General features: G+C 36.4%; 1 protein-coding gene across 1 annotated transcript; it reads right to left on the reverse strand.

The window, feature by feature from the left end:
* Nucleotides 1–948: 948 nt before the first annotated feature.
* Nucleotides 949–218,597, reverse strand: DIAPH3 (diaphanous related formin 3). The gene is made up of 27 exons (XM_065744007.1): nucleotides 218,554–218,597; nucleotides 198,139–198,312; nucleotides 193,651–193,755; nucleotides 186,668–186,798; nucleotides 183,029–183,103; nucleotides 182,873–182,942; nucleotides 182,354–182,490; nucleotides 181,782–181,887; nucleotides 173,732–173,842; nucleotides 173,195–173,313; nucleotides 172,934–173,050; nucleotides 171,894–172,012; nucleotides 171,698–171,762; nucleotides 170,881–170,985; nucleotides 168,449–168,784; nucleotides 167,640–167,754; nucleotides 131,287–131,382; nucleotides 130,283–130,377; nucleotides 125,899–126,000; nucleotides 108,735–108,974; nucleotides 106,182–106,311; nucleotides 92,611–92,736; nucleotides 84,648–84,811; nucleotides 80,011–80,146; nucleotides 65,257–65,352; nucleotides 64,772–64,831; nucleotides 949–2,733 (listed from the first exon to the last, which is right to left on the reverse strand). The coding sequence occupies exons 2-27, from the start codon at nucleotides 198,247–198,249 to the stop codon at nucleotides 2,477–2,479; spliced, it is 3,324 nt and encodes a 1,107-aa protein (XP_065600079.1). The 5' UTR covers nucleotides 198,250–198,312; nucleotides 218,554–218,597; the 3' UTR covers nucleotides 949–2,476.
* Nucleotides 218,598–288,358: the final 69,761 nt, after the last annotated feature.

Raw genomic sequence — 288,358 nt, forward strand, 5'->3', positions numbered from 1 at the left:
CCTATACAATTTAGAAGCCGACTTTTACACTTTAATAAAAGCATAAATGCATAATAATGGAGTACAGACATAATATTCTCAGTGTTACTGTTACTTGAACCCATTAAGCCATGTATGTATTTTTCCTATTCAAAATATCCTAATTGTTTATTTATAAAGAAGGATGAAGTATAGAGAGAAAACTTACTCTGTACTTCACCTGGACTATGTGCTTCAACTCTGAATACATCAAATTATGATGGTCAATATAAATGCAAAGGGGAAAAATTACACATTGTATTTACTTGGGTTGTGAAAAGTTATAAAGCCTTTTTTATTCTCCAAGTTGTATGAAAGAAAATGTGAATTCAGAACACAATGTCTATCAAGGACCAAAAGCCCCGGAACACTTTTCTAACAGCTTCTTGGCCTGTACAAAAAGATGGCTTAAGATCTATAATTTTAAATGTAAATATTTATTTTTAAATCAGGAGATGCTAAGCTGCTAGGAGCTCTTTCTTTATGGAAAACTGTAGTAGGTAGCTTCATAAATTTGATTTTATTGATACATGACACACTGGTGTCCTCAACTGTCAGTTTTCTGGTATGGACTGTTACCCACTAATTCAAGTGAACAAACGTAATGAAACAGTTCATGAAAATGTGTTTATTCTTCCACCTTCACCCATCATGTTCATATTTCAGAGGTAGTTCTCTACTCCCAGCCCTTTTATTTCAGCATGTTCTCAGCAACTGTTTTTTCTTTCTTTAATATATTTTATTTAGTTAAGCACACTGTCCTTTGAATGGTACCTTGTGAGCGGGTGTAATAAGCCTTATCAGTTGATAAGGTGCAGAAGATCTTAGTGGTGCTTTAGCGATAGTTGCATGACGCACAGTTATGGTACATCACGTACAGCATTACTGTAGTGACTGCAGAGGACGTTGTTAACTACAGTGTGACCCAGACTTTAATTTTTATGAGATTAGCAGTTGCTGTTCACTCACTAAAAGGAAGCAAAGGCAGCCTTGTGTGACACCTCTGCTCATTGTTTTGCAAGCAGCACTGAACAAATGGTGGTCTCACAGAATTTCCCTGCATCCTTCCCTGACTTCTCTTCATATTTTTTATTTTTCAAAAGCTAATGCAGGAAATGTAATTAGAGTGTATAATGATGGTTACAACAGCCCCAGAAACACGAGATTGATTCCTATGATGGCTGAAAAACACTCCATGCAGTATGTATAAACAGGCCCCGTTTCAGAGTTCTAATTAACTTTATTAATGTTTAGTGCAGAAAGTAAGAAGGCAACTTAAACAAGGATATAAAAAGCACTGAAGCACTGAAACACTGGTTTCATAACTGACTCTTACTGAAAGACATGTTTTTCAGTGTTTTGTAAAGAAAAATAGAGTAATTTAGAAGAAAGATACTAGATACCTAGTACACTCTAATAATAAGGAAGTTTTAAATAATGGAGCTAAGATACTAATAGTAGCTTCCTACTTGGTAACACAGGTAGCAATTCTTTATGATGTGCAATTAATAAATATGATAGCCAACACGTAACAATGTACAATGACAGTGCGATAAAAGGGATGCAATTACGTGCAAGTTTCTTATTGTGCCAGCAAATAAGACTTTATGGGCTGCTGGAAAATGAGTTTGTGAAAAAACCAATTGTAAAAACCTTTTCCATTATATGTTCCTTTTGTAGAAACATATTAACTCACATGTGAAAAGATAAAAAAAATTACATTGGTAAATAACTGTGAAGAAAGACTTTTTGCCCACTACGGATACAATCGCAAAATATTGCATTCATAGAAATTATATACATATTATCTTGATATAATTGACATAACTAAGATTAAGATGAGCAATATATTATTCACACATAAAGTATATTATCTGCATAGATTTTTCTGTTTACTGTCCATAGATTTCCATTTTGTAAAAGCATATACATAGTTAAGCGAACTTTGGTGCTCTTCAATGAACTCAAACTGCAACGCATCTGAAAAATATATGTGATACACATTTCCCATTACTATAATTGCAAATGCAGCTGTAATAACACCTTTTAGGTACTGATATCACCTCGGAATAGAAATTGTAGTGGAAAACATAAGTCTGCTTTTCTTGCATTCCCTTATTCCCAGGCATGGTGATCTAACAATATTGGAGAGACACACCTATTTTGAGAAGCTCTCAAAACGTATGGTCAGCAGTTTCTCAAATAAAAGGATTGTGTCTTGGAATAAGTTATTATTTGTTTCTGCAGCTATATTTTGTAGTCTCAATAGATAAAGTCATAACAAAAATCTTTTTAATGTGAAGAAAAACTACAGTCTCATTCTGTGGAGTTTAGGAGTATTAATACGTAGAGAAGTTTGGGACTCAAACGTACGTAACGTCAATAATGGTAAATTAGTGTATTTTTTCAAGCTATCTATTATAGTTTGTTTTAAAGCTTTGATTTAATCCTTTACGTTCTATAGTGCTCGTAGTCTTGCCAGGAGAGCTTCTACTTCTGGAATGGTTTCTCCCTTAGAAGGAGACCCATTACGCTCTGTTTTCCTTTCTTTGTTGCCTTCTCCATTACAGGCTTCCTTTCTCCCAGCAGCCTTGCTCCATGCCACAGGACTCCTTTCCACATCATGAGTAACCTCTTTGGTGACTGGGCTTCTTGCCGAGTTTGAGCTGATATTGTGGCGTGAACATGACTTCTCTAGCAGTGCTTTCTGGTTCTCTGTGAAAGATAAAAACAAATACACTTCATTTCAATATTAAAACACTCGTAACAACTCTTTTTTAGGTGGCTAACTCGTTTTAAGAATTTGCTACTTTCTGCTAAATGTTACTGGTATTGTCAGAGGAAGACGTGCTCAAGTACTCAGGAGCTTTGCTGGGCTGATTTGTATTAAGAGATAGATTTCCTCCCCGCACGCAACCCCAATATTCATGTAACAGCACCTGAAGAGTCCCTCATAGATCTCAAACTTTTTAAAAACAGGCATACTCAATATTCATGTAACCTTGAAAAAGGCTTGAAAACGGCTTCAGCAAACTTGACATGACATTTAAAGTTTTTTTGGTTATTCTCTGAAAGATGTTCCATCATCCCAATAGTAATGACTTTGGAGCACAGGCAGTCACTCATGACAGTGTGTTTTATGTGAGAGCTGAAAATTCCCACCAAAAACAGCTTGTACATTAAAAGGCAGCTGCTGAAGATATTTACTGCACTGTCATTCCCTGACCAGAGGCTCCCAATGATGGATGAGGATTTTACACACTTTCTTGGACAATCTCAGCAAATTTTACAAGTGCAATCACCTTTTGGGAAGTGGAGGAAAATAAATGCCTTTCTACCATCTTCTAAAGCAGATGAATAATTCTTAATTAAATTTTGATAATAGCCTATTTTTTCGCTTAGCTGAAAAATCTAATTTCTGTTTTAAACTATGAAAAATAATTTGCCCCTGAAGATGCAGCAACATATATTTCAGATTTCCTGAATCACTGAGGGCCAAAGATTGGAGAGGAACACATCTTCATAATTACACATAATAAACCCATTACATAAATTAAAATATCCCATTCTGTTTAAATGTTTACATTTATTGATTCTGAACACATTTTTGCAGGCTGAGAAAAGCACACTATCTGTGTCAGTACACAAAATTTAAGTTGCATTGTAGCTGTTTTTGCTTAGGCTGTGTTAAAGGCAACCTAGGAGTACTGGGAAAAACACTTCAGTGCTTTGAAAATCATTATATTTTAAAGTAAAAGATAAAAAGCCAGAATTGAAGATTAGGTGTAGCTGTGTACTAACACTCAAATTCCAGCTAATTCACAGTTCACTGGAATTCTTACCCCAAAATAGGTCAAGTATAAGGATCAATTAAGTATTAAGAACTATACTCAATAAAAGATGTAGTGAACACTTATGCACTGAGGCTTCAACATTTTCTCCATTTTCTCATACTATAAATTAAGTAACTTAGAAAAGCAAAAAATCTAAGCAAGGAACCGCTTCAAGTTAACTTATAAGACATAGTAGATGTTGGGATCTATCTACAGTGTTATCCCACTTTGAAATTCTGATTTAGCTTGCAGAAAGATGTCTCTCATAACTTGCATCTTACAATCTGGAATTCTTATGTAAGTGACTGAGTAAAGCTGAGTGTAATCTGTTTTTTTTTGTTTGTTTGTTTTGTTTTTCTCTCAAAACAGCAGCAATGGCATTGATAATCATGAATTTCTTGGCATATACTAGTGAACAGAGGGCTGGAGCACCTCCCCTATAAAGACAGGCTGAGGAAGCTAGGCATATTCAACCTGGAGAAGAGAAGGCTGCAGAGACCTCATTGCAGCCTTCCAGTATTTAAAAGGGGATTATGGAGGGGAATCAACTTTTTACAAGGGTGTATAGTTATAAGACGAGGAGGAATGGCTGTAAGCTCAAGGAGGGAAGGTTTAGATTGGATGTCAGGGGAAGTTCTTCACAGAGTGAGTGGTGAGGTACTGGAACAGGCTGCCCAGAGAGGCTGTGGATGCTCTGTCCCTGGAGGAATTCAAGACCAGGTTGGACAGGGCTCTGGGCAACATGGTCTATTATCAGATCTGGAGGTTTGCGACCCTGCCTGTAGCAGGGGAGTTGAAACTTGATGATCCTTGGAGTCCCTTCCAACCCAAGCCATTCTGTTATTCTACGAACAGAGTCAACTTGAAAGACTAGAGTCCTTCACTTCCTGCAAAAACAGGAAATAGCATTAGGATGTGCCTTAACCAGCCAATTTATGTGAGTAATCCTCAGTTTGCTTGTTGTTACTCCTGTGCAGGGAAGAAGCCACAATTCATTGAAACAATCACACTGTCGTGTCCTTAATACATAGTGCTTTACTCTAGTGATTAACACACTTCCTAAGAAATGAGAACATTTTTGCTTCAGACATTTACATACATTATCTAAATACATACATTATCTAAATCCAGTTCTATCAGATGTTTCCTAAATCAGGTGGCACCTTGAATGTTCTTTCAATTAAGGAAGGTTTTCTAAATGCCTAGGTGCATGCTCAGTATTAGCCGAGATGGCTGCAGGCAATTCCCAGCATTCCTAACTGGCTGTTAGGAATCCTATCCAGAAACAATGGACTTTGGACCTGCTTCAGAAAGCACACACACTTACTGGTAGTCCTAGATTTCACTTTGGTAAATATGTATCCAAAGACTTTTTATCAGAGTGAAGGATCACTGCTGTTTAAGTAAAACTAGTTAGACCTGGTCTAGGGAGCCTGCTTTGGCAGGGGAGGGTTGAACTCGATGATCTCTAGAGGTCCATTCCAACCCCTACAATTCTGTGATTCTGTGAAACTCACACAAATTCCTTAGAAATATTAATTTCTACTTTGCTGGTGTTTTAGTTTAATAAAGCAGAAATTAATGTATGTCAACCCCAAACTCTGAAACAATTTGTACTGCTTCACACATTCATTCAAAGCTTTCATGCTTTGGTGATTCTATATCCCACCCACTCCACAGTCCATTTATTTTCAGGAAAAGCCCCATGTCAAAATCAGCTGATAAAGTAAGGCAAGAATAAACAATCATTGTTATATTTCTATTACATACTGGAATGTTTTGAACCATCAGAGTAAGGAAGTTCTGGAATGCACATATAATGAAGCCAGAGAAAAAAAACATGATCAGTTATGAGGAGCAATTTAATCTCTTCCTGAAAAGATATTTCATATGGTTGTCTGCAGTAGCAAGGAACTGGATATGGAAGATTGGACCACACTTTTTAATTCTTTCATTTCTATGACAACAGTATCTACAGGAGATCCATAAACTGGACAGAATTAACAGACTTTTTCTAAACAACTTTGAACCATTACACCATAGTCATTTATTAATTTAGTTTCTGCTTTTATCTGAAACCAAAACTACATGTGAAACAATATTTGAAAACTCTGTTTACAGAGACAATGTACAGAATGAAATAAATGCATTTACACACTAAACATCTTGTTTCAAATATAATGCAAACTGAAAAGAATCATGTTAAAGGCAGTTAAAAGTCAACTACTCATGGAGAAGCACATCTATCTACATGAAGTCTTGTGAGTAAAAAAGCTTACATTGATGAAGATGCACTACTTGTCCACCTACTGTAGCAAGCTCTACCTTCATGCAGCAGCAAGGCAAAAAAGAAATTAGACATTAAAAAACACTGATTAAAGACAGAATTTATTAATTAGCTGTATACATTGGAAATAGTTATGGTCCATAAGATTGATGTTTCTAATGTCTGGCCACTCTGAGAAATCAATAACCATCACTCACCTGTGTCAGTAATCACTATGCAGATGAAAATTAAAAAAATAAAATAAAATAAAAGAAACAAAATCTTTGACTTTACAATTAAGGTTTCTAAAGGCTAGAGTGAAAAAAAATTACCCCTAATAATTTTGACTTTACCACTACTGAATGCTTTGAGGCTTAGGTTAGATTAGAGATCACACTATACACTACTGAAGTCTCTGAGTGTTCAGATCTTATCTTATTGTAGATACTTGACACCTTCAGACCTATTAAAATTCAGTTTTTCCAGATATGAATTTCTTGAACATTGCTGTTAATCAAAAACATTTCAAAATTGTATTCACATAACCTGGGGCCAAATAGCTAGTGTCCTCTAAACATAAGTTTTTAAAAATTACTTTGATTAACAGCAGTGTTCAGGAAAAAAAGTTGACAGAAAGTTGTGCTTAATAGCTTTCCTTAGTTTATATGGTGTCCTAGCATAGAGTAATTTATAATCTCTTAAAGGCTACATACTTTATATTCTGAAAAAAAAAATAGAAACTGTGCAATAGTATGTGAACAAAAAAATCAGTAATATGAGACCTGCCTGCTGTGAACCTGGGGAAACAAAATATGATCAGTTGGAGATTTTTAAATCCTGCCTAATGCTGTTATATATTACCTTTAATGGTGAACAAAAATGATTTCAGGAGACTTACTGAAGTTGAGACACAGGTTTTTCTAAAGCTGATAATAAATATTTTAAATAAAAAAGTACTTTGAAAAGCTTTATTTCATTGCATAGTCTTTCAATAAAAGTCTTGGTACTAAGGACATATTTAGTTTTTATGTAAATAACTTGTACACTGATTGGAAAATAAAGCTGTAAATACAATAAAGAGAACGACATTACATGGCATTATAAGCTCGTATTACAGTCATACATCTCAATGTGGGGCATGATAAAATTGTAATATAGGCAAGAACGATTGCAGTTACAGTCTCATTACATCTTTTACTGAGTTAACAAGGAAAATTGCTCAAAGACTCAGTACAGTATTTCTGATCCTTTTGGCTTGTGCTCCACGTGCTATACTTATTCCTGAAGCGATGCCTATGCTGTTAGATTTTCTTCAGACCACACTTATGCATCACACTTATCACCAATGCAAATTATTTTTACATTATGAATCATGACTTTTCTTTGCTAGAAAATATTCTAAGGGCACATCCCCATGTCAAATAGTTTTGGCTTGGTAAAAGTAACAGCCCTTGTCACTGGCTCCTCAGCATGGTGTCATACTTTGACCTTGGTTCCCTGTCCCTGATGAGTGGAAGTCAGGGAAAAGGTACAGAATCGTGTTCATGTTGTACCTGTGTGGATTCCCAACACAACAGCAGAAAAAAAACTCCAATATTCAAAATTGTGATTTTCAACTTCCACGTGCCAGGCTCTTGGCTTTTGTACTATTAGAAAGGACAAAAAGAAAATTGTTAATTCCTGTTCTCTTCTCAAGTAGGTGTCAGTTTCTGCTGGGATGGATTTTTATTCATTGTCTTGTATGATGCTACATTTTGATCTAGGAGAAAAACAACATTGATAACGCACTGATGTTTATAGTTGATCCTAAGCAGTATTGCACAGAACCAAGGCCATTCTCAGTGAAGGGCCCAAGCAGCCGGGAGGGAATAGAATTAGGACAGCTGACTTAAACTGGACATACGGACATTCCACATCATTTGGCCAAAAGGATATTCCACAGTATCATGTGGAAGGAGTTTTGAAGGTGGTAGGAGTTCATTTAGCCCTCTTCTGCTGCTCGGGGGGCTAGCTGGGTGCTGGTTGGGTGGTGGTGAGCAATTGCTTGTGCATCACTTGTCATATATATTTATACAGACTTCACTATTATACTTTTCCTTTTTTTTTCTATCTTAGTAAATAGTTTATCTCAACCCATTAGTTCTGTTTTGTTTTGTTTTTTTTTCTGATTCTCTCCCTGATTCCACTAGGAAGGTGGAGGGGGTGAGCAAATGACTGCCTGATGCTCAGCCACCTGCTGGGTTAAGCCACAACAGAAGGAAATGGAGGTCTTATTTCCTGCACTGGCCCTCCATCCCTATTACAGCTTAAGGTACTGGACATTTATGAGCCTTGATTTTTGTCAGGCACCCATATTTCCTTAATATCATTTATACAGCCCAAAGTTAGAGCTCTGAAATCCATTCCTCAGCACTGGTGTTAGAATGCCAGAACACCTAATTCTCTTCCTTAAGAGCCTGCCTTACCTCCCAGAAGCAAAATTTAGATGTAATAGGAAGGACTCCAATAGCTAGAAGGTACATACCTATTACACAACATGACTCATAAAAATGTTCTATCTCCTTGCCCGATAGTGTAATGAAAAATACTCAAAATACATTTTAATGCCATTTTTTATTAGTTTCCTATTTTTTCAACAATTTCTGTGACTGGCAAGGGTAGGATGGGAGAATGTCCACAAAATGTTCAAGGACTGCTATGTGTTGCTATGACTTATTTCATTCATACCCTGCAGCACTAATCCTAGCTCCTAAAGAAGAGTAAGCTGTACTTAAATGATCTTTGATAGGAAATTTCCTACACCTTAATATTTCATGCTAAATGCTCACAACTTGACTTAATCAAAAGCAGAAAAGAATTGATAAGGTACAGAGAAGTGTTACTGAGCTTTCAAAGTTTAAATAAAAATAAAAATGTACATTTAATTGATGTGACTGTTCTAGTTTTATTAAAAAGTGTGAAGTGCAAGGAATAGAAACTAACCAATATTTCAGTTTAGTTGAGATTCACTAAGTTTTCAGAAACACTGAATAAAGTTTTTGTGTTCATTTCAGAGGCAAGAAGAGAATATGTCAGAACTAAGTGAGACTAAATAGAGGATTTATAGAAATTAAATTTCAATGCAAATCAATTATAAATACTGAGCAATAACAATTTGGGAAGAAACAGACTGTGCTGAACCAGCTCCTTTTACCTGTTCCTAAAGCAAAGCCTTTCAGAATTGTTTTAATTTCCTGCTTTCCTACACCTTCCCAAAGACTAGCTTGTGATGAGCAATCCATTCAGTCTTTTTCCTACTTCTTCCAAATGCACCTTGCATTTGCACTGAGATGTGTGCGACCAATTTCTGTTTTTAATTTTATATAATACGGCAGTGACTTTCATGACAAGAAATGCAAATTTAAGTTACTATGATTTAAATGAAAGTCTTGGGTGTCTGTCAAGAGAAAACAAGAACAATTATTATCAAACTACTGACAAAATTCACCAAAGCATTTTTCTGGTAGTTTTTCTAGGACACTGCAAAATGGAGACTTCCAAACTGGAAACCTACTTGATGGTAACTACCGATTTTTAGAGCCCATGGTTTGGGTCATTCTTGAAAAATAAACATTAAAGAACGAGATAAATAATAAGTAATAATAATAGTAGTAATAGTAATAATAGTAATAAATAATAAAAAATAAGATAAATAATTTTGTGTAACTCTAGTGTTAATAAGTAATAAATTAATCTTATTTACGTTGGGATGAGTGAGGGTGAAAAGATCAATCTTGATCCTATCTTACTTTCATAGATGAGACCTAGTGGCAGTGGGCTTTCAGGCGATTGCTGGACATCCTATGCAAGTGAGGGGTTTGTGGGATTTCTTTCAAGGTACAAATAGGTACGAACATTTCTCATCCTCAGAAAATGAAACAATCAGGAAATTATAATGATCTGTGATAAAACTGGCATTTAACATATCTGGGTTATTTTGCATTTCTGAAATGTGTTTCATTACTAGGCTTTCTACTCTGTACACAAGCATATTGTAGTTTGCCATTTCAAGATGGTGTTGGTGAACTGTGACAAAATACATAGAGGTCCACAGTTTAAAGTTATACTCTGATAATACTCTCATAATTTATGTACATCACATACTAAACGGATGGCTTTGAACAGGAGATCCATTTAATTTCCAAAGTCTTCTTTATGGCATCTATCTATCTAGGTGAATACAAGGTACAGTTTGAAAAAGAATTTAAGGACTATGCATAAACATGCTGGCATCAAAGGAAAGCATCTGGCAGCTGCAGTGTGTAATGATAAGTCATGTGTTGAGGAAAATAACCAAAAATGGAAACGAAACAGAAAAATAGAGGCTGTCTTTTAACAACTGTCACGGACCAAGACTCTCTCTTCTCCTCATCCTCCCCCCAACAAAAAAAAAGAACAATGGGAACCCTCAGATCCCTGAAAAATAAAATCTCACTAAATAGTATTGTTGCTTCTTAAGTATTTATTAGTTTAGCATACATATTTTACAAAAATCAACTATATCTAGTAATTGCCTTTAGAATTTAATACCAAACTCTCGAGTTTATCCTCTTATCCACTATTCCTGCTCTGAAAGCTTAACAAAGATCCCAAATATTCTAATAACTGCTACAAAAGCATACTATTTGTATATCCTTGTTTTAGCTCAGGTTTCCATTTCTATGTCTGTATCAGCAGAGTACTGTTAGACTGAAATATTGAATGTGGAGCACAAGTATTTTGTAATGTCAAATTGAACTAATGGGAAAAATTCTTCTATTATCCATTGCACTTTTCTCCTATGGAGTTAGCCTGCTTCTAAAGTAGAAGGAGTCCTGCAAATGTTTTTGGGAGTAACATAAAGTTAAGAGGCGAAGACTGAAAGTAAAGTAGGCGAGTGTTAGTCTTAACAGTCAAGTAGAAATGCAATTTTCTCACATTCCTGTAACTCATACTGGAACAATGTTCTAGGGCAGTTAGCGCCCACACAGGTCGCAGTCACAGTGTGCCGTCATTCACTATTATCCAAAAGATTGCAGGAATAGCTCACAGGCTCCCATGCTCCTCTCTTTCCAGCACAGAAGCAAAGAGGTGATTGTGAAGTGTAACCCGCGTACGCTAACATTTCAAGAGTGCCTTCATGAATGCACTGGAGATAGGCTGAAGCTGAGTCATCTTACTTCATGTGACTTTCATCATTCAAGATTTATTATTATTATGGTTCTTTCTTTTCTCTGCTGCAGAAGATTTAATGGTCAGAAGCATGCTAGAAAGGAGACTGAAATGGTGCAGCTGGAAATATTACATTTTTAAGAGTCTCGCTAAAAACCAAATATTAGGAAATAAATGCAAAGTAAAAAGTGATTCATATTCTGCCTGTTTCTCAGGATTGTGTACAAAATACTTGGGCAGTTCTCTTTCAGTGTATCAAGCTAATTACTTTTACATGTTTTCACTTAATCATTTCCTCTCTTTGGGATGGACTGTGTTTGGGCCTTGTTCATGTGTGAAGGAAGATGAGATTTAAAAATAATCCTGCTCTGGACATGATCCAGTGATAGATGTGTTTGACTTTACATTGCAAGTGTCACAAATCAATCTGCAAAGGGACTAGGATTTCAACAGAATCTAAGTAAGGAAATTTTCTTTAAAGATGGCTTTTATTCACTAGTCCCATTGTCGCTGATTATTATCTGAAAGAATTCTGAACACACTGTCATAGGTAATTAATCCAATCTATGCACATTCAAAATGTTGTGCTTAACATCATTAATTTTTCACTTTATGAACATACTTGTGTCCTATATTTTAATAGTAAACACTTTGCAGCCACTTTGGTGTGTAAAAATTTAGTTGAATCATCAAAAGCCAACTATGAGATTTCCAGATTCCTCTTTTTTGTAATCAATTGCACACAATTACTGAGTAGCAATGATCAAGTATCAGAAGAGATCAGTTAATCTTGCTATGTAAGGGATGATTTTTTTTTTTAATTTAAGACAATGCATCTTTGGTCTAAAAGAAAAAGCTTTTCTCTCACTGAGAGGAAAAACTTAATGTAGACACAGAGTCAATAAAAAATAAAAGAGACTGAAAAAACGATCCCTTTACATTCACTGAAAAATCAAGGCCGAAGGCAGTAAAACCTCCTAAACCACTGAAAAAAAAAAAGAATTTTACACAAAGACTTGGTATTCCTTTGTCTATTTTGACTTATAAAGCAGCTTTGCAAATGTGCTTACCTCAAAAGGTGAAACTAAAAGCAAAAGGTTAGAGATCATCATGGTATATCAATTATGCAAAAGAAGCCAAACCAAATTTAATCAGAAACAGCAGACTCCAAACAGGAAAAATCTCTTTTTTGTCAGAGAAAACATTTATGGTAATGCCAGAGCATCTGCTGATTACAGTCAGAGCTGCAGGATGCCAACATTAAATCACTGAACCATCTTGACAGCTTCTCGATACACAAGTCACATTCTAATAATAATTTGCTGTGAAATTTACCCAAACCTGAAAATTAGCCAGAAAATATTTACAAAGAATATAGGTAACAGTCAATAATGCAGATACAAAATTGATTTGCATCCAAAAAAAACGTAACTAGAATAGACGCTCAGTCCTTAGACATTTCAGAGCTGCTTTTATATTGGCAAGTCTCTATAAAGGACTGAACATTCCAAGAAGAAAATATGATTTTTTCTTCAATTTCCTGTTGATTATGACCTATCACTTTTTTTGTTTAGAGTGTTAGCATGCGTGTTTGTTTAATAGAAACTCAGATTAGCCATTTGAAGAAGGCCTGCACCTTTTAAAATCAATTTTTAATTCCTGACACCTGAGGATTCTACACAGAACAATGTACTTCATTGTAAAGCTTTAATTGATGCATCTATGTACTGTGGAGGGTGATTACTTGAATAATAAGTATCAGAGATGTGTGATCTGGTTGCTAAGCAAATGTGAGTAAGAGTACAAGTCTGAGAAACTACGTAACAATGAATCAAGGTGTGATGACAGGATAATTATTCCATGAATTGTCATGTTGAAGGACTCCCAGAACACTGACCTGTACGGGATCACACATCAGAAAATTTGCTTGAGGGGTAATTAAAATAATGAAAGAAAAGTCCTGTCAGTCACAAACAGAAAAATACACGCTTAACTTATTTCTCTGTAGCGTGCACAGTCAAATGAATTCTCATGTGATAGCAAATGCTTCAACAGTGAAAGAATTCAGAGGACAACAGATTACAGCAAAGACCACGGAAATGTATCTGAATTGCATTAATGGTTTTCTTTCTCAGTAAGAGGAAGACAAATACCATAGCTAGGAATGTTTCCTTCTTCCTTCTTCTTTCCCTGGAGTTTTTATTGCTGTTCATGATGTGATATGTACAGAATAGCCCTTCCTAGCTTGGGTCACATCTTTCCCAACCTCTTGCCAAGATGCTGTATGTGTTTTGGGGGTGAGGGAGAGGAAGTCTTAGCACTCTTCAGCAACAGACAAAACATTGGTGTGTCATCCGCAGGGCTCTGTTGGGAACACAAAGCACAGCACCATATGGGCTGCCAGGAAGAAAGTTAACTGCCACCCAGGCAGACCCGGTACAACTGCTGATATTTCAACAGATCTATACTTAATTAGTTGCCACTGTATATCTACATTTGATGAAAGCTATTCACGTGCCAGTTTTAAGACTTTTAAGACTTTGAAGATAGATTTTCGCAGTTTTGATATTTGCCTAACACATTTCCATTCCTCTCCCTCTCAGCTTTTGTTCAGTTTACTGTATCAGTTTATACTGGAATAAACCTCCCTCTATAAGCCTGCATTTCAGCTCTGAGTATATAGCTTGGGATTCATTAACAACATATTCTGCATACCCTTCTACCATTAAATTAGCTGTTGGTAGCCTTATCAAACAGCAAAAAACAATCTTAATCTTCGCACTGTCTGTGCTCTTCATTCTGCTCTTTGGGTGTGCTTTGTCAAATGTGTGGAACCACTGATGGCTCCTACTTTTCAGCTACAGTGATAATAATTCTCTACTTAGAGTAAACAAAATCCACAAAACAATCTCGATCTAGAAGTAAACCCGTCTGTGATAGAAACCATCTGATTGCTCAGCAGTATCTATTCAGAAATCTCCTCACTTCCCCAAGTGCCATTATTAGTTCATTTCCCCTTACATTTTCATGAAGATCAGGATACCCATATGTAACTGTCACATACAGGTCATATATAATCATGATGACTGCATTTCTGAAAAAGAAAACTCTTCTTCTGCCATTCTAAAGAGAAGCTAAAAATGGCTCTTAGGAAACACACTGCATATAATAATTGAAATTGTCTTAATGACATTTCTTTCTAGAATGAATATGTTCTGTAAACACATTGCCAGCTCATCAGTTAGCTTACTCAGTCATGGTAAATATGCTAAAGTTATATTTCCAAATCTTTCTTAGCATCCTCATTAGAACTCATTTCAAAAGAGTAATGTTATACCTAAATAGCTTGAAATGCTATGAAGAAAAACAAATTCTACTGATAAATAACTCACTGTTCAGCAGCTAAATGCAGTCTAGGTGAAATCTATTAAAATGCAAATCTCAAGCACAGACTTGATCATTTCAATGTAACATCTCATAGAAGAAATATAATTTTTAGATTTGTGTAATAATGCCATGAACAAATCAGGATTCTCAACATCATGCAGCATCAACGAAGAATAAAAGTTCAGCAGATTCTGAAGACATTTCTGAAAATTATGGCCAGATATTCATGCATCCTAACTCAGGAAGGCTATGGGGTGAGAGAGAATATCCTCTAAGAAGTCAGCTAGTGCAAACTACTTGTTGTCTGCTCTTTCAATCTGTATCATAGGAGGCTGTAACTAGGAAATTACAAAATACTAAAACAAGACTTAACGTCTCTTGAGAAGATGTTGTAGGGATTAGGAGCACAGGTAGTGTTCTCCTAGATTCTCCTGGTTGAAGACTGAAACCCGAGCAGAAATAGGATAACAGACCAACTGAATTAATGTCTGTGTGGATCGTGTCAAGCTCAGGATTTCTAGCACTGTGATCTTGGATTCACCATTTAGACTAGGCATGTTGACACTGAATGGGATGTAACTGACCAGTAGGAACAAGAATATACTGGGCAGCAATATGGCTGGGCTTATCACCAAAGCTTCAAACTATATTTGATGGGGGAAGGGGATGTACTGCTCCGTGACAGTAAAGAGCCACAGAACTCTGTCACTTCAGAAAGCAGAAGTGGAAAACCTCACATTTGTCCAAAGGAATTTGGGAGGTCTCTTCAAAAAAGGTATTGTGGCCAATAGCCCAGCCGAAGTGCCTCTGCACCAATGCATGCAGCATGGCAAATAACCAGGAGGAGATGGAAACTATGGTGAAATTAGAAAGTTATGCCTTAATTGCTGTCACAGAAACATGGCGGGGAAAATTGCAAAAGTGGAATACTATGAGCACTACTAGCTTTTTAGAAGGGATAGGCAAGGCAAAGGAGTTGCTCTCTATACTAAGATGTAGACAGACTGTGAAGATCTGCCTCTAAAATATAGCCATGATCAGGTGGAGGGCTTCTGTGTGGAAATTAAGGACCGAACCAACAAAATACTTCTGTTGGTCAGAAACTAATGCAGGCCGCCTGATCAAGAGAAGTATGTCTATGAGTTCTTCGTGCTTTAGATACAAGAAATGTTGTACTCCCAGGCTCTCATCCTGAGGGGAAGGGATGTCTGGTACAAGAGCAATATGGTAGGCTACAGATGATCCAGGAGATTCCTGGAGTCCACTGTGGATAAATTTCTGGTCCAGGTATTGAAGAGACCAACCAGAGGTGAAGCATTACTGGACTCATTCACCAGTGTGGAGAAGATGACTAAACAGGCAATTTGGACTAAAGGGACCATGCCTTGGTGGAGTTCATGACCTTAAGAAATATGGCAAACAGCAGTCAGAATCCTGAACTTCAAGAGAACAAACTTCCAGAAGTATAAGGAATTATTGGATGAGATCTACTGGGAAACTGTCCTTATGGACATAGGAATGGAGCTGGCAGTTATTCAAGGACATATTTCTGAGGGCACAAGAGCTCTCCAATCTCAGCATAAGAAATGAAGCAAGGAAGCAGGAAACTGGCACGGTTAAGAAGAGTTCTGTTGGTTGAACTGAGGGAAAAGAAGGAAAAATACAGGCAGTGGAAGCAGGGATGTATGGCCTGGGTGGGATATAGGGATGCCATCCAGATGTGCAGAGGTAGGACCAGGAAAGCTAAGGCGCAGATGGAAGCAATCTTGGCAAGATATATTATAAGAAGGGGTTCTATGGTTCTATAGATACATAGGTCAGAAGAGACAGGCTGTGAAAGACAGAAACTGTTTTCCTTTCTTTTGTCTCAAAGCTCGCTTCATAAGGCCTATTCTGGTGTCAAGACTCTGACTGATAACTGCTGATTATCCAGATGGGTGTCATTGTGCCTCAGTGTCTCTGCTTATGGTTGTAAAGATAAGCAGAAATAGGGGCAAATAGTCTTTTCCGTTGGGGTTTGGCTTGGAGAAGCTGACCACCACAAAAAGACAACAATGTTCCTGCATGGCAATGAAGGCGACATCTGCTGCTGGCTTATCTGTTGGGCCGGACATGTCACACAAACAAAGAGAAAAGGAAAAAAACCTGAGAAATGGAGGATAAAAGGCCTTCACTGAACCAAGGATTTTGGAGAAGAACTCCCAATGAAAAAATCTTTGACAGAGAACTCCCGAAGAGCAAACGGAGAATTCCCTGAGGGGACAAACTCTTTGGACGAACCCCTTGGCCTGCCTGCTGTGAAGCTTCCCAGCTTTCTCCCATCCCCTGTGGTGACCAGACAAGTTCATGAGATCAACAGACTACAGACCTCGCTGGATCCACAGTGGTGATTATATCTCTCTTGTTTTCTGTCAAGACTCCTTGCTTTTTATCTCTTTTCTATTGCCCACCTTCCCTTCCCCATATCCCTGAGCAACTAGCATTTGTAATGAACTGGTTGGGCTAACATTTGACCCGTTGTGTCTTAATCTCACCATCAGGTATACACATAATCAAAGAACCTCATCTCCCTCCTTTATATTGGAGCATGACACAGGCAAAGTGCAGTAAACCCTCTCAGATAAATAAGAAGGAAGGCTTTGTGAAGATCTCATTGTGGCCTTCCAGTACATGAGGGAAGCTTATAAACAGGAGGGGGACTGACGTTTTTACACTGTCAAATACTGATGGGGCAAGGGGGAATGGCTTTAAACTAAAAGAGGGGAGATACAGGTTAGATGTTAGGTAGAAATCTTTTACTCAGAAGGTGGTGAGGCACAGAAACAGGTTGCCCATGGAAGCTGTGGATGCTCCCATCCCTGGAGGTGTTCAAGGCCAGGTTGGATGGGATCCTAGGCAGCCTGAGCTGGTGAGTGGCAGCCCTGCCCATGGCAAGGCAGTTGGAACTGGATGATCTTTAAGGTCCCTTCTAATCCAAGCCATTCTATGATTCTACGATATGATTCTACATTTGCTGCTTCCGAGATCACTAAAGACAAAGAGTTTTTTCACAATTTAATATTTAAATGAGGACAGTTTGAATAAGCTGAGATGTAGGTCTATATTTTAATCTTCTACTATGTAAAAGTATAACTTGAAACAAAGTTCAACTGCATTTATGTAGGTGCGCTGCATCTACAGAAACGAAATCATCTGTTTTTGCCAGTGCTGTATAAAATTATTTGTAACAATGGAACATGCTTAGTTCTGCGTGTCCTTGTGCCTGGCCAAAGGCCAGTTATCCCCATGTGAGATTCACTGGAGTAAATGACTTTCTGCTTGTTGCCTCAGGCTCCCTTCACAGTCAATGAGGAGAAACAAGCACTTCTAAAGCGTGCTTCATTTCACCCTGATGTAGATATATGAAACAGGTAGAGACAGTTTACAGTAAGTAACTCAAATGTGAATGCCTGCAGTCTATGCATCTAAAAGTAAGTCACCAGATACTATTTCTAAAGGTTACAACCTCTGTACTTGAAAAGTTCAAACTTTTGACTACATAAAATCTGCATAAAGAGAGTGGACTCTCTAGTCAGTACAGTGACAGCAGATTTTAAGAACCTATGCTATACTCTCAGTGATTTCAGAGATAGATAGCACATTATGGGCACCAATAGAATTTCAAAAAGTTCATTCTTGGTGAAATAAATCATATTGTTTGCTAAAGCAAATAGTTTAGATATGAACAGAGGAAAACTGTTTAGTATACAATATACAGTCAAGAACTGTAGATGTGAAAATAGTCATTATTAAGTATGACACTCAGCTGTTAGTTATCACAAATGTTTGCTTCTTAAAAATCCTTTTTATTCACTGTCTTTACTCTAAATAGGCATATATATTACATTTATTAAATTTCCTGTCTCTTTCAGATTTGTGATACTTTTGTGTAGCTTCACAAGTTTGTAACAAGCTGGAAACATATTCAGAACTTACAATCAGCCTATAAAATAAATTACTTCTACTTCTGTACTGACATATGGAATCCTACCCCTCACATGAAAATGATCACTGCTTTAAACTTGTGATGGGTTAGATTTAGTCCCAGCCATGCAAAATTTATACATTCTAATAGTGCACATTGAAACTTAGGATCTCATATGCTGTGTTTACTTCTATTTTTAAGGGATTAAGATATAAATATGGTGCTTTGCTTTGTATAGCAAAGCAACTGTATTTTAGATATTCCTCTGTCTTATGCGTTTGAATTTGTGTTACCTAAGACTGCTAGCTTAGCAGGTGAAAGGATTAAGGGAAAAGTGATTTAAGTCTCATGAAAATTTATACAAATTCTCTCTCAAAGAAAAACAAACCCTAACAACCTCTAACAGTGCTTACAAGAATATGTAGCAAAAAAAAAATAGTAAAATAATATTATACTAAAAAAATAGTATACAGTGATAAAAACTATAGCAACATCTGTTATTCAACACTACTTTAACTCATATAGTCTCACTGCTATTCAAAATATACAGTAAACAAAATACTTTCACTGGATCGTATCACCATATTTTATGCATATATTAAATATTTTTCGCTTCTTGTAAAGATACTAAATATTACATTAAATTTGAATTATTCCATAAAACATAAAGCTAAAGAATTAGTAAAGGAAGGCATTCAAGTTCTAACATTTTAACAGCTACAACAATGATAATAACAATAATAATAAATGTTTTTGGTACGAAACAAATACATGCAGTTAAATTACTTTCCTTTTCTTCTCTGGACATATACCTTGTTCACTTTCGCTGTATAATAGACTTCTATACTACATTCCATCATCCAGTCAGAAATAATCTGAGTGACCTATGCCTATCAGAATTAAAACAGAAAGTAATTTCTCTTATCATACTATATACATTTCCATATTCTTCCGAGCAGGAATGACTGTGCTACACAAAAGAGATCCTACTGAAATAGAGCTCAAATTTTTGCAACACAAGTATGGGATGTTGTCTACAGATCTATGCATCCGCATTTGCTGTACTCCACTACAATAAAATCCTTGTAGGATATTGTAGTCTCTTCACAGAATCATTATGCCTGACTCTACAGGACAAAAACAGAAAAGAGATTGCACTGTCAAGGGACTAGTCAAGGGAAAAAGGCAATCTTCAGAGTACAATTAAAAGCACATACTTTAGATATCTATTGCCTTTTTTTTTTTTTTAAATTCAAGTCCAGTTTAGATTAGTTTTAAATAGATAGTTACAACAGGTTCCATGAAATTAAATGGAATATACCTACATCAGACCATTAACTTTCTTTACTTTCTTTATAGGTATTGAAACCCACCTGAGAACCGTAAGCTCTGAATGGCAATTTCTAACTCCCATTCTTAAGAAAATATTTTTTTCAGTGCTGTAAGTCAGACAGAAAAGTGGGCTGAAGAAGTCAAACAGATATGTGGTAAACAGAAAACACTAAGCCTAGTGCTGTGTGTAACTGGCTGGCTTTTAAGACTTCTTTTCTTTTTTAAACTCAAATCAGTAAGATATAATTTACATAGTGTATTGACTATATATGAGTTGGCATTAGATGGTATCACATTTTGTAAAGAATTAACATGAATGCTTATGCTGGATAAAAGGATTGTGGAAGATACTTCAGCTCCATCAGATTACCTATTGTGAAAAGAAGGATAGGGAAATGTAAGATCTCCAAATTTATGATTGTATAAATTCAGAGATCAGAAATGCATCTAAATTTTGTTCAGACTTATTTGACTGAGGGACATGAGACCCACTTAAACTATGAATTTACAATACATTAATATTCTGGATCCAACTTAAGAAAGCAGTCCATCACCTATATTTCCTGGGTTAGAAAAATAATTGTAGAAAACATAGGAATTAAGAAATCAGATGATTATGAAAAAATCTGATGATGTTGTATATTTAATAAACAGATGCTTCATATTGTTTCTCTTTATTATTATCAATTTTTAATGTGGTTTAAACAATATAAGTCTAGATATGGTAACAGTTTTTTAATTTCTTAAAATATACAAATTACAGCTTCCTGCTATATTTATCAAAATACAAATAAAGTGATAAAACATGCTATTAAAGGGTGAAAATGAATGTTCACCAATGTACAATCATTCTAAATGTGATTACATTGAAATATAAATACTATTAAGGTTAGAAACTGTATATCTTTTCGTTATCAAAGATAATATAATCACTATGTGGAAGAAAAACATCATCACTGTCTGGCACAATTAGAAGTCTTTTTTTTTAAGTTGTTCAAATACTTACATAAAATGTTTATCATTAAATAATGATGGAATGTAACAGCTGATTGAATCTAAAAATTCTCATATCCTCACTATTTGAAGGAAATCATATATTTATCTTTGTAGCTATGTAGGTCACTCTGAAAATAATGCCTCCTATTTATTTCCATGAAAACTACAACAGATACAAAGAGCACAATATTTGATAGAACAAATTCTCAGCTCCAACATACTAATTTTCAACAAATTAATCACCATTAACTATACATCTTTGCCAGTGATTTACAAGAGCCTGCATGCCATGCTCATAAATATCTGCACAAGTGAAGGGGAACCACTGTTTCACAACTGCTATGATGGCATTCTTTCTAGGAAAATGTTGCCCACAAATAACATCATCCGCTGTTCTGAACAGATGGAATTCAGAGATTCCAAATTCAGACTATGTAGTGGGTGTGTTAGGACAGTCCAGACAGGATTGGCAATGTGCTTCAGTCTTCCAACTGGTATGGGCTTAGTCAGTGTCAAGATATAGCAGTCAGACTTGATGCTTTGTCTGGGTTCCAGATAATCACAGAATCACAGAATTGTAGGGGTTGGAAGGGTCCTCTAGAGACATCGAGTCCAACCCCCCTGCCAAAGCAGCTCCCTAGCCCAGGTTGCACAGATAGGCGTCCAGGCAGGTCTTGAACATCACCAGAAAAGGAGACTCCACCACATCTCTGTGCAGCTGTGCCAGTGCTACATCACCTACACTGTGAAGAAATTCCCATGCACACTTGTGCAGAACTTCCTATGCTTCAGTTTATGGCCATTTCCCCTTGAGTTATAAATCCAGAAGGATCACTATTTTCCTATCCCAAAAGACAATGCACATCACTTTGCCTGTGGAGGCGCTGCATATTGAACTTTTTCCTGGATGGGAAATTCATGTTTTGCCACTCCATGGACTGAAATTTTGATTTTGGCTTGTAGTGGTGATACTACTTGCCACCGGTAATGATGGTGACTGTCACCTTCACCCTTTTCTCTTCAGTAGGTCCCGACAATCTTGCATATGTTGCTCTATCTGTTCCTCTATGAATGCTCATGGGAACTTAATGCAAACTTAGTTATATGCCAATGCTGCCAACATTATTTCCAACACATTGAAGCCAAAATTCAGCTCCTTGCACAGCTCTCTGGTAGTAATCTGCCAATTCTCGTCGATGAGCTAGCTGACCAAGATGCTCTTCATTTCATGGTGTGACACCTGAACATGGTTTGTCTTTCACATCACTCTTGCCACTGTTGAAAAGCACCACCTACCACCTCACTGTGCTCACATCCACTGTCTGGTCTCCATAAACATTCAGCAAGCATTGATTAATGTCAATGGGTGCCACTTTTTCCGCATGGAGGAATTCACTGACACACCTTTGCTTCACACGCAGTTCCATGTCAGATGCCTTTCAGTCAGACTGCCCCTCTGCTGCCATCTGTCACATAGCAACAAAATATAATGGAATCTTGGCAGGAAGATTCATTCTCTACTGCCATGCCACCAACATCTGCCTCTGATGTCATGTGCCAACATAACAGAATAGGAGGCGTTACTTTGGAGCAGCCCGCATTTATTCCACAAACAGGTTTTACTCTCACAAATAGAAAATGTTGCAAGTAGGATTGTGGTAGCTGTATCAAAATTCATCAACAGCCATAGATTTCTAACATGAGAAATTGAGTTGTAGGAAAGAAAACATCCTCATCTAAGACTATTAATAAAACATGTGCACTGGTATACCTTGTTGAAACAAGCCTTTAAAAATGTCTAGTGTCCAGTGTTATAGCATAGTTACTGACATCAGGTACCACCTCCTTATGGAAAATAACTCTCCAGAGGAATGAAGAAAATGTAAAATACACTTCATTGTGTGCAATACTGTATATGAAGGACCTTCAGTTCCTCAATGATCAACCTTCACCATGTGCAGTAAATCAGTTTATTCCAATTATCACTAACTGATGAGTTCCTATTTGAAAAAAAAAACCATATACTTACTATTCTCATTGTATTTATTGCTTTTAAGCAGTGGTATGAAAAAAAAATCACAAAATAATCTAACCATTCATAACTGCTCAATTTAACGTAAATAAAAGAAATATATACATACATATGTATGCATATGTGTATATGATTTCATTTAAAAGAAATACCAGTTATTAAAAGTACGTTACTATAAAATAAAATTTGGGATTGTTTGAAAACCTGTCAGTTGGTGCAATTACTGTTTCATAACAGGAGGAATAATTTCTTGTAGAGTGACATGTTCCCTTATGTCACAGCTATTCTTCCTTTACAAAAGCTGTTACTTTGATGGGAAGGACAAATGTCTGCCATATATTACTATGCAGTCCATTACAATGGGTTCATTCATATTTATAATACAATCTGTGATGTTGATGCAATCACTTTAGACTTCACTGTTATTTCAAACAAATCCATAACTGAGAAAAAGGCAGGCTGTTGACAGGAGTTAATGTGGGTTTTACTCTGTTTACAATTGCTTTCTAATCTACTAAATGGCTGTGAAAATTGATGCACTGTTAGAAGTGCTTTTGTACACTACTACAGATAAAGGGTTGTTATACAGCAGTGATCTCTGTAATGCTAAATTGAATTTTTGACAGAAGTTTTTTGTTTTTCCAATTTGAATGTGACAAGGTAGGCTATGCAATTTCTGATAAGTTTAATTCCACCAATTCCAAAAATTTTTCCACCTTTATTAATTGAGGTAGCTATTACTGCTAGAAGAAAAAAGTTTGAAATAAAACATACAATATCCAATTATATACTGTAGAGAAAATCTGTTAGTGGACAAGCTAAGGACCAGAGTTAGTGATTTTTGCAATCAAATTTCTTGAAGCTAGGTAAGTGAATCCTCAGACAGGTAGTACAGCTTGTCATGAAGACAAACAGATTCTGCTTAGCCATCACAAAACAGTATCTGCAGTTATGAGCTGACTTGCCAATGAACAGATTTCCAGTGGGATTTTAGGAAGATGTATAAGGGTAGGGTAGTTATTTTTTTTAATTGAAAAGTAAAGGAAAAAGGAAAGAGGGAAAAGGTAAAAAAGATCTTTTACAGCTTTAGATTTCCCTGATAAGAAAGTGCAAAGAAATACCAAGGCTGTTACTTGATATGAAACCACATAGGACTTTGGTACTATCTGTGTACAACAGCTACCCTAAAAAAATTCCTAATGTACTTCTCTGAATATATGGTGTCCCATTAAAATCTTAACCTAAACAGTGCATGACAAAACATCTTTTTGTTTTAATCAAGAAGTTGTTGATATCCAATAGAATATGAAAATATTACTAAAAAGTTAATGAACAGTTTTCTCTTTTTATGGCTTCTGCTGGAAGCTATAAAAAAAAAGTCATCACTAAGACATTTGCCTGTCTAGTAACTTTCAAATTTGCTTATGTGTTTCAATTCTACCAGATTTAATAACGAGGCATATATCTCTCAGACAGTAGAACAATTTCAGCTAGAGAAGATCTCTCCAGTCATCTGGTTCAAACCCAACTTCGAAGTGAGACACAGCTGTTAAGGTAGATCCTTATAAAAGATAAAAGGATTCAAACTTCATTATTCAAGCTTGGTGACATTTATTTACCTCAGCTAAATTTGGGAGTCTAAGATACCACAAAAACTGCCCATGAAATTCACACAGGACAGTATTATCATACTATGCATAGAAGTAAGTAAAATACACTTACACAGGCTATCAGCTAAGAAATACAAATGTGTAGTAACCAGGATTTGTGATCAATAAAGCTCACAAAGCATTTTATTTCTCATGGTTTTTTTTCTTCCTTCATGACATCAGACTTCTTTCCTGAATACTCACTTTTTTCTCTTCTGTTTTCAAAAGAAAGTAGCATTAACAGTTAAATGCTGTATCTCTTACTAACTCAAATGAAGATGAATTATTAGAGGTAAGTACTGCTGCATAAGACTTATGGATACTGCAAAGTAGAGAATAAATTCAAATTCGGTATGTAGAGATGGAATGGTTTTAGAGAATGATAGCATTGTAAGAAGGCTCTTCTGGAGTTGCTCCAATATATACTGGTAATAGTCATTACTTACAAGCTATTGCTGATTGTTTAAAACTACAGAATTGATTGTAGTTACAGATGAAAGTTATTTCCCTATCAAGAAAGTAAAATACTACACAAAGGGGATATATAAAAAAGTGATTACTTTGCTGAAGAATGGTTAAAAATACTAGAAATTCTGCTACGCATCTGTTACCCTTCAATATTTCTTACATTAGATCAGCAAACACAACATAATACAACAAAAATGTTTATCCCTGATAATCAGTAGGAATCTCCCAAACACTCTTAAGTAACCTTTTGTGCCAACTTGCAGCCACTTGTTAAATCCAAAGAAGCTATGTAGTTTAGCAACCTGTACTTCAAATGCCATTGTTCTTCACAAGCAATACCATATAATTTTGTTCAAATTTAGCATTTCAGAGCTTCTGCATCATACGTTTTCAAACATCTAGAACATTTCTCTAAAAACTACTGGAACCAAAAATAACTTCTTTTAATAGTTAGTTTTAAAATCTGTGGAAAATACAGAAAATCCAGTAACCATATTATTTGAGGCACTAAATCAGATGAAATTTAAACTTCATTAGCCAAGAGAATACCTTTGTGAAGTCACAAAGCTGAGAAAGTTGGTATAAAAAGAAATCCATTTGCGTATTATTTACCACACAGCACACATACCACCAGTATTGGCTAAATGAGCTAGAAATATGCCTGAAAGGCCAGATTAGGAAAAGATGAATCTGTGATATACTACTGAAGAAATAATATTAAAACAATTAGGTAACTGTATATTCCATTTTGTTAAGAAGATTTTAATGCACAACAAACACCAAATCTAAATGAAAAAAACTAAAAAAAAAAAATAATTATATTTACAATGTTACAATGCTTCATAATACCATGTATTTGATTTTTAAGCAAGTAAAAATAGGAAAATGTATAAGATTTCTGTTCACTAAAAATGCTGCAAGAATCATAGTGAATAGACTATAGAAAAAGTTAATATTTTGCAGTAAGTGTGACATAGGCACTAAATATATTAAATTATTGGTCTGATGAGTGACTTTAAATATTTAATGATCAAATAAGGTGTATTAGCATTGTTTTCTAATGAAGGTAAGAAACGAACCTATTAAATAATCATAGAATCATAGGGGTTGGAAAGGACCTCAGACCATCGAGTCCAACCCTCTTCTCTGTTCAAGAAGCGTTTAGATGAGGTGCTAAAGGACTTAATTTAGTAGTTGGGTAGAGATAGTGATAGGAGGATGGTTGGACTAGATGATCTTATAGGTCCTTTCCAACCTTATGAACTTATGAACTTATGAACTCTTGCCAAAGCAGCTCCCAAGCCCAGGTTGCACAGGTAGGCACCAGGCAGGTCTTGAACATCACCAGAGAAGGAGACTCCACCACCTCTCTGTACAGCTGTGCCAGTGCTCCATCACCCTTAATGTAAGAAGCTCCCATTCACATTCGTGCAGAACTTCCTATGTATCAGTTTGCTGCCATTTCCCCTTGTCCTATTGCTACACACTGCTGAGAAGAGTCCAGCCTTGTCCCTTTGCCTCCTGCTCCTTAGATATTTATAGACATATTTATAGATGTGCATAAGATCCCCTCTGAGTCTTCTCAAAGTTGAAGAGCCCCAGGTCCCTCAGCCTTTCCTCATAAGAGAGGTGTTCCACGTCCTTTATCATCTTTGTAGCCTTCTGCTGGACTCTTTCCAGGAGATCCCTGTCTTTTTTGTACTGGGGAGCCCAGGACTGGGCACAGTACTCCAGGTGAAGCCTCACCAGGGCAGAGTAGAGGTAGAGGATCATCTCCTTCGACAAGCTGAACAAGTTTTTTTTAATGCATTCCAGGACCCCATTGGCCTTCTTGGCCACCAGGGCACACTGCTGGCTCACGGCCAGCCTGTCATCCACCAGGACACCCAGGTCCCTCTCCTCAGAGCTCCTCTCCAGGAGGTCATCCCCCAGTCTGTACCAGTGCATGTGGTTATTCCTCCCTTGGTGCAAGACTTTACACTTGCTCTTGTTAAACCTCATCTGATTCCTCTCTGCCCAACTCTCCAGCCTGTCCAGGTCTCGCTGAATGGCAGCACAGCCTTCCGATGTGTCAGCCATTCCTCCCAGCTCTGTATCATCAGCAAACTTGCTGAGGGTGTACTCTATCCCCTCATCAAGGTCACTGATGAAGATTTTGAACAGGACCAGACCCAGCACCGACCCCTGAGGAACACTGCTAAGTACAGGCCTATTCCTTCTCTGGACAATACATTTGTTAACTACTTACATAAATTTTCTTACTGTTTACACCTGAATTCCTACTATGAGGAATCATAGAATCATCTAGGTTGAAAATGACCAACCTTTGGGATCATCAGGCCCAATCATCAATCTGACATACCAACATCACTAAACTACATCCTGTAGTGCTAGGACCACAGGGCTCTTAAATACCTCCAGTGGCAGGGATTCCACCATTACCTTGGCAGCCCATACTAGTACTTGATCACCCTTTTCATGAAGAAATTATTCTCACTATCGAATGTAAACTTCCCCTGGCAAAACTTCCAATGTGGTGGGAGCAGAGGATAACAGGAATACCCAGAGGGGTGGGGGATCACCAACCTCAGGTAGAAGTCCCTAGAAAATTTTATCTATAACAAGATTACCAAAGGCATAAGCAATTGAAAACTACAGTGAAAAAAAAACACGAACACCTTATAATTTAATAATTGGCACAAAGCAGCTTGTGTATTTTTTCAGTCTACAATGAAAGGAATTCAAAGATGGTAAATATATAAATTAAGATGACAGTGCAGAGTCTGCAGTCCTGAAAGGGTATAGAAACATAGAAAAAGCTGTTGTAATTGTTCAGTTCAACTCCATCTTTTGCCAGATTAAAGACAGACAAAAACTTGTGAAGGAAACAAGATTTCACTGATTTTCTGCTCATATATGATTAGGAACTGTAGCATGATGAACACAGAAGTTTTTCTCCCATATGGTAGGGCTGGTTGGAAAACAGCAGTTTCAAAGTGTAATCTCCAGACTGTTGACAGGGATGTTCATATGAGACAGCCAAGTCAAAGCACAAATATTAAGTTTTCTTAATTATGCTTAATTTCAGTGAAGTGTCCTTTGTATGCTACCATATTTCTAAGAGCTTCTATTACACCGAATGGAATTTTCTAGACAACATTTTCATCAAAAGCATGGTCATTCCTAACACATAATATATTCATTTCTGTGTGCTGCATAGCTCTCATTTTTACTGTCATGTAACTCTAGTAAAATTTCCTCACTGAAAACTGAACAAGCTATATCATCTTAACACTACCTATAAGCTTGAAAATTCGCACTCATATGCATCATTTACACTTGCAGACTTACACATGGAAGACTGAACTTAAAGGGCTGGAGAGAAGAAGAATTTGTAATAATACATCCTAGACAGTACTTCACATATCTGCACTGGTGTGAAAAGCTACTTTATAAACTTTTCAACACAGATTCTATCATCTCAAAGTCCTTACAAGCATTTTATAATTTACTGTACTGACCATAACAAACAATACATACTCACCTTATATAAAACAAACAAATATTTATGTAACTAGAGGCAGTAATAGATAAGCAGATATCAGTATCTCGACAATGCATTTGTATGATTACAAATTTGATGTCTAAGTAAAAGAATGAAAAAAGAAGAAATATTAAGGAGTTATTTTTCAGAAATGTACTACATTAGAGGAGTGTTGGAGTACCAATTGCTTCCATAAAGTACGACTCAGTCCAAGCTAATGTGTTTGAACATCCTTCAGATAGATCAAGAACGATGTGCTTTTCCCTCTACAATTAAATTTGAAATTAAAAATCTAAATGGATCCCGAAGCATCCAAAAGAAGCATTCTCAATAGAGCTTTAAAATTCCTTAATGTTGTACACATTTTAAATTAACTATCCCAGTCATTCTTTATCACTTGTAACCCCTACTTAGTAAGCATCTGTAACATATCAAAGGGTCAGTTAAGATTTAAGATTCATTTCTGTGAAAGCAAATCCGCATATTTATTGCCTGTTACAGAATACTTTGAAAAGTTATTTGTGATGGGTAATTACAGCAAAAGATATGCAACTACCTTAATGCTATTTGGAGGACAAACTCGCCTCTTAACTCTGATATTTTCGTATGAGTGCCTAAAGAGAAATCTCATTAATATTTCAGTTTGATTTCGCTATGGATAGACAGCAAAACTGTAGCTTGCTTCAATGGGAGAAAGAATAAAAGAAGGATCAAATGGCCTAACTGTCCTATTTCCAGCTCTTCTCCTAAAGAAAGCGAGGTCTTACAGTTACGTGAAACTGCTGTTCAAGGAAAGGTCATTTTCTTGTGGAGATTTAAACTGAAAATTCAAAAAAACTATTGGCAACTACAGTTTATTTATGATGCTCTATTTCTGTGGTATATATGTAAGGGCATTTATTAAATACTTTGTCAAACTTTGCTCTAATTGTATGTCGCTTATACAAGGAAGTCCTTTGTGTTATATATAAATTATTCAAAGTACTTTTAAATTCACAGTAGTTTTAATTTCCAAAAATTACAGACAGGTTTAGTACAGATTAAGACTATCACATGGTAAAGCAGAACTTCTGTAAGTTAGTTCTGTAGAGCTAGGTACAGTTCTGTTGCATGTTCATCAACCTACTGGAGTGGAAATGCTTAGAGTTTTGCAGGTGTCTTATTTTTCTATTAGGCCTTTCTGACTTTTGAAATTAATTAAGCAATTGTGTCTTTTAGAATCATGCTTCAAGTTGTGATGCATTAAACGATCAGCTAATCTTAACTTCCCATATTGCTTTCCAGGTTTATGATATCTCGTCTTTAGTTGTTACCAATTTTACTATGCCTTCTATTCAAAATGTTTGCCATCTTTAAAGGCTTATAGTTGTTGACTCGCCATCAACTCTTTTGCATTAAGTCGTTCAGGATGTTATCATTATTACTTAATGTCTACTTTTCTATCATATGTCTTCATAAATGTTAGCATATGTTGCAACTGAGGCTTGCTTGCCCAATGCTTATTGTAAAATTGTGACCTACTGGATTAGAATTTACTAAGTCAGTAATAGTATATGTTAAGTATTTTCAAGTTGTGCTTGTAAGCAGAACAGTTCAAAGTTAGAAATCTAATTTCAACTTTAATTGTAGAGGGAAAAACACATCCTTTAACTATCTGAAAGATATTCAAGCATATTAGCTCGGGCTGAGTTCCACATTCTGGAAGCAGTTGATACTCCAACACTAACATAATACATTTCTGAATAATAATTCTGGGACCCAGAAGCTGGAGAATGCACCTGCTGATGGCACCAAGTCTGCTTCATGCCAATAAGCAGAGGACCCACATTCCCATTTCCTTATAGGAAACACCATGTAACAGACGAGAAAGCTCAGTAAAGAATTCACAAAGCTTCTAAGATTTTCTAACATCGATTTTGATTTCTCTATACAAAGAGTATTACAATATATGTGGGACTTTTTCTTTTTTCTTTTTTAACTTAATCAGATTATAGAGAATGACAAAACACTTACATAATGACACACCAACTTTGATGCTATGCCTTTGCTCTGCTGCATGAATAACTGCTGATAGAAGCTACAGCCATTACACAAAATTCTGCCATCTACCTCTACCTTACTTAGACCCTGTAATTCACTACAGGTGTTCAATTCTTTCTTTCAGAATACTGTTTTTACTCTGCTGCATATTCCTTGTATTTTTATTGTAATATAAAACATTACAAAAAACAGTTCTAGCATACTGATTATCTCTTGTAATCAGACCAGAATCTAATCTCAGCCTTGCCGCAGTGTAAATATCCTGAAGTACTACCTGGTTTTTATACAACTTAAGTTGCCCTTTGTGTGTCTTGTAACCAACTACTTACATCTTTCCGTGAAAACCAGACTAGTGAAACTGAGCTTTGATAGTTCAGCTTTGACAATTAAATCCACCTCACCTTTTAAATTTTCTGAAAACGTAAAGGAAATTATGACGCATGTAATTAAGATCACAGTAGGATCTCAGTATGTGATACATCAAATGTTTAAAATTAATTATGTTTACAGTTCAGTCACTAAGGTTGGATAAAAATACTCTGCACAAAAATACTGTTTCTAATAGAAATGCAATACGGTATTGTTGAATTGATGTAAGAACTTGTATCTCTCTGAATTCCTCCATTAGTATCTGGGATCCTCAAGACATTATTTTACACCAGTCAACTCAGTTTTTTAAAGTACTACTCTTTACTTTTGTTTTCCTTTTTCCAAAAGGAATTATCAGATGAAGCCTATCTTCAAAAGTATAAAACGGATCATTTCCGTGACATTTTTTTCCTATATATCTTGCTTGTACAAAAAAGAAAAAGGAATTTTAAATACAGCTTTTATAATTACTATTTCTTGTAATTGTGACTTAAACATCTGAAAATGGAAAGAAAATCAATTGCAAATGTAAGCAATGCTTTATTTTTTTTAAGATATATATTCATACTATTACAGAAGTTGTAGTTTAGAAGCATATAAATTAAGTCCAGATTGCCTGATTTACATTACTGATTCCCTCATCTAGCTTAGTTGAACACTGAATTTAAATAGAGGTGCTTGAAGTCAGGAGGGATTTATGTATGTGCTTATATGGTATACTGAATCAACACCTTACTGTAGCAAATTACAAGTACAGTGTGTTAAAGGGGTTTACCGTGGCAAAAGTGTATTTATCTATAACAAAGCCAGAAATGATACATCTCCTCTAAGCACTTCTGTGAGTTACTAGAAACCAGCAGGCAACAATAGAGTTAGTTACTTACCACCTACTTTTCCTTAGAAAGAATTATCTAGCATAATAAATCAAAAGAAGAATATATGTTTTCAATTTCAAAGGAAAAGGTCCAAACTGGCATGCTTTAGCTGTTTGTTAACTGTGTTTCTCCTAATGAATTGCTCTGTTGCTCTGTATCCCTCTGACTGCAGTATAACAGCTTTCATTAGTCATTGTAAATAAGGCTTTGTGCCACCTTATTTACATTCTTATTGCAAATAGCTAGGAACTCACATTATAATTCAGACACTTCTGCACTTGCTGGGAAATCATTTGATGATGCCTAATGTATGATTTTACCTTAAAGAACATTAAAACCAAGTCTTTAAAGTTTGGGGATGTTTTATTTTTCATCTGACTTTGTCACTGGCAATAAGCTCACTGTGGACAGAATTTTGTCAAAGACAGCCCTATGAGATTCAGAATTTTACTGCAATTAGACATTGCAAATTGTGCTTCTCCTGTGGTAGAACTGTCACAAAGGGAAACTGATATTAAGTTTAAAATATGATTGCTATTTGAAAATGAACTACAGTTGTAAATACACAATAGAAACGCACTTTGAAAAAAATCTTAATCAGAAATATAAATAATGATAGATTTCATAATATAAAATTAATTTATTTTCCAGATATTTTCATTATGAATTTTTATTTTCATTCTAACACATTAGCATGTTGAGAACTGTAAGACAACGAATGTTATCTGAACTATCTGAACAGAAGTGATTCATCATGAAATTATTATTTTTTTAATAAATTAAATAAGTTATCTTATGTAGGTCAATCTGAAGTCATTGAATTTCAGACAGAATTGACATGCTTGTCAGTGAGTGATTGAGGTACAAAAGTCAGAGGATTTATTATCCAAAAGTGAAACAAATCACAAAAAATATAATTTATGTTTTCCTAAAGTGGAAAAACTAAAAAAGAAAATTACATTTGTATAATAACTTCTATAAAAAACACATTTGTCACTAGTAGCATTCTTTGCACCTATGACTTTGTTCACTACAGAAAAAAAGAACAGTTTGATACTTGAATGGATATACATGTACATATGTACAAAATACCTCAATTATATATACATATTTTATACACAGAGATACTGTGCATGCCTATATACTATATTCATCCTTAATTCAAGCTTTAATATAACTACTAATGCCAATACAATTTTTATTAATGTTCTGCTCAAATACTTTGAAACAGTGACTTAGTAAAATCTTAGTAAATCTTAGTAAAATCCCAGTTGGCAATCCAAACTCAGACAAAGGCATTTCATGTTTTAAAAGACTTATTCCACCAAAGGAAGATTTATCAAGTCCATTAAAAGGATTCAAAATATTACTTACATAATACAGTACAGAGAAGTTCAAAGAAATGAAATGTTGCCTATATAAGAGTCTTAGTCAACAGAAAGGGAAAAAAAGCTAATCGGTTCCTTAGAAAGGGGAACAGAGATATTTTCTAAACCCATTTTCAACCTTCCTAAAACAAGGAAATGTTTGAATGTTGAAATATTTTCAGTAATACATGAAGTAAATATCTGGTATTTAGTATATTCCTCTCTGTTCCTCTATGGGATGGAGTACTGGAACAGACTGCCCAGAAAGGCTGCAAAGTCTATTTTTCTGGAGATATTTGAGACCTGCCTGGATGCCTACGTGTACAACCTACTGTAGGCAACCTGCTTTAGCAGGGAGATAAGACTCAATGATGTCTGGAAGTCCCTTCCAACACCTACTACTCTGTGAATTTGTGATTCAGCTCTAATAACCTGAGGCTGTATTCAGTGTCCCCTGAGCTACACTATAGCTGAAGCAAACCTTGTACGGTGGTTTTCAATACAAGCTTTCAGCAGAAAAAAAAGACAAAAAACAAAAAACAGAAAAACAGAAAAATAGACAACAGTTTTCATCTGAGGGGTGTGATTTTAGGTACATCTTGTTTACTTTCTGTCTACTTTTCTTCCCATGTTGTCAGCGTACTTCCCAAGGCTCTTATTTCTCCACATAAAAAATTTGGACCAGACATCACACATGTACCACCTACAACACAATTATACCTATGTAACTTAATTGCCAACATTACTTAATTTAATGGTAGAAATTGTTCTTAGCATTATTTTTATGTTAGACATTTGAAGCACTCATCCAACATTAGGCTTCTAGGATAAAATGTTTAGATAAGTGGAAAAAAACAGCCATTGTTTTCAATTTTCCATTTTTTTCATTTAAAAGTAATATATAGAAGATGTTAAAAATGTCCTTATTTGTCAAAATCAATGAGAAGTTCGTGTCTTTCAGCATGTAGATTGATAATTAACTACCAAGTGGTCTCATACAAGTCAGCTGAAATGTTCCATGTTTGTCAAATATTGCTAAAACACAGCTCTTGCCCACTTTTACAATATAATATCTTTCAAAAATAATAAACAAATATGCTATCCACCTCCAATGCTGGAGGTTGAAAACCAAACAGACCGGTATGAAAAGCTATCTATTTTGACCTGCTAAATCTGGGAGATCAGAAATACTATCAATGAGAAATATTCACATAGTATAGATTTTAAATTAGTCCAGAAATTTAAACTGGTGTCAGACAACCAATATATTCATTTTTCTTAGATATAATTAATGAAATAAAATTGGTCTTCTTCAAGAGTATACTTTTCTCCAACCATTTTCTAAAACAAATAATCTTTTAAGTCACTAGATATAGTACTTGATTGTTAAGAGGGAAATTATTAGTTATTAATAAAAATAGGTTGAAACACCAACATTCAAATTTAGATTAATGCTAGAAATATTTAAAAGTCTCAAAAATGTTTTAGAAAATAAAAAGTTAATACATTTTTTACTAGCTTAAACTCAAACACAGAACATTATTTTTTACACAGAAGTACACATCCCATAGCAAAGAAATACCAAGAAAAAGATGACTTAAAGATACTGTCACATTTATAAGAATGCACCATGAGGTCACAACCCCACACTACTTCAGAAAAAGTGCAGAAAATGTAATAAGAAATCAATCTGATTAATTCACAAGGTCATCTATGACTCAAAATTCAGAAGGGGAAAGCACAAACCTCTCTAACTGGAGAAAATTAGTAAGGATGAATACACAAGAATAATGCAATTGTCTGAGGACAAAGAAGAAACATCAGTGCACAGAATGTGACACAACTAGCAAAAAACCCTACACTGTAAGTACATAATGATACATAATATCAGTGACAGACCACTAAAAATCAGATTGGGACAAAGGAAAAATAGATTAGAATTCTCAAATTAAAATTATACAATATTGTCTTAACTCCACAGAATACCCACAAGGATGACTGGAAATAAGTATTCTCTCTTTCTGGTGGGCTTTTCCTTCGGTTGTCTCCCTAAGTTGGCACAGCACTCTTCAATCAAATTATCAATAAATATCACATGCCTGTGTACTTTCCTGGTAAAGAATTTTTATTTTTACAATCCATAGAGTGCATTCAGACTATTTTCTTGCAATGCATTACTTATAGTAGTCTTATAACAAAATTTGGTATCAAAACAATCTATATTTCTAAAGCTAAATACCTTGACACAGAGATATCACTCTTTAAAGTAATGTTAATGTTTAAAGTACTAAATCAATTTTAATTTCAACTTTAATGTTTAAAGTACTGAATCAAGCAAGAACAGAATCACAGAATTGTAGTGGTTGGAAGGAACCTCTAGAGATGAAGTCCAACCCCCCTGCCAAAGCAGCTCCCAAGCCCAGGTTGCACAGGTAGGTGTCCAGACAGGTCTTGAACATCTCCAGAGAAGGAGACTCCACCACCTCTCTGTACAGCTGTGCCAGTGCTCCGTCACCCTTAATGTAAGAAGCTCCCATTCACATTCATGCAGAACTTCCTATGTTTCAGTTTGTGGCCATTTCCCCTCATCCTATCGCCACACATTGCTGAGAAGAGTCCAGCCTTGTCCCTTTGCCTCCTGCTCCTTAGATATTTATAGACATATTTATAGATGTGCATAAGATCCCCTCTGAGTCTTCTTTTCTCAAGGCTGAAGAGCCCCAGGTCTCTCAGCCTTTCCTCATAAGAGAGGTGTTCCACGCCCTTTATCATCTCTGTAGCCCTCTGCTGGACTCTTTCCAGGAGATCCCTGTCTTTTTTGTACCAGGGAGCCCAGAACTGGACACAGTACTCCAGGTGAGGCCTCACCAGGGCAGAGTAGAGGGAGAGGATCACCTCACTTGACCTGCTGGCCATGCTCTTTTTAATGCATCCCAGGATGCCATTGGCCTTCTTGGACACCAGGGGCACACTGCTGGCTCATGGCCAACCTGTCATCCACCCGGACAGCCAGGTCTGCTGACCTCTCCTCAGATGTCCTCTCCAGCAGCTCATCCCCCAGTCTGTACCAGTGCAAGCGGTTATTTCTCCCTAGGTGCAAGACTTTACACTTGCTCTTGTTAAACCTCATCCAGTTTCTTACTGCCAAACTCTCCAGCCTGTCCAGGTCTTGCTGAATGGCAGGATAGCCTTCTGGCATATCAGCCAGTCCTCCCAGCTCTGTATCATCAGCAAACTTGCTGAGGGTGGACTCATCAAAGTAATTGATGAAGATGTTGAACAGGACTGGACCCAGCACCGACCCCCAAGGAACACAGCTGTTTACAGGCTTAGTTCATACATGATGTATGCATTTGGAGAGATCTCAAAGTACACACAACTTGCCACTGTTAGGACAGATTTCAATACATACATATTTAAGACAATTTAATAAAATTTTTGAAGTGCTACAAATCTTAATATGTTATAGCTATAACAACAGAGGTTAATGACATTCTAGGAACTGTTTATTACCCCTCCTAGTCCTCCTCTTCCCCTCCCCCTCATTAAAAACAATCAAACAAGCCAGAAAACAAACAAAAATTTCATAAGCAAAACAAAACAAAAAAGCAATAAAACAAACATGATGAAAGGAAAAATCAGAAGGGTTTAGGAAGACAAAGAATGATGGAGTTGTTCAGTACCTCTGTAAGATTTAGCTAGGCATCAGTATTTGGCTAAGCGTTTTCAAGTGCTTTAGAAAAAGGCCACAGCCCACTTAAAATTTAGATTTGCCCAACTGCAATTCAAAGAAATAAAATAAAGAAAATAATTTCCCTTCTATAAGGGAACATTTTGCATTATTTACCTTACTTGGCTAACAAATTTCTTTTTTTTGCATTGGTCTATTACAAAGCAATAATGGATATATACTCAGGAAAAATATAATAATAAAACCATGTAAAGTAGAAATGGTGTACATAGATTAGGTATAAATGCATACAATTAAAATTTCCAGCTGAAATATGTTGCCTAAGGACTGCTAACACAAAGTATTAAGCTACAATTGCATAATATATGGTGATAAAGCATGGCTTTCCCTTCAGCAAAAGGAGAAAGGGAAGTAAAATTTAAAAAATATAAAAGAAGCAAAAAAATAAAAGTCATTTATAAGAAAGGAATAATACTTCCACCTCAGCATTCATACAGATTATTACAGAAGAAAACAGTGAAAACTTTATTTTTCATCCCAAGGCATTGGACAACTTTTAAACATCTCCAAGTGATTCACCTTATCTCAACAGCTAGGTAACAGCATGAGATAAAAAAAAAAACTAAAGTTTGTTTGTTTGCAGTTTGTAGGGTTTGTAGCACAGGTTTAGTAATGTTAATTTGGAAAAACAAATGAACAAACAAACACAACCAAACAAAAATCAAATACAAGCCAACAAAGAGAAAGGCTGCCTGCTTACCATCTCTTAACCCTTGCAGAGGTGGTTTGAACCTGGCAGTGGGGCAATCTGCTTCTTGCCTGATGAACTGAGCATGTTCTACTTTAATATAGGATGGAAGGAGATGAAGAGATGCACTTTTTCAGTGCACTGAAAATGTAAATGAGTTCTGAAGTTTTAAATGTAATCCAGCTCATAGGTTCATAGGTTCATAGGTTCATAAGGTTGGAAAGGACCTACAAGATCATCTAGTCCAACCATCCTCCTATCACTATCCCTACCCAACTACTAAATCAAATCCCTTAGCACCTTATCTAAACGCTTCTTGAGCAGCGCTAGGGATGGTGCCTCAACCACCTCCCTAGGCAGGCCATTCCAGTGCCTGACCACTCAGAGAAAAGATGTTTCCTCAGGTCTAATCTAAATCTTCCCCGGCGCAACTTGTGGCCATTCCCTCTCGTCCTGTCGTTATTTATCAGGGAGAAGAGGCCCACCCCCTCCTCACCACAACCTCCCTTCAGGAAGTGGTAGAGCTCACCAGTTTTGATTTTTCACTGCATATTTTTTTCTTTTTAAACTGTTACCAATTCTTATATTACCGAAAAGATAAATAGGAAGCCTTTGTCTTCTGGTGAACTTCTTGAAAGATCAGACTGAATTGCAGTCTTATCTTAACATTCTAATCTAGAAACATGAAAGTTTCTAGGGCTTCTAACACGCTAACTTCTGAGGCAAGAAGCACCCTGGGAAACCTCAGAGGTGATTTAGTTTCAAGATATACCAAGTCAAAGGACAGTCTGATAGGATACCATGTAAATGTTAATGAAATCCTCTCCAAAATGTTAATGGTCTACTGCAGGTGACCAGGAGTATCTGTGAATAAGTACGCGAAGAAAAATTGGAAGCTATGTATTAGCTTCATAAGGAACTGCCAAAGAAGAGAAATTACTTTAATGAAAACAAGCGATTCATTTTATTCGCTTGCAACTAAGCTGAAATGCCACATCTCGTTTAGCTCACAGGATATGTAAATTTATATTTCGCCTTTCAATTGCCTGTACTGTAAGAAAGGATTTGTAAGGGTGAAGAATTTCTAGAATTTGTCCTCTTAAGCCTAATAAAAGGTAAGATCCTAAGTATAAATGTTCCAATGCAGTGAATTCAGTGGCTTCAAAATTCATTAAAGCAGAAATAGGAATCTAAAACACCAAGCAGGAAACAGGAGTTGCGGGTTAAGGGATGAAGAGAAATATCAGTTTAATAACTTAAGTGATTCTTTGGACTCTGTTGTGGGGGAAGGTGTGGTAGGGGCTAGAAACCAACAGCTTAATGAGCATACAGTCAGTACACATCAGCCAGACTTAGCTCTAAGTCTCAGCAACAGTCCTCAGTGCAGTGTCAGCTTCATAATGAGCAAGCTTTCCACTCAACTGAGGAAGTTAGTGTATTAAACAAATCGCAGCATATAAAAATTCATTGCTCGTGGAAACAAGTAGAAAAAGATCAGCATTAATGATGGAAGTGTAACAGATAAAATAAGGAGACAAGGACACAGGAGCATCATTAGTTTAAATAGTTTGAGCAATTTAAAGCTTAGTTTAAGCACAATCACCTTTGACATGAGCTGTTTTGATATTTCAGTACTCCATCTATGCCAAAAGCCATGAATATCAGCACTTAGCAAACAGGGTCTTAAAAGTTGTAGCTAATTAACCCAGGTTGTCTTCTGGTCTGTTCCAGACCTGTTTCATGTGGGAGAGAACTTCCAGGTTTATTTACAGTTTAAATTTACTCCATCTGCGGTGTTATTCTTTAATACAAAAGTGGCATAAAAGACTAAATGCATGGCTTCCTATAAGTGACTCATGTAGAGTTTTCAAATGGTATTTCTGAGTGTAATATAGTCGTTAAGTAGCATGCTACACCAGTGCTCATATGCCTTGCGGTGGTTGCATCTAGGTATGTAAGATGGAGACTGTTAAAATCCAAATAATGTATCTTCTAATTCTTTAAGACATGCTTTCTTTCAAAAAGTAACATTTGGATTTCTGTTCCCAGAGTAACTCAATTAGGACCTGAACAAGTGTTCTCATTAGACGTTTTTCCAGTTACAGAAACACAAGTTCTGCACAATTATATCCATAATATTGCCTTTACCCACTTCTTTAATTCTTGTCGTTCTAATTTTCTCACTCACTCCAGGATCCTTGCAGAGTTCAGTACTCCTTTTGTGTCTTCTTTAAATCTTAGCTTCAAGTGTTTTATCAAAACACCCGTGTAATTGAAGCAGATTTCCACCACTTCTTATCTACCTAACAACCTCTTTAAACTATATTTTATAAAAAACAGTATGAAATACGAACCCTCTTTAGCTCCACAAGCCGCCTTCTCTTTCTCTGACCTATCTGTAATGGAGCTCTGAAATGAACATCCTCTTTGAATCCAGCATAAAACAAACTTTTTTTTTAAGATGGATTCTCTAAAAAGAATCACAGAAAGGTAAAAATAATAATAATAAAAATTAATAAGTAAAGGAAAGAATTTAGGAAAGGTATATATGTTTAAAAGCTGTCTAGCTATAATTGATGTCTGGAGTGTAAAAAACTTTACAAATAACATTTTCTTCTCTTCAAAGCAAACAACACGAACCACCCCTGAAAGAGCATATTATCTAATACAGATGATGAGCACTGTAAGCAGAGATGCACTGACTAGGAAAAATTACAAATAAGTGTCGATAAATCACAGTTAAAAATACAGGCCTATAGTATTCCCTATTATATTTAACCGTAAAGCTAAATACTCTTTGACTTGATGAGTAATAGGTGACATTTGAAAATGTGATTGATCATTTGTCCTAACAGAAAGCTCGTTTTAAAACTTCGTTTACAATTCTTGTACTTGTACTAATGCTGTTAACATTTCCTCTCCCACATTTTTCTCTCAAACATGTACATCACTTATATAGTATATTCTATGTTGTAATTGTATGTAACATATATATGTGTATTTTATACACACACATGCATATACATACATATACACATGCTTTCATAAGACTGACCAGATATTTTTATTTTTGCTTTTAATTTTATAATAACAACTAAGCCCATTACTGAGGATCGAAATGTCATAGCGATACCCTACTCACAGTAGGCATAAGTTAGCCAGATACCTTATCAGGTCAAAAGCTTTGACAAAAGCACAAATTGAATGAAATCATGTCAGCTGCTAGTTCAAGGCAAAGAAACGAGAAAAAACTCTCCTTATCCGTGCAAATCCTTTCAGATCATAAGACAACAATTAAATTAATGCTACAATAACTGACAAACTATTTCCAGGTTGGAATTAGAATCACAGAATCACCAAGGTTGGAAAAGACCTTCACGATCATCTAGTTCAACCTTCCACCTACCAACATAATTTCCCCACTAAACCACATCCCTTAGTAGAACATCTAAGGATTCATGTCACTTCCTTTTCATGTCAATTCTCTTCACTGCTGCATTGCCACAGTGTGCTGTGGCCACTAGAGCTCAAGACAGGCAGAGCTATCAAATCAATTATAACACCCTGCCACTGTCTTACACCAACAACAAATGATTGATAACAAAACCTGCCTACTTTCAGTTCTCATCTGACAGCAACAAAACAGTCCCTGCCTGCTTTTACTAGCATTTGTCATAAATCAATAGCAATTTCATCACTCAGAAAGGTGCTGTCAACTCTATTCAGTCCATCTGGTTTCACTTTACTGTTATAATTCTTAATGCATAAACTATTCAGGAAGGTTAATGTGTACAACTGGCTTCTTTTAGAACTTCCTAGACATTGGCACCCGAGCAATACTTACAAAATATAGTGTGTCAATCATTTTTAAAGATGGGAGGAGGAACCAAGAGGATCATGATCTATAATCTTAACAATATATCTCCACCAATCCTCACTGGGAGTTTTCTCTTTACTAAGTAATACTGTCATCTGATCCAAAACCAAATTACTTTTGCTGACCCATAATTGTGGCCCTAAAATAATTACATGTGTAAGTTAGAACACTGAATCATTTAAATGAAACTCAGACTTTTCAAGCATGTGGTGATAGATAAGCTCTATATTCTTCCTAACATGCTGAGCCTGGATGACAATGCTTAAAAACATCAGAAGTCTATAAACATGAAAATCTAATTAAAATATTGTAAAACACTTTGAATAGTGACAAATATAAATTTTTATTGTGCTTCAGAATGCACTGACCTACCAAGTGGTACAACTAATTGTGTAGTGATAGAGAAGATACATATCTTAACATACGGATCTACTTTATAACCAAGTTTCTATCTAAAAAGAATTGTTTCACTAAATGAATTGGAATTTTCATTTGCTTAAAGCAGTTGGTGAATGTTTTGACATTATTACAGTGAATCTCTGAACCATGGTATTTAACAGGCTATAGCTTATGCTTAGAAACAAATGCTTTTGACACTTAGTTTTCTAGCAAAGAACTTTTCAGATGTTGCTGGGGAGAATATTATTTTATCAACATATCTTGGGACAGATATTTTGGTATTTTGGTACACATGATGTGTTATACTGCCCTTTGGAATAACAATGATACTTCTGTGGTCATATTTTATAGTAACATTACAAATTGGATTAATAATACTTGTATCAAATAAGTTCATATTTAATTCACTTAGAATTTTTTCAAATCCCTAATATTAATACTAGATAGTTAAACCAGCAGAAAATAGCTCAATTAATAACTCACTCCTCTATATGGAAATACTATAATATAGGTTCATAGGTTCATAGGTACATTAGGTTGGAAAGGACCTACAAGATCATCTAGTCCAACCATCCTCCTATCACTATCCCTACCCAACTACTAAATCAAATCCCTCAGCACCTCATCTAAACGCTTCTTGAACAGCGCTAGGGATGGTGCCTCAACCACCTCCCTAGGCAGGCCATTCCAGTGCCTGACCACTCTTTCAGAGAAAAGATGTTTCCTCAAATCTAATCTAAATCTTCCCCGGTGCAAGATGTAATCTTATGGGCAATAATATTGATTGGCCAAGGATAAATAATTCTGTCTTCCCTTCAGTCACAGGCATTCATAGCATTCTCTATGTCAATTTGTAAAGGATTCATCAAAGAACACAGCAAAGTAAGTTTGAGTAGTCAAAACTGGCTACTGTCTATTCTGTGTCATCTAACTGTAGAAATAAGCAAGAAAATAAATAAATTAACAAGTCATGCTTATGGTCTGACTGAAATTGTCTTTCTAACATTCCCAAATGCTGCCACTTTCTACCCGCTACACCAGTTACTATTTTTTGGTGCCTTCCACTTCTATCTATAGCAAGACTAAGAGATTATAACCAGTTTCCAGATGACTTTTTTCCTTCCTTGTGTACCTGGCACAAATGATACTGACTAACAGCCTTCTCAGATATTCTGTTATTTAAAAGGTAGAGTAAGACATCAAAGAACTTGCACACTTTAAAGGAACAAAAAAATTTTGGCATTGAACATCACAGGTCAATTAAGGAGAAATGTCTCCCTCACATTATGGAAAGTTGGGAAACATCATCTGCTATCCCAATGAGCACTTACGTCCAAAGTGTTATCACCACCAATTACTTACACGAATCTGTGTAACCAGAATGTGTAACCAGCCCAAAGCAGGATTTTTTATTTTTATTTTTTCAACTTATATTTTGCTGTGACAAACATACAAAAAATCTAGGAATTTATCTTAAAAAATAACTGAGCTTATGAGGTGATGAAAAACAGGTAGGCTGGGCTGATGGCTGGACTTGATGAATTTGAAGGTCTTTTCCAATATTTATGAGTCTACTACTCTGCAATTCTAAGATGTTAGCATTACAGTCTAAAACCCAAGAAAAAGTGGATTCACTTTTTCACAAAATATACAGGACAGGAAGGATATTTTCCTTCAGGATGAAAGCCTAAGTTAAGCACTATCTTCTATCCTTCTGTTATTGTATGAAACACTGCAGAGCTGTTAGAAACATACACTGTACTCTTCACTGTTTACCTTTACCATTTCTAACAGCTAAAGAGGAAGATAAAGGCAAAAGAAAATAAGACATAAAATAAACTATCCAGGAAGCAACTGGACAATACTTGCACACCAGATCTTAATTCATACTGAGGATTATTCATCAGCCTTAATTCACGTGAAGGCCTTTGACACAGTCCCCTATAACATCTCTCTCTCCAAATTAGAAAGATATGAATTTGATTGGTGGCCTGTTTGATGAATAGGGAACAAGTTGTGAGATCATATCCAGAGAGCAGTGGGTGTGCAGATGGAGATCAGTGACAAAAGGCATCCCTCAGGGGCCTGTACTTGGACCAGTGCTCTTTAATATCTTTATCAGTGACACTGACAGTGAGATCCAGAGCACTCTCACTAAGTTTGTAGATGACATTAAGCAGTGTGGTGGAGTTGACATGCCTGAGGGATGACATGCCAATCAGAGAGACCTAGATAGGCTTGAGCAGTAGGCCCAGGTAAACCTTGTCATGTTCAACAAACCTAAGCATAAGGTCTTGGATCTGGGTCATGGCAACCCCCACCATCAGTACAAGCTAGGAGATAAATGGACAGAGCACAGCCTTGCTGAGATAGGGTACTAGTTGATGGCAAGCTGGACATGCCCCCCTGTGCTGGTGAGACCTTACCTGGAGTATTGCATTCAGATGTGGAGTACTCAGTAAAGAAGAGACATGGATCTGTAGGAGTGTGACCAGAGGGCCATAAAAATGATCCAATAGACTGAATACCTCTCCTATGAGCACAGGCTGAGAGAGCTGTGGCTGTTCAGATTGGAAAAGAGAAGGCACTGGGGAGACCTGATAATGGCTTTTCAGTATCTAAAGGGGGGACCATGAGAAGAAATAGGACAAGGGGAAATGGTTTCAAACTAAAAGAGGAGAGATTTAGGTTAGACATAAATTTTTTACAATAAGGGTGTTGAGATACAGGAACCACGTACCAGATATGTCCAGAAGCCCTGCTCCTGGACACATTCAAGGTCAGACTGTACAGGGCTCTAAGCAACTTATCTTGCTGCAGATGTCCCTGTTCATTGAAGGGAAGTTGGGCTAGGTGACCTTTAAGGGTTCCTTCCAACACAAAAGAATCTATGATTCTATGTTTATTTGAAAGAATACAAGAGACATTTTTCTTAAGCCATATATATATGGCTAATATAATATATATGGCTAATATATGGATAATTTTTCTTGTTTTTGTCTAAATTGATGTATCATCTTTTTAAAACAATTTTCCCATGAAGGACCATTAAAAGGGCAATGGGAGACACGATCTGGAAAAATACGAAGTGAAATTAGAACATTAAATTTTCTCAGAAGTCACTATGCTCATTTGAATATTGTAGCAAAACATGAACATTCAAAAGAAAAGAAAGAAGAAAAGCATAAAGAGATTGCATTGGTCCTATGATCTATAGAACTATGTCAAACAGTATTTTTGATTCCCAAGGAATTCATAGAAGTTGCCTTGGGACTGTTTTTCTTCAAAGACAAATAAAAAAACTCATTTCTTGTGGTATGCTTTCATAAGTTACTAAAAAAAAACCAACAACAACAACAACAACAAAAAACAGGGGAGGAGGGGAGTTGTATGAAAGTTGTAAAAGAAAGGCTGAAGGCTGCAGATGTGTTTTCTTTTGATTTTACCAGCACATCATCTGCAAAGAAGATCCATCACCTCATGAAAGAGGCTCGAAGACCAATCTAAGTCTTATTAAAGGTTATCCCCTGACGCGATAATTATCTAAATTGTAATAACTGAGGCCATAAATCTTACAACTTCACCTAAAAATTTAGCTGAAGATCTAGTGCAGTGGCTGCCATGTCTGGCTTAACTTTATCAAACCTATTTGTCATTCAGACTTAAGTTAGATGCTCAACGTGTCCGGATTGTCCCACTAGTCACAGGTATTCAGAGTACTTAGAGTACTTAATTCAGGTACTGACTGAGAAAGAGTATCTGACTAAGTGGTTGTGACACTTGTTCTATTCCTAGTAAATCCACAAATATTCTCAATGAGAGGAAAGAAACTGATTCTGTGTTTCTCACATGCTTGCTAAATGATGAAGTAACCTGGATGTTGAGCAAAGGCAGTAACATTCATCTCCCTCTTTCTCTATTGCTTTTTTTTTTTTACCTTTCTCTCAGAAAAGCAGATATTTCATGCCAAAAAGAAAGAAATTTCAGTTTTCAATACAATAGGGAAAATCGCACATTTTTGCTCAAATTTATTTCCTCTGTCTTCTTATAAGAATGAAAAAAAGAAAAGTATATATGCACAGCTCTGCTCCAAACATTTCTCTTAGGCAGTAACTTCAAAAACTCAAACTCATCACCAAGTAACCCATTCCATAAGCCCACTCTTCCCTCAAATACATCTATAGTAGTGTACTTCTTCTTGATTGCATGCTGTTGTTCAGCAACATATTTATCTTCAGAAGAGACAAGGTGTGCAGAAACTCTCCTAATACTTTTTGGGTGTTTCATAAAACTTTGCCAAAACCAAAACGAACAAACAAAACAAAACAAAACCAAAACAAAACAAAAAAGAAACAAAAAAAGCCAAAAAAACTCTGAACCCTCACTATACAGACACTTCCTGTCGCTTTCCTGGAGCTGAAGGAAAGGACGGATATGATAAACAGATGTATATGCACAGACGGGACAGAAAAGTAGAAAAACATTGTCTTTTAAGCTGGTTTAGTCCCTTGTAAATAGTCAGTTTTAATATTGAACTGATTTTCAGAAACAAAAAAGTCTTTTATCCTCTTTCGATTAAATTTTTAAGGTTGAATATAATCCGTTATTTGATGGATTCTGTATGGCAATGTAAAGGCAGAATCACACAGAATGGTAAGGTTATGGAAGCCATATGGCTCAAGCAGAGAGGGCCTCAAGCAGGGACACCCAGAACAGGGTGTCCAGGACCATGTCCAGGTGGTTTTTGAAGATCTCCAAGGAGGAGACACCACAACCTCTCTGGGCACTATGCTTGTGCCATCTGAAATTCAGAAATAAACTCATTAAATCCAGTGTGGTGTTAGGAGTCATTCTAGCCACACATACCTAGAACAAAAGACTTTCAGTATACATATACATTACTTGTGTTACATATGCAAAAGGTTCCCTGGAAGTACACACATATTCTATACTTCCCAAACTCATTCACATAGTGTCCCACATCCACGCACGTGCACAGTAATTTTGGGTGGGAGGTCTCAAGACCCTCAGAGATGGAGTAAGCAGTCTTCATCCTCATGATTCCAAGATGCTTCCTCTTGTTTTTTTTTCCCCAAATTGGCAGTTTTAGAGTGATATACAGAAGAGGGTGCCCACACTGCCCTAGATAACAATGACTCCTCCAGTGTGATAAAAATAAGTTCTGTTCTGTACTTCTTAATCAAACCGACTCAAGACAGATGTGTCACTGTTTTTCAGTTTTTTTTTTTTATTTCTGAGAGTTATGTAGTTTGTAGAAGTCTCAAAATAGATATATAAATGTTTTGTCTAAAAACTTTGTGCAAATTGGAGCCACAGCGCTTAGTTCTAACACCTGGACAATGAACAACAGATAGCAGTGACCTTCTAATGGATACCCATGCCTCCTTTACTGGGAACTCAGGTGTGTCCTCACCAATGCTGAGCAGAGGGGAAGGACGACTTCCCCTTAACCAGCTGGCGATGCTTTAATGCTGAAGAACAACACATGTCTTAAGACACTTGTGTGTTACTACTTAACAAAGCTCATTTGCACAAGGGACTATTCCTGGGGACTAGTCTGGGGCCCCCAGCATAAGAAGGACATGGAGCTGTTGGATTAAGTCCAGAGGAGGGCCCAAAGATGATCAGAGGGCTGGAGAACCTTCCTGAGAGAGCTGCGGCTCTTCAGCCTTGAGAAGAGAAGACTCCAGGGGGACCTTATAGCAGCATTCCGGTACCTGAAGGGGCCTACAGGAAAGCTAGGGAGGCACTTTTTATAAGTGCATGTAGTGCAATGGCTTTTAACTGGAAGAGGATAGGTTCAGACCAGATATTAGGAAGAAATTCTATAATGTGAAGATGGTGAGACACTGGAACAGGTTGCCCAACAAGACTGTGGATGTCCCCATCCCTGGAAGCATTCACGGACAGGCAGGACCGGGCTGTGAGCAACCTGGTCAAGAGGGAGGTGTCCCTGCCTATAGCAAGGGGGTTGGAGCTAGATCTTAATGTTCCCTTCCGACCCAAACTGTTCTTTGATTCCACTAGTTCACGGTTTTCACGCCAGGCAATCAGCGCCCTGAGCGGCTCTCTGCATTTCCACGGAAACAAAACCAAGCAACGAAAAAAGTTTTGCTAAGCACACGACAGCACTAAAGCATGCAGACAGCCTCAGCCAGGGCCTCTCCCAGCCCCACCATCAGCATGCACCCCGCAGCTGCAGTTGCCCGCTATCGCCATGGCAACCCGGGTTGCTTGGGGCCGCCCGGCTGCCCGCTCCTCCCAACCCCCTGGGATCAGCCAGCATCCCTCTCATCACTGTTCTTATCACTATTATTTTTCCCCTGCTGGTTCACGAAGGATAATTTCAGTACGCAGAATGAGCTGAAATACCTTTCTCATTCCTTCCTTTACGCAGCCGTACGAAAAAACCCAAACCCGCTTGGTATATGGCCAAACAAGGGAATGCAAGAAGTCTTTCCAGATATGTTAATGGCTTTCATAGGTGGTTTACAACTCCTTTCACAGCGACTGATGGGGAGAAGAAAAGATTTATTTCTAAATAACGGAACTGCTATAGCAGTGGGGTAAAGGCAGCAGCTATATGGGTGGGCAGCAGTCTGCATGGTGAGCCAAGATAAGAGGAGACTGTAATTTAATTATCCCAGAGCACAAAGAGTTGTTAATTTGGGCTGAATTTGAATTAACTGCAAATATGGCAACAGAAACGAAAAGGTGTAAATAATGCGTTCCGGAAGCGGTGAGCTAAACTTTGAAATCAAACAACACAGAGTGCTTCACGCTGCTTTTTCCTGTCGGCCGCGCGTTTAATGCAGGAAGCAGCTGTGAATTTTTAAATCTTTAAAAACATCTTAGGATTAGTGCTTTTCTTTCTTTCTTTTTTTTTTGATAATGCTTCGACTTTACCAATGCAGACTCCACTCTGAATGCTGGCTATGAATGCTTCTTCAGCAGCTGGGCCAATGGAATATACAAGTTAAATACTGCACGCTTGAAGACCACAAGTCAGCTTGGCTAAAATGTCAGCTGCCACCTCCTAGAGGCAGGGAAAGTGTAAAAATGAATAAACTTTACTGAATTCTTTTCTGTAAAATAAGTGCTTTCTTTTCCCTCTCTCAACGTGTGAAAAATGGCTGTTACAAGAGCAGATTAAGAAAACTGAATATTGAAAGATAAATCACAATCCCATTTCCAGCAGCACTGCTTCTGTGAAATAATTTATATCCCTGACTCCATTCACATTCAAAAGTAACAAAGGAATGGACAAAAATAGTCAATTTCTAAAAACAAAGAACTATGAACACTTCTCTTTAAACTAATAGCCCCCCATTCTCACAGTACTAGTTTGAAGACCATAATTTCTGCTCTGTGAGAAAAATTCTTCAGTAAACTGTGATTTTTAAAAAAGAAATATGCAAATTTCTCATCAGAAGCACCAGCGATAGCACTTGGATATTTCATCTTATTGCTGTTTGGAAGATAGGCTTGTGTAACTAGCTTAAACTTTTAGTTTGATAAATAATATTGGTTGGACAATCATATTTCTTGTTTCCTTAAACTGCTAAAAATCTCATTCATCAACAAGAAAGAAATAAGTAATGTTAACTAAAAACATAAGTTAGACGGTATTCTGGAAAAATCACTGCTTCTGTTTGATGCTGCACAGAGTACTGAGGGTCACTCAATTTTTTGTTAATAATTAATGGAATTTTATTTACAAAAATGTGAAATGAAAGTTAATAGAGATGCTTTCCATGAATACAAATTACAACAGAATATCTCCTGAGCATTGATCAGTAATGAGGTATTATGTGCACTCCAACAACAAATCCCAGTGGATAGTTTAAATGATAGACATTCTATTCTGAGGTTGACTGAACGACCCTGAGCTGATGTATTGAGTAAACTCAAACTTATTTCAACTTTTTTTTTTCCATGAATTTATTCACTTCCACACACTACTTCTATACAAGTTTATATTAAAATTGAATTCGCTGCACTATTTGGGTCATATTGTCACAGATAGGAAATCTCACAAAAGCTATGGATGAAATGACTGTTCCTTTAATTACATGTTGAAATCTTTCTTCTTTTTACTGAAAAACATCATAGATTTGAAGTTGAGCTTTAATTTCTTTGATGCTGCAAATAAGGGACTTTTTTTTTTTTATTAAAAGGACTTCAAATACCAATTAATTAAAAATATTTAATGTAAGAACCACCAAACTTTTTGTCCTGTGGAGAAGGAACAGATGTTGACTACAGAGAAGCAACCAAGTTTCAACAGAAGTTGAAACTGGTTCCTATCAGGATTTCATACAAAGGTATATGATTATATTATCTGAAATTTAGGGCAACAAGGCTGCAATCCCTTCTGAATACAAAGCACCTTGAAGTGGACTTCTCCACTGGATTGCTCATCTTTTTCCAAGAAAGCCATCAGATTGTAAAATTTTACTGCACTCCATTCAATTCGATGTAAGAGAAATTCACATTAATAGCAAAAAAAATTAAGGCTGAAATCTGCAACTTACACTGAAAGTATAAGGCAGTGGAGTGTGCCATTTACTAACATAAATACTGTCAGCTTATAAAGAGATTTCCTGTTTCTCATATTTTCATATTGTTCTCTCGAACTTGTTCAGTTTAGCTTCGACAAAACCAGACACTGGAAGATTAATTTTAGTCAAATTTCTTTTCCACATAAAAATGCAGTTAGTATTCTTGTTAAAAAGTGTTCTTGATGAAATAAGTTTTCTTATCACTTGCAGAAATGTATTACTTACTGCAAACATTTAAATAACTATTTCACTATATCAGTGTAGGCTGAGGGAATAAAAATTTGCAAGCTAAAAATAAGAAATAGCTCCTATTATAAAAAAAAGGGCTGAGTTAAAAAGCAGTAAAGTGCTAAGTATAAGAGAAAATATCCTGTAAACACTCAGTGTACTAGCATTGTGCAAGCAGGGATCAAGACAACCCAGTTGGATTACATGCTGCAAGACCAGAGCTAGTATTTGCACATTTTGCAGCAATTTCTGTAAAATCCAGGTCCTGAGTGACATAGAGTTTGGATGGAGATCTGAACATGTTGTGTCTCTAAAATGGATTTGACAGATGGCTCACATGGTGGGTAAGGAATTGGATGGATGGTCATACTCAATGAATTGCAGTCAATGGCTTGATGTCCATGTGGAGACCAGTGATGAGCGGTCTTCCTCAAGGGTCAGTATCGGGACTGTCACTTTGCTGGTGGCACGTACAGTGTGATTGGGTGTACCTTCAGCAAATTTACAGATGACACCAAGCTGGGTGGTACAGTTGGCATGCTGGAGGGACCAGGACAGGCATCAAAGGGGAGCCCATGTGAAAAACGTGTGGTTCAACAAGGCCAAGTGCAAAATCCTGCACCTGGGCTGTGGCACTCCCTAGCACAATTACAGGCTGGGTGAAGTGGGTGGATTGGGAACAGCCCTGCAGAGAATGACATGGGGATATTGGTGGATGAAAAGCTCAACAAGAGTCAGCAGTGTGCACTTTTAGCTAAGAAAGGCAACCATATCCAAGGCTGCATTCAAAACGAAGCATCCAGGAGGTGATTGCACACCTCTGCTCTACTCTTCTGAGATCCCGCCTGCAGTATTGCATTCAGTTCTGCAGCCCTGGCGTAAAGGATACGGACCCCCTGGAATTAAGTGCAGTGCAGGGCCACAAAGATGATCATAGAGCTGGAGCACCTCTCAAGAGAGGCTGAGAGAACTGGGGTTGCTCAGACTGGGGAAGAGAAGGTTCTAGGGAGATATTACTGCAGCCTTCTGAGGGGACTACAAGAAAACTGGAGAGCAACTTTTTGCAACAGCATGCAGTGATAGGACAAGAAGTAATGGTTTGAAAGTAAAAAAGAGTAGATTTATGTTAGACACTGAGAATAAATTCTTCACTGTGGATAGGTGGTGAGGCTCTGGAACTTCCTGAGAGATGTTTCAGATGCTTCATCCCTGTAAATGTTCAAGACCAGTTTAGAGGAAGCTTTGAACACCTGGTCTTGTGGAAGGTGTCCCTGCCCATGGTAGGAGGTTGGAACTAGATGATCTTTAAAGTTCCTTACAATTCTGTAATTCTCAGTATGAACTATGTTCCCCCAGTGCCCAGCGTCCCTCGCTCAACCACAGATCTTTAAAAGGGTCATATACAATATGGTTATTTAAGTTTAGACAGTGTTAGGATTAGGATATTTAAGGTATTCCTGACATGATTCTCACTTAGCTTTCTTTTAAGCAAGCCAAAATACACTTTTCAAATGCATATCTTGGTATTTGTATTTAATAGAAAAATAACATTACAAGGATTACATATTTTGTTTCACCATAGATTTCTCATAAAAAGGTAAGTTGGAGATACTTCTGCAGTCTTTCTGGCTTCTTTCTTTGTTACTTCCACATGAACATTTTCACCAATCCTATATCAATTAATATTCTCATTTAGACCACAGCGTGCTTTACAGTTTATTGTTGCAGGTCAAAAATGACATTTTTATTAGGCTAAGTTTGCAGTTACAGACTGAAGTACGAGAAAAATGTTTTATATACTGTGGTAAATGGTACTGTTGAATGTTCTGATAGATAAGTGAGGAAGATGGGCTGAGAATAAGGAATAGGCAAGATGTGGTAGGAAACAAGAAAAACTATCATTAGGTATCCCTTAAAAGGCTTCAGAAATAACCATCAAAAAAGATGAAAATGACCCATGAAGGGAGATCAGATTCCAAACTAAGAAATTAGGATGCAACTAGTTGTATCCTCAAAGACACAATCATTAGAGTTTATTTTTTAACTTTTACTAATGAAAACAAAGCCTTTTTTTCCCCCAAACTTTTCTTTCTTTTTTTTTTTAATTGTCTTTCATTGGCATCTGGGAAAGGAAAAAATATTCTGCTTCAGCATACTCTGTTTTCAGTTCCATAGGAGGAATCTACTCTAAATAATAAGGCATTCAATCTCAAACTGCAAGTTTCATATATTTTTGACTAAGCTGAAATGAAACTAACATTTTCTAATAGGAGATCTCACTGCATATCAAGTTTTCAGTAAAATGATCTCAGGGCAACTGCTGTTAGGTAGATAAACAGAGGCTGGGTAAGCTCAGTGGAAAGTAATTGGCTGTGTCCTGTTTTCAGTCAGTGACTGGCAAACAGAAAGAACAGACTTAAAGCACTAGGGTAAGCTTGGAGACTGATTAGTCAGGAAGCTATTGCTAAAGGCAGCAAGAGTAGGAGCTATCCCAAGAGCTCTCTTACAGCAGTTTTCCTTGCCCTGTGAGACACAACTGGAAATCCCTTAATGCACTCTGCCCTTCATTTATTTTTGCTACTGGACATTTGAGAGCATTTAAGAACGCTGCTTTTTTGAGTAGTTGCCTGATGATGGATCACATAGAATTAAAATGATTTTATATTTCTTAGGGAAAGGGGAAGACTACCATCTACAGTACAATTATAAAACTAGGGATGATCTGATAGCATACTGCTTTTTATTCTGTGCTGCGTAGCCAGGACTGAGTTTACTAGTCAGGCATCACTCTTTATTATATATATGATTTGCTCTTTAAGCTGAAATTATGAACTTAACACATCCAATTCAGATACTTAGTTGAGTCAGTTTTCTTATCATTCCTATAAGTAATCTTGCCGTTTTTAACTATTTTAATATATTCTGAAGTATGCTATTTTCCATATATTCCATGCAAACATTATATTTTTATACCAGTCAGCAGTGATGAAACATTAACTTCAAATCTTGTTTATCAATAAAAATATATACATGTAACATAATGCTACTGTACTGATTCGTTTAATTTTTATCCAGCTATTCTAATGAAACATTAGCACACTTAAATATTATCACAGTAGCTAGCAGTAAAGCATAAATTACACAAACGCTCTATATTAGAGAAAGAGATGATTATCAAGGTACTAGAATTTGAAAACAAAAGGAGGTTGGTTATCCAAACTCAATGCAAATGTTCATACATAAGCACTGAAATACAATTAACTCGTTTTTAATTAATTCCTTGCTTAGAACAGAATATACTAACTTGAAGAGCAACTATTCAAGCTATTGTTTTATCTTCAGTATCCATAGTGCTGTGTATTAACTTTATTATAGATACAGAACTAAAACATGGAGAAATCTATTCTTTAGATCACTAAAATTAGAGACCTAAACCCACTATTTAACAATTTATAAAAGCTAATTCTTGTCTAAGATGGGTACGTCCCTCTCTGTATCCAATCTAAGAAGCATATGGCCTCTAATTGGGTATCTGTAATAATGAGATATGAAAATTCTTCAGGAAATTAAATACATGTATTAATTTTAGAAGATCAGTTACAAATGGACACCTGATATGCCCAAGCAATTAATTAGCATTAGAAAGCACTTTACATGTTTAGTGCTTTGATCGTACCCTTTTCACTGACAGTTTTGGATGTTTGGTACATCTGCAGAGTAGATCCTGAGGGTCTCAATATTCAAAGAGTGAAAACTGGGGAAAAGGAAAAAAGAAAAGCACAACAGAAAAACAAACCAAACCACCCACAACCACCCAAAAGCACACAGGAACTGCTCTGGTTTGGAAGAAATTTTTAAGCACTGTTTCTTTTGATATAGTTCTTATGTCATTCTTCAAAATTTAACAGTCCTCTCCATGCTCCCCCATCAGCCTAATTTGGCATTGTGTTCATGTGGGTTATCAGCAGGTTTGGAATCACTACAATGACTCACCCAGTTTTTCAGCTAATGATGGTAGAGTGAAAGGAGAGATGTCATGAACTTTACTTTCTCATGGAAAAGATGGAAGAAAAAATACTTATATTTTAGAACTCAGGAAGAAAAAGTGTATTATCTCTCCCTTCTCTGGTAACAAGAGTAATGCATGCTCAAATAAGAATAGGTCCTCAGATACAGTTCCCAAGACAAAGTTCTTATGGTAAGAAAAAGCAATTTTGTCAATTAATTTACATACGGGAGTCGGGGCAAAAATTCATTAATTTTGTAACTAAAAAAATGGGAAAAAACAGTCACCAAATATAATTATGAACACAGTATGAAAAAGTACCCATTTCAAAATGATTATGAAAACCTTTACTCAGCTACATTTAACTACGGTTCATCCAGACTCCATTATTCCCTTAGGGCATGAATTTAAACCGTATTCTCCATATCCCTGGAAAATTCCCTCTGTTCATTAGCTCCTCTGCTTACAGAGTTCTGCTATAAATAACAAACATTACTGAGCCTAGTGATTCAAATATTCATACTGAATGAGGAAAGCCGATTATGATTCCTGCCACAGAAAACATTCAGTCTTTAATCCAGTGACTGAAGTAAAATGCATATGGGGATCTGGAAGCTCCGACCATGAAAATACCAGCCTATTAATTTGTGTCCCACTAGGCAGGCATTTTCCAACAAATAGTTTACCCATGGTTTTATTAAGCTCTTTTATCCAAGATGTTTATACCAAAACAGCTGTGATTTAATTCCATCCATAACACAAATACCTATGACACTAACATAAACTTTACCATTTCCCACTAATATATTTTTGTGAAGTGTAGAAATTAATCTCAAATTTAACTAAAACAGCCACTTCATTAAGGAAAATGTGAGGCATATCCTGTTCTTAGATTTATCTGATATGTTTTTCATCTTTCTGTATATGAAAAGCCATATTAACAAAGTACAATGCTCCTAGCCAGTATCTGTTCTCAAATGACAAAGAAGAACCCGAGTGACAAAGTGATTCTAGATGTGAAAATACATACCCTTTTAAATTATTTAACTCTGTTTTAAGAAATAGAAAAGAAGCCTATGAAAAGATTGTTTGTCATGACAGCACATTCTGCTTTTCTGTGGTTTAATACCTGTCAAAATTCTTGGACATGCCTTGGCATTGTTCGTGTGCACGATGCCTCAGATTTGTTCCTAAAAGCCATCCAGTTTCAAGTTGACACGGTGTCTGTTTAGAGGTAACTCAAATGTCTATACACGCACTGTATTGTACCATACTAGATATACTCATCTCTTTTCAAATACAAAGAAATAGGTGTAAAGACTGAGAAAAAAGATAAAAAGAAAAAACACAGGAAGAATGATTTACCAGTACTGAAAATGTGTGGTGATGTCACTCTATTTAGCTGCTAATGACACTAAATATTCTTGATGTCATCTTTTCACTTTCGTGTTATTTCATTTTCTTATGTCACAAGGAGAAAGTGAATCAAGGGCTGCAAGCTTAAATACAACATAGAATAAACTTAGCTTTCTAAAACTCAGTTTAAAAAACATCAATTTTGAAAAGCTAGGGCAATTATACAATAAATGTTGCAGGGACAGGTAACTGGTTTGATTCTTTTTAAGGAGCTTTTTAAGGAGGCTGGGCAGAGAGTGGAATGGAGAGCTACTCTGCGAAGAAGGATTTAAGGTGTACTGGTGGATGAAAAATTCACTGTGAGATGGCACTGTGAGAAAGCCAATCATATGCTGGGTTGCATCAAAAGGATAGTAAGCAGGTGAAGGGAGGTGATTCTCCCATTCTGCTCTGAGACCCTAATGGCTGTACTGCATTCATCTCTGGGGCCCCAAACATAAGAAGGACATGGACCTGTTGGACTGAGTCCAAAGGAGGGCTGGAGCACCTCTCCTGTGAAGAGAAGTGGAGAGGGTTGTGGTTCTTCAACCTGAGAAGACTCTGAAGAGACTGAAGAGATTTTACAGCAGCCTTCCATTACCTGAGAAGAGCCCATAAGAAAGAAGAGACTTCTTCCAAGGACATGTAGCAATAAGACAAAGGGAAACAGCTCTAAAATTAAAGATTTAGATTAGATACAATGAAGAAATTGTTCATGCTATGAGACACTGGAAAAGGGCTTTGAGTAACTTCATTTAGTGGAAGGTGCCCCTGTCCCTGCAGGGGGGTTGGAACTAGATGGTCTTTAATGGCTCTATGATTCTATGATTGATTCCATGTCAAGAACAAGTCAAACTACAATGTCCAATGAAAGTGAATACATTCTTCGTAAGCCCAATTTTCTTCAAAATCCAAATATTCTTCCCTGAATATGCTTAAATCATATCCTTTCATTTTGGATTTGTAAGTTACGTGAACTTAAGGAAATGCAATGGGTAAGATTTGCAGGCAACGTGTTACTGTAACATAGACTGTACACATGGTGTAAACTGAAAGCAGAAAGTCAGAAGATGTGAAAATATCACATTGCAAGAGTAATGCATTCACAAAAGTGTTGCCCATTGATGAGATGCACAAGTGAATTGTGTAATTTTTTGACAGCTGCCTTATTTAGTACTTTTACTATCTCATAAACAGTTTAAGGTAGACAATGATGAATTGCAATGAAAAATTATGAGTAATTTCCCAAATCATTTTAATAGGATCTAACCAACTAATGATAGACTGTTTTGCACTACTCCAGATCATCCTGGCTATCATCTTTCCTTCTGACATTCACGTGAAAGCTGTTATTTGTGCCCTATGTTTACTGCCTTTGCCACTCATGATCTTTAAATAGGCAGCACCAAGAAAGTCTCTTGAGCCTTCTCAACGTTTTGCTGGGAGGTTGATATGAATTTTGCCTTAGGCGTGTGCGATGGAAATATGCAAGACTTATCTATTTTTGGGATGAAACAAAGACGATACCACATTTATCAAGCAACTTACAGGCACAGCCACCAGTTCTGGTTCATCTTAAATGCAAATTTCCCTTTAGAGTACTCCAAAACTTGAAAGTAAAGCTTCCAAGTGTTCCTACTCCAAAAAATAAAAATTAAAAAAAAAAAAAAAGGAAGAAGGCATAGGATACTAGGATACTCTTGCTTTTCCTGCATCTTTTAATGTCTTTTATTTGTGCTTTTCCTGAATGTTGACTTACAATGACAAACATCAGGAAGAAATACAACTCCAATATTTCTTATACACTGCACATTTTTGCTCTGTAGCAACAACCACTTAGAAAATGAAACTAAATAATCCCAAAGGAGGAAAAAAACACTAAGGGAACACATTCACTTACATGGCAATGAAAGATGAATTAAGTGTGCTTAAAGAATTCGATGTGTAATGTTTTGTGCTTTCTACATCTTTTGAAATACTGAATGAAAGCTGTTGCATTTACTAGACACTGCTTTAGTCACAAAAGACTCAGTTCACGATCGATACACCATATCAATCTAAGATTTTGTCCCTAGTGTATCATTAACTGGACAAAACTCAATTCTAACATCTTGCTATTGAAATCTCACAACCCAACATAGTGAAAGAAAGTAAAGGCAATCCTTTTAAAATGATATATGTAACAATATAATGAGAACTGTGACTGCTGTTCAGACTATACATATATTATTTATTCTATTTGGATCGGTGTCTCTAAAGCATTTGAAGAAAGCTTCAGGAGTTTAGATACCACTTATTCTTAATGTTCAGAAAATAATAAACAGAAGTGAAAAGGCCTGGTAAATTTATACCTAAAGCTTTGTTAAACAAATACGGAAGAGACTTGAAAAGTACTCTGAGAAGTGACAGAACCACTTTACTATATAGATCAGCTCAGTAATCGTCTTCAAATGAAAGTTCTGCATGACTAAACAAAGGAAAGACAAATATGGGGAAATTGTTGGTAATTTACAGCTCCCTTTGCAGATTTAAGATTGTCCACTGATGCATATTCAGAGGACTGCTTTGAATACATAACCTGCCTGTAGTACCTTTTGGAAATCTGGTTACCCAGCCAGATGACTACGAAGCTGACATTTACTATATGTGCAATTATGGGATATAGTGTCAGTGCTTTCAAATGTCACTTCTTTGCTGCAGTTCTTATCTTGCAGAAAACGTCCTTGTGTCTCCTAAAAGGAGCATTCTTATTGCACGAGTACCAGCGAACACTGGCAAGGTATTTATGAAAGCAGTTAGTTGTTATGAGTGTCTAATTTGAACTCTTCAGAAGATCTCGCTTTAGAAATGAACTCATCAAACTTCTGGAGAACAAGTCCCATTATAAGGTCCAAGGTGGCACTTAAGAATTCTTACTCTTAACAAGCTTTTCCTCTCTTCCTTGTCTATACTATGTTCGCTATCTTTATGTTAAGACACAAAGAGGTAAAGATATGCAGGACAGTCTACTTATGGTATTTTTTCTAAGATTACAATTCCTCTTTACATTTTCTAAATATGGGTGTTGCCAAGAGGTTACACTTCGGGTTTGGCTTATATAGACTGCCAATATTCTCACTATACCAAATTTTTTCAGAGTACTAACATGCACTTACTACTTACTTAAAGTACATCTTCCCATTCTTAACAGAACCTGTATCATTTTTTTTCCTAAAGGTTATTTTCTGTTTCTCTTTATGTCAATCTTAAGACAATTAAAAAATGTCGATGTTGCTATTTTTTTTTCTTTTTGGAAAGGCTCTGAAAGAATCAAACTTTCCCATTTTTCATCCAAAACCCTTCTCTTCGCCTTTCATCCCTTCAGACACACTTTCTATACTCCAACATTACACTTCAAGAGAGAGAGATCCTTAGATAAAGACCCTAAAAACTTTGCAAGAAAATTAAACATGCTCTCTATATTTTCAAATGTTAACTCTACAGGGCCATGTCTGTAACAGTCTGCATCTGTATGCAACTATACCAATGCAGAATTAGTTCTAAAGAAAACAGGTAAAAATAAGTAAATTAACTTCCCTCATCTGAGTATTTTTCACACATGCACACTTTACTCCTATGGCCACAATTTCTTTGAACTCCGCTGCTTGAGCCAGAAAAAAAATAAATTATAATAAACATTGTACGTGGTTTCAGGGAAATTATTTCTGTTAGAATAAGTAGAAATTTTACTTGACTTTTGAAGTCAATATTGAAGTGAAGATTTGGTCTTCAGATGGAAGTAATTGAGAACTCCTTTTCTTTTTACAAGAGAAATTCTAGTAAATATTTTTGTTTTATAACAGTGCCTACAGATATTCTGTGGAGGAAAACAAGTCTGCTGAGTGAAACTTCACAAATCCTTACAAAAACGTTATCTTCTTCTTTCCGTACGTGAGTTAAAAACATCTACCTAAATGTTGAGCTCAGAATGAAAACCAGGCTACCATCAATAATTTCTTAAAACACGTGTCTACCATGAGGAACTGATTTTGTTCAAGAATGCATCTTCAGGGCTACATGTTAAGAAATATGTACTGGGAAAAACTTTCAGTCTTCAGTGTTTCTCCAGTGCTAGGTACTTCTTAGTGTTTCCTGCCTGCAATTTTGGAAAACACAGCAACATACACTTTTTTTTTAATGAACAATTAAATTCAAAGCAGTGCTCAAATAGAACAGTGACCTCCAAGTGGTTGCACTATTGATTTTGAGAACTATGATGAATCTTAGCTCATTGCCAGCTAAGAGACACTAGGATGAACCTCAGATGACAGTTCTACTCTGAATAAGAAAAAAAGGGTTTTCTTCTGCTTAGCCAGGATCAGAATAACATTGGTTGGCAAGAATTTCATTTAACATAGGTATTTAAAACAGTTCAGACTAAACATCAAATGAAAATTATTCTATTGTTCACAGGTTTCCTGAACAAAAAGCTGTATCATTACCTTTACAGTTAAGGTTTGACTTCATTCTGGAAAGAAGACCTTCTTGTTATCTTTGAAAGCACAGTCCACAACCCAACTGATTGCAAAAGAAAGAATTCTTTCAACCTTTCAAGTCACAGAAATCAACCTGCATTTTCACTTTCATTTTACTATAGCTCTTCTTTACTGTCAGTTTTGAATCTAGCCTCCTTGTAAAGAAAACCACTTTCCACTGCATTTGAGATATGCATACGTGCAATCAAAGCTGTACGTTGAATTTGTATTCATGCATTTCAGATAACATTACCTTGGCCAATGTTACTGCAAATAAATGTGTAGCCATAGCAGCAGAGAACTTGATACAGGCTGCAAAGCCTGACTGAAAACTTAGTTAATAATGCAGTTTTCTGTGCTGCAGTGGGCACTTTGCTGCCTTAGATGTGCTTGTTTGTGTACGTGAACGTAACTAGCTTGGCATAAATGTGCAAGATGCTAATGTATGTTGACTGTTGTTTTAAATAACTGATAAACTCAGATGAACATTAGGTATTAGCTGCTTGAAAAAGATCTTATAATGTGCAAAATCCTGATCACTGGCAATTAAGTGCTTTATGCTGCTTTCAAAATATAAACCTACATTTGATATCACTGAATCAAAGGTACAAAAACAGTAGAACTCTATACTAAAACTCAACTAGTGATGTACACTACTCTGACTAGCAAATACAGCGAAAGGATATACTGCAATAGTTCTGCAGTTCGTTGTTATTTTCATTTACAGCTAACTGTAACATTATCAGGCAGTTTTGAATATAAACATAATTCAGCTGTTAATAAAATAAATACAAAACAGCACATGGAAATAAAGGAAATAAATATTCTAATCATGCCAACATCAACAAAAATCTATTGAAAAGATCTGTACTAATAAGTTAATTCTGATCACAGAAATAAGAGTAGAATTAAATGACAAAAAACACACAACATGATAGAAAAAAAAAAAGGACAACCTTTTCAAGAAAAGAAGAGTGCAGTAGAACTGAAAATAAAAGAACACACTCAGAAGGCCGCCCTGGGAAGTAGCAAGAGAACTAATAGTCAGAAATACCAAATGAACACTACCAGAGTTTTCAGGGGAGATCAATGGATTACAGCAAAAAAAACAAACAAACCAGACCAACCAATGGCCAGCATTCCACTCACATTACTCCTCCTCCCTCTTGTTTCTATTTTTAGCAATCTATTTAATTTAAGGATATTTCTACTCTCAGTTCTAGAGCTATTTAGCACTGGTTTGCTGTTTTTCAGCAAAAACAGCAGGAGGCTTGTTGCCTCCTGTTTTTCACTATTTTTTTTTTTTAATAAGACTTGGCTTAGCCTCACTGTTAAGAGGTAGTTTGGTATCTTGAGCAGTATTGTACTGAGGATAATGATGGCAATGATGAAATAAATTACCTTCCTGCTGCCACAGCTACAGAGAGAGTGGGTATTCCCTCTGTATTTCTCTCCCTTACCATTCTCTGTGAAATATGAACTCTGCCTTTGTATCTATTGCTGGGGTACAATCTTATTTCCCCTTTTTTAGAGAAAAATCTTTAACCATAAAGTCTGAACAGGTTTTGTTTGGTTTTATTTTGTTTTTAAGCACAAAACATTAGTTAGAACTTGATGGCATCTGCCCAATAGAGATTGCTGCACTCTGAATCATTCAGTAGGCAGATATTTCAACACATGGCTTGTAATTCTATCTGACTGCATTATGAGTAAAAGAAGTACACTCTAGGTATGAATCTGCAATGTGTATTAATAAAGCATATCCACTATAAGTGAATCTGTTAGTCTCATCAGAAGAAGCAAACAAGAAAAGTGCTTTATCGCTTTCCACATATTTTAAGGTAGTAGCTTTTTTGGCACACTGATGCAAAATCTAGAGTTCATTTGAAATTAAAAGTTGGGAAAAACAGCCAATCAATTAAAGGCCAAACCAATCTTTCTGCCTAATGACACATTCCAATTTTTTTCTGAAGTAGGCTGAAATCAGAGACTTTTTTTCTACACAGTATACATACTATGAGCTAGAGAAAATAAATCACTATGTCTAGTATACATAGAAACAATAAGTTACTGCATATTTATCCACATTAGACAAGAAGTGAAAGAAAAAAAAATACAAAGAGGAGCAGACTTAAAAAAAGCAAAACCAACAAACCTGTCATCATAAAATGTTCAACTCTTTGGTAACAGAAAATCAAAAAAGCCTTGTTCTTCTTGATTTGAGTGCCCACACTACTCACTTCAGTGAGGTTACTAAAAACAATCTTTGCTACTCAGAGTCTATCATACATTCTAGTTAATATGCTATCTACACAATTTCCAATTTCCTAATAACAAAATAAATGATCAGACAGAAAATTCACAGATTACCTACATAGGCTTTCAACAGTTGAATTAAAAAAAAATAATAATAATCTACAAGATCAACTCAAAATAATTAATGCCCATATACTTAACCAGAAGTAACATCAAGTTCAGTGCTTTGTTTGGCTCAAGACAAGATGCAACATATAGATACTGTGGCAATTGCCAACAACACAACAACATACTTAATTCTTAATTCCTTAAAAGAAAGATTAGGAATGTATTATCTTGTTCCTGAAAAAAATAAGACAGGCTCAAGAAAAGCTGCATTCATTCTAAAATGTATCAGAATCAGATTGTCTCAAGATGTTCTATTGAAAAAACAGCTAAATTTAAAGCAATCCAAGAGTTTGATTTTACTTTTCTAGAACAAGCATCTGATCTTGAAACGAACCTAAGTACCAGATTATATCCATCAGTTGTACAAATTGGTTCTCACACTTTGCACAATTTGAAGTTCTGGGTTCTTGTTTTTTTTTTTTTAACCTGAAACAAAAAACTTTGTCCTCATGTTTGAAAATGGAAGCTGTACTGCCTGTAGACAGTATAGCAACTGTGAACTTCAACATAACTGTTCCTACAAGTGGTAACTTACAGGGTAAAATTCAGATGTGCTCTGTAGTCATTATTTAAATATCAGCATGTTATGTGCCAGACAAGCACTTGCCAAATATACTTCATTCCTCCTTGGGCCAATTCCTAGAAGTGAATTAAATTATCTTTCACCTGTCTTTCTGGCTCTAGATTATTTGACTTTCAGTTTAATCATGACAAAATCTATATGGTCTTTTTGTCTGCCGTACATATTTAAGAAATAAAAACATAAGAAACATGAGGTATAGCTAATATCCTCAGTGTGACTGCATCTGCCTTTTTAAATTATGCAGTGTATTTAAGTATCAAAAGATAATTCATTCTGCTTACAAAATGAAGACTTTTGCTTTTTCTTTTTAATGTTAATGAAAATTTTTCTTTAATACAATTACTATGTAATTAAACCTTTTCCTGAGACCACTAGGTTAGGAGCCACTGAAAATAGTCAATCTGGATTCCTGAGTCTTGGATAAAAGACAGCTAACATAAAAATGTTCTGCACGTCATCTAGGAAAGCTAAAAAACACACATACCCTCACTATTCCATGAAATAATTAATTTCCTTACTTCACTGATCCAACATCAGTTTTGAAAAATTTCAGTGAATGACAGCTTAAACTATTCCAGCTAAAACACCAAGAAAACCAAGACAAAAGGAATGAATGCAAAAGGTTATCTAACTTGGTATCATAAATATTTAACACTTAAAATGTTCTACAACCTTTGCTTTCTTACATAGTACATAAAATATTGAAAATTCTTGCATTACTGTTCCTAAGGTTTGTAAAATTCCATTGAAAAACATAATCAAGTTTCAAATAAATAAATAAATAAACTTTAAAAAGAAGAGCTTTACAAGACAAGCAACAAGTACTCTTTCATGGTGTAATATTCATGTCAATCTTAACAACAAGGTTCCAATGTTGTTTTAGTATTCCACTAGTATAGAAAACAGAAAATATCACAGCAGTCTTTTGAAAACGCAGATCAACTACATAAGCTAAGTTAAAAAGAGCGTGCAATTCATGAATATGGCTCATTACCATGGTTACAGGCTTTCAGCACAGGCCTCTGTGTAGTTGGACTGAGATTTTGTGGTACGTCTGCAAGAGCAAGAAAACAAAGGAAAATAAACACCCCTCTGAAAGTTACTGGATGGATTAATGTAACAACATGAGCAAGCAGAAATATTTGAAAGTTGGATATTTCTAGGTGAAAAGCTACAGTGGAATAAACCGATGCACCGGCAGGACAAGATGACTTTTACCTCCTGTATACAGTGGTTGTTACTATAAATCCTTAAAATTTAAAGTATACAGGGATATATGGAAGAGCTTTAACCATCAGGCTACACTAATTTCAGTACATTGATCACCAGAGCACTACAGACAGAAGCAAAATGGCCCTGAATGTCCTTGATACATAGATATCACTGCAAGAAGGAATTAAATCCAAAAGCCTTTTGAGCACTGGACCCATAATGATTTTAGCTTTGTCTTGAAAATAAAATGTAAAATAGAATATTCACCTTTAGCCCTGGGTATTCTTTTTCTTCGATCTCGAAAAGCTGCACCTGACTGCAAGGCCTCCAACAGACTATCCATCACTCCAGTCTCCTCACCTTCTGTAAGAGAAAGGAAAGGAATCCCCTGGGTAACCACAGCAAGATCAAAGCATAAATAATATTAACAATAAGAAACAAGAATAATAGAAGACACTTGTAATAGTATTAAAATCAGTTATTTCAAACTTAACCAGAATTTTAATATTCAGAACACTGCTCTCTAACAACAAAACAGAACGGATATGGTCTTCTGTCAATTGCACATTTTATTTCATTCATTTCACATTCCTCTTTCTCAACCGTAGTTTTAAATGAAATGTCATTTCACTCATATTTTCATTTCAGTACCCTTTTGCAACTGCAAATATTCAGTTTCATGTCAGCTTTCAAGAGCTGTCCCTTAAGTGATTTGCTGTATTAGACAAAAGAGATCATTTCAGTTATTGTTATAAAAATTGAAATTGTTTCTCGGCAGGAAGCTGAAGGAAAAATATTGGACTAAGTAGGATATGAAATGGTATCTATAGGTAGCTTTAATCAAAAGCCATTTTCCTTTTATACTTAATGACCTGTGGTCAATACTGCCATAGCCCAGGAAAATTCTTCTCATCAGATTATACATCTGGGTATAATATCCTTCTGAAAGAATTAAGAATGTTATCATGATGTTATAATTAAACACAAGCATTAAAAACATTACTTATATTTCCTCAAATAAGTATATCAGAAAAACTAATTCATCCTTTGTTTCTACATCTCTGAGGACAAAAAAAACCCCACAACCCCATGGATTTCCTGTACAATGAAAAATCTCCACAGAGTAATAAAGAACTAACTACATGACAGAAATCTCATTATGTCTCACTAGGCTAAACTCCCAAGGTCAACATGCAGCTTGGACGCATCACATGATTCTGCAGATATTACTAACAGTGAATACATTTCTACTCAAAATGTGAGCTCTGAAGTTCACCAGAAAAATGTCATTAAATATTAAAAAAAAGGGGTTTTTTTTCCAAAATAATCTACAGAAACACGTATATAAACATATTTATAACTCATTGCAGATGATCTGAATCATTGACTCAAAATTAAATTAGATTTTCATACGCACTTATGTTTTGTTTGTGCTATTACCCCCTCTTTAATTTCTATAATTCTGTATGTACATTTGTGTTCAAGGAATGATTATTATTTCATTTTTGGAATTTATTCATAAGTTCATAAGGTTGGAAAGGACCTATAAGATCATCTAGTCCAACTATCCTCCTATCACTATCTCCACCCAACTACTAAATCAAATCCTTTAGCACCTCATCTAAACGCTTCTTGAACAGCGCTAGGGATGGTGCCTCAACCACCTCCCTAGGCAGGCCATTCCAGTGCCTGACCACTCTATTAAATATATTCCCCCTAAGAAGAACATTCTTCTTTGTGGTATTTCATCTGCTACTACTCCAAGATGCTGGCCCTCAAAATATCAAAACTATAAACTGAGAACATCCTCACTTCTTGTCTTTTTTCTATGGAGTCAACTACTGGACTTAAAGATCTACACACAGGGAGAAATAATGGAAAATTAGCAATATTTTATAATTTTGCATAACACTGATCACCATTTATTTTCTATGCTATACATGGCAGATGAGGAATATAAGTAAAGACTGAAATATAGATTTTCTCTTGCTTTGAATTTAGTATAAATTAAATAATATTAAACAATATAAATTAAATAATGATAAATATTGCCACAATGGAGTTTCCTCCTTCGAGACCAGAGGACCAGTACAGTAACTAGCTTACTTAAAAAATATTACTCAGATTTCATATACATCTTCTTGGTGGCCTTTGTTGTTATTTTAACTTTTTTTTTTCCTATCTGTTTCTTAATATTCACATCTCAAATGAAATCAATCAGTGAATGTTTCAGTTTAAAGTGATGCTTGAGGAACAAGCCATTAAAGTACGTGAATGTTGGAGGAAAGTTATAAGCAGCAGTTCAAAAAATACTCAATAATATTGTTGTCTTCAAAATAATACCATAACTGTTTATGAAAGAAGAGTTCATAAGCTTTGCTTTAGGAAGTAGTAATAACAAGAAAAAAAATTGCTTTCAATTCTATTTCAGCATGTCATCTTTTTTCTTTTTAAGCCTTTATAGGACTATTATGGATTCCATACTTATTTCAAAAACATAACAGTTTGAGTGGGAAAAAAGTACAAATAGTGCATAATCTGTTATAAAAAAAAAAGACAAATTGTATAAAAAAATATTAAATATTTCAAATAATGGAATGGAAATATTGCAAAACCAACATTTTGTCGCATAGCTGAAACATGTTTAAGGGTACTATCTGTTTTTCTTTCTTATCTGAATGACTGCAAATAAAAACATTCATGGTTGCTATTCTGTACCAAAACATCCAGTAGCACTGTTTTTCAAACTTCTACATCTTGAGTTAGGCTCCAAATTCTGGTTTCTGATGCCTAAGTCAGCAGTTGATTACACCACCTTCCATGAGGTCGTATAAATAGCTATTAATACCCATACTGTTAACATCACCCTAGTCTGTTAGTAATAGGCAATAAATTACATTAATCTCCCTATTCTGAGTCTGCTTTGCCTGTGACAGCAATTGGTGCATGATCTCCCTGCCCTTATTGATGACCATTTTCTCATCATCTTTTCTCACACCACTTTTTTTGAGGAGAGGTGAGAGATCAGCATGGTGGAGGCTGCCTGTCATGGCAGTGTAAAACCACATCTTAGTATTTCACAAATGCAACAGAAGGAAAAGAGTGCAAGAACTCAGGGGTTACTCATCAAGTTAACTGAAATAGCAGAGACTTGACATCATCTTTGAAGTAAATTCCAGGTATCATGGAAGCATTCTGGCTTTTATACAATTGAAAAATAAATTCGTGGCACTGAAGCTACTGCGTTTGTTCTTGTCTGAATAATCACGTCCTGGTCTCATAATTTAGGAGTTAGCAAAATAAATGCCTTTTTCTTCTTTTTTTTTTTTTTTTTTTTTTCCCCCACTAAAATATAAACTGTTATGGGTGGTTTTTTTTTTTTGTTTGTGTGTTTTTTTCCTCTTCAGTTCAGGATATAATTCAGTTCAAATAATGCCCAATTTTTGATGAAATGGAATTTAATTCCTTCTAGGTTTATCCACATTAGGTTTTTCATTATAATATAATAAAATTTCTGATGCAAGTTAATACCAATCTTCAGACAAAAGCAGATATATACCAGATTATTCCATGCAACAGAGAAAAAGATACAACTTTTCAGTGTTATCTATTACTCTTAAGTGTTGATTAGGGAGAGATCTAAGAAAAAAAAACATCTGCCAGAAGAAAATATGTATTTTTTCTCTTTCAAGTGCTCTACTGTAGGTTTGCTTGAATAACGATTGACTGTAAGAGTACATCCCACAAAGGAATGCCCAACTGATTAAAGGTCTCAAGTAAAAACTGAAGGACCAAATATCACTGGAGTCAAGTTTTAGCAATGGTATAGTGTTTGGATATTTAATCTCTGGAGAGTAGAACATGGAGAGGGTGGTAACTGAAGCCATCAACGCAGGAGTGAGCTCCATTAAAAAATTCTCAGGTAATAAGATTCTGTGAAATATTCATACTACAGAAACAACTTTCTAGGCCTCTCAGACTTACACATGAACAGGGCAGGAGCCCTTATGAAAGCTCATACTGTCAATGCAACAATACAAGAAACTTCCTTGTCCACAGAAAGAACTGTTTCAAAATGTGCATTATTGTGACCTCCCAAAACTGTAAAATGGAATTTCATACAATCTTACACAGAAATTGTGGGTGGATGTGAAAGTTAACTCTGTCCAAAAAATGGTGGAATTTCAGTAATGCTGCATGTACTAGAGCAATAACTCATAAGTGCTCCTTTGACCCTAATCAGCTCCTGTAAGAATGTTGTTACAATACATGAGGAAAATAAAACTTCTGATGTACAAGTGCAAGGTTGAAATAGCTGACAAGTATGTCTTGGATGGAGTGGCTGAAAGGACAGTTCCCCTTGCCTTTATAATCAAAGTGTTAAACTCAGCTTCTGGCAGGAATGCTGCTATTCAATTGTTTTTCCTCAGAGGCAACTTCAGGAAAAAACCATATACCAACCCTTCCCAAAACAGCAGGTATATACTTCACAGGAGTCACAGTAACAGTCTTTGTATTCCTCACAGGAATACAAAGAGTTCAATTTCTTACTGTTGCCCAACACAAAGCAGTAAGCCTGCGCTAGTACTTTATAGCCCTAGAAATTATACCATTAAAATATGATTTCACCTAATGACTGAGGCACCTAATTCCATAAATCTTCTAGCAGAGGAGAGTTGGTTTCATTCTACCTTGTCTGCTCTTGTTAAAATTGTCCCATCATTTAGTTGTCATACAGTGATTTCATGGGATACATAGTTTGTGGCTCTGAGCACATGAATGAAAGCTGGACATAAGTTCCAACAAATTAAAAAAAAGTGAAATGCAAGCTTCCATCATTCACAAATCCTTAAAGATTGTTTGTTGTAATTAAGGTTGGTAACATTTTAACTTCTTTAATTCATATCAGAGAAAACCAAAAAGTAAAACGTGCTTTTAGAAGCGGTTCTGCATAAGTGATTAAAAAGAAAACTTCGGTGATGTGCGGTACCTATTTCTGCAGCTCAGTTGGATCCCAATTACCCATTTAAATAATCAAACAGAGTGAAATCATCTTATTCCCAAACTTTGTGAAAAAAAAACTATAAAATTATGTTCATTGCAATTCTACAGATTTCATTGTTTTTGTGACAGCAGATGATAGCCACTGTAATACCCTTTCCACTGATGTTATCAGGAATCAATTAAATTGATTCTAGATCCAATAAGAGCTTGCCACAGCAAGCTTTTCTGAGAGAATCACAAAAAGATTTCATGGAGTAAATTGGTCTTCGCAAAGAACAAACTGAATGCCAAGCCTTTGAAGTAGCAAACCCTGGGATTTGATACTGGAGCCAATACTATAACATCTTCCTTGACAATCTGGATGATGACACAGAGAGCACCTTTAGCAAGTTTGCATATAGTAAAAAATTCAGAGGGATGGCTGGTGAACCAGATGGCTGTGTTCCCACTCAGAGGAACCTTGAGAGGTTGGAGATATAGGCAGACAGGAATCTTAACGAAACTCAAAAAAGGAAAGTGAAAAAATAACCATGAGTCAGCAGCGTGCCTTTGGGCCAGAGAAAGCTGAGGAAGAACACTGCCAGCCATTCAGAGCAGATCCACTGCCTCTGCTCAGTGCTGGTGAGACACATCTGGAGGATGAGTGGAATGGACATAACAGCAAATTCAGTCAAGGGGTATGGTGATTATTGGGCTGCAGCATTTCTCCTGTGACGAGAAAGGTGAGACTCTTCAAGTCCAGAGAAGAGAGTGCTCAGTGAGAATTCTGTTAATGTGTTTAAACATCTGATGGGAGGTGTGGGGTGTAAAGAAGGCTGAGCCAGAATCATCAAAGAGGAGCCCAGAGACAAGACAGGAGGGCAATGGGAACAAACTGAAATCCAAGAAATTGCATTTAACTATCTTTTTTTTTTCCCGTTGAGAGAAGTCAAACAATAGAACAAGTTCCCTGTAACTGCAATGGCTACATTAAATAGTAGCTTACCTTTCTACTATATCATCAGAGACTAAAAATAGAAGATCTGAAAATAAAATAGTTTACCTCCATATAATACCTACTCAACACAGGATATCCTACTAAAGTGTTTTATTACATCACCCAATAATATATTCAGAAAGTCAATTTAAGGTCTTAGACTTTTTTGACCCACTTTGTTTATTTGTGATACTCTACCTTATTAGTAGAAAAACAGAACTGCAAAATTAATCAAAATGCTGTTTTAGTTACTTCTATTTAATTACTTATAATTAAACAGACCATGTTTATGCACTGTTTTCTATGATTAAGATCTGGTGAAGATCTGGCTGAACAACTGACAGAGCAAAATCAGCTACATACAAAGAGGTCAGTCAAATTTTTACTGTTAATGCATGACTTCTCTGTTTTCTTTACACATTACAGCTCAAATTGGATGACATTGACAAGATTGCAGTCTCGGACTAGCCAAGAACAAGTACTTCCAGCGCTGTCATTTCAGAGTAAAAAACATAAAAACAAACAAAAAAGATCTATTAGCAGAGACTTGCAAATTACAATTTCATTTAGAAAGTAGTTAGAACCACTCTATTTGCATTCTCATGTGAAATTAGCTTCGCATATTATATTCAGCTACAGATATTCTTCTATATGTGGGGATGCCTATGAACATCTGTTTCTTTGTTACCGTTTGCCTCCAAAGGAGTTCACTGAGTATAGAAAAACACAATACTATTGCCATTCCAACTTATAAATGACTAATACATCAGAAAATATAAACAATGATCACTCACACTGACAGCTATGTTACAGGGATGAGAGACTGAAGAAACTTAACAAGTTCCGGTACAACCTAATTTCTCACTTGTGGAGTGAGAGCATTCTGACTGGTGACACAGTTCAGCTTAGACACAGGAAATCTTCCATGAAGCTTTGGGTAGGCAAGGCCCTTTTGGTTTAGCAGCTGTAAGCGCATAAGAATGCCAGGGAGAATCAGCTCAGAGGTCCACCTAACCCTGCATTTGTCTGTTGGCAGCCAACAGCAAATATCTATAAGGAGGACAAGATAAACACATTTTAATATTGAAGATGAAATATGTCAGGATGCTGTCTTGGTCTCCAGCAGTTTATGATTCAAAGGCTTTGTGTTTACATTTAACGGTTTTCAATAAATAGATGCTGCTAGAGAAATTATGTAATTTTTGTTAGCAAGCTTCAGAATACAAATATTTTGGTATGCAATAACAACATCGTACTTCTGCAAAACCACTGCTGTATTGCCTAGTGAAGATAAGTGTCACAGTGAACAGCATAGAAACAGAAGCAATAACAGACTCAGTGTGAAAGAAGAGTCAGCGACATGACCTTCTCTTCTGCTAGCTTTCCAACAATGACAGAAGAGGTTCTTGGTTTTTTTACAGCCTTAGACTGAAGAAATGAAAGTTATGCTTTAGTAATTATATTGATTCCTTCCCTCTGTTGCCACTGGAAAGAAGAAACTTCTGATGATTCAGGGAAAAAAAACCAACAGGAAGAATAAAAGACGTTTACAAGTAGTTCATGTGAGAGATTAAAGAGGACTTTAATATGTCCCTGCTTATGGAGGAGGCAAGGGATCGTATTTGGAGTAGAAATTATAGAATCAGAGAATCAAGGTTGGAAAAAATCTCAAGGATCATCTAGTCCAACCATACACAAATCACCAACATTTCCCCATCAAACCATGTCCCTCATTATAACATCTAAAGTTTCCTTGAACACCTCCAGGGATGGTGACTCCACCACCTTCCTGAGCAGCCCACTCTAGCACCTGACCATTATTTCAGAGAAGAAATATTTCCTAATATCCAACTTGAACCTCCCCCGGTACAACCTGAAGACATTCCCTCTAGTCCTATAGCTAGTTACACAGGACAAGAGGCTGACCCCCACCTCAACACAGCCTCCTTTCAGGCAGTTGTAGAATGCAATAAGGTCTTCCTTTGAGCTGTCTTTTCTCTAGACTAAATAATCCCAGTTCCCTCAGTTGCTCTTCGTAAGACTTGTGTTCCAGATCCCTCACCAGCTTCATTGCCCTTCTCTGAACATGCTCAAAGCCTCGATGTTTTCTTGTAGTGAAGGGCCCAAAACTGAGCACAGTACTCGAGGGACCATCACCTCCCTACTCCTGCTGGCTACACTATATTTGATACAAGCCAGGATGCCACTGCTCTTCTTCTTGGACACCTTGGCACACTGCTGGCTTCTGTTCAGCCAAACATCAACCAACATCCGCCGGTCCATTTCAGTCATCCAGCAACTCTGTTCCAATCCTGTAGCATTGCCTGGGGTTGTTGTTGCCAAAGTGCAGGACCAGGCACTTGGTCTTCTTGACCTTCATCCCAATGGCCTCAGCCCAGTGGTTTAGCCTGTCCACATCCCTCTGTTGGACCTTCCTACCTCCAGGCAGATAGACACTTCCTGCCAACTTGGTGTCACCTGCAAACCAACTAAAGGTGCATTCAAACCCCTTATCTAGGTCATCAATAAAGATGTTAAATAGGACAGGCATCAGTGTCCTGGAAACATCTGCTCTAACCGAAACCTGCTATCTGCATACCTGCAAAATGTAAGAGCTATGAATTCCAAAGATGGCTTCAGAGATTCCCATTGTTATTAAAGGCGTATCCTTTAAAGTTTGAAGCATTTTAATCACATTTGTTTAAAAATCTTACTGCTACAGCATAAATGAAAAATCTTATGAGCGCAAAGGTCAATAAAGTGAAGTCTGTTGATATTTTTTTAAAAAGTGCTGTTTGCTTTGACTATTTCTTTCACTCTCAATATTATTTTTTTTCCCATGGCTTTGTATTAACATGAATTTCCCACATGCCTTTCTGCTACTAGCTCCATAGGCTTCACTTCAAGTAAAATTTTCAGAAAAAAAAATTGTTTATGCTAAACCTTTTGGTTTCTTTTGGAGCTTTATACAAATACTTCATACAAATGAACAATAACTGCTGCATTCTGAGTGTATGGATTACCAGCAAGCGCATAAACTACTTACTGTATGTTTCAGAATATTTAGCACCTTTGAGATCTTGCTAGAATATGACTTGTGACCACTACTGGTTGGTTTTTAACTAATATACACTCTGATCAGTTCTATTCCTTTTTGTACTACAAGTATCTAATTCCCTGAACATCCTACAGTGTGAGATCCATTGAGGTTTTTGCTGCATCTCAATTTTGATGCAGCCTCTGAAGATGTACTGCACTTTGTTTTTCAGGTTATTTTTAAAAAATGAAATATACCTGCATATTTATCATTCTCTGCATTACTTTCAAGTACAAACATGACAAATATTCTTGAGGGAACATCTGCTTTCAATAATTTATGCTTTTCTGACAAGGCAATACAATTGCAGCTCAACAACAAGCTCTATGCTTAGTGACATATCAGCTCATGTCTTCTAAGTCTCCTTTCCTGTGGATTCATGGTCAGTTTTTGTCACAACTTGTTCACTGTGCACGGGTCATCTTTATTCCTTTCTTTCTTCCTTTCTTTCTTCCTTTCTCCCTTTCTTCCTCTCTCTCTTTCTGTTTCTTTCACCCTTTCTTCCTTTCTTTTTTTTTTTTTATTTTCCTTCTTCCTCTCCTTTCTTTCTTTTCTCTCTTTCAAGTGGTATAAAGCAAAATTAAACTTACAATCCAAGTTTGTCCTGAGTTTACTGTTAACTTCCCACAGAGTATTAATATTAGTAAGCAATTAGACAATGATATACAGTCCCATAAGTCATTCTGCTCATTGTTATTTAATTAAAGAGAAAAAAAGTTGTGCTCCTCAGTTACAGAACAGATTCATTCAGCAGTGATTTCATGATAAAACCAGTCTTTAAGAATAAATCTGTATGACAGAAATGTTGCCTCAGGAATCCCGTTGGTGAAGAGGATCCATGTAAGTATCAGTGGTGCAACTAAAAGTCAGGGTACAATTAGGAAGAGTTATCAACAGTAGGAAAATTCTGAAAGGAAGAACTCTCTAGAGAGACCTTACACAAAATACTTGTCCGATATCAAAATCATACCTTCAGGATTTCTTCATACATAGGATTATTAGAACTTTTCCCGCTTAACAGTACATTTAATCATACAAAACATTTATACCAAAATGCATAAGATCTAACAATAATCCTACAGTTGTCCAGAACTTGAGGTTTTTGAGGAAAATTACCCCAGAGACAACAGATTACTAACATATCTTAGAAATCACTGATGACATTTCAGTTGTTACGGATCAGAAACTGATTTTTACAACATGCAACATTTGCAATCCTTCACTCCCCTCAGAGGGAAGGAACACTATTAAGAACTATTGATTCTCCTTTCCCAGTGAGATGAAATTAATAAAATGGAGGCCTTATGAACTTACGCTAGACAGCGAAAATGGGGTCTTTGAGGGTAACTATTAATATAGGTAGTGCTGCTGCTGTTTCATTTTATCTGATGGAACCAGAATTTTAATTACTTAATTATGTTTACAGTTTTCATTGTTTAAACTGTCAGTGCCAGAATACTTGGTGCCTTTTTTCTTTTCAGAGCACTACTCAATAAATGAAAATATTCATATTTCACAACGTAGCTGACAGTAATAAAGAAGAATCAAAGCATAAAACACTCCTAGCAAATCTGTGAAATGCATGACCCCCCCTTTTCCCTAAACCAGGTAAAAAATACAAAAAGCTGTGCAAAAAGGAATGCTGCAAAACTGACTTCACATTAAGCTATAACTGTCTAAACCAACTGAAACATGGATTTAAACCAATTTCTTGTGATAAAAGTGAGACTGAGAAACAACAATGAAAACAAACCAAACATCAGATTTCTAATCTAGAATGTTAAGAAATCATTAGGATGTCACTTCACTGCTTTAGCATAAGAAAGAGCATCCTTTGTAAATAACCACTGATTAAAGTGTAACTTGTTATTTAAATAGCATTCAAAGAAGGATACAATGAAGACGCCACAATGATGGAGTTCTCAATTATGTTAAAATAAATCTAGCTGGTGTTATCACAGCTATAGGATTCTTTATACTGTGATAAGATCAAAATAATTGATTGATGTGCTTTCTGCTGAGAATCTGAACAGCACAAGAAAGTATGTACCTGAATGTTAATAGTATGAAGACAAGTGATATTTACATAAAGATCCCCTTCTACAAGTTATTTACCTTTGTAACCATAGTATGTGATAGTTTAATGTGATTTGGATGTGGTATTGGATTAAGTTTCAAAACAGACAAAAAAAATACTCGCAAGAGAATAAAACAGGCCTCCATATTAGTAACAAAAATCTTGTTTTATGGTCTTATTAGCAGAAGTTTGAATTTAGATAATCTTTAGAAAGTCTATATTTTTTCAAAATATTCATAAAATCCTAAATATATTTTACATTTTAGGAACTATGAATATATTTATAGTTTAGATATTTTAAAACTCAAAGCAAAAGCTTTATGAAGGTTTATCACGCACTGTGCATATTTACCTAATTTTAGAAAATCACCACATAAAGGCAGTTTGATGCAGAAGTATGGATGACAGCGTGTAAATTATGATCTACATGTCAAGGTTGTCATTCGTACAACTAAGGCAAAACAAAGGCTAAGGAGACTATTAAAAGTTCAGAAGAAGGCTGGTCTATTGTAGGACCACCTCAGTTCTCAAGTTTGAACTGCATCAATTAGTACTGATGAAATGATTGTATCGACCCAGAATTTAAAAATCAGAAGTTATCTTAAATTTGGGATGACTTTCTTTTTGCGTTAATACAATCTATGTAGTGCTAACCTGGTGTGATAAGCTCCTAGTACACTACATGCGTCTGAGCTAGATAAAATTCAAATTTTTCTTTTATAGTTCTTAGCTTTTTCTGAAGGCAAAAAAGTCAGCAATATTACCCAAATAGCTAACTTTTTTTACTTATAGAAGACATGAACTGCCTCATGCAACAGAAGGTGACGCCATAAAAACGGCAACCTTACTCTTCAAATAAATTTTAAAAGCAGGTGAGAGATGAAGCAATCCAAAGAACAGTACTTCAAGAAAGGGAAATCTAGGTTTAAGTGTCTGTGCTGTAAACAAGACCAGTGGTTAACAAAACAAGTTCAAGATGATGACATAAACCCAGCTTAAGCACTAAATAGCAGTTCAAGCCTTGAACTAATGGGCACTCTGAAGACTGGAGCTCCAGAACTGTGAACACACTGTAGTCACTACTGGGCAATTAACAGTCACTGAAAAATCCACAACTTAAACTGTGGGTAGAGACTGTTCTGATATTTGAGGAATGAATTGGCAGCTAAGTAAGAAAAAAAAATCAGCTGAAGGTACTGCAACAGCCTGGGAAAGTACCCTCTGAAGAACTGTACATCATGTAATCTAAGGATAAGAGAACAAGGGTTGGAAACTGTCTAGAAACTCAGTCGCCTTGCTAGAGCATCAGAGGGGAGAGAAAGAGAAGACAGAAGAAAAAAATACTTATTTCTGTCTTCTCTTGCTGAAGGGCTCTCAAATTTGATCATGCCATCTTGACAGCAACCAGTGGTAGCTATCTCTACTAGTATACAAATTAGCTTTGTGCTTTTGGCTTTTTTTTTTTTTTATCAGATTTAGGGTGCAAATATTAAGGACTGACTGCTTGAATATGAACTGATGGTGACTGAAAGTAAAAAATAATTTGTAGTGATAATGAAATATAATATCTATGAAGAAGTGTCAGAATAATAAAGTTCTGTTTGAAAGTATAATGGAAACATTAAGAAAGTCATAAGTGGCACATAGCACAGTGATACGTACGCATCCTTAACCTTCATATCATTTTCAGTCAAAATGCGATACTGAAAATAGAAAGTGGAGATGCAGAGTACATTATGATTTCTTAAGTTAAAAAAGTGCCTTAAAAAATCAGCCAGTATATAAAGATTATTTCAAGTATGTGTCTGTTTGAACGTAAGAAAATATTTTCTGGGATGGTGACATCGAGGAGTTTTGAGTGCCTTCATTCACACATTTGAAATAACATTCCTACAAATCCAATATCTGATCTAGAAACCCTATAAAGAAATGAAATGTAGCAGAAAATCAGTTACACCACATTGTCACCCATAGATAGGAGTGTTTAAATATCTGGACAGAGGGAGGGCCTGATTAAATGTCTGTTATCAGGTTAGATGTAAACATTTAGTGACTGATTCACAGATTCTTAAAGAGCAGACTTAGTCTTTCAATGAACTAGCTGTGGGTAGGAAAATAGGAGGAAAAAAAGTAATTTTTTTTTCTTGAAAGACTTTGCTATTCTTCTTAGCAAATATGGTTGCAATAAAACTGCCAAAGTAAAAAAATAAACAACCTCCCCTTCCCCCAAGGCTCCCACTTTTCATATCATTGTTGCAGTACTTCCTGACAAATAAATCTACTGTAAGTGCTTTCCACCGACAGAATTTGGGTTTTCTAATAGACTTTTAAAATGACAATTCAAAGTGACAAGCACAGGAAACCTTTCAAAGAGCTCTGCAGAACAACAGCAACAAAAAGAAACCAACAGCAGCAATGGCCAATTTAGCAAATATCAGATCCAATACGTTTCTAGTTTCAGGTGACTCCAACATCCTCTTTTCCCATTTGATGAGCGATTTTAAGTAGCTGCTAACAAAGGAAAGAAATCTCTTTCTGTACATTTATGTGATCTATACAAGCAAATAAACAAAAACAATCCACTAACAGACAAAGTAGCTATTTACTCAATGACTTAGATGATTTCTGGATGACAAACGTAGTTCGCAGACACAGCAATTGAAGGAGTGGGTTTAACTACCAGAGGCCTATATACATGTGTGGGCATGTGACTCAGAAGTCTGTAACACTGGAACCTGCTTCACAGAAAGTTTAAACACAAATACAGGAAAAACGAGACTGAGAAGAACTTCAGTTTTCCCAAAAGGACTATTAGTTGTATATCCAAAGCACTATCAGTCATTCTGATGACATGTCTTAGAGAAGAATAACTAACCTTTTTTGAAACACTTCCAACCATGCAAGAACACAGCCACTATTTCTACCCTTTTTCAAGCCTTCTATACTACATACTTTGATCTTTAAAACAGTGTCACATTTACTTCTAAAAAATTTACATTTCCTTGTTTGTCAGAGAGTCAGTCTCTTGGTTTCTACCTTAATAGAAAGCTTCAGTATCACACCTCGAGGCACACATCTACTCTGGATATTAGTGAAACGTGGAAGAGATAATCATTTATTCCAAAGGTGCAAATCAAGGTTTGAGTGGAAAACTGTTAAACAAGATCTGCTCAGAAAAAAATGAAAGCAGCTCATGATAATTTACACTGTAAGTCATGTATCATTCTGAAGGATTCCAGAAGCTCAATCTAAGATAAAATACAGCAGTATAGAGAATCATCAGAGATCCTCTTTACTAACAGAGGACTTACAGTGTCTGTAGTCTCTTGGTAGAAAAGACAACACAGAATAAGTGAATAACTTTAAAAATGCATGGAAGAAGTTACTTTGAAGGTGTTTCAATAGGGACCTGTTGGAATAACAACTGATGTATTCAAAGAAGAATCCACAGTACTTCAGAATGGGCTTCTTCTCTTAAAAGAACAACACGAATATGTAATCTTAGTTAAAAGAAATAAAAATGGCTTCATGACTTGAAGAATATTTATTCTCAGGTACTATAACAGGTTCTCAGCATAACTGAACTTATTTGTGATTCAAGGTATACCAACTTTGCACGAGTTTCAGTGCGCTCAAATGGAAAAATACCAAGCAACATTACAAGTTCTAAACTACCTTGAGGAAATGAGATAAACTAGAGAAGCTTGTTAACAAAATAAAATTTAAGAATCACTTTGATGTAAGTTTTAACTGTTGACAAGCAACCATTTATTGTGCCTTTTCTATATAGCATGTTTGGATTTAAAAAGGGCAGTTTTATTTCCAGTAAAATGCTGGATGAAATGAGTTATTTTCTACATTACTCACCTGTTTTCATTTCTAACAAACGCTTTTTCTTTTGTTGCCTCTCTTGTTTTTCTTTTTCTGCTTTCTCCTTAGCTATTTTAGCACGCCTTTGTTTTTCTTCTGCTTCTCTCCTTCTTAAATTCTCCTTTACTGCTTGCTGTGCAAAAGAAGAGTTCCATTAAAACTGAATTCTTAAAAAAGAAAGCTGAGCTTAAAAACAAAGAAAACTTAAAAATTACTTATTCTAACTAATCTCAATTTATCGAATATTTTACATTCTACATACGGTATCTTTTATTCAGAAGAACAAGAAAAGTCAGAATAAATACATTGAAAGCATACTAAACAGCTCCAAATGGGACAGTAAATTCAGCAAGAATTACTGCTAAAAAGTATATATATTAATGCAGGAAGAAGTCAGAATATCTAAACAACCTGCTTTCAGAAAACTATAAATTTATGTTCCTTTCTTGTAGTTCTAAAGGGATTTCAAGATCTACTCTTTCTCATATTGCTACTAGACCAAAGGAAACAAAATTGTTTTGGTGACTGATAAGTTAATTTTTCTTATGGTTATCTACATAAGCATTAGTTCACCAAGTTTATAAATTCTTGTTCTCTGGTTAACATTCATACTACATAACTTATTTTGAATCATAAATAAGTACTCCAGAGCTTCTAATAAAGCCAAAACAGAACTGAGCATTTCAGAGTTTTAAAATCATTATTTTGCTTATCCAGACTCTAAGAAAAAACATCAAATTCAATAATATTTTTTTAAAGTGCTTTTAAAGTAAAGTTTTCATTGTTTCAGTGTTAGCCGTGTACGCTGGTACATAGCTTTGTGGGTTACATTAAAAGTAAAGTGCATTGCAGCTGGAATACACATACCAATACATATGTTCAAAGTCTTCCTCAATTTTTGTATGTTTTAAAGATGTTTCATATAGGGGGGATTCTTAATATAATTTTAAATAACGTCTTACAAGAAAAACTTACTTAGCATATTATCCCTCATTGCATAAAGCTTCTGCTTTCACAGTGCAGTTACATACAACATTGCATCTTTCACAAAAGAACAAAGTTGTCCCCTCCTGCAAAGTATCTAAAATTTTCTTAGGTTCTTATGTAAAGTTGACATGCTTGCAGTGATAGTTATTGCTGAATGTTTCTTTTTAGCAGAAAAATCTCTAGCCTGTAGTTTGAGAAAAATGTAAAAATGGACTGAACAATACCACTCTTCCATCTTCAGTATAGCAAAAATATGGATTATAGCAATATTTGCCCAGGCACTGCCTGTAACATCACTGCAATAGGAAGTGATGAAAGATAAGGAAAAATTGTACATGGACTTTGTAAAGAAATGCATCTTGAAAACTGATTAAGAATAAGCTTTGAATCATGAAAAATGAAATGATTATGAAATGAAAGGATTTTTTTTTTTAAATACAGCAAAACTTTACTTCCACAGTATCTTCTTCAGGGTCACCCCTGTCAGTTTTCTTGACAGGGGTTGTGGGGAGAAACCTACTACAGAATGCTAACATTCTAGATTGAATTAATTTTAACAAATTATTTGCAATTTTCAGATTGAGCATTCAATAAAATAAACTAGACAGGAAAACTCTACAGGGACTTGAGCACAAGTACAATATTGGCAGGAATTACATAGTTGCCTACTAGAGTAATCAAAGAAAATTCTACTTCACATCTACTTTTTCTTTCCCCCAAAATAATACCAGTCCAACTCAGCCTCAGACTGTAACCATGCAAATTTAGATGTGCATTCTTTTCTAATAATATGGTCAACAAGAGTCAGTTTAGTAGCTCACACCTTCATATCCAGTGCACACTGGTTGCTCACATCCTGCTTTCAGCCACTCCCTCAGCAGGGCAACAGCCTCCCACAAGTCCTATGACATAACTTAAAATTTCAGGCTGATGATGCCTCAGACACCATTTGAGCACTCCAGGATACAGGCACTTCTGTTGATAGATCTTCTTAGGGATAACCAAGAACTTAGGTGACTACATACCAACAGATAAAGCAAGATGAAGGTGCCTACATTTAGAAGTCTCTGTCCTGGAAACAAATCCTACACTGCAAATTCATGCCATTTGCATTTCAAAACCCAAATGTCTCCTTTTTAGATTGCTCAAAAAGCCTAAAACACTACAGAATGACCACATCTACTGTATGTAGATGAACATAGCACACTAAGTTATTGTTCAAAAGAGCTACAGAACTAGATGGTTTTAGCATGCTGTGCCAAGGCTTAGAGTTTCTGGGATCGAGGTATTCTTGGGTTCTCTCTTGTGCTTTCCTGAATCATTTGTGATTTTTAAGTATTTGTACAATACAGAAGATAAATCTTCTAGAATCTAGGAAACAAATGTTAACGTCTTTTTCTGTATCTTTTTACTGAACTGATCTGCACTGATTCCAACTTTTCTTTTGATTCTATCATTTCTGCTACAAAGCAATCAAGTACCAATAGTTACGAGTAGAAACTTGTAGCAACTGTAGTTCTGTGATTAGTATGCCACGTTGGACTTAAGTGTTGCTGATATAAAGAATCTTTTGTTTTCTCCTGCACACACTACTATTGGAAAATTCTAACCATTAGACACACAGAAGAGGGAAAATACTACAATTGCTTCACATTACTTCAGAAAGCTGTTTTTCTCAAGGAAAAGAGCGAGCCTACTAGCAATACATCCAGCTCTATGAAAGCACAGGTGAACAGAGATGTGAAATAAATAAGATGCTGTAATAAGTCTATCAGCACTGAAGGTAAGGTGCTTCACTGATATTTTGGATTCGGTCAACCTAATGTGCACTAGATTTGGTAGCCACAGTGTTAATGTTAGCTGCTACACTGAAGTAGAGAGTGCATTCCAGTGTTTGCTATTAACCTGTAACCTATGGCTCCAGCTTTTAAAATGCTTAGTTTTCATTAACTGAAAAATATAAAAGTATCCTAAGTAAATACAACTGTATGTAAATTATCAACTTTGCTTAGCAACAAAGATGACACAACTCAATCTTCCCACATGTAGCAATGACTAAAGCTGTATTTTTTAGACTATTTAAGAATCCAGTAATGGCTTAGCACTAAGTTTAAACATCTTCTGAGCTAAGTTTTTCAAACACCTTCCATTTCTGTCAGTAATCAAAACCAATCCTAAGCAATTCTGACAAACAAGCCTCAGGTGTCTCACACTAGGTATCTCAAAAATCTTTCCCAAGTAGACTACAACCAGAGCAACTACTCAATATTTTGTTTAGTGTCATTGAATGATAGGTGGATTCATGTCTTATCTACACACCTTCTTCATATAGCCTTCAAATTGTGCTTTGCAAGACAAAAATATTAATTTTCCTCAAGGTTTCTTCTATCATGCTCATCAATAACAACTGCTTCAAAGCATTAATGAAACTATCTTTATAACACAGCTGTGAAGCAGGGGGGGGGTTAGTATCTGTGCTAGTTCTGTGGACAAAGAAAGCAAGTATGGGGAAATTAAGATAAAGGACAACCCCTATTTTGTGTCTCCAATTCAAAAAGAATCCAACTTAGAATTCTTATTCCATAGCATTTAAATAGACAGTGTGGCTTAAAAATTAGAAATTAAATTAATACAATTATTTCATAACATTTAGAATTTTTGAAATCAGCTACCTGGGTTTCAAATTAGGAACTGAACAAGTTTGGAAAATATAACTGGCACCTGTATTTTCTGGTAGAATGAAAAATAATAAAAACACTATGCTGAGATTAAATAATACCTATTATTAATATTTGTAAACATAATGAAAATGTGTTGGGACTAAAAAAAAACTAAAGAAAATTGATTTTTCCAAAAAACTATGTTTTCTAATGAGCTATTATTGCACCATTTGTAAAAGTTTATATATATGTTTGTATAAAATGCTAGCAGGATGATTCCGTGTGATACAAGATTGAACTAACCTCATAATCCATGATTATTTTAGATAAATCGAAAGCAACAATCTACTAACTGAAAGTGAGTTTGAAGTATGCCTTTGATGGTGTTCCGAGCTTCACACCTGAAATGCTATCTAAAAATAACCTGCATCAGTCTAATGGTTGTTTATCAAAAATAATAACATTAAAAACTATAAAATATTTCTTATCTACTTCTCCCCAAAAGATCATTCCTGTAAAAGGTGAAATAAGGAGGATTTTCAAATGCATAAAAAATAAAATATTAGACAATATTACCGTGAGATAAAATACATTTTGGATTTTGTATGGGAAAAGAATACGTAAAATGACAATTATTTTTTATTTTTAAGTAAATAACAAGCATCCTTTCAAAAGAAAAAGCAGTTTTAAGAAAGGTGAAGTTTCATACTTTTCCTATTCAGGTTATAAATAAACATAAGATGTTCAGTTTTAAATTGCATTCATTGTTAAAAAGAATTTCCATTTCTTTCAAAAAGAAATAATCCAAAAATAATAACTCAAAAACTAATTATCATAACTTTGTAGAATTTTAGATGTACAAAGAAAGGTTTCTGTTATGAGCATCAGATGCTGTTGAGGCAGAAGAAAATTATTTCACTTTGTACAAGAATTTAAAGACTACAAAAGTAGATTTTAAGAAATGTTAGGGAACAAATAAGACTGTACCATGAACATCATCCTGAAGTTGTTTAAGTCAGTTAAGAACTCCTCCACAGAAACTTTCTTCAGATCGACTGCATAATATCCCATCACGTTCTGATACAGTTTTTCCATGTTCTCATGCATCCGTGAAAGTTTCTGAAAATCTTCTTTGGCATGAACCAGAAAGCTGTATGCTGCTGTTAAGGCTCAGCAAATCCATCCAAATCCACAGTTTTTAACTTAGCATAGATCTGTATTTCATGAATATTTTTCATTTGCATTAAATGAAGTGTCACGGTAATTCCTCCCATGTCATATACACTTCCAAGTATTTTCTGTGTATATTATCACTCTAGATAAATCAAGATGCTTTCACCAAATTTTTTCAGCCTCTTTTAATTTAAAGATTATTCTATGAAAATGCATTTGTTATGAAATTAGAAGCACAAAACTTAGCAGCTGAGTGCAGTGGTATTTTTTTAATACTTCTTTCTGTTTTTATCACTTCTCATTGAAACTAAAAGTTTAAATATACAGTACATTCATCAAAAATCTCCCAAATAAAACTGCCAAAATAACTGCCAATCAGCCAATAATGCCTTTGATTCAGTCTAATAAAATAGTTTCCAACACTGCTGATGGGACCATTCCCATTCTCTCCCTCTCCAGAAACTAATTTGGATTTTCGTTAAAGAACATATGCACAATTATCTTTAAGATAAAACACATAATTTTAGTTTAAGTAAATTAGAGACTTAGAACATATTTTTAAGTATATTTGTTGAAAAATATATGAGTTATTTCATTAAGAACTAGTAGCTAACTTCACTGAATTACATGCCATTCTGCCACATGCATAAAAGCAAAGTGAAATTTAGGTATCAATTATTAACTGAAATACTTTAACATATCAAGAAATAGTGTAATTACTTCTTCAAATACAGTAAAAATGGAAATGTCAGTAAACAACAGTGTTAATAATTATTAAAAAAAACCCTCATCCTAACAGCTTTCTAAAATGTCAGTGTAGCAACAGTAGAGCTTCCATTTTAATTTCTGGGGGCTACATCAGATATTTATGCTTCCTAAGGCTATTTACAATGCCAACACGTTTTAATTAAATTACAGGTGAAAACAACAGAACTACTTCCACAAGAAATAGACAATTTATAAAAAGCACCAAAACACTGCGTAGCAAATGAAATGAAATAAAAAATAACTATGTTTACTCATGACTTGATTATATAGTTTGTCAAAGTTCAAAGAAGAAGTATCGCATGTAGGTCTGTGGGGCAATTTCATACAGTTTTTACTTAAATGGAAAGGCAACTAAACAAATAGTTACGATCTGTTCTCTTGAAGCTGCAGAAAGTAATGTAAAAGGCAAAAAATGACAACTTTACCTTTCCTCCCATTGCCCACCTCATTACTATAAAAGAGAACTGACTGCATATTTTTTACCACAAATGCGTACACTACTGCCATTTTATTTTTACGAAGAACAGGATTTTTAATTAGGTGAATGAAAATCTAAGAAATAGAATTTTTGTCCACTCTGCTGTTTCAAATAGATAGGAACAACTTACTACTGGGTGATTATTTTTATTCTTCAAATTTTATACCATGTACTATTTTAGCTTTACTCAGAAACTGCATCCCATTTTCACTATAAGATGGTATTAGTTTGTTACAGTTAGTTTTAAATTCCCCAACATGCACAAAACTTATTGGTGGGACAGCAAGGAAAGTGGATGAGAGATCAGAATGCAACAGCTGCTCAAATATTAAGGAAAAAAAAAGAATTATAAAACAAAAAGCATGGCACGAGCACACATTAGAACCTCCTAAAGAAATGTCAGGAATTTAAAAACACTGTAACAGTGGAAAACAAAAATTAAGTAGAAAAATGTTTTTTGCATCTTGATTATTTTTCATACTATGATTTAGGTTACTTATATGTAAAATCAGATCTTCAACAGAACTTAGGTAGAAATAACTATCGCATTTTTGAGCTTGTTTATTTCCGTAGCTTGGAATGCTAAAGCTAATGCTTTTGTTGACAAAAGGTATGAATGCCATATATCAAACATGCCAGTAACTTGCTTCAGTGTTCTAGGAAGGAAAAAATTTTAGGAAAGTTAGAAATAAAAATAAAATGTATATTTAATGTTGTAAATGAATGATATGCCAGTACTAAAAAGTAAACTTGAGAAGAAATATCTGTGATGTTCTACAAGATGTACGTAGAGTTACAACTTTGCTAGTAGTGTCTATATAGTGTGCTTATATTAAACTGTTGGAACTGACTCCCCTAAAATACACTGTGCAAAACTTTAAACCCAAATGCAGTATTCTGGAAAGACGTGCTACTATGCAGTATTTCAACCCCAGACACAGAATTCTGAGATTTTTATTTTCTGTCTGGTGTGCTATGGGATACCCTAAGCTCTTGTCATTCAACTGAGACTGCTTCAATTTAGGCATTTTTAATAAGTCCTCTTCCTTTTTTTTCCTTAAATACAGCTTTTGTTAGCCAGCACTAGCTGAACTGGAGGCAACAGGGAATAGTACTGAGCACGGCAATCCCAACTGTAATTATTATGAACAGGTTGATATATATGCATTATCAGCTACACAATTCATTGGCTTTGGATGAACGAAGACAGAAGTACATCAAAGCTGCAACACAGGTGGGAGGAAAAGAAAATCAAGAAGTTGGTTATCTGTTAACTTTTTTTGAAATGGCTTCACTTCATGGACAGCCTTTCTGTACTCGTGGGACTATAGATCATCATTCTGCTCATTACTGGAACAGAAAAGCAATGCATGGCTGAAATGAGTAATATCTGTGGTGGAATTTCCATGTACTATATATTTGGTCTTGCATATTCATGGCAGCTTTTTTCACAGTGGACTGCCTTCTTAAGACTACTGATTTTAATACATTGTGCTATGTAAAATGCTAACATAGTGGAGTGTATCAAGACATGTAAAATCAGCTGTTACTCTACAGTAGATAACAAATTACTTTAGCATGCCAAACATTTTCTCAGAAGACCCTACATTTATTGCATGTGACTTTAGACAAACTAACCCGTGTATAAACGTAGGCAATCCAAAAAGGAATATGATTCTGCATGAGTACGAAAGATTAATAGGTGAATAGACGCTGAATGTATTTTAGCAGAATCTTTGAATTGGAACTGAGACTGTCACCATATAAGCCAGCAACAGTCTCTGCAAAAACACAGCAAATTTTTCTAAGACTGCTGTAAATAGATTGGGGTCACTTCAAACCAGGATTTCAATGAATAATTTTTTTTTGAAGGCTAAAGCGTGCGAATAGTGCAGGGCTTTAGAGAGAACTTCCCACACGAAGCTCCTGGGGAAATAGCTGCAATTATCTGAAAAATACATGTCACAGACACTTCATTTTATATACATAGCAAGGATCAGTGGTAAAATTCCTTCTCTGAATATAGTAGTTCAAAAAAGATCCACAAATGTTCAGAATTTTATATTAGTATCTCCTGAAGAATATTTGTCTAATAACGCCTTTTCCTTGACTTACTCACTCCATCTTACCTCTATACTAAACATAGTACTAAAAGAAATTGATATGCATTTGTACCATGGTGTGTATATCCCTTATATTTATGAACAAAACCAGTGTTAACAAGTCTGAAGTCCAGACCAGATAGAAAAGATATATATATAAAAAAAACACACTTCAAGTTAAATTGATATCGTTTGCCCAAACCCTACTCATTACATATCCACATAGTCAACATCTCGATCCTTTCTGAAAGAGTGACATGCAGTCCTTTTTCACCTGACCAGCTCTGGTCTTGTAATCTTCCAAATCCCTTAGGATTCTAGGATGTCTTAGAGTTCGGTTTGTTCACATTGCACAGGAGTTTCAAACTATATTGCTTGTTGGCTAACCAACACTTTAGAGGCAGCATGTATTTTCTTCTTTGCAGTAGAACTGGGTTTCTTCTACCTCACTTGAATCAGGCTAAGTGCTATTCTTTCCTTCTCTTAAGAGATTAACTTAAACAACAAGGAAAAAGGAGTAGAGAACTGATGAAAAAAAGGTCTTTATTCCTAGGTGAAAAGTATCAACCAACTTACTATCTCTCAAGTATTAGTTCCATAAACTTTTGTGAAAATAATTAAAAATATATTCAGTGGTTAAACGAGATAAAATTTGTCAAGAGTTTTTCAACTGCTACTTGGAAAATCATTAGATGTGAACTGGACTGACACAGAAGATGTTGACTAAACTACTTAATTAAAATTTCAACATGTAATTTAAATTTTATATTTTCTTCAGAAACCCACTAGATTTTCCTTTTGAACATACAAATATATTCTGTTCACTGTGCTATTTCTTGAACATTACAGAGTGAATTCAATACTATAAATCAATATCAATTCAATATTCTTTGACTGTCCTAATTAAAGCAAATAAATGAACTACAATAATGACTATAATTTTTTTTTCAGCTCGTATACATACAATGACTGACAAACCAGCGAATTTAATATATAAGAGAAATATTCATAATTATCGACTTTGTCAATAAAAGGGTGCACCAACTGTGCATATATCTGACTTCCTGAAGAAACAAGAATGCTAATCAGTTCATTAGAGACCTTTGGGTTGTGATATTTTGTGACAGGATGTAATAGCCTGATGTCCATGAAGCCTAATTGTGCTCAAGATGAAAAATTATTTCCAACAAAGCACTATACTTCCTTTTTCAGATTTCCTACTGGTTTCTCTTTATGAGCTGCATGCCTTTCAAGACTTCAGCATCATTCAGCTTTCCTTGTCATAGGAATAAAAGTTAAGACACGTCCAGGCTTCATCATGCTGTGCAGGATTATCTAACCTTTACATCAAACCTTTTTCGCTTCGTAATTTATTGAAGCTCCTGCTTTTCTAAAAGTGAGCTTCTTTAATTATTGTGTTCATAGAAACTACTAGAAACCAAATAATATTTTACCATTCTGAAATTACTGCCTTTCTACTGGGAGAGATAGTAGGTGAGGGCAAACTATTCTTGTTGATAATATTTTCTGTTCAAAATATTGTTTGAATAGTCTAATATAATGATATATGTAGTATACCTGGTTTTACTGGCACTGATTTACTCTGACTATGATAAAATATTCATCTCACCTGTTTCTGACAGCAATCAATACTCAGCGACTGCAGAAAACAAGAATGAAATAGGATAAGTGTAGCATAAGTCAACTTATGTAATATTTAGCTTCTAACAGTCTGCAGGTTACTGATTTTATGAGCTAAAGCTACCTCTGAACTAATGTGTTTAAACTCCAGACATAGTATCTTTAGTTGACTATCTAAGCCTTAAATGAAATTCAATTATGATGCCAACATCTGCAGCATCTTGAAAGTAAATGACGGAGTTTAATTGTCTGCTGCATTAGTAAACATTTCCTGTGAGTATATTATAATCTGTGAGGTAAGATTTTACTCATAATTATTTACAAGAAGGAATGAATATCTTCCTAACTTTCCTGTTCCATGGCATATAAATTTAGAAGTATTTTTACTGATTCTCATATGATGTACCAGCTTCAGAGTCCTAATCTATTTAAAGATCCTTCATGCTGAAATTACTGTCTACTGTTGATCACTGTTGTCAACAATCTCTACCACAACAGTAGGTGTACAATATACTTTTGGAGATGGGGTGATGGAAGTACTCATGATATAAGAGTGTTGCTGATTTTTACAGTAGCTTATTTATGCTTTACAACTGTTTTTAACTTCAAGAACTTGTAATTTTCTTCTGCTACATGTATTACTTCACAGTCACTGAATGCACTTGCCTTTGTTAGTATCTACTAGTATCTGCTTTTTAGCGTGAGTTTTTCAATGTTAGTTTTTTAACTAGATTTTAATCCAAAATTACTAGTCATTCTACTATTCCCTTGAGAATTCTGTTTCCACAGAGAATTTCATTAACACATCTTGCTGAAAGATACATGGATGTCATTTATATTCCACTGAATGTCTTGCTGTAATCTAAGTTCTCCAAGGAATGGTTTATCCTTAAAAAAAAAAAATCCCACAATGTCCCTCTCACATAATACTGTATCTTGCATATATGCATATATATATGCAATATATATAATATATGCATATATATATATATACACACATATGTATACATATACATATATATATGGGTTCTGTCTATATACATATATGATAGTTGTTTTTATTTAGTCTTAATCAGTTTTCTTTGGTACAGAAACGAGACTTACAGCTACACAGCTCAGTTCCTCCTTGCAGTCCTCTTAATATATTTTTTCAGCTCCAATTTCTCTAGTGTCTAGTGCTACCTTAGTTCACGTAGGAATATGTCATCCAAAGGGTACATACTTGAGTTTATTTTTAAATCTTTTCAAGTCCAGGGATTTATTGTTATTTATTATTTTACTTTAATAAAACTTCTACAGATGTCAGATGAGATCATCCCTTCATACAAAATATTCCACAGTTGGATCAAATTGTAGATCTCTCTGGATATGACCCTTGCGAACAACTGATTTAACTTTTTGGTTATCTTACCTTTCTCACACACTGATAATCTACATCTTCTGCAGTAGTGCTTAAGTACTGCAACTGAGATGCCTGAAAAGGACATTTCTTCACTTCCTAAAATGATCAATATCTTTTCTAAGAGATCAGTAAATTGCTCTAATATTCTTCATATGTGGGGATGGAATTTTATTGTGAGAAAAGTTATATCATTTACTGACAAAGTCCACCCATTTACCTATCTGAATATCATATTTTAACTTCTATCACTATTGCTTTACAACTGTGACCTATTCTGTCTCAAACACAATTTATAACCTTCTATCAAAGTATTCCACTAACTTTATGCCATTAAGATCCAGAAATGCCTAATGTGACAGTAACACAAAAGGAAATTAGGCATCCTACTTAATCATTTTTGGAATTTCAGATGTTTGACATTAGCACAGATTTATTTCCTCAACTCACTGCTCTCTGCTCTCCTTTTTAAGTGAAACATATATCTTCAAGCTATCCTTCACTCAATCCCAAATGATTTTTGTTAACTTTTTTTAGGTCTTTTTTATGGAGGAGATTTAGAGTTTTCCTCTATACTCTCTTGGCTTCTTCAGAGACAAAACATTTCACAGTATAGAGACATTGTGCTAGTGAGATTCAACAAATCTCTCAAAACCACAATGAGCTGGAAAAGAAAGGCACTACCAACAGAAACAACAACAACAATAACAAAGAATAGCTTCACCAACAAAATAAACGACAACTGAAAAAAAGTAGTACTAATACCCAAAGGTTACAGATACTCCAGAGAAAGCCTAAAACCAAGTTATATGGTTTGGCTGCAGCTAGACTTCTGAAGACGGAAGTGTCCCTACTGCAGTAGTGATAAGAGTCGATTGGCAGTAGGGTCTCTTGCTATCCTTTATTTAATAGTATTAGATTAATCAAAAGCAATGAATAACTGCCTTCTGCATCCTCCTGTCTTTACAATAGCAAAGTAGACTTCCAGGTAGGTAATAAACTATGCCTAGTAAAGAAATTTCAACTTTTCTCTCCATGTCTGGTGATATTTCTTCTCCTAGGAATATTTTCCATGCCAAGCATGAAGAACACTAGAGAACAAACACAGGGTGATGCACATCTTCCTCTAATATATTCTTCTGAGTAAAATCACCCAGTAAAACACTTAAACACAGAGTTAAAACTAACAGCATTTTCCCCCAATTCTATTTCCCCATACTACAGATGACTCCATTAATAAGGCTGTTTATTTACTTAGCTTTTAAGATAAAAGATTTTTTTTACCAGAAATAAATGCAACAGACTGAACCTAGATAAAGAAATTTTAAGTTGGAGTTATTGCAGCTAAAATATTTGTGTGTTATTTTCTAAAGAATACTCCAAAGGATATAGACATTTTTGCTACAAACTTGTCGTGCTTATCTTCAGCAACTGGAAAAGTCTGCAAATCCTTCTCAAGCTGTTGGAGTTGCTTTTCCATATGCTTCAGGCTCTTCTCCAGGTTTTCTGCAGAGACTAAAACATAGTACATTAACTCTGTTAACACCTCAAACAAGAAACATCGCAAAATTTGTAAAGTCTTATCCAAAACAGCAACTACATTTACAATTCTGAAATGAAAGCAGTGACCAATTCTGAAATGAAAGCAGTGACCTCCCTCTAGGGAGGTGGTTGAGGCACCATCCCTAGCGCTGTTCAAGAAGCGTTTAGATGAGGTGCTAAAGGACTTAATTTAGTAGTTGGGTAGAGATAGTGATAGGAGGATGGTTGGACTAGATGATCTTATAGGTCCTTTCCAACCTTATGAACTTATGAACTTATGAATTACAATGCAAGTCAAGGAAATTACACTACAATGTTCAGTTCCCCTCACTTACACAGTTGCCTTATTCAGGTTAGAAAACTGTTTGAATGTTGCTTTTTATTTTATTCTTATACCTAAAATATACCACAGTCAGTTTTAAATAACCTGAGATACACATATACCAGCTTCTCTTCTGATTAACATGGCAAATTTGAAGTAATTCCAAGAATCACAGAGCTTTCTTAAACAACACTGTTAAAATAGAAAATACCAACATTCCTATGGTAGATCATGAAGAAAGTAAGACCCTCAAAACAAAGAAAACAGGTTTTTAAACACTTATGCATGGAACCTAAGGCCCAGCTTCCTAGTTGGATAGCACAGTGTCTGTTAAGAACCACAACAGAATTTGTAAGAGTGCTTTACAAGCTGGAGAGAAGTGCAAACACTGAGATGAAATAAAGCAATATAGGGGCTTAAGAAAAAGAAAAAAGCAGACAGGAAACATCAGGTATTTATAATGGGATGAGGAAAATCTACAAAATTTCTTACCAGAAAATAGGAATGCAACTTCCAAACATTTGAAGGAATGCAAGGAACGCTAATGATACAAAATGGAGAGGAGTCGCTGAGGCATCAGAATACTGTGCTGCCTGCCACTCAGTGACACCTGGACAGACTAGAGACATAGGCAGAGAAGAACCTTATGAGATTCAACAAGGACAAGTGTAGAGTTCTACACCTGGAGAGGAATAACCACACTCATCTCAGTATATATAGTTGCAGGGATGATCTACTGTGAAGGAGTTATGCAGAGAAGAACCTGGTGGTCCTGGTGAACAGCAGGTTGACCATGAGCCAGCAGAGTGCCCTGGTGGTCAAGAAGGCCAATGATATCTTGGGGTGCATTAAAAGGAGCCTGGCCAGCAGGTCGAGAGAGGTGATCCTGCCACTCTATTCTGCCCTGGTGAGGCAACATCTGGAATATATGTTCTGGGCTCCCCAGTTCAAGAATGACGGGGAACTACTGAAGAGTCCAGTGGAAGGCCACAGGCAGGACCTGGAGTATCTCTCTTACAAGGAAAAGATGAAAGATCTTTAGCCCATAGAAGAGAAGACTGAGAGGAAATCTTATCAATGGTTATAAATATCTAAGGGCAATGGAAGAAGGAGCAGTGGTCACAAACTGGAACACGAGAAGTTCCATATGAATATGAGACAGAACTTCTTTGCTGTAAGCGTGACATAACATTGGAACACACTGCCCAGAGAGGTTGTGGAGTCTTTGGAGAAATTCAAAACCTATCTGTACACATTCTTGTGTAACATACAATAACAAACATTCTTGAGCAGAGGGGTTGGACTAGGCGTTCTCCAGAGGCCCCTTCCAATTTCTACAGTTCTGTGATTCGGTGACATATGTTTTTTTTTAATTAACTATTCCATTCACAATATACTGTTCTTAGAAAATAACCTTCATCTACAAAAACCATGGAAAAAAGTTTCTGGCCCCATAGTGTCAATAAGATCTGTAATGGATCTATGATTTCCTTCTGCATTGAGATACATGATAGAAAATATGAGAACACATCTTTCTCTCATAAAATTCTGACAAGAATCTGCAAATGACTGGATTAAAACGTTGCATAGCAACTACAATTCCATTCATAACAGAGAGGTTAACAGAAGTATAAAATGATCAATGGTAACCGTGAAAATGTTAATGGAGAGTAAAAAAAAAAAAGTAATTTCTATACAATCACTGTTTCTAAAAGGATAAGGGAATATAAATGAATGTTCATATTATAATTTATAACTCAATTCAGTTTATAACCATAGTTTTTAAAACCCTCTGTTTACTCAAAATCATAGTTTTCCAATTGTATGTCAGGCTTGGCAGATTTTCATTGAGTGATTTGGCAAACTCTACTCAACACCAGATAGGTCATTTAGCTTTAACAGTTAAGAAACTGCATTGTAAGAGAAGTAGAGTTAAAATTAGAAGTTGATAATTCTTACTACAGGTGTGTTTCAAGTCTTCATATGTTTCAGAATCAACACCAATTTTAATATAAAGTCATACTTCTGCTGGCTTAAGAAGCATTTGAGGGTAGGTGCACTTAAATATATATTTAGAAAGCTCCCAGGAAATGCATAATATATACCTTGTGTTTAATATTAATTATTAAGCTCAGTATCACTCTTTACAACATAGTTTGTCTTGTTCTAAATAAAATTAAAATACTTACAAAATGTCTGAATGATCAGAGCAAGAAAGTACACAAGTTTAAAAAACAAAATGTAGGTAGCAGCTGAGAATGAGCTACATACCTTTTGCCAGATAAAAATCAGTGCCTAGAGCTGATTTGCAAACCACATGAAAACTCAGTGACTAAGCACTGAGATGTTCAAATTCTTACTTTCGGCAAAGCCTTTAAAAAAAAAAAAGTTACTTCCTTTTTTTTGTGACCTTGATCAGTCATGTATTTGATCAAGTATCTTTATATGTCTGTCTTGTTCTAAAGTTGGTTGGGATTTTTTCTTCTCTGTAATGGTCTTAGTTCCCGAGTATGAAATTTCAGCCATACACATATACTAGATAAATTTTTCTTTAAGATTGTTTCTGCAGACAGTCTCAAACAGAAACATGATCACAATATATTGGTACTGTTTTGGAGTTACTGTTGTAGCAACTTCCAGTTCAGTGAAAACAGATGAAAAATCAAAACCATGAATCTAAGCTGCTTTTCTAAAGATCACCTGAGATACCTATCAACATTTGCCCAAGCTCCTCTAGAAAATATGGTTTAAGTCTAGAGGGCAACAGAATGACAGAAGAGGAGAAAGAACAACAAACTTTTACACCTAACCCTGAGGAGATTTAGATGTAAATCCAAGTCAAACTGAAGTGAACAGCTCACATGATAATTCTGAATTCAAGTGAAAGAATGCAGTTTTCAATGCTAGTGAGCCCAGAAAACCAAGTTGCCTGTTGAAATACAATGTATACATGCATGAAGACTAGGTAGTTCATACACTCTGTTTCCTTATCCTTGTTTAAAAATGACTCCTTATATCCTTACTGACAGTACTTAACCTTTCTCAATATTCAGGGTTAAAACAACTTTATTGTTCAAGTTTCTTCTGTTAATTCAAGTCTTTTAGTACCGTGGTTATTTCAGAAGCCCCTGCAGATGCATCTGTTTTCAAATCTCCCTACATAGTATTTCAGGTGATGGTTCACCAGTCCTTTTAAAGTTTGCATTAATAGTACTGGAAATACCTTATCTAATTATCTTCAGATAAAGAAAAAAAAGTCTTTCCTGGCTAGAGCTCTTACTGCAGTATCAAGATGCATGATCCTGTACTCCATACTATCGATTTTCATTTCTTTTACTCTACATCCTCAGCACTATTCAGTGATGACAATCTAATCCTGCTCTCCACTGACAATGCTGCCTAAGTTTTTGTCAGATATGTTTGTTGATTCAATAGCACAAATTTATTTTGTTACCATATTCCATTTAGGCAGCATTTTACACTTCCTTTCCTTTTTATTCCAATGTACAATTTCTCATTTTATATTATATCAAATGTCTTCCTACAGTCAACATAGATTTCAAGTGTCAAAAAGAAAAAAAGAGAAATTAATATTCACAGCCTGCAGATTAGTCTCCTACCAGTAAATTCATTTTCATTTTGTGTCATTGTCATTAACCTCTATGTTTGATTATTCCTTCCTTTAAAACTTTCCCATCATTTAGGTCAGATAAAAAGATGTGTAATTGCCCCAAATCAGTCTTTTCTGCACAGTATCCTAAATGTTCTGCAATCACACAGCAATATCGTAGCCACAGAAGAACTTGGTACAAATTATAGTTACTGAACTTTTAGTTCCATATCCTGGTTACGTCAGAATGCAGAAATGGAAAATGGTACTTAGAAGTACAAGGAACTCTGATTTTCTGTGGAGACCCTCTCCTCTCCCTCACTTCCAGATCATTATTCTTGCTTAAATATAAAGCAATATTTCTTCTATGCCTCTTTCATCTCAAATCCTAGAAACAATTCTCAAAAGTAGCACACTACTAGTTGTGTTCTCACCCGTTTATATTGCTGTAAGACTTCAGCTACTTTTTGCAATAGATACATGCTGCCCAACCTCTGACAGTTCTCCTGGATGGCTGCCATCTCTGTACCAAGAGAACCTTCGCCTTGCCTACAGGTATTTAGCTTTCTCTGTGCTATTCTGGCCACTACATTCTGAAGGAGAGCAAGTGACAATGACATTCTGATCTCTAGCCTCATGTAGAAAGCTATACTACTCAAAAAAGCTTCTGAGACTATACTATTGTTTTTTTCCATTTGGTCTTCATGAATACTGGCTAGAGGACAAAGTCTACTGAATGATTCTCTAAAATTGACCGTGTATTATTGATGCAATACTTAAACACACAACATACTTGTTGAATGACAAAATACAGCCTGAAAAAAAAAAAACAAACAGTGAAATCCTTCACTGTCAGATGGTCTAGAGCCTTAACAGAAAAATAGCGTGTAATGCAAAGACAAAGTGCTAGGAGGTTTCTGTAAACACTAGCAAAGGTCTGAGATATCCATTAACAGTAAAATGCAGTTGGATATACTCCGTGTCACAGAAGACTGAAAATACAATATGTATGTCTGATGGTTCCCAAAATGACCTTTTCTCTTGTCTTCTGTAGCCTTTTCCCGGGTTTCTTGCATTTTCTTGTTTTAATAAGGTACTATATGCTACACTTGAATTTTTTTCCCCAAAGCTCTAACAATGCCATTGCCTCTCAAGCCCTAGGACGTTTTCTTCTGTAGACAAAGCAGCCTCCAGCTGCAAATATGAAAGCAAAAGCTCTCTAAGCAGTATTTAATAAATTTTCTCCTATTTTGAATTCACACATAAGCACAGTAATATAGCATTACTATAAACAATGCATGAGAATTTTTGTATCCAGCTTTCCATTAATAATGTTACCACAATCACTACTAATTGAGCTCACACCTTAGAGCCCAATACTAACTCCACAAGAGCCCTGGTCTGTTATTTTTAGAACTCTCTGTGCAAAATGAAGCTTAGCTCCATGTCTCTATTTATAATGTACAGTTCAAGCTCAGAATACGAAAAAATGGCCAGTTGAAAACAGACACCCTCAAATGATGAATAATTGGCCATCAGTGAATTCTTTATCTTTGGATTGGCAAGTGAAAGAAAGAAGCAGTTGCTAACCAAGGAGAAAAAATGACCAAGGAACGTGACACAGCACAAGAAAATAATATCCCCATGTTTCAGAGTACACGTGGTAAAGTAGGAAGGAGAGAAAGAAGACACAGAGAAAGAAGACACCTGCATCAGTTGTGGCTTCCCTGACTGAAGAACTCTTGAGCCTCAACACCTTGCCCCTATGGGACCAAGACTATGAAGTGCTACTGTGCTGACTGCAGGGTATTATATATTCACAACTAATTTAGGATATGATTGTTAATAACTAACTGCTTTGAACATACATTAATACTGACTTATAATGATTAAGAATGAACCATTAGCATGAAAAGTTAATGAATATCAGTCTAGTAAAGTTTTAAAGTTTAAACCAGACCAAATTTATCATTCTAAACCATCACCACAATCTTTGGATAAACAGACAGAGACACACAAACACACACGTATGAATAAACGCCCCTGCAACACTTCCCTACTCATTAAGCTTTCTCATCTTCAAGAGTCTACACATTCATTATTTATTCATCTTTTCTATTCCATTGTCCTTTGTGCCACCTTAACATTCCTCTTGTAAATTATTTCTGCATAGATCATTTGATGTTTTTGTCTTCTGCAGATGCCTTCTTTTTCCCAGTAATATACAGAAATAACATTCTATTTGTCTAAATCTCACTACTGCTTAAATTTTTTTTCACCCTCTTCCTGAAGATCCACCAAAAATAAAATTCAGATAGCAGAATAAATAAATAAATAAATAAAAAGGGCCTCAGGAAGGTAGCAAGTCTTCCACTTAGCACAGTCAACACTCTTGAAAACTATCATTTATGGCAGGAAAACATTCCATACACAACTAAATAATTTGGAAAATAAACCCTTCATTTAAAAAAGGGAATACTCAAAAACAAACAAACAAAAAGATAAGGTGGTTAACATGTTAGCTAAAAACACTGTCATCCAACAAGCAAACACAGCAGTGCTGGCTACCTGAAAAGGCACCCTATGAATGTTCTACTTCAAACAAGACAAAGCAAAAAATCCCAAACAATGCATAACAGAAAGACTATTACTACTAAGAAATTTGCCATGAACTTTTAGAAAATCTGTAACAGAAAAAAAAAAAGTTCTTTTTGACAAAATGAATTGTGGTTAGCATACACACTAATATTGTTTTCTCATGTTGTCAATGTTTTTAGATATTGGATGTGGTGATGTTCTGCTTTTTATGGAATACAGATTAAACTACACTTGGTCTCCTTTTGCCAGAAAAGGTGATCAGGGAAAGAGAAAAAGCAAATGCCAGACAAAAGCAGTGATTCACAGAATGGTTGTGGATGGGGGTCCTTTTGGTCCAGCCTCCAAGGACTCCCGGAGCCACTTCTCCAGGAAGCTTACAAGATCCCACATCTCTGGGCAACCTGTGCCTGTGCTCCATCACCCAGACAATGTAGAGGTGTTTATTGGTGCTCAGAGGGGACCTCCTGTGCTAGTCTTTGCTAGCTGCCTCTTGTCCAGGCACTGGGAACCACTGAAAATAGCCTGTCCCTTTTTTTTTCCAGGTACCTATGGACACTGATGAGACCACACCTAAGCCTCCACTTCTCCAGGCTGCACAGTCCCCAGCACAGGGGTGATCCCCCAGCACAGGGGGAATCCATTCCTCACAGGAGTGGTGTCCCAGGCCCTTCAGCAAATTTATGTCCCACCTCCCACTTGATGCTTTATAGTATGCCTAGGCCTTCCTCTTACTGGGCAGAGGTGAACATGGTACTCCAGATGTGGCCTAACTGAGAATATGAAGCATTACCAATAGCATTGCCATAAGTATCATTTCAGATATGTACTACTTTTTGACTGGAAAATAAAGTTAATTTTTTTTCACAGCAGCTGGTAAGGTTATAGATGTGCTTTGAAAATAGTTTGGTAGCACACTAATACTTTAGTTATTGCTGAGAAGGGCATATAATCAAGCTCCTCTCACTTCTCACACTACACCACCAGTGGGCTAGGAGTGGGCAAGAAGCTGAGAGGGCACAGAGCCACAGCAGCTAATTCAAACTTCAAGACTATCTGGAATTATGTTTAGAAACAAATGCTAGGGTGGAGAAAAGCCCGAGGGGAGATATTCAGAGTTACAGCATTTATCTTCCTAAGTCTTAGGTTTGATGAGCCTGCTTTCCCAGACATAGCTGAACAACTGCCTGTGAATGGAAAGTAGAGAACAAATTCCACGTTTTGCTTTACATCGTAAACTGTGTATCTCAATCCATGAGTTTTCTCACTTTTACTCTCCAGATTCTATTCCCCATCCCCATTTTCACTTATGGTGAGAGAGGGACTAGCTGCATGATTGCTACCAAGCTGCGTAACGGTATATCTTAAAAAACAAGAATTTACAGAAAAAACTCTATTAAAATACACTTCTAATATCAAAAATAACTGTGATTATTTTGATACTTAACATTATCACACAAGTGTATACATTAAGAAATACATTTACACGTAATACATGTATATCTATTAAAAATAGATCAAGCAGTGGATTACAGAATCACAGAATTGTAGGGGTTGGAAGGGACCTCTAGAGACCATTGAGTCCAATTCTCCTGCAAAGCAGGCTCCCTACAGCAGGCTGAACACGTAAGCATCCAGACAGGTCTTGATCATCTCTAGAGAAGGAGAATCCACAACCTCCCTGGGCAGCCCATTCCAGGTACACATCACCCGTACTGTGAAGAAGTTCCTTCACATACTGGGGTGGAACTTCCTATGCTCAAGTTTATGGCTATTTCCACTTGTTCTGTCCCCACAGATTGCTGAAAAGAGCTTGGCCATGTCCCTTTGACTCCCACACTTATGAAATTTATAAGCATTAATAAGATTACCTCTAAGTCTTCTTTTCTCAAGGCTGATCAGGCTCAAGTCACTCAGCCTTTCCCCATAAGAGAAATGCTCCATGCCCTTTATCATCTTTGTAGCCCTCCGCTGAACTCTTTCCAGGAGATCCCTGTCTTTTTTGTACCAGGGAGCCCAGAACTGGACACAATACTCCAGGTGAGGCCTCACCAGGGCAGAGTAGAGGGGGAGAATCACCTCCCTCGACCTGCTGGATAAGTTTTTTTTTAATGCACCTCAGGATGCCATTGTCCTTCTTGGCCACCAGGACACACTGCTGGCTCATGGTAAACCTGTCATCCACCAGGACACCCAGGTCCCTCTCCTCAGAGTTCCTCTCCAGGACACCAACCCCCAACCTGTATGTGGTTAATCCTTCCCACGTGCAAAACTCTACACTTGCTCTTGTTAAACCAGCTCTCCATTCTCACTGAATAGCAGCACAGCCATCTGGTGTGTCAGCCACTCCTCTCAGCTCTGTATTACCAGCATGTTTACTGAGGGTGGACACTATCCCCTCATCAAGGCCATTGATGAAGATTTTGAACAAGACTGAACCCAGCACCAACCTCTGGGGAACACTGCTAGTCACAGGTCTCCAACCAGACTCTGCACCACCAATCACCATGCTCTGAGTTTGGCAAGTCAGTCAGTTCTCAACCCACCTCACTATCCATGTGAACTGTTTTCCTTTTTTTTTTTTTTTTGTCTCAAAGCTCGCTTCTTGAGACCTTTCTGGTGATAAGACTCTAAGTGAGAACTGCAGGTTATCTAGGTGGGTGTCACCATGCCACAGTGCCTCTGCTTATTATTGTAAAGATAAGCAGAAGCAGGGCCAAGCATGTCTTTTTCAGGGTTCAGCTTGGAGAAGCTGATCACTGCAAAAGACGACAATGCTTGTGCATGGCAACAAAGGTACCACTCCCTGCTGGCTTATCTGTTGGGCCAGGTATGTCACACTAACAAAGAGAACAGAAAAAAAAACTGAGAAATGGGGGATAAAAGGCCTTCACTAAACTAACAACTTTGGAGAAGAACTCCCAAAGAAAACATCTTTGACGGAGAATTCCCTGAGGGGAGAAACTCGTTGGACAAACCCCTTGGCCTGCTTGCTGCAAAGCTTCCCGGCTTTCTCCCATCCCCCACAGTGAGCAGACCAGATCCTGAGATCAACAGACCTACTACAAACCTCTCTGGATCCACGGTGGTGATTACATCTCTCGCTTTCTACCAAGACTCCTTGCTTTTTACCCCTTTTCTATCACTCACCTTCCCTTCCCCATATCCAACTAGGATTTGTAATAAACTGGTCGGACCAACATTTGAACCGTTGTTTCTTAGTCTCACACCGGGTATACACAATCTAAGAACCTCGTCTCCCTCCTTTATATTGGCACGTGACATTTTTATTGGCATAGTCAGCAGGATAACCTCCATGACTCGTCTCTCTCCTTTATACTGGAGTGTAACATCATTTTAAGTTTGATTAGAAAAATCCTTCCTCTTCATTCAAATTCAATGCTTACGTGTTAGTGAGCACTTTCTCAAGGTTTTTTGTTTTGTTTTTTGTTTTCCTTCTTCTATGAAGATTTGAATAACATTTCACAAAACACAATTCTTATCTGGCAAGTTAACTAATAGTAGTACTTGCAATTTACAACTATATGACTTTTTTCTTCAAAATATATCAAAATCATTTTTTTTTAAATGATGAATTAATTTAAGTGGGGAAAAAAAGAAATCTGAAAAAAAGGTCTCAAAAATGACAAAACATAAGTTAACTGTAGAGGAAAGAATCTGCAGTTTTATTTTGTTATTATGATGTGAAAAGAATACCCCTATGTAAATTAGAGTCAAGCAAGTAAAACAACAGCCTGGATAAATACAATATACATCTTCAGAATACCATAAAATAAGAAATTAGTAAAGTGCACTAAATTACAAAAATATTTCTTGTCTCAAATACTAATAGAAAAGCAGGAAAGTCATTACAGTTAAAAGAAGAGGCAGCTTTAATTATATGAATCTTCAGAAACTATCATATCAGTAAGCTTATTAGCTACAATGAAAGTTGCTCCTGCTGATCTAAGAGTACTTAAAAAACAGGATTTGTTATACTTCAAAGCAAAAAGGTATCTTTAATTCATGTACTGTAGTAGGGAATTAAGCCTACTTCTCGTATTACAAAAGTAGAAACTAAAACTTTAGTATGTAATGGGGAAAAAAAACAATAAGTTAAATACCCTGAAGTAAATTATAATTGTACAGGTAACCTGTCCTTTGATGCTTGCCTGGGAAAGATATATTTAAAAAAAATTAAAATATATTTTTCTAAAGGAATAATTAATTTACAGAGTTTGAGTATTCATAAAGTACCGTAACCTAGATCTTGTTCATGAACAGAGAATGCCTCGTGGGTGAAATGGCAACTGATGACTGTTGTAGCCACAGAGACCATAAAGTGGTCACATTTAACATCTTTTGTGGCAGAAGGAAAATTGACATCCAAAGCCCAAGCCTGCATATGAGGCCAGATTTCAGACTGCTCAGGGAACTAGTTAATAAGGTCCCCTGGGAAACTTCTTCGGAAAGCATTGTGGTCCATCAGTGCTGGTCATTTTTTAAGTATCACCTCTCAAGAGCACAGGAATGAACAATCCCAAAATGACACAAGTCAAACAGGTAGGGCAGAAGGCCTCTTGTCTGAACAGGGATCTTCTTCTACAGCTTAGGTGGAAAAAAGTATATGACCACTGGAAGCATGGTCAGGCAACATGAAAAGACTACAGTGATACTGTTCACCTTTGATGGGTACTGGCACTGCAGGCGCCCTGAGTTGGAGGACTGTAACTGCAGTAATGATCAATTCCAAGCCAATCCTGACCTTGTGTGAGATTTTCTGCTCCAGCTGGATGCATATAAGTCTGTGGGATCAAAGGGGATTCATCTCAAAGTACTCAAGAGAGTTGGCTGATGTCATTGGAAGACATCCCTCAATTATTTCTCAATGGTCTTGGGAATCTGGAGAGATTCCAATTGACTGGAAGCTGGCAAACATTGTTCTAATTTTCAAGAAGAGCAAGGAAGAAGACCCTAGTAATCACAGGCCTGTCAGTCTCACTTCAGTGCCTGGTAAAATTATGGAGAAAATTATGCTGTGAGTTACTGAAAAACACCTGAAGGACAATGTGGGCATTGGTCACAGCCGACACAGGTTCATGAGGGGAAGGTTCCTGTTAAACTAACTTAATTTCCCTTTATGCAAAGTCATCTCACCTTGAGTAAAAAAGGACATAAAACACTTCCTTAAACATTCACTGTTCAAAAGTTAGTGCACATTAAGCCATTCTTCATTAAAATATACTTCTGCAAGAGTACAAAACTATTTTAAAATACATGAGTTGTGTCTTTGGAATCTGTTGAATTTTCTGAAATTCCAGTGCAGAAGAAATCCTCAAGATAGAGCAGAATTTGTAGATAATGAAACCACTACATATAAACACTGATACACTAATTTGCCAAATGCATCCTAAGCTCTTGTCTTTCTCTTACAGTATAAGCGAAATGCAATATAATTCAGTGAAATAAATTCAGTGTATAAACTTCAAAACATGATCAGTGATTTTCACCCAACAACACACTGAGATCAAAAACTCATCTAATCAATACTGAATATGTAATAAAGAATAGAAAACGGGACCAACTAGTAATTCTACCAACTGCATTTTTAAATGGTCAGTATTTTACTTCTCATAAGCATTACATAGGATAGTCAACAGCTTATATAAGATGACCATCTACACTGAAATATCATGAACACTTCAGTTGTATCATGAATATTTTATTTGCTCTGGCTGATATACTAAATTCAATGACAACAAAGCCAATAGTGTATGATTATTGAAGAATCAGTTCCAGTTAAAGGACAGTTCTGTGAAAATAAGGCATAAAATACTAAATACACTTTAAAAATAAATTAATTCCATTATCAGTACAAAAAGTTAGATGAGCATCTGACAGATATTTAAATGTATCTGAACTTCTAAGTTGTTATAATAGACTAACATAATTGGAAAATAAGAACTGTGATAAGAGAAACCAAACTCAACAATGTGGATGACCACTATCTCAAGATCTCTCTATCAGGAACAGTTTTTGCAAAGCTATCATCTGTTTCTTGGAGACTGAATGAGGCATAAGAGTGATACTGAACAACACAATACAGATAAACAGTGATACTCTCCAAAGTGACATAAACTAGAAAATGATTAACTGAGACAACCCATCCAATCTTCTTGCAAGAGTATGACAGTGCTGAGGTGGCATCAATTTTAAACTCCATGTTTAATCAATTTAAATTACTTAAGCTGTGACTTAATATGCAGAAGAAACTCTTAATTAAGATCTTAAAAGTAAAAAATATGCTGCTGCTGCTTTTATTGACATTTACCACATTCTACATTTCATTATGAAGCAGTAAAAAGAGGAATTTATTTTTCCAGACATTCAAGACTACTGTTGCATGAGGAATATGCATGCAGGGAAGACAAAACTGTTCAAACCCATGTTTAGAAAAAAAAGATGGAATCATGGTATGATAGCCTTTCTGTATTTCTGAACAAGAAGAACAAAAAGACACTCAGTAATCATGGAATCACAGAATGCCTTGGGTTGTAATGGACATTAAAAATCATCTAGTTTCGACACCAAAGCTGCGAGCATGGCTGCCAAGCACAAGATCAGATTGAAAGATGAAAGTGATTTAAGATCTTTTAACAGAAGAGAACTTTTAGAAGAAATCTGTTTAGGAAACTGAATCTAAAGAATGTTTCAGAAGTGTAAAGGGAAAACAAGGACAGAATACTATGTTCAAGAACACTTGCAGGTGCAAAAATTACTGATTAATGATTTAGACTAATAATGTGTATTATAAAAATAATATTGGTATAAAACAATTATTATCTCACGTAAGAAAAATACTGCAATGCATTCAGAATTAGTTATACAAACCTTTACTAGCTCTATCCAAATGCTGAAAATCCTCAACAAAACTCAGGACATCTTGATAGCTTTCTTCACATACTTCTACAAGAAAATGTAGCAGTGTTGTCTTTTGATCTGCTGACTTTGTGTCTTTCAGCTAGGCAGAAAAAAATGTGTTAAAACACTGAGATTGTCTGTGAACATTTTGATAATTAATATACATCACTAATTGTGAGTATGAAAACAGGTAAGAACAAGATGTTAAACAGGAACCTGAAGCAATAAACTCTTATTTCCATCCTTGATAAAAATCCCTTGGAAAAATTATACCAAATATTTTTTTATGAAATACTTGTGTTCATTCCTAAGAAATAGTATAAGTTTCTCTTTTAAAACGTATTTATTTAAGCAATTTATCAATGTTTGTGAAACCATGATCTGATGTAGGATAAAGAAACAATTCAGAGCTAAATCAGCAAAATTTAACAATAAATAATGTACATATTCATTCCATGGGATGATTTCCTTACATGTAATGCTAACTCCAGCCTAACAACATGCAAAGTCCCCACGATTCTCTCTGAAAATGTCAACCTTCAAAACAGCAAGTCATTGACTAATGTTGCATTCCTTCTGGGATATCCAGCAGCACTGTGTCAGTGATAGCCATATACTTTGTTCTGCTTTCCATCAAAAACTGTCAAAGTTGGTCACCACTAAGCCAGCGCATCCATCTTAAACCACCATTACAGGAGCTTATAAGAAAAAGAAGTTTTTAAGCAGAATGTTCTGGCATTTACAGACTATCAGCACGCAGCGATGCCAAATCAAATATGTATGAAAACTTTGCCATTTGAACTTTAGGTTTTATCTGTAGATTTCTTCAGTAAATGAAATATATTGAGTACTATAATATATGCATATGTATAATTAAAAAAGTCCTGAAGGATGCGAAATAGTATCACCATTTCTAATCATATGACATGACAATGTCAAAGCTACCCTGCACTAGGCATAAGGAGAAAATTACCTTTTTTCTATATCTAATTCACTAAAATTCTATTAGCATTGATCAGTATTTTCCTGAGCAGAAGATTAGATGCCTACTGACATCCATTCCAATCTGAATTATTCCACGATTCTATCACATGCAGTTCCTAACCAGCTAACTACAAATGTTGCTCCAAAAATAATGCCTCCTATGTCCATTGAAAATACAACAGATACAAAGAACACAGTAACACTATTTGATAGGGTAAATTTTCAGCTCCAAAACATTATTTGTCAACATAATCACTACCATTTTTGCCTGCGAGGAAGAAGAGCCTGCATGCCATGCTTCTAAAAATCTGCATGGTTGTCTGGAATGTGTGTTTTTTTTTTCATGTCGCTCTTGCCACTGCTGAAACACAGCACAAACTGTCACAGCGCTAACACACACTGTTCAGTCTCCATAACAATATGAAGATAGTTGTGACAAGCATTTTGCAAAGCAGAATAAATATGAAAAGAATGACTTTGGATAAATAATTTAAGATCTAGTAGATGAAGATAGAGTTTGAACTGCTCCACATAGGAAAAACTGACTTTAGGTCCTGGCTTATTCTACAGTGCTCTGGTATTAAATGCATTAGACAAGCAAGTTAGTTAAATTTTCAAGCTTACAGTTTATCTAGCTTTGCAGGAGGCTACACTATTAGGTTGGAGGGGAAAAAGTCCTAAAATACATTGACTATTGAGAACCTAGAGTGTGAGTTCCAACACTTTAGCTTAATTGGGATGCACTAAGTGAAGAGGAATTGTCTTGGTCCGTATATAAAATGATAACGTATAAGGGATGCTCCAAAAGTAATGCCTCCTAAGTTATTATGTTGGCCTACAACATCAGAAACAGACACTGATGGTATGGCAGTAGAGGTCAAACCTTCCCAACAGTTTTCCCTTACATTTTGTTGTCATACAACTAGTGGCTGTAGGATAGTCTGACAAAATGGCATCTGACATAGAAGTGTATATAAAGCAAAGGTGCATCACTGAACTCCATGTGAAAAAAATGGTACATACTAACATTCACTGATGCTTGCTGAATATTTATGGAGATGGAATAGTCTGTGTTAGCACAGTGAAGGGATGGGCAGTATGTTTCAGCAATGGCAACAGTAACATGAAAGACAAGCCATGTTGTGGACAGACATGCACAGCAGTAACAGATGAGGAAAAATGTTATAAAAAAGAGAAAAGATAACTACGTCATAACAAGTTAAAATCCGACAGCTTCAAAAGTGTTCAGACATGTAAATCTACAGTGCTACTAGGATCACACTGATACGATCCTTCCATAGGCTTTGTTAGTTTTGTTTTTTATTATTATTTCCTTAATATGAAAGCTTCTAAAAGTTTAAATGCAAGCCAGTGCACAGATAAGCTCTGTATTGTATCATCTAATGTTAAGAATTATGAAGAAAAAATAAATACAAAGAATTAACTGGAGGGAAAACATCAAAATAAGATATATAGGTAGTGTAAAAAAAGAACAACTAAAGTGAATGCAATACTCAACATGGACATTTCAAAACTCACTTTACAGAGAGAGCTGAGATTGTATCCAAAAGTCTGTGCATTCCGAGAACCTGCATTCATGTAGTTTCCCATTAACAGTACTAGTTCCAGCAGCTTGCTGAAGCTTTTGCTCTTTTTTATCTCTTCACAAGCAGCACTGACAGCCATGATGTCAGGTTTGATGTTGTTCACCTGCTCCTCAAACTGAAGCTTAAAAAGAATAGCACTGAGCCGTGGCCGTAGTCTCTTCACGTTGCTCATCTGATTGAAAAGAAAATAGGAGATTTCCTTTAAAATTCATGCTACACTGTACAAATGCATACAATCTGAAATGATTTATTGGTGTGACAGGCTTGAAGAAGCAATATATCTGCTATAACTGATAGCAAATGAACGAATGAATGAGAGACACTTGGGTAAGCAACTGAAATCCCATCTTGTGGTTAATGTGAACTGCCCCCATCCTTTCCCAATAACTAGTATGTGTAAGCAATAAATGATAAAGTGTCATCATATATCATATCTGTCAACTCATATACCAAATCCTATAAAACTAATCCAAGTTTATGACCCAGTAGTTGCAAAGTAATAAAAGTAGTTCACAAATCCTGTATAACTCAGGATGTACCAAAACAAGGCAAATCACATTTTCTAGTGCAAATATTTAAAAGCTGATTTCAATAAAAGCTTAATCTAAACATGTAGAAAAACAACAGTTCTGAAAAATCCCAGCTATGAAACACTTAATATAGTATGCATTATTATATGCCAGTACTCATACCCCCCTGTAGTCCTAGACCTTATACATTTAAATTAGATAAAGCAGAACGCTCCCAGGAAAACAGTAGCTTCTTTAGATCATATGCAAAATACTTACTTCCTCTACGCTTTACTAGTCAGGGACTTTCAACAGAAGTTTCATTCTTACTATATGACTTAGGTTCCTGAATTCTTACCCTAGAGATACTATAAGCATTTTTTTTTCTGTATCCCAACAAGATTGTGAATCTTATTACTACTTTAAATCAAAGAACATGGAATATATTCAATAAACTAAAACTCCCTAGTTTCCAGTGTACTTCACACACCTTTTATCCCCACCAGGCACTATATATACCTTGATTTTTCCTTCTTTTATGGCAGAAATCATGTTTTGTCTCCCTGCTCTTTGTTTCTGAATGCATCTAAGAAACATTAGTGTCAAGCACTTCCATGAGAGTCTTCCCTTATTTTTTGCTATCCCTGCTTTCCCACCAATTCAACAAATCCTTTCTTTTTTTCCCCTCATAGACATAGTCTCCTTTCTTAAGGCAAAGTTGAAGCCAATAATGCCTTAACAATACCTGCAATCCCAAACTAGTAGATTACGTGCAGGTTTTCTGTTATTGTTGTTGACTGTTATTGAATCTGGACACACAGAGGCTTTTCTGCTTGCTTGTGGGATGGAAAATACAGAGACACAGATTTACTGACAACTTGATCAGAATGGAATGGAGAGACAGCTTTTACTTCTCGGAGTTGAAGTAGGAAAATGGTATTTTCCTACAAAAGGAAGCATTCAAGACCAAGAAGTTCTGAAATTAATTCTATTTTTAGCAGACATAACAGCCATCAGAAAACTATTTTTATTAAAAGGTGCATATGGAGCAGATATCACCAGACTGAAAAGGTTTCCTCATGGGAGTTTAACATAGGAAAGGTCCTCTATAAAACCTCTATTTCAGCCAAAAAAGAAAAAAATTAATAACAGAAGTACAGAAGTAATTGAGTAATTTCAGCTAGAATAATGTAATATCAAATCAAATGGAGAAAAGATTCTAGAAGTCAAAGGGATATACCTCTCTGCAGATGGAAAAAATTGATCAATTAGTCCTAAAAGAAGTACTTCATATTTCCTAATGCTATATGGACAGATGATTTTAACGTAGACGGAAATATCTGAAAATCATGACAGCAGGCGTGGTATTTTCTACAAGGTTGAACCCCCATACTTACTCCAACTTCAAAGTGGAATTTGTAATTATTTAAGCAGTATCCAGTGATAACAGACCCCAACAGCAGATGATTATGATGTCTTTGATGTGACAGGCATGACTTATTTGAGAAAAAAAGCTCAAAACTCTAGCACATTCTTACTTAGTATCATCTTCTCTAGTAATTCAACAAGTCATCCAAGTTAATATCCTAAACAGGAAGATATGTGTCTATAATGGTGACAATAGTGGTAAGGAAAAAGTATTCTGCTGTAGACCTTCTGTAGTGTAGTCAATAGGCAATTAAAATGTGATTTATCTATATGGTTACTTAGTGTATTTGGAAATACAGGTAATCTGTAGAAAAAAAAGAAATCTGGCCTAAAATGTCACATACATGGATGCTGTTGACAGACAGCTTGCACATCTTGGAAAAAGCTCCCCAATTCTACAAAATTGTGACAGAGAAAGCAAGTCCCAAAGGACATGCAGCTCCATTGGGCTCTGAAGTCTGAAGCTGGAATGCATGGAATATCTGCCTACTCAGTTCAAGCTACAGAGATGTAAAATACTGACTAAACCTAAGATTCTTTCAGCACAGTTGCCCTGTTAGCCAGTCATGTGAAAACACTAATCAATGTAAGTGAATACTGCCCAAAAAAACCATGAGGTTGTTCCACATCTGTATGTCAGAAACCGTATTGATCATATCAAAACAAAATACTTTTTAAGATGTTCAACTCACAAAAAGAAAATTAGGTTCACAAATTGTTGACATTTTTTGAGAAGCAGAAGCATAGTGATGTGCACCCAACCCAAACTCAAATTCTCCTACAGCCCAACACACCTCCATTCTTGGAGTTCAGTTCCAAGTTGAGCTGAAAGTGTGTAATCTGTTACTAAAGGCTAAGAGAGTGAAAACAAATTCCTAAAGTACGTCTTTTCCTGTATAATTGCAGTCTTGAAGCAGCATCATTCAAGAAACAACTGTCAAAAGTCTGCTTTGGGAATACCTCTTTTTGATTATCTTTCATGATTATTGATGGCATGGAAATATACAGGGAGTTAAAAAGATGGTAGAATCCACACCAAATTTAGTGCTGCAATGCTCATCTTAAGTATAAAAAATTTTTCTATCACTCTTTCAGGATATACATATATTTTTATTTCAGTTGCAATCTGTATCTCATAGTCAAATCAAAATGTCTAACCTCAGAAATTAATTTTGCAGCAGTAAGAGACTGGATTTTAAACAAACTGTAATGGCTGTGACCAAGCATTAAGTATTAGGAACACCTCTTCAGATACGCTAAGATATTTTCTACACAGCAATGAAAACGTTAATACATTCTGAGTTATCCTCAATGTGAACATACAGGTGAAATCATCAGCTGAACATGGAATTGATCATTTTAAGTGTTTGCTGCATTATTTAAGACAAACTAGCCTTCATCAGGTCTCGCTCTAATCTTCAATTTACTCTAGTGAAATCTTTTTCGGTGTGAAATGATTAAAAACATCTATCAATGAACAAGCTGTGAAGCCACATGAGGATAGCTTGCCAAATTCTATTCAGGTTAGCTATCAGTGTAACTCATAAGGACTAGACTTTAATTATTTCTGAAAGAATACATCAAAATTCACCAATTTTATCTTTCAGTAACTAAAAGTGATCACGTAAAAGACTATTTATTTTTCTCATCCCCACACTATATGTGAAAATACTTTCAATAGTCTCAAGTTCTAAGAACAGAAAAAAAGTAGTAACTATCACACATGCTGCTTGAGACACTATCCTCATACATGTGTGACTGCTAATATAGTTGCCTGCACCCAAGCTCAAATGTCCACTAAAAGCATCCTAACAACTAGTAGCAATTTTTTACATCAAAATTGTTTATAAAGGTTAAAAAAAGGGGAGGTTGAAATAGTTGTATTTATGGATTTAAAATCATATTAATAAATCTAATATGTCCAGGATTAATTTCTGCCACTGAAGATTAGAGGCACTGAAGGGTTCACATCTACTATGCTGCATAACCAGACCAGAACTACTACTTGGAACAGTATCTTGTGCAACTAGTTGTTAACATAAGCTAGCTTCAAGATCTAGCATTATTGCATTGGCAAGAATGTGGGGAAAAGTGGATGAAGAGTTGAGATGGGACAGAACTTCTTCAGCTGGAGCAAAAGGAAAGTTTAGCCTGTCATAAAAACATATAACTTCTTCAGAGATACAATTATGTTCTCTGTATTCTGGTAGTCATTTATATAAATTATGTGCCAAAACAACTTGGTAGGGTGAGAGCAAAGATCTGAAACCAGCTGACATGGCACCAAACACTGCTATACTCCTCTGCAGTTCTAAAAGTGCCCTGAGATGTCAAGCCCAAGCGATGCAGGAATGTCTGCTAGGCACTCAAGTTTTGAATGGCTGGAACCAATGTTCTTGTAAACAACTTCCCTGTTACGTATTGCTCTGTCTTGTCTGTAATGAAAAAAGGAAGTTGTATTTTGTACCCGTAATGACTTGTCTTAATAAGCCAATCTGCTTCTGTCTTATTCTGAATCTTCAGTTATCATACTCTGGTTCATGCTAATTCAAATTGTCCTGGAATTGTAAGGGGATTCTGCACAGTCCAAAAGGATACCTATCTATACCTAGAATTGTTGTTTATTCTAGCAAATTAGCACTACAGACTACTGTTTCAATATATAAAAGCATTCTCTGGTGATGTTTAGTTGGTTAGTGTAGATAAGGATTTAAAGCATGATCTTGTAATTCATTATTCCCACAACTGTTAAAAATAGCAGGATGTAAGCTGGTTCAGAAGGTTGCTTTTCTAATGAGAACTGAACTCGGGTAGTTTTGGTTGCTGTTACTGACTGAAGGATTTCAGCAGAAAAGAAGGAAAGACCACCAAGGACACAAAGGACTTCATATTCAAAACAATGCAGAGATTCAATTAATTAATTTTAATAAAATTTATTTAATGAAAATATGATTAATAGAAATATATTGATTAGTTTTCTCTAAAAAAAAAAGAAAAAAGCAAATTCATCTAACATTTACCTTAACGCAGATGAATTTGGTAAACATTTGTTACCAACTCCTTAGCATTTATCCTCCTAAACAAACAAACCCAACCACCTCACACATTTGTGCTGTTTCAGATGGCTTGCTCAGTAAAAGGAGAGATCAGATAATTGTGCTATTAGCTAGGCTATAACTGAAATTTGTGATATAGAATCATAGTACCACTCAGGTTGGAAGAGACATTAAAGATCATCGAGTCCAACCATAACCCAACCATAGTACCCAAACTCTAACAACCCTCTGCTAAAACATGTCCCTGAGCACCACATCCACCACATTTTAAACACATTCAGGAATGGTGACTCAATCACATCCCTGGGGAGCCTATTCCAGTGCTTAACCCTTTCTGTAAAGAAACGTTTCCTGATATTCAAGCTAATCTTACGCTGGTGCATCTTAGGGCCATATCCCCTTGCCCTGTCACCAGTGAGATCAACCCTGCTCTTGCTGTAAGCACCTTTCAGATACTGGAAGAGAGCAATAAGGTCTCTTCTCAGCCTCCTTTTCCCCAGACTAAACAGCCCCATTTCCCTCAGTTTCTCCTCACAGGGCACATTCTCCAAGCCCTTCACAAGCCTTGTTTCCCTTCTTTGGACCTGCTACAGCACCTCAATGACATTTCTGTACTAAGGTGCCCAAAACTGAACACAGTACTCAAGGTGAGGCCTCACCAGTGCTGAGTAAAGGGCCAGTATTACTTCCCTAGTCCTGCTCTCCACACCATTCTTGATACATGCCAGGATGCCACTGGCCTTCTTGGCCACCTGGACACATTGGCTCATATTCAGCTGATGACTGTCCATCAGTACACCAAAGTCTCTTTCCATCAGGCAGCTGACAGATTCAAGTGTTAATTTTCATTAGAAAGGTGTCCTTAAAAACAAGATGCCACACTAATTGCAATGCTTTAATGCTAGATTCTATCCACAACAATGCTGTGGACATTTTGGTCAATGTACATAAAGAACAAGCAAGAAAACAACCTTCAGAGATCACTCGCAGCATTCTGCTTTCCTATGAGACAACCAGCTTTGCCAGTGAATAGTGAATTAGCCTTGCCTGCTCAAAGAGATGGCTGATTATACAAAGACTCCCTAATCTCCCTAGTCAATTAATTCTATTGTTTTATTATCCCCACTATAAGAAAAATCTTCCCATCATCTAACCTGCATCTCTTTCTGGAAAAACATAAACCTATTATGTACTACTGCAACAACTAACAGTATTCAGGATATATTATTCCCTTTCTTCTTGCAGTTTTCCTACACGTATTTTGAGTTAAGATCCTGCCTTGGTTTTAACAACTTACAAGCAATACTTCTTCATATCCCTTGTTTCTAAACCGTAGTCATTAGCTATCTCTGAAGTCCCTGCTTTTGTCTGCACATCCATAACTAATGTACAAGAAACATCCAAAACAGATGTAATATTCTAGCTGAAGCTTCAGTGGTGGTAATAGAGGGAAGTTCACAATTTTACAGGCCATAATCCTACTTCTGTGTTCCAGTTTCCTGTATGTTTATTGACTGCTATGATGACAGACGCAATTTGCATCTAACTTCTGATCCATCATAATCCATTGTTCTTTAACACAACTGTATCCATAACTGCACTCTGCAATCATTGCCATGTTTATCCTGAGTCACTGATGTTCCTGAAATATCTTTCACTGTCATTAAGCAACCCAAACTTGCAGAAAGCTCATTAGTAAAGTGGAACTCAGCAAAAAAAATTATTCAAGGGTCAGTCACAACAGGGCAACATAAAAGCGGATAGTTATTGTAATTGAGAAAATGAAGCACTGTGCCTGAATATGAAGCTCAAAGTTAGTTTGACCACTGGGAACACAGACTTGCTGCAAAATGAGAATAACAACAGTTAAAAAAAATTAAAATAAGTAATTTGAGTGGCTTCCAACACAAAGAAAGAATACTGCATACACTCTCTCTCCCCAAAAAACTTAATGCTTGAAATGTAAATCATGTCAATGTATTCAAAATGCTTAGCTTTAGATTTAACATTCCATCTTTCTTCCAAAGATGACATTTAGCCCACAATGAAAGATAATAGTCAGTGAATTCGTTCTTTTTGAGTGTACAATCCTTGCTAAGCAGATTTATAGAAGTGACTAAAGAGAGTTCAACAACTTCTTTTTCTCAGTGCCATTTCCAGCTTATGGGATAGACAATTAAAGCTTTGTTTAGTGTAGATATATCATTATATTCATATTCATCTTTCCTATTGTATAGTTTTTCAACAGAAGTAGTAAGTTTGGTACAAACAAAACTGCATGCTTGTAAGCAGAAGACACAGTAGCAGAAAAATCAACTAGACACTATTCCCAGCAGCAGAGGAATTCTTTTTGCTCATGTCAACCAGAGGACCTACACTTCTATATGAGTACAGCACAGATGAGACCTCAGCAGAGGACTAGCAGATGAGACCACATAGAGTAGCATTTAAAGAACAGCCTTTTCTTACTAACACACCAGCAAACTAAGTATTTATTTTAAATATAGTTCCAGACAGGAAAGAACCCAGGAAGCATGTACAACCTGTCCTAACGTTTACAGAAGCTGAAGTAAGGACATTGTGAGATAAAGACAACCTCATGGCAACTGCTGGATCCTCAGCATATAAAAGAGCTGCTCTAATCTAGCTTGTTCTCATCAGTCAACAACAACCCCAGGTGTTGAGGAAGCCCCTGACATTGATGCTGCAGATTAGCAATCCTGGGCAGACTGCTTGGACACATGTGGTAGTACTTAGAAGAACCAAGAAACCAAAGTACAAGCAAATTCAATCTAAGAGACTAAGAAGGTTAAAAAAGTCATTTTATGTCAAGATTCTGTAAATAAGATCACTTCTCAATTAGATCCTGCAATGAGAGGGTTATTTTCATTCTCTTTTTTCAGTGCTTGCCTGAAATTTAAAAGTTTCAATACAATGTAAGCCTTTCATTTGCATTCCTCCTTTAACTTAGGAAAAAATTCAGAAAGTTTACTTCAGACAAGGAAGCAACGAGAAGCTCTTATCAGCTGCTTCATGACCCTTGTAATTTTAATATCTCAAGAAAAAATAAACACCTCAGACTAAGATCTAATTAATACAAATGAACAATAACAGAAGATAATCTTTAGTGCTTGAATACTTTGAATTCAAAAACCATCTAACAACTGCTGACTCACACATACCTATTATAGCTTTATTAAAAACAATTACAATGAACAATGGCTTATTTCTCAACTCTCCAGCAGCCCCTTAAATGAGCAACTATTATTTCCTTTCTAACACCATTTCTTAAAAGGCTTTAACCTTGCTTGCCTGAAATTAATAGTTATTCTATTACACATTCTTAATTATGCTGTATTTGAGTTGTGATCTTCATTACCTTTTTTGTTCTTATTTCCAAGAAGTCCTACACAACTGTTAACAGTGACTTAGAATTGCATTTAACTTGGGCTTCTGTGGGGTAAATAACTCCCAAGGATGGTACTTCATAAATAAATAGTACAGATATTTTGATTAGTATATTATATGCAGATATTTTGATTAGTATATTTTGATTAGTTCTATATAGATAGGATACAAATAATACAAAAGAGAAGATGGCTCACCTTCAGGATGTCAAGGCTCGCAGGGGACTCCACGTGGGAGGGATCTCCAAGAAGAGATCCTCCCTGGTGGTGGCCAGCCTTTAAATGGGGTCTGGGAGAGGTGGAGCCAGGCTCCACCCCTTCCAATCACACAGGTATATCACCTTCACCTGTGCCCCCATGGCTGACTCAGTGCTCACCTCAGGTGAAGCTTCACTTTTCCTGTGAAGTTTAATAGCATCTGCATGGTCCAAATCCTTTCCTGTTCTTTATATGAAAGATTACCCATGGTATTGTTTCTCCTTTCGAATTTCCCTCAAGAGAATATCTGAGTCAAGTATTTTTTCTAAAGTTATTGGCATCTTCAATTGATATCCAAATGGAAGCTTTAGAAGACCTAAATAAGAGATTAGAAAAGTCTCTAGATGAGACAAAAATGGGCTTATGCCAGAACATTGTTACTGTCTGGAGTGCAAGGAAATCTATAGAAACAAAGAATGGCTTAGGTTGGAAGAGACTTTACATATCATTGAGCTCCAACTGCCCTGCCACGTGTAAGGTTGCCAACCACCAGCTCAAGCTGCACCAGGCCTCCTCCATGCTGGCCTTGAACACCTCCCAGGGATGGAGCATTCGCAGCTCCTCCAGGCAACCTGATCCAGTACGTCACCATCCTCCGAGTAAAAAATTTCTGTCAAACATCTACCATGTAAATTCACTCTCTTTAAAGACATTTCTCTTATCTATTTAATATTAGACTTTGGTCACTCCTCTTGCTGCTTATAAAGCTCCCTTCATGTACTGGAAGGGCTCAATAAGGTCTCCCTGGAGCATTCTCCAAGCTAAAAAAGCTGAAAACCATACTCCAAATGAGTGGAACTGAAGCCACATTAGAATAGCCCCTGCTGCTCCTTGTAAGCAACAAAATACTCTGAGACCTATACCAGGAAATACAATTACCCACACAATTACAACAGCTACACATGCTCATTTCTGTTTTACCTGTAATCAAACACATTTTGTGTTCACATGACGTCATGGCATCCAGACAGCACCACTTACATAAAAAGGAAGCTGAAACTCAAGATGACTATAGCATAACTAGGATAGGGGGAAAATATAATTACCTGAAGGTAAATAAAAGAAACTTTTCAGATTCTGGAAGATAACTGTATTTCGTGGAATTATAAGAAACTATTTCATGGAACTATAAGATATAAAAAAGTGGAAGGGAAGATGTCAGAGATTTGGTAAAAAGATGAAACAACAAGACTAATAAGTACATTCAAGGCTAGTAGGCTTTGGACTTTGGAAGAAGTGATGGAAATTTTTGTATACCAACAGGACCAGTTTTTTTGCGCAATGCAGTTTTCAGAGAGCAACCTTTCACACAATTAAGAATTTCACAAAGTTAAAATAAGGAATCTTCACTATCTAATGAGCAAATGTGAGAAGAAAACTACAAACAAAAAAAAAAAAAAGATTTAGAAAAAACAACTGCACAACAGAGAAAGAAGAAATCCAATGATCTCATCACCAACAGTGGAATAGAAAGATTAACCATTAAAGTTGTAATCGAGATGGAAATAAGATAACTAAACTTATATTAGGATGAGTTCATGCATTTATTCATTCATTCTAAATGACAGGTGAGATACATTCTAAAGAAAATGGGACAGGATAAGCTTTGAAGGAAGAAATTCAAAAGGAAAGAAGTTGCTGTAAGCATGAATGGAGAAAACAATACATATGCAATTATTCTTATGTGTCCAGAAACTTAAGGGGACAAAGACAAATAATTAGCAATGGATAGACAAATAAAATTCCAAACTGTTTGCAATAAGAAAAAAAAAAAAGAGAAGATACTTCAAACCTGGCTGATATAAAAATCTAGTATTATCAGAAAAGTAAAGATGATGAGAAGCAGAAGAAAAACAACTCCTATATGAAGTAACATACATGAAGTGTCATGTATTAGGCATTTCAGACAAAAAAAAAAACTGGTGCACAAGGTTAAAGTATGGCATTTTTCCTACAGAAAACTTTCCCTTCTGTGTCACACAAACTTACACTGCTCTAACAGTGCAGGAAAATCTTTAAACACATGCTTCATCCTTCTTTACAGTCCTTTTGAAGAAAAAAGGAAGTTATACAACATGGTTCAGCACAAAAAGCAGTCAAGTAAACAATGTTTTTTTTTTTTAGTTAACTGACAAACAAAAAACATGAGAGCATAAAAAAGGCTTTACTTGTAACAATTTCTAGAATCTAATAATAAAATTCTAATAATAAGATTCATCATAAGCCTCAATTCTTATCTAGTAAGAACTTCTTAAATTGGAATAAAACACCACTTAGTATATATTTTACTTCCTTCTAAAAATTGAAAATTATTGCTTGACAACCATACATCTCTAATTTATCATTTTGGTGATACTTACAAGTATACTGGAAATAGCTGAGTTTAATTATCCTGTTTTCATTATACTCAAAATCTTATTCATGATTTCAGAGTCACTTATTGACTGCAATGACCAAAAAACCCCAAGAACCATGGAGAAATTCAAAAAGGAATGCACCAGTTCTTCAATGTTTTGTCGTCCTGCTTACATGCTGGGAAGATAAATAAGCAGTATGCTTCAATAACTCGGTCTGGTCTTTTTTTTGCCAAATAACTTTTAGCTAAGTAGCTCATTTGTTAGGATCATTACCATCCTTTATGCAAAAGATTAAAACAAACATAGTTTATATGGTAACCTTTGGATAATATAATGAAATCTTCTAGAGAGATATAAAACTACATTAAATTAAAAGCTTCTGAAGAAGGATTTCTGAAGTGCAAAGTATCCCTGTTGATGGCAAACACACTGGATTTTGTTCCAGAAGAAAGCTAAACACACACCTATACTCAGCAGCGAAGCTTGAATGGTGGAATGGCAATAGTCCATTAGACAGATTATCAGTCATGATTAATAAAGTTAACTAGTAACTACTGAATCAATTTAACTGAAAACTCAAGACTGACATAACTGAATTAACACAGTCTAGATGATTATACCCAAATTTAGAACAAAAAAAATCTGTAAACTGCTCAGTAGAAAAGAACTATCTGTAAAACAACTCAATGCTACTGCATGTCTTAAGTCCTGAGGCAATTAAATACTTATTCTGTCATTGGGTACAGCATCAAAAAGGAAAAGAAAAACAGAGAAGAGCCAACCACTTAAGTGACCAAATAGCTGAAATATCATCCTTCTCAGATAGGTTTCATCTTCAGCGTGTACTGTGTGAACACTAATATGACTATTCATTTTCAAACTCAAACCCAGACTTCGCCATTATCGAGTTTTACAGAATAAATTGTCCAGTAATCAGAATTCATGAAATCTTCAATAAAATTCATCACACTGAGCAAACTCAATACAAAACAGGAACTACAGTAAAACTAAATGCATTTAAATATTCAAATTTTGGCAAGCACAATCCTACTTCGTGAAGCACTTCAGAAATGAAATACAGCATTCAAAATCAGCTTAAGATAACACTGTAAAGCAAGCTAAAGCACTTAATAAACAAGCAGATTTAACAGAGTTTTCAAGAAATAGCTCATGAATGTGAGGAAGTAAAAAATAAGAAAATAAAAATTAAAAAAAACCACCTCCAAAAATCTTCACAGTAACATGTGATAATATCTATGTTGTGAAACAGCAGTCTGGAGCATGTGAAAAAAGAACACAGAAAAATAAAGTAGTTTATCTAAAGAAAACCTACAGTCTGGAAGAGAAGATAAGGGTAGCAAAGGATTTATTTTATACTTACTGCTGAATGAACAGAAAACATAAAAGTGCAAAAGAACTTAAAAAGAAGAGGGTAATTGTAGAAATCACAAAAACAACCCATAGAGTCACCACACACACACACAAAAAATAGAAAAATAAAGGAGAACCTGAACTGCTTAGAGTTGTGCCCTCAATGTCTTTAAGCCAACAACAAAAGTTAATTAACTCAAGTTGAAATAAAATCCACAATACTTTAACAATCATAACATGCCAGAATCTTAGTAAGTGTCTAGCTATTTCTTTGAGAGTAAGAAATCTTCACTTTGAATTCAAGGTCAGGAGGATAATTTAGCGTTTGCATTATAAAAATTTTATTATCACACAAGTAATTATCAGTTCATTCACTATTTAGGCTGCTCCTTGAGAAGCACGTGGTTTAGTCTTTCCCTTGAGTAAATTAACATGTCATATCTGAGTTTTCAGAAATATAACTACAGGACTCAGCTCACACAAAAGATAAAATTTGAAGTATTCTATTTCATTTTTAATTCTACTTGTTTGAAAAGAATAACAAGAAATGAAGTGCAACAATTTATCTTTGTGTCAACAGTGGCTCCTAAAGAAATGAATGAGGGTTCTCAGCCCTCTTCCCAGATAAGATAAAAGACAAAGGGAGACTGATGAAGATTATAAAATCTTGATGAAAACCAAATACGTAAGATACCATTCTAAGATGTGAAAAAAGTAACTCATCCAAATGTATTTCTCATAGCTTGACCTCTGAAGTAAGCTTCAGGAGATGTGTAGAAGGTGGCACAGTAGAAAAATTGTGCCTAATGATTTTTTTTGTTTGTTTCTATGCAAAACTAGGGAAAACAAACACTTGCATTCTTCAGTGGGAATCTGGTTGTTTATTCGAAAAAGAAAATCCACAAAGAAATGCAACAGAACTTGACCTATAGTTCTACTGTTCTAGCTCTTCCAATTAGATGGGATTGAGAAACGGTATATCTAAGTAATAACAGTTAAATACGTCTACCCATAATACTGCATTTTGTCCACCACTACAAGTCAATGTCTTACAACAGATCATTTCAAATTTATTCATAATTGAATACAAGCATGTTTAAAAAAGAAAGCAATTGCAAATTGAACTTATATTAATTAGGGCTTTACCCCTTAAATAAAAGAATGAATTAACTTGCAGGAGTGTTCCAAATACGTTCCTATATGCAAAACTCATCAAATAGCTCATGTTGAAAGGGGAGTAGTCAAAGATGTAGTGTTACTGATCTATATAACACAAGAGTATAAGAGTACATTCAACTTTCAGAATGTTTATTATTTACAGCAACACAAATAGAAGACAGTTGGATCTTATTGATGACCTATCTTGATACCAGAAAAGTTCACTGGTAGTTAATCAGACATCTTTTAGCTTGTCAGCTAAAGAGAAAACTGTTCAGGATAGCCAACTACATAGTTGTACAACAATGTGCATACTCTTAGCATTGCAGAGGAAATTAACATGGTATTAAAATAATTTCTCATAAATACTCCAATACAGGAGACCTTCTGAATCAACTAAAACTAGAGATTAGTCTTTCAAATGCAAACTAACACTCATATCATATTGATGACAGCAAAAATTGAAAACTAAACACACTTTTTCCTCCAGTAAGCAATGACCTCTTTTCATACTGACAGGTAACCCTAAGAATTGATGCAGAGCCTCTTGATTACTTGGAAAACACTAACACACTGTAAATTTCAGATTTACTACTGTAGTCAGTATGCCTAACTGTAGTAAATTTGGAATGTTTAAAGAACAAAAGGCAGACAGTAGGCTTAGATTGAAATTTTAAAAAATAATACAAATCCAATCCAACTTTAACCTATGTGGAATTAATTGTCATTTTTTATATAAACAACTATTTATATTTTATATAAACAACTATTTAATTCAAATTAAAATGTATAAACTAGCGTGTCATTGTCCTGTTTCTTCAACAAATCAACTACAAATATATTACTCTTGGAATTATTTGGCATGGTTGAACTGCTGTTTATATCTTAGCCCGCTCCATTTATAGTTGAATTTACTGGTAAAAATCCACCTCTACTAGCATTTTGCCATAATTTTAAAGACTCAAAGCTGCTCAAGTTTTGATGTGTGCTTATCTCTATCTTCCTGGCAGACATGGTTTGAAACAAGGTTATCAGAGCAGAGCATCGTGCTCATTCTATTTTGTTCAGCACAGGACATTTGAATTTCTCTCTGTAAGATTGATATATATATGGACTTCTCTAATACATAATCAGCCTACTTTTTCAATTTTCTTATATCAAATTTAAAGAAAGCCATGAACTTTTAATATTGAGCAAAAGTGCAGCATAGCAAGCTGAATTCCAGAATAGATGCTAGTTCCTTATATATGCACAATGTATCTACATTTACTAAGAAAAAGGAAAGTTTCGTGTTCACACAAAGCTTAAATACAAACAAAAGAAATTTTTACAGAAAGAGGGTCCAATTCTGAACAGCATGGAAAGACTTGACTTCTGTGGCACAAAACCAAAAATACTGAGCTAGAAAATGACTTTCTAACATACCCCATTATTAGCTTCCTTCTCTTCACGTGTGATGTCCATCACATGTTATCCAAATGTTTGTGTGGGCCACATTCATGTTAAAAGACTACAGATGCTTAAAACTGAAAAAGTGTTTTATTTTTTCCCATATCATACGTACTCTTCCTAATAACATTTTGCCCTCCATTTTGTCATTAATCAACTCATCTGCAAATGTTTCAAAATGCAGATAAAATGAGCCAGGGATTTTATAATCAGAATTCATCTAGATACACAAATTTCACTGACTTCAAATATTACTTAAATTTTCAGTTTGAAACTCCAAACTGAACTTGGTATGTCTGGTTTCTAATTACTTTGTTTTTCCTAAAGACATTTAACATGAAGGCTATTATTCCAGGTCAAAGAAGGCGTTTAGGGAATTCACAATCCACCTGTACTCCAGATGTTCCAAAATCTAGGTACAAATAAATGATATTCACACAGATAATTACCAACAGAAAGTATCTATTGTTATGACATGATACTTCTTTTCCTAAAGCCAGAAATACATCTAAAAGAAATACTTCCTCTCATTGAAATCCTCCTGTATGAAGCTGTCAGTGATCACCTTAGCTTGAAACATTAGGAATAGACAAGGAAAATCAAAGACCTATATGGATGTATGCATTCAGGAAAAGAAACAGCCTTGTTCTGTATTTGTTAGGACAAAATCTGTAATATTTATGAATTATGAGCTATATACATGGTATTTCAAAACTCATCAACCACTAACAATGAACTAACAACATTTCCTTTTCTTCTAGCCTACCTCTGTTAATTCAGCTTGGGAGATATTATAAACATCTTTTCACTGTGTATGAAAAAAGTGACTGTAAGAATTCTTGATCACACATACTTTAAAATATAGGAGGAAGGATGCAGAATAGGTCAACATGATGATATTGATGCTTTTTTATTCTCATTTACATGGAAAGAAAAAAACATATATGCGTATCAAGTTTATATGGGAAAGTTTGGGGGCAGGGAGGGAGGGGATACTGCAGAGAGAGACTCATTGAGAGGAGCACAGAAGTTGCCCTATGTCAGATCAGAGCCAACTTCAGAGAGCTCCAAAAGGAATCTGTCACTGGTCAGTGCTGAGCTACTGAGAAAGGAAAACATTTCTGTACAACAGCAGCCCACAGTGCAGCATGTAGATGTGGTCTGAACCACAAGAGTAGGCCCGAGGCCAGAGCTGCAGCCCATGGAAGTAGTCTGACAAAAGTTGCAGTCCCAAGGGGACAGATGATTGAGAAGTCCATTCCTGCTGTACTGCACAACCCCCAAGGTACAGACTCATGTTGCAGCAGTTCTTGAAGAGCTACAGTCTGGGAAGCCTGCATCAATCCAGCTTGGGAAGAACAGCATCTCATGGGAAGAACTCATGTTGGAAAACAGGTAAAGAATGACTATGAAGGAACACTGGAGACAAATCATTTTGGATTGACCACAGCATCCATTTCCCATCATTTCCCATTCCCCTTCAGCACTCAGGGAGAGAAGGTAGAAGAAACTGGATGGGGGGAAGGTGTTTTTAGTTTGCTTTTAGTTCCCACTACTCTAGTGTGTCAGTTGGCAATATCTTACTTTAATCTTTCTACCCTGTTTTGCTCGTGGTGGTAACTGATGAGTGATATCCTTCTCTTTGTCTCAACCTGTAAGCTTTCTTTTCATTGTACTTACTCTCCCTGTTCTTTCAAGGATGAGAAGTGAGAGAGAAGCATGAAGGAGCTTGTCTACTCATCAGATTGAAAAATACAAAACGCAAAAAATTTCACAGATAATGTTATGATTTATCAATGCTAATAAAAGTCAAGTCAAACAATTCTAAGTATGGAAATCCAAAAACAGCTCCTTATCTCCCACTGTCACAGAAAATACAATTTTTTCTGTTTGTTTGGTTTTAACTAAATTACATTCTCAAAAAAAGAGAACATAGCAATCAGACCTTCCACATTCATGGATATGTCCCCTGGAAGTCCAATTAAAAGGCAGCAACTACACTCTGCTCTTAATATGCAACCTCTTAACATTTAGGAAGAAGAAGCTGATATTGCTTCTCTATTAGTGTATTATAGAAATTAAAGAAACAATAGTAGAACTCACCACAACTCCAAACTGCTCTGGCTCAGACAAATTATTGTACTCACTCTTGAACTTAGACAATGCATTCAGCTGTTCTTGCTCTGGAAGATGTTTTATTAAATTCTATCAAGAAAAAGAAAGTAGATTTAGAAATCTTATATTCTCTATTGCTTGTATAATTGCAGGTAAGCAGTATCACTTATGTTTTATTAACATAAACTCCAAAGATAACACTACCATCCCAAAGTTGGTAGAACATAAGCAGGTAACATGCAAATTCATGTAACAAAGTGTAAAAAGCAGGGGATTAAATGTCAACTAGCAACTTCTGCTGTTTCTACACATATATATTTTTGCAATCTTTTTACAAAACTGTATTTTCAAAGAAAAAATATGTTTGGTAGGCACTATGCAAAGACAACTAAAATAAATAGGACAAGGAAGCCAGTAACATAGCTAACTAAAGGATGACAAAAATCATTAGTAGAAATGGAAAATTTATTTCCTAGTACTTAACAAAAAAAACCAAAAAACTGATGCTAAAATAATGACAGGTAATGTTTATATTTACAAACATTAAAACCCATTAGAAACTACTTAGCCCACAAAGTTGAGAGAAGTAGGATTTCAGAGATGAAACTCAGCTTCAGCTGAATTCAAGAGGCTATACAGAGAGCTTAGGCACTTACATAAGTGAATGTCATTTCAACACGGAAGTCTAAACATGTCACCCTACACCTGATCATCTAAGAAGTCTACAGTTTCCCTGGAGCTTCCTGAGCATTTAGGCACCTGTGCTTAAATATGGGCTTCTGCATTCCACTCTAATTAACAGGTAAGTAGTAGGTACAATAAAAATGGCTATTCTGAGCAAGTTCTGGAAGACAGCTTCTCAAACATCCAATTATGCCTAAATTTGACAGTCAGCTCAGTTCTGTACTTTCCCAGGATGACTGCTATAACTGCTAGGAAATATTCAGGATTCCTCTATCCAGTTCTCTTATGTCATGATTCCTGTGTTCCTGGTTACACAGTGGCTAAGCTTCCATCATAGTATGAAAAGAAAAGAAAGATTGTCTTCTTACTTACAGCTACTGGTAACGACAGTATTCTGAACTGAAATAAAGAAACAATCTTTCAACACTGCATCACATCTACCTATAGCCATATTTTCAAGTTAAATAACTAGATAATCCTTTATCACTGTTTTAGTGTAAAAAAAGTCATTATTTTAAGAATTTAACCCCCACTCTGATACTAAGAACTAAAAAAGCGTATGAAAACTGTTGAATCATAGCCTGAACCACTGATTGATCACCTGAAATGAGAACGGAGTCAGCCACAAGGGGCACAGGTGAAGGTGATATACCTGTGTGATTGGAAGGGGTAGAGCCCGGCTCCACCTCTCCCAAACCCCATTAAAGGGCTGACCACCACCAGGGAGGGATCTCTTCTTGGAGATTCCTTCTGTGTGGAGTCCACAGTGAGCCTTTATCATCCTAAAGGTGAGCCACTTTCTTTTTGCTTACTATTTGTGTATCATCTATATAGACCAACAGAAATTTACTATCTTTCATGCTATTTTTGAGTGCTATCCTTGGGGATTATTTACCCTACAACAAGTAACTTGTTTTAAAGCATTGTGTGACATCCAATATGAGGACAATGTTGTTTATTGAGAAAGTAATTTCTGCAAATAAGAAAAGCTAGGCTTTCATTTAAGAACTGAAATAAAACAAAGGAAGAGTAAATGATAGTTAAAGAATGAACAGTTTCAATGCAGTCTGTGATAAGATTTTTGATAGAAAAAAATAGCACTAGTAAAAATGCACAAATTATTAGGCTTTAAATAATAATGTAAAATTAAGTTTTATGGCTCTGGATCTGGACATGTTCAGACTAATTTACAGCATGAGGCATTTATGGCAGTATTATTTATTACAATTGGAAAATATTCTTTGTAAAAACAGACTACCTTTATTAATTATGAATTAAGATGTCCAGAATTAAATCTATAAAACTCAGCAAATGCCAAAAGGGCACAGAGGTTCTGAGTACAAAAAAGCACATTTTATATTACGAGTTCATAATCCACTTATTTCTGTCTTGATATACAACATCCACATAACCAGTTATTACCAACATCTTAAATATGCTACAACTCCTTAATTTTTACAGAGATTAAAAGCTCACTGTCTGCTGATAACATGATTTTCACATGTAGAAAAAACAGATCACAAAGCTTTTGAAAAAGTGAAACAGTCAAGTGTTATATGAATGTTTACAATACTGAGCTCCAGGAAAAAAACCTGAAGTAGTAGTTGGTACCAGAGAAGCTGTATAGCATTCACATACAGACTTTGAACTCAGAGAATAATCAGGAGAAAGAACTGTGACTAATTCATAAGGAACATTCCAATAATTGGCCAATGACTGAATTTTATGTTGTAATCCAAATAGAGTTCTTATGACTTTCAAAACTAGATTTAATTCCTAACAGGAGGAAGGAAGAAATTGGAATGAAGAGACACAGATGACAAATACATCTTAAGAGCTCTATATAACAAAAAGGTAGGATTAAGGACAAATATCCAACTTCAAAAATTGTGACATACTGGACAATGTTTACAGATAGACAATCAGAAATGAATGAAGGTAAGACATTTCTCAAAAGAATAAAAATATTAAATGTTATTTTATAAATAAAAACAGCTGCATGCTTGTAAACATAATTATGCTTTCACTTCTCTAAAAATAATGAAATGCACAGAACTACATTTGCATTGGATGCCCAAAAATCAGATCTATGAAGGTTTTTAAAGGCAGAACAGAGACATACAGATGGGTATTATCATTTACTTAGTTACCTCAGCATATATAAAGATAAATACTAGGAATTTTAAGGTAATGAGGCACATGAGTCAAGCACTTTCAAAGGAAGAGAGCTGCCTAAGTGCTTCTTGAAGTTTAAACTTGCATTATGTTGTTTTCAATTACAGAACTGTTTTATCCAGAAACAAGAAACTTGTATTTAATCATTTTTATCAGAGGCCTTACACAAATTTGCAAAGTAAATTTGGAGCCTAAGCCTTGCTAAAATGAAAAAAAAAAATCCTTTTATCAGCAGAGGGGAAGCCTGACAAAATGGTGGTTGATATGGAAGTGCACAAAAAGCTAAGGTGTATAACTGAAATCCTCCATGTGGAAAAAATGGCACATAGTGACACTCCTCAGTGATTGCTGAACGTTTATGGAGACCAAACAACAGATGTTAGTACAGTGAAAGTTGGATTTCCTATCAAGGATACTATCATAGCAGCTGTGACACAGACCCACCTCAGTGGGTGCATTTTTATAAGCACACATGCAGGCACTTGTTCATTGCTAGTAAAATTGTATAGCTAATAGTGGTGACAACTACCACTGAAAAGTAACATGTTGTAGCTGAGAATTTGCTCTATCCAGTAGTATTGTTTGCATTCTTTCTATTTATTTATCCTTAGATACATACCATCAAAATAGAAATAATACCCCACAGAAGAATCAAAGAAAAGGAAGTAAACAATTCTTAGTTTGTCCTCTATTGTGGTTTTCTTTTTAGCTTGTCACAATTGATGGAATGATTGCCACATGTTCACATTGCAGAATGTCATTAATTAACTTCCCATTAATGAGTTGATCTAATTCCCTAGTAGGAAAAAAACTAGGCCCTAAGCAACCTCCTCTAGTTGACCTGGCTATCAGCAAGGTATTGGAAGAGATGACCAACAGACCTTTCTACCCAATGATTTTTTCCCATGGTTCTAGAATAAAGTGTTTCTATTAAAAATAGTTCTATAGAATTCTTTATCTTAGCATCTTTTAAATGATTCTGTGACTAGAAAAACAAAAAGATTTGTGTGTATCTTTTGTCTCCACACAGAATTACACACTGAATAAAATAATACGGAAAAAGAAAAATCTACCCAAATAAGCTTTAAGGAAGAGAAGTGGTCATTATCCTAAGGCAAGACTGGATTATATATTCTCTGAGAGAATAGAAGAGGAAAGACAAAAGAGAAAATGACATAGATTTCAACCAGAGCAACAGACATATGCACTTGAGCCTGATTATTATTTTTTTAATAATAACTAGGAAACAAATACAGCAACATATCCAGTTTAAATAAAAAATTCTGTTGTTAGGTATGAAGAACATGAACACAGGAAATACAGCATATCAACACAGCTACTTTCCTTAAAAATAGCTTCACAAATATAAAAAGAACTAGAGTTCACAGGAAAAAAAAATATTGCAGTGATTTACTAGCCAAACGTTTTATGTTTCAGAGGTGTTTTGGGTGCAAGTACCTATTTAATGAGAAACTTATCCTGAAATACTGTGATGAAGTATCAGTTTCCTTACCTGAATCATGGACTCTGACAGTTGTGTTTCATCTATTTGCAATATCATCATTTTGATTTCCTCATAAGGCACTCGGAAAGATCCAAGGAAAATCGCTAAAATGAAGATTCAACCAACAGTGAAGAGAACAAGACAACAACAATCTTTTTTCTACCTCAGAAATAGGCTATAGCATCTACAAGTCAACAAACACTACATAAAGAAATATAGAGAAAACTAAAATGTATTTTTATTACTGTAATATCCTATAATTTCAACCTTTTCCATTTGTTTGCTATAAATAAAATTCAGCACCGTGGAAGACCACTAGTGATGAGTCTACTCTCAAGAATAATCACTGCCACTGTAATATTTTGTGCACAGATGACAATTACACGTTTCTTGAATGGTCTTTCTTGTGCTTTCTCAAAAAAGAGCAGCTTAAGAAAATTACCACTAACAAACCATATAAGTAGTTAAAATAATAGAAAGATCTTAAACTGTTTATTTCTACAATGTAATCAAATCATTTCCTGTTTTGTTCCTGCCTGTATCTAGTAACCTATTTGTTATACTGCTCCTCTCTGCCAAAATGTTAGCACCCTTTTTTGGTATATTACTAAGACTTAACTATTGCTTTACTCCTACAAAGCACATAAGAAGTGACTATACGTCTCGTAGACATTACTGTCCTTTCCAACTTCCTGCTTAGGAGGCAGTGATCATTAATGAATACACTGACAATAAAACAGATATACAGCTATACCCCATTGTTTAGGTGTATATACAGAAGAGAGTAATCTCAGTCTTAAATGAGGGATGTTGCTTAACTGTTTTCTGGGTCTTTTTATAACAGCTTATTTTAATTCTTACACATTTGAGCTAAAGACCTATTAGAACAAACATAAGCATATTCTCACACGCTTTAAACAAAAAGTGGTTATGAGGCAGTCACACAAATAAAAAAAAGTATTTTTATGGAACATTTATGACACAACTTTGTCACAAAAACAGAATCTACTTACACAGATTCTGTGCAATCTTTGGGTCCAAAACTTTTAATTCTTTGATTCGTTTCTTAATGGATTTCTTTTCTTCAAAATCTTCCTCCTCTTTTTTTACTACCAAAGTAAAGACAAATACATTTACAGTTAACTTTTTTTTTTAGAAAAAACTCCAAGGAATGCACAGTACACTCTCAAATGTAGTACATTCACAAAGTTAAGAACAAAACATGGAATATCCAGACAAAAAAACAGTAGTTTTCCATGTATTGCTTGTTCAAGTTTTTGTTCTTCAGTCAAATTTGCCAGCGTCTTACCTTTCTAGAATCTGTTTTTTTAAGATATAAATTCAGTGAAGATGATAATATTAATTATTAGAATTATCTGAGGATATAAACCCAATTATTAACATACCATTGCAACATACTTCAGTCAACACCTGAAGTTATGTGGCTTTGAAACCAGTTTTGTCTCAAGACTAATTCAAAGAAATTATTTGGAATATAAGTGTATACATACTTATTTATAAATATCTATTTTCTTTACCTCCTCCAAAAGCTTTCTCTTGTATATATACATTATATATATAATCAGCTTCTAAGTAAATATCATAAAGGTAAAGTGACTGCACAAGCATACACTAACAATTGTTGGAATTTCTATCTTGTTCTTTCTTTCAGACAATGTCATTGAAAGAGGATCTTCTGAATACATTATGCAAACTGAACTTATTTCTTATTTAAACATTGTCATAAAAATTTTACTTAAAATAACAGCAAATGTTTGATAATATCTGGAATGACTCTTATCCTGGTAATATATTATGGAAACAAAAAAAGGACAAAAAGTATAATTACAAAAATCTTTCCTTAAATCCAATCTACGATGTTGTTTGTTGTTGTTTTGTTTATTAAACTCAGCACAAACCTTCACTGTCATATGTTATTCACCCAATGTATTACCTAACTATTCTCTAACTGTTCTTTATCTAATTATCTATAACATTTCCAAACTTGTATAGCGAGATTATCTTCACTCTTCAAATACCTCAGTGGAAAATATATAGATTAAGAGCACATACTACTGATTTCAGAAGACATATTTAAATAAGAAGGCTTGTCAATGCAATTTGTTCTCTTGACAATGGTCACATCATTTATTTGCCTGACTCCTTACAGAATAACTCCAGATTCCACTAGAGCACCTGTATGTCTCCCTGACCTTGATCCTGTGCCATCTTTATGTTGGAATCATATTGAAAACATGTAGGTTGCTCCAAAAGTAATGCCTCCTCTTTATTTCCACAGAAACTACCACAGATATAAATGGCACAATAACAATATTTGATTGATAGATTACATAATTAGCTACAAAACACTCTTTTTCAACATAGTCACCACAGTTAGATACGCATTCTCACCAGGGACAAATAAGAGCCTACATGCCACACTCATAAAAAATCAGTACCAGCTGAGATTAATGTTGATGTCACCACTGCTGAAACTCACTACACACTGCCTCACAGTTCTCACATCCACTGTCTGGCCACCACAAATGTTCAGCGAGTACCAACAAATACCAATGCATACAATTTTTTCCGCAAGGAGAAATTCAGTGCACACTATTGCTTCATATGCACTTCCATGTCAAATGATGTTTTGCCAGAGTGCTACCTTTTGCACAGCAATAAAATTTAATGAAGCACTGGTGAAAATGGTCAGCTTCTACTTCCATACCACAAACATCTGCCTATGATGCCATGGGCTAACATAATAAAATAGGAGGCATTACTTTCAGTGCAGTCTTGGTAATGCGTGTGTAGGCTGGAACATAAAGAATCGCTATTTTAAAGGAAACAAATTAACAGAATGGCTTGGGTTGGAAATGATCCAATTTCAACCCCCCTGCCATGGGCAGGATTGCCACAGATCAGGCTGCCCAGGATCTCATCCAACCTGGCCTTAATTAAATGCTTCCAGAAATGGGCATCCACAACTCCTCCAAGCAACCTGTTCCAGTGCCTCCACACCCTCTTGAATAAAAAATGTCCAATTAATATCTAATTTAAACCTCCCCTCTTTTAGCTCGAAGCCCCTTGTCCTATCACCATCAGACCATGTAAAATGTCAGTCTCCCTCCTTTTATAAGCTCTCCTGAAGTACTGAAAGGCCACAATGAGGTCTCCCTGGAGCCTTCTCTTCTCCAAGCTAAACAAGCCTAGCTATGTCAACCGTTCTTCAAAGCAGAGGTGCTCCAACACTTTGATCATCTTTGTGGCCCTCTTCATGACCCACTCCAAAGAACTTCACATCTTTCTTGCATTGGGAGCCCCAAATCTGGACACAGTACTTTGGGTGGGGACTCACAAGGGAAGAGTGGAGGGGAACAATCACCTCTCTTGCCTTGCTGGCCACCACTCTGTTGATGCAGCCCAGGATACAGTTGGTCTTCCACACTGCAAGAGCTGTCTGACTCATGTCGAGCTTTTTGCTCACCAGGATCCCAGTGCCTTTTCAACACACCTATTCTCAATGAGTTCCTCTTTCAGTCTGTACGCATATCTGGGATTGCCTACTTCTCAAGCATGTCCAGATCCAGGAATGCTATCCAGAATCGCACTCCTTCTTTCTATTGTGCCAAAGGCACCAGCTACTCTCATCAGCAAACTTGCTGAGTGTACAATCAATCCCACTGTCCAGGTTGTTGATAAAGATGCTGAAGAGCAATGGTCCCAAGATTGATCCCTGGGGAACATCACTTGTGACTGGACTCTACCTGGACATAGATCTGTTGACCCAAACTCTCTGGCTGCAGACATCCAAGCAATTCTTAATCCACTGAGTAAGCTACCCTTCAAATCCATATTTCTCACATTTAGAGAAAAGTATGTGGTGTGGAACCATGTCAGAAGCCTTACTGAAATACAGGGATATGACATCAGTGGCTCATTCTTCATCGACCATCATAGAAGGCCACAAGACTTATCAGGCACAGTCTGTCCTTAGTGAAGCTGTGCTGGCTGTCTCATATCACCTCCACATCTCATATGTGCCTTAACATAGCTTCCAGAAAGATCTGCTACATGATCTTCCCAGGAATGTATGTGCGGCTTACCAGCCTATGACTACCCAAGTCTTCCTTTCTCCTTTTCGTAAAAATGAGAATGTTGTTTCTTTTTTTTCCAGTCCCTAGGGGCTTTGCCTAAATTTCCTTAACAGTGTCACTAAAAAAAGTGAAATTACCTGAATTTTCTGAAACTTGACCTGGTAGTCTTGAACTAGATACTAGTAAAAGCTGATATAGAAAAGAATATTTACCTTTTCCAAAAGTAAAAAACAAAATATATGAACTACAAGTCTCAAATCTGAGATAATACACAAATATACAATAATTAAAATAAACCACAACCTCGCAAAAAGCAGCAAACTTCCCAGAAGTTAAATACATTGTTTTAACTCTCAACTTTGATGTCAGAAACAATGCTGCACATGAACTACTTCCCTCTGGAATTTCACCATGAAAGAGGTTATGCACAAAGTTACAGTAATATGTAAAGCATCTCCACCCTAAAGTAAAATATGTAAGTATAGGAATTACTTACTCTAGGAACTCATTTGTATATAGTTATCCAAGTATGCAACAAACTAAATTACTGCAAACTTACATGATATTTCATCAGGAGAATTCAGGTCACATCCTTATGAAGTTGCCAGCAGAAAGAAGCAAAGCATACATATTACTTGTCTTTCCCACAGGAAATTTTGCACTTTCCAGTGAAAACTGATACCTACTATCGCCTCTAGAAATTTTTAGCTAATTTGCTTACTAATTTATAAGAAAGAAGAAAAAAAACAACAAGAGACAAAACTATTACTTATTTTCAACAAGAAAAAGAGGGAATAAGGCTAATGGAAAAAAGAAACCACTTAAAACTGAGTATAAAGATCTGAATATGTGAAGTAAATATCTAGATTAACAGGAAGTCAAAGAAAATAAGTAATTAGGGCACTGGAGCAGGGAGGAAAGTATATATGAGACTGAAAATGAGAAACATCTGATTACACTGGAAATAGAAGTAGGTGATTATCAGAGGAAATAGAGGTAAAACATTCTTATTTTAAAAACACAACAATCAAACCAGGGACTCTCAAAATGTCACGACTTCTGAATATGCACCACAGTATTAAAACATTAACTCTTTTCAAAATCAGATGTCTTATTTCACATATTATGCACCTAGAAGTTAATGTCACATAACAATAACAGCATATTCTTAAATTTTCTTTTTATATGTTATGCTTATAACGTGGACATACACTCAGCTTCAGCAATAGACTTGTATCATTTTTTGTCAGTAGGAACTCATCTGCCATATCAGGATGGGAAACAAAAGTAGAATGAATGTTCATATTTTATCTCACATCCCTCACAGTTCCAGTCACAGTTCCTTATTTCTACATTTTCATGTCCTTATTAACAAAACAACAATTGAAAACTCCTGAATGTGTAAATAAAGAAATAGCTTAAATGAGTTTTCTCTCTTAGACTCTACTAGAAAGGTTGCGTTTATTGTCTTTTTCAAATGTGCATCCATAGAGACATTCAACTGTAGATAACTCCCTGTATATGTGACAATGCTCTATATGAAATCAGCCTGATGGGAGTGGTGAGAGGAACATTTCATAAATGTGATGTTGCAGCTGGAAGCTTACAGCAGTGTTTCATGACTATGCAGACTGAATCCTACAAGAATATGGATAGTTTTACACAAAGCTTTTCTGTGAATCAGCTACTTTTTCATCATTCTAAAGGAAGACATAGAAGGATGCCCACTCTATTAACTTGTATAAATAAACAATCTACGTAAGAAAATGATTGAAAATATAACTACAATTACTTCAACTCTCATGCATATTATGTAAGTGTAATATACTGATACTTTTTCTGATACCTCTGTAAAAGATAAATGCAATTTCAAACACCTTTTGAGATGGTTTCATTACCTAGCCTCTTTCATATTACTTAATCCAACCACCACATAAAATAAAGTGAAGTACCTCAGCTTAAAATCTTAAAGTTGCTAGCGCCAGGACAGGTGCATGCATCCTGTCCACTGAAATACTGTACAATTGTGTCTTGACCAGGTGGATGAACAGTAAAAAAGGTAACAAAGAGGTAATTAAGATGAAATAAAGCCCTTGTTGGCAAGAAAACACAGTAATAACTGGCACAGGATGTCACATATGACAACTAGTACACTGACAAAAGTAATTAATGAAATGGACTTGTGTTTGGGCATTCAAACTTTATCCCCTCTTTTCGACCAATGAACACTGGAGTTTACAGTTAAAAATTAAAAGTACTATTAGGGGGAAATAAGTCAAACAGATAAACTAATTCACTTGGCAAAGTTTTTTAAAGCAGAAGTACAGTCCTCAGTTTATTATTAAATAATAAATGTTATCATAATGACCAAATTGTTTCTAAATACTGTTAATTCAATTAGAAACCAGTGACACTCATGTATTTTTAATGGTATCTAATAAACTTTAAAACTAAAATTCAACTCTAAAATAATATCTCTGAAGAACAACTGCTTAAAAAACTGTGAGAAATATGGTAAAAATAAATTAATCTTTTTTTTGAGCTCCAACTTGAACACCTGCTTGGCATCATAGTAGAACTGACAGTGTTAGCCAAGACAGACTCAACACCTGAAAGGACTTAAAGATTCTGTAGAAGAGGAAAAAGGCAACAGAGATGAGCCTTCTGCTACAATAGGGTGGACTTAAAATGGAAAATTAAAGCATACTGTTCCCACCGGCAAAATTATTTAGAGTTTAGTTCTAGTAGATAGAACTGTCCTGCTGTTTTCAAGACCTTTCTAAGATTCATTCCTACTATCTAGATCCAGCTGACTGGGCTTAGAAGGTCAATGCACTTTTTATGGCAGAAGCCAGGTAAGACAGTTGCATTTGAGGTGAGCACAGACAATCCAAGATGCACAATGTTACCATCTACACTATGAAACAGTATAACAGCCACTAAGCTCATCATTTTTGAGTCCAGTATCTGGCAGTATTGAACCACACAACAGTAGTGGAGAATGAGCCAGCATAGACTACAGTAAGTGCAACAGGGCAAATGAAGTAACAAGATTCAGATACAGAAAACAATTAAAACCATAACTATACTGTTGTCTCTGAAAGACACATCAGAAGATTAACTATGCCTTGTCGGATCCAAAGTCAATCTCTTCCACTGATCAATAAGATATGAAGGAAAAAGTATGAGAACAAATAAAATATGTTCCTTTGGAAGTCTCCATATATTTACGTTTCAGATGTTCCATTCCAAAGCAAAAGCTTTTCCTTTAATAATCCTTGACATGCTGTTCTTCCATGGATCTCTATAATTGCATTTTATATCTATTATATTTAAAATATTTATTAAGTTCTTCAGCAAAGAACTCCTATTGTTAATATACACTACACAAAGAAAGACTTTCTAATTTTTTTTTTGCAGTAATCTTCATCAGTTTTGCTATACCTTGACCACAATTAAGAGGAATCAAAACCGTACAAAAACCAAATACATAGGATGGAGACAAAGCCTGGAGATGCACAGTGACATATTTCTTTTTTAAAGAATCTCAGAATCATTAAGGTTGGAAAAGATTTCTAAGATCATTTAGTACAATCATCATATTTTGTTTTCTACTTGCTTTTTACCCTTATGGAGACAGAAAAGATTTTTTCAGTATATCAATCATTAATTAAATTAATTAATGTGACCCTCATTTATAATTTTCTAGAATGCATCCACCACTGATATCAACTTTGACAATCACAGATCCCCAAACACCTCATAAATCTTTCTAAAAACTGCCACTGCATTTTCTGTCTTGCTTCCTTCTTACAGTGGCATGGGTTCAAACTCTGATTTAGACAGTACAGTTCATAGCTCAGCCTTGGAGCTGTTTCATCCTTCAGTTCTCTTAGAATACTTGGGTAAAGACCAGCTGGTCCTAGCAATCTGTTACTGTCCATTTCTAAAATATCCCTCTACTGTCAGCACAAGTTGGGATACTTCTTAGAATGCAATGTTTGTCTTGACATTCTCTCCCCACAAAAAAACTAGTTTTCAGGCAATTTCATTATTACATGAACTGAAATAATTTTAAGCTTAAGCATTTGGAAGTAGGAAAGAAAGGAGCTATTCAAACTCTCTTTTTTTTTTCCTTTGGACGACAGATAAGAAGCAGTAAATTATACTTTTCTATTGCATTTTCATTAAATCTTTACTCATGCTCAAATTTCTCTAGTATGAAAATTTTAAAACCTTCGCACTAATTCAGTAAAGCAGTAAGAATTGGGAGAGCATTAGGAAACATGCAGAAGTCTCTGGAATTTAAATAACATTGTACTGTTAAATAAATCTGAATGAAAAAGGGAACACTCAAAGACATGCCTTATGCTTCTTAAATGGAGTATATATTAAGCATCATTAATGTGCTGCAATACTTCCCTATTTTGTTGCTACAGCAAATACTTCTTTCCCTAATTTCCCCCAAGGTCAATATCAACTTTTTCAATATGAACATTTAAAAAAATACAAAAACTCAGGCACATGAAGTCTAAAGTTTTCAGCTGTGGACGACAAAAAACAGAATGCAAAGGAAGGCAAAATATAATAATATTAATACATTTGTTCAACACAGACTGCAGTAACTGAAAAGTTAGTGGAATTGTCCTAAATTTCCTGTTTAAAGCTCATTTCCCCTTAAGTATGCAATTCTTAAAAAAAAAAAGAAAAGAAAAAAAGAGAAATTATGCTAGTCTGCAGAATAATAATTGGAAAGTCTTAATTATTCACTAAATTTATTTAATTAGCAAGAAAAGTTGTTATTATTCACACATATACCTTGAAGTAGAAACAGAAACAAGTTAGAATATTTTTCAAAATAATGAAAAGACTGACTTCAGATATAAACAATGGCAGCATTCAGTGGCCAACAATTTCATTCCTAAGACTTAATTCCATTCAGAAGTTTAGAGGTCATCTAGCCTATTTCTGCTACTGGACACATTGCATGCCTACCAGTTAAGATATTAATTTATGTGTACTTTCAGGTCCATATTAATTTCTTTTTTTCTTTGTTCTATGCAGTGCAATTATACAGGACATGAATTAATTTGATTTTTTGTACTACTGCCAGTCTTCAATGTTACATGCAGCTCCGACCTAACAGATGAAAGAAATTTAGAGGATTACATTTCTACAGCAAGTTTCAAAAAGCTACTCAAGAAGTCTGCTATATATCTACAGTAGAAGTACATATTTAAAAAAAAAAAGTATTGTTCTGACAGCAACATAACAGACAAAGCTGAAAGTATCTATTTTGAGATGTCAGTTTGCTCACAAGGGCCATTTTTAAAAAAGAGAAGTGAAGTACTTTTTGCAGTGCACATCAACTACAAGTCCCTTGCTAATATACTCAAACCCAGCTTTCATAATGAAAAAGATGGACAGTTTTCCTATCTAGGCCACCTTAAGCATATCTCATTTGAAATCCACATAATTAGACCACGAGACATCAGGAAAAAATGTGCCATCTCATCCACAAATTTCTTTGCTTTCTTACAGCTTACATACATTTCTCCACTCATCTAGTAAAAATACAAGTTTAAACTAAATGTGTAAATGTCTACATAACAGAGAAAGAATCATTTTGATTCTCCCTCTCACACACAGCTCTTCTCCCAGCTGTATATTCCTGCCACTATGAAAAAGCTCATACAGGAGTCTGGTAGAACACATATGAAACATGAAAGAGACACCAGTCATGCCTCTTCTGGTTAGTAACAACAAAGTGATGTACCCACCCCGCTGCAGAGCGGCATTACACAATTGCAGTTTAGCAGAAGCTGGCATTGTTCTTGAAACAGCCTTTTTGACCCTTTTTTTCCTGACACTGTATATTGACCAGCATGCATTTATCCATAGAGTGAATGCCAGAAGCTGGTTTTCAACTGTAGCAATTCCCTGCCCAAGTTCACTGCATGGTACATAGACACTTTTGTCAAACAGGAAAGACAATGAGACTCCCTCATCAGTGTAAGACTTAAACTAACCAGGACTCTCTACGTCTACAGCTAAGTCAAAGGCACTTCTGACAGAAAAATGATTCAATTAAAACCTCATCTCCTTCCTTTCAACTTTGGTTTTAATTTAACTCCATAATTCACAACGTGTTGTTTAGTCTTGCCAGCACTCAGCTCTCAAAACCATTCAGTGTTTTACACCATACTCTTGAAAACGAATGATACCTGAATATACTCACAAAAAAGACAGCTTAGATTGGTTATTATGTAAAGGTCATTTCATCACAAAACACAAACCATGTTATTTTTTAAGTAGTTTCATTAAATTGATTTTCAAAGTGTACGCCATGTGTTCTGAAGCTATTTTTAATTCTTTTATTAACCTCCAATCTCACCTTAAAACAATTGGAGATCATTTCAACAGGGAAACACTGGATCAGGCTTTTAATTTAATTCATCAAGTGACTGCACACAAAAAAAAAAAACAAAAAAAAAAAAAACATGGGAACAACAGAGATGTGTTAGTGCAAGGGCAGGAATGAATTAATCTGACACATGAGGGGCAAAACTTACTAAGCTAGCACTGTTAGTGCCATATAGCCCAAAAAGGTGAAGACAGGACTAACCTGACAGCAGACTGAATGTTAAGTTGTGAGAAGAGCAAGAAGTATATAGAACAATGAAATAAAAAGGGCTGATGGGAGAGAACAATTGAAACAGGATTAATAAGGAAAAATTAGGGTAATCTGAAAGAAACTGAATGAGGAAGCTACAATGAGCAGGTACACTTCCAAGCTATGCAGACAGCAGGAGGCCAAGGACATCACCGATGACAGTGCTTCCTCCCCAACAGCCCATCACACCTCAAACATCCTAAATTTCTGCTTAAACACAAACACCAGACACCAGCACATAACAAGGCACATCAATATCTCTAGCTCTCAAAGATGAGAGACTGACAACTACTAAGTGGAAGTATGATGTATTCACTTTTTATATCTGTATTAAATTCCAACTTCAAAATACTGATCCTATTTTCTCTTCACACAATAAATGTGACATAACCCTCTGATATAGTTGATTGAAATCGATCTCCAGTTTAAATTTATTCACAACTCTTTTATACCTATTCCTCTTAATTTAAACAATTTTTCCCCCATCCTAATGCTCTTTTAAAAGAATAAAAGAAACATCTTGGCTCTACAACATGATCTTTGCTTTCTCTTAATTAGAGAATTCAAATCCATTTTAATCTCTTCACTTGATGATACCAGCAGCTTCTGTGCATCTGTGATTTAATATGAATTGCGACTGGGACGTAACTGAAAAATCACATTACATGCTGACTTGTGAAGATATTAATGACAGTGTTTCCCTACTGGAAATGAAATCCAGGACCTGTCCTACTCTTTTTCCCTTGGCTTTTTTGTTTTGGTTTTGTTTTTTTTGTTTTTTTTTTAATAAATAACTGATTTATACATAACATAGGGATACACAGATATGTGTACATAAAGACTAAATCAACAGCTCCAGTGTTAACTGTTCACCCAAAGCTTGTGTTCAAATTCAGGCATAAGTACTTCTTAAATTAGGCTCTGACAACAACAAAAAGGAGTAATTAAAAATTAGTTTACTTCTGAGAGCTTCTTTCTCTGATTATTTATTACAAGTTTTCTACTTCTTTGTGGCACACACATGCTTGCACTCTCATTCTCCATTCTCAAACACCACTATTTTTCTTTCCCCTAGTAAGATGTCAGGTAGCTATTTCAGTTCTCCATAACATATTAAAAGATTGGTGCTAGCAAGGCTACATAAAGATAATAAGAAAAATTGTAATGACTTCTGTAAAAAAAGGTCACAACTTGTTAAGCTTACCCTACTGAAGTTACTCTTCCATCCCATTGTCTGCATACTCCTCATCTATTTCCACACTACTTGTTTCAAATACAGATCTTAGGACCAAGTAGGATGACGCTGTCCTGGTTTTGTCAGTATTCTGTATCATAATGTCACGTGGCAGGCTGTTTGGTGCAGAGACACAGTGCACAGTGGAGCTGTAATTCATGGTCCTGTGTTTGCTACCAGTTTCACATGAGTTCCAGCTCTCCAAGAGCTACTATTCCCAAGAGCCTCCTCTGCTCCCTGTGTGATCTCCGACTGCAGGTGATGGGGTGAAGGGCCTGCTGGGTTCAGGCAGCACAGTAAGCAGCACAGTCACAGCCTTCCTCAATCTTTCTTATTGTTATCTTACATTCTTTTACCATTTGTAGTAAACTTCTTATTTTCCCTTATCTTAATTGGGTCATTCCTCTTTTCCTCTCCCAGAAACGGGGAGAAAGGGGCCCCTTTCCCCTGTTGCACTCAAAAGAGTGACAGATGCTGAATACCAGGCAAAGGCAGCAGCATTACTTACTAAAATTATTATGCTATCCACCAAAAATTCTGTTTGGATAGCTACAAGCAAAGTTACAGATTAAGATTTGTATAGAAAAAAAAAATAATATGGTTCTTCCTTTGCTCATCATGTATGGCATATGAATATCCTGAGCTGGTTTGAAATGCATTAACTGGAACAATATATTTCAGAACTGACAGACTTAAAATAGCAAAATTTGACAATCGTACTTAGCTTTGTTACAAATTTGAATTTAATTATGAAACCACTATTCAACCAACTTTTCAACTGTGGTATTCTGATCTCTTTCTATCTGATAATGCCTCTGAAGTCTGCTATCACAAAGTTCATTCCTCTCTACATATGTACATCATTTTGAGACTACGAAATAAACATTCCTCAAACTGATCCCACAGAAACTCTAATATCCTCATAGTCCTATGCATCCTTTTTTAACTTTACACATCTCTTGAACTTAGCTATTTCTACAAATCTTTTACTAATACCACTCTGTATCAGTATTATCACAGAGACAATCCTACTGCAGTTCAGAGATCAAATCCATCAGTGATGCTGCCCTTAAATAAGTTATCATCTTCTCAAAAGAAATCCAATTCTATTAACTGTCTGGTAAAATTTATTATTCCTATACTGACTTTGCTCCCTTTGTTTTTTGTACACTTACCTCTATATTCATAGAATCACAGAACAGCTAGGTCTTGAACAGATCTTAAGAATCATTCAGTTCCAAACCCCATGCTATGGACAGGGACACCTTCCACTAAATCAGGTTGCTCAAAGACCCATCCAACCTGGCTTCAAACGTGGCCAGGAATGGGGCATCCATAGCTTCTCTTGGCAACCTGTTCCAGTGCCTCATCCCTCTCACAGTCAATAATTTCTTCCCAATATTTAACGTAAGCCTACCATCTTTCAGTTTAAAAATATCACTATATGTGCTTGTAAAGAAGTCCCACTTCAGCTTTCTTGCCAACCCACTTTAAGTTCTGGAAGGCCACTGTAAGGTCTCCCTGGAGCTGAAGAAACTCCAATTTTCACATAATGTCTTTATATGACAAGTGCTAAAGCTCACTGATCATACTCATGGCTCTCCTCTGGAACTGCTCCAACAGGTCTATGTCCTTATGCTGGGGAGCCTCCAGAGCTGAATGCAATACTCCAGATGGGGCTTTGCGAGCAGAAAAGAAGGGAGAATCATCTCCCTTGCCTCAAGTGCTTCTTTTGATGCAGGCCAGGATATATCTGGAATATTGTTTAATATAATTTGGAGGAAAATCCTGCTCACTCATTCCGTGCATCACTGATAGTGGTCTAATAGATCTATAACACAAACTTTTCTGTGATTTTTGAAAGTAGTTTATTTAAAAAAATAACACTAAGTTTTTTTCCATCAAAAACATACATTAAAAAATACTTGTATTACTATAAACCACATTGCAATCATGGTTAAAAAAACTATGTACACCAATCCTAATAAACATAATGAAATAGATTTCAGAAAATATATAATTGAATAGAGAAAAGAACAATAATGTTCTAAAGTATAAACTAAATCTAATGTCTTCATGTGCACAAGCAATCTGAATATCAGGCTGGAACAAAATTTGCCTTCAGCCAGCATTTTTCATGGCTAAATTAAGACCTGTCAATCAGCACATCTGTTTGTGTGGTCTCATTACAGAACATTGCCTCAATCTCAACAGTCATAGTAAAGAAAGCGGACAGCATAACTGTATCTACTTAACCTTCATCAACCAGCATTCATGCACCCTCATTAATTTTTTTCATCTCACTTTCAAGCATGACATGGTTCATACCAGAACAATAACTTGCTGATAATTGTTCAAGACAACAGCTGGACAGGAACAGTGCAGAGGTGATCTTTCTTATAGATTATAAGGTGCCTCAGTGAATTACAATTAGTTTAAAAGTCATCTGTCCTGTTCAACAGCTTCGAAAAGAAGACATTTCATTAGCAACTAAAGAAATCCTATCATATTTTAGGCTTTAATGAGCCAATTGCATTGCACTATCTAAGAAAAGATTTTTCTGCAGAACACATGACAATTTTTCACAAGTCACAGCTCACAACTCAGTAAAAGATGTCATACAAAATTACATCACGTGAAATAAACTAAAGCTGCTTAGCTTATCATTCATTATCTTCTAATTCAGGGACTAATAAAATCACAGCAATTATTTATAAATCTTCCAAATTACAAACCTTTACAAAACAGCCTGATGGTAACATTGTACTCTTTTGAAAGAAAATCAGTAACATATTTAAATGGGATATATGAGTATTCAGATAATCGAATACATAATTCTGAATAATTACAAAGGAAAGCAACTAAACATATATTTGTATAACTGTCTGGATAATTCTTAGTTCTCCTAATATTTTCTTTTCACCAATGGCATAAATGAAATATGCATATGTATATATATGTATTATTTACTGATAGTTAAAAACAAGTAAAACTGTTCAAACAGATCTTTAAGATTTAAAACAAACAAACAGAAAAACTTGCAGATGTCTGTGTCTGTCAATGAAGGTTCCTACGCTGATAATATTCCTAGACTCTTTCACAGGAACCACTTCAGTGTTGCCTTGTCTCTTGCTGTTCCCGACCCAAAAGACAACTTCTTAAATGTCAGAAGACAATTTTCTCTCTATTTTTTGAGGAAGTTGCTAAATGCATGGGGCTGCAGCAACAGCTTGAGAAATGCATGCATAAAGAACGTATGATAAAGGTAAGGTAAGGAACTCATTATTAAAAAAAAGAGAAAAAAAGAAAAAAAAGAAAAAAAAGGCTTGAATAAGTACTGCTGAAAACAAAGAAAGAACATAATGCCTAACATTCTGAATCAAACAGTGACCTTCAAGAAACAGAAAAGAGTTCAGGTATGGTTTAAAACAAGTTGTTTATCAGTGAATTGTTTTCTGTAGAATCCATCTCCCAGTGGCAGCATGGAGGAAAAAAAAAAAAAAAGCAGAATACTGTGATGGCAGTATTACTTTGAAAAAGAAAAGGTATTTGTCAGTATCTGAAATTCTTTGAGATCTGTTATCCAGATGGACATGCACAGTTAGAATTTCCAGCATGAGTGCACAAATACACCATAGTATTTTTGCCACTGCCATTTCTCAAGGCACACCATAAGTCATCATGATAAGTCTACACATCTCTCTCCAAACCTGGGCATGCTGCCATATATATATATGGTGTATGATCTTTCTCTTATCCTCACAAATTTTGAAATAGAAAAGATTACACACATGCACACAGATAACATAGCTCAATGAATTCCAGTTACTAACTCTCCCCTTGAATAATTGATTATATTCATACTGTGGGTAATCAGAAGTTCTACTCGTACATTATCATTATTCATCACACTCATACATCACATTTCATTTACCTGGAATAGTGCCCTCGAGTTTAACAGAATAAATACCACTCTTTCAAAAACAGTATGATGCTTAGAGATCAGCAACAGAGTAACTGGTAAAAGCATAAAAATGCTTGCAGCGACCAACAACCATGTTATTATCATGAAGATTTCTCCATATGGCAATCAATGCTTATTCATCCTAAATCCCACTCGTTTTCCTTGTAACACTGCCTGATTAACTAGTAAATTAAGCTCTCAGGGTCCTCTCCAGAACTTGAAACATTCGTTATGGATTGCCCAGTGCAAGGCAAGAATGAAGAGCTACCTAGAATTCTTCATTTTAGTTGGTGGTGTTTTTGTTGTTTGTTTTTTTCATCCATCTACTTTAGAAAGTTTTCACAGCCCTCTTGAGCATTTTTAATCAATAGTTATATTCAAGTTTTACTTTAACCTCACTTATCTGCAACTTCATGGTAAATGAGATGAACAAAGTAAAGTCAAATGCATTCAAATAGTCTTAATTACTGGCTAATGTACAAGTCCTGAGCATGACCTGCAGTGTGCCCAAGGGATGACAGATTATATACTCACAGAAGGTACATAAGGTGCAAGCTGGTATTACAGAAGGGTTACACAAGGAAGAAGTGTCCTTCCATGAACAAGAGCAACTGAGAGAGGACTCTAGCATGCTGCAACATATTGGGAAGCACAGCTGAATACCTCAGCAATCCCAAGGAGGTTCTTATGTTTCCCATACGTATTCTGGCAAATAGGATTGCAATCAGGTCACTGCCAACTGTTTTACAGAAGATGGAAGGTGAATGCAATCACAAGTAACTTTCTCTACCTGTTCTATTTTCTATGTTCAGACTTCATCAGTCTTGAAGTACGACCAGTGATGCGAAGATAAGCACCCACAGCAATTTTACCTTGACAGACTTTGGTGAGGAAATTTCAGAAAGAAACCACACCAGAAAAAAATGTAGTGAAAAAAAAATAAGTTTGTGGGCATTCTTGATGGAAGTACTTTTCTCTATGCATGGAATAAAAACTTCTGTGCATGTAAAAACAAGTGTCAAGGCACAATCCATAGATTAGCAAGGGCTTAATGTTACCCAAAATCACATACCAAACAAATGAGAGAGTAGTATGCACTCATTTAGAGAATTTTCTGTTTTCTACCTTCATATATCAAGACTTTTAATATTACACAACCATAAGTGGAAGTTCTTTATCAGCCTTCTCTCCCTCCTTTCCACTGGAATAGATACAGAAGGCTAAACAACTCCAGGAGAGAAAGTGACCTAAACTCTGCCCACAGCCAAGTACACACCTCAGAGATCCAGACTGGATGGAGATGTTCATAGTTCAGACCTAGAAGCTCTGAAAATAAGTTTCTTTTTCATTTTCTTTTGGATAACAAGCTTCAGAGAATTTCGCTTCTTAATGCTAAACTCAGGCTAAGAACAGATAATGAGACACTGTGTTTGAAGAAAACATTTACTGTCTTATTTTGTAATCGGTATATGGGCTTTAATAGAGCTGCTTTGATTGACGTTCAATCAATTCAGGATGGTAATTCCAAATCACGTAGTGATCTCTTCTACCTAAAGCATTAAGTCTTCATTTCTCAGAAATGAAACAGGAAGTGGTTGCCTTTCCAAACTTATTCAGCAGTTGGATCCAAAACGCATTTTGCCCAGCCAACTTGAACAGGAATGCAGCTGTGCTTACACTGCCATATTACAGGAAGAAGAGAGGCTACACAGCAGTTACCCACTTCAAAGTACAGGCTTCAATTTTTTTATGACTAATATGACAAAGTTCACTCTAACATAGTGGGTGATAGCCAGGACTATGCTGTATCAGACACTGAAGAAATGTAAAACTATACTCCTAAAGCTTTCCAGTCATTTTTAGATGTATTTGTTCCTACAAAGCTTCAAGCATTTGAAGTAGCCATTAAGCACAGCTCAAAAAAAGACTTCTGTTTCAAAAATTATCTCCCCAACTAATGTAGTTTCATTCATGGCAATTTCCAGAATTAACTATATTCAGCACCATTTCAAACTAAACACCAAAAAGAACATTTTTTACACTTGCAAAAATAAGATATTGAGATAGATATCCATGAAAGTATTTGAGCCGTATAAAGTTGTTTTTTGTTATTGCTGCTGTTACAGTTGTTCATTCTCACTAGCAACATCATTCATTCATTACTGAGTGGCTGAGATGTACACCTTACATCTAGAAACTGTCTTCCAATCAATCCACTTTTTCAATTGAAATGAGATCTAGAATATGCTGAGACTTCACATGATAGTTCTACTCACTAAAGTTATTTCAGCATAATAATAATTCACAGAGTTGCCATCTTGCATCTACTTTCTAAATATAGATATAAATATGAAAGCAACAAATAAGAAGCAATAATACTGCTGTTCAGCACTTAAAATACCCCTTTCTTTGGCCAGTAAATTTCAGATCATTACACAGATCTAGACATGGTACTCACAGACATAATACATTAATTTATTAATGGATATTCAAAGTTGCAGCATAACTAAACCGCAAAAATGTATATAAAACAACAGTTATATGATCTGTATTTTATGGGAAGGGTTGTTAGAAAAAATCCACTTTTATGTGATGAATATATCCATAATTTATTACGTCATGTTTTTGTTCTGAGAATTAACGTGACAGAAGCCTTTTCTTGGAACAGATTCTTTGGTTTAGAATAACACTGCTTGCTAGAAAGTATAAAGCTGTTATTTTCATACAATGTGGTTATAAAATATTTTTTTTAATTGTTACTGTTTCAGATACTTATATATCTATATCTAAGCTGTCATAGATATTCAAAACACGTTAAGTATATTTTTAAGCAAACATGAGAGAGACTTGAAATCATACTTCCAAATTGTAATACAGGGGGCATAGGAAGGAATGTCCTTAGGTCTGCATTCTCTAAAACTATAGCATATATATATATTTATATACAAAAAGATAGTTTCCAGTTTTTACAGAGAAGCACGACTTAGTATGTCATTCAATATGATATTAAGCTCTGTTTCTAATAAGACTAAGATATCAATGTTTGGAATAATGTTCTAAATAAAAAAAAGTCAAACTGATATAATAGATAATACACACTGAAAAAAGATCCAAGAATTGAACTAACCTCTGGTTGCTATGGTGAACACAGGAAGAAGCAGAAACTCAAAACAGCATGTATAAATACTTTTCAAAAAGTATTTGAATACAGAACAAAAAGATGTGATTCAAATGTGCAACACAAGACATTAAACTGGTTAAAAAATAATGTATGTGAAATTAAAGAATACCAATACAACGACAGAAGTATATATTGAAAAATTACTGAGTAGTAGAGAGCCATAGATATTTAGCTGACCATGGCTACTTCTATGAGAAAATGACAGTGCCAAACATAATAGCAACCTAATAACCTGACCTCTGTTAGGTTTTGTTCGGTAAGTGATCTTGTTGACTACTTACAGAGTTTAACATTTGAGCTGCTTACATAAAATCTGAAATATATTATACCAATATGACATAATCATTTGTGTTTCATTTACATTGAGCTCCTTACAGCCTAAAGTGATAAAGTGTTTCACTATTTAGGATTTAACTTAAATGATCTAAGTCATTAAATGATTGAGCAGATTTTGAAAAATATTAAATTCAGTAAAATTAACCACATTAGGCTTAAGTAATTGAACTTTCCCATTTACATACTAGTTTTAGATCAAATAGCAACAGTTATTCTAGCCTATCCATTCCTACAAGTATAGGTAATAACTTCAGAGTAAAAGACTGTGATATAAGCTAAAATTTAGAGAACAGATTAACAGTATAAGCTGTATCTAATACTTTAAATTTAGTTATGAGAGTACTTACAAGTACCCTAGAACACAGAATGTGGTTTCATAAAGTATAAACTTAACTTCAGGAAATTGCATTCTTTTCTAGTACATACTCAGCAGTTAGAGAAAAATGTAAACCTAAGTAAAATTTAAAAGTAAAAAAGGACAGTTTTGCCCTAATTTCACAGACAAAGAGGTATCAGTAGATATTTCACTCATCTACTTCCATAAAAGAAAGCTATATTCCATGTTTATTAAATTTCACTACTTTGCACTATGATAGATTCCACACAGACTGGAGAAAGCAGACTGTCTGCAGTGGGAACACACTAAGTGTATAGCTATTGTCTCATAAGCAGCTTATAGACCTAGTCAGGAATGTACAAGAAAGAGAGGAATGTAGTTTCTCCCTGAAACCCAGATTTACATGGAACTATAGTCTTCTAATGAGAATCTCTATGAGGAAATTTGATCTTGTTAATATATAAGCAACAAGTGCACTATAGGTGAGCTCACATCTGCACAAGAGAACATTACACTTCATAAAACGGCCAAAATAGTGATTGAGAAAAAGTTGAGAAAAATAGAATATTTGCTAGTTGAAGGCAGCCTTAATATCACTTTCAAAATGCCAGCAAACAACAAATAACAAATTAATCACTTTTTCAGTGTAATAATCAAATTTTAATGAACTTCAAACTTCTAGAGGACAACACTGGAGTACCTGTAGGATAAACACATTGTACAGCTCAATGACTAAGCCAGTGTCAGTCAAGATCACACAAATCCCAAGCGGATAAAGTTGCCATATTTAATAAATAAGTCCAGGCATATTACCAACAGATTTAACATTGACAGGTGTCTAAAACAACATAGCTCACATTCTGTACATTGTTCTAGATAAGAATAAGGAGCCAATCACCCTCTACAGCTACAGATCATTATTATAACTCCTTAACAAGTAGCTTTGAATGTTTTGCAGTGGGAATTCATTAACCATTGAGTACACAGGGCCTTCACTCACACACTTTCTAACAGCTGCTTGCAGACTTCAGTCTAAACACTAAGTTTCTGAGACATCCCTTAAGCTGACGAAATCAACTCATTCTTTTTTTTTTTAAGTACTTTTTTTATGAAGTATACTTCATAACCAGTTAGTAATTTAAAATTACTTACTAGCTAAAAGTAATAATTATCACTTTAATGTCTATTTAGGGAAAACGCCTGGAAATATTACTTTAATTTTAGTAAAACTGTATTACAGCATTTAACAGAAATGTTAAGATGCACTCCACAGCATAGTGCCCTTCAAAACTGTGAACAAGTCAGTGATCTAAGGTACAGATTGAGTTCCAGATTTGATGTTTTACACCTCAAGCACATGCCACAGCTTCCACGTCTAACATAATCACGACTAATATGCTCTTAACTCATGGTTTTGTGGAATTGCTCAGATTTCAGTCATCTGTTGTGCATAAGCAAAGCAACCTCAAAGACTTGAAGTGTTTTTGCTACCTTGGTAGCAAAAGATGGGAATGTCATTCTGTTACAAAAAACTGATTTCCTATCTTGACCTCCTTACTACTCCTGATGTACTGAAAATTATGGCCAAATACCTTTAAATAACAAATGTTTTTCATGTTACATGCAAGTTTATGCAATTTAATCTGGCTTAAACTTTGAACATCAGAAATGAAAATCAGTTTTTGCTAGAATCCTGCCTAATTTCAACTTATTAGTAAAGTATGTGATTAAACATTGTTGGAAGACTAATAAACAACAGAAAAGAATTATCGTAGAAGGTGAGAGAAAGATAGTTGGTATTTTGTGTGTATTTGGCTTTTTTTTTCTTGGAGGTGGGGAGTGTTAAACATATCAGAAAAGAAGGTATTGATATGAACCTTTCATAGGCCAAGAGATCTGACTGACCTATACTCATACTGAAAACAACTGGATTTACAAACATATTCCAGTTCAGGAAGTTTCTACTTAATGCAGTATAGCTTACATCAAATTCTAAGATCAATCCAGCTACATTTAAAGGTTGCATAGTCCATTATCAGTAGTTGAAATAGGATATTAGGAATACTTAATTAAGTTTTAGAAGTTTCAGTGCACTGTGTGTCAAACAAAAGATTACACTATTATAGGATATACTGCCTAAGCGCATGAGTTATACTTTCAGAATCTGTGTGCTCATCATATTAAACACTCAGTCTCAAGCCACAAGAAGATTGCACGTAAAGGTAAATGGAGCATACCTTCATTTAGATTATATGCCTTAAAACACCCTGTAATAAGCCAATTATTCAAGGCTGCTTAGAAGACTGCTCATTTTAACTATTGATTTTGGAGAGGCCAAATATAGGAAGAAAAAAAACAACACTAATGAAAAGAACTGAGAAAAGCATACAAAATGAGTCATTGACCATTTATTTAATTTCATGAAATAACGGAATGACCATTAAAGTTCTGTTTCTCTTGAAGAAACTCTTGAAAGAGAAGAAAATGAACAAAGCAAAAAAAGGAAGCAAGCGCCATCTAGTAACTGTAGCCACAAATTAAATTCACCTTAAGATCAATAAAATACAAAATGCAACAGGTAAAACTTCTGCATATATTATTTCTTACTATATTCATGAAGGTGTCTACGATATGAAGAAATCTCATCACATGCCTGAAGACACCACGTTATTCAGGCATCAAATTATTTTTCTTGAGGGACACTCATGTAACCAAAGGCGTAACAACGCTCTGTAAATGACAGCTAAAGCTTCTCACTGTTGGAAGATTTAATACATAGTGAAAAAAAAAAAGCATTTTTCAATGGTAATCGCTAAAGGAGATAAGCCATTACAACTCCCCCAACTGATTGATTTCAAAATGTATATCAATATGTATGTATATTTAAACATAACAGTCAGGGAGAAAGAGTATTAGGATGATAAGGTTAACTACAGAAAATGAAAAGGTCTGATTTTGGAATTATTTAAAAGAAAAAAAAAAAGAACAAAAAAGGGGAAAAGTAACATTTAGCATTCTTGGTGCTGCTCCCATCCTGAAACTATGAAACTAGTGCTTTCTTCTCCACTTATATCAGTGTCACAAATTGGTTATATACTAAAAGCAGTGAAAGCTGCTTGATTCCTCTGATATTCTCAAGTACCAGAATGAGATACTGGTAAAAAAAACATGTTTTTCAAAGGACGTTTAGCCTAGGACTGTTGTCATGCATGTACAGATTGATTTTGTGCAGACAGTTCTTGCTTCTTCTGTCTTCTTCTAGAAATCTACGTTGTTATTTTGTAATCTAAATAACTCATGATTTTTCTACCTCTTTTTTCACTTATATCAAGAAATACAAAGCTCTATGGTAAAAAAGCTTCCAAGAAACTTGTTTTCCACAACTGCATTTGCACTGTACTCTAGATTACTTGCTTCGTTTTTTAGAGCATATTTTTCACGATTGCTGATAACACCACAAAAGAAGGAGCCAAGAGCAGGCTTTATGGGAAAGATGAAAGTAAATTAAATAACAAATACTACTAAAATTATCGTTGGTTCAATAAGGAAACACTATCAAACTGCAGCCATTCAAAATAAAAATCAATTTTTTATGCTTATTCAAAACAGTTAAAACACCACAAAATCCACCAAACAAGGGAAATTAATTTTAATCATACTCAGCGTCAAGAAATGTGCACTAAAATGTAATGAGAACAGTAGTTTGAACTCTGAAATACATTCTAAAATCTGAAATAAAATGTGTGTGCATACACACTAAATGTGTGTAAATCAACTTTTCCCTGAGAATTGGAGAGCATATCAGAATCTGCAACACCATTTTTCAAGAAAAGAATGGTAAATCTGATCTTAGAACAGTATTTAACAATTTGGACATTAAAACATATATTTTGGGTTGCAAGATAGAGCTCACTAATTTCCCTGAATACATAAACTTACAGGGAATACTGACCACGCTTTTACAAAAAAAATCCTGCATTCTTCTAATTGAAGGTGCCTATATATCTTCCAATTACAAAACTATGTAACTATGTTTGATGAGCAATACTACAGAAGTACAACAGATTTATTTCTAATTTTGTATTTGTTAAGAGCTTTAGCTTATCTTTCACCAAATCAGTAAAACAGTCAGTGATACAGATCATTTACTGTACTGTGATACACTCTTGTGGTACGTTAAGGAATGAAGTGATCATCCAATCATAACTGGATAAGGAGATTCAAACTGAAAAAGCAACCATTGCAAATGCACTTTAGGATACAGCATCTCAATGTTATACTAAGGAGCAAATGAGAAAGAACTGTTGCATTTGTTCTTACAGAAACACTGGTATATCTCTTGCACCACTCCATAGAGGATAAATGATGGTGATGATCAAATTGGCAAGTTAATTCTCATCTTCACTGGCTAGCGAACACGTAAATATCACATCATACTATAAAACTGAGTCCAATTTCACTGCAAATTCTAATCTATGTTGAAAAAAGCAAAACATAATACTGCATTTTAAAATGAGTAATAGAAAATGCAACATACCTACCAAAACTAACCTATCAGACAAATATTACAAATACAGTTTTAGGTTAAGTATTAAAACTTTCCAATTAGCAAATGCATATAAAACTATGCCCAGAAAACTTCTCATTGCTTCAGCAATCCATGCAACAAAACACTTAACATTAAAGTTCACTGAACTCTTGTCCCTCAGTTTTTTAAGATAGATAATAATGTAGCTTCTATATTAATAGATTTCAAGTAGTTAGTCTAGTATGCAAATTTGGTTATGTTTACACAGAAACATATCTTTTATTATACAGTACAAGTGATAGCACGAGTCACTCCAAAAGTAATGGCTCCTATTTGTTTCCTTGAAAACTACAAGAGATTCAAGAAGCGCAATAACACTATTTTATATAGCAAATTCTCAGCTAGAAAGCAGTTTTTTTCAACATAGTTACCACAATTAGCTATGCATTCTTGCCAGTGATGAACAAGAGCTGCATGCTACGCTTGTAAGAAAATGCACCAGTAAAGGTGGCCCACTGTCAACCATTGTCTCTGTTGAAATGCACCACTCACAACCTCATTGTGCTCACATCCACTGCCTCCATAAATGTTCAATAAGCACAGATGAATGCTGATAGATGCAATTTTTTCCCATTGAGGAATTCAATGACATACCTTGGCTTCATAGAAGCTTCCATGTCAGACACCATTTTGTCAGACCACCTCTCAGCTACCATCTCTCACGTAGCAACAAAATGGATCTCAATACTGTGAAATGGTTCAAGTTCTACTGCCATACCATCACCATCTGCCTATGACACTGTGAGCCAGCATAATAAAATAGGAGATATTACTTTTAGATGAGCCCTCATATTTCTTTATTATATGGACATATATCTTTGCATTAGCCTCCTCTACCCTACTCTCATCAGACCCTACCTGAAGTAGTGTATTTAGCTGTAGGGCCCCAAACATAAAAAGGACATGGATATGCTGGGGTGGGAACAGAGAAGGGCAACAAAGATGATCAGGGGGCTGATGCACCTCTCTGGAAAGACAGGATGAAAGAGCTGAGGTTCAGCCTGGAAAACAGAAAGCCCCAAGAAGACCTTTTAGGAGCCTTCCAGTGCTTAAAGGGAGCTTACAGGATAGACATGGTAGGATTCTCTATCAAGAAGTGAAGTGATAAGACAAGTAGTAATGGTTTTAAGCTAAAAAACACATAAATTTAATTAGATATTAGGAATGTTCCTCAGAAAAGTTATGGATGCCCCACCTTCGAAAGTGTTCAAGGTCAGTCTGGATGGGGATTTGAGCAACCTGGTCTAGAGGAAGGCATCCCTGCCCTTCGAAAAAGCTGGAACTAGATGGCCTTTAAGGTCCCTTCCAACCAAAACTATTGTTTGTTCAATGAAATGCTGAAAGATTAAAGGTAAGTTCACTTTACATCATTTTTAGCCCTTTCAATAACCATCACATTAACATCTCTAAACACAGTACCCCTAATGGCACAGTTTTACAGCCTTCTGCAGGAGGTCTGGCTCCACCCCATGCTGTGCGGTCCATCAGCAACAGCCAAAACATCATTGTGCTATCAAAGCTGTCTCAGCTAAAAGCAGAACAGTTGTTTGCATTCTGAGACTCGGTTGATAGCTGTGAGTGTAGTCTGCTTTCTCACTTTTCAGGTACGACCAAGTCCAGTCTTTCATTCATCACTGCTGCTTCTCTTCTACACAACCTTAAAAGAGCAAGTTAGTTCGTGCTAGTAGATTGCCACTGATAGTAAACTTTCTCCCTCAGGTTTCTTGCAGTTACAATTATCTAAACCCATTTCATTTTAGCTTTATCCATCTAGGTTTCTTTCTTTCTTTTCACAGCAGCATTAAAGTTCTGTTGAATTCTACTTGCCAAGAATTCTCTTGCCATGTGCAGCCAAGCCTTGAATCCCAGCTTATCTTCACGCCTACCAGTTACATCTACCTGTCATTTTATCAGCTTTGATAGCAGCTTTCATTGAAGTAATCTTGCTGAACACATGGGCACTTCTCCAACTTTCCAATGTTTCAGATAAATAACCAAATACTTAGAGAAATGTTGAAATGCCAGTAACAAAAAACAGAATCCTGCTGTATATCTATCAAGTACATTGCATCTAGATTTTAAGCTGCACAAAGCATTACTCTGCATGATCAAGGAACCACAAAGGCAGGCAGTCACCCTAACTTGTTACCCTTGTCAGTTATACTTAGACACTTACAATTTTAGGAACACTCATTTCTATTTTAAAGGACAAGTCAGACTGCACAGAAGGAAACGTTTAGTCTTTATAACTGTTAAGCTGACTAACAGAGCAGATCAGGTTTCTAAATTTCATTACTGAGGAGCTGCTAGAAGCAAGTAAGGTTGGTACAGAAGAACTATCTTGTCAGCTAATATTTAAAAAGAAAAGCAGTGCCCCACTAAGTTGTAAAAATAGGAGAAGTGGGGAAGCAAAGCCATAAAACAGAAACACAAAGTCGTTAATAACTACAGAAGAGTATGTCATCTGCTTTTCTTAATTGAATGAAGATAGAAGCAGTAAACTGATTCAGAAGAATGTATCTAATAACACAACTAATCTTTTTTTATAAATATTTATTTATTATACCAATAATTGTTATTGCTTTTCCTCTGTTCATTCAGGAAGAAGTCTGGCTTGGGGGCATTCGTGTAAGAACTTCATTAACAGAAGAATGAAAAAGAAATCTTTGTTTTCTCAATGTCCAATACTTATACAGATTTGCAAGAGGCAGAACACAGGCAGCTGTCGCTGGCAGCTCATTTTTCTTATGACAGACATACAACTGAATCTTTCACCTAAGTAGTTTAGTGGGTCAAGTAATCTCAAGTGATCTCAATCTTTTCACAAACTTCTGTGTGATAAGCCAGATTAATAAATCATTATATTACAGCAAAGTATCTGGGAAGCTTATTAAAAAAAATAAAATAAAAGGCATGAAAATGCCCCATCTTGTTTGGACAGTTTTCAGAATGCTGAACTAGATCGTATCCTCTGTAAAACAAACATTTGTTAGAAGTTCAGTTTATCCTAAATTCAACCATTTCAACTAAGATCTGAAGGTTATATAAGAACAGAGAGAGCTTAACTGAAATAAACATCTACAAGGCATTTACAATATGTACATCCTTTATGGAGATGCTTCTTTCATAAAGATTATTAAAAGCCTGAAATTACTGAAACTCTCTGAAGATTCCAATAGGAAATTAACAAGGCAAGATATTTACAGACTAGAAGAATCTATTTAGAAGGAAGAAATAGTAATATAAAATGTAGATATGTAGATAAGAATAGAATACTAAAAGTAAGCCTGTTTCTCAAATATTCACATGAAATGATGAACTTACTGTTCCTTATATTAGAAAAAAAGCAAATGTGAACTAAGAAAAAAGATATATACTAGATACGGTCAGATCACTGTTACACAGAGCTAAAAGATAAAAAAGAATATGTAATCTAAATGGGAAAAGAGGCCTGTAATCACTTTTTACATATAAATTAAAGTTGTTTCAGCATTACCAAATCAAATGTAAATAGAACAAAAGGTCGTACCAAATATACTGCCATATTCTACATGGCATACCAGAGTTATCTTCAAGAATTTTTTATACAGCTGCCAAATCAAAAGTCACTGCTCCGTTAACAAATAATCTTCCTCTTTGTTTTTATAAACTGTATTGCTCTTGAAATAAAATTCCTCTGACTTACTCCACTTATCGAGAAACTAAATGGTAAATTTTCACTTAGAAACTAAATGGTATAATTTTAAAGGAGGAAAAATAGTGCTCATGTAATAATTTTCATTACCAGTGACTCTGTAGACTTGCTATGCAATGTTTATCAAGCGTTACTTTCCTTACATTTAAATTCACTGAACTCACAACGAAGAAAATGCTACAATAAAAGCACTCTTGTCATGAAGATTTCATTGCACTCAGGTATAGTGTTATCTTTAGTTAGACAGAAATCTTTGTAACATTAGATTACAAATTTATCAAAACTACAGCGTAAATAAATATTACAGAGCAATAGAATCACCAAGGTTGGAAAAGACCTCCAAGGTCATCTAGTCCAACTGTCCACCTACCAACAATATTTACCCATTAAACCACATCCCTTAGTACAACATCTAAACATTATTTTCATTCATTTCATGGAGTTATTATCCCCTCTCAGGATATATATTAATAATATCTATATCCTCTGGGATTTTGCTAATCCTCATAACTAAAAAAAAATACTCTCTCCTTGAAGTCATCATCCTACTCTATTTTAACTGGCAATAAAATAGATTAATTTTCCCCAAGTCAAATCTGTTTTGCCTTTAATAGCAATTGGTAAGTGATGTCTGGCTTCATCTTGAACCACAAGCTTTTCCAGTTTATCAAAGTGGGGCTTGGTTATAACCTAGCCAGCCAGGTCAACCTACCACAGAAGTATATTCACTGTTATTTTAAAATAATTTTGGTTTAAAGGATATTTCAGGTGGCACTGCAAGGGAGCCAAACTTAAACACATCAGGCTTTACTTCCATCTCTACATAGTCCCTTCCAATCCCTGCAATTCTGTGACAACAATTATATTAAAAGGCAACTAATTTATTCAGTACTGTATCATCAGCAGAAGCTATTAGGTAATCTATGATTCTATACTGTTGGCAGTCTTAAAGGTTTGTAACAGTGAGATTCTACAGGTAGAGAAGTTTGGAGCAACTCCAGCATGAAGACGGTGGGCTCTACCTAACAACTCGGGTTCTATGCCTTACGCTGGTTGGGCTGTAGCATATCAAATACAGCAGAGATCTCATTTACATTGATTTGACCGTCTCACTATCATTTATTTTCTCCCATAGTTTAAAATGTTTTGAGACTTGGGTGACACCACAGCAGTTTAGGCCTTGCTGTTTTTTCTTACATAGTATACGCAAACACACTTAGCACTAAGATGTAAGAAGAGCACCTTGAAAAATAATGTTGGACAAAGAAAAACACATCGTCACCAATTTGTCCTAAAACTCCACAACTGAATTCACTTCAGAACTCTATAAATTACAATGGCTTACAAAAAAATTTCTTGCACACTTTTTTATTTTCATTTTTAAAAGCCATTTACTAACACAAAGACTAAGAAGCTTCTTTGAAGAGATAAAATATGCAGAGGTAAAATAGCCACCTAAATATATTTTACTAGAAAATCTCAATTTTAAAGGTTTCAGTATACAGTGAAAAGTCTTCTTGGAATGATCTAAATGATCTACAAAACTCAGTTGAGGTATTTCCAATAATTAAAGGAAACAAAATCAGTATGCTCACCATCCTATTTCAGAGAAATCTGGCAGAATTATAGAAAGGAGAAAAAAAATAAAATCAAAGAGAACTATATTGACCTTTTCAAGACAAGTACAAACACAGACAGCACTCCCAGAGAAGTGCTTTATTTTTGAATAATTAAGTCTGGCATGAGCTCTGGTGTGATGGGATCAGGCACTGCCATCTCCAGTAAGGTTAGGATGAAAATCTGTCCCAGTCAATAAAAAAAAACTGTACAAATATCGTTCAGTCCTTCCCTCTAGCGTTTACTTGATCAGTTCCCTTTGATATATAGAAAAGAAGGAAGAATAAATTTATAATTTTCCCTGCCATCTCCTATTAACTGCAGTTATCTCCATATTGTAAAAAACAATGAAGTATTAAGGAGTGGTTTCTTGTATGTTTGATCTGCAATTTCAAATCCTTATTTGGACTTCTAACACAATAAACATAACTGCTATTTTAAAAATGACTCGTGTTGGAAAAAGTTAAATCCGTCTATGAATAGAACACTTATAAGCCTAGTACACTAATTATACTGTTTATATCATAAAAATACTACCTTTCTTACATTTTTTAAACATATGGAACAAACTGACATTTTGTTTTTAGATGCTCTCAAAAACACTGCCCTTGTTAGAGATTTTTTTATTGTACGCTCTATACACCCCCAAAATTTTATACTTCCCTTCAGAAAATCACTTCAAACACCAGCAGGAAGACTAAGCAACATGTAGCTGGTTCTGACTTCAGTTATCCTGGAAACTGTGCATTAAGCCTATGCACTGCTGTCTCAGGACATGAATTGTACTGCTTTGTATCTGTTGTAAACACCATGGAAATAAATAGGAGGTGTTACTTTTCTTAGCAACCTACATACTTACAGACATTCACCAACTTTTGTTATATCTTTTCCACATCCTTCAAAGTAGTCCCAAAATCCAAGTCCATTTCTTATTAGCATTTCATCACTTCTCTATTTTCTGCAAGTGATGAAACTGTGCATTTACATATTACACCTTATTTTAGCATTGTGAGTCTTAAACACATTAGCTTGAAGCTACTCCAAGTAAACAACAGGTTGTTATATCCATGATTAAAGAGATTAGGAACTAAAGAAATGCCCCACTGACCAGTGATCCGTCTAGCACACTACTATTGTCTATGCAATGTGACACCATGCAAGCTTTATCACTACTTGCAATTCAGTATTATCCTGACTTCCTAAAAGTGATGTTCCTATTCCTACAAACACCAGCCTAGGAAAGTTACATTCTTTCCTATTTGTTTTGGACATACTGTGTCTGTATTTGACTAATGTTCTTTGAGCCTACTGAACTTCTGAACTTGTCTCCAAGTTATCTCACCAGTTTCCTAGCTATATTCCTGTTTTCAAATATATAACTACAGTTTTTAATATTGGCTGAAGCATCCTATGAAAGAAAATCAGAATTCTAAAGAAGAACACAAAGAATGTTCTGCTTAAGTTTATCTTCCTATACTTAATGACTTTCCTTGATACTTTCACCTGGCCAACTCTTTTAAATGTTATCCTATTGCTTGCGATTGTGTCCTTAACTTTCTAATTGATTGTCATTAATTAATTTTTCATGTCATTTAGTTAGATTTCTTCTAAATTAAAGTACAATGTTTACGAGAATCAATAAGATGGCATTTTCAGAACGGCTTCAGAGCTGTTTGCAGGCATAGCTATCTTGCTTGCTGGACCATCTCCCTCTGTCATTCAGCTCTCCATCCTGAAATTAAGTATCTGCATGCTGGACTGACTCAGATTTTTCTCTCTTGACCCATTAAAATCATAACCATTCCCCTCCTCCTATCTCTTAAGTCCTGTGTACAACTCCAGTTCACTCTGAGAACAGCTTTGTTTTGCTTTGTTTACACAGTACTGGAAACAGCCATTTATGGCATCCAAACCTTTTACCTTCTCATAACGCCTGATGAGTAATTGACATAGTCCATACATAGGTAGTTAAATCTCCATTTAACTACCAGTTAAATCTTCACCGCCATAAAACTTGCAGCTTCCCTCAGCAACATATTCTCCCAACAAACATTATCTGATCATATGGCAATTGCTACAGTACAATATTACATAAGTTGAAAGATTTCCTTTCACAAGGTTTTCATAATGGGTCCCCATCTGCCTGCCCCCAAGATTTTTCAGGCCGTTACATTTCATATTATGTTTATGCAAAGTGCCATTCCCCTGTCTGTATATTCAAACAAGCTGGCAGCATATCAGCATCGTATGACACTGATTATTCCCATGACAAGCTTCTATCAAAACTAGGTAGGTCACTCTGAAAGTAATGCCTCCTATTTATTTCCATGGAAACTACAATAGATACAATGAGTATAGTAATGCTACCTGATGAAACAAATTCTCAACTACAAAATACTAGCTTTCAGCATAGCCATCATCATTAGCCATGCACTTCTGTCAGCAATAAACAAGGGTCCGTGTCCAGTTCTGGAGCTCCCAGCACAAGAAGGACACTGAGCTGATGGAGTGGGCCATTAAAACTATCAGATGGTTGGAACACCTCCCCTGTGAAGAGGTGTTCTTCAGCCTGGTGAAGAGAAGGCCCTGAGAGGACCTTAGCGGCCTTCCAGTACCAGAAGAGGGCCCAGAAGAAAGATGGGAGGGACTTTTTAGAAGGGCATGCAGCAACAGGATATGGGGAAATGGCTTTAAAGTGGAAGAGGGTAGATTTTGATTTGATATTAAGAAGAAATTCTTTACTGTGAGGGTGGTGAGACACCTAAACAAGATGCTGAGTGAGGCTATAAATGACCCCACCCTGGAAGCATTCAAGGCCAGGCTGGATGGGGCTTTGAGCAAACTAGTCTACTGGGAGGTGTCCCTGCCTGCAGCTTGGGGTTAAAACTAGATGATCTTAGAGGTCTCTTCCAAACCAAACCATTCTACAACTCTATGCTCTCATCAACATCTGCACCAGAGAAGATGACCCCACTGACTCTGAAATGCATCACCCGTGACAACAGCCATGGTTTGGTCTCCATAAATATTCAGCAAGCATCAGTGAATGTCAATGAGTATCATTTTTTCAACACTGAGTAACTCAGTAACACCTCTGACTCATATGAACTTCCATGACAGATGCCATTTCATCAGACTGCTCTTCCAGAGCAACAAAATGTAACGGAATGTTGGTATGAAGGTTTAACCCTCTACTGCCAAATCACCAACATGTGCCTCTGACATTGTGGGCCAACAAAATAAAATAGGAGTCATTACTTTCAGAGCAGTCTTAGTCTAAAGGGGTTGTCATTTGACACAATTTTTGTTTGTTCACCTTAATATTTTGGGCTTTGGAAAATTCAGAAGTATACATAAGGTTTGCTCCTGTTGCACTTCTCAGTTTTTCACATATCGGACAGCTTTAAGTCATCTATTAAGTTTAATGTTTTTAAAGAATGATAGTGATTACTTTGATACCAATGTCACCATAAAGACTTTTCACAGATTTTCTTTACTGATATGCAGCCATGAGCACAAATCTGATAAATCCTAAATAGTTGATATTTCTTAGGATTCATTACTCTTTCAAATCTCAAACTATCCCTCATACCATATGCTTCTTTTTGCCTCTTAAAAATGAGAATACCCAAGAAGATTCATGCAAAGAATTCGTTTAATTTATTTTCAGATTTAATTTTTCAGTTGCTTTTTTTTTTCCATTGTCAATTTTAGTTTATTTTCCTTCACTTTTTTTTTTACAGCCAGTGAGGTCAAGGACCATTCCTTACTTCCACGCTGATGTCTCTAAGGCAGTAATTTCACTTCCTACTTTTATTCTTTTAGCTGCTGACATAAAACTAATGATTTGAAGGTTACAGGAGCTTTTAAGATTCTTGAAGCATCTCAGAATAAACTCAGAATAAGCATGCTTTCTTGCAAATATCAGGCATATATATGCTTTTCAGTCATTAATTTAATCTTTTCTCAAGTATTCATAGTGAAAATATTTCACCCACATACTAATAAGTATTTCATTATTCTGGACCTGTGTGGATTCTGTGTCCTCCCACATTCCCTATGCAACAGAAAATATATGTGGCTTTACATATTAAAGGAGTTGGCTTGCTATTTTGTTCTTGCCTACATCTTCAAATGTATAACCTTATATTTCTTTAAGACTGCAAATTCATTTTGAGTTCAGAAAAAGAGCTCTGATAAATAAATTATACTTTGTTTTTTTATAGCTTGCTACAGGAACAGAATCAGCAACTGTTGCTTTGCTACTTCTCATTGTTCCCGCTTAAATATGAAATTTTTGTAACACACACTGCTTTCACAGAATGATTTAATTTCTGGAAAGTGACAAAAGTGACAACTATATCCTTATAACAAATAAACAAGGAAAAGATATGCAATTCCACCCATAGCTTTGAGTTATTATGAATTATTATTATCAAACAAGTGACAGTGAAAATAAAACAAGTGAAAATATTTCCTTCAATCAGTTACTAAGACTGTAGTCAGCAGATCCAAGAAGTGATTATTTCACTGTACTCCCCCTTCACTCCCAGGGGTAAGTACCCGGAGCACTTGTTCAGTTCTGCACTCACCAGGAAAACAGAGATATATTGGAATGAGTAGAGTGGAAGGCCACCAAGACGATGAGAGGGCTGAAACATAGCATGAAGAGAAAAGACTGAGAGCTATGACAGTTGTCAGAAAAGATGGAATTCTTACTACCATCTCCAACTATCTAACAGGAGGCTACAATAAGAGGTAAGCAGATTATTCGCAGAGGTATAATATTAAAAAGCATCAGACAAAAGTTTCAACAACCAACACTGCAAGATGTTAGGAAAAAAAAGTCACCACAGTGGTGATAAACACTGAAAAACATTGCCCAACATCATAGCCATACATTCTACATCTTCAGGGTGGACAAAGCCTCTGGCAATATGAATTACACTGACTCTGCTTTAAAAAGATGGTTGGACCAGTTGGATTCAGAACCCTTCCAAACTACAAAATTCCATGATTTGAGAATGTCTTTGGCTCTCTTGACATCCTCAAATAAAAGTTACTTTTGCTCCTTGCTCCAAGTGTAATCTTTGTTCCATGTTACTACTCAATATTTTTCCTACAGTTTAAAGCTAGACCCACCCTTCCTTGATTTTTTTACACTTGTAGTAATGTTTCTTTCATGACTCCACAACATCTTCAGTTATTTCAATTGCTTCAATGCCCATTCAGAACCAACATCATTTATAACTTCTATACAGACATCTGCTATGGCTTCAAATCTTTTCTATATTACTGTTGTGGACAACCCATCCCTGGAGGTATTCAAGGCCAGGTTGGATGGGGCCCTGGGCATCCTGATGGGTGGCAACTAGTGGCAGGAAGTTGGAACTGAATGGGCTTTAAGGTCTCTTTCAAACCAAGGCATCCTACGATTCTGTAATTATTCTGTATTTCTTTTCAATACAGAAATTCTTCAAAGAATTTTATACATGAATCAACAATTAAATACTTTGGGTACATCAGCTGGTATAAAGTAGTAACTGAACATTTGACTACTTCAATCTGATTTTACTTAATCAGAATAAAATTTATTTAAAGCATCATTCTGGTCCCTTCTTACATAATTACTTCAGTGAAAGGAACACATAAGCAGATGCTTCCGAGGTAACCAGATCATTCTTCACATGCTATCAACCAGATACAGAATCATTTTGAACTTGTCTTTTTGGTTTCAGGAACAAAGCTTTAGAAATAGTCCAGGACTGTTTCTAAATTAAATATGATAAATAGTTTGATGACTCTACATTACAAAACGTGGTTATAAACCTCTTTAAGTTTGAGAGGTGCAGAAAAATGCAGATCTTCAACTTTTTGACAAGTTTTGTTATGGAAGTTATGTATGAGCTACAGAGAAGCATCCTTTTTTTCTACAGCCAAGAAAATAAAAGTAGTTACTGTAGTACTATCTGAAGTAGGATGCATGTTGCTAGTAAGAGACACTGAGATGCCCAGTGCTGCTTACTTAAGAGTTCAAGCCTTCATGCAAATTTTTATGAATCACTTATTTGAACAAAGCTGAATTTTATTTGCACATCACCCTTTAGACATCTACCTAATGTTTTAAATATAATCTTTATTCTCCTTTTCCTTTGGAAAAAGATAATAATAGACAGCACACATTATTCAAGTGAAAGATTTCAAAAAGTAAAGTATAAAAAGAAGGTATTGAGCAATAAACATCATATCTAAAAAAAAAAGTACATTCATCCCTGAAGATGTTTTATCCACCATTTATTACATTATTTGGTGTACTAGCATACTTCACTCATTTTTTCGGCTGTAGATCCAATAATTCTTCTCTATTAGGTTTTGTCAAAACAATGTATTCAGTCTATTCAGTTATACTTTTAAAGGGTGTAATCTTGTTAACTCTAATGTTCATGCTGTCTGTGGAGATTCATAATCCTCCTCTGACCCTTTAACGTTTGGTCCAAACATCATCCAGTCTCCCAGATTTTATTATTTAATTAAATGGGAAGCAGTGCTTCCCTCCAGTGGCTTTTAAACCTTCCAACTTATTAATTCCAAGAACATTCTTGGGAATTCTCCTAACATTTTAAAAGCACCTTAATTATCTTTAGACTTATTCTAATAGTCTAAGAATATACTGCCTATGAGGTTTTCTTGCCTTTTTATCTTTGCACAACACTTTTAATATTATTAAGTATCAAAATTAATAAATTGCAATTCTCAACTCATTAGAAATACTACCACATCACCTCAAGCATCAAAAAGCCTGCTCTGAAAGAAGCTCAGCAAATCAAACAAACAAACAAAACAGATAAAAACCTGGGGGTTTCTAGATAACACTGTACACTATATTAAATAAAAAGATCACAATGAAAAATGTGAAAGAAACTAAAAATTTTACAATGACTTTTCAATTTGAAAACATGAAAATAAACTTATTTATTTGTGCTCCTTTACCTTCCCCAAAGTAATCAGTCTCTGACAGTAATCAAGGAGCATTAAAATAATGTCAAGAAGTAACAGTAAGCATTTTATATATTGGATAAATAACTTAGTAATAACTAGTAAAACAACTTATATCCAGACAGTAAAAGATAAAAAATACTTGCAGAGTTTGCTCTTCCACAGGCTTTGAAAGATAAGGAAACTAAGCAAAATATCAAGGGACATCAAAGTTGCTATAGGTTTGTGAGAAGTAAAAGAATTTCATTAAAAACTTCTGTTCTTCAATCAAAACACACCAATTAATGTATGCATTCTGAGAATGAACATATCACCTTCCTGGCTCACTGTATTTTATTAAGGTATCCTGGCAAAACTTTATAAAAAAAAAATTAAAATGTCCATAATTATTAGGAAACATTTCTCACTTTTTTGATAAGTTTTTCTTTATGAGTCACACATTTTTTTGCCACCCTTAAAGTAAAACAGTTGAATGTGTCTGCTTTGCACAGGCTGAGACGTTCAAATTTCTTTCATCACACACTCCACTTTAAAAACATAACGTTAATGTACAGCACAGTATGTGTTTAACAGTGTATACAGTAATTTAAGACCCAGTTACCTAATAGATAACTCCAAAAGCTGAAAATTGTAGATATCAATTACTTACCCCTTTTTTGACAACAAAACGTAAGTTCCAATTTGCAAAGCATGTCAGCATTCTCATACTTCTCCTCTTCTGCCTTAACCCAAAAACAGGATTCTGTCATTTCCTGAGGCCTGATCTTTAAGAGACAAAAAGAAAATTCAATTATTTACACATATAGTACATCCAGCAGACTGCCTTTGGTGTAGATTATAAAACATGGGTAAACTTGAGTCTCTGAACACAGTTGGTTATATTACATACCTTACTTTTTAAAGGACAGCTTTGATAGCCTCATAAAACTCTGAAAGTTTTTATTTTGGTCTAACTAGTTACATTTTCTAAAATTCAATATATTGATAGTCCTAGCGTACTTGATCCTGTCACAAGGGAGAGCAAAGAACTAGACAGAACATGTACTTTCAATTGTTATATTTATCTAAGTACACTTATACTGAGGACAAATACAAACACTTGCAATGACTTTCTCACAGAATGACAGAGGCAAAACACTTGTCTGAAAACTATCTAGCTAACAGTGCAGTGATTGGTACAGTAAACAGTCTACTAGAAGAAAAGCCACAGCAGGATCCAGAAAGCCTGCTGGTATCAAGGCTGTATTACTCCAGCCAGGAACTAACTTTTCCAGGCATTTTCTCTTCATGCGTCAATGGAACACAGTTCTCAGGAAAAAGAAAAAAATAAAGCCAAAAAGCATGCATATCTAACATAAATTTAGTTGATTTAACACTAATGTCTTATTCCTAATAATCTATTTATTCTAAGCTTCACGTGAGATTTTAGAGCCGGTATTCACCAGTCATCAGTATTACCTTGGACCAATTGAGTCTTTTCATAGTAACCTCAGGCCTGAATTCTTTTTTAGGCTTCAGTCCAAATGGCAAAGAACATGAAGGTGGAGACCACTGTGCCCCTGGCAGGCCTGGTGGAGGTGGTGGTGGTGGAGGAACACCAATTCCTGCAGGAATTCCCAACCCATTCAAAAGTAGTGGAGGAGGAGGGGGAGGAGGTGGCGGTGGTGGGATTGCTCCATTAGAAGGCAGTGGTGGAGGAGGAGGAGGCAACTGATTTGGTTCTGCAGCTTCCAGTGGAATGACAGATGCATCTCCACACGTTGGTGGTAGAAATCCAGGTGGCAAGGAGCCATACTGATAAGGAAAATAATCAGATTCATATTTTTACTAACCAAATGCCATCACAGTTATAATTAACAAATTAAATTCAGTAAAACAGCATGACTTTATCTGTGCATAGGACAATTAAATATGAATTATAATAAAGCCAACACACTTTGTAACACATTTTGTAATTGTAAGCCTTAGTATATGAAAAAAACTCAGACAAGGCAAAAAATCACAAACAGAAATTCTGTAGCAGCTCATCATATTTCACTGATCATGACCTAGGAAGTGTGTAATATGTAGCTTGATGAGACTTCACCTAGACTACACTTTAGCTCTAATTTAAAAACAGTATCCTGTTTCTAGCATTCTTACTTATCCAACAGATTACAGAGCTATTCCTAAAATTTAATTGCAGAATATGACAAAGTTAGAAAATCTGTTGGAAATTTTCTAATGCGGGAGCATTCCCATTCTGCAGGATTGAAGGCAGAAAGAAACCTCTTCCGAAATATATGGCTGCCTTACATCTGCAGTTATAAAACTGAAAGCCATTCTTCTTGTTAAAGCAAGAAAGTTTCCATTCTCTAGGGGGACAGAAGAAGTAGAAACAGGACAATATTATACAGTACTGATTTAAGCAGTTTTGACAACTGTTTTTCAAACTTACAGGGAAACACAATATGCAAAGAACTAAAATATTTTTAAAAAATAGCTAAGTATCAATAAATATAATTAACTAAATGCAGGACAATGTTATTGTTTTCAAATTCCCAAAAGAAGCATTCTTTACGCTGACAAAGACATTGAAAAATTAAGTTCTAAAAGATGAAAGAAATCAAACACTAAAAAGTTTCCAGTACTAAAAAAGTATAAATGAGGAACAAGATCAGGAGAAAGACAGTTTTAACAGGTAGAAAACTACATGAAAATGAAAGATTCATCTTAGGATGGACATGAGAGTAATAGTGTTAAATTGAATGAATCAATTACTTGATACTTAAGCATTCCAAGAAGCATTAACAGCGAGATAGTTCATGGTATGATAATCTGTGAGCATATGCATAAGTGATGCTCACTGTGTGCATGCTGTAAAAAAAAAAAAGCTGTATTTGCAGTGTACAATAGAAATAGTGAAATGTAGGAGGTAAAACCTCTTTCACTTACACATGCACAAAAATAATATTTAAGTATGTTTTCTAGAAATACACAAAGAACTACTTTCTTAATTAATGATGCACAGCTCATTTTTAAAGCAATAAGTATACAAGTATAATTACTTTTTGAAAGCCTGTTTAACTTCTATATTAACAGTGAATTCTGACCACAAACCTGAATCAAAATGACATTTTCAACAAACCAAAGCACAGTTGAACTAATTTTCCTCACTAAAATTTAAGGTCAGAACCATAAAAAAGCTTTAAGATGAAAGCACATCTTTCAACACTTTCTATACGCATGTATTCTCAGCGTTATCTTCTTTCAGTCATTTTTAGATTGAGCATTACCCCAAAAATAAAGACACAGGAAAGTCACTTGCTCACATAGTTTTCCTATAGATTTTAGAGTTGAAGTAGTTTAAAAGTTAACTCAAGCATCACTCAAAAACTCTGCACTACTTCTCTCCATCACATTTTGAAACATCTATATATGCTTGAAATTTGAAAAATTATCAGCAAATCTTATCTAGACACAGGTTATTTCTTTCACTGCTGGATAACCATGGTAAGGTTTCAGAAAATAAAACTGCACAAATGAATAATTTCCTGTGGAGGGATAAAGATCATAGTGATGAATGCTAAAAGCATAGGACTTATTACTCTATGTGGTTAATTACTTTGGAAGTATATGACATTGAAAGTAAAATCCAAATGAAATATAACAAACTAGTTTAATTAACAGAACTCAGGCACAAAAAGGATCAACTGGAATTTCACATAGCTCATTAATGTCATACTACAATTCTTTCTATAAAATAGAAATAGAGGAAGCTAACAGCCAATAATAAACAATAGCAGGATTCTTTGAATTATCCTGAATTGCTCTATCACAATCTGCAAGAAGATAAAAATGAATTCTATTTCAAAAACAATACTTCATACATTCATAAAACTGTCCTGTACCTGAGATTTAAAGGCTTGTAATTCTGCTTCAAGTTCATTGATCCTGTCTTCTTTTTTTTGCAGTAGGGCCCGGGTCTCTTGATGAGCTACAAAATCTTTCTCAAACTAAGGAAAAAAAAAAAACAGAGAAAAAGCAATTTTAGTAATAGTTCATAGGTTCATAAGGTTGGAAAGGACCTACAAGATCATCTAGTCCAACCATCCTCCTATCACTATCCCTACCCAACTACTAAATCAAATCCCTTAGCACCTCATCTAAACGCTTCTTGAACAGCGCTAGGGATGGTGCCTCAACCACCTCCCTAGGCAGGCCATTCCAGTGCCTGACCACTCTTTCAGAGAAAAAATGTTTCCTCAGGTCTAATCTAAATCTTCCCCGGAAGTTAGGTCCACATATCTTCTAGGATTCTCACTTCTCATTTTGTGTTTAATACAAAAAAAAAAAAAAAATGGTTTTTATATAAAAATAAATGGTAAACAATGGTAAGACTCTGTACGTACGAATGGTAAGAATCTGTACATACAAACAAGACAACTCTTATTCTCACTCTGTTTTCTGAAAAATAGATAGCTGTTCAGATAAATTTTCAGTTGATTTCATACCTTACAATACATAGTAGAAAGAATCAGTTAAGGTAACTACTTTATAACACTCCTCTACTTCCCACTCCACAAGAAACATTCAAATTCCCATTTCAACATAAGTAATAATAGCAACTTGAAGTTAAAGCTGTGCCATTTTCAATTACATTAGTCATTATCTATTATGTTATTTCCTGTATCCATCTTATGATCCTAACTTATAATTATTACACACCTTTCTGGAAAGTTCAGAAGCTCTCTCTTCACATTCTTCTAACCTTGCTTTATCTACACAAATATCTGAAAAAATAAGCAAACACATACTTGAAAATATGCAGGGAAAACGAGATTCTGAATCACACCTATCACTCTGTGTTTTGAAATACAGAAAAAAGTACAATGCTGTAAACATTTTCCAGCATGAGACTTACCTAGTAAGTGGCTGAAATTTATATCTAATCTTTTACGGTATGTAAAATCTGGGTCTGTTCCACTCCGATGTAACACTATCTGGGACACACACTCTTCAATTAACTTGAAATACTGTGGACTGAAGACAGAGGCATATTTATTTATTAATATATTGTTAAAATCCTGCTTCTCAATACAGCAGTGTCAAAAGATTTGGGCTGACTTATTTCCACAGAAAGACAGATGCAAAACCCAAACAGTTCAAGGGACAAATATATCTGTCAGTTTATTACACCACAACAGTTACACAAAGCCTGAAAAATCAGCACACACAAACATGAAATATTTCTGTGCGATAAAATCTGCAACTCTTCTCATATGGAACTACAAAAAGGCAACACTCATTCCTGTTTCCTTCCAATAGAGAGAAGGTTCTTCCTTCAGCTGATGCCTTCTGCTTTTATGACATTTTTAACTATGGATGTACAGAGGCCTTGCTTCATTAAAACAAAAGAAAAACACATTGTTCTAAAATGCCAGCTGGTATCACAGCTGGGCCACTTGACCAGAACAAGCAAGATGTCAGTTCAAAATCATTCTGGTAGAAGAGGTCTAGCACAGATGCACCCAAGTCAGGCAAGCACCCTTAACTTAATAAGTTGAGATCTATCTACAAAGTACACTGCTGAGCATTGTGTTTTCACCCTTTGACTCAAATACATGACACAAGTACAATTGGTTATAAACCACATCAGTAGCATTAAGAGAGCTGTTTTGGTCACTTATACTCGCAGGAAACAAGCTTCAGATCTCAATAAAACCACTATTCTCTGTTTATATATGGAGTTAGACCCTAAGCAGAAGAGGGAAAAAACATGCAGACAGATTCTTACTCAAAGGTGATATTTTTGAACATGAATTCACAAAGAAATAATTACAAACCGCATCCAGTGCAGAAAAACACTAAAAAGTATTTCTTAAAATAGTAGAAGACATATTCTATTAATGATGTAACAACAATCTAATACATAACTAATATTTAATATAGCATTAAACATACCGTATAAAATAATCATTTCGTATTAGCAAAAGATGTTGGAGAATAGAAAGAAAATATCCTTCAGCACTTGTGTCCTTAACTGTATTCCACAGCATGTTGTAAACATCATTTACTTCAGTAAAAGAGTTAAGGAGAATAATGTAAAAAGCTTTTCAGTCAAATGTTCAGTCAAAATGTTGTTTTAAACATAAGCTACATAGAAAAATTTTCATTACGGATATTCTTTTGTTCATGTTTCTCTTGTCAATATCAAAAGGATATTCTAGTTCAGATCTAATATCTTCTAAACGATGAGAGAATTCAATCATGTCTTCTTCCTTATGCTCATTGAATACCTTCAGCTGAATATCTAGTGCTTCATTTTTTATACATTTCAATTGCTGCAAGGAAGAAACAGTAGAGAGATTGGCAAAATTAGCATTTCCATAAGGAAATAAACCTTACATTTTTCGTAACTTCCATGAATCTATGTTATTTTAAAGTTTAAAATGAGTAAAGTTTAATATGCAAGAGGTAAACAGGGTTTCAGTTTGGCTTCACTGGTGGCTGCATTATATTCTGTTCCGTGTTCTAAATCAAAGCTGTAAAAGATTAAGGATTCAGCATAAGCTTCAGGGAGCTCACTTCACCTTTTCAATCTTATTTTAAGGTTGATTCTAATATCTAACTGCTTAGGCTCTAACCTAATAAAATGCCTTTGAGAATAATTTATTAGAACCTATTCTCCGTTTTTCCTCTCAGACTCAAACAGTCCAGTAATTTAAATAGCAATACAGAGGGAGACTACAAGGTGCTTACTGGCAATATCTCTTTCAGTCCACTGCGGATAAATTCATTTCTGATGTGAAGCCTAAAATCCAAATCATCAGGAGATGTAACAAGAGCATTGATGAGCTGCATGCAAGCTACCTACAACAGAGGAAAAATAAAACTGTGTTAGTTTTTGATGTTCATAAAAAAAAAAAAGGCAAACCAAACAAGTAGATAGTATGCCATCGATCCATTATAATCATATAATTAAGACACTCAGATTTCCTGTCAGCCACAACCTACATAATCACAATCACATAGAAAAGGATTACCCAGAGAAAACAAACTACAGCAAGACTTCATCAGATGTTCTATGTGTGCATAAGAAGAGTTCCAACACTAGAATACAGAACGACTGTTATCTATCACACGTTCAGTGGCAGGCAGAAGGACTTCCAAAGTAAAGCCAACAATTAAAAGTCACAAAATTATTTCAGTAGTTGCTTCTGGATATAGTTGCTTCTGTTTAAAAGCACATTGACAAACAGGAAAATAACAAAGGATATTTTGGGTGTGATTTGGAAAACTACAGCCTGGTAAGTCTGATCCTTCTACTGTGAAAATATCTTGAAAGTATAATAGAATTAAAGAACAAATTCATTGAATACTATGGCTAATTGCAACATAAAGAAATGAATAATATGGTTAAATGCAGCTTTGTAAAGCAAAATCTTTTCTCACATTCCCACAGGACATCTCTGAAAGGAACAGGCAATAAAGCTCTGACTGGACTATGACTGACCTTCAAAACAGAAAAACCATTGTAAAATATCAAAACTTTTCATAAAGATTTAGAAAAAAGTGTATTAAATAGACAAATTCCTAAATGCAACTAGTATATGATTTACTGTTTAGAAGTTTCTTTGAAAACAAAAATAAAAAGTTTCTAGGACTCAAAAATCTTTATGTAGTCTCAAGTATGTTGAGGTAATGTTTTGTTATTACTTTTTTCCTTGCTATAAGTCTGTCCATTTTATGTATGTAAAAAGTATAACATTTTAGAAAGAAAAAGTTATTCATCAAGAAGAGTTAATTACCTCATTAAAGAAATTTAAAAAAAAGTTATATGGCATTGAACTGCAAGGCAATGAAAGGCTGTCTTGCTCTTTTCCATATTCTTTTCAGAGAATTTGTATGGATCTATTAAGTAACAATCAAATCATACATATTAAACAGGAATGTACCAGAGATGTTTTCTTTCAGAAGGTACTGGCACTCCATTTCTAGCAGCTGATTTTAAAATAACTTGGTTGAATAGGAGTTTAAGTAACAGGACCACAACTTCAACCATTCTGTCTTAATAAAATATATTTCACTGAGAAAGATCTTTGAGATTTGTGGCTGCTTCTTTAAAATTGTTTATAAGAAATAATCCCCGATTATTATTTGCTGAACACTTAGCTCGAAAGTGGCTAAACTGACAATAGTTTTGGGCTTAAACTTTCATAATAGATCCTGTCATCTTTGTAGCTTGTCAGAACAACTATTCTGACCTTCTTCTCCGTGAAATCTTATTTCACTAATTTTATGCAACTCAATTCTGTACACATGACAGCAGTACTTTAGAAATAACTAAATTACATTTTTTGTTAGCACTTTCATTTTTTAATTTTCATTGAATTTTGAATTTTCATTCAAACAAAATCTTTGTGTTAATCTTTAAGCCCATTTCAGTGCATGCACTGTTATTAATAGTTAACATTTGTTGGCCATTGCTGAAACACATACCGAGAACAATTGGTGCTAATCTCAAAATAGGAAAGCAGGAAGAGTAGAAGATAATAAAAATAATACTGATCGAATATATGATATGCAAAAATCTATATCAAAATTTCACACAGTAGTGTAAAAAGTTTACCTGAAGTGCCCAACCTCATTTAAAAGTGAACTGAATAAAATCATCAAGTATTTGTTTTAAAAGTACCCAACAGAAGACAAATTTAGACTCTCCTGTTGCATAATCAAGCTTTTTTGGAAAATGAACAAGATATTTGTATCCAATATCTCTCTGTCGTGACCTTTAAAATCTTGTTCAGAACATCTGTTGCAAACTTGAAAGAAAAGTCTGCAAAAAGTAGGAGTGCCAGTTATACAAGACGAAGCAATCACAAATCTCAAAAATGCCTCACTTAAATTTACTTCCGAGTCATTTGTTTCATGAAATTATGTAAAAAAAGAAAAAAAAAGTCAAAAGCAGGAACTTGTTACAGGATCACAAATGTTTCCAACATGTTCTAAATTGAACTACCATTTAATGGTGGCTACAAAAAGAATGATATTCACTTTGTGGACATTTCAATTTACGTAGTTCTTGGGAAAGTTAGATTTCAGGCATACATATTCAAAACCAATAGAAAGAGAAATATATCCCTTCATTGAGTAGCTTGATGAAAAGTGGTTTGCTAATAGGCAGTTTTAACCCATAAGCCATGGAAGATTCAAGAACAAAATTTTTTTTCTATTCTGAAGTTCACAGTTGGAATAGCATACATTAGTATTACTCTGTTACTCTGTTTGACGGTATGTCAACAAAACAGCAGCAAGCTTGGCATATGTAGTGTCTGTTTAATGCACAAGACAGAAGTCAAGAAACAGAATTCTCATGAGTTTTCCAATACAGCACAGCTCAGACTTGAAATATCTACATTTAGATGTCCATACGCAAATGAATAACTACAGGTAGCTAAACTCCTTTGCTAAACTTCCATTCCTATTCATCAGTTGTCAAATTGGTTCTATAAGCAATTCAGATCTTTAAAACACACATGAAGTGACTAGGGCACTCTAGGATACATCATCTTTACCAATCAGGGACTCAATCCACCAACATAAACATGAATATATATTACACATAGTATCACTACAGCTGCTTCAGTGTAGCCCATCTGGCTTCCAAAGGTCAGCCCAGAAGGGGAACCTCCCGAAGGGAATGTGTGGTATCTGCAAGTACTACATGCATTTGTCTAATGCACAGACATCTGAAATGTTGTGAGAGAAATTGAACTGCAACTCAGAATGCTTGACGGCTTAGATTATTTGATAACTTTTTTCTTTTTGCTATATTAAAGAAAGCTTGTTTGTTTCTGACCTACAAAATTTTGAATGTTAAGTCTGACATTTTACTTCCATCTTCCTCCGTTTGCATAGCAGGAGGAAAGCCTCAGCTACAGAAATGCCTCAGAGAAATAAAACTTAATGCCTGGATTTTTATTCTTATTTTTTTAAATTAAAGACGAAAATATCAGACTGTGACATACTCATTTCAGAGCAGTGCTAAATCTGTTTATCAACATGCTTTAAAAATTCTGAAAATTCAAATACCAACTGATATCTGTAGTTATTAAATTACCTGAAAGCGTTATTGAATTCGGATCTAACAGTAGTAACAATGAGTTTACACCCTGCTACTAATTAAAGAAAAGCAAAAATAAATAAATAACTAAATAAAACTTCAAAAAATTCTATTCTGCTTTGTTAGACTGGAAACTGTTCTTTGAAATAAGTTATCCCTTAACACATTCACTGCCTATCTACAGAGTCTATCAGACGAAAGCATCATCAGGCCCTTCAGGTCCTTGTGTCCAATCTCCAATGCTGCAAATAAAGGGTAAGATCAAAGAGGAAACATGTTCTATATGACTGAAAGAACTTCTTAGGGAAGAAAAAATTCTTTCAGACAATTCTATTCAGGCTGACAATTAATTCTTTTCTTCAATTATTTGTCTCTATGTGCAGAATCACAAGCAGTATTCCACTTGTAAGTTATTGTCTTCTGTGTTCCTAATTAAAAATTGAAGTATAGCTGTCCCAAATGCAAAATTTTTCCTTGCCAATTCTCAAAGTACACAGTACTTGAGGAAAATGCTGTGATGCTCCAGTTGACAGCTCTATAAATGTCAACTCTTGGTACACAGAAAAATCAGTCATTACTTGCACTTCAGATGAGTGGGCCCGAACTGACAATACAACAGCATTCTTTTACACTCAATTACCTTGCATGAGATTGACAGTATTTTGAATTTTTCAGTCACGGACAAAAAGAGGCAAGGCCATGTCCACATCTAAAAGACACCTCATCTTCAAAAACAAAGAGGTACTCCTGCTGAAGTAGCACGAAGTTCAGCAAAGACAAGTAAATTAGCTTCCCAGGAAGTCAGAACTCATTGTGACAAAAATTTTTTGAATAAATTGTCTATAGCTAAAAGGAATTCATCAGAAGTTGTAGAATCTGCAGACCTTGTGACTATGTCTGAGTAAGTCCAATTATTTTTGGCTCTACTTCTTAAAAGACATCCAGTAATACACAACCCTCTGGTGTGACTTATAACATTTTTTTGTGGTGTCAAGGACTATAATTTCTAAGCCCTTCTTCCTGGGCAGGCAGCAAAAGAGTTTTGCATGGGTGATCACAGTATTCACCTGGAATGGCAACATTTTGAATGTCTTCCTCTATGAGAAAGTAGAGCAATGAGAAAGGTGCATTCTGCTAGGTGAGAGCTTACAGCCCTAAATTTTAACTCTGATTTTCTTCTTCAACTTCAGACACTGTTTTCTATCAAGTTAAAGGATGTACACTCTGAGAACTACAAAACGCGTTCTTCGTATTTTTATTTTTCCCAGCTGAACACAAAGATTGTGTAACTGGTACTTTTCTCATGGAAAGTGTTGACTACAACTCAGTAGTTCAGAGCAGCTTTTCCTCACATAGGTGTGATTATCAATACTAAGTGGCTAAGCACCATCTTGAGATAAGAGAACTGCACGAAGATTTTCCACTTCACTTTTCTCACTTTTATCAACAGTTGTAGAAAGGACAAGTGATAATATAGATTTAATTAAATTTTGTTTCCTAATAATTAACTGGATGCAGTTTTGCCTTCGGTATGCACTTTACTAATTTTCCTAAATTGTTTCCCCATGCTAATTCTAAAATATCCTTAGCAATGAAATGTATCGTCCATAGGAAAGCACATTTGCACATTTACATGACTCTGACATAATATTATCAGTCTTTGCATTTAGATAAGTTGTGCTTTGTTTGTATTAGTTACGTGTTTATGGAAAGGATCTCACTAGTACCAAATGGCCAAGAACTGCCAAGCGATTCAGCTAACCAAAATATCATACACATACAATCTCACATTCTTTTTTTTATTAGATGAAAGATTAAATGGCATTCTCTCCCAGTTTATAAATACTCAGAGGGTAATGCTACTGATGAATAGGAAAGATCTTTGACATAAAAATGCTTCTCAGTAAGTTCAATATTACTTCTGGCTGTAGATATATTCTCAAACTAGGATCACCAATCTTGCCTTGAACTGGAAATATTTAAGTACCCTTTCTATAATTACTGATAATCTTTATGAAAGATCAAAAGTAGAATATCCTTTGCTTTCAACAAATAAAAAGTAGATATATTGAGGTTTCAATGAAAATACAAAAATTAACATGCTAAGACTTCTTGTAAATTCACCCTTCAAGTAACAGAAATGTTAGTCAACTTAAAATTGAAAAGGTCAGTTGTTAGTGTCAAATTCACTTGCCACAAAACAAGCCTACATAAATCAGGCAGATAATCAAGGCAAATATGCCAAGTAACTGACAACTGTAAACTTTCATCTTATTAAAACACTGTCAAATTAACCACTAGGTCAATGTCGTTGTTATAGAAGTTTACAATTGATTCCAATGAGAAGCCTTTCAAAAAAAAAAAAAAAAAGCAAAAACAAACCTAGCTAACGTTTGTAGATTCTGAAAAAGAAAAAAAGCCTTTTAGATTCAAGTGTTCAAATGCAAGCTTAACTCCAAAAACTGTGAAATATCATTAGAAGTTTCTATGCCCAGAGACCATGGTAAATGCAACAGAAAAATGTTAGCTATTTTCAGGAAGTTTAAATCCAAAGTAATTTAACAAATTATTTAATATAAGTACTGCAACAGTAAAAAATTCTGTCTTTAAAAATTTTGTTATCCTCTGATACAGAAAAATACCAAAACAAGGAACAGTACAATGCTATGATGCTGTAACTAGTAGAAAAGTTTAATATAAGAAGTCCTAGAAAAACAAGGGTTACTGCACAGTTAACAACTCAGCTGAAGTCTTTTGCACTGATTCAGTTATCTCATCAGTGCTATCTCACTAAGGGAGTTGAGCATCATTGTAAACACTAAGCATGAATGCACTTATATCTATAAGACCTAACTGCTTAGAGATAATCAGCTATGACCATTTGTTTATGCTGCACATCAACTGTCTCAACTGCCATTAATATTGGTATCTATTTTTCAAGAAGGCTGCTTACTGACAATTGTTCACAAGGGACTGCAATACTTGAAGCCTATTCACAAACGTTGATCTAAAACAGCTATTAACTGTTTACTGTTAGTTTATACTGCAAGACATGCTTACAGATCTATAGAGACCTTTATACATTAATCACTTTTTTAAAAAGTGGAAGAGGAGTCTTAGATAAATAAATCATATGTACTCCTTTAATTTCTTTGAAGTAGCAGATAAACTGAGGGACTGTTTTTAATGTAGTTTTTGTGTGCTTTTTGAATTATACAGAAAAAAGGAATAGCTTTTTTAGCTTTTTTTTCCATATTTTTATAGCTTTTTTTTCCTTATTTGATCTACACGTGTGAATATATGCAGTTCTAAAAAACAAAAAAGAATAAGAATAAATAGACAGATAGATAGATAAATAGAAATTACAGAATAAAAACAAACTAGAAAAACAAACAAAGAAAAAAATGCACAAAAATCAAACAAACAAGAAAAGAAAACAACATAAATGCATTGAGCCAAATGTTACATTGCTCTGAGTGTTCAAGCTTTGCACTCCTGGCCTAAATTCCTACTGCCTACTATCTTCAGGATGCTAAAACATCAAGCAAAACTTATACTCAACATAAATTTATTAACTTAAGCATCATTAACATTAAACATCATCACCTTGAAATCTAGATAAAACAGATTCCAAGTAAGAGAGACATACAGGAGACTGCATATTTAAAAGTAATACTGAGGAACCAAAAAGATTCTTGCAAAAACACTAAAGGTAGAAACCCAGTACTATGAGAAACTTGTGTCCAGTGTGCAGAAAGCCTTAGAACAAAGGAAGGAAATTTCTCATCTTACAGTTGTACAATTTCCCTGAGCAGTCCCTTTCCAGACCAGCTACAACTGAGGCTCAATGTTCCTTCTCCTCTTCTTCCTTCTTTCCTCCCAACACACACTTCCTCCTTCAATTTCTTTCTCACTCACATTCACTGTAAGCTGAGCATTACAAAAAGCACCACACAGCCACTGCTCAAAAGTGAGTTTGTCCTGTCACTGGAACTAATTCTTGCTATGGCAGCAAGATTCTCAAAAATAACTTGCTATCAGCACTCTCACTCGGGAAAGAAAAATAGCAATACCTACAAACAAAATCTTTCAAAGGAAGGAAGAGAAGTCAACTGTCTCTTTGCCAACCAAAGTAATTCACTGCACCTTTAATCTTTTATATAGTCTTCCATTCACCCAAGTTCATCACAGACAGAATTTTTATTCTACAACACACTTCAGAAAACAAGTATTTTGGTAGAGATTTTTACAATATTGGAAACTGGAGAAAGACTGTTTACTTACTCAACAAGTTACATTACAAATTGATATCTAGACTACTAAAAAGAGTGAGAAAGCAACAGCAATCCTTACTTGAGCTATTTAATACAACAGGTGACAGTGGAGTACTACACTCTTCTTTCAAACTGCAGGTTCATCTCTTCCATTGTGGCAAAATTCAGAGTATAATATTAAAAACTTTATTCACCTGAGTCACATGATAATCAATACAAATTGCTATTTATACTAATAGAATAATGACTTGTAAAGATTACTCAAATTAACTATAAATCTTTATGACTTTCTGAATTTTTATACCTCGAAGTAAATTGAAAATAAGAAGAGTTCTTTGCTTTCACTCTGGGTGAAGGCAAATGAAGTCAAGAAGTGGAAAATTTGTGCAATCTGTGCAAAAACATTGCTTACTTGCAGCTGAACTGAGTTATCCTGAAGTCCTTCTACAATAGGAGAGAATCTATCAACATTTCTTTCTTCTGCTGCTGCTGTTATAGCTTCCAAAATTTTTTCAAGGCTGTAAAAAATGAAAGCATTTCACTCAGGAGACATTTTACCTTCTTGTTCATTTGCTATCTGAAGAGTTACGCTACCAGAACCTTCACCTATTTCAATTTCTAGGGCACAAATGTAGGAGGTTTAAGCATAATTTATTTCCTTTGGAGACTTATGTAACCAAATAATAACATACTAGATTAAAATGGCTAAAATACCATAAAAGTAATGCTAAAAAACTTTTAGAAATAAAAATGTCTACAAAACCACTCCCATCTAATCAGTTCATTCACATGCCAAAAAAGAAAATTCTTACTAATACAAACATTAAAAAGTTACAGACAAAAGTGTTTTGAAAAACAACAACATAGTAAAGATATTACTTTCAAGCATAAGTTGAAAAATTCAGCATTTAATTTCATTTAAATACAATTATAATTTTAATTATCCTGAAAACCTTAATATGTCTGGCTAAATACAGTACTTACATGCTTTCCTCTCCAACAATGCACATTGCAGAAAGGAGTTTAACTATGTCCGTCATCATACTAGTTTGCTTGGGATCAATTGCTTTGATCAGCAACAAAAGGCTCCTCTCTTCTCCCAGAATTCTTTCCAATCCATACTAAACAGCAGAAAAACATTTATAAGAAAAGTTGAAAGAAAACATAACAATAATACTGAACATCCAGTAAAAGATGACAAAAGCTTCCTTGAAGAGATATTTCAAATTATATTTAATTTCTTCAAATAAAAAAGAAATTAAATGATGGAAAGGTAAAAAAAAACAGCTCACTCATTTTTTAATGAGAGCAAACATCAGCATCATAAGTTTATACTATTACATAACTGGACTTCAACAAATCAGACACAACAGAAAGATTTTCAAGTCACAGCTGACCAACACTCTGCTTCTCCAAATTACACAGGCATGCATTCATTGATCACATACAATATCTGATTGAATAGCAGTAGTTCAAACTTCCAGATTAAAGAAAATCCCATACCTTATTATTCATGAAGGCTCTCAAACACTGTATGACCTTATGCTGGCTTCTCTTCACAGCTTTGTCCTGGCTGAATAGATTAAATGTATATATATTGTATTAAATGCTGTATGCATAGTAACAATAACTACCAGTTCTATAGAAAGTTATCCTTACTGTTTTGTCTCAACGAGTCTTTCCAAAACATCCAACAGAAGTCCCAGACCTTCTCGGCCAAAGTTTTCAACCCAGCTAGGGAGAAAGGAAGATGTTATAAAAATCCCTTCTTCAAAGATTAATTAAAACTAAAGGAAAACTTTCAGAATAAATAAAAGTAGTATAACTTGATCATTTTATGACCTAAATTTGATTTTTTATTCAATAGAGGATCAAGGAGTATTGCACTTACTCCCTGACCCAATTCATTACCTTAAAAAAAAAAATTGAAGTATCTAATAAAAATTAGAGAATCAAAACAAAAATGGTAAAGAAGGAAGAAAATACCTACAGAAATTACAGAAATGGCTCTCTGAAATACAAATACACGTGAATACTTCCAATAGAAAACACCACAAAATTCAGCTCTTGCTAAAGCCATCTTTGGCCAGACTAAGCCTTGACAAGTTGTTTCTACCAAACTGCTCCACATTTGTTTATTTTTGGTCAAAATGGCTTTATACAAGTATTATCAAAGTTCTACTCTTAAGTGACTGCCTGCAATACTGCAGCCATCCCCTGGATAGCAACTCTTAGTTTTCCTGAAACAATGTTTGATCGATTACATAATCCTACATCTCACGGACAACACTATCATTTACAGTCATAACAGAAGACATATTCTCCCTTTTATACATCACTGTGATTTAAGGGAAAGGGATTCTTGACGACACTTCTGTTTCCATAAGTGACAGGAAATATTTCCTGACACCTTTAGTTAACTTTCCATACTAACGTCATAAAACTTTGGATCAGACAGAAATTTATTTCATTATGGATCTCTCTTGCCTACTCCTTCTTTCACTGTGAAATTAGTATACTACTTTTAACTATTAACTGATTACAAAACTATAACTACAACACAGATAGCTAGCATGATACGGTTGTAATAGTTTCTATAATCACTAAAACAAAGATTCTGTTGTGAGTGCTGTAGCAATAGATTCTGAGAATTCTTTACATTATTACATTTTAAAAGTGTATGCTACTCCCCTTGTCCTGTATTAAAAAAATAATTGCCTTTTACGTAGAAGCAAAGCATCTATTCTGAAAAATGAGAAGTTTAACATCCCCAAAATGTTGTTAAGGATTATGAAAAAAAAAAAAAAAAGAGTGCTTACTTCACTAACATATGTTTTCTTGATGGTATGAGGCTCAGCCAGCCTGGGTTCATGAAAGGCAGATAGTGCTTGACCAGCATCTCCTTCTATGATCAGACGACCTGCCTAGTAGATGAGGGAAAGGCTGTGGATGTAATCTACCTAGACTTCAGTACAGTTTTTGTTTCCATCTCCCACAGTATTCTCCTAGAGGATTGGACAGGTGTGCTCTTCACTGGGTAAAAAAATTGCCTGAACATCCAGGCTCAGAGAATGATGATGAATGGAATTAAATTCAGCTGACAGTCACTAGAGGTGTTCTGCAGGGATCAGTATCGTAGCCAGTCCTGACTAATACAGTTACTGATGATCTGGATGAAGGGATTAAGTGCAATTTCAGCAAGTTTGCAGATGATACTAAGTTGGGAAAAAAAATGTCAACATACCAGGGTGCAGGAAAACCCTACAGAGGGATCTGGACAGGCTGGACTGACGTGCTGAATCCAGTGGATGAAGTTCAACAAGACCAACTGTTGGGTCATGCACTTTGGTCACAGTAACACCACGCAGCACTACTGGCTTGGGACAGAGTGACTGAAAAGCTACATGAAGAAAAAGGATCTGGAGGTATTGATCAACAGCTGGGTAAACACAAGTCATAGTGCACTCAGATGGCCAAGAAAGCCAATGACATTCTAGCTTGTATCAGAAATAGTGTAGCCAGCAGAACTAGGGAGTTGATCTCTCTGTACACAGCCCTGGTGAGGCTGCACTTCAAGTACACTATTCAGTTTTGGGCCCCATACTACAAGAAAGACACTGAGGCACTGGAGCCTGTCCAGAGTAACAGAACAACAAAACTGATGAAGGATCTGGAGCACGAGTCCTATGAAGAGTAGCAAAAGGAACTGAGATTCCTTAGTCTGGAGAAAAGAAGGACCAGCTGGGACGCTATCACTCTTAAAACTATCTGAAAAGAAGTTATAGTGAACCAAGGGTTGGTCTCTGCACCCAAATAACTAGTGATAGGACAAGTAGTAATGGGCTCAAATTGCACAAGGGGAGGTTCAGCTTGCATATTTGGAAAAAATTCTTCTCAGAAAGAGCAGTAGTGCATTGGACAAGATGCATGGGGAGGTAGTGGAGTTGAGGTCTCCAGAAGTTTTCAAGAAAAGGGTATGTGTGCCACTTAGGGACAAGGTGTACTGCACATGGTGATGATGGGGCAGTAACTGGACTAGATGATCCTAGTGGTCTTTTCCATCCTTAATGATTCCATGATTCACACACCATTGAACATGGGTAAAAAAAATTATCTATCTGCAGATAAAATTTATTGTTTTAATACTTATTTATATCACATTTCTTGAAGAGTAACCAGAATTTTCAGATATTTCTATAATAGTGGGACCTCACCAGTGACAAATAATGAGTCATTCTACTGGAAATAATACAAAGTAAGATGCAGAAGCTCTTTTGAAAACCAAATATTTCCAATCTCATCACAGGAGGGGAATAAAATGTTCTTTGCATTTGTTAGACACAGAACTATAATGGACTTAAATTATACACTAGATCAGATGCTTTTATAAGTTTTTCATGTGAATGTATAAATATATTTAAAAAGATTTTCTCAACCTGAAACAGATTAGGCAAACATTGATCAAGTATTTTCAGCATAACTGGCTATATCTGATCTAATATGATCCTACTAGATGTTTCTCACCATATTTTGTATTAGACGAAATTGTGAGCAGATACTTTATCACGTGTCCAGCAGTTGAAGAGGCTGAGAATGATTTAGTGTGTAAAGTACTATTGTGTTGTTATTGTCCTTTCCTTTGCTTCCACTACAGAATAACATATTACTTGACTCCTATATCTGGAGGCAACGTAGCTTTTTGTCAGCCTGATGAAATACCAAGGTAGTTGTCAGTGTCCCATTCTCAGTGCACTTTAAAAAAGTCATTTAAATTGAATTTTCTAAGTTTCTTGCAACTACTCTATGAAAGGAGAATAAATAGTTGTGGATAATCAACCATCTATAACATGATGTTATCTGTAACACTAGTTAGCTGTAATAGCTAGATCTTTTCATGAACTGTTTATAACTATGAGGTATTCATGTCCCATTTATTCAATGGAAGAACAGTGACCAAGACCAGTGGATATATTTTGCTCTTGAGATTCTTTCTTTAGTGCCATAAGCTGCAATTTCAGTTTGTTTCTTTCGTTGTTTTGTTTTTAAGTACCAGTATAAAACTATTCACTATCACTTGATTCTCATCTTCTCTGTTAATTAAAAATATGCTTTACAAAAACAATACTTGCAGAAGGTATATAATTAATTAAAGATAAAATCATTAATTAAAACATACACATTAAGTGGAAAACCTTGAAGCTTGTACATCTAGAGATCCATTTATTTTAATCCACGAAGAAATAAGAATGTGATCAAATCTTCTCAATATTTGTTAATGATGCTCAAATTCTGTATTACCTGACAGGATTACTGGTCAAGGACACACGAAGTGATTCTAAGCAAGTCACTAGTCTTTCATCTGTTGATCCAGATTTTAATTCCTGGATAAATTCTTGTGGTGAAATCTTTCGACTGTTCTTGAGACTTCCCTGAAAAACAGAAAATAAAATCATTTTTCATTTGATGCATAAAGCACTTGAATAAATCATCAATGTCTAAACTTTGGTTTTGATCCATAAAATGTGGGAAAGCAATATTTTAGTCCTCAACCTGCAACTAGTTGCTGTTCTTCTACTGTTCATGTTGAATGCTGATTACATTTTTGCCAACTCATGATTAAGTTTATGATCGGTAGTCAAAAGCAGCAGGCAGCAAACATAAAAATGCATCATGCACACGGTGAAATACTGTTTTTGTAATGAGTTAATTCTGTTGATACACTGCAAACATTTTAATTTTCAGTATTTGATACAACAACAAAAAAATAGCTGATGTGATCACAGGGCAAGCATTCAGACAGGTCAGGTCACAGCAACCATATGAGAACACAGTCTGATTAACCAGTGCATCTGAAGAGTGTTCAGGATATCACTGCAGTAACACACTGTAAAACACTTCTCTCTTCAAGGTCCTGGCAGCACAACAGTATGAGGCTGGAATTACGGAAAAAGAGAAGACTACCTTGGTTCCAAGGGCTAAAGTAAATCACCTCAAGAAAATAAACAACAAACAGAACCAAAAAAAAAAAAAAAAAAAAGGAAAAAAGAAGAAAAGGAGGGACTTGAAGACTCAGTTAAATGAGCAACTTCAGTTCTTAAAGATAAATCCCAGCCCAATACAAACTGCTGATGTAATAACATGAGATTTTAAAATAAGAATTTTCCCCAAGTTTTACTTTTCGTATTCTGATCTTTTTGGTGGGTGGGGAAGCAAATGGGGACATGAGGACATAGGAAAGAAAATGCAATGACAAGCTAAGGAAGTGCTATAAAAGCAGTTTTGCACAAACAAAATGTTTCCTGTATTTCTTATTTTAAGCAATATGAGGTAAGACAATTACATCAACTCATCAGTGAATCTATGATACAAAATGTTGCTTAAAGTAAGTTCAAGATATTAATGACTTTTTGGGAGGACACAGAAATCCAGCGTTTTAAACAAAACAACAGTCACACTGGACCAAAGAAGCCACAGAATCTGAATTAAAATTAAAAATCTATGAAGCATTGACTATACTCTTCATAGTATTCACTCCCCCACACTATTTTTGGGGGGGAAGATGGGAAGGAGGCATACAACCTATATTTGGGTTGATCCATTGGAAAGACTCGGTTTGCTGGGAACAGAGGTAGTTATGCATATTGCACTAAGGAGAATTACTTAATTATAGTTTATTATTATATTGTTATATTATGAGGTTCATTTGGCTTAGGCTTAAGTCAGGAGCTGAAGTAATTCTTAAGTCAGGAGCTGAAAGTAACTTGCCTGCTCTTGAAAGCAAAGCATTATGAAAAAGGTTCCTGAAAGAGCTGAGATTAAAAATTAATTACAGTGGCTGACAGATCAGATGGCACGCTGACAATCAGGGGGATCTCAATAGGCAGCAGAAACATGCTGAGAAGGATCTCACAGAGATCCTCAGCAAGAACTGCAAGGGATTATTACTTCCCAGGTGCACTGTTGCATACTGGAGTCCAAACAGTCAGAAGCTGACTTGCAGAGTTCTTGATAGGTAGGGTACTCAGTTGACCACAGTGGAAGAGCATATCACCATGTAGTAAAGGGAGGTGATCCTTTCCCTTTCTGTTCAGCACCAGTAAGACACATCTGGAATGATGGGTCCAGTTGTGGGATCCTCAGTATAAAACACTGAGACACACAGGAGTGACTTTAGCAAAGCATCATGAACATAATTAAAGGACAGGATCCTCTTAAGTATAATAAAAGGCTGTAAAAGGAGGAATTGTTCAGCCCCAAAAAGAGAAGGGTATGGGGAATCCAGTGAATAAGTATAAAGTTTTTGGAAGAAGGAATAAAGAAGAAGAAAGTTAGCTAGAAGTTAGGGGGTTTTATTTTTTGATACACCAGATGAAGTGTCATTCCAAACATGTCTCTGATTTCTGGCAATGATAGTATAACATTAAGGTGTGAGAAAAAAAGCAGGGTCATTTCTGGACAGACTGTAGCAAGCAAATGCAAATCTTGGAAGACAGACAGCATATGGCCAGACAATCTTTAAATGTCCCTTCCAACTCAGATGATTCTATGATTTTATTATATGCTTTCTTCAGTCAGTTGTACCACATTCCTAGCTGGAGGATTTAGTGGATTTATTGGTTGGAGTACGACTGGGGGTGATTTTTCATTATGGAAATTAGCATTAGAAGAAAGGGGCAAGTCCATTCTGCTGTACAAATCAAAACTTATCAGAGATAGGTGGACAGATGGACTGGATGATCTCAGAAGTCTTTTCCAACATTGGTGATTCTATGATTCTATACAAAAATGGCTTCAGAGAGAAGGATTCTGGGGGAAGATACCACTGCAAACCAGTTGAGATGACACCACTGATTTCTGGGACCAGTGAACAGGCTGATCCTAGCTTCTCCCCCCACAGGGACACCTACTGGGTAAAATTTTCACATCTGGCTACATCAACTGCTTCTACAGGAAACACAAAACCATAGAAACGTTAAGGTTGGAAAAGAGTGCTAAGATCATCTAGTCCAACCATCCACCTACCAACACTACTGCCAACTAAACCATGTTCCTTTCCATTATACACCCCCAGGGACTGTGACTCCATCAGTCCCCTGGGCAATCTGTTCCAATGCCCAGCTACTCATTCAGAGAAGAAATTAATCCTAACATCTAAACCAAACCTCTCCTGGTGCAACTTGAGGCCATTCTCTCTTGGTCCTATCACTAGTTACCTGGGAAAAGAGGCTGACCTACACCTCATCAAAACATACTTTCAGGTAGATATACAGAGTGCTAAGGTCTTCCCTGAACCTCCTCTTCTCCAGATTAAATAATCCCAGTTCCCTCAGCCACTCTTCACAGGACTCGTGTTCCAGACCCTTCCATCAATTTTGTTCTTTGGACATGCTCCAAAGTGAGGGACGTCATGGTTGGCCATATTATTCACATTCTTGGTTAACTTTATACGCTCTGTAGAGAGTACATTTATCTCCAGTAAACCAAAAGAATCTGTAATCCATTGCTTTAATAAACTAGCCATGGGAGTTCTTAGTGGGCCTAACCAAATTCCTTAACTGTGGTCCTGACAGCCCATCTGAACAAAACCAGACAACTTGGGCAGTGCGCTATGTATGAATCTATTATTGTGCTAGTGAATGTGACCAGACTTACAGCATCAAACTAAGCACCACTCAGAGCCTAACCTCAGCTGTCCCCAGCCCCAAGGATATCCAACAACAAGCTGGAATACAAGGAGATCCATTTTCTGCCAACTTTTGTCTTTTTCACAAAACATCTATTCTGATATTCTCTGGATCCAAGAGTTACCATCAGTACACATCGGTAGTGTCAGGAGCAACACACTACTTTAAAAGCATTTGGTTTGCAAGAATATTCCATTAAAATTTTTTCTAGCCCTGGATCTAAAAGTGAAGTGCTTCCAAAATTACCTCACAAAGACAGTAACTTACACTTTCATCAGGCAAGCAAGCTGAGCTTTCTTATAAATACAGCCATGTCAAAGCTAAACAGAAATGAGGAAATAACTGAAGAGAATCTCCAAGCTAAATGTTCAAGATCTTGAAAAACAAATTTAAAAATCTCATAACATAAAGAAGTGCATAACAGATTTAATAAAATATGAAAGGTAAAAGAATGTTGTATAAAACACTACAATTTAAATGCCTAAAGGGGATCAGTGACAAGGATTGCTGTTTTATTATTCAATAGCTTGAATATTGAACACATCCATCCTGTTACAATAAATGCCCCAAAATTTTCAGACAAGACAGTACATACTCCTGAGTAACAGTCTATGGAATTTGAGTTACAGCTGTGATGTGTAGGTAATCTAAGTTACATCTCAGGTGTATGGCTCTGGGTCAGGGCTGCAATAGCATGCATATGTATGCACGCAGTTTCCTGTGCAGTTCTGGATCTCCCCAGCTATTCTCTGCATGGATGAGATAACGATAACGAAGTGACTAGAGACAAGATGACCAACCAAACTCCTAGTAGCCATCACAACAAAACATTAACTATTATGGAAGTTCTCTAAGAGGGAATTTCAGAAAGTCACAGAAACTCTCCTGGCAGCTCCTGCTGTTCACAGACCAATTGAAAAGCACTACTTGTATGCCTAAGCATACAGATTAATACCCTGAGTGGAGAATCTGTCATTTCCATTGACATATCCCAGCAGTTCTTGCTGTAAAATTTACCAAGTTGGATATAGCTAAGATACTTGTAAATAGTTGGTAAAACAGCCTTCTTTTGATGCAGAAATGATAAAGTAAGAAAGTCCTACGGACAGGATGTACAGTTAAGATAATTAGAAAGTGTTCTGGAAGCAATAGCAACGTGTGGAAAGATCACAGGGAAAATGAAACCAGCCAGACAACAAAAGTTTATTAGAATGACAGTTCAGAAAGTATCACCTGACCCATCCAAAGACACTATCACAAGCAATGGAGGCTTGCATCAACACCCACTCTGTCACATTCACTTCCCCACCTGAACATTATCTTGAGCAGATGACGCCAATGAACTGTATAAGTGTGCGTGCAACATACCCGCAGTACCAAGCACCACTTATTATTCATAGTTATAACACAGTTCTGCTACTTAATAAGAATATGATGCATCTGCCACTGCTCAAGTAAAATGAGAACTGTAGTTGATATCAATTGTGAAACTGATTATATTAGCTATATTTCTGCATGGGAAAAGCTGCTTAAGTTCAGAATGCTTGAATTAACCGAAAAACAGGAAATATCTTGAGGCATCAGTGCCTCTCAAAATTTAATTGCTCAACTGAAGAACAACTGGTCTGTGAGCAGATGCAGTATGAAGTCAGCATTAATTAATTCACTTACAACATTACAAGGGAGTAAGCTGTATGACAAAAATGAAATCTCGTGAAGAAAACTCACTTTAAAAATCCAGTCTGTGTATGTTTCACACGCACAGCAAGGAAACTTACAGCAGGCTAACATGATAGTAATGCTGCTTTTATTTCCACTTGAGTATTAACTTTTTAACATGGAAATCGATTTTTAAAACTTTTCCAGAGTGGATCGTTTATTTATGTATTCATACAGCACTTAGTTTGACAGTGTTTCTGACCTCAGAAGGATCATACAAACTGCTGTGACACAGAAACTGTACCGGTACACCATAATCTCCAACAAGAGACAGAATCACACCATGCTTGGTAGATGAGAACACACATTCACAAAATGGCCTTTTAACACATCTGACATTCCTTCCTCTGGAGGTTGGTGGCCCTGTCTGTGGCAGAGGTGTTGGAGCTCGATAGTCCCTTCCAACCCCACTCTACGACTCTCTGATTGTAACTGCTTCCTGATCAATAAGGCATGATGCCACAGGAAACAAAAATTTCACTTAAGATTTTCAAACCCTGATGGTTTAAAGTGGTATGTGATATGTATCTCTCATGTGATATATTAAAGGAAAGAAATAAGGCTTCATCTAAATACTACATTACAAGAATGTAATAGCAAAATATGCCAAAGTACTTCAGAAGAATTATTTGAGCACAAAAATTACATATTGTCCAAGTTTCCAGTAAGTTCCCCAAACATTGAGGCTGTCCATGATCATAAGCTCTTCTGCAGGGAGCTTCTTAAAACATTAATAAAGGCTGATGATAACACATTTATGAACATGTACAGAAGCAAACGTTCAGCTAACTGTTTAAGAACTAAGTAAAAAGGAGACAATTGTAGAGTACTGGACTATTCCTGTCCGTAGAACTTTAGTTACTTACAAATACATTTCTTAGTCCTAAAGTAATGGATTCATTGTAAACATCTCATACACATGTGGAGGTAGGTCACAGTATTCTATACATTAACAAGCAACTGAGAATATATAGCCCTGTCAAACCCACTGTAATCTTCTCTAGATATACCAGCAATACAGCCATGCTTTGTGAACGGTAGTAAAGTGTTCTGCATTTCCAAGAAAGAGAAATCCTAACGAAGCTTTGGTTACAGTAGAGTCCACTCATCACTAGAGGCTCTTTCATATTCAGTGATTTAGTACAGATGCGATCTGTTCTTCATTTCAGTAGTCTTTACAATAAAAACTGCTTTAAATGATGCCTGGTGAGAACTCTGTAGAACGGTTGTAAATGAATATTTTTTGTCCCAAATTAAGATAGGTACATGTCTCATTAATAGGAAAAGATAAAACCTACTCATCAGCTAGGAGGTCAAGAGCCAGCATGAAAAATTCTCTCAAGAAATGGAGACTTAACACTACCATCAAGATGGTGAGGTTTCAGCAACACACACAGATGCAGCAAATCTGCACAGACACCCACATTCAACTATTAGTCACTTTTTAGATGAAACAATTTAGCACTTAGAATGACTGTGGAGGCTCGGAGTATCAACAACGTATAAACCTAGATTAGTTGTTCTGGACTGGGAAACACCAAGGGTGTCGTAACAGGGGCCTGAAGTTTCCTGATTTTCTGTGAAACATCTCTAAAAAAGAAAAATAGACTAGATTTCCTAATCTTCTGGTATTAAAGAATTTTTATGCTATAGAAGGACTACTAGCTCTTGTAGACTCATCTTAAACAATCTCCAGACAGTTCAGCCCTGCATTAGCTATCTTTTATTGCAGTTTGTAAACTTATGAGATACTGTCCTTTAAAAATGTTTTTACCTGAGAAATAAGTTAATCGGAAGAAAGTAATATTCATACATCACTTTTCCTCTCTAATAGTAAGAGAATGTTATTTTTTGTATATTTCATCAAAATGTACTTACAGACTTCGATGCAGTGCTAATGTATTGCATCACCATTTCTTTTTTGGTACTAAAATCCTTCTCTCTCAATGGCATCTTCTTGTCTTCATTTAAATTCATATCTTCCTAGAATGGAAAGGGAAATAAAAGAAGCTTTGGCATCAAGCAATACAGCTGTTTAACCATAAAATACTGATTAGGAAGAGTAAAGACTTAAAAATATGAACTTAAGCAACTGAAAGTTCTTAAACAACTAAGTTAGATGTTACTTAGAAACACAAAAAGTTTATCTTCCTCAGCAAATCAAATTTAAAAGAAACAGAAGCAACTGAGCCAGGATAAGCAAGTGCATCACAAGCATTACTAGCAAAATCCCTTCTGAAAAACCACTTAAAATTTTGAAGCATGCAAAGCTGGGCAATGGAGTCTGTTTTTTCCCAAGGGTATTTCACAGTATAATATTCACTTTTACAAAGGGTGAGGACCAAACTCTTAACTGTTTGATCACTAAAACAACACCTTCAACTGTTATCAAAACCATTGTCACATTTCATGCCAACATAAACCCAAGGGTCAAAAATAGCAGATGCAGAACCCCATTCAAAGCCACAGAGCAGCTTTCAGTGCCATTTCTAACTTGTGGACTGCTAGTGTTCCAAGACTAGGAATGCTCTGATCATTACAATCAGTTCTACATTTTGGGACAAAATTTCCTTTCATGCTGTAGGTTAAAATGACATTCAGAAACAATACATACAAAAATGCATGTATACATTTAGCCTTATTATGGTCAACCAAGCTTAGGAAGAATTATCACAGCTATTTTCAGCTGAAACTCACTGCCCACTGATGGGGTTTTGTCTCACAACCTCAGTATCAAAGCTCATTTCACCTAGGCAAGAATTAGTGACAAAAAGCTAACCAAATCATCTTGGAATTTTAAGAAAGCAAGTAAAAGATCTAAATTTAAAGATCATTGAAACTTAAATTTCCTTGTCTTTCCCCAGTTTTAATATGGAACAGGATAGAGTCAAGCACAATTTCTAGGAATATTTGGAGGTCAGTACAAATCTGAGCTGTAAGAATTTGCAGAAAATGCTAGACCCTTTAAGCTAAATTTCTTCACAGTATAGTTAGGGCAATTTCACATAGATTCTGTTTTGTTGGGTTTTTTTGCTCAGAAATGTTATCATTTCCTTTCCTGAAGGACTAGAGAAAGTTCCTCACTTCAGTAAAATACACATTTAAACATTTCTTTGTTTTTACTTCTAGTGCCAAATAAGTACAGGGTACATGTTGAAAAAAGTTCTTTGACTCAAAATATGGTAATATCATAGTCTTTTGCTTCTTTGGCAAGGAGCTCAAGCGTTAGTGCTACTTCCCATATCAGAAAACGAATGCAAAACAAGTTTGTCTAAACAAGCTAGAAGAAAGGCCACTCATACTTTAGTCTTTTCTCTATAGCTGTTCTATTCTTCAAAGTACTGTACTTGGATCAAAAACGTTCAGAGAGAAACTATCATCTTAGGCCAAGAACAAAATTCTAACAGTAAATAAGAACATATTCTCCTGACACAAGCCTTTTTCCTCATTTTTATAGTCACAACTAACACTTACATAACACATTAGTTATGTAAATCTCACAAGTTCATCCATCTATTTTTCTTCATGTTACTACAGTTCCTATCCATTTTACATGAGGAGATCTCAAATGTTCTTAAATCTCTTACTTTTGTGGTTAACTGGATCTAGAAGAAATAGTTCAGCACTGTTTCCACTCCTGACAAACAGAATCCATGAAACAATTTGACTAATGCCTTACGTAACAGTTGAATACTGCATTTTGTCTCTTAGTAAACCAAATGTTGGAGACAGTATCTTGAAAAGGGATACCACGTTTTCTATTTTTTTCTTAGTTGACAGTAAAACAATAGACTATTATGATATACTTTAAAAAAAAAGTCAGGCTAAAATATGGATGCATTTAAAACTGTTGGATAATGTATGAGGCTTTCACATCCAAAACCTTAAGTTATGCAACAAATCTAAGGACTTAAGGACAACCTAAAAGTACTTAAAATATGAACTGATAAGGAAATAGTTTCTAGTTTACTTCTTCAAACATTTCTTAATAAGTAAAAACTATTTCAAAGCCTGTAAAGTACTATGATTTTAAATTCTTCTTCTTCTTTTAAATTCTCAATAAGTATTTAAAAATCATTTTGCCTTAAGTTTTTCTTCCTAATTTTTAGCTGAAGTAAGAATGTTAGTCTTCCCTCCAGTCTTCTCCTTGCTATCATGTACAGGTATTTCTCATTTCATATACTAATATAATTTAATTCACTACCATCTATTAAACGCTGAACAACATATCTATGAAGACTCTTATTACCAGGCAACACATCCATTATGATCTGCACATGACAAGCTCTACTCTAAACAACTAAAATAAAGTCCATCTTGACATTAATGATAAATGTATTTTTCCTGCAAGCTCCAACAAGTGTCTTCAGGATTTTGTGCCTCAAAATCCTTTTCCACAGATATACAACTGTATAGCAATGCTAGCCTCAAATAGAAATACATTTTACATGTATATTTAATAAGGCTAGCTGGATTTTATTTAATACTTCAATTGTATTTTTAAAGTTTACATAAACAGGAATGTTAAGAACACTGAAACGAAAATATTCAGTTAAGCATTTTGCAAAAAAGCATGCCTGGGTCTTTTTCAACATTTTCTGAAACTTATCAGATCTTCAGTACCTTGCCTGCAACATGCCACAGGTTTTCTTTTACAATAAAACTGAAATGCACATATACATTATGTAAGGGAGAAATTGAATTAAAAGTTCCGTGTTCGCTTGTAGCTACTACATTCTTCTGTAGAAAGTAGTCTTGCTTTTTTAAGTTTTCTGGAAATAAAACTCCTGAACTTATTAAACAGTGAAGTCAAAACAAAAGCCTTGCTTTTCTTGCAGAAAATATCCATCATCTAACCATACTGAAAAAAAAAAAGGCAAAGAAACTAAGAAACCTATCAGTACAAAACATATTGCATAATCTTAGATGTAAGGGCAAGTCTATTTATAGGAAATATTTTGTATGTATGTGAAGTAAAAAAGTGATTTCTTGGGGGTTTTGGGGGGGTTTTTTGTTTTTTAAACAAAGGAAACACCAAAACAATTGAATATTATGGATTAGAAGTATTCAATGGCACCAGAAGGCATGTTAACTGTGGCTTAATTTTCAGCTCAAACCCTCTCAAATAATTTAAAGTTATTCTACAGGTGAGCAATATCTCTTCAGAAAAGAAGAGTTAGTCATTTCACAAGGGTATCTTCACAACAGCAATAACCAGAAATTAATGTAGCTAAATGATAGCTAATGACCATCTTTGACTCTCTGGCTGTATGTACTCATTATTCACAAACCCATGATCAAAATTGAAGCTCTTTCATAATTTCAACCACCAACTTCACAGGACGTTATGGCACCTAACATGTGGAAAATGAAGCAGTATTTGTCCATGAAAACCCAAACTGCAACATAACTTACTCAGTGTCTGATTTTAGAAAGTCTCTGATTTTAGAAGCCATGCAGTACTGAACAACTGATTTTCAGCAAAAATATCACTTTCAGTGACTTCAACAATCAACTTACAAAAATTACTGATCTCTCACAGTCATAACTCTCACCTCTAGTACGAATATTCCTTCAAAACTAAACACTATGGAGTACTAGGAATTATAAATTCTATGAGGGCACTCCTCTAAGAGCACACTGAATTTCCTCCACAACCCAGGCTCTAGTAGCTGCTATGGGCATCACAGGTGACAATTAACTGTTAATTTCTGCGAATTCCTGCTTTTCAAATTTCACTCCTCTCTAAAGGCTGTTTACTTTTACATATTTAATTTTCAATTCCCTGAAATATCAACTGTGTCAAAAAATAAAAATAAAAAAACACCCACTGAAGTGGTACCAATGTCACATGACCTTTCTGGCAAGCAACCACTTATTTGTAGCAGACAAATGATGTCAGCAAAAGAAGAAACTACACTGAGAGCCGCATGCTCCTTGTGGAGAAGATGTTGCCCTAGAGGCAAGAACCCCAAGTCTTTTTTGTGCAAATCTGGCACAGAATATCAGAATGGAACAAAACCCTGCTGTGACCTACATACAAAGGCATAAAGCCCCTTTATGTTTCAAGTTGTATTAAAGTCAAGCAGGATTCCCCTTCTTTTTTCCTCATCAAAACCTGTTGCAGAATCTCACTTCTAATAATCAGAAGCCTTTAGTTTCCATATTAAGTATTCTGGGCACACAAACCTTGTCAAAATAATTCAAAGGTTTCATATTCTTTGGAAATGCTCCAGAAAATATGGAACTATGACTAACAACAAAAACAGTAATTCAGGTGAAGATCACAGGGCATGCAGGAAAGGCTTCCATCTGTTAATTAGCCTCAACATTTTTTAGTGAAAAAAGTCAGTATAGGATACTTACCATCATTTTTTCAAACAGTGCTATGATTTCTCTTTCTGACAGCGGTTTTGGAACAAAATCTTCCACATCAGTAGGTGTGGATGACCAATCTGTAGAGTGCGACTGCTTCATATGTGGCAGAACAGGTCTTTCCTTTTTGCTTCCAGGAATTCTTATACTGGCAAATCTGTCCAACTGAAAACAGAAAAGGTAGAATATTTCACACATTCTTTCCATTCTGTGTACTCCCAATTAAGATGGGTATTCTTGGAGTCTTAGCATCCTTATTTTTCTAGTAACATACCCGTTGCTTAACTGGCTTTCTTTAAAGTTGTTTCTTAAGGATACATATAATTGTTACTGAAGCCCTAAGCAAGTTACAAATAAGAATTCTATTAGATTATAAAGAAACCATGTAGAACACGAAAATTCTAGGCAAAAACGTTTGAGGAAAATGGTATCTACAAAACCAATGAAGGATTTATGAGGAATTCCACATAACCATTACATGAAGAATATGGAAAAAGTAGGTTTATTTATCTAAAGCATGGTTTCAAACGGTTTTTCCCAGGTCTGAAATGGCTTCATCCAGGATATTGTAAAAGAATATGTTGGCAGACATTTGTAGGGCAAATAGTTCTAAAGAAAGGAACAGCAGAGGATGGTATTTCTGTGAGGCTTTACATAGATGGTACACAGACTACTGCTAAGCAAAGGGTGGCTCACCTTAATAATGGTTGAGGCTTGCCGTTGGCTCCACGCAGGAGGGATCTCCAAGAAGAGATACTTCCCTGGTGGTGGTCAGCCCTTAAATGGGGTCTGGGGGAGGTGGAGCCAGGCTCCACCCCTTCTGGTCACACAGGTATATCACCTTCAGCTGTGCGCCTGTGGCTGACTCAGTGCTTGCCTCAGGTGATCAATCAGTGGTTCAGGCCGTGATTCAACAGTTCCCATACACAGACATTAACATTACTTTTTTTTATTAAAAAAACAAGTTAGCATGACCAAGACACTCTTCTGTTTATTTTTCATTTCAATTACTACCTGAGCTCAGCACTTTTCTGCGTTCCAATTATTTAAAAACTCATTCAGAAGAATAAAAACTTAAAGGTCATTTGTTAAAATTAAGTAAGATAAACCCACAGTTTAATGAATAAGTTTAAGCTTTATCACCAATAAGAAAATGATTCTTACTTTACTCTTTGAAAAGATACATAAGCTTCTTTCAAAAACTGTTTGGGGTTGGGTTTGGGGTCTGATGTTTTTGGGTTTTTTTTCCCTTGGTTTTGTATGAACTACACTTCAGTAAAGACTTATTAACTGAAAATTTAAAATGCTTTTGGTGTGAGGGACTGAACTATCTTTGTTACAGCCTTTTGAGCAGATGAGAACGACAAAACTTGTCAACACAAAAGAAAGTTACAGTTGAGTTTGATGCATAAAAGATTTTTGACAAGATTTCAACCTTATCAGTAGCCTTACATCTTTGAACTGCTATGCACATGCTACTGAGGTTTCAATAAATCTTAAAGATGAGTATCTTGAGATATCATTCAATAAGAACATCAAAGTTACCACACTAAATGACAAGTAGTTATTATGGCATCTGTGAAGTTAAGATCAGAGAGAACAAAGAAAATTAGTGGCAAGAATTGAGTACAAGTGTTCCACTCTCACCAAAGAGCAGGAACTGACTATGCATGAAGAGAGGTTTAGAGGAAAAACAAAAAACAAAAAGACTTTAAAATCTTCCTGTTCAAAATTGAAACAGAACATTTTTGGAACATAGATTGCAAGCCACTCATACAGATGGTTGTAGAACATGCAAAAACAGAAAATAAATATAGCATAAACATAAAAGAACTCAGCATGGAAGATGGGGCCCTTCAGTGTCACATCAAACCAGCAGGCAGTACGGAAAGCACACTCAAAAGGAATAATTACACAGGCAAGACCCAAGAAGAAAGAGAATGCAACAAAAGCAAAAGGGAGGGGAACATTGTGGAAAGCAAAGTACAGATTCATCAGTGACAAAGCCATCTCACATCTTGATCAGACAGCAATTTCCCTTCCTGTCTTTAAAACTGTAAGTCTAGGGCAAGCATGTAGAGATGAAGCCAGATTGCAAGCTTCAACGACTACACCAGCAAAATGAAACCACCAATTGATAGGTGGTTTTTTGAGTTTCCTCCTCAAGGAATAAATTTCAATCAGCACTGAGGAAAGGCAGTACACCTGCTCAAAAGAACACATTAGCAAACAGCTTTTCCTGGTGCTCGTGTTCGTTTTAGTGCACAACCTAAAAAACAAACAGACAAAAAAAACCAACCAAACTTATATTTGAAGATTTGAGCGCAGAGATTTGAAGCAGAGTTAGAGGGAAAACACTTCGACTGAAATCACAAATTTCAGCACAATTCAGTGGGTAGAGACACGACAAGTGATATGTGTCCTACACCTCTTACCTCAATTATCCTTAAAAAACTCAGCCCCTACATCAGAGCACTTGTTTCTCCAGATGCCCCCTCCTCCTTCCCTTTCTTACAGCCTTTGTTCCCTAAGGGTTCCCTCTTCCTTCTCCTGCTCCACAGAGGCAGACCAGTTCTACAGATAAAAGGGAGCTAGTCAACAAAACCGCTCTAGTCTGTGAAATGAAATACGCCACAGACCCAGAGTTCCTCTTATTCTACAAGGAACTGAGCGACAGTTCAGGGATGAGGGCTGATTCATCCTTGAAAAGATGTATCTCACTTCCTTTCCTTTGTTCGCATTTTCAGTTTGTACTTCTTTTAAAACATGAGACTATATGCTAGATGTTTTGCAACATTATATACAAGCTTCTAATATTCTCATTTCACATAATCAGCAAATTCTATACCACTTGTGTTAAAGGAGAGAAGCAGGCCATTCAGATATATCTGTCAAGCAGAACAAGAAAGAATAAGTCAGAAGCTAGCATTATAAGCATTGAAAAACACATAAAACAAATTATTTTGAATAATTTAAAACAAAGAAGTCTAAAAATTCTTAGCACCACTTTCAGTAGGATCTGCTTCATGATCTTGACAGGCATGTAATTCTCTGGGTCTTATTTTTTTCCCCCTTTTAAAAATGGAGGTTATGTTTTCCCTTTTCCAGTCAGTGGGAACTTAATGGGGGACTGTCACAACTTCAACATATGACAGATAGTGGTTTAGCAAATTCACCAGCCATTTCCCTCAAGCTCCACAGATGCATTTCATCAGGTTCCTTAAATGGCCTCAGACCTTATCTTCTCCTACAGCACATAGTCCATGTTTCCAGTCCCTGCCTTTGCCTTCTGTGGCTTGGTTGGAGTGGTAAAGACTGAGGTAACCAGACATCCTGTCTCCTTCTAAAGAGGGCTCATTTTCTCTAAGGATCTTGACCTCCATCCTTTCACAGTTATTGCTGCCAAGACTGTCCTTGAGCATCACATACGCCACCAGGCCCTCCTTTTTGGTCAGAGCAAGGGCCAGCATAGCATCTCACCTCACTTAGTTGAAATGCTAAGATTTATCACCAGTCAAGAAGCTCTTGGATTGCTTATGTCCTTCTGCATAGTCTTTCCAACACATACTGGTACGGTTGATGTCCTCCATGAGGACCTATGCTTGTGAACTTGTTGCTTCTCCTGTCTGCCAATGGAGGGCTTCATCAGGCGGTCTGTAGCAGATCTCCCACTATAATGCCACCTGTCCCTACCCGCTCTTTAACCTTGATCCATAAATTCAGTCAGCTTCTCATCCACCCCCAGGCAGAGCTACATACACTCCAGCATGCCAACAACAAAATTCACAAGACTTGAACAGTAGCATAGTGTGGGTATTCTACATCCATTACTCTTGAATTTCACATTACAGGTGCTTCAGAAAAGTTAATACCTCTCAGTACTTCATACAAGTGAATAATTTCATGGTTCACAGAAAGCACTTTACAGAAGGAACAGAAATTTCATTGCTTGATTGTAATGAAATTCACCACTGATGCTGCTGGCGATCCAAGTGCACAGAGGAGGAAATGGCAAAAATATAGTTCAATAATCTTCTATGTTACATCAAAAACATATTTAAACCAAGCTAAGCAGTGGGGAATATCTAAAGACAGCTTTGTATCAGCATCACTACAGTTTACAGAAGGTCTGACATTCTAGCTTTTTAAATGTCTTCCCTGCTCTTACCAATAAAAAAAGTCAGACCTATATTGAAACAATGCTTTTTAGAACAATAATTTTCTCAGGAGAAGAATTTTTTTTTCCTTAGAGTCTTTGTAGACAATATAAAAAATAGCCAAAGAAAAAACAGTGTTTCAAGTGATCTTGATACAAAATATTTCCATAGTCTCTTTGAAATTCTCCAAACTGAGATTAATCTCGATACACTGACTGAACTCAGAAGGATATAAAAAGTCAAAAGTTCGAAGGCAATAAGGTGAGAGGAAAAAACAGAGATACTATATGATACCTCTGAGCACTCAAAGGAGAAAGCTAGAACTTTATTTTGTTTCTAATACAGTATACAAAAGCATTACAGCTAGTGAATTCCAACAACAATATATTTCTATCACTATAGCATAATGTTGTTAAAGCTAAGGAAAACTGCATTTTAGATAAGTAGTCTATAAAAACCTGTATTAAATACTGAGCACACAAATATTCAGTAAAATCTGTTCTGGAGAAGGAAGGATTTTTTGTTTTTGTTTTTACTTAGTTTTATTTTAAGGTGAAATAAAAGATGAAGAGAAAAAAAAGATAAAGAAATGAATTAGCATAGAGGAAAAAATATGGCTCTTTACTTATAAACTTGAATTTAAAGCAATGGGTTGTCTGTGTATATGTTAGCTTTTATGCACCTACCACCAATGACTGCAAGTTCCATAATTAGTCATGCACTTTATTTTACCAGTTTGAATTATTTACAAGATAAAAATGTCAAGGCAACTGAAACAAAATCCTGAATGTCAGAACACAGTGAAAAGTAAATCACAGTCAACACATAGAGAACACTTCTAAGCAGCCTTTTACATTTATCATCCTGATGACTGTCAGGGTGTCTTCACAGAAAATCTGTATGGTCCCTTATACTACTTTTTAAAACTGTCTTACAGTAACACTTCTTCCACAACTTTTTTCCATAGCAAAGCTCTATAAAGCTACAACTTCAGTAGCATGGCCATCAAACCCTACTAATAAGCATCTCGTTTTCTGTTAGAGCTGTTACTGCAGATAGCTTCTAGTGCTATTAGCACTGTACTCTATCTCAATCATCTCCTGGCAGCAAAAGATATGCAAATGAATGAAGTTCTCATGTAACTTAAAGGTAAGCAACTGTGCATACAGACAGAAAGATGAGAGCTGAACTCCTTTATTGCTAAGAGTACAAGTGAATGCAATCATTTATTTCAAAGGTGGTATAACCAGAGCAGTACTCCAATCTGTCAGGGATTACAATTCTAATGAATGTTTTTAAACAAGGTAACATTAAAGAAACTGCTCGAAAGGGAGCAACTAAGGGGATGCATCAACAGCATGCTGAACATAAACCAGCAGTGTGCCCAGGTAGCCAAGAAGGCCAATGGCATCCTGGCTTGTATCAGAAACAGTGTTGCCAGCAGGACCAGGAGGATGCTATGGTGCCTCTGTACTCACCTCTGGTAAGGCCACACCTCAACTACTGTGTTCAGTTTTGAGCTTCTCACTATAAGGACATTGAGGCTCTGGGGCATGACAAGAGAAGGGCAACAAAGCTGGGTCTGGAACACAAGTCTTATGGGGAGGAGCTGAGGGTACTGGGATCATTTAGTCTGGAGAAAAGGAGGCTCAGGGAAGACTTTACTGCTCCGTAAAATTATCTGAAAGGAGTTTGTGGTGAGGCTGGGGTCTGCCTCTTTTCCCAGGCAACTAGTGACAGGACAAGAAGCCCCAAGATACACCACTGTATGAGTGCAGAGAGCATCCCTTCTGATCAGTGTGGCCAGATATGCTTATACATACACACTGTATACTTGTGTTTGTGTGTGCCCCTACTGGGAATATACACCCAATCTCACTACTGACAAGGCATGGAGGCACGAAGCTGCAACAGCCATACCTTGGCTAGGTTACTGGATTTATGACCCCTTACATTTTCTATCCCTAACAGAGCAAACACTTGCTCTGCCCAGCATGATTTACACACTTTCAGCCAACTTGACAGTAAGGTCAGAAACAGTATTTTTGCTACTTAAAATATTAACAGAGCTTAAAGCCCAACACTTGCTATTAAGCATAATGTAATGGCATCCTTCACTGATGGAAATCTACTAAGAGCATTCTAAACATTCTCAAAGCCTATGAGATACTCATGATACAAAACACTAAGGAAAAACAAAATGACAAGTCCAGACAAGTACCATTCACACCCTCAGGAGATGATTTCAGACTGACTGCAAAGTAGGTATGACAATTTGAGTCATTGAATATGAATAAAAGCTGCAAAGGACAAAAAGTAGCCAGCACAGGATGAATGGCATCCAAACTTTTATCAGTTTCCTGTCATAAGTTCTCTTCAAAATAATAGGAGAACCTATGACAAATGAGCCTGGTTTTATGCACGTTCTGTGGACCTGAAGATCAAAGTTACAGAGATTTCAGAAAGCGTCCAAGATGAAGCCTCGTTTCCAGCTTATCCCACTTTCTGATCAGGTCCCCAGGAACTACATCTATTTGTGTTCTCCCTTTGATCTTAGTGAAAACTTCTTATGCTATCTTCTGTAAGACAACAGTGTCTATTGAACTTACACACTTGATAATGCAGAAATCAATGGATTAGTTATCACCAGACTAATTACTGGAATTTCAAGACCAATGCTGAAAGAATTAAAGGTATTATTCCATCTGCCATCTTGCCTCTCTCATCTCTTTCTCCGACATTTAATTAACACATCAAATCATTTACCTTTGTAGTAAGAATTTAAAAAACAACCCACAACTCCAACACATACCTGTATAACCATATTCATGTTCACATTTCTACTGAGGGAACTTGCTAGGAGAGTTCTCCCCTAGAGGTGAGGTTTTATGCAAAACTGACATATGTAGGATACATTGTCAGTCAACAAATACAGTATAATTCTAGTGGATACATATGGTACATTTAAAACTAGGGGTTTAATTGCTGCACATTGTTGAATTTGAAGTAAATGTAAATGCCACAATAAATTCTCAAACACATTTTGCTGTAATTAAATTATTGCAACTCTCAAGTCTATGGTGCTTGTGTTCATTTTCTAGTTATATGAGCAATTTAGGTTGAAGGTGATCAACAATTTACAGATGTTAGCTCCTAGAATAATCCAAACAAGATAAAGCAGTTTTCTGAGAATTGCTACAAATACTTCTGCTCTGTGAATGTTTTGGGAATCAATAAATCAATTGGAATCAACTGACATGGTTGGTTTTATTTACAGTCAAAGACGAATAAGGCAGGGAAAAACAGAAGTGATTTAATAGTAGAAGTTACCTACATCAAGGACAGAACATTACATCAGCTGAGACTTGACTCCCTACTATCTATCGTGGAATAAGCTCAAAGAAATGAATGCACCAAGAAGGGAATAATAAAACCAAGCTGTGAAGTCATAATACAAGCAGATACAGAGTTTCTCAAAAGAAATGTAATGATACACCTTTAAAGGTATTTACAGTGAGTTTGGCAATGAAAAGTTCCAATTTCCATGAACACAGGAATACTAGAAACACACAGACTTCTCAAGACAAGGAGTACTTATAAGATATACTGTTTAAAGAAGCTGGAATTGTTCCACAAAAATATTGGTTGTGCATTTCTTCTAGAGGTCACAGTTGATACAGTGTGACCGTTCCCTCGGGTACAATTGCCACAGATCTATGGAAACAGCACCTACAGTGTTTCTGTAAAAATAAGCGAATAATCTTGACTTGGATATTGTTTCCTCAGTTCAAGACAGCAAATTACTCCAAACTGATGCTGGATGAGAAAAAGGAAGAGGGAAAAAAAAAACCAACAAAAGAACACCACAGAGCCCTTCAAGCAGAAAGAAACTCCCACCTTCATGCTGAGCTCAGCAAAGGACACAAGAAACCCCCGTCTGCTAAACTCCATTCCCAGACTGAAGTTGTTAAATCCAACAGGTAGTGGAAGAATGAGCATAACTCCAGAGAAAAGGAATAGAAAATAGGAAGCGTTTTCAGAAAAATTTTCAGCACAGTGGACCTGAATATTGGCATCAGTGCAACTTAACTAAAAACATATTCGTAAAGTAAGACTAAGAATTAATTTTGACTTTGTATACAAAGTATATCCTAATGCACATCTCTGGAGCAAAAGCTTAAGTGCAACGCCTTGTAGGTCTCCAGGATTAAAAGTTACCATGCATAACCTTCCATCTATCCCATCAGAAAGAGTTTTATCTAAAAAGTGATGCTAAACATACTTTAAAAAAGTGGCCATAATCAAATATCTCATCACTGGCTGAGGACAAAATAAATTTTGTAATATATACACAGTTGGAACATAACCTGTATTTCTTTGTATCCTCTGTTTAAGCTATTTAACTGTAGTGATTGGAGCTTAATGCCTTGGGAGGCAGGGAAAGAGAGGGGAAAAAAAAAATCAGTACTAGATAAGCAATTACCAAATAGAAGACTAAGTTGGTTTAGGTGGAAAAAGACCAACTACCTGAAATGTGTAGTTTGTTCACTAGTTATAGTAGCACACTAATAAGAAACTTGATTAATAATTGCTCTGTTTTAGCCTAACCTGCATTAAGAGAAATACTGAACAATCTTCCTCTCCCATTCTTATGGGCAAATGCATGCACGGACCACCAAGACAGACAGAGATCACTAAACACCATGTATTAGAAAAGACCTGACATGAAATATACATCAAGCAAGAAACGATTTTATAGCTGTATAAACATTCAAGAGCATTGTGCAAAGCTTCTGTTTCTCCAGGTACTGTTCACATTTGGTCCTACAAGTCTATAGGGCAAGTACTGCCACCCTCCAGCTTTCAATATCTCATATATTCACCAGCCCCCTATTTACTACAATGCCAATGAACACAGTTTCAAACATGGAAAATCTCCTACAATAGCATAGCTCAATCTTCCAGACATTCTGCCAGTCATTTTAGTCATAGAATCCCAACAGTTCAGCCATGGAAGTTTGCTCTAACACCCTAACGCAAATGCATGATGAAGAACTAGTATAACAACAACAACATGAGAAGGAAGAAAAAAAAAACGGTAACTCCTGTGCCTTCATTTGAAACAATCATTAATACAGGGGGAGGAACATACAGGAAAAAAAATGGCTGTGTCATTTTATTTAAGTGTATTTGAAGGTAAAAGAAACTAGTGTCCTGCTTTTACTAGCAAAGATACTTCACATGAAATTGGAGAAATTATTTCTAATGACTCTGGGACAAAGAAATCTTTACTTGTTTTATCCTCTTTGAATCACAGGATGCCTTGGGTTGAAAAGGACCTCAAAGATCACCTAGTTTCAACCCCGCTCTCAGAAGATTGAAAAGAAACTATATTCCTTCTTCAACAGTCAAATAGCTCTTCAAGATTAACTTCTTGCTTGATGAGAACTTCCACTGGTAACAGTAGAGCTCAGTAAGAGTACAACTTAAACCAAGATGCACAGAAAAATCCTTTTCATTAGATGAAATTTTTTTCCTGGTATATTAATCTCCCAGAGCTACCTTTCTTTGAAACCAAACCATTTAACTAACTGCACAGTATTAGAAGTCACAGAGTTTGTTCCTGTATGTACAGGTCAAGACCTGGATGTGTAGAACATATTTCACTCTGAATCTTGTTCCTCTATATACTACCTATTACAAACCTTTACTTATCTATACAGCAGAATTTCGGTATACACTTTTTTCCCCTACATATAAGCAATTTTATTTTTAATAAGTCTGTTAATATGCACAGTTCTTAAGCTTTTTTTTGAGCATTACAAATAATTTACTGGAATACACAGTCCTCCAATTACAAAGCAGGCTTATTTCCACGTGAACTTGCAAGCAGATACTTTGTCAGATCCCTAGCTACTCGCTGCTCTTCTATAGAGGAAGATTCTTGCTTTCATAATTTCTAAATGAAGAAGCTAGAAGGAACACATTCTAAAAACAATGTGGCTTAGGACTTAGTAGGGATTTGTCAGCATAACTAGACAATTCATCAGCATCATCTCAGTAATAGTGCGGAATTCAAATACTAAAAGCAATCTCAGTTAAAGTACCTCAAAATACTGCTAACTTGCACTGCTTCTCAGTGCAGGCACACTGCACACTGTCCAGAATAAAACTTTGTTTGCCTTCCAGCATAAAACTCTTCATTTAGCTCTCAGTTATGCACAGAAGTATTTCAGCAGAAACACGATATAGCAAAAAAAAAACCTGAAGTCATAACAACTGATCCTTAAATGCCCACTGAGCATTATTTCTTATATAATTCTTTTAAGTCTTTAAATTTATTTACTTCCAGAAAAACTACTCTAATTGACAAAACAGTAGTAGGGACAACAAAACAAGTGTATTTTAAACACAAAGAAAAATAAAAGATCTGCACTGTGATAATCCCTTCTGCTGTTGAAGACAGATGAAGTTTTTGGAAACATAGCATTAGTATGATACCGATAATGCCTGACAGTGGTTGAACCAAGCATTAATGACTTTAGTAGCAATTGTTAGTTGAACATTGGATTTTAAGCTAGCCGTACAGAGCAAGGAACTTCATTATTAAACACGCAATCACATATCACTATATCATAAGCTGGCACAATTACATGTCAAACTCACTCAGGCATGATTTAACCATGAACACATTTCAAAGCCACGCAAAGACTTTTTACTACTTGAACAGAGTACGTTATAGATGACCACCAGTTTAGTTAGACTTTACCAATTAAAAACATCAGTTTCCAAGTTAAGATGGTTTCTGCAGCAAAAAGGTCATTTATGTTAGCAGTAAGGTTATTAGCTCAGCAAAGCCAAAGCAAAACATAAGTTGTCTTACCACATCATCTGTCAGTGTCTTGATATTTAAATGCTGTAAATTAAACAGGAAACCAGACATGTCACAATTATATGGTCAAAAAACAAAATAACAAAAAAGCAACATCAGTTATAATCACTGTTATTCAAAAGATGCAATGTCAACAGTATTGAATTGTAATAATTCCTTTTCCTAAGAGGAGTATGGAAAAATACAGATGACTGATGTCTGCACTGCAGGGATACAATGCATTGTTTTACATGACAAGGCATGGCAAAGAAACTGGAAGAACATAAAGTCACATATTTGGTGAGACTAATTGCTAGGTTCCTCACACTGCCTACTGTACAAAGTTTGGCAGTATCTACAGCACCTGCCAATGGCTGTATCTAGATGAATTAGATTTAAAACTCTCATACTGTCATCACCAAAATTGAAACAGGTTGCCCAGAAAGGTGTGGATGCCCCATCCTTGGAGATATTCAAGGTCACATTGGATCAGGCTCTGAGCAACTTGATTTAGATTGTAGATTCCTATGTTCACTGCAGGTGAGTTGGATGAGATGATCCTTATGGGTCCCTCCCAGTTCAAACAATTCTATGGTTCTACAACCACTGAAAGACACTGTGAGTTAAGACAAGTATTATCCTGCAATAGCTTTATCTTCAGAATTATCAAGAAGCTGAGGAAGAAATATGTGATGAACTGCTATGAACTTAAAAATAAAAAGTAAATGAAGTATGAGTAAACAACTACTACTCAGTGATATAAGTTCTAACATTAAGAATCAAAAAAAAAAACCTGGAGCTATATGAATACAGACAACCCTACTCTGTTAAAGCACAAGCATAAAGAGAATTCATAATGATAGAACAAGGGGGGCAACAGGTGATAGCTGAAATACAGTAGGTTCTACATAAATATGGAAAGAAACCTTCTTCACAGTAAGGGTAACAGAGCACTGGCACAGGCTGTCCGGATAGGTTGCACGGTCTCCTCCTCTTGAGACATTAAAAACCTGCCTGGATGCACTCCCATGCGACCTGGTCAAGGCACTCCTGCTCTGGAAGGGGGACTGGACTAGACGATGTTTCAAGGCCCCTTCCAATCCCTGATGTTATGCGATAAAACATTAAGAATAAAAAATGGGAAAAAACTTCAGCACAGTCAGTAGATGTAAGCTCTTTACCCTAGATTTCCCACTGCAGAAATAGATAGGACCTCTACCCCACTCTGCTATGGTAGTGTTTTATGTCTCCTTCTCAGTTTCCAAAATAGCTACAAAGACAATCTGAACATTAATTTCTGCCATTTAAAGAGGTCCTGACTTCACATTTAGAAAGTTGGTGATATCAAGATATTTAAGAAGAGCAACATGGCTTGTTAAGAAGGCCCAGAGAATATGCCCCACGAGGAGCAACTGAAAGAATAGGGGCTGATCAAGTCTGGGGAAGAGGAGGCTGAGGAGAGACCTTACTGCTCTCTTCAAACACCTGAAAGGTAATTGCAGTGAGAACACAGTTGGTGTCTTCTCACCAGTAACAGAACAATGGAAAAAGTCCTCAAGTTGCACCAGGGGAGGTTCAGGTTGGATACAAGGAAAAACTCTACAGAAAGGGTTGTTAAGCACTGGAATAGGCTCCCCACAGGAGTGGGTGAGTCACCATCACTGAATGCGTTTAAAACTCATTTGTATGTGGTGCCCAGAGACATGATTTAGCAGTGGATTGTTAGAGTCCAGGTAGTATAGTAAGGATGTGGTTTTACTCAACGGTTGTGAAGGTCTTCTCCAATCTGAGCAATTCTATGATTCAACAACCTCTGTCTTTCAGTGATCAAAACTGCAGGAGAAAACACTACCATGTAGTTTTACAATGGAACTTTGTAGCAAAGACCACAAGTATTTATTCACGTCTCATACACTCAGTTAAGCCTCAATGAAGAATCTGCCTAGAATGAAAGTTTACTTTGCACTTAGATTTTTTGTGGTGTAATTAAGACTCATGTCAAATTCTATGCACAGGCAGAAAACATACAAGCAGTCTCAGTTCCACTAAGGAGATGTTTGATCATAGAGCCCTTACAGTTGGAAGAGACCTATAAAGGTCAGTGTTCTGCACTTGCTCAGTAGAAGACATTCATCAACATTCAGGGAATCAAGGGCACCTGTCAAAGCTTCCCATTTTGTCTTCTGAAAAAGACAGTGAGTGAGATGGTTCAATCATGATGATGATCAGATAGCTGGAGCTCCACTCCTATGAAGAAAAGCTGAGGAACCTGGGCTTCCTCAGCAAGGAGAAGAAAAAGCTCTGCAGCAATCTCATCACAGTACCCAAAAGTTGTTTATAAACAGGAGGGAGGCAGACACTTATAGGACAAGGGAGAAAAGGCTTTAAAGTAAAAGAAAGATTTAGGTTGGATGCTTGAAGGAAATTTACCAGTGACTGGTAAGGTGCTGGAAGAGGTTGCCCAGAGAAATCCTGGTTGCATTCAAGGCCAGGTTGGATGGGGCCCTCAGCAGTCTGATCTAGTGGGTAGCAACCCAGCCCACAGCAGAGAGGCCTCCCCATGGTAAACTCATGCTGACTACTGAGAACTCTTTTCTTCCAGCTGCCTGGAGATGGCATCCAGAACAAACTGTTCCATCACCTTTCCAGGGACAGAGGTGAGGCTGACTGGCCTGTAGTTCCCCAGATCCTCCTTCTTGCCCTTTTTGAAGGCCAGAGTAACATTGGTTATCTTCCAGTCTTCAGGCACCTCTCCCATTCTCCAGGGCCTCTCAAAGATGATAGAGCAGTTAGCAATCACCTCTGCCAACTCCCTCAGCACACGAGGATGACACTGACTCACCAAAATCTTCTAAGACAGGATGTTAAGTTGATCATTTCAGATGGTATAAAGTTAAGAGCAATGTCTTGAGAAAAAGAGCAATGACTTAAAAGGAGCATATGTTTGTTCTTGCCAGGACAAAATATAGTTCTCATAACAGGTAGAAAGTAGATTGTACTTAAGTAGAGTGTGGAGTGTTTTATTAGAAGAATACACTTTTATTTTCAGTCCTGGATATGTAAGTTGACAGAAGTAAGACATTCTGCTCAGTTGAACAGGCTGCCTTAAGTACAGGCCTGCAAGTAATTAAAACAGGGTTAAGTAGAGTTCTGATAGTAGCCACAGTTATTGCTAAGACCATTCTGCAAGCCTACAGAATATTACCTTGCAGTGGATGAAAATACTAAAATGCTATTCTATGTCTTCCACAAACTAGACTAGAATAGGAAAATCATTTCTTCTGAGAACACATGAGCTACATATAAATATTTCTCTAGTTTAGCATGGATTAAATAGAGATAATATTGATAATTTTGTTTTATGTCAGCATCCTATTTTGCAGCCAAGGATATTCAAAAACATCAAGAGACTGAAGAGCTACAGTATTTAGAAAGTCCAGATTTACACGGATTTAGCACACTTAAAGTCAAGATTTACCAGGATCAGTAGCACCTACAGCCAGAAAAGTGATAGTGTCACCATTATTTAGGTGCTGATATAGCTGAAGACTAACACAACTTAATTTTTGGTCTGGGACAGGGAGAAGGAGGTGATTTTCCTTACAAATTAAGCTGGCAGCACTTCAGTCAAAGCTATCAGAATTATGAAGAATAAAGATTTAGTATTTTTGAAGAAAGCAATTTGACATGGAATTACTCCTTACTGAAGATGAAATCTCTCAGGCATACTAAAAAATAACTGATTTAATTAGACAAAGGATACATACATACATTCAGTGTATGGTACAGTGTACTCGATAAGCTGTCAGAAGGCCTGATCTGAAGAACAACAAAGACAAAGAAAGCCTTAGACAGAAACTGAAGAGTACAGTAGGGCACAACAGACATTTATAATGTGCACAGCTAGGCAGAAGTTTACTAATAGAACAGAAAAATCACCATATCTTATAGAAATTTCACATATGGAGAAGCCACATGCGATACAAATTTTGGACCATACTGATAGGGAAAGTAAGCCAACACTACTAGGCTTCCTGTATGCTCACAGTAAAGAATTTTATTAGTATGCAGAAGACGACCATCTTTTGCTGTATATACAAACACTTCTGTACCACACACTGAAAGTGAATTTGCAAGACAAGGCTTAACAAATTCAAGTCAATGCTTTTTATAATTACTCTAGTCAACTCCAGGCTGATACAGTGAAATGAAGCAAAGAAACAGGAAACACCAACACTACAGCTCAAAATAGGCTGCAAATGATGAGAAACATCCTAAAGTAGAGTAAGATATACTCCGTAACATTCAGATGTTAGGCACTCTACAAGAGGAAGCTTCTACCTTTTCTTCCAGAGCAATTTTCATCATCACACAAGCACAGAGTAACATCACTCATCTTTCTGAATGAAAACAACTTGCTTAAAGAACAGTGCATTTTTACTAAAATTCAGATTATACATAGCATGGATGGATAACATTAACATGCCAGACAGGCTAAAGCCCAATTTGTTGATCAAAAATGAAATTAGAAGACAGATAAACACCCCAAATATATACCACCACCAATAAGAGAGCCATTCGAAGCAGCAGAATCTCAGGTGACTAAACACATGTGCATGCCATCACACTGAAGTTCTTAATTTATAATTGAAAAAGGAAAAGAAAAAAAAGAAACACCTCCCACATGTGGACATTGAAATCCTTTTTCAATCTCTATATTTGCTTCCTTATACAAAGAGGGAAAAGGGGGAAAAAAAATCACATAACACTAAACATGCACATCTTGACACAAAGAACAGGTTATAGACTACGTATGACAAAAATAAATAAAGGAGAAGTTAAACAAGATGTAATGAGTTTTAGGAGAACTGGCTGACATAAGTCTGGATGCTGAAATCACCAAGACTGATGACATACACATAATCACACAAATCTCCTTTTTAAATTAGAAAGTGAGAAAGAAGTCCAATACTGCCATTGATTCTATCACAGGAAGGATTCAACACAAGCTGTTTTCTCCCCAAAGACAATTATCCAGTAGAAACAACGAGAGGACTGAAGAAAGAATTCCAAAGAAACCTGTAGATTTGGTTACAGCAATGTAAATTGGATTGTTACAGCAGATGTCACTACTTTAAGATCCCCTTTGTCACAATATTCCCTAATTTTGCTATCTCAGTCTGTAAATGCACTTTAAAAACTGTGGTATAGCCCAACAGCATCTACTTTTAATTTCCAATACACTACTTCAGCATTTTAGAGCTTTTGTTTTATTTTAAATATATACATATATACACACACTGTTGCTTGGAAAGCAGTTTGAAAAGCAATTAAGGGCAAAATTATCTTAACGTGACAGTTTCTACACGGTGATATTCTTTAGATATTGATGAGTTAATCTTAAAATTGGTGCTTACAGGTAAGATTATATCACAAAGTGCCAGAACACAGCACTAAAATTTAGCATCATAACCCACAGTGTTAATTCATGCCAACAAAAATAACAGCATGAGAAATTTACAATTTTACAGAGCAGCAATAAAGAGTTTTAGGTAACATCTGTTCAGCAATCATTTCTTTAAAAGACTAATTTAGATTCAAGGTCTTACACTGCAGCATAACTGCAGCTATAATTCAGTCACTTCATAATTAAAGATATTGACACAGATCGGTCTTACCTTTCTCCTCTGTGCCAGTCAAACAGAAATGCTTTTGCTTTTAACTACATCTTTCTTTGATTTATAAACACTATTAAAGGCAAGTGTTAATTTGCCTATGTTAAACAGATTGCTGCAAACAAGAAAGTCTTCCTGACTCATACAAATTTCATAGAGAACTTAATAAAAAAATATAACCTGAAAGTCACTGAAGATTGGTCAATGATATACTGAAATTAATAGAAACTCTCCTAAAACAGCTAGACATCCAGTTGATGCTTTTTGGTGCAGCATCTACAAGACAGCATCAGCAAAGTGTGGTTAGAAGTAGTTTAATCTAGTTTAATCTGCCACCCTTCATTCCATTTCTGCTATTTACCAAGCTCTAACTCCTCAAAGATGAACTAAGAGCTTCCAACAAAGCTAAACCACCACAGTATTATACAACACTTATTACCCTTCCAAGAGATCTCTTCCCAAACCTCAGACCTGCTGAACAAATCCAAACTGGTAAGCACTTCACAGCTAATTATCGTGCCATTAAGATGTTTTATTTTGTTCTTGTGTTTTTGTTTGTTGTTACTTTTTTTTTCTTTTAATAAATCTTGAAAGAATAGAGAGAACTAGGAACTACAACTCCAGTTCTTCTGAGAAGCTAGTTTATTCAGGGAGACAGTACTTCAAGAAGCCATTTAATTGGAATTAGCAACTATTTAGCCCAAAGCCTCTTTCTACCTCGTTTAAATGAAGTGATAAAAATCAAGAGATTGTTTTCCCAATAAATAAGGACTTCTGTTGGGGAAAAGAGAAAAAGAAGGTGCATGTTAACAATGTCAATTTTGTTAACCAGCAATCCAATTTCACCTGAAGGTCTGTCAAGGAATCAAATTCTTTTCCAGATTGGCTTAACTACTGTTGATTTGGTAACTCTCAAGTGACAGATCAATATATTGCATTGATTGGAACAGTCCAACTTGGAATTTACCTTAAAGCCTTTTGTCCTAAGGAAAATTAGACTAATTCAATCTGGATGACCTGAGTTTGTTGAATCTAACAGTCAATTTTAACCATATTTGATAAATGCATATAAACATAATTCAAAACACATGAAGAAGCATGGCACAAATATCCCAAACACAGATAGGGTACAGCCTGTATTTATGACTGGATTACAGATCATTCAAAGGAGTGAAGAGAGGTTGTACGTCCTCTGACACAAAACTAATCTAACAAAGAAGATGTATTACAGGAGAAATTAGCTACAAACAAGTCAATACACATAGAACATCTTTCTAACCCCTCCCTCTCAAAAGACTCCTAAGACAGGAGGTTGAGAGGAGGAAGGAGAATATACCAACTTTAGTTTTAATAAGTTATAAATATTCTGCATTGCAACGCCTTAGGGCAGAAATTGATGATATGACAGAAAGAAATGCATTTCTCCCAGTACCCCTTCAAGGAAGCCACTACAAATCAGAGAAGCTGGTTAAGGTCTACAATCATTGAAATAACAGATATTCACAACCTGTACTGATTTGTACCTTTCTTCAGTAGAAAATTACTACCTGGAACAAACCAAGGATTAGAGTCAACAGCTCTATGGTTATAGAAGCTACAGCAACTCCTTAAGATTTTGGGAGCATGAAGCAGCTTGCTGCTCCCTAGCAACTGTTAATTTCCACAGATCAGATTTGTAAACCATACTTCTCAGCAGTTTACATGAAGATAGAGGAAAAAAAACTTATATTTTGCTTAAGGAACATCAATTTTGACTCCTCTTAAGGTCTCCAAGTGAGCTAATGGCATACCTAGAACACAACCCACAATGAAAGAAGAACTGTCATGTATCACCATCCCAAGACAACATCTTTGCTTTAAGAGTACTTATAAAGATGAAACAATATGATGAATGCAAATATGATACAAATACGATGAAACAAGACCATTGTCTCGGGTTAAACACTTCTGAAAGTGACAAAGCATTCTCATGAATTACAGATATTCTCAGACACTCTTGCTTGAAGAATCTGATGAATCTGGGGGAGAAAAGAAAAACCCTACTCTCAAGATAATCACACACTCTACAAACAGAAGTAAAATACCTAGTGTCAGCTTCCTAGGCTTTCTCTGGCTGTATTAAAGTAAAATCAATACTGTAACTCTAAAGAGCCAGTGAGCAGATGTCCGCACCTGCACATGCCTAGACTTCACAGACAGACAAAACAAACAAGCTTATCTACACCTAAGAGAAGGCCTCTTTTTTCTACAAATCCCATCTGAGTTCATTTCAGTAAAGAATTCTCAGGGGCCTTGTTATAGTGACAGTTACAGACTTTTTTTTTAGGGAGTGTATTTCTGTTGAAAGGAATACTGAAACTGACAGCAACACCCTAATTTCCTCCCCAAATGTGTTTAAACAGAGAAAATGATGGCAATATGCAAGTTGCCTTAGACCTTAACAGTTTAAGTATGGCCAAGAAACAAAAGATTTTGATCTCAATGTTGTTATCAGCCTCAATTATACACAAATCTGTCTCCTGCTTTCTGCAAGAATAAACCAGTCATCAAGTCCTATACAAACATTACTCCAACCTTTTAGACTATACTGGCTTTTACTCAGAAAGAGTAGGAATGTTTTCTGCCACGTATTTATCTGTGACCAGCTATGTATACCCATGTGACTAAAATGCAAGCACACGAAGTAGATGCATAGCCACTTACCAAGACAAGAAAACAGCTTTTGGCCCGCAGTTTAATTCACTCACATTCTAAAGAGCATGGTACACATCCACTCCACATGTGGTGGGTACAAGACTTGTAGAATGTGTATTTGTTCAGCTTTAATAATTGGATATCTCAGCATGACCGAAGCAAAAAAAAAGTCAATTCTTGGGTACTTTTTAGCTAGAGCACATCGTACATACATATTATTCTGTAGGCAACTATTTGCTCTTTTGAGTTTCCCAACTGATGAGCTTGCTAGACAAACCTTGTAAAGCAAGGCTAGAGAGAGCTGTGTGCTCTAAATTACCATGTTACTCTATTTCTACAATATTTATTAGTGTTCATAGGAGGGCTACACAGATGGTGAAGGATCTAGAGGAGAAGACATACGAGGAGTAGCTGAAGTCCCTTGGTTTGCTCAGCCCAGAGAAGAGGAGATTGAGGGAGGACCTCATTGCAGCCTACAGCTTCCTCAGAAGAGCAGAGGGGCAGAGCTCTCTGGTGACAGCAACAGGATCTGAGGGAGTGGCATGTAACTGCATCAGATTTTTCACCATAGGGTGGTCAGGCACAGAACAGGCAGCCCAGTCAAAGAACCAAACTTGTCAGAGCTCAAGCATCTGGACAATGTCCTCAGATATATGGTCTGATTTCTGGGTTACCCTGTGCAGAGCCAGCACTTGGACTCAATGGTTCCTTCCAACTCACTACAACCAAAGCAAAACCCAAGAATCTAGTCCTAGTGGAAGTGGCATCATTTACAGCTGAAAAGCCGTCCTGTTGACACCCTTACCTCTATGGCCGTCACACAGTCATTAAGAAAACTCCACCATACAGTGGAGAAACCTGAAAGCATGCGAGGCAACAGGGAGCCAGCCCTCGGAGGACAGAAAGGCAGAAGCGAGGCGGGGCGGGCAGGCCCCGCAACCCTCAGGCGCGGAGAAGTCAAGCCTACGCCTGTGCCACAGGCAGGGCCGCAGGACGGAGCCGTACTTACGAATTTAGGCTTCCTGCCGTCCGCGGCCTCCTCAGCTCCGCCGGCCACGGGCGGGCCCTTCCTGCGGAGCCCCTTGTTCTCCCTCCCGCCGCGACCCGGCCGCGACTCCATGGCCGTGCCCAGAAGAGGCGAGGCGGACACAGCCGCGATTAGAGCAGCTTAGCCGAGCCGCGGGGGGAGAGGGAGGGGGGCTCAGGGCCGAAGCCAGGCAGAGGATTTACAGCAGGCAGCCTCTAATCCCGGCAGCCACAGCCGCCGTCCGGACCTCCCGCTGCCGGAGCGGAGGCAGCAAGTAGCGCGCTCCAACGGCCTATTAGACGCTCAACGCTCCCTGACGCCCTATTAGAGCCCAGGAACGAGCCGCCGTCCGAATCGTCCCGCCACTGCTGGGTTCCGCCCCCCCGCCTCTCCACGATAGCCAATCCACTGCGGAGGAAGGAAACCGCCGCTTTCTGATTGGATGGCCTTCTGCCAATCGCCGTCCGAATCTCCCACAGGACAGTGCGGCCCTCTCTGCGCGCGGGGGGACGCATGCGCGGTGGCAGTTGTGATTCCGAGAGCCCCGGGAGGGGTGGGGAGGGGTGGGGAGGGGTGGCAGGGCGGTTCCCTCACTGGTTAAGCTACGTGTGCTACGTGTGGTGCCGTTTACCTGTCCAAACACAGAATAACACGAGAGAAGTGTAGGACGTATTAAAACCAACGACAGCGGGCTCGCTCTCTGCAGAGTTGCTATTATTGGTAATGGCATGGCCAAAAGGAGGGAGAGCATTCATATCTACTATATATGCTAAAACAGCACGTTTCTTTTTTCTTCAGTGGGATAGATGCTCATAGTGTTTTTGAAATAATATGCCTTGCATATAGTGAAAACAAAATCTCTCCTCCAGACTAGATGATCTCCTGTGGTCCCTTCCATCCCCTACAATTCTGTGATTCTGCGATTATATTCGCTCTTACAAAATAATTCAGATTTCTTCCATCACAAAGCAGTGACATAGGATAATGTTCTCCGTCCCTCAGCATCAGCTACACAGACAGCCACCTGCAACATGTAATGCTTGCAGTGACACTGAGCTCCAGTAAACCACAGTAGTGTTCAGCCTCAAACTGGACCTTTGGAGGGCTGGGACCCAACGCTGGGGGGCTGTGAGGCTAGAATTATTTGAATACATTATACTGTTTGTTCTTTGGCACATTTCTGTAGATCTTTTGTAAATTTATATTGGAATTCTTTGTGGAAAGTGTAATTAGCGTGACACTGTTTAATGTCATGGTTAATGATTTCCTGGAACATTTGATTAGAAAATTAATCAGTCTATGTATGCATATGATAAAGCTGTTTAAATGGACCTCCTAATTGCACTGTGGTAGAACACAATGGCTTGTGCCAATATATCACTTTCAAAGTACTGTATTGAGATAATAGAGAAACACTAAAGAGAATAATTTATTAGACAATTTTCTAAGCCAAAAATAAATGTTAGTACTTTTGATCAATTATTATTATCTTTTACACTACTCCTCTTGTGCTTCTTAGTTGCTTAACAGCCTAGTTGGTCAAGATTAATAATAATACAGTAGGAGGTGTGAGAAAGAATCAGTAACACAGGCTCTAGCAGTGGACCCAGGAGATCCTCCATGGGGTTCAACAAATCCATATGCAAGCTCTTGCACCTGGATTGTGGCAACCCTCACTATCAATACGAACTGGAGGATGAAAGAATTAAGCATATCCCTGCTGAAAAGGGCTTGGGAGTACTGGTGGATGACAACCTGGACATGGTCCAGTAACGTGCCCTCACAGCCTAGAAAGCCGGCTGCATCCTGGGCTTCATTGAAGAAGCATGGCCAGCCGGTCAGGGGAAATGATCTTTCCTCTCTACTCTGTGCTGGTGGGACCTCACCTGGGGTACTTCATCCAGATGTAGAGTCCTCAGTACAGAAAAGACACAAACCCGTTAGAGCACATCCAGAAGAAGGCCACAAAAATGATCCAAGGGATGGAGCACCTTCCTTACGAGGACAGGCTGTGAGAGCTGGGTCTGTTCAGCCTGAGGAAGAGAAGGAGGGAGAAAGATCCTTTAGCATCTTTGAAATGGTTTCAAAGTGGGAATTTTCAAAGGGAAAATTTAGACTGGATAGAAGGAAGCTCAAGTCTTAAACCTGTAGGAATGAATATCTTCTTGATAGTCATTCTTCCAGGAAGGCAGTTTTTCAAATAAATCCCTGTGCACTGCACTTGCAAGCTGTTTTTTGATTTGAGTTTAGGCAGTTCTCCATATTTTATTTCAAGATGCCTAGTTCTTTCCTATACAAACAGAGTAAAACAGTGAACTAACTGTTGTCTTTGTTTTTGGTTTGTTTTGTTGTTGTTGTTGTTGTTGTTTTGTTTTGTTTTGTTTTTAAATTAGATTAATCCTATTAGACTATCACATAAAAGCTGGAAAGGATTTTGTAAGCACTGTTATTGTTTTTATACAGCGATCATACAGTTTCAACAGACTTTAATAGTAAGGCTGAGCAGAAGTACTCCGACTGGCAGAAGCAAGATTGATGCCAGCTGCAAGTGCCCTTGTAGGATATTTCTTCTTTCTTTCATGAAAAGCACCAAACAGGCTCCCCTGTCTCAAATCTCTCAAACCTATATAACTATTTGTAAATTATACCAACTGACTATGTATCTTAGACCTTTCCTAAAATCTTAGTTACACCAAGAATAAGTTATAGGATTGGCAACCTAAAAAAGAAAAGTAAAAAAAAAATGAAGTTTGAAAAACACAACCTGTCTTCATGTCCTATTGAGGCGCTTGATACTGTTTATTATCTAAGAAGCTCTTAGCAGATGCATTTTCATATTGCAATACAATTCCTAATAATTCAAATATACTACAATGTGATATTATTAAATGCAGCCTATGGATTAGATATTACTTAATTTTCACAGTGAAAATATGAGAACCCTATCATTCCATTATTAAGATAAATGGAGATAAAAACTCAAATCGTTTATATATTAAATTTACGAAGGAACCTGGCTGCTAACGGGTTTATCGTACTAATAAATGGATAAATTTATGTTACATTTCTGAGGGAAATCATGCTCTGCATGTATTAAATAGAATTAAATGAATTTTAAATTAATTAAATAAAGTTTTATAGAAGAAAACTTGCTGTGCTTTTCTCTGTAAAAAAGGAAAGCTCGAATTCTTGCACTTTCTTGGGCATAACTCAATGGTCATAAGTTATAATAACTCATAAGTTATTTCATGTATTAATATGTATGTCTGTGGCATATATTTATTCAGAGAAATGAAAAATTATAGATTTATGCTGGAAGATCATTGTCACCTAATACTAAACCACATTCCTAATTGCCACATCCACACTTTTCTGGAATACCTTCAGATCTGGCAACTCTGCCACCTCCCTCAGCAGACTGTTCCAGTGCTGTTTTGTGAAGAAATTCTTCCTGACACCTAATATAAACCACCCCTGGCACAACTTGCAGCTGTTTCCTCATGCCCAGGTAGTCATATAGCAGAGTATAAAGATGATAAAGGCATACCTGAAGACAGCATATGTCACAGTCCTGTTATTGATTTTATATCAGTCATAACTTTTGGAAATGTCAAACAAAAATTTACGTACAGTGGATTCATTCACTCTCTTTTCTAGCCAGAATTTAAATAAAGGACTTTCAGTAGTAGTTGTAATCTGAATGTCACCATTCTCCTTTTTGAAGCTTTCAAAGTCACCCTGTTAAAGATGAGGGTATAGTAAGTAGGAAAGTAGTTTGCTCCATTCATTTATTGTAGATTACATGTTGCTAATAATTTCTCACAAAATATTTTAGGCTAGCTTCTCATTCAGCTGGGGAAATTTAATATACCTCCTTCAAGATGGGATAGGAAAAAAAAAGATCAGTGAATAAGTCCATTATATAGTTCATCAAATGGATCTTTATGAGGATATTGGAGATGTGATTTGTGGCACTATTTAGGATACACTGCATACTACATTATTATAAAGTTCAGGTTTGTAATTTAATTATGTGCCAAATTATCTTCAGTTCTAACTGCAGAAGGAGTGACTGGGCCAAGCCTGACAGCTGATATAAATTAAAGATTTTAAGTGGTCTGAGTGTTGTGGACTGCAGTAAAGGCTATGTTATATAATTTTATACTAAGTGTGGGATTTTCAGAGCCGCCTAAAGAATTAAATAATTACTGACTCCCATTCTACCATTATAATAATAAATGCTCATAGCAAAGTTAGTACAAATTGTTATCTTTTCCCAAATGAAAATGAACAGGTTTCTAGAGGATAAAACTGTGCTGTTGTTCTTTCTGGATTAAGGGTCCACAATAGTGTGATCGAGTATAGAGATATTTCAAGGCATTTACTATAAAATCTTAAGGCTTGTGTCAGAATGCTGAGGCATACAATTGTCTTCCATTATTTCTAGGTTAGTCACTGAATTCATCACAGCTTTCCTTTTTCAGTACACTTTCATCATTTTGATGCTTCACTTTTCAAATTTCCAAGAGTCTGTATTTTATTCTTACATGTGATAATTTATGTTACTTTCAAAAATCCCTTGTTATCTTTGGACACGTATTATTTTGAGATATATATGCTTAAACATATGTATGTGTATACATAATGCTTTTTTTGAGTTAGTTATGTATTAAGAAAATCTTAAAATTGACTGTAATTTGTTTATATAGCTTTTATTTGTTTTTTGACAGACCTTATTACTCTAATCCATCTTTTTAAGTTTCTCATTTTAGTTTTTCCTCTCATAGGAATAGTGGATATAATCACATTATGGTTACTGCAACTTAATGTTCACCTACAGTTAGTACTCAATATGTATATTAAGGTAAATGCTCCCTCTCATTAAAAAAAAAAATCATTTTTGGAAATTACTGAAATATATTTTATATGATGTGGGTAACAGCAGACACTCTGTTGCTATCCAGTCTGTGCATTACTTTTTGTTCCTCTGTTCCCGGGGATATTTCAGCAAGCTTGGCTGATATTTAATAGCTCTTTAACTCACATAACTTTTACAAACTGAGTACAATTTGCTACCATTCTGATGTTCTACACAGATTTCACCTCTTGTCATAGAAAGATGAAGAATGTATTTGGAAAGTGTACTTCATATCACAAGTACTCCTCCAGTGCAGCAGAGCTACTTAACTAAGTTTCTTTTTAGAAGTTTCTGTAGTGACAGTTTTCTTACAAGAATGAATCAGAACAAACTTCTTAAGTTTCCATTTTCCCTCACCTGCACTATAATAACTTAAAGCCGGTGGTTAAGAAAAATGAATGTGTTAACTTTTTTTTTTTTTTACAAAATATTGCTGCAGAAATGAGGGAGATTAAGTTGAATTGTGATACAGAGGTCATTTGATAGGACTTGGAGATGTAACTAACATTCTGAAGCAACAAAAGAGAGAAAATTTATTGTAATCATTATAGAGGTGCCTTTCAGCTGCCTGCAGTTGATAATATCCTCTCATAACATTTTCAATTTAGTGTGGCACAACTTCATAAGAGGTAGAACTTCTGAAACCAAAATCTATTTGTCAAGGCAACCACAGGATAGTTGATGTGGTTTCTATTACTCTATAAACAAAATTTAGAGAGCAAGATCTAAATGTCTAAGTAAGTGTCTGGGCATCATCAGGAGTTCATGACAATGAGGCAGGTATGAAGTAATGATAGGAAATCACTCCAAACATCACTGTCAGGTGAATGAGTGGCATGTGGAAAGGTCAAGTCACACAGCAGCTCAGGATCAACAGGGTTCATGTGAACTCCTACAGCAGAGATAAACCAGGGACTGAAAGCTCTGGTGGAGCTTTCTCTATTCTTGGAGTTCTCTGTTCTTAGTGAAGTCTTGACCTAAAGAATCTGGACTATAGAATGTGGGGATACAAGGGGGACTTTACGGCATAAGGCGTACAGTACAGGGTGGCAAGATAGGCTGCCCAGTCACAGAATCAAAGAATGACAGAATTGTAGGGGTTGGTAGGAACCTCTAGAGATCATCTAGTCCAAAGCCGCTTCCAAAGCAGATCCCTAGCCCAGGTTGCACAGGTAGACATCCAGGTGATCTTGAACATCTCCAGAGAAGGAGACTCCACCACCTCTCTGTGCAGCTGTGCCAGTGCTCCATCATCCTTACTGTGAAGAAGTTCCCACACTCATTCATGCAGAACTTCCTATGCTTCAGTTTATGGCCATTTCCCCTCATCCTATCACCACACACTGCTGAGAAGAGTCCAGACTCATCCCTTTGTCTCCCGCACCTTAGATATTTATAGACATGGATCAGATCCTCTCTGAGTCTCTTTTCTCAAGGCTGAACAGATCCAGTCTCTCAGCCTTTCCTCATAAGGGAAGTGTTCCACACCTCCTGTCATCTTTGTAGCCCTCCACTGGACTCTTTACAGGAGATCCCTGTCTTTTTTTGTACTGGGGAGCCCAGAACAGGACACAATACTCCAGGCGAGGCCTCATCAGGGCAGAGTAGAGTGGGAGGATCACCTCCATCTACCTGCTGCCCACGCTCTTTTTAATGCACTCCAGGACCCCATTGGCCTTCTTAGCCACCAGGGCACACTGCTGGCTCACGGCCAGCCTGTCATCCACCAGGACACCCAGGTCCCTCTCCTCAGAGCTTCTCTCCAGCAGGTACCAAACTGTACTGGTGCATGCAGTTATTCCTCCCTAGGTGCAAGACTCTACACATGCTCTTGTTAAATGAATCTAAGTGGTTAATAATGATCTAACTTGTTTTTATACTTGTCTGCAATAGCTTATCTGGCAGAGTGAGGGTCTTACTTCTCTCCTGTGATATGATATGACATATGCTGAAATCTTCTCTCTGAAGGGGTAAACAGATCTTACCCCAGTAGCTGGCAGGGCTCATTGAGAGGGCTTTAAACTACATATGAAAGGGGAAAGGGATGAAATAAGGTTCCCTAGAGATGAGCTTGGGAGAATGATGCCAGAATTGGGGGTATGGCCAATGACTCAGCTGAAATGCATTTACACCAAAGAACGCAGTATGGGCAACAGTCAATAGGAGCTGGAAACCATCATGCAGCAGGTAAGCTATGACTTGATTGCAAGTTACTGAAGCGTGGTGAAGTTACTCTTGCAATTGGAGTACTGCAGTGAATGGAAGGAATAGGCAAGGAAGGATGGGCAGTGGTGTGGCTTCCTATGGAGAACTCCAGCTGTCACGCTCCAATATAAAGGAGGGAGACAAGGTTCTTAGATTATGTATATACTCAGCGTGAGATTAAGAAACAACAGTTCAAATGTTGGTCCAACCAGTTTATTACCAATATTGACCAGGGAGATGAGGAAGGCGGACTGCTAAGTGTGATGGGGAAGGGAAGGCGTGCAATAGGAAGATGGGAAAGAAGCAAGGGTTTGTACAACACAGGGAAAGTCACCAGCCAGGACCCTAGGGGTGGTCCGGTTGCAAGCGGCTCCGACAGTCCGAGGCAGAAGAGCAGGGGTGGCAGAAGCGGGGAGAACAGCAGCAGCAATGGGCAGCCCTGAGCAGCAAGCAGCTGTCCTGGAGAAGAGGCACCAGCTCAGCACAGGAGAAGCGGCGCAGGGTCAGCACAGCTGAAGCAGCACTGGGTCAGCACAGGAGAAGCAGCAAGAGGTCAACCCCAGGAGGGGCAGCAGCGAACAGTGATCAGCTCATGAGGTCTCTCCAAGAGAAGGCCTCTCTGGGAAGCAGCAAGCAGTGATCAGCTCGGGAGGTCTCTCCTAAGAGAAAGCTTCTCCAAGAGGAAGCCACTCCAGAGAAAACCCTCCAACTTCGTGGCTGCAGAACCCCTCTATTTATCTCCCAGATTTCTCCAGTCTATGTGACGAACCCCTCCTGCTTGGGCGTCAGGCAGGTATCGCCTGAGATGGTTATCTCCCCCTGGAGATGAGTTCCACAAAAGAGTGTTCAGTGGTCACTGAGCTGCAGCTTAAGTTGCCCCAGGACATGCCCATCAGCTTGTCCCATAGACAAGGGATTTCACAACCCTTGCCCAGGACTGGCTTGGACATGTTCGGACATGTTCATCAGCAAACTTTGAAGCAATGGTATAAAATATTAGTCTCTTACACCAGCATTGTTGATGTTGTTGAGTTCAGGGCTGGGAATGATGAGGTTGAGTCCCTGTGGGTAAGGATAAAGGAGGAAGACCAACTAGGTGGACATCCTGTGGGCGTATGCTATGGACCACCAACCCAAGAAGGAAGAGATGGTTTTCCTGGCAGATCTGGCAAGTGAGCCTTTTAGTGGAGGTGTCCCCCTAGATCTGCTGTTCATGAGCAGAGAAGGATTAGTGGGAAATGGGAAAGTTGGGAGCTGTCTTGGATAGAGTGACCACAAAAATGCTGGAGTTCTCTATTTCTGGTGAAGTCAGGATGTGGGGGTCAGCAAAACTGCTACCTTAGACTTCTAGAGGGTGCCCTTTAACTTTGAACTGCTTAGGGTGCTGGTAGGGAGGGTCCTCTGGGAGTCTGACCTGAAAGACAGAGAGGTCCAGAAAGGCTGGTTGCTTCTCAAGAAGGAAGTGTTAAAGGGGCAGAAGCAGGCTATTTCTCTCTGCTGTAATATGAGCTGGAATCCAGATGGGAAGAAGATCAGTGTGACTGAACAGGAAATGTTTTCTGAAATTCTGGGAGAAAAAAAGAGTTTACCTACTATGAAAGAATGGACAAGCAACTCTGGGAGAATAAAAGATAATTGCTTAGTATATGTAGGGAGAAAATTAGAAAAGCTGAAGCTCAGCATGAAGGAGCAGAGGCCTTCAGAGGGATGTGGACAGACTGGATTGCTGGGCAGAGGCCAATGGAATGAAGTTCAACAGGACCAAGTACTGGGTCCCATTCTTTCATCATAACAACTTCAGGTAATGCTATGGAGCATTATCATGGAGCAGGGTAGCGGGAAAGCTGCGTAGAGGAGAAGGATCTGAGGGTGTTGGTCAGCATTCAGCTGAGCATAAGTCAGCAGTGTGCCTAGGTGGCCAAGAAGGCCAACAGCATCCTGGCTTGCATCAGAAATAGTGCAGCTAGCAGGATGATGGAGATGATCTTCCCTCTGTACTCAGCACTGGTGAGGCAACACCTTGTGTACTGTGATCAGCCTTAGGCTGCTCACTACAATAAAGATATCAAGGGCTTGGAGTGTGTCTAGAGAAGGGCAACAAACCTGGTAAAGGGTCTGGAACATGTCTTAGAAGAAGTGGCTGAGGGAACTGGGATTGTTTAGTCTGGAGAAGAGGAGGCTCAGAGAAGATGTTCTTGCTCTTTAGTGCTACCTGAAAGGGTGTGGCAATTTGGAAGTCAATCTCTTTTCCCGGTTGACAGTGATAGGACTAGAGGGAATGGCCTCAAGTTGCACTGTAGGAGGTTCAGGTTGGATATAAGGAATAATTTATTTTCTGAAATAGTGTTTAAGCATTGAAATGGGCTGCCCAGATAAGTGGTTGAGTCACCATCCCTGTAGATGTCTAAGGAAAGGGTAGATATAGTACTCAGGGACATGGTTTAGTGGTTAATATTGGTACATGGATGGTTGGACTAGACGATCATAGTGGTCTTTTCCAACCTTAGCATTTGTATGATTCTGTGAATCCCGTGGGTGATCTCATTAGGTTTGTTATCTTCGTGACTTTTACAGCCAGCACTTATCTAAAAAACAAACATCCACAATTATGTGTTCATCAGTCCCTGAAAAAAGTGTAATTCCCTTTTCCCCATCTATCTGCAAAACTGCATATCTTTTCATTAATTTATTTCTTGTTTTGAATGGTCACGTTGGTACTAATGGAAAGGAAATCTTCGAAATCAGAATAACCTTTGCTAAGATTAAAAATCATGTAGGGAGTCACCATGGAATCAATCCTTATACCCTACTAAATTGTTTATAAAGTTATTTACCATTAAGCTGTGTGAGTTTTGGATTTGGACATCAGATAGATACATGTTTACCAGCTAGAAAAACATCAACAAAAACCTCTTTTAGTTCCATTGAAAGAAGGTGATTATTACAAACTGCAAAGTGATCCCGTTTTGCAGATGCTGACTGTAGTGAGATACTAGTACAAGAGGTAGAGCTGTAATTGTTCAGATACATGATTTGAATGGATGATATGTGTGTTCAAAACAGCTTTCTTTATGTGAACTGCAATGCAGAAAAAGGAACAATACTGTTCCCACAGTGGTTCAAAGCATGCGCAATTAGGAGCAATACCTGGATTGGCTCCTTTGCATTCTTCACTGAAAGCAGGAATAGAACTGAATGATGCAGGATTCTCTGAAGAGCAATGCACACTGAAGCAAAAGCAGTGTGTATCTCAGCAGCAGGAGCAGCTGAGATGCTTTGAGTGGTGCTGAGCACTGAGTAATGAAAGATGCTCATCTTAGATAAAATTGCATTGCTTATGTGTGTGGTGATCTTGACCTACCCGCCCTCCCCAACAGTAATGTAATGCTCTGTACAAATTTACAAATTCACACAATGATTATTCTTTTTTGGACGCCATTGGTGTCATTTTTCCTGTGGTCCTACATGTCAACTATCAGTAATGATATTGGTGATGAGTGTCATTATACCCCAGGAGTATTTTAAAGTACTACAGTTTCATGAAACAACAAAAGGGTATGGGGGTTTATGGCATTTATATGGAGAGGAGATTCATATTCTGCTGTTTAGGGCAATCTGAAAGATACAGAACTAAGCTAAACTCTTCCTACAGTTAACGATTATTGAAATTACACTTGACTGATGCTTTTTAGCTATTGGAGAGAAGCTAGCCCTTCAAACAGATAGTCCATCCAGCCCTTAAAAAATAGATATTTGAAACAAATGGAAAGATTTCACTGATCAACGGAAGGATATGGAGATCCTTCTGTGTCTTCACTGATGATAGAAGATGCTGTGATAACTGGCTTAAACAAGATGACTAACTTTTACATGCAGAAGGTAAATGAGATAAATCCCATTTTCTCAAACTATTCTGAGGGCATCAGCAATTTGCAGTCAATAAATTCACTCCCTTTCACTAGATTTTATTAGACTTATTCATATTAGTTCAGAAGAGGTAGAAATATTTAACTAGCGATGTTAATAGCTCATTGGAATTAACAAGAGTATTCTCTTGTGATCTTCAGAGAATAAAACTTTGAATAATCATCTGCACATATTTGACAATAGCTTTTGATAGTCTGAAAATTGAAGACAGATTTTTTCTTTCCCAGAAGGATTAATGAATATTTCTTGCACCTTTTGCTGCAGTCTGTTATCACTATGGATATTAAATTGCTTTAAAAGCTACAGGAATGGTTAAGTTATAAATATGTTTTCCTGTTGGATGGTGATTAAGGATGAATGCTGCAGCCAACCTAAGTTTTCTAGCGTATTTTCTTGATAAAATGTTTCATCTTTCTGCTTCATCTCTCTTTCCTCCTCAACTCTTTCTGTTAAAAATGTACTAATTTTTTCTCACTTTCAAAACTTCTCCTTCAGCCTTCATACCACTTGGAATATGAAACAATTAACTTTCTTCTCTAGTCAGTGCATTTACTCAGTCCCATCACAAATTTGTTAGATTTCTAAATAGGTACCTTTGTCCATTTTCTCCAGATAGTATTCACTTTATGAAGAGGTCTTCTGTAAACATCAATAAGCAATTTCACTATTCCTTTTTGAGTCTTTCTTTAGAATTCTCTTCTGTTAGTACGTCCACAGAAGTGGAGATTTTAATTGCAGCCTGTCTCACTAGTAAGTATTGCTTCTGATCTGTTCTATATCTCCTTTTACAAAGAGTCAACAAGGCTTTGGGGCATTTTCTTGTTTCAGCTCTATGAGCCTCACATTTTACAGTAGTAAGCACCTTAATTAATACTCAGAGCTTGATACTCGCATTATATGCATGCAGAAGCTCATAGAGTTTAGGCTTTCTATTTTTTGCCTATAACTCAAATATCAAGCTCTGTGTATCGTGATAATTCACTAGAACAGATACCTCGGAGTAAAACATACTTGCTTTCCAAATGTAATGTTCCAGTCACTAAGTACATGTTGTAATTTTCCAGTGTTAACCATATGTACTAAATAGTCCACATTTCATAGCTGGCATTGTTCAATAAAGATTTTAGACTTGTGGTATTTTTAACTTTGAACTATATGCATGCTAGTCCTGAGAGAGAACTTGTGGAAGAATGTAATTATTCATTTAGCTGGAAATAGAGGAAAACTTGACCTGTATATCTAGAACTAAAATCTGTCATTGCACAACTGCTTCTTTTACATTGGAAAGTTATAAATGCTACATTCATTCAGATTCAGTCTTAGTGATGTAAATCACGGTTTTGCAGTCACTTAGGAATTACATCACATTAATCTACAGTGACAGTGTTCAACAGAGTCTAGAAAGTTGTTTGATTTTTTCACTTTGTAAATGACAGTTCTTGATTTCCTATAATGTTTTTGGATCTGAGGCGAAATATTGTTTCACTCACTGCATATTAGCTGGACTGTTACAGATGAAATACAGAAGTTTTGTGGTTGGATAATATGATCAGAATTCATCATGAGCTATTAACTATGATTTTGTGCATCTTAATTGGAAATCACACCACTTGTGCAGTGCGAAGTAAGTTGTCTGGTTGACAGCAAAGAGTCTGACTGGTCCTTGTGCTGATAGCCTACAGGAGGTTTTAATATTCTGAAGTCACACCAGATCAGCAATCTGCTGCAGTATACCTTGGCTCAGCTTTAAACCACAGAGGTTTCATATCTGATGTCATCTCAAGGGAAAAACAATAAACAGCTGCACTAATGACATTTTTTAATCTCCCTGCTCTTGATTTACCTGATGCAATTGTCAGGTTAGGATGATAGCAGAAAAGCACAGACCCTCTCCAACACCGCAGTATAAATATACACAGGGAAATCAGAAGTGGAACTGGAAAAAAAATGAGTAACTGTTATTTAACTGCTCAATGCATGCCTTCTAATCCTTAGTGAAAAATTTAACTTCTTGTTGCTAAATGAAACTGGAAAACCATAGAGGCAGAAGAAATAAATGGCAGAGAAATTACAGTTTTAAAATGAGTGTTGTAAAAAGCATACAGATAACATTTTGATTAATTTTTATAGCTGGGAGAATGTAGTCAGTTTTCTGAATCAATTGAGTTATTTGTTCTGGGAGTGAGTAGATAGCAGTACCAGCCCACCCCTCCTCCAGGGTTTTGCTGGATAAATTATTTTGTTGAATATTCCATGGAAACAGTCTGAGTCAATGTGACTTCTGTAACCCTTGATTGCAGTCCCCAGAATTGGACTTTTGTGCTTTTTGATAACATATGTCTCCTAGCTTCGGGTATTTCATGCTGTTGTGTATCTTTTTCAGTGTGGGCTTTTAGCAAAAAGAAGACATGTTGTTTACATTTCATAAGCTGGGTGACTCTGACCACAAGGTTGTACAGTGAGTACATTCTCTACCATATATATTGAACTTTTTAAACTGAACTATAAATTCCAGGTTTTGTTTGTTAAAAAAAAAAAAAAAAAAGGCAGTGGCTTTAGACTGTTGCAAATAAATTTAGGTTATGTTCCAAAAGACAAATAAAATGTGAGGAATTAGGAGCTGTCATTATGAATGACTGATTTTGAACTGGGAAGCCAAAAAAGAAACTCCAGTGATTCAGATTCTATTGTGTGGAAGCATTTAGAGTGGGTCTCTGAATAAAGAAAATCCAAGTGCTTCGGCCTGCTGTGGTTGCCGAACAAAAGAGCAATGAATAAATGTCTAAGGAAATAACAGGACAGGTTCACTAGAATTTCCACCTGGAATATGTAAGTAAAACAAAATATTTAAGGAACACTTATATGTGCCATGTAAGCACTGATTAAGATCCCTTATTTATGACTGCAGCTGGTTCTCTGCCACTTGTTATGTTTCATTGTCTTTAATTACCTCAAGTTAGTTGTTGAGTGACTTCATCGTGATAATACACTGAGCACTAAGAATTGGACATTCCACACAAATGTGATATGTATAAAAGATGAATTGAAAATAACCTCAAAATAAATGAGTCTGTGAGTGATAGAGGAGCCAAAAATATAATTCCAGGAAAGAAAAGACATCTGACAGAAGTCCAAATTGAAAATGCAGTGTGCAACTGATTTTACTGGAAGATACAAAATTAAAACATACAAGCAGAAATTAACTGCGATTTGCCTGGAAACTCAATTCCAGAGGTCCAGAATAGGCTTATGTCAAAAGTGCTCTGACATGATAGACTTGAAAGAGAAAAATGAATAGAGACCTATGACAGAATGACACATGGGTTCAGATACAGATCTGTTCATGCTATGATAACCAGGGAAATTATCAGCATGTTAATTAAAAAGAATAAATAATAATAATAAAAAAAAAAACAGCTCCCCTACTCTGCAGGAATTACAAGCAATGACAGTGAATACAGCACAGAAAAAGACGTTACCATTGCTATTACTGTTCCTTGTTAATCCCCCAGTGCAGGAATGCATAGAATTCTCCAGAAAAATGGGGCTTTCAAGTTGACATTTTGGCTTTTGCAGAGTTGTGCTGTATCAAAATCTAATACTGAAACAGGCTGGGTACTGCACTTTACTCAGGAGACACTATGTACTTCAAGCTACTTAGTATACACCAGGTTAAAAGACTGAATTCCCAACATTTTCCACAGTCAGAACAAGATGCTGGCAGAGCTAGATTTTCTTTACAGTTTTAAGGAAATGTCCTTGTATTTTCTGTCTTTAAACACCTTGTTATTTGTGATTTTTTTCTTCGTGAATCCTAGGAAAAAAACAGACGTGGTAATCTCTGTTGCAAAACATTATGTGGGACAACTTGCCATGCAGAAACTGAATTGCCATAAACACCAGCTCTAAAGAAGATGACTTAATATTATTTAACAACATATTCAAACTGGATTATGATAGACAGGTTACCTTGTGGCTGAGGTTAGAGTGTCACTCATCTGGTTAAGAGTGAACAACATCATGGGCTGATGACTGTGAAGTACTGGTTAATGACCAAAATCCTCCCTAGGAAACAAAGGTCTAAATGTCTCTTTCTAAGTGAGAACATATTTTTCATTGAGATGCATAGTGTAGTACGGTGAATTAAAGTCATTTTGGAGTTTTGTAGCCGAATGTCATTCTCTTTAAATGAGATACTGGCAGTTAGATTGTTTTGATTGCTGCCAGCTGCCAATACCCTTGGGGAAAGCAGAGCTACTTCTATAATGGAAGATGAACAAGAAACCTGCTCATCAAACACATCACAAGTTGTGTCAGAGGATTACTGAGTTAAATAAAATAGATGCGTGTTTACACTCTTCGAGTCATAAACAAGCTGTCTGTAAGCTTTCTTTTACTTTTTTTTTTTCCTTCAGAGAGCGTTTTGTATTGTGGCATGCAAACTGCTTTTTGCAGCTCCTTGTTCTTGAATTTACAGAATACATGTCTGTAGATTTGTAGTAAATAGATATATGGGCTACAGTTTCAAACTAGATATTCACAACTGGAAACTACCAATGGATCCAATACCTACTATGCAGTTTAAGTCAGGTATGTGTGTTGCATGTGGTCAGCTATCTACTATTAGTTTATATGTGCACAATTTAGAAATACACACTAGATTACGTCTAATTTTGAAAAGTTTAGTCCATATGTTTTATGAGTCCACTTCTGTTTCTTCTCATTACACATGCTTGCTCTCAGTGTGCAGCAGGAAATTAGCTGAAAGCAATAAAAGAAGAATTGAAGGCTGGCAGTGCAGTTTAAAAAGTTGTTATAAATCTGTCTTTACACCAGTGTATCATCAAGTGGTTGAGAGTATGCAGTGTTTCTCTGAGTTGGTATGTTCTGCTCTAAGGCCCTAGAACTTAGACCAAAGAAGGCTTCTTACTGTAGATGTAGCCAAAGAAGTTTCCCTAAAGCATAACAGCATGGAACCTAAGTTGCTTTCCAAATGTTACGTAAGTCAATTCTTTCTTTAACTCTGACTAGTCTGCTTATGTAACCACCTGACTGAAGTTAGGTAAAAGGAATTCCCTCCTTCTCTTTTGTGCTTTGAACCTCTCAGGTGAGGTGCTTTTTTAAATCTTCTCTGTTCCCTGTTGCTTTGAAGGGAGCCTTTACTCAGTATCTTCATCAAGGAATTTCATTTTTAGGCTTTGCAAGTTTCATGTCTGATCACCTCAAAACTGGAATGTACTAATCTTCAGAACAGCGCTGGAAAGTGGGAAAGCTCACCACCGTTTCAGAGAAAAAGGAACTAAGAACTAAAGTACTTCAAGTCAGTTGTCACCAGCCACACAGTGAATCTGAGGCTGAATGGAAACTCCAGTCCTAAATACCATTCCAGTAATGTATTTGTATCCTTCATACACCATAGTTCCGGTCGGTTTTGCTCAGTGCCAACATTTAAAGATCGCTTCAAAATATAGTTAAGAAAATTCTTGTGACCTGTTTTTGTGTGTTTTCAGCATTTTCTGTGTATTTAATATTCTTCTTTGGCGTTTTATTCAGGAACCTACACAGGAAGCAAGACATGCTCGATGTGAAAGAGTGGCAATCTGTAACATTTTGTGAGTTGTAATATGTTTGGAAACACAAATTTCTGTTCAATATGATAAAAAATAGAGACTTAACCTTACTTTTATTTTTATTTTTTGATAGGCTGTTTAGCAAGGTGATCACACTGACTTTATTTATATGAATTATGATCATGTGGAACGATGCCTAGGCCCAAATTGATGATTTATATATGGATGTATATGCAAAGTGAGAGCATCTTCATCATTACGGTTAGCCAGTCACTGGTATCCAATCTTGGATTGTGTATGTTTGCCTGCACCAGGATCCTGCCATCTGTGCCAACCTGAGGGGACTGGGGCTGACTGTGCTGATGCAGTGTGTGAGGCAGTGCGTGCCTGTGTGAGATACATGCTTGGCTTCAGTGCTAGCTGAACATGCAAAGATGAATGCAGTAGCTGTGCCCGTGGGCCTGGAATGAAGGCTCCGGGTCTCTGGGTGCAGTGCTCTGGGCTCCAGCAGCCAGGCAGGAGGAATCTCCAGGCCTGGAGCTGTTAGAGCTTGTGGCCACTTGTAAACAGCCTTTAATATTGTGCTTGTGTATCATCATGTTATCCAAATGCTTCCTAAAAATGGGCATTTTTTTTTTCTTTCTTTCCTAAATATTATCTATCAGGGTTACAAAAGTATTAGGTGGACAAATACAAACAGTACTTTTAGTGACCAGCCCTTTTAGGTTCCACCATTGAAGAAAAGAAAAAAGAAAGAAATAGAGGTCCAGCTTAAGTCACTTCCAGCGAGCTTGAATTTTGTCATAATGTTTTAGATAATACAGCAGAATCCTCTCTAGGGGCAGTTGAGGCCATTAATGCTCTGTAAATAAGGAATTAAAATAAAAAAGAGAGGGATGAAAAATCATCTGGCATTTTTTGAAATTTGGCTTGTGGCATGGTTAATATTGCACAGCAGATGTAACGTGCCACAGAGGCCACAGCTCACCAGCTGAGGTTAGCAGAGTTTGAGCAGAAACCACAAGAAGAGATTATACCCATAGAAACAGTTTATTACAGAAGAGCTGAGGCCATTGGCTGTGGATAAGCTAGAGAAATTTATGCTGTGGTTTAATGATCACTTTAAACTCCTGCAGCTGTGAAGAGGCAGTTCAGCTTTCCCCAGCTTACTTTTCCTGCTGCTCTGCTCGCACAAACAATTGTGTTGGACAAAGGAAGAGGATGACAGAGGGGCAAGCAAGATAAATATTCCATTTTTAACTTGGACCAGTTTCTCCATCTGGTTTAGCACCTGGAATCATGAGCTTTTGTGTTGGCACAAGTGAGGAGTTAATATAAGGCTGAGAATGAATAGCCGTGCAAGGGAGTAGGATTGGATCTCTTTATTCAGCTGGTTTATGCTGTATAAAAATGACTACAGAATTATGGTGTTGCAATTGCTTTGTGGATACGTAGCAAAATGATTTCCTCATAGTTTATAAAATAATTCAGGTTGGATGGGAGCTCTGAAGGTTGTCCCACTTCCTGATAAGAGTAGATCTTGTTCTGAAAGTAGCTGAAGTTGCCCCAAGTCTTACTTTGTTGGACTCTGAATATTTCTGAACATTGTCTTTAGGCAGCCTGTTCCAACACTTCAGTCCTTTTTGGAAGGAGTATTCTTACGTCCAAATCAAGTTTATCCTGTTGAAGCTAGTGACTATTGTCAGTTGTCTTTTTTCAGTTGTGTGGGTCTCAGAAACAGGCTCCATCTTCTCTATATTCCTCCTTCAAATAAAGAAATAGAAAGAATAAGAGGAAATAAAGGAAATAACACAGATCCTCCAGTGGCCTTCTCTTACTGAGCATGAGCAAATCCGGCTTTTCTGTCTTATGCACATGGCCAGTGCACCAGTCCTCTCCCTAACAATCTTAGTGGCCTTCCTCTGTATTCTCTTCAGTTTGATAACAGATCCCTTGTACTGGGGAGACTGGAACTAACACTGTATTTCAAATGCAGCCTTGCTAGTGCTGAATAAAGGGAAATAATTGACTTCCTTGACCTGCTGGCTAAGCTCTTGCTAATGCAGTCCAGTATGCATTTAACCTTTGTCACAACGGGGTACATTGCTGATTCATATTGAAGTTATGGTCCATCAAGACCACTTTCTGTCTGGTCCTTTTCAGCAAAAATGTTTTCTAGCGTGGCATGGAGTTCTTCCACTTTGCAGATCACTAGTATATGGATGCTTGAGATGAAATAGTGAAGTGATTAAGGCTTTGAAACAAGTCTGCACTGAAACTATTTTCTAGTGATGTCTCAGTCTTTTTGGCTCCTCAGAAATCTCTGGTTTCTACCTCCCACACACTCTGTTAAGGTTCATCTTGCCACTCTTTATGCTCATCCATGATCCTTCTCCTCAGAAGAGTAAACACAGTAAGAGCAAAACATTGCAAAATTGAGAATAAAGATAAGAAAGGGAAAAGGTAAGGATGAAAAACAGAAAGAAATATATGCAGGAATATGTGCTACTTAGTTTTGTAATTATTAGGGTTGTGGCACAAATAGCAGGATGTATAAACAATCAAAACAGACTATGAAACCCGCATATGTTACTAACATTAGAACGTAGTTGTCACGTCAGATAAAGCTCTTGTAAAAGTACATTTTGTTCCCTTTGTAATGATTTTGCTTTTGAAATTGCTCTGCATGAAACTGTGTTTAATCATTACAAGTGTGACTATCCATACACTGTTCAAATGCATTCTTCTACCTTACTTTATTTCTTATCAGGAACAGCACTCCAAACAGTTGTCTCAGTATTCATATCAAAGCAGACAAAATTCAGACCTCTAAAGGACTGAATTGCCTTATACATTTTTCCTCATCACAGAGAACAAAAAAACATACTTTCAAGATCACTAGGTGTATTTGTAGTGCCTTGCTCATTGCAAGGAACTTTTTCTGCTATAATATTCTGCTTCGCTCATTCTTTTCTCCATTGTTATAAATGAATTCATGAAACAGTTCTTTCTTTTTTTGTCTCATAAATTGAAGGTACTTCAGTAACAGAGCAAGAATACATGGACAGAAATCACTGAAGTGTCAACTCTATTGAAAAAAATATTCTCTTATGTTAGTGAAACAAGTGGATTTAATAAATGATGACATTATTCTATGAAAAACTGCAAATTTCACCAAGCAAAGTAACCTGGGAAAAATTTATTTCATATTCTTTTTCTTCTATAGTAATTTAAAGATGGAGACCCATAACTAAGGTAATACGTTAAGGGGAAAGAGAATGTCATAGTAAGATTCAAGTGTGAAGGTTAGATTCAGCCAATGCTCTATATTTTATGTTACAACAGCTCTAAGAGAAAGAAGCTTTTGTTTTCCTTATTTCATATGGCATGCTAAGTGCATATTTTACTATCACATGCACCTCAAACTTGCAAAGAGATGATACTACTGCTACATCTAGCCCAGACCATAGCAAAGTATCAGATCTGAAAGTGGTGGGGTAAGGTTAAACCATGGCAATTTAAGAAACGGAGACAGTTTGAAAAGTTTATGTGATTTGGGATATTTTTCTGTGAAGCTCTTCCATACAATTTGATCCCAGTTTTTACTTTATGTAGAATAATACGTGGAAAATAATGCATGCAAAATATTTCTAAATCAGTATGACCGGTTTCATGAATAATTCATTTCTGTCTTGTATGACTTCATTATGTCATGTATAACTAGCACTTTGTACTGTCAGTCTGAAAAGCTACAAAAAATGCTTAACCTTGCAGTATGAATCCATAACTTGTAATTTTGAACAGTTACATGATATTGCAGCAAGTTCTAGCATGCTCAAATGTGCTTTCTCAGATACCTTACTTAAAATAACATAATACGAGACTTAGAGCTATTTACTCACAGCCACCTGATTTTTATAGAAGCAAATAATATTTTTAATAATTCTCACCAATCTAAGAGCTGTCATAAAGGAACTACTTTCAGCTATTGGTGTTAATTGTACAGTTGCTACAGACATAAATATTTCACCAGTCATGTCTGATGCAGTTTTCTAGGTGGGGAATCTATGACACCACTCAGTAACTAAAGAGTGCTGCTGCCTTGTTGCCTAAAGAAGCCGACAACAACACAGCTGTAACTTTGATGTGTTTTGAAACCTGGAGTGGTGTGGCACATCTGACACCTGCACAGTCAGTTGGTTATTCCAGAGGGAAGAAGATAAAGATTTCATTCAAAAGTTGTATTTGCAGTAACAACTGTTCTGTTGCATTTACATTAATATTCTTTCATACAATTTCATACAGACTAACTGGAAAAAATGTATCCTGAGAAAATATTCTTAGAACAAGCTGTATGTGAGCTAGTTTGCCTTGGGATGCTCTTCTGAAGAGAAAGAAATGAAAGAAAAACAGACCTTCTGTTGCTTCTTTCACACTATGCAAAATGGATTACAATGTCTTAACCCCAGTAATAATGTAATTGACACATGGTAAGGAAATACTCCTGATCACTTGGACACCAAAATTAGGTGTGCGAAATTTCTCTTCAGAGTATAAAGAGTATATTCTCTTCAGCATGGCTTCCTTTTGACTTTAAAGTCTCATCCTTTGCTTTTTTTTATATTCACAGTAAAATAAAGTTTTCAAAACAGCTATCCATGGCTACTAACAGTAGCTCCTCAGTGGTATGCAGAAGAATGTGTATTCAGGGTCAACAATGTTAGGATCCAGTTATAAATTCAGTTGAGTTTTGTGTGCGTGGCTGTGTGTTGAGTAGGAAGCTGAATAAGATCTGATCGTGTTAAGACTTTCTACACTGCTGCCCTTTATTCTGTGCTCCAAGCAGGCTTAAAAATCTTCCTGTTTTTATTTTAATTGCTTTGTTTTTCCATTACAGTCTGGATGCAAGGAGAATCATAGGGATTTCTTTTGTGTGTGTGTGTGTGTGGGGGGGGGGGGGGGGTAACTAAGCTTTATTTTACATTTTAAACTGTTGAGCAGTTGTTGTTGGTTTTGTAGTTGTTCTGTTTTGTGGGGCTTTTTGTTCCTTCAAATAGAATTTTTCCCTTTAAATGTACCATTATGTGTATATCTCATGGATGCAGAGAAAGGATCACTACACAGAAATGGAACTTGAATGACATTTTGCTATCATATATCATCATGGTTTTAAAAATAATGTTTGTTCAGATTTCTCTCTGCACAAACTGTGATCTAAGAACAAGCCAACCTCATGACAACTAACAATTACAGACAAAACATCTCAGAAATAGTCTTTAAAGGATGAAGCCTCAGGCAAGTTCTGTTTCCTGTAATGTCAGAAGAAAAGTTAATATAAAGTGAGTCTTCAAATGAACAGAAACTAATTTGATACTTGGCAGTAGCTAAGGAAAAACTTCTTTCTTCTTTAACTTTATATTCTGTCTTGCTTCTCCTCTTCATGCAGAGAGAGTTTGTAGTTTTTTACATTTCTTTCTCAAAACTTTAAGACAGAAGACTCTAGATAAAACAAATGATTCATTGGATGGCACTTCTGAGGTGAAAGGTGTATGTTAAAATTACATATGAAGAATGCTGATAGGAATTTTATATTTACCTATTGCCCATAGCAGCCTGGCATGTGAGATTATTTGGGGATGCTAACTTGTTCACCGAATTCCATTTCCACTGTACTCGAACCAGCAGTAATACTGGGAATGCAACTACTGTTCTCCATTCTGTCTACAGGTCACTGTAAAACTGCTGGTTCAGAAGCTCTTCCTCTAGCCTGCCATCACCTTTTCACATCAAAAAAGTTGCTAAAGACATCAGTTCTAAACCTGAAAAGGACAAAGAGATGACTGCCATCATCTCTTTGTGGAGATGTGGTTGGCACAATGCTTCCTCATAATGTCTGACCTTGCATTGTCATTGCAACAAATTAATTCCAGCCCATAGGTAACTTATTTGTGTAGAAGTTGGCAGAAATTGGATGATTTATCAATCTAGTCCTTCATTTGCAATTGTAAATAGAGTATTGAGTAGGCAAGTTCTATTTTCATCATACAAATTGACCGTCTTGTACAGAATTATTCAAATACTAATACTAATTTGCACCCAGTGCAATACTGTTAAGTCAAAGAGTAAAGTGATTTTTTTTGACCTCACACAGCAATTGGTCCATTTATTTTTCAGTATGTTCTATATGATGCTTTACTTATTAGAGAGTAAGGACTGTCCATAGTCTGTAATTGTATTCCCGTAAATTAAGGCTAAAATTGAAGCCCTCATCCGAAGCACCGTGCTGCAACTGAGCAGCAATTCTTTATAGTTAAGCTTATTATAATTATTTATAATTAACGCTTTTTGAGTGCTGGATTGGATGGCTATAAGCTCTTCAGAAGGGATAGAAAAGGAAGGAGGGGAGGTGGTGTACCTTTCTATATTATTGAGTGTTTTGACATTGAGCTCAGGGCTGGGAATTATAAGATCAAGTCCCCATGAGTAAGGATCGGGGAGAGGGCCAACAAGGCCACCATCCTGGTGGGGATCTGTTATAGACCACTCTACCAGGATGAAGGGGTGGACGAGATGTCCTACGAGCAGCCAGCAGAAGTTGCACAATTGCCAGCCCTTGTTCTCACGGGAACTTCCGTGAGACATGCTGGAAATATAATGCAGCACAGAGAAAGAAGTCTAGGAGATTTCTAGAGTGTGTGGAAGATAACATCCTGGTGCAGCTGTGAACTGTTTTGGGCAGGTAAGGGACGTGGTTTAGTGGGGAAATATTGATGGTAGGTGGACAGTTAGACTAGATGATCTTGGAGGTCTTTTCCAACCTTGAAGATTCTATGATACTATGATTCCTGCCAAGATTTATTTCCTTTACTGTGAATTTTGTGCATTTTTGAATGCAGCCTGGTCTAGGGAGCTGCTTTGCAGGGGGGTTGGACTCAGTGATCTCTAGAGGTCCCTTCCAACCCCTACAATTCTGTGATTCTATATTGCAAGCATTATGACTTGCTACATATATGCTGTTACATACAAATAGTAATTGTAATTGGTAATAATAATAATAGTAATTTCACAAATAGTTCGAAGCTTCATCCCTGTAGTAACAGGTAAATTCAAGTTGATACTCTGGAAAGAAGCGTGCAAAGAAAATGACCAAAGTAGATCAGGACACCTTAATTTTCTTTTATCCTTCTCACTTTATTTGGCCCCTCTTACAGAGTTCCTCTTACAAGGGGCAGATGAAAGCTCTTCCTGTCCTTTAAAGCAATGTCCTTCTCTTCCATCTTCTTGTCTCTATCATGGATTTTGATTTTAATTATAATATACCGAGACTCACTGTCACGAAGTGACTAAATGGAATCCTATAGAACACTTTACAACTTTTCTTGTTCGTGAATTTATATCTTAAATTTATTGTTTTAATATCTCAAAGTCCAACAGCTTATTAACTTCTAAGACACTCAGAATACACTTTTTCTGATCATGTGCCACTCATTCTAATGGTTTTGTTTTTTGAAGTACCAATAAATCTTATAAGCAGAGGTTTAATTTCCTCCTTTGAAAGAAAAAGGAAAAAATGATGAAAGTACTTGATGTTGGCTGTATAATAATGAGGTATTCATCTCTTTATCTGTCTATTAAGGTCCTTTTCAGGCTAATAATTGGGAATTGATCATTGTAAAAAACTATATTACAGCAACAAAAATGACATATGCATTGTACTGATAGGATATTAATATTGGAATCTATTTCTCATAATAATATTGTGTGGAAAATCATGAACTTTTCACTCTAAAGTTGTATTTTGAGAATTTCAAGCCAACTTGGTATCTCTAATTGTTTCATGTAAATTTCTTTTCCCCCACTAGTATTGTTCAGTTAATAAGTACCAGAATTTTAATTTGATTTTGATTTCTTTTCATTGTTATGATAAGCATTTTATCTTCTTTGGGCATTTATATTTCCATAGGTAATAAGCACAGTCAGTTGTAGCAAATCTCATAATTCTGAACTGTTTTCTGCAGGTTTTGTTTCGGTAAAATTAATTACATCAGTTCATTAATAGAATAATCTGTAAGCATCCGGTGTGGGGTGGAAGGCAAAACAGAGGAAATTCAAAGTATAGAGAATTAATTGAGGAACAGAAACATGTAGAAGGACCAAAGTTAAACACACTGAAAAACTGTTTCACTAGTCCCAACTATAAAAGTGTTTCAGATTCAACATGACAAGCTGGGCTTTTTAGCAAGGTGATACTCATCATTCCATTTGGAATACTGTGGTCTATCCCCACCAAAGATTTATAACATTTAGGATAAACTTTCTAAGCCTTAATTTTCTCCTCCCTCTAGTTTATTAGCACACAAGCTAGCACCAGATCTGGTAAAGCATCACACCAGAAGGGAGCACACACATTGGAAGAAATATATATGTGTACCATAGCTCTCCGTAAAGGTCAGGACATCCTCACCATGTAAAAAACTTTACAGCTGCCACTGTTCTCCAGAGGGTAAAATCTGTGTGGTCAGCATGTGGTTCAGAATCCATACTTGGCACACATGGAGCTCTGGGACCAGCCAGGAGCAGCTGCTTCTCCTTGATTTGTGATTACCTCCTCATTATTCTTAACATTATGCAACAAGTAAATAGTATGTTGTGAACATACATTATATGTTTTGTTAAACAATCAGGGGTATGATAAATACAGACGTCAAAAAATTTTTTTTGTGGCCCACAGCTCTATATCCAGGTGGAAGCCAGTGCCCCCAGTGGGCACCATAAAAAACACATTTATTAATGTCCTAGACAGTGGGGTTGAGTGCACTCTCAGCATGTTTGCAGATGACACTAAGCTGAGTGATGCAATTGGTACAAGAGAAGTAATGGAAGCCATCCAGAGGGACATGGACATGGACAAACCTAGGAAATGGATCCACAAGAACCTAATGAGGTTCAACAAGGCCAAGTGCAAGGTGTTGCAACTATGTTGAAGCAATATCCTGAGATGTGTGTACAGACCGGGAGAAGAACTCATTGAGAGCTGCCCTGAGAAGAGTGGATTGTGGTTTCTGGTGGATGAAAAGCTTGTTGCAAGCCAACAGTGTGTGCTCGCAGCCTGAAAGGCCAACCATATCCTGGCTGCATTGAAAGAGGAGTGGCCAGCAGGGCAAGGGAAGTGATTGTCCTCCTCTACTCTGCCCTTGTGAGGCCCTATCTGGGGTATTGTATCCGAGTGTGAGACTCCCAGTACAGGAGGAGTGGGGAGCCTTTGGAGAGGGTCCAGAGGCCATGAAGATGATCGAAGGACTGGAGTATCTCTCCTGTGAAGAAAGGTTGAGGGAGCTGGGCTTGTTCAGCCTGGAGAATGGTCTAGGTAGACCACCTCACTGTGGTCTTGCAGTACTTAAAGGGAGCTTACAGACAGGAGGGAGACTATCTATTTATCTATTTATCTATCTATCTATCTATCTATCTATCTATCTATCTATCTATCTATCTATCTATCTATCTATCTATCTTTTGGTCTGATAGTAGTAGAACAAGGGGGAAGACTTTTAAACTAAAAAGGAGGGATTTCGGTTAGATACCAGGAAGGAATTTTTTACTCAGAGGGTGGTGAGGCACTGCGACAGGTAGCCCAGAGAAGTTGTGCGTGCCCCATCCCTGAAGGCATTCAAGTCCAGTTTGGATGGGGCCCTGGAAAATCTGATCTAATGTCTGGCAGGGGGTTGGAACTAAGTGAACTTTGAGTCCCTTCTAATCCAAGCTATTCTATGAAAATATTTCAAATAAAAATGTTCTAGGATGTGATCCTTGTTTAATGTCTTATTTGAATATTGACTTGAATATTGTTACCCACTTAATAGTGGTATGATTATTTTTCCAGGGCATTTTAAAATACTCAGAAGATTAATTTTATTTAGGTGTAATTGCTGTTTGTTTTGGGTATTAATGGCCTATTGACTTTTTGGGCTTTATTAGATGATGACATGAATTCAGTGGAGATTTGGAGATGAGTAAAGTGTCTGAACAAACACTGATGTCTTGAGGGATGTAAATATCTTTACCATTGCTACTTTGCTTTATACAGGCAAAGTTAGATGAAAGCAGTTATTGATCAGGATTCTTATTAGCCTCTGTGAAAGACAGTGCTCTGACAGAGCTCTGTCTACTTTGAGCATAGTACTAACCCACTACTCCATTAGCATCAGTTTAATTTATTTAATTGACACTTTTTGAAGTAAAAAAAGAATGAGAATAGGTTAAAAATGGAAGTAGGAGTAAGTCCTTTTTATTCATGCCATTGAAAAAAGCATAGGCAGAGGAGGGCTGCTATGCCAGACCTATGTATTTCCTGTCCTGACATTTGTCTTGTCCTTACAGTGTATGGTGAATCTTGTGCTGATGTAGGTCTTGATTTTGGAACGTGTGCTCTCTGTACTCTGTGCAGAAGAGAAATAAGCCTGAAAGGTTTTTTGGAAGTTTTTAATGCTCTGGTGGAAATGGATCCTTTTCCCTGAAGTAAAGAACACTCCTGCATAGTGGCAGTTTCTTTTGTAGTGGTTTATGTGAATGATACACTGCATGGACAGAATGTGTCTGCCCAGTTGATAGATTTCTTTGTTTTTTAATTTCTTTTAAATTCTGAGGCTTGATCAGTTGCATAAAATTCTTCTAAATTAGAGTTCTTCTGAGGAAAAAGTAGATTAAAACAATAAAACTTCATATTTTCAAAATTATTTTAATATATTCTTCTGAAATCATCAATCTCAAAATATCTTCATACCAACCCCCCCCCCAAAAAAAAAAAAAAAAACCTGAAGTATTTTCTCATACACAATGTCTTTTCTCTTCCTGAAGTATAAAATAAGTTGTTTTCTTCATTTACTGACTTCTGAATTTAAGTGCTTTACAAGTTTGCAGAGGACATTACAGGTAGTTTTATTGCTCTGCAAGCGGTGCTGTCATTTCTGTGTCTCCTGTAAATCCTTCTTCAACAATTGAAAATCTGCTTTCTGTCCAAACTTCTGATTTCAAAAGCAGTGGGTTATGCAGCAATTCTGATGGCATTTTGAAATTTGTTGACTGCATGAACCCAAATATGTCTGCAAAAGGGAGCTGAGAAGCAGCCATGTAGAAATTCCTGTACTTTTCTAAAGTTCTTTCAGCTTGTTAGCTGAGATCTCATGAATATGGGAGTCTAGGTATGTGGCTATACCTAAAAGAGTTTGAATGATTTTACTGGCTAGAGTAATACATTTTAAGTAAAGTGCCCCTCTTTGTTTTCTGGAAAATCTCTGAGGAAAGAGGTGAAGCTATTGGAAACTTGAGCTTAAAGATCTGTATGTAAAACATTTCTCATCATCTGATATATTTGCATAGTTATGTTATTTGTAGATCATGTATTTAAGGTGCTGTTACATATAAAAATAAATGTATGCACATTAAAAGTTTAGTTATATTCTGGTGGGCCTACTCACATCATTACAATTATTTAAGTGAACTTTTTTATAGAAATGAAGTCATGTGATCTCTATTTCTGGATGCTGAACAGTCATAGATTTAGTCCTGAATTGTCTTTGCTTCAAAACTGCCTACATTTTTCTGTAGTAATCCATTTAGTATTGGAAATTTAAACCAAAGGGCAAGAAATAACTGAAAGCAAGTTGCTTCCCCTATTTTAAGACCTTTCCTCGATATGTTTTTGTTTTCTCCAAAGCTCTGTGGCAAAGAATAGATCTCTTTACTTGGGATTCTGTGCCTCTTCTCCATCCCTTGCACTGTGTACCTTAAGGAGCAGAACTGTGTACTCCTTCACAGTGAAGCAATAGTGCCTGTTAGCCATGACTGTAATGAAGGTTTCTGGGTCTGACTACTGAAAAGTGATATTGCTGACAGAATGTAGTTTCCAGATTTGAGAGTCCTCCTGGGATCAGGCATTCCAATATTTCTCTCTATCTTTACACAAGATCAATTACATTGAAGAGCCATTGTATTTTCCTACAATTGTATAAAATGTCAGCTGATCCAGCACATAGATGTGTTTTGGGGTAGATAAATTGGAGAGTTATTACATTCAAACGAATTTTGGGTATCGAATAGGAAAATGGATGTGAGCTCATTGACTTAGGGGCTTTGAAAATTAGAGGAAATACCAACAAAGGAAATGTGCTCCTTTTTTTTTTTTCTTTTGTGTAAATAGAGAGTACATCTGATGAAGACATGTTACTTGGGAGCCTGTAGAAGCAGCAGTGGGAACATACCAAGAAGCTGAAATATAAGAATGGGGCATAACATGGTGCTGGGAAGACAATGATTGAAGCCGGGCAGATAGTGAAAAATGAAAATGCAGAACCCTGTGGGTCACCACTGAGGCAGTTTTCCTAGGGGTTTCCTGGAAAGACTAAAATAATTTGCATGCAGGCACTCTGCATTCCTTCTGTATCATTGGTTTGAACAACTTACCTATCCCAACCTCTGCACTCCCCTGGCTGCAGTCTGAAACCCACAATCTGCCACCCTAGCAAAGCACCCCTTTCCTAGGCCTTAACCTATGAGACACTTCCAGGACGTGCTGCTCAGGGTGAGAACCATCAGATGAGTGGTATGAGAAGTGCTGGAACATACTGCAGGTTGAAAAGCATGGAAACACGGCAAAAAGCTTGAGAAATGGTGCATTAAATACTTTGCACCCACTGCTAATTTCGTCTGTTAGAAAAGCATGACAGCATGCAGCTCTGTGTCGAGTTCTTCCATTTATTTATAAAGGAGCTGCTTATTTAAAGCAGTCTCGCTGCATTAGCACATTATTTGTCCTCATCTTGTTTTGAGCTAGCTCAGGCATCTCCTTGTGCCACTGCTCTGTTTTATCGAGGCATACCCTGGCTAATCCCTCAGCAGAGCGTACAGAGAATCTCTGTGTGCTGCATACACACTGAGTAACGGCAGTCATTAGCCCAATCTTAGTATTATCAGGTGATTCTTCCTTGTTGTATTAGCGAGGTGAAAAGAAAGAGAGACAGCAACAAAGTGTTTGAATTTGCATGGCTATTAGCAACATGATTCAACCGTGTTTGATATTTGGCTAGTTTCACGTTTGGAATGCGGACTAAATAAGCAAAGGCAAAAAGGAAACATAACATTTCGTCCTAAACAAATTGTCCCCTTCATTACCTGTAATTATGTTCTTAGCAAATAATTTGAAGAATAACAGGTTGAGATTGGAGAACTGCATAAATGATCAAGAAAAATATTTATAAACGTTGTGGTTTTAAGAGTGTGAATGTATTTAAATAAAAGATATGCACTTACAGTTTCAATGACATTAAAATCTACTTCTTAAGAATAAATATCCCGTGGCGATGTGTCAAGCACATAAATGAAAATGATTGCCACACGTGTGAAAATGCTCCATTGTTCTGCTCGTTCTGCAGTAAATGACATAAATCACAGAGTAATTTGCATAACTTGGAGATTAGAAATGTATCCCTTTATCCTTATTAATATATTTGCCCTTCTTAATTATAAAGATTTGAATCTTATTTTAAAATAATTTCCTACAAAATATACTTGGGGATAGAAGCTGCATGTTAATTCTGGATGGATTATTTGCCTAACCTTAGAAAAGAGATAAATTGCTTCTATTTGATAATAGCTACTAAAAAAAAAAAAAAAAAAGAGATTTATTTTATCCAGCAAAAAATTGACTCCTCCATAGGAACAATGTTTTCACATTACATATATATATGTATATATATCTGTCGCTGCCCTTTACCCATAAAAATTGTCTTCCAATATATGTCAGTTACAATTTTCTGTATATAAAATATACAGTATGGAATCTCAGATAAACTTTTGCCTTTGTTCATAAAACTTTTTCTCAAACTCAGTGTCAGTTTTCTTGTACGTTAGTCAGTAACCCGTGGGTCTTGACTGATTCATATAATTAAATAATCCTTTTTATAGGGAGCTTCCTCAGGAGGTCTTCCAGTTCCACCCCTGCTTAAGGCAGATTTAGCTACAGCAGCTTTTCCACGTCCAGTCAGGTTCTAAATATCTGCTCATGTGGAGGCTTCAAAACCTCTTTAAGCAACCCATGCCAGTGCTTGATCACCTGCACAGTTAAGAAATGTATTCTTGAGTTCAGATGGCATTTCTTGTATTTCAGTCTGTGCCCAATGCCTCTTGCATTGAGAACCTAATTCTATCTTCTTTCATCTTTTCATTTATTTACATATGTTAAGGTGTCCAGGAACCTTCTAATCTCCAGACCGAACTGTCCCACCTCTCTCTGCATCTCTTCATATGAATCTTAATTGTGTTTGTTCCTCTTTGCCGTACTTGCTTCAGGGAATGTCCATCTTGTACTGGGGAGCCCTGAACTGGACCTAGTACCCCAGGTGGGGCTTTTGCTGAGTAGCGGATACAGTAGATTCATCTGCAGACTTGTAAGATTCATCTGATGAATTCCAAGAGGTTGCAGATAACTGAAGACGACATCCTTGATTTGGAGGAAATCTGACTGCAGAAAGAAGTATGAGGATAGCCTATTTCTTAAAAAGAATTATTCTACTGTTGCCTCCCATTAGTACCTTCCAATCTGTCTAGCTCTTAATTTTGTTCATTCTTCCCCAAAAGTATTGTAATCTCTTCAGATATTTGTCTTTGAGAAAAAAATAATAATGAGGTAGGATGGAGTTGCTAAGGAAAAAACAATAATTGGGGCATAAAATTCCCAAGTGTATGCACAATGGAAAGAGACACTGATAGTAATGGGGTGGAGTAAGGTATTAAGGAGCAACACATAAACTCACTTGTAGTTACAGGGGTCAGAATGGGAAATGTACAAGCTTCTGGCTAGCAGAGGAGAGAGAGGGGAATAGGAACAATGAAAGTATGCACACTGTAAAAGCTCCTGCTCTGAGAGAAAAAATTTCCTTCTTTGAAAGAATAGAAGCAGAACACATGGAAGCACTGGTGGAACAAGACAGGACAAACATCACCATACAAGCAAGGGAACTGAGTGGCAAACAAAGCTTCTGTGGAGGGCTCCCTGCTCCCACACCGTCTTCTGCACAAAGAAATAAATTGTAGCAGTGTCAGTGATCAATAAAACAGGACGAGTAATGCCACAGCATGCATCAGTATGTAAGTGTTGACACTGTACAAGAAGATAGTCTGTTCTTCCTATTGTACCACTCCTGCTCTGTTCCACCCACACGGTACTGTGAACATCGTGTCCTAACTAAATTATAAAAAATATTAAAAAGCAGATGTTCTTTATAATCTTTAGACCTTCTCTTGAAGATAACTTTGTACTTTCCATTAGGACGGTGGCATTATTTGATTTATGACGGTGTCTGAACTTCAGCAAAGCAGAAAACTAGAGTGGGAGATAGATCATTTGCCTGGTGGTCAGGGAGAGCTCATTGCACATGTAGAATGCCATAGTATATGGAAGGTAGTTATAAGAAACCTAACCAAACATGAAGGCTAGAAATAAAAACAAGCAACTACTAAATTTGTCATTCTTAGGGAAAAAAAAAAAAAAAAGCACAAAACACAACATTTGCAAATAGCAGTTTTATTCAGAGTCCCCAAGGTGCAGCAGTATTATTGAAAGTGGCTCATTTAGGCAAGCTCCACTGCTTTTAAAAAGCAGAAAAACTCACTGAACATCTGGTTGAGGTCTATTACCAACATAATCCTAACAATGCCTTTGTCCTCTTATTCATTTATCTGGAGACTGTCTCCTCAGCAGTATCTCTTTTGTCTTTAATCTCCATAGGCTTTTCTACCTCACAGGGACAAAAAGGCCTGGTCTCAAACGCAGTCATTCAATAAGAGTTTAATGTGGGCACCATCTATATATATCCTCTAAATTTCAATATGCCTTATTCAGACTGACAGTCAGAAAATGAAATATCAAAAATAACTGTGGGAGTTGGGAGAGCAGCAGTAATATAATTTAATTGATTTTATGATCTTAACTTATCCAGGATTTACAGAGGCAGCTATATGCCGGTGATTAAATGGATGTCTTCGCTGTTCTGTAAAAGTATTTACTTTATATTTACAGCTAGTGATTGCCTAGTATGGACACTGGGGTTTTGTGTCTTCATATTTTCCTTTAAAATAAGCTTTCCTTTGCAAAAGGACATACCACCATGAAAGTGATGTCCTCATGATCAAATTTTTTTCTGGTTAGTTTTGTTCATTCTGCTATTTTAGTATTGTCAAGATGAGATGACAGATGGAGTGATTACTATGAATGAAGGGGGACTAGCTTTTAGATACTGTTATTGTATGTATTCTGCTTCTTAATTCTTACTTTTGACTAGCTTTGGCATCTGCCTGGAGTTAACAAGTACAGACTTCACACACAAATCAAATGACATAAGGAGTGATATTCCTATTTGAGGGAGATAAGAAAAGCAGAGTCTCAGTAATTAATTCCTAAGGAACAACAATAGCTTTCACTCTGTGGAGTAAAATGGTCCCACTCCTGGAATTATCCTTATGCACATTTTGAAATTTTGGGGGTTTAGTGAGCAGCACAGTCTGATTCAGTGTGTGTTGTTGCATGTTAGCACCAACCTGCCTTCTAGGTAATCTATGTGCTAGCTGTGCCTCATGCTGGCACATGCCCCACCAGCTAACACCAGCTGCTAGCACCATGTTCTCGCTGATTTTTCCCTCACCAGCTGCTTGTCAGCAACCTCTGTTGTCAGTGCACACTCTGAAGAGCTAAAGTAAGAACAAAACCCTGTCTCAGGACACCAGAGAACCATGAGTAGCTTTCAGGACTGTGCAGGAGTGTCTTTAGAAGAGTATATTGCTGGCTTACTCCTTGTTTGTTTGTTTTTCCTACTTGATCCTAAACTTTTGTACCCCTGTGCTGTACTGTACTGCCTTACTGTAATTATATTTCTGTTGCTGGAGTACTAAGAATGCTCAACTGCATTGTGCTATACAAACATTTAATGCCTTCTTCTTCATCTACCTGAGTAACTTCTGTCCACTGCAAGGAGACTTGAACACACCTGGGGAGGCAAGACCTTTGAGTAATCAGACTGTGAAATTCACTCTGAGGCTGAGGCCGATCAAGGAGATCAAGGAAACTTAGAACAGAACATTAAAAAAAAAATCTTTAAAACAATTTCTATGCCATATTCTTTCTTACAAGTGGATGTGTGAAGCAGTGAAACCATTTCCACAAGCTGGGACATAAAGAGATTTGAGGTATTTAGGAAGCTGTTGGATATGGTGATGCCAGAAGCCATGTAAATATTCAGATATATAAAGTGAAGTAAAATGAATACAAAAAATGGACAATAGGCAGAAGTATGAATTTTGGATCTCTCACTTCCAAGCTTCGCCCTTCACAATTTTTCTTCAGTAATGTCACGGAATAAATTTACCCTGTATTTGCATTTCTAGTGAGGATGAGGGCTTTTATTGACTATTTCTGCTTTTCTGAGCAAAGCAAATTTCTTTATATTCTTTTAGGAAAGCAAATCTTGGTTACTGGTATCTGCCCAGTCTTACATTATTGGCAAAATCCTGTACAGCTTAAGATATGAAATTCTTCTCTTTGAACTCTTTTCCTCTGCTGGATTCTGTCACTCATCACTCTTCACTGCATCACTATTTTGTGTGATATATAACAGCACTGCTTTCCCTGACAAAGCAAAAGAAATCAAAAATTGAGTAAAAGCAGCAAATATGTCACATCCTCGAGGCAAAGCTGAAAGAAACCTTTCAGAAACAAGCAGGTTGCATTTAATTATTCTAGGTCTTTCAAGATAAAATCCATCATATTTTTATGTTCTGAGGTTATCAGTGTCTGTTGTTGAGTGTACGTGAAAAGAAGACTTTCAGATTTTGCGTCAAAGGACAGAGGTTTAGGAACGTTCTGATCGATGCACTGAGGTTGTATGATGCAAGTCCAGAAACTAACATCAGCTGTGCAATTGATGGAGCCCATATAGTGACTGGCAAGACAAATTGTTCTTCTGGCAAAAGAGAGGTTTGGGTCAGAAAGGTCTGCCCCAGACATTTTTTCTTGTGATATTTCATTTCTAGCTTTACCAGCTCCTTGAAAAATTAAATTCCCTTTGTGCTGCTATAAAGTAGCGAATTCAGTATTAACATTTGGAATCACACGCAGATCTGGACAATTACATAAAGTTTTAAAAACCTGCAGTTTCATATCATGTTGTAACATACCAAGATCAAACTGTTTTCATAAAAGACAAATGGTCATCCTTGTAACATATGAGGGCTGCATACTGGCCATGATTAGATGCCACAGTGCTAGATGACATTTATAAAATACTTCATACTGTAATGTATTGTTTGGGTGAATTTCAGTCAGAAACAATTGAAGTCAGTTGAAAGCAGCTGTAATACAATTGCAAATAGGATTTGTACTTTGTTGTAGTTTTTCTTGTGCTCCCTGGCTGCTGCTTCTCATCTGTCTATCAGATACTAATCCTGGGAGGGCAGAGACCTCTTCTCTCACACCACAGGATCCCAAACTCACAGAATCACAGAATTGAAGAGGTTGGAAGGGACCTCCAGAGGTCATCTAGTCCAACCCCCCGCAAAGCTGGCTCCCTACAGCAGGTTGCACATGTGGGCATCCAGGTGGGTACTGAATCTCCAGAGAAGGAGACTCCACCACCTCTCCAGGCAGCCTATGCCAGTGCTCCATCACCCTCACCATGAAGAATTTCCTGTATACATTTTGTGTGGAACTTCCTAAGTATCAGTTTGTCCTATTGCCACACACTGCTGACAAGAGTCTGGCCTTGTCCCTTTGTCTCCCACAACTTAGACATTTTCAGACACTGATCAGATCCTGTTGGAGTCTTCTTTTTTCAAGGCTGAACAGACCCAGATCTCTCAGCCTTTCCTCATAAGAGAGGTGATCCAGGCCCTTTATCATCTTTGTAGCACTCTGCCAGACTCTTTACAGAAGGTCCCTGCTTTTTTGTACCTAGGAGCCCAGAACTGGACACGGCATTCCAGGTGAGGCCTCACCAGGGCAGATTAGAGGGGGAGGATCACATCCCTCGACCTGCTGGCCACGTTCTTTTTAATGCACTCCAGAATGCCTTTGGCCTTGGCCATCAGGGCACACTGCTGGCTCATGGTCAACCTGTCATCCACCAGGATACCCAGGTCCTTCTCTGCAGAGCTCCTCTCCATCAGGTACCAACCTGTACTGATACATGCACTAATCTTCCCAGATGCAAGACTCTACACTTGCTCTTGTTAAACCTCATCTGGTTTCTTTCTGCCCAGCTCTCTAGCCTGTCCCAGTCTCACTGAATGGCAGCAAAGCCTTCAGGCATGTCAGCCACTTCTCCCAGCTTTGTATTATCAGTGTACTTACTGAGGGTGGACACTATCCCCTCATCAAGGTCGTCAGTGAAGATACTGAGCAAGACTGACGCAGCACCGATGCCTGGGGAGCACCGCTAGTCACAGATCTCCAACAAGACCCTGCACTGCTGATCACAACCCTCTGAGCTTGACCAGTCAGCCAGTTCTTGACCCACCTCACCATCCACTTATCCATCCTGCATTTTCTCAGCTTCATTATGAGGATGTCGTGGAAGACATTATCAAAAGCTTTGCTGAAGTCAAGGTAAAAAACATTCACTGCTCTCCCCCCGTCTACCCAGCGGACTATTCATGACCTTCTTCTCTTCTAATTGCTTGGAGATGGCATCCAGAACAAGCTGTTCCATCATCTTTCCAAGGACAAAGGTCAGGCTGACTGACCTGTAGTTTAGCAATCACCTCTGCCAGGTCCATCACCACACGTGGATGTATTCCATCAGGACCTATGGATTTGTGCACATAGATTCCACTAGACGCTACCAGACCACCCCCTCCCCAACCAGAGAGAAGCTCTCCGTTTCCCAGACTCCCTCCTTTCCCTCCAGGGTACAGGAGTCCCAAGGGGGAGTCTGTGAAGTGAACATCAAAGCAAAGAAGGTGTTTGGCATCTCTGCCTTCTCAGCATCCCCCGTTACCAGAACACCTCCCTCGTTCAGCAGGGGACATTACCCTTAGTCTTCCTTTTACAGTTAATTTTCTTAAAAAAAAAAAACAAAAAATCTTATTGTCCTTTATCTCCTTTGCCAGCTTCAGCTCCAGGAGAGCTTCTGTATTCCTTGTTGCTTCCCTGCAGTCCCTGACAGCACTCCTATACTCCTCCTAAGAAGACAGGCCCTTTTTCCACATTTTATAGACCTTCTTCTTCCCTTTGATCTTATCTATGAACTCATTGCTCAACCACACAGGTTGGTTACATAGGTCTTGCCATCTCCTTGCATCTGTGGATGTAAATTTTCTTACCTTTTGAGTCACGTTTTCTTCCTTTTCTTTGCCTTATGAGGGGAGAAACAAGAGAAGAAATAACAACTGGAGCCTCTTATTGGTCATCCGCCAAAGGTGACAGTTTATAACATAGTGTTTAAGCAAGGTAAATTGGTTCCTGCTGATCTCTCTTTTGTTTTTGTCTCTTAGGATTTGCTTAAATATCATTACATCTGACACTTGACTGCACTAAGCATCAATTTTGGATCCTTTCTCTATGTTTGGGGACCTTCATACATTTCTATGCACATATTTATTGGCTTTTATGTTATGCTTTTGCCTTTGGCTTTGCTGTTGTACTATTCATTTTCACTTCTTTCTCAGTTTTTGAGTCATTCACAGCATACAGTGCAATCCTTCTTTGTAGTGCATCAGAAGGCTACGATGACTGTGTCTTCCTCTTGCTCAGTTTTATCATGATTCATATCAGGAATTAGCTGATATAGAATGGTTTGTTTGGAAGGGACTTTAAACATAACTTAGTTTCACTCCTGTGTGGACAAGCAGGAAGGAAGCTGTAGGCTGCCGTGAGGTCTCCACTCAAGTCTCCTCTTGTGTGGGCTGAACAAACCAAGCCATTCCTCATATCTTGCTCTACAGACCCTTTGACATTTTTGTAGCTTAGCTTTGAGATGCTCTCTACTAGTTTTATGTCCAAAGTACAGAGGCTGACTAGCACTAGAAGGTTTTTCCTTCTTCTGGGAGAGTTTTTTTGGTTTTGGTTTGGTTTGGTTCTTTTTTGTTCTTTTATTATTATTATTTATCTTGTTTATCAGTGTAATGGCAAATGCCAAGACAGGTACTAACCTTAACTGACCGTTTGAACTCTACAACAGAGCGTATAACAGCATCTGCTGGTCCTGCCATGAATTTCTTCAGGACACCATTCCCAGATGATTGTGTAATACCCTGCTGCCACCAGACCACTAGCTATATTTCAATATTAAGTGTTTTTCTTATGTACCACTGCATTTCAGTGAATACAACACCACAGTTGTTTCCACGGTGCTTATTAGCTGCTGAAAACACAGATTATTGTTCTGCATGAGCTTTGATCATTCTTCCAGATGATTTTAAGATGCCATCTTTATTATATTAATACAGAACGTCAGTGTTTTTTGTTGTTTTTTTTGTTTTGTTTTTGTTTTCTTTTAGAAGTATTTTCATATAGATTAGTGAAATCATTTTTTTCTATAGTATTGAAAGTTTTCAAGGCCTAATTGGAACCATAAACTTAACCACAGCATCTCTATGACATGAAAGTGATTTTTGCTCATGAAATGGTTTTGGAGGTTTACTTTCAAAACAAATGGAACATCATCTCACTACCTCTCAAATTTAGCTCTGACAACTTGAGGAATGATTCTGAAGCATGTGTTTTGAATGAGTAGCAGTGACTGTATTCTGAGAATCGTTTTTTCCCCATTAACACCCTTTTAAGCAAGATGAACCATCCCAGTGTCTTTTATAAAAAATTATATTTTAATTAATACATATATTATTTGTTATAGGAGAGAAATATTTTCCCACAATAATATCCGAGTTACATAAAGTGCCATTTAATTTTGAATTAAAATGAAAAGCTAGACCTGTTATAGAACATTTGGTCCACTACTATTAATTATCTGATTTGAAGATCACCTCTGGCTGATAAAAAGATTTATATTAATCTCTACTTGATAGATTCAGAAGGACTAAAAGAGTGAAGGAGAGCGAATACAAAAAGAATATCTTCCTGTTTTCATTGTTAGATGACCTTGTGCCATGGTACGTTTAAATTGCTTACTTCCTATGACTCTATAAAGTTCTGTGTTTTCATTTTCTGGATTAGATTGAAGTGTCAACTGTTTTTGATGAATTACACTAGTAATATATGTTCATGTTCTTCTTTGCTCTTTTCTTTTTTATTTATATATGTCCAGTATAATTTAGCTCATCTAAAAAACTTTCAGGAAAATTATTTTTTAATTACATTTTAAGCAAAGTAGGTTGTGTTTTTTTGTTTTCCAAATGTCTTTAACTTTGTTCTATGCAAATAAAATACACATTTAGCTGTTTTAAAAATCAAATGAAAAGCATATGCCAAATGCAGGATTTTAACATAGTCTGAAGTTCAGATTGTATTTTAGGAAAAGAGAACTATGCAAATCAAATGGACAAATTATTGCAATTAACAATTTAAACCTTAATCCTTTAACTTGATCTGCGTGAAACTACTAAAATCAGAAGTCTCCTTGCAAGTGCAAGGGTTTTGCACATCCCTCAGAGCTGGAGACTGTTTGTTTCTGAAAGGTGCAGAGGAGAGCAGGAAGCTTTAAGTGCTTAACTTCTATTACTGAAGATCCTCACTGATGCAGAACTGGAAGAACAGCAAGTAAAATCAAGTCATGTTTATACCCAACATGTATGCTGAGATCGTCCATTATAATGTATGTTACTCATCTTTTTCCTCATAGATTCTTCCACAAACTGTTGTATACAATAACGTGCATGTATACTATGGTGAGAATGAAAACCACCCTATATTGCTACGGGTTAAGCATCAGAAAAATGTCTGTATCAGCACTTACTGAATCTCATGAATATCAAGGAGCATTTGTATCTTTGTTTATTCATGCAACCCATGATTTCTCTTGTGGCTTTAAGCTGCTTCTCTGGCCATTATTTTTCTGAACCCACTTATTGCACCATCTCAAGTAGAACTGGAGCTGTAGTTGTTCTTCTATTACAAATGGTGATAAGAATTTTCCAAATACATCAGCTTTTGATTGAGTGGAACAGTTTCTCAAATAATACAACCTCCTGTTGCCACCTGTTATTTAATGTAGTTGTTCCCGTGGTTTTGACTGTGCTGTATTTTGCTTTTCAAAACAGTACAGAATCTTGAATGAGAAAACTTGGGAGAAAATCCACTTAATAAAATCAGGTGTTTAAAAAGAAGTCATTAAGGAAGCAATGCTATCTTACTCGCTTTTTTATTTTGATTCAAATCTAGAAAGAATTTAGGAGATGCATTGCCTCAACTCATAGCCAAAGGTTTTCTATTGTTGATTTCACTGTTGAATATAGGGATAATGTGACTTTACTGGCTGTTTGTTGTTTTGATGCTTCTTCCAATTGTTTTTACATTAGAACTGTAGTTTTGGAGTAGGAGTATATTGCCACAGAGAAAATATGTTTACATAGGAGAAGTTAGTTCTGGGAACATTACTTTGGGCAACTCAAAAGACAACTGCTCTGTTCCTAGCAAGTGAGTCCTATAAGACTGCTGAAGAGATGTGAAGGATTCTAGATCCTACTGCTGCTAGCTATAATACTTCTAAGAAATTGTAGCTCCTCTAAACTGAATTGTTCTGCCTTGCCTTCTTTTGGTACTACGAGCCTGGGTTGTCAGAGGACACGAGAGGGAAAAGTGCATATTTTGAAAGACTGGCTTGAGGAGGAAGGTCTCCATAGATTTCCTCAGTAGTTAGAGGAAAGATGGAAGAAAATCATCTTTAGAAAGTAGTTCTTAGCAAGGACCTATGCCAGTAGCCTCAAGTAATACTGAGGAACACTCCCTGTAATGGCATTGTAACTGTAGATATTAATAATCTTTCAGATATTTTTTTGGCACAGGCAAACTTGCTGTCTCTCCATCACTCCCAGGCACAGTTCAGAAGCTGTAGAAACATTTACAACTGAGAGTTTACATGCAGCTGTCCTGTTTTTGAGTGTAGAATAGTTTAATGCCGTGAAGATGGGCCCTTCTGTAGTAAGCCTTAGTGTCAATAAGATTCCAGGATAAATTATATAGTAGTAAATATTGTGCCTAAGTTGCAATCTGAACAAAGTAAAAATCATCTGGAAGCTGAATAGATAAATCACTTGAGTAATACTACCAAGCTAAGGTGATGGCAAACGGGGTAAGAACAAGCCCATAGAGTCATCTTCATCCTAGGATTTCAAGAGCAGAAGACAACAATGTGAATTTTAGAAGTGATGGAGGCTATAACTTGGTTAGACAGATCAAGCAGCAGAAGAAAGGAGATAAAATATCAGCCATAATAAGGAAATAAACCTAAAGGAAATCTTAACGAAGGTGTCACTACAATGGCAACAATACAATGATGTGAGATCACAGAAAAAAAGAGAAAAAAATATGACCAAAGTACAAGCTGACCATCTTACTGACAATTGTAATGCCTGAACTGTCCTGAAAACAGAAATGTATCTTGTCTATAACAGTAAACATCTCTTCAAACCCAGATTTTCTTAGTTCTAGCTTGTGCACAAAGTGGATGTGGGATGGCTGTGGAAGAGACAACTGCCTCAGTGTGTTGCAGCGCCTGCTAAGTAGTTGTTTTTCATTCATCTGTGTCACTTTGGGAACAGTGGAAGGTTGCTGGAAATCCTGTGGACTTACCTCTCTTTACATCAGCAGTGCTGTTGGGTGAGGACAGCAGGATTGTCTTTTTCCCAGTTTGTTGTAAATGAAGAGTACTTTGTTTAAAAATAAGTATTGTAAATTGGTCTACTGTTCTAAGCCTTTCAATAATCATTAAATCAGCCATGAGAAATTGGACTTAGACCAATTTATAGTGTTGTGCTGCCTTTGTTTCCTGCTGTAAACCTACTGCTTTCTTTGCAGGTTTTTTTCTACTATGCTGGGGATATATTCTAACATTAGTCTATTTCTAACTTCTTCTACCAACTTCATTTTATTATCTGCTTGCACTTCTTGTATCTTTGCTTTCTTTTAAATTAATTGTATACTTTTTCTGTTCTCCCCTTGCACCTAAAATTTTAAGCTGTGTATGTATCGTTTTTATTTATCTCTCAATATCTTTTTCAATTCTGTGTTTATTTGCTATGGTTTTGTTCTTCTCAGAGTGCACATATTGTTGGATAATACACATAACCCTTGGATAAGCAGTAATTGCTTTCTGAACAGCTTCCATTGCCTTTGTGTCCTTCTCTCCTCCCACTCCTCCCATTAGGCACTTAACCCACTGGATCCTCTCCAGCACTTCCCCATTCTTCTACGTTCAAAGTCCTTGGGTTTGTTTTTTTTCATTCCTCTTGTGGGTTCATTCTGCAGTAATGAATCCAACTGGATTATGGCCATTAGTGAGTCCTCCACCTCTATCTTCTAACAGCTGCACTGTTGAAAGTCAGAACTTTTGTCTTTCTTGTCACCTTTTAATACATTGAGGATATAGTACATGACTGTTGTGTGATTTATTCATCTTACCGTGTCCCTGTTCCTGTGTGTCTGGATAGCTGAAATCTCTTCTTATTAGTTTTGACATTTTGCTATATCTCAAAATCTTCCTGTTGTTTCTGATCTTATTTTTGTGGTTTCTATCAAGTCTACACTACAACCTGACTCACCCTATTGTTTTGAATTTGGAACCACCATGTTCCTTTCAAACAATTGCAAAAACTTCTGGCTTCTTCATTGTTCCATCCTGTCGTCAATAAAATAGTTTTAAACACAGCCATTATGGCCTGAACTGTGTTTTTGCTCAGCAGAGTGCATTCCACCACCCAAAGCTCCCTCTTGCAGTGTTCTCAGCACTCTGGCCCCAAGTCAAGCAATTAAGTATGTGCTAAAGTTCATCCATGTGAGGAGCACCGTTAAGTCAACTTACTTACACCCTTAACGTTGGCACAGGATTAAACGCTTTGCTAAATCAAAATATTGGAGCTGTGATTTTAATGGAGCTTGGTTAATGAAGACTATACATCCCAGTGATAGGAAAGGTGGAGAGTAACACGTTCTGATAGATACTTGGGTATGAAGGAACAAAATTCAATTGCACATCTAGGTCTTAATAGCACGTGTCTGTATACGTTTGCATAGACATACACACTTGTAGGGGGGTGTAATAGTATTTGAGATTACCAAGTAAGTTGTAGGAGCAAATATGAAGAATCTAGACCTTATTCATTGCTTGTAGATGCAATTAGAAATTGCATTGACTTTAATGGGCACAGCTTAGGGATTGTATAACACAAATACTGCACCAGCATTTATCAAACAGCTCCATACCATGGACATATCTCTCACTGCAGTTTAACTTTAATGTCTTATGCCTTATGTACAAACTTCACAGAGTTGTAGGTTGAATTAGTGTTCTTTTTTCTGGACTGTGCTAATGCCTGAAAAAGATTTAATTAAACGTGTTTAAAACATCTAATTTTTCTACCCTTTCCTATTCCTGCTCAGTCTTTAAACACTAGAACGATAATTCCACTATGCATTTAAATAATTGTGTGTATCAACCCCTTCCATCATAGATGACTTAGCAAATAGCAGATTTACCTATTGCATTTCAGTTGTAGGGTGCACATTGTCAAAATTAATATCCATACAAGGCAAAGAAATTTATTCTAATCTATGTCTTGTAGTTTTCAATACTGTTTTAAAGAAAATTAAATCACCTCTGAAAACTGAATTATCACAGTGAAATTACATCCTATCATAGCCATGATGTGTCACATTCATTTTGTTACAAATGAATATATCAGCTTAGATTTATTTTAGCATGGCTTATGCTTTCCGAATTCAGGTTTTAAAGGTTCACTCTGAAGCATAGTATTTCAGCTAAATGCATCCGGTGAGACAGTTGGATCTCATTTATAAGCATCTCTCACTATCTGCCTTATGCTATAATAAATGTTCTTGACTGTAAGATTTTAGATGAGATCAATTGTACTTCCCGCTTATCCCATTCTCTGCTGGCAAGTCTGAAAAAAAAGGCGATTTCTTTTTCACAGCCTTTAAAAAGGGAGGACTCACTTGACTCATTTTTTAAAGTGGAGCGTTTAATATTTTTGGAATTGCTGCTTCAATTCCATCTGTAGGATGGCATTTATTATAACAAGCAAAATAAGAGAACTGCTCACATCGCAGCTTCTTTCTTTCACTGCCAAGAACTATTTGCCATATCAAAGACATTTGTCTCCAAAGTTTTCTTTTTAATGTTATAGTTTTTAATGGTTATCTTTGACAGGTGATTGTGCAGACTTAATTCCTGTAATGTATTGAGAGCTCTAGATACAAAATATCCTTTTAAGATCTTTGCAAACAATCCTATCTTGGCAATTTAAGAAAAAAAAATCTTTTTGTTTAGGGGATATTGTCTATATAGTGTTCATTTTTAAAGTAAAGTAATTTAATCCTCAAAGAACAGTGACTAAGACATTTAATGTTTCCCAGCCTTAGTAAACTTGGAGAAAAAGAAGCATCAAATCTCATGTGAGGTACTGAAAAAGATTTCATGTCCACAGGGATCAGGCAGAAGCTCATTGTACTGGGTATGGCTGGGATGGAGCTACACCCATGTGGTGCTGTGCTTTGTGTTTGTGGGTAAAACACACAAAACTGCTGAACAGACCTCACCCAGCATCAAGGCTTTGTCTCTAATCCCTCCCTCAAAGACCATTAGGCTGGGGATGGGTAAGAGTTAGGGAGGGAACACAGGCGGGACAGCTGATCCACACTGCTTTGTTTGCATGTGCAGCTTTCGATTTTCCTGTTAAATGTCTTTATCTCAACCCATGAGGTTGCCCATCTTATTTTCTTCCCCCGTCATGTTTAAGAGGAGGAGGAAGAGAGGGCATCTGGGTGAAGGTCTGGCAGCCATTCCTGGTAAACCCACTCATTCATGAGGTGTTTTAAAAATCAGAAGGGGCAAAAGCAAAATGGAAGGCTTAGTTTTACTTTTATTTTTATTTTTCCCATGATATTCGTGTACTCCAATGGAATCCTGTGAAGGTTTTGTAAAGGTAAAGTAAGTCTTTGAATGAAATGTTCAGGAAGACAGACAGAGATACATAATATTGTCTTTGTTATTCAAGACACCATATATGTTTCTCAACTTCCAATGTTGCCATCATGTGATCATATGAGAAAAGTTTATAAAAGTGGTGAGTGAATTTTGTAAATGGGATAAAAAATATGTCCCCCCAAAGAAGCCAGGTGTCTATCCTTAGGATGTGATGCCATCCCTGACAGATTCTACTTTTTAATTAGAAGTGATATGCCAAGAGAGAGATACATTCAATAACACTTTTTATATAAGCAGGTGAAGTTCCAGTTTGACATGATATAAGATTCTACCCTGCTCTGGCAAAATAGTAGCTAGGAGATAGTGTACAGTGCCACTTTAAGCTGAGTTGGGGGATGATAGTTACGAGCGTGCTGTGAAAGACTCTCAGTAAACTCATGGAGATGCACAAAAATATAAAATAGCACCGTGGTCAGGGGAAAATTGAGTTTCTTCTTTCCTAAATCAAAGCCCTTTACACTGTGCTCATAAATAAATAAGAAGACTTCTCTTGCAGATGAGTACCGTAATGGAAAACTGTTTTCCAGTATTTTTCTTTAATAAAATAAATTAGTATAGCATACATTTGTCCTGGCTGAAATGTCAACCTTCTGCAAAACCAAATCCATGTCATGGTTCCGATCATAACATACAATTAATTGAATTTCATGTCAGTAAGACTGCAAATATGGAAATAACTCCCATCAGGAGCCATAGTCAGAATTTTTAAGGAGGAATTCATCTGGAATCATTTGATTGAAGTAGCAAAAAATCTGTCACAGATGTGATGTTGGAGCTGTAATAACCTCTAGTCGGTGGTCTACAGAAGGAAGTACAAGGCATGAAGAAAGCTACTAAATTCCCGTTCTTTTAAATAAGAAAAACAAAGGAGAAAGTGGGGGAGAGGTATCTTGCAGGGCAGTTTCTTTTTGTTGCAATATTGCTGCCAGTACTCTATCAAACTTACTATCAGCACTTGCAGTAAATGCAAATATTAGAAAGACCTCTAGGAATGAGAAAAAGCTGTCTCTTAAAGGAATACCTCGCATTTAAGTAGAATTATCTGATCTTAAATAGAATTAGTATAAGAAGATGTTGAAGTGCTTTCTATTTAAATAAAAAATTACTGAGCAGATCATGAAAACACCTCTTAATGAGATCTTGTAACACTTTCCCCTAATTTCCCCTCGCCTAAGAATATATGACCTGACATCTGCTGGTGAAAAGAAGAATGAATGTTAGTACAGGGTGTTCATAAGGCCATCAGTCACTCTTTAAAAAATAGATAGACTGTAAGCTTATTTGCTAAGTAGAAGACTAATGTCACCTTTTCTGCCTAGGGTTTGCATGAAGGTGATATATTTAACCCTTTGACTATTATGGGGCATATCCAGCTGGCGAAATACAACGATTCAGAGAGGGGAGCAACCCAGCTGAGTCTGTGCAGATCTTCTTGAGAGCGGCTGAGCCTACTGGGTGAGGCACAGTGTCACACAATCACATCTACACTGTCTCCAGGGTCAGCACTAGTAAGTCAGGAGCAGTTTTAGCTACATCTCCACGGCTGATTGATCAATTAATGGCTCCTACAAGCTTTTGCTCCTTACAGTGAACTATGAGTCCTGGGATGCATGTTTCAGAGGCAATTAGCTGGCCCTCAGCAGAATCAACTTGGCTCATTTGCTTGGGCTTGGTCCCAACGCCCTGCTGAGCACCATGCAGCTACCCTCATATCTTCACATTATTCCTCCCAGTGCAGTGTATTCCAGGAAGTTTATTAACTTCCCCAGCAGCATTCATGGAGCAGAGTCAGCTTGGATTTGGGGCTGCATGCCAGAACATGTTGATTAGAGGGTGCTAGAGAGCACGCTGTGGAGATTTAATCTGTTCTCAGCTCCATCTCCTGCTGAATTCTGAGTAACTCTTGTGAAGTTTCTTCAGTATCTTTGTAGTTTATTCTCTACAATTTATGCCTTGGGTGGGGCTATGGTTTTCTTTGATATCCAAGCTTTGTCATATCCCAGATAATAAGAATTTGTCTGTGACACCTCACTGGCAGATGAAAGAGGGAAGTTTTGCAAGATTGATTCTTGTGTGACTGAGAACTTCCACAGTGATCTCAACCTTAAAGCCTATCAACTAGGAAGTGACTGGATTATGTTAACTGCATGTAGGGCATATAGCCCGACATTAACATTAAAATATTTAATCCAATATTTAAGAAGTCCACAGCTCTTATCAAAGACTGAATAGAAGAGAATTACTTCCAGGGATGATCAAAGCCACACAAAAGATGTGGCCTGTTAACTAAAGGGTATGAAAGAAGTGTGCCTCCCTCATCTTAGATACTTTTCTGTATAGGAGGAGCTGAGAACAGTTGGACTTGGCCACACCAGCTAGAGAGGTTTGCTAATTTCTGTCAGATTCATGTGAGTATTCGGGCATTTAAGCAAACTACTGTATTAGCTGTTGTATGCAGAACCTACATAAACCAAAGAACTCAAGATCAAGAAGTGAAAGTGTAGCCTTCTATTTCTGCTTTCCTACTTTGTCTTAAGGAGCAGTGCTATCTTGTTATGCCAGCGCTTGGGTGTGTAAAGAATGAATTCATGTGTTCATGGAAAATAATTGTGCTAAGGTAGGTAGGGAAACATAGAAGTGAGTTCACAGATTGGTATTTTATGTTGATAAGCATTGTTAAAGTTATAGATGTGGTTGTTTGGGGTTTTTTAGAGTAACTATTTTATGTAGAGATCTCTCGCTGTAGACAATTCAATTTTATTTCTACTGTTTAGATTTGATGTTCTTATTTACAGTAGAGAGTGAGAGGAAGAATAAAAAGATACTTTAGTGATTATGACATTTAAGAAAGAGTGAAAACAGTAATACAACGTAGTTTTTAAAAAAAGCCTATTTAGTCTCTGTTCTCCCTTAATAACCAGCAGAAAAGCAGCCATGACAATTTAATGGATTTTACTGTCAGAATAAAATTCATATTAATATGAGAAAACTGGGAACAAAAGAGTTGAATTAAAGTACAACACTAATTTCTTTCATAATTCAGGACTAGCAAAAAGTGCTTTTTTTCTTGTCTCGGCTTCACAGTTCTATTAATTTGGTAATGTAAAACAAATCACCATCAACCTGCTGATTTCATTCACACTATTTTTTATTTGTTTCTTGTTTTACCTGTTTTATTTTAATAAATAATGACCTTTTAGTCTTAATGTGTTTATTAAACCTTTATATTTGTTGTCTAAATTTCTTTTAACGTGTTAAAAGTAACATTTATTCAATAAATTGTTCTTTCAAAATGCATCTGTTTCAGTATGTCAAGAGTGAAATTAATATCAGCTATAGTATTTGTGTACCAGTTAATTCTCATCCTTCTGATGAAAATGTTCAAAAAGAAAGGAACTGAGAGAAAGAAAACCTCCATCTGTTGAAAAGAAAAAAAGTTTTCAGGGAAAATGAAGAGATCAGTAGATAGAATTAGTTAATACAGATGGCTTTGGGCTAAAATTCCCTCTCATAAAATGTAGGCAATACATTAAAGGCTGATGGGATGACAGTGTTTGATTTGCCACAGTGTGGACGAAGAGCTAATTCACCCCATTATTCTCATTTTGAAAAGTTTCTTCTAATTCTTGAAGAGTTGCCAATTCAGTGGCTTCACTCTTCTTCTTCTGTGGGCCCTGTAACATTGCCGTGTACAGAATTAGCTCCTGGTTACTCATAGCCTTCAGTTTTGGGCTCCAGTAGTCAAGCCTATTAATGCCATGATTCAGGAAGCAACATGTACCAAAGATTTTATTTTCCTGAAAGGCTACCTTCCAGTTTAAAATGTTTTAGTATAAAGAAACATTCTGGTGAACTAGGTCTTATAAAAGACACCAGAGTTGAAGTGTTTCAGTGCTTTATGTGGTTTAGATATTTAAGCTGATGCGTGCTAAAAGCTTGAAAGTCTAAATGGACTTATCCTGAATAGCAAGCATGAGTTTGTTATCATTAAGCTGGGCTCTAGATTTTAATGACAGTTATTGTTTGTGTATAGCTCTGAGGAATTTGCCCCAATTTATTGTTCACAAGGGGTTTCACATGCACTTTTTCATGCAGTTAGTGCCATTTGATGGCAAACACTGTACTTGGCTGTTGCTGTAAGGAATGATGTCTCATATTTTGGATTTAGAGAAGTTTTAGAGAATTGCCCAGAGGCTTTTCAGTGACTCTCTTTATTGCTAACACAAGTGAATTGGCTGCTAGCTGAGCTTTGCTAATTTGGACCAATAATTGGTACAACAGTGCTGCTCAGTACTTACTGGCACCTCCTGTAGTTCTGCCTTCAGTCATTTAGAAACTCATGTATGAGGAATGGAAATGGTAGAAGCTTTTTACTGAGCATCGCTGCCATCAATTGTCATGATGAGAAGTTTCCTCCAAAAGTAACTTCAGCTTCCTTCCATAACAGCCCATAGCTATTTTGTGTAGTTGAGATACTGCTGGTGCTATGAAAAAATAAAATCCATGTCTGGTTGGCATTAGTGAGCTTCAGACTCGGAGTTGCTGAAGGGTTTGAAGAGACAAGGAGGTTAACCAAATGATGGGAAAGTCAGATGAGAAATGACCAGCAAAACATATCTTACCTTTTCTGAAGAGGTAGCTCATTTTGTGATGGGTTTATTTTTCACCAAAAGTAAAGGTCAATCATTTAATGATCTCCAGAGAAATTTTATCTGCCTTCGCCTACCTCTAAATCAAGACAATTAAGATAAGGTATCTGATAGCTGTTTCTTTGTATACTAAAGAGTTTAGATCAGCTGCCATTATCTAACAAAGACTTCTGGTTAAATTCAAGTTGAAACTGAGGAAACAGATAATCATACATTAATCTCCTTTGCTACCCAGAATTAAAATAATGTTAATAATATAATTATTACTATAATATTATCATTACTATAATAATGTATGTATAATTATATGTACATATACATTATTATAGTAACTAAATATAGCTATCAGCAGACAATTATTCTATGAGAGCTGTTGGCCCTCATAAGAGATGAATGCTGGTGGTGTGAGAATAGAGGTTGTTACTTTTTGTTGCTGTGTGATGGATGACAGCAGAGGGGCAGTCTGACAAAACGATGTCTGATATGGAAAGGCACATGAGGCAAAGGTGTGCCACTGAATTCCTCCATGTGGAAAAAATGGCACCCACTAGTATTCATTGACACTTGCTGAACATTTATGGAGACTAAACGGTGTATGTGAGTACACTGAGGCAGTGGGTGATGTGTTTCAGCAGTGGAGACAGTGACGTTAAAGACAAGCCACATTCTGGAGAGCCACGTAGATTTTTATGAGCGCAGCATGCAGGCTCTTCACTGCTAGCAAAAATGCATAACTAATGGTGGTGTCTGTGTTGAAAAATGGTGTTTTGTTGCTGAGAATTTGCTCTATCAAATAGTTTTAATGTATTTGTTGTAGTTTCCGTGGAAATAAATAGGTGGCATTACTTTCAGAGTGACCTACATGGGTTTCGTTTAGTTTGGATCATCCCTATATTCAACATGTACTATTAAGAACCTTGATAAAGGAGTATGTTTAAATTACTTGCTGTTTAATGGAAGAGAGAAATGAGATCAAGCGATAAGGTAGTTGTACCTAAGAAAAATGAATCCATTAAGGGAACGCCATGATCAGTGAGATTTTTGTCTGTGGGGAGGAGAGAAATCTGTTTATTCAGATTCCATTCTATTTTATCTGTGTTGGTAAGTGAGATAAAAATTTAATTTTAAATTTGTTTACAGGAAAAAAAATCTGCATTAACTTACCATAGGCCACATTTCCAAGTGCTAAACCAAGTTCCTCTGTTGTGCAGTAGTTTCATACCAGTCTTTAGCTGGTGACTTGAGAATGGTGGGGTTGATGACATCTGCAAAGGTAAGAAGAAAAATCTTGTGAGTGACAGCAGAAAGAAAATCTGAAAGAATACCAAGGCATTTCTGCCTGTCCTTAAGATTTGGTCACTATATTTTTCTAAACAAAACCAGCTAAGGTCAGTGAAAAGCTTTTCAATGTATAAAAATTTATGCGTATACACACAAACACTTTGTATTTACAATGAAGCATTTCTATTATTTCAGAAATAAACGTGTTACATCCTCCTGCTGCTCCTGATGACATTTCAGCACAACTGGCTTTGTAGATATCCTTGGCCACTTAATAAAATTCACTCCAACCACTGTAGTTGATCTCCCCACAATGAAGGAGCTGTAGCAATTATAGAAGCTAGTAGTAGAAGTAGAAGCTGCAGCTACATTGTTAGTGGGCCCCATAATTAATTCTATTTTTAGTACTGAAAAAAAAAATGTTTTTTTTCAGTCTCTCAGATTGGTGGTAATTCTATTGTTAAGTTTTGAGAAAATTGATCAAGTCAACTTGGCACTTTGGTACTCTGTGTGGATGACGCAGTCCTATCGCTTCGGATATTTATAACTCAAAAAAAAAAAAGTAAGAATTCAAGTTTCTAAAACCTCTGTTAATTGAGCTGAACAATTAGCTCAAGATCAGCTGAAATGGTGAAATGATGGAAAAACATACTGTTTACTCTACTTTGGAGCTGTGGGTTATTGACTTTGCTTCCCTGGGTAGAGTAAAGGGATTATTAGGTTGTTAGACTCAAATGTGGTGGGTGAAGGGATATTTGACATTCCTTGTATCCACACAATGTTGCCAAATTCTCTCTTCTCCAAAACCATTTGTTCTATGAGTCCAACAGAAAGTTAAGCTAAGGCAGTTATGATGACTCACTTCTGCCTCAAAATCCATATGTGAAGCTAGGTCACACAGCTAGGAGACATCAGTAAGAAAATTTCCTTGTAGTATCATAGTTCTATCAGCTGTGTTGGGCTCAGATAAATAAAAGTCCAATCCACAGTAGGGGAATTTTCTGTTTTCTTTAGTGTTTATAAGAAATTCACATATGGCTTGTATCTACTCAATTATGTCTGGACGAAAATGGATAAATACGTTCATGTAAAAAGAGTGGTATCTTCTCAGCCTTTTGCCTACAGGTGCTGCTAGGTGACCCATCACTGCTATTGCCATGTACTCTGACTGCCTCAGGGTAACTAAATGGATTAACCCAACTCATTTAATCAAAGTAAATGAACAATCGGCAAATGGTAAAATTTACATTTTGACCAAAAATGTCTTTGAGCCAATCACCTGGAGATAAAGAGCTGTATGTTCCCCTGAACCACTCTTCCATATATCTTTAATATCACTTCTCTTTATAAAAAAGTCCTGTTATGCGTTGTATTTTATGAGTAAATCTTCCAGCCATGGGAATTTACAATTAAAATAACCTTCACATTAAGGACATTTCTGTTATTAGCTCTATCCCTTATTATCTCACTTCTGTGTAAACCTCTTAGATGTGAAATTGAAATGGTTAGCTTTACATGGTAAAACAAGGAAAATCTATTTCCATTTCCAAAAGAAGAACCTTTCTGGTGTACTGACTGGGACTAAACTCGAGGGCGGTAAATTTTCAGGATGGTATGCAGGGAGTTAGCTATATGACTCATTAACATTAATTCCCATCTGTAAATAATTTTGAAATGCTTTAACTAGCAGGGGAGCTATTTCATCTTTTATACTTAGCTGATTGTAAAAATGTATGCTGAAACCATCTGGCCTTAGTGTTTTGTTGGACTTCAGACTTTTAATAGCTAGTCTGATATCCTTCACTGAATTGGGCTTTTCTAATCCCTGGCCCAATTCTCCTTCCAAACCAGGTAATACCGTGTTGCTAAGTTGCTTGTCAGTCAATTCCTATCTCACCAATTGAGATGAATAACAGAGTTGCTATAAAAACTTAGGGAGGCTTTGGGCCTAATTCTCATTCACGCTAAAGTTACTTTATACTACTCTGGTTGTTCATTTACTGGGTGTAAATGCAATTTACTGCCAGAGCAATATAAAACGACTGTAACATAAATGAGAATCAGATCCCCTATGTTCAAAGCATCTAACAACTTCAAATTGCTGAGTGCTCTTTTCCCATAGGAGCGAGCGTACCAGGATTTCAATGCATATAAAGAATGCAACGAGCCAATTAAAATGAAGATATTAAATGAGAAATTGAATGGTTATTTCTAAGGTCTGTTTAGAGCCAATTTTTCTAAACAATGGGACTGATTAAGCCTGGCTGTTACAAACATGCCAACTTCATCTAAAGTTCAACCTTGCATGAAGCTTGGATATTTGCCACGGTACATGCAATGAGTTCTCCACATTGCTGGGACAAGGAGGACTGTATTTCAGGGTTGTGCATAGGTCATCCTGAGTTCTCTGATGGTGAGCTGAGAGCCAGAAGTCATTAAGGAGTGACGTGCAACAGAATGAGTGAGGAGATAATGGTGAAAGAAACTTTGATAGAAATTTTGTGCAACTGTAGCTATCACAAATGCCAAAACCAACACTGCCACCTCCCTCCTTTTCCTGCTTCTGAAGTCAGGTGCTTTATTGTCTTATAAAAATATTTGTTCTAAGTGGTCTGTATTTAAGGAAGACATCCGATGGCAAGGTGACTCTGGACTGGGCTATTCCAGCTTAGACAGAGGTGAGTGATCCCCATGTTGTTCTTACACTCCTGCTGTACTGACCTGAATACCCACAGAGGAGCACTCTCACTTTGATGAGAAGTCCTTATTCCTTCCCTCCTCTCCCTATTTCTTTTGTTCTGCAGAAGACATTTCAGCAACCCACACACTAATAAAAACAGTCCTATTGTGGAATCCACAGGCACAAGATTTACTAATACATGAAGTTTTATATGCCATAAGTACATTGCTCTCTGCACTCTGTTCACTGGCTCAGACTTAGAAATCTTGTTCCTAGTCCACTCTGACCAGCTACTGATCAGCTAATTCCAACCTTACCTTCATCTTGCTGAAGAAATAGGTACCATCTGTATAAGGGTTAGTGGCTTTCCGTGTCTGCTAAAAGAAAAATTGGTCATCTAACCTAGCGTTGTGTTAAAGTGTGCATGTCATATTGCACATACTTTATCTGCTCTATCAGCATTCTTAGGCAGGCTGTATTTTTGCAGGACTTCTCATGCTAACTAGCCCTCTGGGCTGGCAAACCCGTGCAGTTCCTTGTCTGAGGGCTGTCTCCAGAAGAAGGACGCATATCACTGTTGCATTAAGAAATATCTGCAGGCTTTGAGTCAATATCATCCTGGAAAAGAGAATGCTGAGGGGGTGATCAGATCAATGCTGATAGACGTCTAATTGGTGCGAGTCAAGTGGGTTGGGGCCACTAAGGGGTACCCATTCTGGGGGTATCCAGCAACAGAAAGAGGGGCAACATGCACAAACTGGAGCACAGAAAGTTTCATCTGAGCATGAGAAAAATCTTCTTTACTGTGAGAGGAACAGAGCACTGGAACAAGTTGCCCAGAGAGGTTATGGAGTCTCCTCTGGAGATACTCAAAACCCACCTGGATGCTTTCCTGTATAACTTACTGTAGAGAACCTTCTTTAATTTGGAATTGGACTTGATTTCCAGAGGTCCCTTCTAACACTGTTATTATGTGATTCAAGGTGACTTTAGCACTGTTCTAAAGGAGATCTATATCTAAAATTATATTCCAGTTAATTGAAAGCTAAAAGCAATCCTGCTGCTCCTGTGCAAGCATACAGCAGGCTTTATGGATGCTAATAAACAGAATCCTCTTCTTATTCTTTGGCACTGAAAATTGTGATTTCAATTGATGTAATTGAGAGTGGAATGTTTTCCTGCTTCCCAGTTCACCTAAATCATTGTAAGTAGGAAAATATTTTTGAGATGTTGCTTTTGCTGTCATAACTGCTTGCTTCAGTATAAGAAAACAAATCCGTATAAACGTTTTAGAGCAAAGTTGATCATCCTATATTACTTAGGCATTTATGATTATTTTTGCATATATTACAGCAGTATAACATTATTTAATGTTGCGAATACAGAATTTACTAGTGCCATCTATTGTTGAAATATAGACTTGTTAATTTGCACATTCTATAGTAGAGTAGCATTAAAAATTTAACATTTTACTGAGTTTTACTGCAAAATAAAATAGTTTATGTAATTGCGTGTTTGGAATGTTTTCACTTTGTATTATTTGTAATGTGTTTATGTTCAGTGAGAATATACCTGGCTGTTATTTTTACTACAATTTGACATTTGAAACCAAACTCTGTTTTAGTTTTAGACTGTTCAAAGAAGCCTGTAGTAATTTACTGTACTATAGGATGGATACTGAAGCTTTGCTTGCAGGACGCAGTTATTTTTTAGTGTAAGAGTTTTCGAATGTGCGCAGTAATTTGATCCTTAGTGCCATATTCCAAAGCATTGATGTGGTGCAGAAGTCTCAGTTTCACTGACAGAGAAACTTAGGGTTGGATTTAGATCTGTTTCCTTCAGCCAAGGGAACCAGAGAACCATAGAGGAGACTCATAGAAACATTATGGTTGGAAAAGACCACTAAGATCATCTAGTCCAACCATGAAACCATCACCACCATACCCACTAAACCATATTCCTAAGTGCCACATCTCCAAGTTTCCTGAAAACCTCTCTGGGCAGTCTGTTCCAGTGCACTGATTTTTTTCCTATCAAGTATTTCCCCAGCGTATCCAGAGCTCTCTGGCATCAAAGATACAAAACCAAGTAGAGAATCTAGATCACATTTGAACACTCATATCTCAGTGTTATTTTTCTGTATTTCAGCTGTTTACTGTGGCTGCTGAACAGCTACCCTGCATAGGAAATATCGTTTGTGAAAGAAAGATCAGCTGTACTCCAGTAGTGTTAATCTGCTTCAGTAACACACAAATCATAACCTGGCTGTTCTGGGGGCACTGTTGTTATTGTCCAGCTAAACAGAGCAAGCCGTCTACATCAATAGCTACATTTGAACAGTGATGATGTGATCAGAATAAATCCAGTCTACATGTATCCTTTTCAAATCAGCCAAAATTCAGCTATATTTCAGAAAGCAAACCATTCTACCTTGGCCTAATTCTTTAGACACTGATTTTTTGGGGAGCACACTCCTAACTGCCACTTTGTGTCCCACTACAATTCCTATGCAGACAGGTATTCATTTGAACACTTAAATTCCCCTAAATACACCCAATTTTTAGAGACAATAAACTTGCAATTAATGTACCAGTGTATAGATAGATATAGAAGGATTATAACAAAGAACATACTAGCACAGATAAAATAAAGGTTTGTCATTAATATAATCATATCATAGTATGGCTTGGTTGGATGGGAGCTTTGGAAGAGACTTTAATGTCCATCCAGCTCCATGCCATACGGGCAAACCTGAGAGCAAGGAATGAGGCTTTCATGCCATGCTCTAACAGAGTGCCCTAAACACTTCATATTTTAACAGTAGGAGTTTGTTTTTTGTTGTTTGCTTTTTTAATTTTAATTTTAATTTTTTAATGTTCACTTGATGAGAAGGGAAATGTAAACTTTGAAAAGTTGTACTATTTATTTCCTTCTTACAGGAGTAATTTTAACAGTTGCAATTAATCATGTAAGAAGGAATAGATTTATCATTGAATAATCAAGATAATGTTAAATGAGAATTTATGCATGGAATAATGGATTTCCTAGAACAAATCAGTGTTGCTGTTTTGCCTGTGGCAAATCACTCCATAAGAAAAATACAGCATTTAAATACAGATCTATTTACTCTAAAGTTGCAAACAGTGTGCTTTGGCTTTAAACGAAATGCAAAATAATCCCTCACTGCCACACAAATAAATAGTTTTTCCTTCAATTTGTAGCACAGAAGCTATAACATTTTGGAAATAGCACATTATTTTTTCTTACAAACATACAACAAGAAGAATGAAAAAAAACCACAATTCAGTATAGATGCATCTTGAAAAGTTAAGCAGTTTGAGAATGTTCAGATTGTTTTTCCCCAAAAACTGGTTTTGCGATCAGATATGTCTGTGCTGTAATTCTGACTATTTCACAGAAATGTACTTTGAATCCTCTTTTCCTGAATACAGTGGACAGTAAGAAATGGGAGAGAGTTTTTCTGCATCTTTCGCCTGATACCATTTCACTCAAAGTTCTCTGTTGTGTGTTGGTTTCTATCGTGCAATAATTAATCTGTTTGTAGTTTCCTTTTCTTTCAAATTTGTTCTTGTTCCTTCTGGAGTACACATGTGCATGCATAGTAATTTCAACTCAAGTCATGTACTAACACTTAACCTAACCTTTAAAAACAACTTTCCTTTGATTTCTGATGTTTATAAAACAATCAGAAATTTAACTGTTTCAATGTTTGGATTGAATGAAATCCTGGGTGACATTAACCACATCAGCTGTTTTAAATACACAATCTTCTATCAGTTAAACACAGAAGGCTATAAGCCATTCAGCTTCCAACAGAACAGCAAACTGTGGGGAAAACAAAACAATAATAGTTTAAACTTTGCAGTGTATATATTTTCCTCCATACATTTTAATAGTGTTAAGCATTAAATGACAGACTTGAGTCTATGCAATGTAGATTAATGATAATAATATTCTAGTTATGCCGTGCCATGTTTCATAAAGAAAAGGCTCTTAGAGACAAAAATGAATTCTTAAGCTTGAAATGGTAGAAGCAGGGAAAAATAACCTGGGATGAGTATAGGGATGCTGCTGGGCTGTGTAGGGGAGGAGTCAGGAAGGCCAGGGCCCAGGTGGAAGTGAACTTGTCAAGGGGGGCAAAGTAGGATAAGAAAGGCTTCTATAAGTAAATCAACTGGAAAAAGGATGTCCAGAGTGGCATACCCTCTCTACTGAGCAATATAGGCATGCTAGTAGTAACAATAGACAAGGAGAAGGCCGAGGTACTCATCAGCTTTCTTGCCTCAGTCTTCTCTAGCGACTACTCTACACACACACAGCCCTCCTGCACACGGTTTGGAAGGTGGGAAGCGGGTGACTAATGTCCTTTATGTAAGTGAAGATTACATCTGCCACCACCTGAGGATCCTGAACATCCATAAGACTATGGGTATCGATGAGATACATCCCAGAGTCTGGAGGGAATTGACTGACACAGCCACCAAACCACTTCCAATGATATGTGAAAAGTCATGGCAGTACCTGGTGTCATGAATTCCCTGGTGACTGGCAAAAAGGCAACAACACACCCATTTTTAAGAAGGATAGAAAGAATAACACAGGAAACTACTAACCTGTCAGCTTCACCTCTGTGCCAGGGGAGGTCATGGGCTGATCCTTCTGGAAGCTATGCTAAGGCATATGGAAGAGTGGGAGGTAATATGGGATAACCAGCATGGATTAACCAAAGGCAGGTCCAGCCTGATCAAACTTCTCCCTTTTTGTAGTGGTAAAACTGCATCTGGGGACAAGGGAAGAGCCACTGATGTCATCTATCTGGACTTTAGTAAGACTTTTGACATGATCTCCCATAACATCCTTCTCTCCAAATTGGAAAGATACAGATTTATCAGGTGAACTGTTTGCTGGATAAGGAACTGGTTACAAGGTCGTTGCCAGAGAGTAGTGGTCAATAGTTCAGTCTGGATGGAGATCAGTGACAAGTGGTATCCCTCAGGGGTCAGTACTGGGACAAGTGCTCTTCATCTTCTACATCAATGACATTGACAGTGGGGTTGAGTGCATTCTCAGCAAGTTGGTGGATGATGCCACAGTGTGTGATGCTGGTCAGGCTGGACTAGGCTCTGAGTGACCTGATCTATCAGTAGATGTCCCTGCTCATTGCAGGGGGGCTGGACTAGATGACCCTTAAGTGTTTCTTCCAACTCAAATGATTCTGTGATTCTATGATCCTATGAAATATAAAGATACAACAAACAATCTAAAAATCAGAAGCTTTCTGAACAATCTATGCAACACATAGTAACTTGTTTTAACATCATGATGAACTTTTTGGCTTTAGTTATTTTGTAACTGTGAACCATTGTTATGCTGAGATTCATTAAAAAGAACATGGACAATAAGTTGAGGGAGGTGGCCTTCCCCCTCTTTGCCCTGGTGAGGCCCCATCTGTAGCATCCATGTTCAAGAAAGTCAGGGAACTACTGGAGAGAGACCAGCAAAGGGCCACAAAGATGATGAGGGGCCTGGAGCATCTTCCTTTTGAGGAAAGACAGAGAGACTGTTAATTCAAACATAGGTCACATATAAGGTCAATAAGGAATCTGAATTTTATGGGTGAAAGAGATTTTTTTGTGGGAGAATGCAGGCATAAAGACTTGTGCAGTGTATAACAGGTAGGTGTTTGAGAAAGCTGTAACATAGACAAAATGTAAAGGAATCACAGCTCCCATGGTCTAATTGTTGTCTCACAAAGGTTTTATATACTTATCTGTGCACCATCTTGTTCCCAAGCCAGAAGAACAAGGTTCTTTTCTATTTGGATCTTTTTCTGGTCATGAGGTTGTATCTGGTAAGAATGGCAAAGATTGGAGACACAGAATTTATGTTACAGTTGCTTTCAGAGCCTCAGACATCTAATAGAAGGGACTCTGAGATATGCCAGGCGTGAATCTGTCTTTGGAATACCAAAAAGCAGACAAGCAGTCACTTAGAAATTACTCTGACACATGGACTATCCACTTGACTGGACAGTGCATGTGCCTCAGATCCATTAGAATCACTTCCAGAGACTGTAAATATTTTTGAAAGGTTTAAATATACCTAAGGTAGGTGTTGAAATAACTAGTATAACTTGTGATATTGCTTGTGTTGTCTTATGGTGATATAGTTCATGCTGGTGTCAAAGTTCAGCCACATTGTCTTTTATATATTTGTTCCAAAGCTAAGTGTTTAAATTTATCACTATCTGGTGTCTCGAATTGTCAGAAAGGTGGGTGAAGCTGTCTATGCAACCATGCTTGATTTGAGGCGATGATGGCAGGCTGCCTGAGCTGCAGAAAGCTACAGGATGCTACGGAACACTGCCTTAGCTCTGCTTAGCAAGTGTGAATCTCCAGCAACATTTCAGGGACTTATGGACAACATATTAATGTCAGCGTGGTTATGTATTTACATCTTGATAAAGGCAACCTTACGCATACATCTTACTGACTGAACAAGTACTATGAGCAAGAATTATTTTTCAAATATTATTCAGGGCAGTGGGGCCCATTTCCACTCCAGCTCTGTAATGGAATATGAGAAACGAAGAAAAATACTGAACACAACCTTTGGGAAATTAAAAAAAATTGCAGGGTTTAGAGATAAGATGAACCTTTCACTGGAGTGTCCACTTTTACAAAAGTGGCAAATGAAATCTTTCATGGACTTCGCTAGAGATTACAAACGTTCATGCACGTTTTTAATAACCAACATTTTCAGTGAATTCATCTGATTAAAAAACCTCCAGAAACGATACGCTGGTTAACTCTGACTGAGAGCCAACATCCCACCCAAGCGCTCTCTCCTCTCTCTGTGGGATACAGGAGTAAAATAGGATGAAAAAGCTCTGAAGCTGACAAACAAGGAGATCACTCACCAGTTATCTTCACAGGCAAAAGAAACTCAGTCTGGGGAAGACTAATTCAATTTACTGCCAATTAGAACGCATTCGGATAGTCAGAAACAATAAGGAAAACACTAAAGCAACACCTTTTCAGCTCACCACTTTCCCAGGCTCTGTTTCACCCCTCCACTCCTGTTATCCCCGTGAGCTGTGACAAGAAATTAAGGGATGAGGGTAGCAGTCAGTGAATAGTTTCTTCTCTGCAGCTCCTTCCTTCGTGTTCCCTATCTCCAGCATGAGCTGCAGGGGAATCTCTGCTCCAGTGCCTGCAGCACTTCCTGCCGTCCTCTGAACTTGGTGTTTGCAGGATTGTTCCCAGTGCTTTTTCCCTCATTTCTTTCTTTGCCCCTGTGTTCCTTTTCCCTTTCTCAAGTAGACTTACCCTGTGGTGCTGCCATCTTAGCTGCTGGGCAGAGGCCACTGCAGTCCCCCTCGTGCTGCCCACACTTTTGTACAGACAGCCCATAAAATTGGCCACAATTTTACCCATATAGACCAGCCAAGATAAATCATGATCCTACCTAAGCCCATTAATTAAAAGCCCAGAGTCTAATTCTGCAAGTGTTTCAAAACAGACCCTCTTGTAGAGGGGAAATTTAGACAAGATATAAATAAAACATTTTTACAATAATAGTGGTGAAGCACTGAACAGTTTGCATAAAGAGTAGGTGGATGCTTCCACCCTGGAGACATTCAACGTCAGGATGCATGGGGGCTCTGAGCACTGTGATCTAGCTGTAGGTATAGGTATCCTGTTCATTGCAAGGGAATTGGACTAGATGACCTTTAATTGTGCCTTTCAACTCAAATGATTCTATGATTCTTTGGTTCTATATATCTTTTTATGGACAAGGCTTCAAGATGGTAATGACGTTTGTGACCGAGTCTGTGGTTCTAGTTGTTGAAAAGTTTATAAGTTAGTGAGAGGGGGGGATTTAGAACATGTTGCTTCATTGGCAATTGGCACTTCTCGCAATAAGATCTGTGGTTTAACTGATACACATTAATTAAAAAAAAAAAAAGGACAGATATTACAGGTAATGAGCAAGTGTCTGTCTCTAGCCTAGGGCAGATTTAACAGTTATGGGTGTTACTGGGAGCTAAGAGGGCAGATGTTTGTTCAAAAGCCTCTTGAACACTGACAGGCGTGTGGCATCAACCAATTCCCTAGGAAGCCAGTTCCAGTGCTTCACCATCCTCACAGTAATGAAAAATTTTTTTAATAACTGGTTTCAACCTTCTCTGGTATAGCTTTGTGCCATTCCAACACAGTCGATGATGTGTGTGACCAGTGAGGAGAGAATGGCAAATCCTTGTCCATTTCCCCTCTCCCAGAAGCTGTAGAGAGCAGTGAAGTCACACCCTTTCCTATGTTTCAGAGTATGCAGCAATAATGCTACCCTTGCATGTGGCAATAGTCTGTGCTATGGTGATATTCTACAGAACAGAAGATAAGATGATTTTAAATGTGGAAGCTATCTGCCAGGTCGTAGAATTTAATTTGCAACACCAAACTTCTGCAATATTGTGTTTATGTTGCAGTGTCATTTACTGTTTAATAGAAACATTCAGAATGCCCTAGTTCCATCTGTTATAAATAGTGAAGGCTGATAAATACTATGCAAACACAAGATGCAGCTTTCTGGCAAATTATGTCTCGTTCAGCCCCCAAACATAAAGCAAGATTTATAACATTTGTATCTCTCTCTCTCTCTTTTTTTTAACTGTACAGTAATTACTCTAACACTTTGAGTAGATATATAAATAACACTCACAGTTTTATATTTAAATTGTTTGAGAAGACAGGGACAAGTGTATACACACACACAGACACACAGACACACACATTCCATACCTTCAATTGTACTGCAGTTCCAAATCCTATTATGGCTGCAGATTCTCTTATACAACTACTTGTAAATCCATTTTTATCAGACAAACATTGTTGAAAGGCAAGCCCACATACTATTATGCATTGTATGAACAAAGCTCTCGGATTCTGATTTAAAAAAATGGAGATGAATCAGACAAGTAGCAACAGACTTGCAAAAGGCACTTGGATGAAGAAACAATGATTAAATTACTTCTATTCCCTGTTCTGAAGAGAAAGATAGGAAATTTTTAGCAATAGGGCAACTGAGTCACAGAACAAAGCTGATAGACGTTGTGGGTGAGACACGGTAGCAAAAGAAAGCTCTTGGTACTGTTGTTTGGGCATGATATTTTATCATGCGCCAAGACTCAAAGACTGAAGAAACAAAGCCAAATTATCCTACGCAGTTAAAGGAAAACAAACTTGTGGTTTGGAATAGCGGAACATTCTACAGAGACACTTGAAAAGGCACAGTTTAGGAAAGTTTAATGCCTCTTTTTGCTCAAGCTGGATGCCAGCGTGTGAATCATGCATCCAATCAAGAAGTGTAAGGAAGATGTTTTTGTTTGTTCTATTTTTGAAGCAGATACATTTCAAAGGAATTAACTTCACAAACCTCACTGCAGTCACTGCTGACAGTCTTTAAGGTTAATGAGTACCTCCTCCATGGCAGAAAGTATTTTTCAGTTGATTTGCCTAACTTTGACAAAACCACACCCTTTCCAGAACATATCCATACCAATTAAATATTCAAAATTATTGGAACAGATCATGTTATACCTTGGGCTTTTGGAAAGTGATGCTAAAATAGTTGCATTTGGAAAGAGAAAGTATAAAAAGTATGTTCCTGAGTTTAATTTGCACATTCAACACCTCGTTTATATTTGAACTTGGAACAATTAGCAGAGGGAAAACATATTCTTCAAAGCTATACGGTGGAAAACAACCACTTCCCTGGCTGTTACCCTCAGACAAAACACTATTCATGTCTAGAGGTGAAGCTGAGTAACCCACAGGATGTGTTCACAATTTCATCTTGATTGTTTTTCCTAATGCTTTAAGTATTGACTTCTGAAGTCTTTTTCTCCTGTCAATATAAGGATGCGACTTTGATATAAGCCTCAGCCTGGAGAGGAAAATGAAGAGGAAGATGTATATATTTCGAACAAAGCAGCACATTTAGGCATGACTATAAGCTCCATTCGTTTATAACCTTTACTGTAATACATTATGTTTACTCACTCTATGAAATAACATTTTAGGAATATTAATTCATGACATGCAACAGGAAGTGACCATCTGGAATACAGTAAATTGTCAAGTGAAAAGATTTCTATCATAAAGAGAAATTTAAAGAAAACTCAGGTCCCTTATCCCTCTGGCCATTATTTCCTTCTACTATAGAATTTTTAAATGTGTACTGTTCCCATTCTTTGTGACCTTTCTTGTAAGGACAGGCATTTCCTTATCTTTTTCTTCCTGGAGTCAAGTTAATTTAATTTACTGATCATATCAAAGGCCTAATTCTTATGTACGTGTATTTCACTGGGTAAGTTTAACTGGGTGTAAAAGAATGTTAAGTAAAGATAATAGAAAGATCCGTTTGAACACAACAGGTACAAATTAAGTTGTTAACTGTATTATATACATTGCATTGCTTATCATGTCTGATAAGGAAGCTCAATAACATTTAGCTTTGGCACGTCTTGTAGTTGCTTGAAGAATATAACTTTTTTGCACCAATTTTTAGTAACAATGAAGGTATAAAAGAAAGCTCCTGATAATTTTTTTTTTCCCCCAGTGCTTCCTTTCCATCTCAACTGTCTCTCCTGCTGCAAGAAAGAGTTAATGTTTTATGCAGCTTCTACTACACTGGAAAAAACAGCATGGCCTGCATGAGGAACATGTACTGGTCTATTCTGAAAAACTGAAATAGTTGCTAGTTTACAAAACCAGGTTGGGCTGCAAAGTGAAATAGTACAGTTCAAACAGAAGAGATGGGGATGTCCACAAGGAGTATGATGAGACATATTCATCTGTTCTCACAAAAATAGTTTGTTCATGTGAATCATCATCCCGATAAAAAACTGTGTTCCTATTATCATATATCAGCATCTACAGAGGTCTACATGTCATGACTAAATTCCAACATCGTTACAGTTTCATCACTGAATTAAAACAGTCGAGATCATTAGCTACTCAGAGTCAGAGAGATTTAGACTGGAAAGAATCTCCAGAAACCACCTGGTCCAACCCACCGTTCAGAACAGCAATGGCAAGTTGCTCAAGTCTTCATCTAGTCAAGAACAGTCCTAAAATTGCAAGTTCCCAGCCTCTCTGGTGATCTGTTCCCTGATATCTGGCTACCCTCAATTAGAGTAATCTTTTCTCCTAACACTGTATTAGAATTTCCTTGGCAACACTTTGTGTGCATTGCATCTTGTCTTTTCACTGTGCACCCTCAAGGTGAGTCCAGATTTGTGTTCCCTACATCCACTCATCACTAGACATTTGAAGACAGTAATTCCACTCTAGCTTTCTCAAGACTAAACAAATTCAGTTCTTTAAAGCTTTTCCTTGTAAGTCATGTGCTTCAGGTCCTAATCATCCAGAGTAGATAAACAATTTATCAGAACTTGTACGTTAAACTCTGTATAGTGTTTATCTCTTAGAATTCTCATCCTAGATATACGGTGAACTTATCTATGTGTTCAGGAGCCAAAGAAGCCAAGTCAAATTACAAGATTTATCCCAGATGCATGTCAATTGGCAGGACAACCTAATATTTGAAGTGTCTGAATTAATTGCAATGATCCTTAGATAAATTATCAAGAAAACTAGTAAGGTCTGTTTGTATGCTTACTTATGGCATGATCGCAGATATGAATAAGAAATCATTTTATATTCTTTTGTCTACTCTTCAAAATTAAGAAGCAAAACAGTGCTTGCAGGTTTTATCAGAATCTTTTTAATTGGACAGAGTTTGGAAAATGTACCTTAAAGCCACAAGCTAAGTTAATGATCTTCATTTAATAAGTTTAGCCAACAAGAAAGTCACTGATTTTTTTATCGTAGTCTATCAGGATGTATATTGGGAAGAGACCTAGATCAGAGAATACATAACTGAGTAAGACAACATACTGTGTGGTTGAAGATGAATGTAATTTCAACATAAAATAATGTGGATAATATCAGCATGATGGAGATTTACAATAAAAACAACTTACTTTGGGAATTAATGAATTTACCACTATGTGAAGCTTTCAAATTATGACTGTGTGTCTTTCTAAGGGGTGTCCTCTAGACCAGTCTGAAAGTGTAGGTCACGAATTACTGAGTGAGGTATTGTGATCTCTATTATGCAAAAGCTCAGAATAAATTGTCAGTGTAGTTATTTCAGTTTTTAACTCTGTGGATCTATACAGCAGAACCAGAGTGGTATGCTATAAAGTTAATCCTCAATGGCTGCTTGGAAGAAAACACCTTATTTTGCATTAGATAAGCTCTCTGTTTTCCAAAATTCTGATCACTAGCATTCATTTGTGAAACACCTAAGCCAAAAGACAACAGGAAGAAAATATGTTAAAGATATATGTATATAAAATTTTGGAAATAAGTTTGACTTACTTTCTTTTATGTTTGAAGTAATCTGTGTTGTTGCAAATACCTAGTCTTTAGGGCTACTTCTGTCTACTTCTTAAGCATAATGAAAATTAAACAATCTAGGTGGATAAAAATCTTTAATCACATTTTGCTGACCCCTGGAACTTATTTGTTGTTTTTTGGATCTATTGCATATGGGATTCTATGAAACAAACAACTGCCCTCCCCCCATAAAAAAAAACAACCAACATCCACCAATGTATATAACTTCAGAATAGAATGGAGAGAGCAGAGCTTTCCAAACCTATGAAATAATTTGTCTCTCTCATTTTGGCTACATGTGGAAACAGGAAAATTTAAATCACCCAGTGAAGGCTATTACGATAATTATGAGCTAAAATCTCTGCACTTCATCTTTATGTGATGTGCCTAGTTGGGGAAAAAAGTAGAATTAGGCTTCAATTTTCTCAGATTTCCTTTAAAAAGCCCTCTCTTCTTCACTGGTATTCCTTGTGTTTTGCAGAACTGGGCTCTTAGTCCCTGGAGCTAGCTATTCCATCACTTCTGTAGTAGCATACCACGCATATCCCTCGGCCTGCTTACACAACAGATTGCAGTAAATCTTCAATTTAATATCCTAAAGCCTCTTTTATGAGGCATAGAAATAAGCTTTCCTTCAGTAAGTGATACTTCCTCAGCTTTCCAAAACTATAGCCTAACTTCAGAAACCTAAAATAAATTGTATGTGTGTTCTATAGAAATCTTCTAAACAAATAAAATGGAGAGAAATTTTATAGCAGTAATAATTTCTTACTTGCAAGTGTTTCAAAAGACTCCCACAGCAGCAGGTGTTAAGGAAGTATCCATCTGTTCTTGTTTCTCTGCACAGAAGTATATTGAATAGCTGGAGTTTCTAAACATTCAGAGTTGTCATTAAAATGGGTTAGCTGTGATCGTCACTTAAGGCATTCCTGATATTGAAATTAAAATGAAGACTGTCTCTGGTTCTGCTGCAAGTTGAGAATGCGATCAATGGTTCCCTGAAGAAACATCCTGTCAACTGGGTACTTTTTAAATTATCTTCTGAAAACTGCTTCAGTATTCCTCTGACAGATCTGGAAATGCTGCATCAGCAGCATGACTGTTCTCTGAAAATATGGATCAAACCCCAGCTGTTGCAGCTATGTTAATTGATGAATAAGGTTAAGAGATCTGAAGCATTCATACCACACTTGAAACTTATGCTTCTATTTAAATATTGAAGGCTTTTCAGCTTTCTCCTCCATTGCAAAAAGTTCTTGGAGTTGCTTTCAGGTGACTTGAGACTTCAGAGTCTCTGAACTTGAATGCAACAAAGACTGGAGGATTGAAGCTTCACTGATTCAGCACTGGAGTGAGTGTGAGAGAGTTGCCAGCAAATTGAGACATGCTGCAGATCAGTGTCTTCTGAGGTGAAACAGAAATGTGTGGGGCAATAGTACGAATGAGTCTATGAGACATCTTCTACACACCTCGGGGTGATGTACCTTAGGTACTTATATTTAAGTTAACACATTGTCACAGATTCAGATCAGAAATACATCTTGGCAACTAGTGTGAAAGTGTTAAGAATGAAACTTCGCTCCTCTCCTTAGCATTTTATCCCAATAAAAGCCAGGGAATGAAAAGCTAAGCAACTTTCTGCATGTAGGACATGAGCCAATTACAATTCTAATTCTAAAGAATTACAGCTAAAATGACAGAGCTATTAAGGCTTTACATTAGGGCATCTTTTTCAATGGCTAGTAGCTCCCATATATAAAAACTGCAAGCAGATTTCAGTCAAATTATGAAGTTTAATTTATCCATTATATTTTCACTTCTACAGCCCTGCAATTCTTTGTTTTCTCATGAAGTCACATCACTTCAAGCCCTATGGAACATTTTGCAATTCATATATGAAGGTCTTGGTCTGAATAGGTGACAGCCAAATATTATCATTTTCATGATGCATACATCCTGGAATTGTCAACCACAACTTTCTACAGCTGAATCTATATGCAAAGTTTCAGGAACTTAGCTTTGAAACTATCAGTTAAAAAATAATATTTATTTCTGAATTTGTGTCTTCCAAATAATCCTCTCACAGAAGTAAAAGCTTGCCAACCTCCAGCTGGTATGGGATCTTTAGAGATTTAAAACCCAGCCTTAACTGTGGTTACAAATACAAACCTTATATTGTTTTTTTTTTCGTGTGTTCTGAATGGCTCTTGGTGTTCTTGTTGACTTTACTGAGTCTTTTTAGATATACTGAAGCGAGAGCAGAGGAAACTGCTTTTTAAGATATTCATTAGGAATTTTGCAATATGCAAGCATCAAAACTAAGAGAATTGCTGTTTTTTGTTTCTTCTTCCCAGAAAAACAAACAAACAACAGCAGAGCATGTGATACACTAATTCACTTGATGGAAAAATAAAGACTGTGTACCAGGATTGCCTAGGTACCAGGCATTTTGATAAGCCACCTGCCAGGTTAAGACATTCTTATATTGTAACCATGGTAATACTGCTGGCGTAAATGGGAAAGAGTGATCTGCACAGCCAGTAGGGATTGGGCACCTTAATGCATTAACTGCAACTGTTAGGAAATGTTTGAAAATAAATGTGTAAAATAGGTATAAAAGGTTCTTTTAGATTGTTTAGTGTTTTACTTCAGGCGATATTTCTTAACAGCAGGCTACCCTGTTTGTAGGACTAAGTGAATGTGGTTGCAAGCACTGGAACAGATAAAAAATTGCTGGTAGATTTTGCTCTGCTGCTTTGCTTTTTGTGCTTTGATGGGAAACAACTGTTTCAATTTTAGCAATAAAAGTACGGTAGCCCTATGCCTGCCTATCTGCTGATGTAAACCTGAGACCCGGAGCAGTATTTTCAGATAATCTGAAAACAGACAAACTTAGCAAAATTGGAAAGCTTTAATTATGCTCTACAAAAATCGTCAGTGAGCTGGCCAAGGCGCATTTTCCCCCTGTTCTCCCTGTTCCTCTATTGTTTTCCGTATGCCTTACCCCCCACACACATTTCCTGTCCCTCTCTCACATTTGCCTTTCACATGCCCCTCAGTTATGTGTGCTCCTCACACCTCTAATTTGCAGCTGCACTGCTCCACAAATAACTGGTTTGTTTTCTCCAAAGAGGCGATGATCTGATGATATACTGTCTTCAGCATCAGTGCTGACTTAATTAATTTCTACCCCTATGTCAACACAAGTGGTTGCAGGACTGCAGTGTGAAACAGATCAGAAAAGAGATCCCCTTTAAAAGAAAAAACCTCAGCATCTTTTCTCATCTGCTCCCCTTTATCCAGCCAGGCTCACACTGTAGCCCAACGAGCATACACATTTGAAAGCATAATTAAAGGAATATCTCAGTGAATTTTACGGAGGGTGGAACTGAGTACTGACTTATTTCTGACTTTTCAAGCAGATGAGGGAAAATGTAAACATAAAATTGGTATTCACCTTCCATGCCAAAAAGGCAATTTGTATGAGGAGAAAGAAGGGAGCCCTTAATGACCTATCTGTAGATGTGTATGTTGGGCTTATTTTGGTTTGGCTTACTAGCAGCATCATGTGACATATTACTGTTTCATTATAAGAAACTGTTCTGATTCATTGCACCTTATTTTAGTGAACTGAATTCCCACTGACACACATAGCCCAAATCATTGCTCTAGGCTGCGGCCCAGTTATTGCCATCTTTTCTTTATTCTCTGAATTTTTATTGTCTTTCTCTAGAGTTTTTTGTTCTGGCCTCTCATTTCCCTCTTTTTTTTTTTTTTTTATCCCTTCTTGCTCGTTTTTCATGGTGAATGCCAGTTCTCAATGGTTCACTAATTTGCCAGACAGCACTGTGC

This window comes from Cyrtonyx montezumae, unplaced genomic scaffold (assembly GCF_038088225.1).
Source record: "Cyrtonyx montezumae isolate F1298 unplaced genomic scaffold, pur_monq_1.0 scaffold_3, whole genome shotgun sequence".
NCBI classification, from domain to species: Eukaryota; Metazoa; Chordata; class Aves; order Galliformes; family Odontophoridae; genus Cyrtonyx; species Cyrtonyx montezumae.

What these genes read in the sequence shown, in the direction of transcription:
- DIAPH3 (XM_065744007.1), bottom strand. Translation starts at nt 198,249, where the DNA reads ATGAAGCAGTCGCACTCTACAGATTGGTCATCCACACCTACTGATGTG. An exon ending in TTGACCAGTAATCCTGTCAG is followed by an intron (nt 183,104 to 186,667) that starts GTAATACAGAAT and finishes CTTTCTCCCTAG; the next exon opens with CTGGGTTGAAAACTTTGGCC. An exon ending in TACAAGCCTTTAAATCTCAG is followed by an intron (nt 168,785 to 170,880) that starts GTACAGGACAGT and finishes TTTCCTTATCAG; the next exon opens with TATGGCTCCTTGCCACCTGG.